Raw genomic sequence first — 244,445 nt, 5'->3', positions numbered from 1 at the left:
CCTCCCCGTCCTCCTCCTGCCACGTCTCTCCAATGCCCCATCCCCGACCCCCCTTACCAGCCCTCCCCATCCTCCTCCTGCCGCGTCCCTCCAACGCCTCCATCCCCGACCCCCCTCGCCAGCCCTCCCCGTCCTTCCCCTGCTGTGTCCCTCCAATGCCCCATCCCCGACCCCCCTCGCAGCCCTCCCCGTCCTCCCGCTGCCGCATCCCTCCAACACCCCCGTCCCCAACCCACCTCACCAGCCCTCCCCGTCCCCCCTGCCGTGTCCCTCCAACGCCCTCATTCCCAACCCCCCTCCCCAGCCCTCCTCCTCCTGAGAGCAGCCCAAGGGGTGCCCCTCTGGGGTGTAACTTCCCCCCTCGCCAGGCTCGCTGCCTTCCAGCTCCCTCTTCCCCCGCCCCAGCCTCCAACTGCCGCCTCCGATTCAAAAACCCCCTTTTACTCCTCCCTCCTCTTTGTTCAGGGCAGAGGTGTTACCTGCCAGCCTACGTTATAGCCCCAGCGTCATCCTTAGCTGCTGGAAGATGCTCTGCTTGTCTCACACACATCCAGCCTGACTCACCCATGCACTCCCCACCACTTCATCACATCTCTCCCCCCTGCCAGACTGAACTCAGCAGGGTCACTTAGCCAGTGACCTGGGGAAGTTCGGGGCCCTCCCTGCGTGACAGGGCATCGGCTATGGTGTTGTTGTTCCCCTTGACGTGGACCACCTCCATGTCGTAGTCCTGCAGGAGCAGACTCCACCGCAGGAGCTTGGCATTGGCCCCTTTCATGTGATGCAGCCAGGTCAGGGGTGAGTGATCGGTGCACACGGTGAGACGCCGTCCAAACAGGTACGGCTGCAGCTTCCCCAGCGCCCACACCATGGCCAGACATTCCTTCTCTATGGCTGCGTAGCTCTGCTCCCGGGGCAGCAGCTTTTTACTCAGGTACATGATGGGGTGTTTCTCCCCCTTGTCATTCACCTGCATTAGCACCGCCCCCAGCCCCACGTCTGAGGCATCGGTGAACACCAGGAAGGGCTTGTCGAAGTCTGGATTTGCCAGCACTGGGGCCCTGACCAGAGCCTCCTTCAGCACGCAGAGGGCCTCTTGGCACTGCTCGGTCCAGACCACCTTGTCAGGCTTTCCCTTTTTACACAGCTCCGTGAGGGGGGCTGCGATGGAGCTAAAGTGGGGCACAAACCTCCGGTAGTACCCCGCCATCCCAATGAAGGCCTGGACCTGTTTCTTAGTTTGGGGTGTTGGCCAATCTCTGACAGCCTCCACTTTAGCTGGCTCTGGCTTTAAGCGACTGCTACCCACCTTGTGGCCCAGGTAGGTCACCTCAGCCATCCCCACCTTGCACTTCCCTGCCTTGATAGTCAGACCAGCCTTCTGGAGTCGGTCCAGCACCCGCTTGACCTGGGACACATGGTCCTCCCATGTCTGGCTGAAGATGCAAATGTCGTCCATGTAAGCCAGGGCAAAGCTCTCCATCCCCTTCAGTAGCTGGTCCACCAGACGCTGGAAGGTAGCGGGTGCCCCCTTGAGGCCGAAGGGCAGGACCAGGAACTCGTAGAGCCCCACAGGGGTGATGAAAGCCGACTTGAGCCGGGCATCTTGGTCTAATGGCACTTGCCAGTACCCCTTGGTGAGGTCTATGGTGGTGAGGTAACGGGCTCCCCCCAGCTTGTCTAAAAGGTCATCAGGCCTGGGCATGGGGTAGGCGTCCGAGACAGTGATGGCATCAAGCCTGCAATAGTCCACACAAAACCGAACAGACCCATCTTTTTTAGGGACTAACACCACGGGAGAGGCCCAGGGGCTGGAGGAGGGTTGGATCACCCCCAGAGCCAGCATATCTTCAACCTCCCACTCTATGTCCTGAGCCGTCCGCCCTGTGGCTCTGAACGGCACACACTTGATAGGGGCGTGGGTGCCTGTCTCTATTCGGTGGACAGCCAGGTCAGTGCGTCCGGGTCTGTCAGAGAACAGCTGTTGGTGTGAATGCAGCACCTCCTTGATCTCTGCCTGCTGGGCAGGGGTCAGCTGGTCTGAGAGGGGAACAGACTCCAGCAAGGAGCCGACTCCAGTCCCTTTGAGCAAATCCACCAAGGGATCATCCCCCTGCCCCTCCCAGTGCCTGCACACGGCCAGCATCAAGTTCTCCCTGTCCCAGTATGGTTTCATCATGTTCACATGATAGACCCAATGGCTGTGGGCTCGGTTAGGCAGTTCCACCACATAGTTCACCTCATTTAGCTGTTTGACGACCTTAAAAGGGCCATCCCAGACAGCTTGCAGCTTGTTCCGCCGCATGGGTACAAGAACCATCACTTGGTCCCCGGTGGCATAGGCTCGGGCCCGGGTGTTACGGTCATACCAGACCTTTTGCTTCCTTTGGGCCATGGAGAGTGTGATGGGGTTCTGGGGTCCCCCAAGCTCTGCACCCTGTCCGCAGGCAGGAGAGTCTCTCACTCAGCAGGAAAACAGCAGGTTTATTAGCCGATAGGACACAGCATCATACAGAGGAGTCAGTACAGCAGGCAGAGATAGCCAGTCCAATCCATGTTGGGGAGAGGAGGCCCCGAGGGGCCCCCAGAGCTGGGGCCTTGCCCCCTCCTTTGTCTCTCTCTCTCTCCCAGCCCAGACTCACTGCTTCCAACTCCCAGTTCCAATTCAGACCCCTCAGGCTCCACCTCCTCCTTTGTCTGCAGTACAAAGGTGTTACCTGGTCGTCAGGGTTACCCTCAGCAGGAGCCCCACATCCTCTGTGAGCCCCTCACACACACACACAGGTATCCCCCACTCCATCACAGAGAGGTTCTCCCTGGCCAGGCCCATGAGCTCGGTGAGTTTTTCCTGGAAGGTCAGTACATACTGTACCACTGACTCCCCTTCAGGAGAGGCCGTCCCCTCCCACTCTTCTCTAAGCAAGTCCAGGGGTCCCCGTACCCTCCTTCCATACAGCAGCTCAAACGCGGAGAACCCCGTGGATTCCTGGGGCACCTCCCTGTATGCAAACAGCAGGTGGGGTAAGTACTTGTCCCAGTCATGGGGGTGCTGATTCATGAAGGTTCTCAGCATCTGCTTCAGAGTCCCATTGAACTTCTCCACCAACCCATGGGTCTGTGGGTGGTAGGCTGTGGCTCAGGTGTGCCGGACCCCACACTTGTCCCACAAGCTTTGCAGCAGGGCTGATATGAAGTTGGACCCCCTGATCCATGAGGACCTCCTTGGGGAACCCCACTCTGCTGAAAATGGACAGCAGTGCCTCCGCCACAGTGTCAGCTTCGATAGAGGTCAGGGCCGCTGCTTCAAACATAGCCCAGCTGTTCGTGAAGTCATCTGCCAGTTTCCTTGCATTGTGCGGATCCACAGGCATCTGGTCCACAAGCCACACCCTCAGGTCAGGTGAGCACATCTTGCAGAATCGCTCCAGGACTGTCAGCTCAACCAGGTCCTTTACGGACTGGGCTCCCATCCCGAACACCCACTTCTGGTAGTATTGGCTCAGGCGGGAGGCTGCATCTACACAGGTTTCCTCTGGCCTCTTCTGCGCCTCCTGGAACTTCTTCTTGTACATCTCTGGAGTGAGCCCGAACTTATGCAACAGGGCCTGTTTGACCCGTTCATAGTCCCCAGGCTGCAGCCCCTCCAGCTGGCTGAGCACCGCTGCGGCCTTCTGGCCCAGCAAGGGGGTGAGGTGTCGGAGCCATTCAGCTGGGGGAACCTCGTGCAACTCACAGGCTCGCTCAAAGGCGGTAAGGAACTCGTCCATGTCCCCTGGGTCCTGACACTGGGCCAGCACACGCGTCTCCAAGTGACTGGCCACCCCGAGCAGCCTGGCCCTCTCCCCGCTTACTGCAGCTGGGGCCTCTTGGTGTCTCGCCTCTGCCATGGCCCGGTCGTGCTCCCGCTCTCGCTCTCTCTCCTCCCGCTGTCTCTCTTGTAGCTGGCGCTCATGCTCACACTCTCTTTCCTGCTCCTGGTGCTCCAGTTCTTTTAATCGCACCATGAGCTCCAGCCGTCGCAGCTCTGCGGCGGGGGACTCCGCCCGCGATGGACCACCGCTAGCTGAGCGCGACCTGGTGGGCACCACGTCTACCTGATGCTGTCGAGCCCCTGCTCCTATCTGAGAATCTGAAACGCTTCCAGAGGGTGACTGGCCACTTCCTGCCAAGACAGGCTGTGGCCCCCTGGATCGGTCATTCTCTTCCAGCTGGGCAATTAGCTGGGCCTTGGTCGCCTTCCCCGAGGTCAGGCCCCTCTCTTTGCACAGCCCCGCTAGCTCTGCCTTCAGGAGTTGGGTATAATCCATCTCCCCACCATCTCCCGGGGTATCCACTCACCAGCAGCAGCTGCAGGAATCACTCTGTTCCACTTCCGGCCCCTCCAGCTCTTGTGAGGCTCCTTCCTTCTCCTGCGCTCAGTCAGCCACTGCTGGAGCTCATCCGTGGGTGCAGTGCATCCCACTGCTGACACCAGTGTGATGGGGTTCAGGGGTCCCCATGCACTGCACCCCGTCCGCAGGCAGGAGTGACTCTCACTCAGCAGGTAGAATAGGAAGTTTATTAGGCGACAGAGGCCCAGTTTCTCACAGAGGTGTCAGTACAGCAGTCAGAGGCAGTCATTCCAACCCGTCCTGGGGAGAGGAGCCCGAGGGGTGCCCCTCTGGGGTGTAGCTTCCCCCCTCGCCCGGCTGGCTGGCTTCCAGCTCCCTCTCCCCCCAGCCTCTAACTGCCACCCCCGATTCAAACCCAGCTCAGCTCCTCCCTCCTCTTTGTTCAGGGCTGAGGTGTTACCTGCCAGCCTAGGTTATAGCCCCAGGGTCATCCTTAGCCACTGGGAGCTGCTCTGATTGTCTCCCACATGCAGCCTGAGTCTCACACATGCACCCCCCACTCCATGGCAGGAGCATGGGGTGTTCTCTGGCTCCCCCTGTTGGTGATAGCGGAAAGCTGAGGCCTGGTGTGATTTGCATACCCAGCGGCACGGCACGGCACGGCACGGCACGGCACAGCACGGCACGGCCCTCCCTCACGCCTCCAGAGCCGGGCGCGATGTGGGTGGGGGTCCAGGGCGAGCAGGCCGGCGCTGAGGGGGTGGGGAGAGCAGCACCGTCAGCAGGAAGCCAGTGAGCCCAGCTTTGGCCTTGGAAATGGGCAGGGGGCTGCCAGGGGCTGGCATGGGTGAGCTGTGGCCCTGCTTACAGGCTGGAAGTGGGAGGGGATCCTGGGCTCTGTGCCAGAGGCAGCTCCTGGAGCGATGCAGGAACTGGGGGTCAGCGTGGCCCTGCCCTGTGCCAGTCTTGTGGAGTCACCCCACCTCACCCCACTGTGCCACGTGCCCAGCCCGTACGGACCTCGCCAGCCTGCCCACTTACGCCCCCACGGGCACTGCTGGGCCGGGCAGGCTTGTCGCGCCCCCGCTGCTGGGCTCAGGCTGCAGCTGCGCTGGGGGGTGGAATTGCCGACCCCTCTAGCTGTGGGCTCAGGCCTGGGGCCATCAGCCCAGCAAAGCCGCGAGCCAGGCCCCGTGCCCAGCCCCACTGACAGAGCGACCAGTGGCCCGGAGCCGGCTCGTTGGCTGCTCTGCACTGACTCACCCCCACCGGCCCCCTTGGCCGTTTCCCACCTCCCCTGCTCCAGCTGCTGAGCGCCTTGGCCGGAGGCGCCCGCCAGGCACCGGCCCCTCCCAGCTGGCTGGGGGGCGGCTCAAGCGGGGCGGCCCTGGGGGCTCGATGTCCGGGGTGCCGGGAGGCAGCTGCTGCAGCAGAGCCCGAGGGCCGCCGACGCCGGGCGGGCGCTAGGACCACGCTGGGCAGCTGCTGCGGGGAAGCCGCTGTGTCTGCTGCAGCCGGTGCCTCGGCAGCCACTTGTGGCGACGGGCGGCTGGAGCATGAGCCAGCGGTTCAGGGTCACTGCGCTGCCCCGGGAGGAGGGGGCCCCGCGCCAGGGAGCTGCTGCCCCTCCGCCAGGGGCCCCGCCCGGCAGCCAAGGTAGGGGAGGCTCTGCGGGTGCCCGCGGGCGCGGCTGCGCCGGGCTGCTGCCGGGGGCGCCTGCCCCGTCCCCTGCGCCGCCTGGGATGGGCCCGAGGCCGGCTCGGGGCACCGCGGCCAGGGGCGCCGGTGCTGCGGCGGGGCGGGGCGGCGCGGCGGGCTGCCGACGTTGCTGCTGCGGCGAAGAGGGCGAGCGCCTGTGGGTCCCGGGGGCTGGTTGCCCTGGGGAACCTCCGGCTTCCTGCAGCGGAGCAGGTGCGAGGTCCCCCCAGCCCCTCCTGCTGGTGCTGGGGACAAGGGCGCCCCCGGCGGGGCCTGGCTGATGGGGGGCGTCACTGCTGAGCCCCAGAAGTGGGGATTCACCTGGGCCAGGAGCTGGGATGGGCACAGGGCCAGAGCGGTGGGGGGGTGGCTCTGCGGCACCTGCCCTGGAGATCCCGGGCTCCCCAGCCCATCCTGACCCCGCGGGCGCTGAGGCTCGGGGCTCTGGGAAGCGAGGGCCTGAGGGCATCAGCTGTCCCCAGGAGGCAGCCAGTGAAGTCCTCCACACAGCCAAACTGGGACCCCCCCAGGCCCAACCCGCAGCCCCTGCTACCCAGCTGGGAGCGCCCCTCAAGCATGCCCCCCACACTGCCCTGCACACGTGGGGAGGCGCGGCTCAGCACCCAGCCCCCGCCCTGCCACCAGCTGTACTCTGCCCATCTGTGGGAGCAGACACCGGCCTGGGCCGGCAGCGTTTGGCTGCCCAGAACGTAGTGTTGAGAGCACCCAGTAGGGTCAGAACAGTGTGGGGATAGCCTGTCTGCATGTGCCCATGGTGAGTGAGGGCAGGGGGTGTGCCCGTGGGCGTGTGAGGACGTGGCCGTGTCTGGAACCCGTGCGTGAGGTTGGGCTGTGTGCCTGTGGGCGTGTGAGGACGTGGCCATGTCTGGAACCCGTGCGTGAGGTTGGGCCGTGTGCCCGTGGGCGTGTGAGGACATGGCCGTGTCTGGAACCCGTGCGTGAGGTTGCGCCGTGTGCCTGTGGGCGTGTGAGGACGTGGCTGTGTCTGGAACCCGTGCGTGAGGTTGGGCCGTGTGCCTGTGGGCGTGTGAGGACGTGGCCGTGTTTGGAACCCGTGCGTGAGGTTGGGCCGTGTGCCTGTGGGCATGTGAGCACATGGCCGTGTTTGGAACCCGTGCGTGAGGTTGGGCCGTGTGCCTGTGGGCGTGTGAGGACGTGGCCGTGTCTGGAACCCGTGCGTGAGGTTGGGCCGTGTGCCTGTGGGCATGTGAGCACATGGCCGTGTTTGGAACCCGTGCGTGAGGTTGGGCCGTGTGCCTGTGGGCGTGTGAGGACGTGGCCGTGTCTGGAACCCGTGCGTGAGGTTGGGCCGTGTGCCTGTGGGCGTGTGAGGACGTGGCCGTGTCTGGAACCCGTGCGTGAGGTTGGGCCGTGTGCCTGTGGGTGTGTGAGGACGTGGCCGTGTCTGGAACCCGTGCGTGAGGTTGGGCCGTGTGCCTGTGGGCGTGTGAGGACGTGGCCGTGTTTGGAACCCGTGCGTGAGGTTGGGCCGTGTGCCTGTGGGCATGTGAGCACATGGCCGTGTCTGGAACCTGTGTGTGAGGTTGCACTGTGTGCCCGTGGGCGTGTGAGGACATGGCCGTGTCTGGAACCCGTGCGTGAGGTTGGGCCGTGTGCCTGTGGGCGTGTGAGGACGTGGCCGTGTCTGGAACCTGTGCGTGAGGTTGGGCCATGTACCCATGGGCGTGTGCACTCAGAATCCTGGCGGTGTCCATGGTGCGCAGAGGCAGGGTGCTGGCTGGAGGCCAGCCGGGTGCTCTTGGAGGCCTGGCATGGCTGGTGCCTCTCCAGGGAGCTTTGCGTGGTACCCGCTGTCTGAGGCAGCCCTGACCAGGCCAGTTCCCTGGGGGCGTGGGCTCCCAGTGTGGCAGGGCAGAGCAAAAAGCTGGCGGTGCTGGGATCCCTGCAGGACCCTTCCCAGCCTGGCTGGGCGGGGGGTTCCCTGGGCCTGAGGGGCTGCCGCTCCAGCATGCAGCTCAGAGCGTGGGCACTGGGTGCAGGGGCTGCTCTGCTCTCTGTGGCCCAGGCACCAGGCTCTTGGCTGCACCTCTGGCCCTGTCACTGAAGCCATATTGATCAAGAAACCCAATCTGTGCCCTTTGCAAGGGCGCCTGGAGGGGCTGTGGCAGGGAGCCGGGTGTGATCTGGCCCCAGGGCCTGGTCCCTGCAACAGTGCTGCGGTCCAGGGGCAGACACATGGGGCTCAGGGGCTTGTCAAGTAGCTGGAGGGGGAGGGGGAGCGGCCCATGGCCCCTACCTGTGCTGTCAGCACCCCCACGTGCAGCAGGCACTGGCTTGCCACCCAGAGGCCTGAAGGTACCAGCTCTGCTGGGGGGTCTGCCCTCATGCCCACTCAGCATGTGCCACTCAGCACAGCACAGTGGGAGGAAACCACCCTGCCTGGCACCCCAAAGGAGCCCCAGGAGCTGGAGGCAGTGCTGGGCTGGGGGAGGCAGGAGGGAAGTCAGTGCTGAGCTTTGGGGTGGGGTCCCTCTAGCTCTTTCCATCCAGGGATGGAATAAATCTTGTTCTGTGCGGAGGTGCACTACCCCCAGGGACGTGCTGCTGGCTGGGGGGCTCAGCTTGCAGGGAACACGGGCTGGGGGTCACCAGGAGGCCAGTGTCAGGGTGGGAAGCTGTGGGGCTGGGAGCTCGGGGGGGTTGGGAGACCTCGATTGCTGGAGCTGGGTTGTTGGTTCCTTCTCGGCTGGGGTTGGGGGGCAACTCTTTCCCCAGGGCTGCTCTTGTTGGGTGCCTGGACCCTGGGCTAGACGCAGGGCAGGGGCCCCTCTGTGGGCTGTGCAGGGGTCCCCGGGGGGCTGTGCCCTACACCTATAGGCGGGGTGGGCAGGAGTTTTGCTGGGGGGGTCACTGCAGGCTTTGGTAAGGGGCCCGGGGCTGCACGTTTTTATGAATGTAGTTCCATCTCCATCTCATGCAAAGAGAGCCCGTTGTTCTGGGCATGGCAGCTCACGGCACCCACCCCTCTCCAGAGCTTATCCGAGGGCAGGTCTGCACTCCGACGCTCTTCCCGTGAGTGTGGATGTACCTCGGACAGCAACGCTGGCACGGCTGGCTGTGCGGTGCTGCAGCAACCCCAGGCTTTAGCTGGGCTACTCTGCCGGCCACGTGGCCCAGCTCCCAGCGAGCGCAGCCCTGTGCCCAAGGTCCCAGCCGACAGACAGCCCTGGGGCCCTGCTCGTAGCCCTGAGGCCGCTCCTGGGGGCTGGTGAGCAGACGGGAGCCTGGGGCTGGCTTTCTGCACCCCACTGCTGAACCTGCTCCTGTGCCCCTGGAAGGGAATGTATGTTACTATGTATGTTATCAGTTACAGGGCTCCCAGCTCCCGGCCCCTGCCGCTACCACACTGCCTGGTCGCTGCTGGGGTTCCTGCGGCTCTGGCTGCTGTGTGGGCCAGGGGATGTGGCGGGTGTATGGTGAGGGATGAGGCAAGGAGCTGAGCAGTCCCAGCCCAGCCCCTCCCTGCTGCCAATGCCTCTGTGCTTGGCACAGCCCTGGCCTGCAGGGACAGCACTGGTACCTGCCAGCCTGGCGAGCAGTAAGATGTGGCTTGTTGGTGCTACAGGGCCTTCCAAGACCGTAGCAACATTGGGCTCTGTCTGCTGCCTGCTAAGGCCATGTGGTCCCCACGCCAATGCCTGGCACCCTCTGGTACCCAGAGCAGGAGCCCCATGCCAAAGGCTTTGGCTTAGCAGCCCAGGGCCTGCCCCTCCCTGACCTATCTGGGGGTCAGTACCTGAAGCTGTTGTCTGTAACCCTGGGACAAACGCCGAAACTGCTGCCTCCTGCAGGGTGACCTGTGGGTGCCTCTGTGAGGGCTGCCCCACAGAGAGGCCAGCAGCTGCTCTATCCCCCAAGTCCCTGTTCCATGGGCTGCAGGGAAGAGGTGAGTGTTAGGGCTGGGAAGGTTGTAGGCCCAGCTCTGCTGATGAGCAGTAGGACCAGTCCTCCGAGGTCCTGAGATGGCAGCCCTGGTACTTCCCAAGTCTCTTCGCAGCTCATTCTCTGAGCTCCCGCCCCACCCGGTGCAGCAGGGGTTAACAGCGGTGTTCACCCCCCCCCACTGGCGCAGCAGGGGTTAACAGCAGTGTTCGCCTCGCCACTGGTGCAGCAGGGACGTGCAGCAGGGGTTAACAGCAGTGTTCGCCCCCCCCACTGGCGCAGCAGGGGTTAACAGCAGTGTTCGCCCCCCCCCCCACTGGCGCAGCAGGGGTTAACAGCAGTGTTTGCCCCTCCCCCACTGGCACAGCAGGGGTTAACAGCAGTGTTCACCTCGCCACTGGCGCAGCACCGATGTGCAGCAGGGGTTAACAGCAGTGTTCGGCCCCCCCCCACTGGCGCAGCAGGGGTTAACAGCAGTGTTCGCCCCTCCCCCACTGGCACGGCAGGGGTTAACAGCAGTGTTCGCCCCTCCACACCAGCGCAGCAGGGGTTAACAGCAGTGTTCGCCCCTCCCCACCGGCACAGCAGGGGTTAACAGCAGAGTGTCCTGTACACACACACACACACACACCCCCCCCCCCCCCCCCCCCCCCCCCCCCCCCCCCGCCACAGCAGGGATAGTCACTGATGGGATCGCTGTATGGGTTCTGGAGGCCATTTTGATGCCCACTGTGGCTGTTGGCCCCACATACTGTGCTGGGGGCCCTGTCAGGTGTCTAAGGAACGCTGATGATGCCGTGACTCTATGTACGCTGCTTGTGGGGCTGGAACACGCTCGTATGTAACGTTAGAGATTTTAGCTCTGCAGCTGTGTTCGCAATGTTTCGGTGCTGAGGTTCACAATGGGATGTAGGTCTCCACCCCAGCCAGGACAATGGACTGAGCAAAGGCCCAGACGCCCGTTTTGTGCTGGTGGGGTTTTCCTGCTGGGTCTGCAATGAATGGAAACTCAGCACAGTGACCCACTGGGTCAGGTGGTAAGCCAAGGCCTATGGCCGCAGAATGGGAATTTCCCTCTGCATGTGAAAAACTGTAAGATGGGCCCTGGCAGGTACTTTCTCTGTTCTTCAGTCCTCATGCGTTCAGCTTGTCTGGACTAGGGGCCCAGCCGCCAAAGGGGTGGTGGGGACTTAGCTGGGTCCGTCTCGTGGACCCCAGTGGGCCGGATCTCCAGTGCTCTGAGAACTGAATCTATGGGACCTGAAATGAACATTCAGAGACTTTCACGAACCAGCCAGTAGCATCGCTGGCTGCGTCGGTAGCTGTGACTGATGGCTGTGCAGTATTGCTTGAACAATTCTTCTCTCTAACCCTGCTCTTTCTTGTGTATTAATAAGTATTTAGATATTAGAGCTACAGAATTGGTAGGCGTGTTGTTTGGGTAAGATCCAAACATATATTGACTGGGGTCTGGAAGAATCTGTGTGGAGTTGGTGAAACAGGTTTAAGAGCCTCTCACCTTAAGTTGGGGGTTGTTGGTGTGGGCTGGTAGAACCGCTAAGTCTGTGGGTTTGGTTGTGTGGCTCTGGCTGGCCAGTGCGGCTGGTGGAGGTGCTGTTGTATGTGGTTGGATTTGCTGTAGTGAGAAAGAAATTCCAGCCTGGGGGTGTAAGTAGCCAGTATTTTTGGCAAAGGTGCCCTGGGTTGATTTCTCTAGCTGTGCCCAGAAACCCCCTCCTATCACAGTGGTTAACAGCAGTGTCCCCCTCCCCAGTGCAGCAGTGGTTAACAGCAGTGTCCCAGTGCCTCCCCCCCTGCGCCGGAGAGGGGAAGTGAACACTGCTGTTAACCCCTGCTGCGCCGGGGGTCAGGACCCTGCTGTTAACCACTGTGACAGGAGGGGGTTTCTGGGCACAGCTAGAGAAATCAACCCAGGGCACCTTTGCCAAATATTCTGGCTACTTACAGCCCCAAGCTGGAATTTTCTGCTGCGAGGGTTAACAGCAGCGTCCCAGCCCCCGCCCCCGTGCAGCGAGGGTTAACAGCAGCGTCTCAGCCCGCCCCCCCCGTGCAGCGAGGGTTAACAGCAGTGTCCCAGCCCCCCCACCCCCCGTGCAGCGAGGGCTAACAGCAGCGTCCCAGCCCCCCGCCCCCCCGTGCAGCGAGGGCTAACAGCAGCGTCCCAGCCCGCCCACCCCCCGTGCAGCGAGGGCTAACAGCAGCGTCCCAGCCCGCCCCCCCGTGCAGCGAGGGTTAACAGCAGTGTCCCAGCCCCCCCGCCCCCGTGCAGCGAGGGCTAACAGCAGCGTCCCAGCCCGCCCCCCCGTGCAGCGAGGGCTAACAGCAGTGTCCCAGCCCCCCCGCCCCCGTGCAGCGAGGGCTAACAGCAGCGTCCCAGCCCGCCCACCCCCCGTGCAGCGAGGGTTAACAGCAGTGTCCCAGCCCGTCCCCCCGTGCAGCGAGGGCTAACAGCAGCGTCCCAGCCCGCCCCCCCGTGCAGCGAGGGCTAACAGCAGTGTCCCAGCCCCCCCACCCCCCGTGCAGCGAGGGTTTACAGTGGTCCCCTGCTCTCCCCGCCGCAGGGGGAGGGTTGCCAACTTTCCAAGTGCACAGAACCTTGCAGCCCTGGCCCGCGTCCTGCTCGCCTCTCCGAGCCCCCCCCAGCTCCATGCCCCTCCCTGCATTGTTCCCGCTCCCCGCTCCTGCGCCAGGCTGGGGGCTGGGGCCAGGGATGAGGGCCTCGGGGTGTCGGAGAGGCTCCCGCTGGGACAGCTGCAGCTCCCTCCTCTGGCCACCAGGGGTCGCCATCGGCCACGCGCAGCCGGCCGCCCTGCGGGCCAGGTGCGGGGCGGGGGCGAGCCCGGTCCCAGCCGCCCTGCGGACCCACTGCCCCACCGCGGGGCCGGGTGCCGGCGGGCTGGGCTCAGCCGCCCCGGCAAAGGGCCAAGCAGGCATCCCGCCGGGCCCACGTCAGGCACAGGGCGAAGGGCCGCAAATGGAAAGCAATTCCCCAGCCCCCGCCTCGCCCCCTCCATGGGCCCCCCAGCCCCCGCCTGGCCATGGCCCTCTGTGCACTTCCCTCCCACTGCAGTGCCCCCTTTGTACCCTGCCCCCCGCCCCACTGTGCAGCCAGCAGCACCCACCCCCCCCGAACAGCTCCTGTCCGCGCTCCCTGAGCTGGGCGTTGCTGCCTGCAGCGGCTGTGGGTTTCCCCAGTGCGGATGTGCCCACAACCACCCCGGGCCAGGGGCTGCAGCTCTCCACGAGTGTGATGGGGGTGGTGCAGAAGGAAGCCTGCCAGGGCCTGGGGCTGAAGGAAGGCAATCCCTGGGCACCCAGCCCTGCCCTGCCAAGCAGTTACCTTGGGTACAAACACCCGGCTCAGTGTGTGCTCCCTCCTGGTGTGACTGCACTGGAGCGCTGAGGCAGGGCTCAGGGCACTGTGCCAGGGAATGGGGGGCCCGGGAGTGTGGGAGTGTCGACTTTGCACGGGTATTTCGACGTGCCCGTGGCTACACAGCTTGCCACCTTTGCGCAGCAGGAATTATGCTAATGAAGTGCTGCATATGCTGTCCTCCGATCGGGCTCGTTTACGTGCCCCTTCGAAGGAGGGGGCTAGTGTAGACAAGCCCCAGCTGTATCCGAAATGTTCAGAGCCAAGAGTGCACAGTGGGAGGTGTGATGGCCACCCCAGCCAGGAGGAACGATCGAATACACATCTCATCTCAGAACGTGGGACTGTCCCCTGGAATGCATCTAATGGCAGAATGCCACAGCAGCCCACCCGAGCCCAACTCGCCAGGGCCTGACAGCTGTAAGAGGGGCCCTGGAAAGGTCCATCTTGGTTCTTTTCATCCCTCATGCGTTAAGCCTGTCTGGACTGGGGGCCGGTCCCCCAAAGGGTCACTCGCCAGGACGCCCAAGAATCAGCATAGAACATCGCTGGTGGCATCCCTGGCTGTCACTGACGTGTTTAAAGTATCGCTTCACAGCTTCTCTTGCCCTGGGAAGTTGGGATCCGAAGGATAGGCAAGCAGTGTGGTGATTTGGGTAAGATCCAAGTATACATTGACCTGGGACTGGGGCTGGACCCTTTGGGGTCTGGAAGAATCTGTGTGGAGCTGGTGAAGTAGGTTTAATAACCTCTTAGCTGGGAAGTCTGGGGGTTTGCTTGTGTGGCTCTAGCTGGCCAGTGGGGCTGGCCGAGGTGCTGTTGTGGCTGACTAGGTTTGCCTTAGTGAGAAGGAAATCCCAGCCTAGGGCTGGAGGTGGCCTGATTTTTAAGCAAAGGTGCCCTGTATTGATTTCCTTAGCTGTGCCCAGAAACCCCTTCCTGTTACAACAGGGCTGTGATGGGCAAGGGGCGACTGTGAGGGGTCGAGGGGGTGTGGGCACAGGGCAGTGCTAGGGGGCTGGGCTGGGCCGGGCTGGGCTGGGCTGTGCCGGGCTGGGCTGAGCTGGGTCAGGGGAATGGCTGGGGCACCTTGCCGATCAGGCGGCAGGCAGTGGTCTGGCTTGGTGCAGTGTCAGCCTGTGCATGCAGAGGGGGGAAGCTGGCTGGTGAAGTGCTGCATGAGGCTGGAGGGGTCAGTCCAGCTCCCCAGAGCAGCGAGTGGCCGGGCTAGCTGCCCTCCTTGCCTGGCATGCGTGGGAGGGTTTACCAGGCCCAGGCGGGATTGCACCTGCCCTGTCCCTGGCACAGTGAGGGGCAGATCTGGGGCCCAGGAGGGTGGGGCAGGGTGAGCCCCTCTCCTGCCCCTCCCCTTGGTGGCTGGGGGCAATGCTCAGGTTCAGAGTGACCCTTAAGATAAAGGAGGAGGCCCCTAGAGGCTGCAGGCCCCAGCCAGGTCCTGGTTGCTGTGGCAACCCCCCACTCAGCTTGCTGGGGGGTGAGCGCTGCTGTGGGGCCTGGTGCTGTGGGGCTGCAGGTGGGGTGTGTGCATGGCCTGATGGTGCGTGTGGGATCCAGCATGTCATGCAGGGATGGAAGGTGGGAGCTGGACTCCACTGCCTGTCCCCTGCACTGTGAGCCCTGGGCGGAGGCGGGGGCTCCAGGCCTCTGGTTTGCCTCCAGCCCAGCTGCTTCCTAAGCCAGCCCCAGCCCCAGCCCCAGCATAGGCACCACCTGCCGCACTGCTATGGGGGCAGGCAGGGGTGGCATGGAGCAGGTGGGCAAAGGCATGTAGAGGGGTAGATGAGGGCACTAGCGGAGGCAAAGCCCTGGGTACAGGTGTTGGTGACCCACAAACACGGTACACAGACGGAAGTCCAGGTACAGTCGGTGCACCATGGAAATCTCCATGGTACCGAACGGGGAAGCCAGCTCTCTTGTTTCCATGGAAACCCGGCACAGTGTCATGTCTCTCAGGCTGCTGCTGATGTTTTGGGGATCATCTGAGCTGCTGGCCAGCCCTGTGGTAGGGGAGGGGGTCTGTGCTGCCCAGCCAGCGCCCAAGGCACTGGCTGCAGGGGGTGCTGTGTCCATGTCCCCCGGGGGAGTGGGTGGCACGGCTCCATTGCTTGGGGTTAGGGTTGCTGGTGGTTACCTGTGTGCCTGTCAGGCGAATCTGCAGGCCCATCTTGGTGGTGCTTAGGCGCAGGGGAGAGAGGCTGGGGCGGGGGGGCGCTGTGCTATAGGGGGTGGGGCAGGCTGGGGGGGTGCTCTGCTGTAGGGGGTGGGGCAGGCTGAGGGCAGGCGCTGTGCTGTAGGGGATGGGGCAGGCTGGGGGGGTGCTGTGCTGTAGGGGGTGGGGCAGGCTGAGGAGGGGCGCTGTGCTGCAGGGGGTGGGGCAGGCTGAGGAGGGGTGCTGTGCTGTAGGGGGTGGGGCAGGCTGAGGAGGGGCGCTGTGCTGCAGGGGGTGGGGCAGGCTGAGGAGGGGCGCTGTGCTGCAGGGGGTGGGGCAGGCTGGGGGGGCGGTGCTGCAGGGTGTGGGGCACGCTGAGGAGGGTGTGCTGTGCTGTACGTGGGGCAGGCTGCGGGGAGGTGCGGTGCTGCAGGGTGTAGGGCAGGCTGCAGGGGGCATGGTGCTGCAGGGTGTGGGGCAGGCTGCGGGGCAGCGTGGTGCTGCAGGGTGTGGGGCAGGCTGCGGGGAGGCACGGTGCTGCAGGGTGTGGGGCAGGCTGTGGGGGAGCATGGTGCTGCAGGGTGTGGGGCAGGCTGGGGGGGCAGTGCTGCAGGGTGTGGGGCAGGCTGAGGAGGGGGCGCTGTGCTGTACATGGGGCAGGCTGCGGGGGCGCGGTGCTGCAGGGTGTGGGGCAGGCTGCGGGGCAGCGTGGTGCTGCAGGGTGTGGGGCAGGCTGCGGGGAGGCACGGTGCTGCAGGGTGTGGGGCAGGCGGAGGGGGGCGCGGTGCTGCAGGGTGTGGGGCAGGCTGCGGGGGCACGGTGCTGCAGGGTGTGGGGCAGGCTGTGGGGGAGCATGGTGCTGCAGGGTGTGGGGCAGGCTGGGGGGGCAGTGCTGCAGGGTGTGGGGCAGGCTGAGGAGGGGGCGCTGTGCTGTACATGGGGCAGGCTGCGGGGGCGCGGTGCTGCAGGGTGTGGGGCAGGCTGCGGGGCAGCGTGGTGCTGCAGGGTGTGGGGCAGGCTGCGGGGAGGCACGGTGCTGCAGGGTGTGGGGCAGGCGGAGGGGGGCGCGGTGCTGCAGGGTGTGGGGCAGGCTGCGGGGGCACGGTGCTGCAGGGTGTGGGGCAGGCTGCGGGGAGGCACGGTGCTGCAGGGTGTGGGGCAGGCGGAGGGGGGCGCTGTGCTGCAGGGGGTGGGGCAGGCTGGGGGGGCGGTGCTGCAGGGTGTGGGGCAGGCTGAGGAGGGTGCGCTGTGCTGTACGTGGGGCAGGCTGCGGGGAGGCGCGGTGCTGCAGGGTGTAGGTCAGGCTGCAGGGGGCACGGTGCTGCAGGGTGTGGAGCAGGCTGCGGGGAGGCACAGTGCTGCAGGGTGTGGGGCAGGCTGTGGGGGGTGCGGTGCTGCAGGGTGTGGGGCAGGCTGCGGGGGGTGCGGTGCTGCAGGGGGTGGGGCAGGCTGTGAGGGGCGCGGTGCTGCAGGGTGTGGGGCAGGCTGCGGGGAGGCACGGTGCTGCAGGGTGTGGGGCAGGCTGCGGGGAGGCACGGTGCTGCAGGGGGTGGGGCAGGCTGTGAGGGGCGCGGTGCTGCAGGGTGTAGGGCAGGCTGCGGGGGGTGCGGTGCTGCAGGGTGTGGGTCAGGCTGCGGGGGGTGCGGTGCTGCAGGGTGTAGGGCAGGCTGCAGGGAGCACGGTGCTGCAGGGTGTGGGGCAGGCTGTGGGGGGCGCGGTGCTGCAGGGTGTAGGGCAGGCTGCAGGGGGCGCGGTGCTGCAGGGTGTGGGGCAGGCTGCGGGGCAGCGTGGTGCTGCAGGGTGTGGGGCAGGCTGCGGGGAGGCACGGTGCTGCAGGGTGTGGGGCAGGCGGAGGGGGGCGCGGTGCTGCAGGGTGTGGGGCAGGCTGCGGGGGCACGGTGCTGCAGGGTGTGGGGCAGGCTGCGGGGAGGCACGGTGCTGCAGGGTGTGGGGCAGGCGGAGGGGGGCGCTGTGCTGCAGGGGGTGGGGCAGGCTGGGGGGGCGGTGCTGCAGGGTGTGGGGCAGGCTGAGGAGGGTGCGCTGTGCTGTACGTGGGGCAGGCTGCGGGGAGGCGCGGTGCTGCAGGGTGTAGGTCAGGCTGCAGGGGGCACGGTGCTGCAGGGTGTGGAGCAGGCTGCGGGGAGGCACAGTGCTGCAGGGTGTGGGGCAGGCTGTGGGGGGTGCGGTGCTGCAGGGTGTGGGGCAGGCTGCGGGGGGTGCGGTGCTGCAGGGGGTGGGGCAGGCTGTGAGGGGCGCGGTGCTGCAGGGTGTGGGGCAGGCTGCGGGGAGGCACGGTGCTGCAGGGTGTGGGGCAGGCTGCGGGGAGGCACGGTGCTGCAGGGGGTGGGGCAGGCTGTGAGGGGCGCGGTGCTGCAGGGTGTAGGGCAGGCTGCGGGGGGTGCGGTGCTGCAGGGTGTGGGTCAGGCTGCGGGGGGTGCGGTGCTGCAGGGTGTAGGGCAGGCTGCAGGGAGCACGGTGCTGCAGGGTGTGGGGCAGGCTGTGGGGGGCGCGGTGCTGCAGGGTGTAGGGCAGGCTGCAGGGGGCGCGGTGCTGCAGGGTGTGGGGCAGGCTGCGGGGAGGCACGGTGCTGCAGGGTGTGGGGCAGGCTGTGGGGCAGCATGGTGCTGCAGGGTGTGGGGCAGGCTGCGGGGGGTGCGGTGCTGCAGGGTGTGGGGCAGGCTGCGGGGGGCGTGGTGCTGCAGGGGGTGGGGCAGGCTGCGAGGGGCGCGGTGCTGCAGGGTGTGGGGCAGGCTGCGGGGGGCGTGGTGCTGCAGGGTGTGGGGCAGGCTGCGGGGGGTGCGGTGCTGCAGGGGGTGGGGCAGGCTGCGGGGGGCATGGTGCTGCAGGGTGTGGGGCAGGCTGCGGGGGGTGCGGTGCTGCAGGGTGTGGGGCAGGCTGCGGGGGGTGCGGTGCTGCAGGGTGTGGGGCAGGCTGCGGGGGGCGTGGTGCTGCAGGGTGTGGGGCAGGCTGCGGGGGGTGCGGTGCTGCAGGGTGTGGGGCAGGCTGCGGGGGGTGCGGTGCTGCAGGGGGTGGGGCAGGCTGCGGGGGGCATGGTGCTGCAGGGTGTGGGGCAGGCTGCGGGGGGTGCGGTGCTGCAGGGGGTGGGGCAGGCTGTGAGGGGCGCGGTGCTGCAGGGTGTGGGGCAGGCTGCGGGGAGGCACGGTGCTGCAGGGTGTGGGACAGGCTGCGGGGAGGCACGGTGCTGCAGGGGGTGGGGCAGGCTGTGAGGGGCGCGGTGCTGCAGGGTGTGGGGCAGGCTGCGGGGAGGCACGGTGCTGCAGGGTGTGGGGCAGGCTGCGGGGGGTGCGGTGCTGCAGGGTGTGGGGCAGGCTGCAAGGGGTGCGGTGCTGCAGGGTGTAGGGCAGGCTGCAGGGAGCACGGTGCTGCAGGGTGTGGGGCAGGCTGTGGGGGGCGCGGTGCTGCAGGGTGTAGGGCAGGCTGCAGGGGGCGCGGTGCTGCAGGGTGTGGGGCAGGCTGCGGGGAGGCACGGTGCTGCAGGGTGTGGGGCAGGCTGCGGGGGGTGCGGTGCTGCAGGGTGTGGGTCAGGCTGCGGGGGGTGCGGTGCTGCAGGGTGTAGGGCAGGCTGCGGGGGGTGCGGTGCTGCAGGGTGTGGGTCAGGCTGCGGGGGGTGCGGTGCTGCAGGGTGTAGGGCAGGCTGCAGGGAGCACGGTGCTGCAGGGTGTGGGGCAGGCTGTGGGGGGCGCGGTGCTGCAGGGTGTAGGGCAGGCTGCGGGGGGTGCGGTGCTGCAGGGTGTGGGTCAGGCTGCGGGGGGCGTGGTGCTGCAGGGTGTGGGGCAGGCTGTGGGGGGCGTGGTGCTGCAGGGTGTGGGGCAGGCTGCGGGGGGTGCGGTGCTCCAGGGTGTGGGGCAGGCTGCGGGGGGTGCGGTGCTCCAGGGGGTGGGGCAGGCCTATGTCCCAGCCATGTCAGTGAGCAGCCTGAAGGGTTGTCCCAGTTGGAGTTTTCAAGCCCCAGTGCCCGGCCCTGCCCCGGGGCGCCCAGCCTGCCCCACTGCCCGAACACGCGGGTGCCATCCCGCCCTCCACAGGCCTGCGCCTGGCTCTTGGTTTGCTGAATGTGCCAATTCCTGGTTACTTTCCCCATGGCCAGCTCCCTGTGCCCCAGCTGTCTCAGACAACCACACGCACACATGTACACACCCACCTGCACACACATAGGCTACGTCTACACGTGCACACTACATCGAAATAGCTTATTTCGATGTAGCAATATCGAAATAGTCTATTTTGAAGAATAACGTCTACACGTCCTCCAGGGCTGGCAACGTCGACGTTCAACTTCGACGTTGGGCAGCACCACATCGAAATAGGCGCTGCGAGGGAACGTCTACACGCCAAAGTAGCACACATCGAAATAAGGGTGCCAGGCACAGCTGCAGACAGGGTCACAGGGCGGACTCAACAGCCAGCCGCTCCCTTAAAGGGCCCCTCCCAGACACACTTGCACTAAACAGCACAAGATCCACAGAGCCAACAACTGGTTGCAGACCCTGTGCATGCAGCATGGATCCCCAGCTGCAGCAGCAGCAGCAGCAGCCAGAAGCCCTGGGCTAAAGGCTGCTGCACATGGTGACCATAGAGCCCCACAGGGGCTGGAGTGAGAGCGTCTCTCAACCCCTCAGCTGATGGCCGCCATGGAGGACCCCGCTATTTCGATGTTGCGGGACGCGGATCGTCTACACGTGCCCTACTTCGACGTTCAACTTCGAAGTAGGGCGCTATTCCCATCCCCTCATGGGGTTAGTGACTTCGACGTCTCGCCGCCTAACGTCGATTTCAACTTCGAAATAGCGCCCAACACGTGTAGCCATGACGGGCGCTATTTCGAAGTTGGCGCCGCTACTTCGAAGTAGCGTGCACGTGTAGACGCGGCCATACACACCCACCACATGCACGTACACAGGTACATACACACCCTCACCCAACCAAACGCACCCACCCTCCGCTACCCATTGGCACTTCTCATTGGGCTTGGGCCTTTTCTGTACACACCCACACTCCCACACACATGCACACGCATTCGTACGTGCGCCCCCACATGGGGCTTGGGCCCTTTCTATACATGCCCACACATACAACACCAAGCCACCCACAGCAACCCTTTCAGCGTGACAGCCCTTCTTGAGCGCCCACCTTTGGGGTTTAGGGCCCAGGCTCCCTGCTTCCTGGAACTGCATCTCTGAGCTGTCAGCTCGCCTGTCTCTCTCCACGGGCCCCCAGGTCTCTGCTCCCCGAGAGAGCAGCGTGGCCCTGACCCCTAGGCCAGCGCCTAACACAGGCAGGTTTACTGAGCACAGGAATGAGCAGGGCCTCAGCGCAGGACATCTGTGTCCCTCGTATAGCTGTGGGGAGGCTCTGCTGCCCCTGACCCCGTCCAGCCCAGCCCCAGCCCCCCTCCCCCGTCCTTGGCTCCCGTCCGAGGCACACGGGCACACCCGGCTCGTGTCAAACGTGGCAAACCCCCACTCGGCACAGCGGTGGAGACAGCCCCAAGTCCTGGGACGGTCCCTAGGTAGCCTGGGGCTGTGGGGGCAGGGCTCAGGCTGGACTCTGGCTCTCACAGCCCACAGGCCAGGCTGCACCTCCAGCCCTGCTGGTCCTGCCAGGGGCTCCTCCACCTCTGCGGGGCCCCTCACTCCCAACCTGCAGCCACAACCTCCCTGGGACCCCTGCCTCCCTGTGAGCCCCCAGCTTTTCATGCTGCTGCCAGCTCTCTGGCCTCAGGAGCCCACCAGGCTGCCCCCTCGAGGTCCCTGTGATGCCCAGACCGCTCCATGCCGTCCTGTGCCAGCCAAGCACCTCTCCCAAAGGTGCTGGCCTGCGCTGATCCCAGCCTGTCCCACCTCTAGCCTCCAGCCTGGAACTGCCCCTGTTGTGCAGGGCAGGTGACGAGCTCTGCGGAGATGGGGCAGGGCCCCCCTGGAACAGGAAAGAGGAAATGGTTAATGGCTGCGTTACTGCCCCTCCCACGATATGGGCAGGCAGCGCTGTCCTGGGGGCACTGATGACGGTGGGGGGCAGGGCTGGCAGTGTCAGGGTTAATGCCAGCCTGCCAGAGCTGCACCCCCATGTGCTGAGAGGCGGGAGCCACGTGGCCCAGTCCCGCGGGGCTGGAGGGGTCAGAGCCACTGCGCCAGGGAGGCCGGGTTATTAAACTAGAGATTTATCGCCTGTCTCCCGAGCACACCTGGTGGCGCAGAGCAGGCGGCACAGTGTAAATCCACCCGCTGCCGGCCCTTGTCCTGTCTGCTGCAGCGCCAGTGCCAGGGCACTGTTGGTCCCACCCAGCATCTGCCCTGCCCTGGCCCGTGTGCCATCAGACAGGGCCTTGCCAGGCTCCCCACCTGGCCAACCGGGGCTCCCAGGCCTTGCCTGGCAGTGGGAGGGGCCTGGCCCAGGTCTGCTGGGCATCGTCCATGTGGCCTGCGCTGCATTCCAACCGGGAGAGCGGGGAGGGAGGGTGACGCATCAGGACATTCGGGGCAGGGCGGGGCCTTGCCTGCGTACATCGAAGCCCCTGCCATTGGGATGGGCTCAGCAGAGTGGGCCATCCGGTCCCTCGTTCTCACTGGGGCCGGCAGCTCTCAGCTCTGGCAGGGCTGGAGCGCCAGGAGGTTGCCAGGCCCAGGTGTGTGGCTCGTGGCAGATCCTGGTTCTGCTGCTGGCCCACTGGCCTCGTGCTGTGCTGTGCTGAGCAGTGGGCTGATGATTCAGGCTGGGGCAGCAGCAGCAGCTGCAGGGGCCAGTCAGGCTGTGGGAGTGCGTGTACAGCTGTCGCCCAGAGCAGGGCACCCCTCAGGCCTGCACGGTTCAGTTCTCCAGGCACACGCGCAGCCAAGGACCCGCCTGTAGCCGGGGCTGGGATATGTGTGCATAGCAAGTAACCCCGGGGAGCAGCACGGCTCCACAGTGACATGACTGGGACTTGCATTGTGAGAGATACACACAGGGTGACACAGGTGCAGTGACACACATACTGACACACACTGACACAGGGATATAGACACAGGTGCACTGACATATACACTGACACACAAGCACAGTGACACAGCATCACAGGCGTAAACACACAGTGTCACACGTGCAGTGACGCACTGTCACACGACACAGTCACAGGTGCAGTGACACGCACTGTCACACAAGGACACAGTCACAGGTACAGTGACACACTCACATGAGGACACAGTGACAGGTGCAGTGACACGCACTGTCACACAAGGACACACAGTGACAGGTGCAGTGACGCACTGTTACACGAGGACACACAGTGACAGGTGCAGTGACACGCACTGTCACACAAGGACACAGTGACAGGTGCAGTGACACGCACTGTCACACAAGGACACACAGTGACAGGTGCAGTGACATGCACCATCACACAAGGACACACAGTTCGCAGATGTAGTGGTACACACACTGACACACAGTGACAGGTGCAGTGACACACACTGACATGCACACAGTGACACATGCCTGTGATATACACATCGACACAGTGACATGCACGCAAACTGACACCTGCACAGTGACATGCACAGGCGGTCACTGCAGCTTAGGGGCAGACCCCTCCAGACAGGTCAGATGCTGTGGTGGGTACCACAGAGCGCAGTGTGACCCACACTCTGAGCCCTGTTCCCTTCCCCCATAGTTTGCTGCTCTTAATGGTGCATCTTGTGAAATGGGGCTGCATCCACAACCCACCTTGCTGGGGATGACAAACAGTGTTTGCACTCGCTGAGTGTCAGCTACAGGGCTGTGTTAGCGACAGGGCTGTGCCTATGAGGCTGTGTTAGCGACAGGGCTGTGCCCACAGGGCTGGGTTAGCGGCAGGGCTGTGTCCCACGAAAGCTCATCACAGAATAAATCATTTTGTTGGTCTTTAAAGTGCTACATTTCTGCTGCTTTGTTTTGTTGGAGTACAGACTAACATGGCCACCTCTCTGTTACTGTTCTACAAGGCTGTGTCAGCGACAGGGCTGTGTCAGTGACAGGGCTGTGCCTACAAGGCTGTGTCAGTGACCGGGCTGTGTTAGCGACAGGGCTGTGTCAGTGACAGGGCTGTGCCTACGAGGCTCTGTTAGAGGCAGGGCTGTGTTAGCAACAGGGCTGTGCCTACAAGGCTGTGTTAGAGGCAGGGCTGTGCCTACGAGGCTGTGTTAGATCAGGGCTGTGCCTATGAGGTTGTGTTAGCGACAGGGCTGTGTTAGATAGGGGCTGTGTCTATGAGGCTGTGTTAGCAACAGGGCTGTGTTAGATCGGGGCTGTGCCTATGAGGCTGTGTTAGATCAGGGCTGTGCCTACGAGGCTGTGTCAGCGACAGGGCTGTGTTAGAGGCAGGGCTGTGCCTACAAGGCTGTGTTAGCCAGGGCCGTGTCGCAGATGTAGCTTTGGACTGCGAACCAGCTCCTGGCTGTCTGGAGCGCCTGGTGCAGCCGTCCAGGCAGAGCACAGACGCTCGTCTGCCCACTGCAGAGCCTGGGAGGCAGCAGCATGACATGACCAGGCACTACTGACCCTCGCCCAGTGGCCCCATGCTGAGCAGGGCTTCGGGGGCTATCACAGCACAAAGCTCTCGTCTGCTGGTGGCTGAGCCCCTCACCCAGCTCCCAGACCCCGTAGGTGCAGAGCAAGTGGCTGCTGAGATGATTTATGGGCAGTTCATAGGAAAACCAATACACTTAGACGTACAGTGCAGCCGGCGTGGCTGCTGCCCTGTGGCACTCACTGCTACAAGATCACCCTGCGGCCAAGAGCTCAGGAAGGATTGTAAGAGATGGCACATTTGTGTAGACATTGTGGAGAGCCCTGACATGGGATCGGAGACACCTGGGCTCCTAGCCTTCTGGCTGCAGTGGCGCTGATCCCAGACAGTCCAAGGAGTGAGGCTGTTCTCTGCCTCATGACCCAGCAGCTGGGACGTAGAACCAGAAACTTGCAGCCACAAGTTGCAGCTGGCAAGAGTGGCTGGCGCCTGGGGGTTTCTGGCCAGGGAATCCCAGGGGACAGGTGCCTCCGGGCAGAGAACAGCAGCAGGAGATTGGACCTTGTGTTCAGATGGAGCTTGGGGGTGGGCAGAGCCCTGTGGCCTCTGGCCTGGCCATGGTGGACTGGGGGGATGGTGGAGAGATGTGCAAGAAGGGGTGACTGTTGATAGGCTGGGGTGTGAGCACTGGCGCTTCTGTGGCCTGACTCCAGCATCCTGCTAGTGTCCAGCCAATGAGCTTCCAGCCTTCCTGTCTGTCAGGGTGCGGCCCGGTCCCTCACTCCATACCACTGCCCTTGAGGCATGGCCCTTTTCTGCAGACCCCTCCCCCGGTGCATGGCCCCTCACTGCAGACCCCTCCCCCAGGGCATGGCCCCTCACTGCAGACCCATGGGCCTGGATTTAATGCACCCAAGGGTACTGAGGGAATTGGCAGACGTCATTGCTGAGCCTTTGGCCATTATCTGTGCAGACTCTTGGAGATCGGAGAGATCCCAGGTGATTGGAAAAAGGCAAATGTAGTGCCCATCTTTACAAAGGGAAAGAAGGACAATCCAGGGAACTATAGACCCGTCAGCCTTACCTCAATCCCTGGGAAAATAAGGAGGGAATCCTCAAGGAATCCATTTTGGAGCACTTGGAAGAGGGGAAAGTGATCAAAAGTAGCCAGCATGGATTCGCCAAGGGCAAGTCCTGCCTGATCAATCTGATTAGCTTCTCTGATGAAGCAAGAGGCTCTGTGGACATGGGGAAGTCAGTGGATGTGATATACCTTGATTTCAGTAAAGCTTTTGATACCGTCTCCCACAACATGCTCGCCCGTAAATTGAGGAGGTATGGATTGGATACTTGGACTATAAGTTGGATAGAAAGGTGGCTTGACGGTCGGGCCCAACAGGTGGTGGTCAAGGACTCAATATCTGGATGGCAGTCAGTTTCAAACAGAGTGCTGCAAGGCTCGGTTCTGAGGCTGGTGTTGTTCAACATCTTTATTAATGACCTGGGTGACTGGATTGAACCCTCTGCAAGTTTGTGGGTGACACAAAACTAGGGGGAGAGGTAGATTCCTTGGAGGGTAGAGAGAGAATCCAGAGTGACCTGGATAAATTGGAAGATTAGGCCAAAAGAAATCTGATGCGGTTCAATAAGGAGAGGTGTAGAGTCCTGCACTTGGAACAGAAGAATCCCAAACATTATTATAGGCTGGGGACCGACTGGCTCAGCAGCAGTACAGCGGAAAGGGACCTAGGGGTTATGGTGGATGAAAGGCTGGATATGAGTAAACAGTGCGCCCTTGTAGCCAGAAGGCTAACGGCATACTAGAGTGCATTAAGAGGAGCATCTTGAGCAGATCTAGAGAAGTGGTTGTTCCCCTCTATTCGGCACTGGTGAGGCCACATCTGGAATATTGTGTCCAGTTTTGGGCCCCCCCAGTATAAAAAGGATGTGGATTTGCTGGAGGAGGTTGAGCGGAGGGCAACAAAAATGATTAAGGGGCTGGAGCACAAGAACTATGAGGGGAGGCTGAGGGATTTGGGCTTGTTTAGTTTGCAGAAGAGAAGACAGAGGTGATTTAATAGCAGCCTTCAACTTCCTGAAGGGGAGCTCTAAAGAGGAGGGTGAGAAACTGTTCTCAGGGGCGTCAGATGGCAGAACAAGGAGCAATGGTCTGAAGTTGAAGAGGGAGAGATGTAGGTTAGATATTAGGAAAAAGTACTTCACCAGGTGGGTGGTGAAGCATTGGAATGCGTTGCCTAGAGAGGTGGTGGATTCTCCATCCCTTGAGGTTTTTAAGTCCCGGCTGGACAAGGTCCTGGCTGGGGTGACTTAGTGGGGGTTGATCCTGCTTGAAGCAGGGGGCTGGACTAGATGACCTCCTGGGGTCCCTTCCAGCCCTCTGATTCTATGATTCTGTGACCTCTCCCCCAAGGCAAGGCCCCTGACTGCAGAGCTCTCTCACGAGGCCCTCCCTGTCCCTGTGTCACAGACTTGCCCCTTCCTTCTGCCCTGGGGCCGCACACTGTGCTGTGCCCCACGGGCTCTCCCCATTGCGGGGCAGGCTGAGCACTGCAGCTGGTGAAGGCCAGTGAGCAGGTGGCGAATCCCAGCCGCTGACAGGGAGCCCTGCTCACGGGATTAGAGATTAGCAATCTGTCACGTGCTCCCCCACCACTGCCCAGCAGGAAAATCCCTTTCACTGCTGATTGCCCAACTGGGGCCCTCTCTGTCCCTGCAAGCCAAGCCGCTGGGGCTCCAGTTGGACAGACGCCTGGCAGGGCTTGCTGGGCTGCCAGCCCTGCTCCCGGTCCCAGCCTGATGGGGACAGTGGGAGGGGGCCTGAAACCACCCAGAGTGCTGGCTCTGGGGCAGATCACTGAGTCTGGGGTGCACTTTGCAGCCCTGTCCTCAGGCCTGGCCACCCCTGGCTGTGTTTGGTTCCCAATGAATCACCCCACGTGTGTGCATATTGCAGAATGTTGGGGGTAACTTCCTGGTACAAGCGCTGAAGGAACTGACCAGGGGCCATGCACAACTTGACTTGCTGCTCACAAACAGGGAGAACTAGTAGGAGAATGGAAGTGGGTGGAAACCTGGGCTGCGGCGACCATGAGATGGTGGATTTCAGGATCCTGACAAAAGGAAGAAAGGTGAGCAGTAAAATATAGACCACTGATTTCAGAAGAGCAGACGTCGACTGCCTGAGAGAACTGATGGGCAGGATCCCCTGGGAGGCTAATATAAAGGGGAAAGGAGAACTGGCAGTATTTTAAAGAGGTCTTACTGAGGGCACAGGAACAAACAAACCTGATGCGCAGTAAGAAAAGCAAATATGGTAGGCAACCAGCTTGACTTACAAGGGAAATGTGTGGTGAGCTTAAACTCAAAAGGGATGCATGCAAGAAGTGAAAACGTGGACAGTTGACTAAGGAGGAGTATAAACATACGGCTGGAGAATACTGGGGAGCAATCAGGAAAGCAAAAGCACAATTAGAACTACAGCTGGCAAGGGATGTGAAGGGTAACAAGGGTTTCTACAGCATGTTAACAACACGAGAGTGATCAGGGAGGGTGTGAGGCCGTTACTGGATGAGGGAGGTAACCTAGTGACAGATGATGTGGGCAATGCTAAAGTACCCAATGCCTTTTTTGCGTCAGTCTTCAGGGACAAGGTCACATCCTTGACTACAGCACTAGGCGATGCAGTACAGGAAGGAGGTGGGCAGCCCTCAGTGGGGAAAGAACAGGTTAAGAGCTATTTAGAAAAGCTCGATGCACACAAATCCATGGGTCTGGATTCAATGCATTCCAGAGCACTGAGGGAATTGGCAGAAGTCATTGCTGAGCCTTTGGCTATTATCTTTGAAAACTTATGGAGATCATGAGAGGTCCCAGATGATTGGAAAAAGGCAAACATAATGCCCATCTTTAAAAAATGGAAAGGACAATCCCCAGAAGTGTAGACCAATCAGCCTTACCTCAGTCCCTGGAAAAATCATGGAGGGGATCCTCAAGGAATCCATTTTGGAGCACTTGGAAGTGGAGAAAGTGATTAAAAGTAGCCAACATGGATTCACCAGGAGCAAGTTCTGCCTGACCAATCTGATTAGCTTCTATGACGAGGTAACAAGCTCTGTGGACATGGGGAAGTCAGTGGATGTGATATACCTTGACTTCAGCAAAGCTTTTGTTACAGTCTCCCACAACATCCTTGCCCATAAGTTAAGGGAATATTTATTAGATACATGGATTGTAAGAGGGAGAGAAAACCAGCTTGACAGACGGGCTGAACAGGTAGTGGTCAATGGCTCAGTGTCTGGTTGGCGGTAGGTTTCAAGCAGAGTGCCCCAAGGATCGGTTCTAGGGCTAGTGTTGTTCACCATCTTTATTAATGATCTGGATGAGGGTCTGGATCGAACCCTCAGCAAGTTTGCAGATGACACCAAGCTAAGGGGAGAGGCAGATACGTTGGAGGGTAGAGATAGGATCCAGAGAGACTTAGACAAACTGGAGGACTGGGCCAAAAGTAATCTGAAGAGGTTCAACAAGGACAAGTGCAGAGTCCTGCACTTGGGACGGAAGAATCTCAAGCATTGTTACAGGCTGGGGAACATCTGGCTAAGTAGCAGTGCAGCAGCAAAGGATCTGGGGATTACAGTTGAGGAGAGGGTGGATCCGAGTCAACAATGTGCCCTTGTAGCCAAGAAGGCTAATGGCATATTGGGATGCATTAGGAGAAACATTTCCAGCAGATTTAGAGAAGTTACTATTCCCCTCTACTTGGCACCGGTGAGGCCACATCTGGAGTATTGTGTCCCGTTCTGGGCCCGCCCCCCCCATATAGAAAGGATGTGGACGCATTGGAGTGCGTTCAGTGCAGGGCAACAAAAATGATTAAGGGGCTGGAGCACAAGACCTATGAGGAGAGGCTGAGGGATTCGGGCTTGTTTAGTTTGCAGAAGAGAAGACTGAGGGGTGATTTAATAGCAGCCTTCAACTTCCTGAAGGGGAGCTCTAAAGAGGATGGAGAGAGGCTGTTCTCAGTGGTGTCAGATGGCAGAACGAGGACCAATGGTCTGAAGTTACAGAGGCGGAGGGGGAGATTAGATATTAGGAAAAACTACTTCCCCAGGTGGGTGGTGAAGCACTGGAATGTGTTGCCTAGAGAGATGGGGGAATCTCCATCCCTGGAGGGCTTTAAGTCCCAGCTTGACAAGGTCCTGGCTGGGATGACTTAGTTGGGGTTGATCCTCCGTTGGGCAGGGGGCTGGACTAGACGACCTCCTGAGGTCCCTTCCCACCCTAGAACTCTACGATTCTATGAAAGGACGGAGCTTCTCCTGCTAGAGAGAGTGGCTGGGTGGGGCCGGGGCTGGAGGCTCCTCTCAGCTGTTGGCCAGAGGTGTGTGGGGCACAGAGGGGGCCAGGACACATTTGTCACACCCTGAGCCTCATTAGGGCCCTGCAGAGCAGCTCTTTCCCCCTCTGCCCTCCCTCCTGGCGACCCAGGGGACCCACGCTGGTCTGGGCCTCTGGAATCGGCTGCTGGGCTTGATATGGAGCACTGGGCCCTACCTGCTCAGCCAGGGTGCTCCCACTGTGGGGCTGGGGCTGCTCTCGGAGCTCCAGCCTCCCCTGGAGCCCAGGCCTGTCAGCCTACCCACTACTGTCTGCCCCTCCTGGGGGACCCCTTCCTCCAGAGCCAGCATGGGCCTAGGGAGGGCACTCTGCCGACGGGTCATTCAGTGCTGTGGCTCACGGCCCCAGTGCCATGGCTTCTCCTGCCTGGCCTGTGCTCTGCCCGTGGGGTGTTCCAGGGGTCTGGCTGGGGTGAATCAAGCTGTCCCCCAGCTTGGCACCTCCAGCTCCTCCTCCCTGCCTCCCTTGTGGGCACGGGGCCCAGGGTTTCCCTGACTGTTACCCTCCAGGCAGGAGCCCGCCCTGCCCCTGCTGGATCTAGTGGCAGTGAGGTGGCAGGTCCTGGGGCTCCCAATGGCCTCTAGTGAAATGGGACTTAGGAGCGCTGCTGGCAGATCCCCAGCTCTGGTGCTGCTCCGTCTCCGTGAGCCAGGGTGGGAAAGCACCAGGGATAACGCCAGCAATGGAGGTGGGGGACCCTGGGCAGCGAGGGGCTGAGCGCCTGAGAAGAGCAGATAGCAGCTGGCCACGCACCAGGAGAAAGTGAACAATTAATTACAGCCGCCAATGAGTAACTGCCGCCCAACCCCCACCCCCATGGCCTGGCCCGTCTCAGCCCATTCCAGAGACCTGCAGCTGCAGCCAGCTCCTGTCCCTGGGATCATCATCATCATCATCAACAACAACAACCCTGGGCTCAGCTTCTGTGGATGTCCGATGCCTCCCTCACTATTTCCTTCCCTCTCTCCCTGTGCCGTGCGGAGAGACGTAGTTTCTGTAGACGAGCTCCACACCACTCCACGACATCGTCTGCCCACTCTGTGGGGTCTGCCTCTGCTGTTTGAACCGTCCGTACGCCGGATACCAGGGTCTCGACCTTTCGTTCGTCGTTCATTCTGCAGAGATGCCCAAATAGCTGTAACTTCTGTTTTACAACCTTCCGCAGCAGGTTCTCTTTCGGCTGTGTCTTTCTATAGAATTCCTCCCTGGTGACCTTGTGTGTCCATCCTATTCTCAGGGTCTTTCTATAACAACTCCTCTGGAACGCCAACATCCTTCTCTTCAGATCTTTCATTATCACCCATGTCTCGCACCTGTACAACATGCTGCTGAATACACACGTTTTCAAGATGCCCAGCTTCATTCCTAAGCTAATCGCTTTGCTTTTCCAGAGGTTATCCATCGCCTTCAAACTCGCTCTCGCTCTCGCTATTCTGGTCGCCATTTCCTTCTTACCGTCTAGATGATTTGTCACATTGCTCCCCAGATATGTGAACTTCTCTACATTCTCTAGTTCAATCCCATCTACACTGATCTTCCTTCCTATTTCCTTATCTCCTAATACCATTGGTTTTGTTTTATTGATGTTCATAATCAGTCCGTACCGCTTCCCTTCCTCTGGCACCTGCTTCTCCTAATCTTCCTCAATGATAACGATGTCATCCATGAACCTCAAGTTCTTAATTCTTTACCCAAGAACTGATATCCCTTCTCCCTCTTCCTTGATCTTGTCCATCGCTCTCTCTAGGAGCATGATGAAGATACTCCGTGATATCGGATCTCCTTATCTCGTACCTCTACTCATCCTAAACCAACTTTTTCGCCGCTGCCTCTGCACCGTCATTGATATCCTTCAGCAACTGTATCAACCTGCTATCCACTCTGTGTGACTCCAACACCGCCCAGGTCACTTTCTCATCTATACTGTCAAATGCCTTCTGAAAATCTATGAAGCAACTGTAGATGTTCTTGTTCTTTTATTGAGCTTTCTCTGCTATCAGTCTTAGTGCCGATATCTGCAGTATGGTACTTCTATCTTTCCTGAGCCCCTTGGATCGGCCTGGATTGAATGGGCCTGAGCTTCCTTCTCCTGCCCAAGAGTCCCAGCAGATGAGGGAGGAGCAGTGAGGAGCTCTATGGAGCTGTGCAATGCACCTGGCTCTGCAGGGGATGGTGTAATAGGACGGGGCTTCTGGGCACATCTAGAGAAATCAATTCAGGGAATCCTTGGTTAAAACTGGGTCACTTACAGCCCCAGGCTGCGATTTCCTTCTCTCTAAGGCAAATCCAACCAGCCATCAAAGTACCTCTGCCAGCCCCAATGGCCAGCCAGAAGGCACACAAGCAAACCCACAGACTTTCCAGCAGCTGCACCAGCCCAGCCCAACAACCCCCAAATTCAGGTGAGAGGATCTTAAACCTATTTACCAACTCCACACACATTCTTCTGGGCCCCCAAAGGGTCCAGCCACAGGCCTCAGTCAATATATACTTGGATCTTACCCAAAACAACACACTGGCCCAAACTCTTTAGGTCCAAACATCTAAAGGTTTATCAACAAAGAATGAAAGAACAGGGTTGGAGAGAAAAATTGTAAAAGAGATACATTATATACATCAATTACAGCTAGTGATGCAGCCAGTGACATCATTTGCTGACTCCTGAAAGTCTCTGAAAGTCCATCCCATAAGGGATATAATTCTGGGTTACATAGATTTAGTTATGGGAGAATTGTAGATCCAGCTTGCTGGGGTCAACCTGCTGGAACATGGGCCCTTGGAAACAGGCACAGGTCCTAGAAGAAAAAAGTCCAAGATGGACACTGCTAGGTCCACCGCATGGTTATTCGCTTGTGTCCAGGGAGAGAGCCCATTCTTCTTCCCAGAGGCCCTTGAGGGTCAAAGTCACCTGACCCAGGTGAGCTGCTGTGGCAAAATGCCACTGGTCGCTGGTGTGGCTAGTATGTCCCAGTCATTTACATGGCAGGTGGGCTGGATGTCTGGGCATCCAAGCTCAGGTCCTTTGCTCAGCCCAGGTCACCTGACCAGCGAGCTGCATCCCGTTGACAATTCCCACATTTCAACTGTCTGAGCATATGGTTTCCATCCCATTGTTCAGCCCAATGTCCTGGCTGGGGCTGAGTTCACACCTCCTGTTGTGCAGCTTCGCACTGAAACATTTCCTAACACAGCTACAGAGCTAACATCTGTAACCTTCCCTACACACATGGCACAGACACACACAGACTCCGGGCATCGTCGCGTTTCATCAGACACCTCACACACTGCCCTGGCACACTCTTTGGGGCCAACAGACACATAAAATGGCTTCCATATCCAATATAAAAGTCCAGTAATGTGATGGGGGTGTTCCCTGTACCACCCTTTTCCCAGCGCCCAATGGGTCATGGAGCAAGGTCTGGCTGTGAGAGGCTCCCCACTGACCCAGGGTGAGATGGGGAGCATGGTGGGGTGGGGGGAGCAGGTTTTTGGGGTACTCTGGGTGTGGGCAGGGGCTCCCATTGGGCTCCTTGGGATGCAACTCACTGCCTTGCCTCCTGTGGAAGGCCTGGGCAACACTTTCGGGGCAGCCTGAAGCTGGGTGTTGGACCAACTGGTAAAGCAGCTGCTGAGCTGTTGTACCAAACTGGAGACTCTATAATGGGACCTATATCAATTCAGGGGAAACTGCAGCACCCATCATAACCCTACTGCCAACACCTACACACCCTCACTGCCAGCACTGCCACACCCCCACTGCCACACTCCCACTGCCAGTGCCAACACCGCCACACTCCCACTGCCAGCACTGCCACACTCTTACTGCCACCACCGCCATAACCCTACTGCCAGTGCCAACACTGCCACCCCCCACTTCCAGCACTGCCACACTCCTACTGCCAGCACTGCCACACTCCCACTGCCAGTGCCAACACCGCCACACTCCCACTGCCAGCACTGCCACACTCCTACTGCCACCACCGCCATAACCCTACTGCCAGTGCCAACACTGCCACCCCCCACTTCCAGCACTGCCACACTCCTACTGCCAGCACTGCCACACTCCCACTGCCAGTGCCAACACCGCCACACTCCCACTGCCAGCACTGCCACACTCCTACTGCCACCACCGCCATAAGCCTACTGCCAGTGCCAACACTGCCACCCCCCACTTCCAGCACTGCCACACTCCTACTGCCAGCACTGCCACACTCCCACTGCCAGTGCCAACACCGCCACACTCCCACTTCCAGCACTGCCACACTCCTACTGCCAGCACCACCATATCTCTACCGCCAGCACTTATGGCCTGAGCGAACCACTGCCCCTGCTCCCTGCCAGAGGGACTGGGGTCTGTGATGGCTGGCAAACATCCCCAACTCCTGGCAACACCAGCACTCTGCTCTGCTCTGCTCGCCATCCTGGCTCCCTCCCTCGGCAGTGCATTTACACCCCAGTACCTGGTTCCTGCTGCCCCCTGCAGTGCCCCTGCACCCTTCCAGGCACATTGTGATGTAGTGTGTGGGGGGGGTGTCAGACACACTGAGCAGCTTTCACAGGCTGGGGATGATCCCCGGCTGTCTGTCACCTAAGCTGGCAGGTAACATCTCTGTCCCCAGACAAAGAGCGGGGAGGAGCCCAGCTGGTTTGAATCAGAGGTGGGCAGTTAGTGTGGGGGAGGCTGGAGAGGACAAAGGAAGGCTGGGCAGAGCCAGGGGCTCCAGGCCTGGGGTTCCCCCTGGGAGATCTCCTCCCCCCAGCACGGATCAGACAGATACTTCTGGTTGCTGTGCTGATGAGTGTCACACGGCTTCTCTGTCACCTCATCAACCTTCCCTTCCACCTGCTGAGCGAGAGTCACTTCTGGCTGTGGATGGGTGCAGAGCTTGGGGCCCTGATCCCCATCACACACATGCACTGGGCGCAGCTTGGCTGGAGCTGCAGACTGAGCTAACAGCGCATGGGGGGCTTGCAAACTGGAGTGGAAGATCAAGGGAGCTGGTGATCTGCAGCCTCAGCCTGAGCTTGCTGACGGGGCCGTGTGCTGCTGCCCCAGGCCTGCTGGCAGCTCTTGTCCATGACAAGCCGCTGGAGGCCCTGCAGTGGCTGTCCCTTGGGCCTGCTCAGACAGCCCCAGACTGGTCTCACTCCCTGGCTTGGCCCCTGGCTCAGGTCAGCTCACCCCTGCAAGCAAGAACTGCAGTGTGCCCTGCACTGAGCAGCTGGACTGGCTGTGGCTCCCGGAGTCCACTCGAGCTCTGGGGACCTCTGGAGAAGAGGGCAGGACCCAGAGCACAGCCCTCTGGGCTGGGCAGGGTGGGTGAGGCTGACCTGGCATCCCTGTGCCTGTTCTCTAGGTACTCCTGCCTGGCCCCGACTACGCCCCAGCTGGCCCCGGCTGCCCCCTGCCTGGCCCCCGCTGGCCCCGGCTTCCCCCCTGCCTGCCCCCCAGCTGGCCCCAGCTGCCCCTGCCTGCCCCCCCGCCTGCCCCCGCTTGGCCCTGGCTGCCCCCTGCCTCGCCCCGGCTGCCCCCCGCCTCGCCCCAGCTGCCCCTGCCTGCCCCCCCGCCTGCCCCCGCTTGGCCCTGGCTGCCCCCCGCCTCGCCCCGGCTGCCCCCTGCCTGCCCCCCAGGAGGTCCCGGCTGCCCCCCGGCTTCCCTCCGCCCCCGAATCGCCTGTGCGGGGTCCCGGGCTCCACGGCAGGGGCAGCCCAGGGAGGCAGGTGGCTTCACCCGAGCTGCGCCCCCCGCCCCCGCCCCCGCCGGCCCGGGGCTCCGCTGCCGCATTCGGAGCGGGGCTGCGGTCCGGGAACGCCCGGCCCCCCCCGCCGGAGGCAGCGCGCCGCCCGCCCCCCAGCCCCGCCCGCCCGCCCGCCACGAGCCGCCGGGGCGCGCACGGAGCCGGCGAGCGGGAGTGTGCGCCGAGGCCCCGCACTGCAGCCCGCGGGAAGCGGCAGCCGGCGCCATGCTCAACAGCCTGGCGGAGGGCGAGGACGGCGACGGGGGGGCGGCCCAAGGTAGGGGGCTGCGGGCGTGGAGCGGCGGGGCGCTGCGGGGGGCTCCTGGCGCTGCGCCCCCGCCCGCCCTTCTCCAGGGTGCTGGGGGGTGTCCGGCCGTCGGGCGCTGCGGTGGGCGCGGGCGGGGGCCGTTCCGCTCCGCTCCGCCGGACCCGCGTGCCCGGCCCGGGGCTGGAGCGAGGACGCGCCGCAGTGGCCTGAGCGCTGCCGGGGCTCCCGGACGGCGCCGCGCCGAGCCGAGCCGAGCCCCCGGCGGCTGCGGATCTCCGGGCCGGGGCCGCGCTGGGCCCGACCACCCCCGGCCGCAGAGCTCGGGCACCCGCTGGCCCGGCCGAGGGGGCGGCGGCGGCGGCTCCCCTGCGCTGCGCTCCCCTTGGCACCGGAGCCGAGCCGGGCCGGGCGCGCTGGAGAGCCGCAGCCTGGGGCGGGGCGGGGCTGCGGGACGCCTGCGGGGCTCCGCTCCCTGAGGCCCCGGTGCTATCTGCGGCCGGGCCGGGCCACCCCTGCGCTGGCGGGCCCCACGGCCGAGCCTGGCTGCGCTCGCCCCGGGCCAGGTGCAGGGCGAAGTCCAGGCTCTGCGCGGCTGGGTGGCACAGCCCCGGCTCGGGCCCCTGCAGCCTGACGCCCCGCCGGCTGCACCGAGGACGCCCCCAGGCGCTGGAGGGGCTGCGGACCTGAGGGGAGCCCGGTTTCCCCTGGAGGTGCCCCTGCCCCAGCTGCTGTGCCTGGGCGGGTCCTGCCTGGGCACAGGGTGGGAAAGGTGCTGAGCTCCCTGGGGCAGCAAGGGCCCAGCGTGGGCAATGCCCGCCCTGAGCAGACACCCTCCCTGCTGGGCTGCGCCTGGGAGCCTGCAGAAGCCCGGCCAGGATGGGACCCCACTGGCGAGCCCTGGGGCTGGGGGCAGCCCCGGGCGTGTCGTGCCCCCACGCGTGGTGCCACCTGCCTGCGTGGCACAGACGGTGGGTGCCGAGGAGGAGCAGCGCAGGGCATGGGGCGGTGCCTCGTGCCAAGTACCCAGGGCTCTCGAGAGCCCCAGGAACCCAGGAGAGCCTGGGGAAGGTGCATCATGCTCCCCCGCCAAGGGCGGGTTGTCCCTCACGGCAGCGCGCCTGTCCCAGCCCATAACCCCAGCACAGGCCCTGCTCCCTGGCGGGCAAGTCCCCTCCCCCCGGCCCAGGCTGCAGGGCACCAGTGTCGACTGCAGCACACAGCCATGTGCAACTCCTGGGCACTTCTGCCCAGCTTGTCTGTGGGGAGGGGGCCTCTGGGTCAGCCAGCCCTGCTCCTCCGGCTCCTGAGCCTGCAGGGGTGGGGGGAGCCGAGCAGGAGGCAGGTAACTACTGGGCATGACGTGGAGCAGCCGCCAGCCCTTGGCATTGCCAGGTGCGGGCAGGGAGCCTGCTCGCGACCCAGGGGAAGATTGCTGTGGTTTGGGGTGGGTGGGGGAAGGGAACGGGGCTGTACATCCCCCTCTCAGAGCCCAGTCCTGTGCTCAGCTGCTTCCATGCTGGCAGCTCCAGGGAGGGGGAAGGCTAAGTGAGGGAGTTTGTGAGGAGCCCCCTCAGGTCTGGCTGGTGAGGATCAGACATTGTTGGGACGCTGCACATGTCAGCTGGGACCTGGCTTCCAGGTCACGTGGATGTAGCCTGGCCCAGCTCCCTGCCCAGAGCCAGGCGCATGGGCAGGAGAGGGCCGGGTGTCCCACAGGCTGGGGAGATGAGGGGTGTGCAGGGGGCAGGGCTGGGAGCCAGACGCGTGAGCAGGAGAGGGCCAGGTGCCCCACAGGCTGGGGAGATGAAGGGTGTGCAGGGGGCAGGGCTGGGAGCTGGGCGCGTGGGCAGGAGAGGGCCAGGTGCCCCACAGGCTGGGGAGATGAGGGGTGTGCAGGGGGCAGGGCTGGGAGCTGGGCGCGTGGGCAGGAGAGGGCCAGGTGCCCCACAGGCTGGGGAGATGTGAGGGGTGTAGTGGGCAGAGCTGGGAGCTGGGTGTGTGGGCAGGAGATGCAGGGTGTGTAACGGGCAGGGGTGGAGATTTCTCTTTCTGTAAATAAGTCCCTTCCAGCCCATCAGCCTGTCTGCCCAAGCTGGGCTTCCTGTGGGCTGGAGGTCCGTGCCACCCCCGTGGAATGCCCCCCTCCATTGCTGAGACCAGGTCTCAGCATCTCAGGGCAGCTGGTGGGTAGCTGGGGGCTCTGCTCCCGGCTGTGTGCGAGCGATGGGGAGTGTCAGGGAGGGACATGCTGACCCCCACCCCCCAGCCCTAGGTTCAGGGGCTTGTGCCAGTCAGTGCTTGGCCCTGGGCTCCCCGTTTTGTCACCTCTTTGGTGGGCAGGGACGTGTCCAGGCTAACTCAAGGCTGACGAAAAGCTGTTAGGAAGACAAATTCCCATCCAGCCCAGTCAAGGGAGCACCCACTGCTGGGGAGCAGTGGGGCCAGTCCCAGCATCCCAGCGCTGCCCTGCCCAGCTTAGGGGGCCTTGCAGAAGCCCTGCCAGGCGCAGCGAGGGAGGCGTGATGGGGCCCAGCAGGGAGCTTGGGGTGCATGTTGTGCTCTGCCCTGGCGGCCAGCAGCTCTGCCGGCACTGACAGGGATTAGCCGATACCCGCGCTGGGGCTGTTGTTTCTCTGCCAGTAATCCAGCCGCGAGCCCTGCCAAGCGCCGCAGCAAATTAAACGGCCGATTCATGTTGAGTGCTCCCAGGGGAGGGAGAGACGCTTAAGCAGGGAATCGAAGCCTGCACTTGCAGCTCTGGCTCCTGGTTCAAGGGCCACCACCCTTGCAGGGACAGCCCAGCCCAGCCCAGCAAACACCCCTCGGTGCTCCCTGCAGAAGTTGCCTCAGGGGTCCAGGCCCTGCGCTGCCCTGGGCAGCTCGCAGTATTGTAGAGCCTGGGGAGTGGGATGCCTGGAGCATCCCAAGTTGCTGCCCCCTTCTGCTGCTGCGTTTTGTGTCTGTGGCTTTGCCTGGGCCGAGCTTGGGGCTGGGAGCACCTGCAGGCAGGTGGTCTGGGCTGAGCCCAGCAGCCGCACACTGGGGCGGTCAGAGGGTCTGGGTCATGGCCTCCTTGTGCCCAGGGGAGATGCTGGGGGTGGGTGGTCGAGTGGGCAGAGGCCCCCTCTGAGGCCAGGTCACTCCAGTGTGAGCTGTGGCAGGAGCAGAGATGCCCAGCCAGGAGCTGAGGGCTCGGGCTGAGCTGGGCTGCAGTGCCTGACTTGCCTGCTGTGCCCACAAACGGAGTGATGAGCTGCCAGGAGGAGGCTGCACCAGCCCCTCTGTGGCAGAATAATTTCCAGCGGGAGCCAGGAACTCATCCATCATCTGGGACCCCCCAGCTCACTGCTTCGGGGCCGGAGGCAGCATAGTGCATCGCAGGGGGGTGGGGGGCTGAATGTGGCCTGTGTCCCCAGCCTGGCCCTCAGCCTGCAGCCCACACACAGGGAAGCGGCTTTCCTGTCTGCCTCCTTCGCTGCTGGCAGCATGATTGATGGGCACTTGTGTGAGGCCAGGGGCTCCTCCAGGCCATGGGCAAGGGCTTGTGCTAGGCCCCTGTGAGGGCGTCAGATGGGCTGCGTGTGCAAAGGGCATGTGTGTGCAGCTGGGGCAGCCCCATGCTCAGAGAACCCCCATCACAGCCCTTGGCAGGGCCTGGGCCATGGACTGGCTCAGAGCTGGTGAGAGCAGCCTGGAGCACCTGCGTCTCCAGCCCTGAGCAGCAAAGGGAGGTGGGCTGGGGGAGGCCCTGCCCCTCCCGTGGGGCTCCCCTGGGAGCACTGGGCTGGGCAGGGCCAGGGGAGAGGCTCAGACCCTCAGCAGCACACAGCCCTCTTCCCGGGTGGCAGCAAGCCCTGGCCTGGCCTACCTGGCGGGGGGACCATGGCTGTCAGGCAGGGCCCAGGTTGACCGGAGGGGGCTTGGCCCAGGCTGGCCCATGTGGCTGGAGGGGACTTGGCAGGGTGGGGACTGGCGGGCACAGCCCAGGCTTGCTCACGGCTCTGCATGCGCTGTGGCCGCACTCCCACGCCCGCCTGCGTGCTCCATGGGCGAAGGAGTCTCTGGGGTCGGGCGGGCTCAGGCTGGCTGGGCTGCCCCCATGCACTGGGAGCAGGAAGCTCTGCCTGGGTGGATGGGGGGCTGTGCAGTCTGTGGGGGTGGCGTGGTTGGAGCCGGGTGCTGTAGCCCGGACCTCCTGCTGCGGGGAGCTCAGTCCCTCGCCTAGACATCTGAGCTGGAAATGCCCCAGCGAGGCCCATGTTGGGCTGGCAGGATTGGGCCCTGAGGGGTACTTGTTGAGGCTTTGGGGGACCTGCCTCTGGAAGTGGGGCTGGAAGCCCGTGAGTGGCCGGGCTGCAGCTGCCTCGCTGGGCAGTGACCCACGTCTCAGATCCCTGGCTTCTGCCAGGAACAGGCTGATCGTGTGGCAGGGGGGCAGTGATGGGTGCTAAGGGACAGGGACGGTGCTGGCTCAGAGCAATGAGGAGAGCGAGCGCAGGGCAGGATCTGCCCCATGCTTAGCGCCTTGCGGGAGCTGCAGATGGGGGGTGCTGGAGCCGACGGGGGCGGGGAGGGCATGCAGCCTGTTGCAGTGGGGAGCAGGTCCATGGGGCTCCCTTGCCTCAGCCGTCCTGGAGCAGGGGAGGGGGAGGGTCCAGTGGAAAAGCCCCAGGGTTGCCTATGGGCCCCAGTTCTCTGCCCTGCCTGGACCCCCTGCTGCCAGCTGGGATGATCCCAAGCGCAGGTCGGCTGAGGTGCGGGAGCTAAACAGGCAATGCGGGGCTGGGCTGGGCTGGCCATGGAGGATGGGGCTGTAGTGGGTCTGTGGGCCCCACTGGGGACCTAAGCCCCTTTGCTCTTCATTGCCTGGGGGTGTCAAGCCCCTGGGGCTGATGGAATCCAGCTCTGCCCTGGTCTCGGGCTGTGGGGTGCGGGCAAGGGCAGCCCTTCGCTGGCCCCCTCCTTGTGTGAGAACCTGCCACCCGCCCCCACCAGGCCCAGCACTGACTGGACTCAGGCACGTCCTTCCCACAGCTGCACTGCAGGGCAGGTTGTGGGCGCCGTGCTCGAGGGGGCAGGACTTTGGGCAAGAATCCAGTGCAGGGGGCAGGAAGTGGGGCACAGGATGTGAAACGCAGTGCTCTCAGGGGGTAGGGTGTGGAGCACAGTGCACATGGGGTGCAGTGCTTGTGGGGGGTGCAGGATGTGGGGTGCAGTGCTTGCGGGTGCAGGATGTGGGGCGCAGGACGTGGGTCTCAGGATGTGGGGTGCAGTGCTCACGGGTGCAGGATGTGGGATGCAGTGCTTGTGGGGGCAGGATGATGGGCGCAGTGCTCGTGGGGGCAGGATGCGGGGTGCAGGATGTGGGGCACAGTGCTCATGGGGGCAGGATGTGGGGGGGGGCAGAATGTGGGACACAATGCCCTTGGGTGCAGGATGTGGGGCGCAGTGCCCACAGGGCAGGATGTGCGGTGCAGGATGTGGGGCACAGTGCTCATGGGGGCAGGATGTGGGGGAGCAGGATGTGGGGCACAGTGCCCATGGGTGCAGAATGTGGGGCGCTGTGCTCGTGGGTGCAGGATGTGGGGCGCAGGATGTGGGGTGCAGTGCCCGTGGGGGCAGGATGTGGGGGGCAGGATGTGGGGTGCAGTGCCTGCGGGGGCAGGAAGTGGGGGGCAGGATTTGGGGGGCAGTGCCCATGAGGGCAGGATGTGGGGCGCAGTGTCTGTGGGGGCAGGATGTGGGGGACAGGATGCGGGGTGCAGTGCCTGTGGGGACAGGATGTGGGGGGCAGGATGTGGGGTGCAGTGCCTGTGGGGGCAGGATGTGGGGGGCAGGATGTGGGGCGCAGTGCCCGCAGGGGCAGGAAGTGGGGGGCAGGATGTGGGGGGCAGTGCCTGTGGGGGGCAGGACGTGGGGTGCAGTGCCTGCGGGGGCAGGAAGTGGGGGGAAGGATGTGGGGGGCAGTGCCCGTGGGGGCAGGATGTGGGGGGCAGGATCTGGGGTGGAGTGCCCGTGGGGGCAGGATGTGAGGTGCAGTGCCCGCGGGGGCAGGATGTGGGGTGCAGGTCGAGGGGGGCAGGATGTGGGGTGCAGTGTCCGCAGGGGCAGGATGTGGGGCGCAGTGACCGTGGGGACAGGATGTGGTGTGCAGGTCGTGGGGGGCAGGACGTGGGGGGCAGGAAGGGGGCGCAGTGCCCACGGGGGCAGGTCGTGGGGTGCAGGTCGTGGGGTGCAGGTCATGGGGTGCAGGATGTGGGGGGCAGTGACCGTGGGGGCAGGTCGTGGGGTGCAGGTCGTGGGGGGCAGGACGTGGGGAGCAGGTCGTGGGGCGTAGGATGTGGGGCGCAGTGACCATGGGGGCAGGTCGTGGGGCGCAGGATGTGGGGCGCAGTGCCCGCGGGGGCAGGACGTGGGGGCAGGTTGTGGGGGGCAGGACGTGGGGAGCAGGTCGTGGGGCGCAGGACGTGGGGCGCAGTGCCCGTGGGGGCAGGTTGTGGGGGGCAGTGCCCACGGGGGCAGGACATGGGGGGCAGGACGTGGGGTGCAGTGCCCGTGGGGGCTAGGAGCAGCGGCTGGTGCCCTGAGGGGGGAGCAGGTGGGGTGCGCCGGGGGGCTGCGAGCGGCGTCCGGGCGCCCTACGGGCTGGGCCAGCGCCACCGTTACATAAGTGCCAGGGAGCTGCTGTGTCCACGCTCGCGCCTGCGCCCGTTGCCACGGAAACCAGCCGGCGATGGCTGCGGCCCATGTCTGCGCCGGGAGATGCTGGGCCAAGGGAGCTGCTCTGCCTCCCCCCTCCCCCTCTCCTCCCCCTCCCGGCCGTCCCCCCGCCGCCTCCTCCCGCCGCCTCCTCCCGGCCATCCCCCCACTGCCCCCTCCCGGCCGTACTCCCGCTGCCCCCAGCCCTCGCCCCCCCCGGCCATCCCCGCTGCCCCCCGCTGCCAGAGGCGGCGCTCGTGGGCTCCACTCCGGCCTGCGCACACACACGGGGCGGCGGGTGCTTCTGATGAGGGGCCGGTTCAGAACCTGCTGGCCCGGCGGGTCCCACTGGGGCTGGCTGCCCTTTGCCTGCTGGGACTGGTGGCATCGCAGGGACCACATTGCGGCTGCCCTCAGTGGGCTCTTTTGGGTGCGCCCCAGACGGGGCGAGCTGCTCCCCGGGCTCGTGGGCTTGGCTGGACGTTCTCCCCGGCCTCCCCGCTCGTGGTGTGGTGTCTGGCGTGGCCCTGTGACTCCAGCCCCTGCCCTGCTGAAGAGCAGAGGCTCACAGCCAGCCACAAGTGGCGGCGTGTGTGTCGCACGTCTGCACGTGCCTCGGTGCACAGCACAGACTTTACTCCACCCTGGGTGGAAAGTGTTCACGGGGCCCTGATGCGGGGGACCTGTGCAAGGCAGGTGCGGGGTGCAGCTGAGCAGGTGACCCTGGCGCTGACCCTGCACCTCTCCTTCCTTGGCAGGTTGGACCCTGACCTGCCTCTTTCCCCAGGGCTCCTGTGTGCATTTTCCTCTCGTTTCTCTCCCCTAGGCTCCCCTCTTGCTCTGCCAATGGTACCAGCCCCAGGCCCATTTATTTTCATGTACTCCTGCCCCTGGCTCCCTCCCACAGCACCTCTGGCTGGGATTGCCCTCCCCAAGGCTCCCGACACCTCTCCTGTAGCTGGGTTGCCGTGAAGAGGGAGTGTCTCCGACAGGGTAACAGCCCTTGTGCATGGGGCGGCGGGGGTGCGTGCGCGCAGCAGTAGCTGTGAGCTCTCTCCCCTTTAGAAAGGCTTTTGTTACTGTCTCACGACCCTCTCAGAAACAAATGAGGCAAACACAGCCTAGGTGGAGCTGCTGTAAGGTGGGTGGGTGCATGACGGGCTGGAAAAGCGTATTCAGAGGGGGTTGTCACTCTGCCCCAATCAGACTGGCAGGGCCAATGGAGTGTGTCCCACAGGGATCTGTCCTGGGTCCAGGTCCAATCTGTATCTTTTTGAACGACTCCACCTACAATGACTACACCTAAGCCGCGTCTACACGTGCCGGCTACTTCGAAGTAGCGGCGCCAACTTCGAAATAGCGCCTGCCATGTCTACACGTGACGAGCGCTATTTCGAAGTTGAAATCGACATAAGGCGGCGAGATGTTGAAGTCGCTATCCTCATGAGGGGATGGGAATAGCGCCCTACTTCGAAATTGAACGTCGAAGTAGGGCACGTGTAGCCGATCCGCGTCCCGCAACATCGAAATAGCAGGGTCTGCCGTGGCAGCCATCAGCTGAGGGGTTGAGAGACGCTCTCTCCAGCCCCTGCGGGGCTCTATGGTCACCGTGTGCAGCAGCCCTTAGCCCAGGGCTTCTGACTGCTGCTGCTGCAGCTGGGCGTCCATGCTGCATGCACAGGGTCTGCAACCAGTTGTCGGTTCTGTGGATCTTGTGCTGTTTAGTGCAAGTGTGTCTGGGAGGGGCCCTTTAAGGGAGCGGCTTGCTGTTGAGTCTGCCCTGTGACCCCGTCTGCAGCTGTTCCTGGCACCCTTATTTCGATGTGTGCTACTTTGGCGTGTAGACGTTCCCCTGCAGTGCCTACTTCGATGTAGTGCTGCCCAACGTCGACGTTGAACATCGACGGCACCAGCCCTGGAGGACGTGTAGACATTATTCATCGAAATAGCTTATTTCAATGTCGCTACATGGAAATAAGCTATTTCGACGTAGCATTCACGTGTAGATGTAGCTCTAGAGAGCCAATGGAAGACAGCAAGCTGGGAGGGGTTGTGAGCACCTTGGAGGACAGGTTTAGCATTCAAAATGATCTTGACAACCTGGAGAAAGGGTCTGAAATGAACAGGGTGAAGTTCAATGAAGACAAAAGCAAAGTCCTCCCCTGGGAAGGCGCAGTGAGTGTCACGCACACCCAGTGGGAAAGGACTGCCTGCAAAGGAGTGCTGGGGAAGGGGGCGTGTGGGTTACAGAGAATCACAAGCTAAATGTGAGTCCACAGTGTAACACTGGTGCGAAAAGCTCACAGGCATTTGGGGATGTATGAGCAGGAGTGTTGTGAGCAGGACACAAGCAGTCATTCTGCTCTGCTCCGTGCTGATTAGGCCTCAGCTGGAGTGTTGAGTCCAGTCTTGGGTGCCACATTTCAGGAGTGGTTTGGAGGAAGCCCAGAGGAGAGCACCAAAAATGGGTTGAGATCTAGGAAAGCTGACTGGTGAGGGGGATTGGACACACGGGTTGGTTTGGTCAGGAGAAGGCGGCGGAACATGATGAGCATTCCCTGTAAGCCGGGCGCTTGCGCAGCCCTCAGGAGAGCGTCAGAGCACCCACAGCCAGGTTTGTGTTTCTCTTGGTGGAGCACAGCCGCACATGCCACGGGGCACACAACAAGGTAAACGAGACGCGTGATTCCAGCCTGGCCTCTGGGGCAGTTTCTGAATGAAGACCTGGCTAAACACGGAGCCTCCCGAGCCTGCGTGCGTGCCGGGACTGTTGGCTTCAGTGGAAGGGCCCAGGGCCCTGACTGCTGCGTGTCTCATCTGCGGTTTGCGTTCTCCCCGGAGCCGGGGGCACTTGTCAGAGCTGAGGTGGGTGGGTGTGCGCGCGTGTGGCCATGGGCTCGCTGTTAGACAGTGGGCACCTACTCAGACGGGAAGTGAGCTGCAGCCAGGCCACTTAGTGAGCACAAATGGGTATCGCCTGAACAACCGGAGAGATCCCTGGTGTTCTCACTAGCACAGGGTGCGGTGCGGAACGGTCGCTAGGGCGGAGGGGTGTTGTGTGTGCCATCTCCCCGTGTGCTCCGCAGCAGTGAAAAGGGCTGGCTGCTCTCGTCGGGGCAGGAGTACGTGCTATTGCTGACGGTGTGGTTCAGCCGGATTGCGGAGACAGCACCTGACGCTCTGAGCGTTGGGTTCCTGGGCACTCAGGGAGAGGTGCCTGGCTCTCCAGGCCGGCGGGGAAGGGCAGCGGGTTGATGGGGAGGTCCATAATTCAGTCTGACAGGTGTGGAGGTGAGTAAGAGCAAACTGGCTCAGTGGACGGGCTCCTGGGCTGGGGCTCTGCAAACCTGGGGTCTGACCCTGGCTCTGCCACAGCTCCCCGCATGGCCCTGAGCATGTTACCTTGGCCCAGATTCTCAAGGAGATTTAAGTGGCTCGTGCCCGTTAGCTTTGTGCCCAGCTCCTCTGTAAAATGCTCCCCCGCAGGATCTGCCAATTGTGAGGGCTCAGCACTGCAGGCCTGGGCTGTGGGCTGGCAGTGCTCAGCCCTTCAGTCACCTCTTGAGGTGGGAGCTGAGGCTGGATCCTCAGCCACTGTCACTTTACACCTGGGGAAGATCTGTTCCGGGCTCTCGGTGCTGCAGAGTGTGAAGATGTAACTGCCCCACTGTAACTGGGCACGCAGCGCTCCAGCGCCAGAGCTGTGAGCAGTAGGTGCTTTGCCCGTCCCGTCCCGTCCCTTTGGCCTGGGGGCCGTGCCGGGGGGAGACAGGCTGCAGAGGACGAGCAGGCCCGGGGCTGCGCAGGGCCCAATGAGTGTCTGTGCATAGGCACGGCTCAGCCAGGGGCAAGAGGCTGGCTCTGAGTCTGCCAAGGCCTCGCCCAGCAGGCAGCAGTTTGGTGGCGTGTGCGGCTGATGCCCAGGGTGCGTGGCCTTTGCCAGCTGGCTTGGGCTGGCTCTGCCCATCTCCCTCTCACTGCCTGGGCCCCTTCGCTTTGGGGTGCGATGTGTGGTTTGGAATTGCTCGTTGGCACGACCAGCTCCAGATAGGGCCACTGGGGAGGGCCGAGGACAGGGTGTCATTGGCCACAGGGTCAGTGCACAGCCTGAGCTTCATATGGCCTCTAGCACAAACCCTTGTGATCTGCCAGGCACCCTGTGATTCCATTTGTCCTCCAGGTGGGTCCTGTGACACTTCTGTGTCCTTACGCCCGGCCTCCCCTCTCACCCCAGGAGCTCCGTCAGCGAGTCCCACTGAGACAGCCACTGGGGGAGACTCGCACAGCGTCCAGGGACCAATGCCCCTTGCCCAGCTTTAGCAGTGGCACTCAGTGCTGGCCAATGGGGGTTTGGCCGTTCGCGGGCACTGGGCGCAGGCAGCCTTAGGGCAGCCCAGCATCCTGTCTGACTAGCCCAGTGCCCAGCCCAGCACCAGGGACCACGTGGTTCTAGCCCAGTGTGTCTCTCCTTGGTCAGACAAGAGCCCCGGGAGCCAGTTCTCCTCCCCCTGCCACCGCTTCAGGGCCTTGCTCTGCTTCCCCAGGAGAGGCCCCATCCCTCTGGGGCTCAGTGGCTATTTGCCAGCGTCTCCTCAGCTGCTCCAAAGACAGGGAGACCCAGGTATCCCTGCTTGCCCTGAGAGCAAACAGCCCTTTGGCTACTGGGCGGCTGGGCAGCCCATGAGGAAATGGAGGCACACGGGCTTCATAACAACATACAAACTGCTCCTGCTTGGTCACCCCTCGCAGGCCACGGTGCTCTGCAGGCTCCGGGCACTGCCACTGTCGGGGAGACTGGCAGGGTGCCAGTAGGCAAGGCCGCCTGCTCTGCAGTGTCTTCTCCCTGCCTTGGCCCTGGCACAGCTCCACGTGGCTGCGACTCCGGCCTCGGCACAGAAGAGCCAAAAGACCTGGGCCCTTGGCTGCCCCCCGGGGTCTCTCTGGGCAGCCCCGAGGGGGCACTGTGGGCTCTGGCTGAGCACTGGGTCTGGCTTGTGGCAGCAGCATGTCCCTCTGTGAGGGCACTGGCTGTGTTTGGGCCAAAGCTGAACTTCAGTTGCTTTCTCTCCTCCCGTGCCTCTCTGGGCTGCCCCTGGCCATGCCCTGTGCTGGTGGGGATATGGAGCTGGTCCAGGCCTTGCTGGGGCACTTTGCTGTTAGGGCTGGTGGGTCTCCTGTAGCAGGAGCTGACAGAGGGATCCAGCCAGCACGCCGGTAATGGCTGAGCAGCATCCTTGGGTTCGTTAACTTGCAAACTGGGGTTCCACCGCCCAGGCGGAACCTTCCCTGGGCTGAGAGCATGAGGGCCCCCCTCGGCCCTGCCCCTCCCATCAGCTCTGCAGCTGCCAAGCGAGGGTCTCCTGGAACGCCAGGAACCCCAAGGGGGCAGGTGGCACTTGGCACGGTCCTTGCCAGGGCCCTGTGCCGAAGCTATCAGATGCATCCAAACCACTCGGGCTCCTCCTGGAGGAGCAGAGACCTGGGGAGTGGCACCCTGGAATTGGAAGCACAAATCAGTGTGAGAAAGCTGCCCCTTGCCCAGTGTCTTGGCTCTCAAGGCCCCTGACTTGGACTCAGCTGCAGAGCGGCACTGTGCTGGGCTGTCAGTGGGTCTCTGTGGCATGGGCAGAGCTTGCTCTTCGGCCGCTTTGCACAGAGCTGCTGCTGCTGGGTGCAATGGGGTTCAGGGCCCCCAAGTGCTGCACCCAGTCCACAGGCAGGAGTGACTCTCGCTCAGCAGGTAGAACGTCAGTGGACAGAGGCACAGCACAGTGCAGAGGTGTCAGTACAGCCTGCAGGGACAGTCATTCCAACCCGTCCTGGGGAGAGGAGCCCACGGGGAGCCCCATCTGGGGGTCTAGCCTCCCCTCAGCACAGGCTGGCTGCCTTCCCACTCTCCCGCCTCCCTCAGATTCAAACCAGCTGGGCTCCTCCCTGCTCTTTGTCTGAGGACGGAGGTGTTACCTGACAGCTTAGGTGACATACAGCCGGGGTCATCCCCAGCCGGGTGAGCTGCTCAGCCTGTCGCTCACACACGCACCGCCCCCACCACATCACATCTCTCCCCGCTTCCAGACCCAACTGAGCAGGGTCACTCAGCCAGTGACCTGGGGAAGTTCAGGGCCCCGCCAGTAATCGGCACCCCCCTTTGCTCGGGCCTGCCATGGCAATGTCCTGCTGCAGCCGGTTTCACCTTGTGCGGCTGCTGGACGACTTTGAGGGGCTGGTGCGGCCCCACCCTCTGCGGTCGTACCAGCCCCTCTTCTTCCCTTGGGCTCTGCCCAGGGTCTCCCCAGCCGGGCCCCTGAGCATCATGAGCCTTTCCGGGAACACCAGGACGTCATCCACCCCTGACTCTCCATCCGGGGAATCCTCCCGCTCCCACAACGCTCAGCACACGCAGGGGCCCTTCCCCCTTCTGCACCACGGCTCAGTCGGGGAGAACCTGGTGGGCCCTTGGGGATCCTCCCTGGGTACAAACAGCAGGTGGGGCAAGTGCCCCTCCCAGTCCTGTGGGGGCTGGTGCATAAGGCCTCCAGCATCTGCCTCAGCGTCCCATGGAACCTTCCCACCAGCCCGTTGGGCCGGGAGCGACGCCCCAAGGCCCAGGAGAGCCAGATCCCAGGCTTCTCCCGCAAGCTCCGGAGCAGGGCGGACATGAAGTCGGCCCCTGGGTCAGTGAGGACCTCCTTGGGGAACCCCACCCTGCTGAAAATGGCCAGCAGAGCCTCTGCCACCGTGTCTGCCTTGGCAGAGGGCAGAGCTACAGCCTTGGAGTAGCGACATCCAGCACCACCAGGGCGTATTTCTTCCCCAGCCAGGTCGCCTTGCTGGTGGGCCCCACTACATCTATTGCCACCTTCTGGGAAGGCTCCTCTACGATGGGCAGGCGCCTCACGGCAGCTTTCCCCCAGTCTTGGGATCTCCCCAGCCTCTGGCAGGAGCCGCAGGGCCGGCAGTACCGCTGCACGGCTGCAAATATCCCCAGCCAATAAAGGGCGGGAAGCAGCCTCAGCCGGGTGCCCCAAGTCCCCGGGTGCCCTGAGAATCGGACATCCTGGGCCAGGCGCAGCAGCCTGGGGCGATACCTTTGGGGCACCACCAGCTGCTGCTGGGCCCCCCGTGATCCTCCTTTCCCTGCAGGGAGCGACTCTGGGTGCAGGAATCCCCTCTTCAGCAGGAATCGCTCCTGACAGGCTCCCCCAGGGGCTGAGCCGCACCCTGGCCAGCCCGGCCCCTCAGCGTCCATAAGGAGGGGTCTGCCTGCACCTCGGCCTGGAAGCCGGCAGCTGGGACGGGACAGGGACCTGTTCCCCACCACTGCCTGGGTCCGGAGTCCCAGCCCTGCTGAGCCGTGTGCCTGTTGGGGTGGGACCCTGCCCCCCCCCGCAAGGTGCCCTCCCCGGGTCAGGGCCACAAACTCCTGGCTGGGTCTGGCTACAGGTAGTGACCAGAGCGCTGGGGGGTCCTTCTGGGCACAGCACTAGATCACCCCCATCAGCACCTCCATAGGCAAGTGCTGGAGCACCCCCACTTCCTGGGGGCCTCCTTAGCCCCCATTTCAGATGCACGTGGGCTGCGGGTACCTTGAACGGGTCCCGTCTGTGCCCCCCCGGGACAGCTGGGGGTTGGGCACCAGGCGGTCTGGGCCACCAGCTCGGGCCAGGCCAGCGTCACCTCCACCCCTGTGTCCCCGAAGCCCATCACCTTCCTGCCCTCCACCTCCAGGGCACGAGGCACTCGCTGCGCAGGGGCCACCCTGCCCCCACCCGCTACATGGAGATGCCCATCTCTGGGGGGCCAGGTCTCCCGGAGGCGCTGGCCTGTGGTTCTGCCTCCCCCACGGTGAGGACGCATTGCCAGCCACTCTCGCCTGGGCAGCCGGCTCCTCTGGCTGTGGGACTTCAGCCAGCTGACCCCACAGGGCCTCTGCCTGATGGGCCTGTCTGGGAGCTTGGGGCACTGAGCCTGCCCAGGTCTGGCTGTGTCCCTCGGGCCGGCTGCTCCGTCCAGGCCCGGGCTGGCCCTATGGGGGGCGGATGGCTGGCTTGTTTCCTAGGCTCGCCCCGGAGGGATTCCCTCTTGCACAGCCAGGACCCGGTCTGTCTGGGATTCCCTTTCGCTCCTGGCCCAGTTGTTCGTGAACTCATCAGCCAGGTTTCCTGTGCTGTGTGAGTGCTCTGGGTTCCTGTCCTTCAGCCACAACCTTGGGTCGGGCAGGCACGCTCCATGGAACCGTTCCAGGACATGAGCTTAACCAGGTCCTCTGCGGTCTGGGCTCCCGCCCTGAACAGCCACTTGCGGTAGTACTGCGTCAGGCGGGAGGCCAGGTGTATGTAGGACTCCTCCAGCCCCTTTCGTGCCTCCTGGAACTTCTTCCTGTACGTCTTGGGGTCAGCTTGAACTTATGCAGCAGGGCCTGTTTGACCCCTTCGTACTCCTGCGGCTACAGCCCCTCCAGCTGGTTGAGCACCTCTGTGATCTGATCCAGCCAGGGGGTGAGCTCCAGGAGCCAGTCGGCTGGGGGGACCTGATGCAACTCGCAGACTCACACGACGGAGGTGAGAAACCATCCAGGTCCCACACGTCCTTACCCTGGGCCAGCGTGTGTGTCTCAAAGTGACTGCCAGTCCCAGGCCTCCTGGCCCTCTCCCCACTCACCGCAGCCGGGGCCTCTCGTGTCATCTCTGCCATGGGCCGCTCATGGGGGACTCTGCCTAGGATGGACCACTGCTAGTGGAGTGTGACCTGGTGGGCACTGTGTCTCTCTGGTGGAGCCCAGCCCCGCTCCTGCCTGAGGGTCTGAAATGCTCCCAGGAGGTGACCAGCTGCTTCCTGCTGGGACGGGACCTGGCCCCCTGGACTGGTCATTCTCTTCCAGATGGACAATCAGCTGGGCCAGGGTCACTTTCCTCATAGTCAGGCTCTTCTCTCTGCACAGCCCCACAAGGTCTGCCCTCAGGAGTCCAGTGTAATCCATCCCCCGCCGTTCCCACAACTCCCAAAAATCGCTTTGCTCTGCTTCCAGCACCTCTGGCTTTTGTATGCCCCCTTCTTTCTACTGTGCCCAGCCAGTCGCTGCTGGAAGCCCACCTGCAGGTGCAGTGCATCCCACCACTGCCACCAGCTGTTATGGGGTTCAGGGGCCCCCAAGCTCTGCACCTCAGCTGCAGCCAGGAGTGACTCTCACTCAGAAGGTAGAATGGGAAGTTTATCAATTGACAGAGGCCCGGCTCAGCATGGAGGTGTCAGTGCAGCAGGCAGGGACTGCCATTCCAATCTATCTTGGGCAGAGGAGCTGAGGGGTGCCCCATCTGAGATCTAGCCCCCTCCTTTGTCCCTCTCCCCTCAGCATGGGCTAACTGCCCTCCAACTCTCTCCACACCTTGTAACTGCTACCTCTGATTCAAACCCAGCTGGGCTCCTCCCAGCTCTTTGTTCAGGGACAGAGGTGTTACCTGCCGGCTTAGGGTACAGACAGCTGGGGGTCAGTGGCAGCCAGTGTGAGCTGCTCAGCCTGTCGCTCACCCCCCATCACACTGGGTCCCCCCAGCCCCAGGGAGTCAGTGTCTCCCTGCCCTGAGACAGCCCCAGAAGCTCCAGCTGTGCCCTGAAGGGCGCTGAGAGCTCTGTCACAGGCGGGCCGTGTTCTTGTTGGATTCTGGTGCTGGCACCCCCAAGGTGTGCATAGATCTTGGCCAGCATCCAGGGCCTGCTGCTCTGCAGCCCTCAGGGTGGGGCTGGCACCAGGCGCTAGCTGCACTGGCTGCTCTGTGATTTGGCCTCCGGGCAGTTCGTGGGGCTGCTCCCTGGTTGTGCCATTGCTCTGGGAGACCCTCCTCCAGTAGCACCTGCGCCAGCTGCGGCATTGCCACCGGCAGCCACTGCTGCCGCTCCGTGTGTCTGGGTCGTGGCCCCTCAAAGTGGGGCTGTCAGTGCTGCAGACAGCCTGTCCCTTCCCCAGAGGACAGGTGAGCATCACCCTGCTCTAGCCAGGCCTGGTGCCCACAATGGTCCCCTCCCTGCACTGCTCAGCCCGGCCCATGCAACCTGCCCATGCAGCCCAGCCCACACAACCCGGCCCACGCAGCCGGGCCCACGCAACCTTCCCACGCAGCCCGGCCCACGCAACCTTCCCACGCAGCCCGGCCCACGCCACCTTCCCACGCAGCCCGGCCCACGCCACCTTCCCACGCAGCCCGGCCCACGCAACCTTTCCACGCAGCCCGGCCCACGCAACCTTCCCACGCAGCCCGGCCCACGCAACCTGCCCACGTAGCCCGGCCCACACAACCGGGCCCACTCAACCTTCCCATGCAGCTTGGCCCACGCAACCTTCCCACGCAGTCCGGCCCAAGCAGCCCAGCCAGGCCCTTCTCCCTGAGAGCTGTGTGAGGAGCTGCTGGAGCACACTGCCACAGTGGGTCTGTGTGGGCAGCAGCTGCCCTGCCCCATTGCTCGGCAGTGCTGCCCAGGGGCTGGCACATTTCAGCACTAGGTCCAGGCCTGTGGCCTGTGCTGTGTTTGGGCGCCCGCCTCGGGGAGCGCCGGGCTGGTGGGGTCACACAGCACTTGCCTGCACCCCAGGACTCTGCACTGAGGGGGTGTCTGGGTGGGAGGGAGCAGAATGCAGAGCAGCCATACCCCGTCCAGAGCTGGTGCCTGTGCTGTGACCCCGGGGACCTGGGGGGCAGTGGCCTGAGGGGCTGCTCTGCCCCCCCCTCAAGCTGTGGGGTTGCTGGTTCTCTGCTGCCCTTTAGTGGCCCTGGGCACATGGGGGATGTGCTGGGGACCGCCTGAGCCAGGCCTGTGCGGCCATCACGCTGCTGTGTCTGACTGCCCCGGTCCCGGGCTGGGCCCTGTGGCTGGACTTCACTCTTACTGCCCACTGCCCGCAGCCCCCGGGGTGGCAGATGCCTCGGGCCCGGCGATTCAGAAGGGCCCTGGGCTCCAGCTACCGCAGCGGGTGGCAGCCTGAGCCCCAGCCCCTTCCAATCGCAGCCGGAGTACCACGCGGCGAGGCTGGGCAGCACTGGGGGGTGCTGGGGGCGGTGCTGAGGGACACTGCCACACACCCCTTCTGCCCTGGGCTAGCCCAAGAGTGGGGCCCACCGCCTGTGGGCTGCCCCATGCCCTGATGTCTTTGTGCTGCAGGTGATGGCAACCCCAAGGAGAGCAGCCCCTTCATCAACAGCACCGACCTGGAAAAGGGCAAGGAGTATGATGGCAAGAACATGGCCCTCTTTGAGGTAGGGCAGGGCCGGGCGGCGGGGCTGGGCTGTGGGGTGGGGAAGGGGCCTTGGCCCTCACCTCGGCTGCTGCTCCCTGCAGGAAGAGATGGACACCAGCCCCATGGTCTCGTCCCTGCTCAGTGGCCTGGCCAACTACACCAACCTGCCGCAGGGCAGCAGAGAGCACGAGGAGGCAGAGAACAACGAGGGGGCCAAAAAGAAACCGGTGCAGGTGAGGAGCTCAGCCCCCGGCTCCGGCACGGCTGGCAGGGGAGAGGCTTTTTCCCTTGGGCGCCCGGCCCGGGGCAGTGCCAGGACAGTCGTTCACTCCTGCACATGGGTGCCAAGCTGGGGCCAGTCGCACAGACAAGGCCAAGGGCCCAGGCCAGCGACTGGGACTCGTCCTGTCCCAGCAGGGCCCAAGGGCTTTGCACTGGCTCCCTGGGTAGAGAGTGGCTGTGGCTTCCCAGTGAGGGGCCAGGCCTGAGTCAGGGTCTTCGCAGGCGGTGGGAGGTGGGGACTTGCCACGCTGTCCCGTGTGCAAGCCAGAGGCCTGTCCTGCACCGGAGCGAGCCGCCTCCATGGCATGGGCCTCAGCCTGTCTTCCAGCCCTGGCTGCAGGAGTAGGGGGGACGTGGCTCACACGCTGGCCCCAAACTCACCAGGGCTCTGCCCTGCGCCCCGGCGCACCCGACCTTCCACAGCGCCTGCTGTCTGCATCGCTGCCCCCACAGATGCCCAATGCCCATGGCCTGCCCTGGCACACACCGCCAGGGGCAGCTGCCATTGCCTGCAGCCTCCCCACCAGGGGCTTGCCGCACTGGTGGCTGTGGCCCTGGGTAGACTGTGACACAGGCAGGTACACTGTGATCTGTGGAGCTCTCCACCACGGCCGGGGCCTCGGCTGGGCAGCCCTGTATCCGGGGTTGCCAATGCCACAGCCAGGAGCAAGTTGTGCCAGTCTGTCCCTGAGCTGTCCTGCTGCCCAACGCGGCTGGCCTGTGCGCTACGGCCTCCATCCCGCCGGGAAGAGAGTGGCTCTGATCCCAAGACTGGAGGGCTGTGGGTGGGAGGGGGCGGGGAGCTCTGCAGCTGTCCCAGCAGGGAGGAGTCGGCGTTGGTGCTGCCAGAAGAGGGGCCCTGCAGTTCTGCACAGAGCGCACAGCAGCGGTTGGTGTGGCGGAGGCCTGTCTCCAGCAGGGCCGTCTTTCGCTGGCTCTCCCTGCCCCCCTCGGCCTCGGCCCATGCTGGGAGGCAGCCCTGCCCTGGCTGCTGCAGAATGCAGAAGAGGGAGCTGGCTGTCAGACCCGCCTGCTGCCCGGGAGCTGCCCTCGCCAGCTCTGCCTTCTGCTGCTTTGCTCTGCCAGGCCGTGGCTAGGCATGGAGCAAGGAGCCCTTCAACTTCTTTTGGCTTGTGACTCTCCCGCCCCCCATTTTCTCTGTGCCGTGGCTTCAGGACCTTGTCTGCCCCAGGGACGACGTCCTCAGGCCAGGCTGTCCGAGAGGCTGCCTCCCTTGTGTCTAATGGCTCTGTGCTTACCTCCCTAGGCACCACGGATGGGCACTTTCATGGGCGTGTACCTGCCCTGCCTGCAGAACATCTTTGGGGTGATCCTCTTCCTGCGCCTCACCTGGGTGGTAGGAATTGCCGGCATCATGGAGTCCTTCTGCATGGTCTTCCTTTGCTGCTCCTGCGTAAGTGCTCACGCTACCCCATTACCCTCTGTCTGTGGGTCCCATCCAGGTGGGGTTCCACAGGAGGGCAGGGCTGGGAACAGAATGGACTGGCCTGGCTCCTTTTGCTCTCCTGGCCTGCTCAGAGTTGGAGGCCCTTGGGGTGGCAGGGCTGGCTCAGAGCTGCGGGAGAACTCCAGCTCCTGTGGCTGGGTGAGGAGGCACAGGAAGAAGCTGTGCTGGCCAGAGGGAAGTAAAAAGGATGACACTGAAATATGGACGAGCAGGTGTGTGTAGCTCAGTGTGTTCTGCCCAGTGTCAGCCAGTCATAAGTGATGCCTCCAAAAAGGGAGACTTGCCCTGTATATTGGAGACAGAGAACTGTGCGAGAGCCATTACTGTGTGGGGGAAGTTCTTCCCCACCTCAGAGAACAATCAGTGCCTCTGCTGACTGTGGAAGGAACTCTCCAGCTGGACTGGTGTGCGCAGTGAGTGAATGCGGTGCGGTTGGACTGGTGTGTGCAGTGAGTGAACGCAGTGAGGTTGGACTGGTGTGCGCAGTGAGTGAATGCGGTGAGGTTGGACTGGTGTGCGCAGTGAGTGAACGCAGTGCGGTTGGACTGGTGTGCGCAGTGAGTGAACGCAGTGCGGTTGGACTGGTGTGCGCAGTGAGTGAACACAGTGAGGTTGGACTGGTGTGCGCAGTGAGTGAATGCGGTGAGGTTGGACTGGTGTGCGCAGTGAGTGAACGCAGTGATGTTGGACTGGTGTGCGCAGTGAGTGAACACAGTGAGGTTGGACTGGTGTGCGCAGTGAGTGAACGCAGTGAGGTTGGACTGGTGTGCGCAGTGAGTGAATGCGGTGCGGTTGGACTGGTGTGCGCAGTGAGTGAATGCGGTGAGGTTGGACTGGTGTGCGCAGTGAGTGAACGCAGTGAGGTTGGACTGGTGTGCGCAGTGAGTGAACGCAGTGAGGTTGGACTGGTGTGCGCAGTGAGTGAATGCGGTGCGGTTGGACTGGTGTGTGCAGTGAGTGAACTCAGTGAGGTTGGACTGGTGTGCGCAGTGAGTGAACGCAGTGAGGTTGGACTGGTGTGCGCACTGACTGAACGCAGTGAGGTTGGACTGGTGTGCGCAGTGAGTGAATGCGGTGAGGTTGGACTGGTGTGTGCAGTGAGTGAACACAGTGAGGTTGGACTGGTGTGTGCAGTGAGTGACTGCGGTGAGGTTGGACTGGTGTGTGCAGTGAGTGAACGCAGTGAGGTTGGACTGGTGTGTGCAGTGAGTGACTGCGGTGAGGTTGGACTGGTGTGTGCAGTGAGTGAACACAGTGAGGTTGGACTGGTGTGTGCAGTGAGTGAATGCGGTGAGGTTGGACTGGTGTGCACAGTGAGTGAATGCGGTGCGGTTGGACTGGTGTGTGCAGTGAGTGAACGCAGTGCGGTTGGACTGGTGTGCACAGTGAGTGAATGCGGTGAGGTTGGACTGGTGTGCGCAATGAGTGAACGCAGTGAGGTTGGACTGGTGTGTGCAGTGAGTGAACGCGGTGAGGTTGGACTGGTGTGCACAGTGAGTGAACGCGGTGAGGTTGGACTGGTGTGCGCAGTGAGTGAACGCGGTGCGGTTGGACTGGTGTGTGCAGTGAGTGAACGCAGTGAGGTTGGACTGGTGTGCGCACTGACTGAACGCGGTGCGGTTGGACTGGTGTGCGCAGTGAGTGAACGCAGTGAGGTTGGACTGGTGTGCGCAGTGAGTGAATGCGGTGCGGTTGGACTGGTGTGCGCAGTGAGTGAACGCAGTGAGGTTGGACTGGTGTGCGCAGTGAGTGAACGCAGTGAGGTTGGACTGGTGTGTGCAGTGAGTGAATGCGGTGAGGTTGGACTGGTGTGCGCACTGAGTGAACACAGTGAGGTTGGACTGGTGTGTGCAGTGAGTGAACGCAGTGAGGTTGGACTGGTGTGCACAGTGAGTGAATGCGGTGAGGTTGGACTGGTGTGCGCAGTGAGTGAATGCGGTGAGGTTGGACTGGTGTGCACAGTGAGTGAATGCGGTGAGGTTGGACTGGTGTGTGCAGTGAGTGAATGCAGTGAGGTTGGACTGGTGTGCGCAGTGAGTGAACGTGGTGAGGTTGGACTGGTGTGCTCAGTGAGTGAACGCAGTGAGGTTGGACTGGTGTGCGCAGTGAGTGAACGTGGTGAGGTTGGACTGGTGTGCGCAGTGAGTGAATGCGGTGAGGTTGGACTGGTGTGCTCAGTGAGTGAACGCAGTGAGGTTGGACTGGTGTGCACAGTGAGTGAATGCGGTGCGGTTGGACTGGTGTGTGCAGTGAGTGAACACAGTGAGGTTGGACTGGTGTGTGCAGTGAGTGAACACAGTGAGGTTGGACAGAGGTGCACAGTGAGCGAATGCGGTGCGGTTGGACTGGTGTGTGCAGTGAGTGAACACAGTGAGGTTGGACTGGTGTGCGCAGTGAGTGAATGCGGTGAGTTTGGACTGGTGTGTGTGCAGTGAGTGAACACAGTGAGGTTGGACTGGTGTGTGCAGTGAGTGAACACAGTGAGGTTGGACAGAGGTGCCTTGCTTAACAAACTAAAAAACTACTCCTCTGGGGCTAAGTCTACAGTGCCCCGTTACTGCACTGCCACTGCCTGGCTCTGGGGTGTGACCGCCCCCGCCCAGCACAGCATGTTACAGTGTTTAACTGGGCCCCCGCGCTGGGGGCACGCTCCTAGGGAACCCCAGAGCCCGTGGCTGTAGAGCCAGCCTTCCAAACGCTGCAGACAGACAGCTGCCTGGGGGCCAGATGAGAGCGGTGAACATGCCCCAGACAGACGGTGACCCATGGTCCTGCTGGGAACCCAGCCTTTGCAACCTGGAGACAGGCAGGAGTGTGCAGCCTAGGGCCCCACCGAGGGGGCAGCTATTTCCTGGGGACTTTATGTCCTGGGCTCAGAGCTGGCTATCCCAGCGCCCTGGCCTGTGGGTTCCCCGCTGCCCTAGGCAGTGCAGTTCAGGCAGTGTCTCAGCTGGGTGGCGATGGGGCCCCTGCCGCTCAGCTGGCGCCCCCCAGCCCCGCGTGCACCCCAGAGGCCAGAATAGCCGCCTGTTGAAACCCGCTGGCCTGGTGTGTGCCACCCAGCATGGCAGTTTGCCTTCACCCCGGCAAGGGGCAGCCGGCGCCAGGGAGGCCATGCAGGCGCAATGAGGGTCCAGCTGCACTTCAGATGCTGCGTTGGCGGCTGCACCGCGGTGGGATTTAATGAGGCTGCTCCGAGCCGCTGGGCGAGAGCTGCCCCCGGGGACTGCTAATTTGCCTCCCCGAGGCAGCAGCTGCCCACGTGGCAGGTTGGGACTGTACACCCCTACTCGGTGGGGTGAAGTGCTCACGTCTCGGGGCGACGGTTTTGTGGACAGAGCCATGTGGTGCCGGCCAGACCTCCGTGCGTGGCACCACTGGCAGTGCCGGAGTGACAAAGGGGGCATCGTGGGGTTTGAGTCCCCCGGTTAGGCTGATGCCCTGCAGTGACCCCACGTGTGTGCCTCAGTTTCCCTAGGCGCAGCATGAGTGCACAGTGGCGAGGGGAGTTTCAGTGTGATGACTCCTCACAGGTACTCAGTGGCTGTGCTCTTGTAACGCAGGCAACCAGGTGACAACATGCCTCATGCCCTGCTGGAAACAGGACAAAGGCGGGAGGGGCCTGGCTGGTTTGACTGGGAGCTGGGCAGCTGGGGAGTGGGGCAGTCTGGTCTGGCTGCAGAGGGAGGCAGGGGGCCAGGGCCTGGCTCTGTCCCCCTCTGGGCCCCTCTCCCCAGGAGGGACTGTACTGACAGCGTCTGGTTTCTCTTCTACGCTGTGTCCCTGTTGTCGATTAAACCTTCTGTTCTCCCTGCTGAATGAGAGTCACATCTGGCTGTGGGTGGGAGGCAGAGCCTGGGACACCCTCCCTCCCGCCCGGCAGCCGGGAGCAGCCCTGGGAAGACCCCGCAGGCAGCAGAGTCACTGCAGTCTGAGAGACCTTCAGAGGAGCCCATGTGCGAAGCTGTAGTGCCCCCAGGAGCTGCTTGCTGGGTGCGGCCCTGGGGAGTGCCTGGCAGCTGAACGCATCTCCCTGCTCGGACGCATGGCTGCCTGCCGGGTCCTCTCCCAACCCCTGCCTGCCACGCTGAGCCGCCCCCGCCCCCGAGAGTGACACTCTCTGCCCACAAGCCTCACTGCTGCCCCCCCCAGGGTCGCCCCATGGCTCTGGCACTAACCCTGCTCTTCCTCTCGCAGACAATGCTGACGGCCATTTCCATGAGCGCCATCGCGACCAACGGCGTCGTGCCAGGTAGGGCCGGGATGTGGTGGCTCCTCTCCCGGCTGCGCAGTGTTGGCTTACCTGGCCCAGCCTGCTCCCTGGCCTCTCCCTGGCTGGCCAGCCTGCAGGGCACTGCCAGCCCACACTGCCATCCCCTGAGTCTGGCGCGGAGACTAAAGCCTCGGCCTCGCCTGCTGTTCTGGGAGGAACCTGCTGAATTCTGGGCTTGTCTGAGTCCTGTGACACAGGCCCACCTATGGGGCAAGTCCCCCTGCCAGGCCCTAGCCCACCTATGGGGCAAGTCCCCCAGCCAGGCCCTGGCCCACTTATGGGGCTAGCCCTCCAGCCAGTCCCTAGCCCACCTATGGGGCCAGTCCCCCAGCTAGTCCCTAGCCCACCTGTGGGCAAGTCCCCCAGCCAGTCCCTAGCCCACCTACGGGCAAGTCCCCCAGCCAGTCCCTAGCCCATAGAGAGGGGTGGGGGTCAGGCCATGGGGCTGTAGGGGGAGCAATGGCCTAAGACCGGCATGTGGTCGCTGCTCTGTGGTTTGCTGTGCTGTGCAGGGCAGGGCTCCCAGCATCGTGGTTGGTTAGCTGTGGATGGTGCTGAGGGCCGTTGGTGTCCCCCTCCCACAGCGAGAGGCTCTGGGCTGAGGTCACCCCAGACTGCATTCAGCGCTTGGCAGGGCCACCCGCCAGCGGGTGGAGGGACCTGCTGGTGAGAAAGGAGGTGCCTGCCGGCTGCTGCCGTGGGACCCAGCTGCGGTTGCTCTTCTCTTTGACAGCGGGTGGCTCCTACTACATGATCTCGCGCTCTCTGGGGCCTGAGTTCGGAGGCGCCGTGGGGCTGTGCTTCTACCTGGGCACCACCTTCGCAGGAGCCATGTACATACTGGGCACCATCGAGATCCTCCTGGTGAGCGTGGCCGGGTCCCTTCTGGCGTGGGCACTGGGGGGCTGCTCCCTCCTGACCCTGTAACCACGCAGGCTTCTGGGCATGCCGGGGGCTGGATGGTGCTTCCATCCACATCTCCCACAGCCCCTGGCCTGGGCTGGGGCTGGGAAACCTTTGGGCAGTGCCTGGAGCAGCAGGGTAGAAAGGAGGAGCAGAGTCAGTGGCTGGGAGGGGGACGGGCAGATGGATGAGAGCTCTCCAGACCCTGGAGCAGCGCGGCATCTCACAGCCCCGCATGTGCTGAGGACAGGGCAGGCTCCGAGCCTGGCACAACGGGGCCCCGATCCAGGCCGGCCCTGGGGCTGGAGGTCCTAACTCGAACCGTGGAGCCAGGGCCGGGTGCTGACACTGGCTGTGACTCCCCAGGCCTACATCTTCCCCGGCATGGCCATCTTCAAGGCAGAGGAAGCCAGCGAGGAGGCTGCGGCCATGCTCAATAACATGCGTGTCTACGGCACCTGTGTTCTCACCTGCATGGCCACCGTGGTCTTTGTCGGTGTCAAGTACGTCAATAAGTTTGCCCTGGTGTTCCTGGGCTGCGTCATCCTCTCCATTCTGGCCATCTATGCTGGGGTCATCAAATCTGCCATCGACCCCCCCAGCTTCCCGTGAGTAGCAGCACAGCTGCCCCCGCACCTCCCCACGCCCTGCCTGGCCCTGGGCAGCATGGGCATGGAGCTGGCTGGGCAGGAGACTGCCCCAGTGCATTGCCCCCTTGTGTCCTGCTCCCCAGGATCTGTTTGCTGGGGAACAGGACGCTGTCGCGCCACGGCTTTGACATCTGTACCAAGCTGGTGCTGGATGGGAACGAGACGGTGGGCTCGAAGCTCTGGGAGCTCTTCTGCACCTCCCGATTCCTCAACGCCACCTGTGATGAGTACTTCTCGCGGAACAATGTGACGGAGATCCAGGGCATCCCCGGCGCTGCCAGCGGGCTCATCAGAGGTACAGGCAGTTACACGGGGAGGCCCCGGGGCAGACCAGGGCTCAACGCTAGTTCAGGGCTCCCTGGTTCCTGAGTGACCTGGTGCTGTAGGTCAGGCCCAGGGGCACGGGTGGAACTGTGCATGGGCTGGGGGAGGGTGGGGTGACCTCACCCCAAGCAAGTAAGCAGCCCGCCAGGAGGTGAAAGGAGGGAGCTCCCCCACCTTGGCCTGGCGGGCGGACGGGCGGCTGGGGGCAGCAGGACCTGCCTGTCACTAGGGTGGGCTGGCTTGCCAGGCTGCTCACCCCTGCATCTCTTTGTGCTCATTGGCCACAGGCTGTGGGGATTGTGCTTCCCACTGGCGAGGAAGAGCCTGGCGCAGGCTGCAGCTGCCCTGGGAAGGTGCATGTGTTGGAGCGCTGGGGTGAGCCCACCTCTGGCAGCCTCTGTAGGGCTGGAGCCGGTGAATGGACTCTTGTTTCTCTTGACTTGGGAAGGCCTGATGTTGATCTGAGGTTTAGAGCAAAGTAATCACCCCCCTGGTGTTACTTATCTGCTGCTTTAACAGGGCGATTAGCGTGGAGCTGCTCTGAACCCAGGGCTCAGACAGGGAATTCTGGCGAGCTTTGTGGCAGGGGCTGTTTGCTGCCTGCTTTTCCTGCTGGCTGTACGTTGCCTGCGGCTAGCACAGAGGGCTGTGGCATGGCCGCCTGGCTCCAGAGGCAGCTGCTTTCCCTTGCTCCTGGGGTGGGGGACACTTGCCACACTGGGGCTCTAGAGTCCCTGCTAGAAGTTGTAATAGGAGTGGGTATCTGGGCACAGCTAGAGAAGTCAACCCAGGGTATCTTTGCTTCAAAGCTGGCTACTTACAGCCCTAGGCTGGGATTTCCTTCTCACTAAGGCAAACCCAACCAGCCACCACAGCACCTCCGCCAGCCCCACTGGCCGGCCAGAGCCACACAAGCAAACCCGCAGACTTCCCAGCTGCTCTACCAGCCCAGGCCAACAACCCCCACACTCAGGTGTGAGGTTACTACCCTATTTCATCAACTCCATACAGAGTCTTCCAAGCCCCAAAGGGTTCAGTCACAGTCCCTGGTCAGTATATACTTGGCTCTTACCCAAATCACCACGCTCCCCAATTCTTCGGATCTAAATATCTAAAGGTTTCTTAATAAAAAAGTAGGAACAGGATTAGAGTGAAATTGTTAAAGCGATACTTCACGCACATCAATTACAGCTGTTGATGCAGCCAGTGATGTTGTTTGCTGATTCTTGAAAGTCTCTGAAAATCCGTTTCTGGTTCATAGTTTTAGTCACTGAAGCAATGTAGATCTGGCCAGCTGGGGCCCACGTGCTGGAACAGGGACCCTTGGAGACAGGCCCAGCTACCAAAAGACAAAAGATCCAAGATGGACACTGCTAGGTCCACATCATGGTTCTCCCTCGAGTCCAGGGACAAAGCCCTTGTTTGTTCCCATCAGGCCTTTGAGGGTCAAGGTCACCTGACCCAGGTGGGCTCTTGTGGCAAAATGCCATTGGTCACTGGTTTGGCTCACATGTCTCAGTCATTTACATGGCAGGTGGGAGGAGGCCTGGGCCTCCAGTTTCAATTCCTTTGCTCAGCCCAGGTCACCTGACCGGTGGGCTGCCAAGTCCTAAGCATCTGGGGGTTACAGTGGCTGAGAGGCTGGATGCAAGTCAGCAGTGCGCTTTCCCTTGTAGCCACAAAGGCGAATGGCATGTTGCGGTGCATTTGGAGGAGCATTGCCAGCAGAGTGAGAGGAGTTACTATTCGGCACTGGTGAGGCCACATCTGGAGTACTGCGTCCAGTTCTGGGCCCCCAGTATAGAAAGGGTGTGGACGCATTGGAGTGCGTTCAGTGGAGGACAACGAAAATGATTAAGGGGCTGGAGCACAAGACCTATGAGGAGAGGCTGAGGGATTCAGGCTTGTTTAGTTTGCAGAAGAGAAGACTGAGGGGTGATTTAATAGCAGCCTTCAACTTCCTGAAGGGGAGCTCTAAAGAGGAGGGTGAGAAACTGTTCTCAGTGGTGACAGTTGGCAGAACAAGGAGCAACGGTCTGAAGTTACAGAGGTGGGGTGTAGGTTGGATATTAGGAAAAACTACTTCCCCAGGAGGGTGGTGAAGCACTGGAATGTGTTGCCTAGAGAGGTGGGGGATTCTCCATCCCTTGAGGTTTTTAAGTCCCGGCTTGACAAGGTCCTGGCTGGGATGACTTAGTTTGGGTTGATCCTGCTTGAAGCAGGGGGCTGGACTAGACGACCTCCTGAGGTCCCTTCCAGCCCTGTGATTCTATGATTCTATGACATCTGAGCACCTGGTTTCCACCCCATTGTTTTACCCAATGTCCTGGCAGGGGCTGAATTCTAATACAGCTAGAAAGCTAACATCTGTAACTCTAGCTACAAATATGATACAGACATATATTGAAGCATATATAGGCTCAGGAAATCCTCATCTTTCATTAGACACTTCACATGCTGGAGCACATGACCTGTGAGGAGAGGCTGAGGGTTGGGCTTATTTACTTTACAGAAGAGGAGACGGAGGGGCGATTTGATAGCAGCCTTCAGCTTCCTGAAGGGGAGCTCTGAAAGGGGTGGAGAGAAACTGCTCTCAGTGGTGTCAGATGGCAGAACAAGGAGCAATGGGCTGACGTCACAGAGGGAGAGGTGTAGGTTGGATATTAGGAAGAACTCTTTCCCCAGCAGGGTGGTGACGCACTGGAAAGTGTTACCCGAGAGAGGAGGTGGGGTCTCCATCCCTAGAGGTTTTTAAGTCCCGGCTGGACAAAGTCCTGGCTGGGATGACTTAGTGGGGGTTGATCCTGCTGGAAGCAGGGGGCTGGACTAGATGACCTCCTGAGGTCCCTTCCAGCCCTAGGATTCTGTGATTCTATGGCCCCCGCAGCACAATACTGGGGCCAGTAGATACACTGGGTGCATAACATGGCTGCCCTATCCAATACAATAATCTAGTCACATGACAGAACCATAGAATCATAGAACAATAGGGCTGGAAGAGACCAAAAAAGCCAGTGAGTCCAGCCCCCTGCTCTAAGCAGGACCAAACCCATCAGATCAGCCCCGCCAGGGCTTTGTCGAGGCGAGACTTAAACACCTCCAGGGATGGAGACTCCACTACTCCCCTGGGTAGACCATTCCAGTGCTTCACCACCCTCCCAGTCAAAAAGTTTTTCCTAATCTTCAACCTGGACCTTCCCAACCGCAACTTGAGACCATTGTTCCATGTTCTGCCATCCGTGACCACTGTGAACAGCCTCTCTCCAGCCTCTTTGCAGCCTCCCTTCAGTAAGTTGAAGGCTGTTATCAAATCCCCCCTCAGTCTTCTCTTCTGCAGACTAAACACTCCCAATTCCCTCAACCTTTCTTCACAAGTCATGTGCTCCAGCCCCCTAATTATTTTGGTCTCCCTCCTCTGGACCCTCTCCAGTGTATCCACATCCTTCCTATAACTGGGGGCCCAGAACTGGACACAGTACTCCAGATGCGGCCTCACCAAAGCTGAATAAAGAGGAACAATCACTTCTCTGGATCTACTGGCAATGCTCCTCTTCATGCAACCTAATATGCCATTAGCCTTCTTGCTACAACGGCACACTGGTGACTCATGTCCAGCTTCTCGTCCACTACAACTCCCAGGTCCTTTTCTGCAGAACTACTACCGAGCCAGTCGGACCCCAGCCTGTAACAATGCTTGGGATTCTTCCGGCCCAAGTGCAGGACTCTGCACTTGTCCTTATTGAACCTCATCAGATTTCTTGCAGCCCAGTCTTCCAATTTGTCTAAGTCAGTCTGGACCCTATCCCTGCCCTTCAGCGCATCTACCTCTCCCACTAGCTTAGTGTCATCCGCAAACTTGCTGAGGGTGCAATCCAACCCCTCATCCAGGTCTTCTCGCCTTGCCCTGCTGGGTCCCTTGCCTGGTGTCACAAAGTTGAGGGGTTCCCAGGCCCTTCCCCCGCTGGCAGGCAGATGTGACTCTTATTGCACAGGGAGGACAGGGGGTTATCGAGCGACAGGGACACCGTGTAGAAAAGACTTGTCAGCACAGGAACCAGATGCCCTCAGTACAATCCCTCTGGGGGAGAGGGGCCCAGAGGGGGTCAGAGCCGGGCCCTGGCCCCCTGCCTCCCTTTGCAGCCAGACCAGACTGCCCCACGCCACTGCCCAGTTCCAGTTCAAACTGCCAGGCCCCTCCCCGTGCCCCCGCCCTGTAAAGAAAGGTGTCACCTGGTTGCCTGGGTTACAAATGGCCTGGAAGCCCATTGTGTAGGTGAGAGAAATCATAAGATCAACTCCCATCAGCACCTAAGCACAGATGCCGTGCGTAGGGAAACTGAGGCACCCACCTCGGGTTGCTGCAGGCCAGTAGGCAATCCATGCAGCCCAACCAGGAGAAGAAACCTCACCCACCCCAGTGCATCCCACTTGGTCCCTGGGGCTATGTCTGCACAGCAGCGCTATTTTGGCATCCCTGTCGTCCTCATCGTCGGAGGAACAAGGGATGTTTCGAAATAGCGCATGAGTTCGACGTTTGGCACAGTGCAAATGGTGAGGCTTATTTTGAGCTTAGGCCATCACGCAGACATAGCCTGGGAGACAGCCTGGCCTCCTGCCCAGCTGGGTGCTAGCCCAGAGCCAGCCCTACACCAAGCTGTGCGCCAGGCAGGGGAGCGGCACACAGCGCTGGTGCTGCCCCTGCGCCGTTGCTCTGCAGACGCACTGCCGCTGTGCGTCTGACCCAGATCCCAGGGTGCTCCGGCTCCCTGTCGCTGCGCAGTGCCCGTGAGCTTGCGGAGGCGCGACGCACACTCCTTGCAGTTCGGCGTCCTGCCCCAGGGCGCTGCGTCCAGGAAAGCGTGATGAGAAGTGACGGCGCGGGGCTGATCCTGGGGAGCCCTGGCACAGCTCTGCCAGTGCGCGTCTCGCCCCAGGCTCTCTGTGTGACTGAGGCAGGGGAGACCGGGCGTGACTAACCTGCTTGGCTCTCGCGGGCAACGGCTGCCATGGCAGATAAGGGGCACCCTGCAGCTGCCCTTTACTGGATGTTCAGGATGCGCTTGCAAAGTGTCTGCAGCTCAGCTGCGCAGGGCCAGGAGAGCCCCGGCTAGTGGGCAGGACAGAAGAGCCGTGCAGTGGGGTCTCAGCAGATGGCAAAGGCTGTCCAGTCCCAGGGAGTCCAGTCGCCTGGCTCTGTGACAGGCGGGAGATGGCGCGTCCGGGCAGGGCTCGCTGGAGGGAGGCGGTGTCATGCCCACAGCGGGACTGCGTGGCTGGAGCCTGCGTGGCAGGCAGCAGGTGGGCTGCGTCCTGGGGCGAAGTGCCTGGAGCTGGGAGGCGCTGAAGGTGGGTGCGGCTCAGTGGGGCGGCCGTGTCTTCCCAGCAAGGGGGCAGCGTGGCGACCTGGAACAAGCCACAGACACAGGGTGAGCGAGGAGGGGCTGAGACCCCCGGGGCCTGGACAGGATCAGCCTCTGCTGTTGCTCTGGATTTGGGACCCCTTCCTGGCCCTGCTGTAGGGAATCCAGCAGGAAGGTGCCCAGCCACCCCCGCAGCATCTTTGGGCAGGGCCAGCATGTGGGCTGTGCGGTGCCCCTGGGGCCCCGTGGTGCTGACCAACTCAATGTGCTCGGTCCTGCCGGAGTGACAGCACTTGGCCCTGGGCTGGCATCTCCACAGAGACACTCCCTCAGCATGAGCCTGGGGTTCTGGGCATGGACACTGCTCTTGGCTGTTCTCCATGAGGTGGATCCCCCATGCCCAGGTCTGGGTGCAGTCCCAGCCCCCACACCAGCTCTGGGAGCCTGTGCTGGTCCCCAGAGGCTGGCAGCTGCAGGGGGCAGTGTCGGGCTGCGGGCCCCCTGAGACCCTGAGAGGGTGCCACGGGGGGCGCTCCCTGAGGGCAGGGAGAACGGGTGAGTACCACATGCTGGAGGGAACTCGGCACACCTCCCTGGGCTCTCCCCTGCCTGACAGGGCTGGGAGCTGAGTGCCACTGTGAGCCGTGCAATGGAGACCTCTGCCCAAAGCCCAGCTGCAGGCAGAGACGCCGATCTGCGGGGCACGCCAGGGCCTAAGAGGACAGGAACAGGGGGAGGTTTCAGCACCTTTGCACCAGTGGACAGAGCCGGTCCTGGCGCACAGCAGGGCCGGAAAACAGCTGCGGGTGAGCTGGAGGAGATGGGGTTGGGCCCCTGGAGACGGGGCAGAGCAGAGGGGCAGGCTGCCAGTCCTTCCAGTCCTGGATGTGGCACAGCAGTGAGCCGGGGCCATCCCTGCTCCCTGCCCCAGAGCCAGTCCCCAGGCAATGGCCAATGCAGCGCCTGTGCTGTGGGTGCTCCAGGTGCTTGCAAGCCTTGCGGGGCCGCCACTGGAGCTGTGGGCATGGGGGAGCAGGGGCCCAGCCCCTCACTCAGCTGTCCTGCGCCTGCTCCATTGCAGAGAACCTCTGGAGCACGTACCTGGCCAAGGGCATGATTGTGGAGAAGCAGGGGATGCCCTCGGTGCCCCTGGCCGACCCCCTCATCGACATGGACCAGCCATACGTCTTCAGCGACATGACCTCCTACTTCACCCTGCTGGTGGGCATCTATTTCCCGTCTGTCACAGGTAGGTGCTGCAGCTGCTGGGTGCTGGGGCCCTGTGCTGAACGTAGCGCTGTGGGCGTGGCTCTGTCCTTGCCGGCGGGGGAGGGGCGCTGTGCACACCGCTGTGGGCGTGGCTCTGTCCTTGCTGGCGAGGGAGGGGCGCTGTGCACACCGCTGTGGGCGTGGCTCTGTCCTTGCCGGCGGGGGAGGGGCGCTGTGCACACCGCTGTGGGCGTGGCTCTGTCCGTGGCGGCGGGGGAGGGGCGCTGTGCACACCGCTGTGGGCGTGGCTCTGTCCTTGCCGGCGGGGGAGGGGCGCTGTGCACACCGCTGTGGGCGTGGCTCTGTCCGTGGCGGCGGGGGAGGCGCGCTGTGCACACCGCTGTGGGCGTGGCTCTGTCCTTGCCGGCGGGGGAGGGGCGCTGTGCACACCGCTGTGGGCGTGGCTCTGTCCTTGCTGGCGGGGGAGGGGCGCTGTGCACACCGCTGTGGGCGTGGCTCTGTCCGTGGCGGTGGGGGAGGGGCACTGTGCACACCGCTGTGGGCGTGGCTCTGTCCTTGCTGGTGGGGGAGGGGCGCTGTGCACACCGCTGTGGGTGTGGCTCTGTCCCTGACGGCGGGGGAGGGGCGCTGTGCACACTGCTGTGCGCGTGGCTCTGTCCTTGCTGGTGGGGGAGGGGCGCTGTGCACACCGCTGTGGGCGTGGCTCTGTCCGTGGCGGTGGGGGAGGGGCGCTGTGCACACCGCTGTGCGCGTGGCTCTGTCCGTGGCGGCGGGGGAGGCGTGCTGTGCACACCGCTGTGGGTGTGGCTCTGTCCGTGGTGGCGGGGGAGGGGCGCTGTGCACACCGCTGTGGGCGTGGCTCTGTCCGTGGCGGCGGGGGAGGGGCGCTGTGCACACCGCTGTGGGCGTGGCTCTGTCCTTGCTGGCGGGGGAGGGGCGCTGTGCACACCGCTGTGCGTGTGGCTCTGTCCGTGGCGGCGGGGGAGGGGCGCTGTGCACACCGCTGTGGGCGTGGCTCTGTCCGTGGCGGCGGGGGAGGGGCGCGGTGCACACCGCTGTGGGTGTGGCTCTGTCCATGGCGGCGGGGGAGGGGCGCTGTGCACACCGCTGTGCGCGTGGCTCTGTCCGTGGCAGCGGGGTTGGGGCGCTGTGCACACCGCTGTGGGCGTGGCTCTGTCCGTGGCAGCGGGGGAGGGGTGCGGTGCACACCGCTGTGGGCGTGGCTCTGTCCGTGGCGGCGTGGGAGGGGCGCTGTGCACACCGCTGGGATGTGTGTGTGTGGGCATGGGCACCTCTATACCTGTGCAGCTCTGAGTCCTCCTGGCTACAGCTGCCGCTGCTCCTGCTCCGGGCTTGGCTGGGACCATGCGGGGCGGTGGGGGATCAACGAGCTGCTCCTCCCTGGCCGCCCCAGCCCCAGAGCAGCTGGCAGAGCCGCTCTCCTGGGCACTGTGGGTGGAGGGAAGGGCGCAGAGCAGCCCAGCTGGGCGCGGTGCACGCACAGCCCCTGGCAGGACGCGGTGCCTGGCAGCGGCATGGCCCGCGCGTGCTGGACCCACGCCAGGCAAGCAATGGGGCAGGAAGGGGCTGATGAGTGCCCAGGGCACAGCCAGCGGTGCGCTGCGGCTGGTACTGAACCGCTGCCAGCAGGGGAGCCCCGGCTCGCTCCCTGCACACTGCGCTCCCCAGCCGCGCGCTCACCACTCCTGGCCGAGGAACAGCTCAAGCCACACAGCAAGCGGCAACTTGTCCGCAGGCATCTCTGCCACTGTGCTGCAGGCGCTAGGCGGCTGCCACAGCAGTGAGAATCCCGTCACACTGACAGCCCTGGGTGACTCCTTACTGCCCCACTCTCCTCTTCCGGACCCCCCAGCAGGGCCTGCTCCCCTCTGCTGGACCCCCCCCCCCGACAGGGCCTGCTCCCCTCTGCTGGACCCCCACCCCGGGCAGGACCTGCTCCCCTCTGTTGGACCTCAGTAATAGGACGAAGTTTCTGGGCACAGCTAGAGAAATCAATCCAGGGCACCTTTGCTTAAAATTCTGGCTACTTTCAGCCCCCGGCTGGGATTTCCTGCTCACTGAGGCAAATCCAACCAGCCACCACAGCACCTCTGCCAGCCCCACTGGCCAGCCAGACCCACACAAGCAAACCCCAGACTTCCCAGCTGCTCTACCAGCCCAGACCAACAACCCCCAACTTAAGGTGAGAGGTTCTTAAACCTGTTTCACCAACTCCACACAGATTCTTCCAGACCCCAAAGGGCCCAGCCCCAGACCCCGGTCAATATATGTTTGGATCTTACCCAAACAACACGCCTACCAATTCTGTAGCTCTAATATCTAAATACTTATTAATACACAAGAAAGAGCAGGGTTAGAGAGAAGAATTGTTCAAGCAATACTGCACAGCCATCAGTCACAGCTACCGACGCAGCCAGCGATGCTACTGGCTGGTTCGTGAAAGTCTCTGAATGTTCATTTCAGGTCCCATAGATTCAGTTCTCAGAGCACTGGAGATCCGGCCCACTGGGGCCCACATGCTGGACATGGACCCCTGGAGACCAAAAGACAAAGGATCCAAGTTGTTCTCCACAAGTACACAGCCTGGCTTTCTCTTCTTCTTCCCATAGTCCCTTGAGCGTCCGCCCCCACCTGACTCAGGTGGGCTGTTGTGGATGAATCCCAGGAGACAGTCTCAGAGTTCTGAGCAGGACCTGTTCCTTCGTCTCAGCCCCGGTCACTGGGCTGCATCCCACTGCCACGTCCCAAGCATCTGGAATGTGGATTTGGTGTCCGAGCACCTGGGTTCCACCCTATTGTTCAGCCCAATGTCCTGGCTGGGGCTGAGTTCGCACCTCCTGTTGTGAAGCTTCACACTGAAACATTTCCTAACACAGCTACAGAGCTAACATCTGTAACCTTCCCTACACACATGGCACAGACACACAAGTAGCACACACAGATTCCGGGCATCGTCGCGTTTCATTTGACACCTCACACGGCACCTCTAGCTCAGCATTTGGGGACAATAAACACACAGGGCACATAAAGTGGCTTCCAGACCCAATATAAAAATCTGGTCACATGACAAACCACCTGTGATGGGGTTCGGGGTCCCCCAAGCTCTGCGCCCCATCCGCAGGCAGGAGTGACTCTCACTCAGCAGGACAACAGCAGGTTTATTAGCCGATGGCACAGCATCGTACAGAGGAGTCAGTGCAGCCAGCAGAGACAGCCAGTGCCATCCATGCTGGGGAGAGGAGGCCCAGAGGGGCCCCTTGAGCCGGGGCCTTGCCCCCTCCTTGGTCTCGCGCTCTCTCAGCCCAGACTCACTGTTTCCAACTCCCAGTTCCAATTCAAACCCCTCAGGCTCCACCTCCTCCTTTGTTTGCAGTACAAAGGTGTTACCTGGTTGTCTCGGTTACCCTCAGCCAGGGGACTCACACCCTCTGTGAGAGACACAGGTATCCCCCACTCCATCACATCTCTCCCCCCTTCCAGACCGAACTGAGCGGGGTCACTCAGCTGGCGACCTGGGGAAGTTCGGGGCCCTCCCCTCGTGATAGGGCATTGGCTGTACCCTCGGTGCTCCCCTTGATGTGCACCACCTCCATGTCATAATCCTGCTGGGGGAGGCTCCAAGTCAGGAGCTTGGCATTGGCCCCTTTCATGTGATGCAGCCGGACAAGTCCCTTTAGTTCGCTCGGGTTGGTTGGTCTCCCTGCTTCGGTCTCCAGTCCATCAGCCACGTTCTCCAGTCGGGCAGGCAGAGCCCATACAGCTGCTGCAGCACCAGCCGATCAAACAGTTCTTCTCTGGTCTGGGCCTCTTGCCCCATCTGCCCACCAAGCCACACAGCTGCTCCGGCAAATGTTTGGGATTCAGTTACCGTCCAGTAAAGGAAGGTACAAACGCTTTCCACCCTTGGCATTTAGCCAGACCACCAAAATGGCTGTGTGCCTCAGTTTCCCCTTCCATGCCACACAACAGGTTGGGAATGTTCCTCCTCATGTGAGAGGTTGCAAGACTAGTTACAGAGAACAACGGTGACATTTCAGAATTACAAACTCCTCCCACATACACTTCATGCTTATACATCAATGTCATCATGTCACATGGCTCTTCCCAAACATTCAGTACATGGTACAATTCTACAGCTTCTGGCAGCAGCACCCCTTGGTTACAGCAGTCAGCGTAAGTAACAGAACAAACCCATTGCAACTGTACATTCACATTGCTCTTTGATAGACCACAACCTTTGTGTAACCTCCTTGGGAATCTGGTATTTTGGGGCTAAATGGCTGAGGCCTTTCTTTGCACCATCAAGTTCTAATCTTCTCTCTTGCCCCTGGGGTGGAAATCGTGATGGGAACTTTCTGAGTCACTATAGGGGCTCATCTGCATACTTGGCTCAATCTAATTCTTGACCTTCCCCGCCAACCCCTCCACTTTCTGATTTGCTCACCGTGATTATCTTTTTCTGATTTGTCCTCCTTGCTTACTGTTTTTGGTTCTCTGTGCCTTAAATATTGAGTCTGTTCGTGTCTGGCTGTGGTCTGAGGAAGTGGGTCTGTCCCGCGAAAGCTCACCTAATAAATCATTTTGCTAGTCTTTAAAGTGCTACTTGACTGCTTGTTGTTTTGATCTCTCTGGCTGTGCTCTCCCTTCTAACGAGAGCTGGGCCATTGATGATCTCAGGGAGACATCCCCCTCCCAGCTAGTCTGGAAATTTGCAAACCAAACTGGTTTCTAAAAGTTGCTTTGTGAGTCCCAGATGCAGAATCCACATGAAGGAATCCCTGGTTACCCCTTACTGGCCCACCAGGCCCAAAGCTCCTTTGTCCTTCCACCTCCAGCTTCTGCCTCCCCCTGGAATCAGAAGTGGAGTCCAGTACGAGAATATAAGTGTTTCCAGCATCGGGAGATGGGGGATTGCTGAACCTCTCCTGCATCCTACAGAGATTGGCTGTGCAGCTGTTTTACTTGGTTCTCACAGGGCTGCTCACACTCCCTGATAGTTTTCACTTCACTTGGACCAACTTCTGATTCCTGAGAAACTTTTACCCTGCCTGCTTTGGACCCTTGCAGAGCACAGCCAGTGGTTTCACACTCAGGCAGGTCCTGGCCATCAGGAGCTGAAACAAACTTCTCCCCAGGCAAAAGGCTGCTCTGGCTCTTACAGACAAGCACCTTTCCTGTTCACTCTCCTTCACCTCACTCCCATTTTCTGCAGTTCCCACAGACGGGTCAGGAAAAGTTTCAGGGAAATTCTCTTCCTCAAGAGCTCCCCCAAACAACAACTCACCCCTGTCTGCCTCCACGGGGGCACCGCTCCCTTGAGCAACAACCAGCTCCTGGGTTTCACTTATGCCCAGGATCACTTCTGGCCCATCAGGCAGATTCCCACATAATCCCCCTCCAGGCAGACGGCTAGTACCACTGGACAGAAGGTTAAGATCAATTTCTTCCCCTCTGCTACCAGCTACTTTATCTTCATCAGGCAGCATAACTCCATTGCCAGTCTGCTCTTCCTGTGTCCTGGCTGGAGGATGACTCTGGTCAGACAGAGACCTCTCACCCCTCCCAGTAACACCTCAGCATCAGGCAAAGAACAAGTACTAGAATCATCTGGTCTCTGGGATTCCCTGGTGATATTAACTGGATCAGACCGAGTTACAGCATCATCCTCCCTGAGAGACACAGAGGCAGGCCCACTTCCCGGCTGGGCTTCAGCTGCACTCAGATCCAGCTCTGGGATCTTGGCCCCATCTCGAGCCCCCACAGGCTCAGACAAAGGATTCACTTCCCTAGAAGCAGAAGCACCTTTCTTGCACCAAGGACCAGCATCCTTATCCGGGACACCACTGCCCATCCCAGAGCCATTCCCTCTGTTCCAGCCCCCATGGCTGGATTCAGGGTCACACCTGAAATGCTCTTTCCTGGTGGTTCCCTCTCCAGCCACCCCAGGCTGGGGGAGTCTTCCTCAGGCAATGGACTAGTTTCCTCCTTGGCACCTTTTTCAAATGCAGGCTCTGCTCTCTCCCCCGGCTGCTGCTGCTGTTCAGTTCTCTCCCAGGCAACTTGCCATTCCCAGTGGACACGCTGGTTTCCTGCACAGACACACAGGCACCTTCCTCAGCCCAGGCCTGGAAATCTCTTCACAGGCCTGTCCTGGCCACTAGTAGGCAATGGGTTGGAATCGCTCCTTCCCTCCTTGAGCTGTGGCAGGCCGCTCGGTTCAGAGCTCCATGCAGTCTAGGGTTCCCTGCCCCGATCTGGGCTCACCTCTGCAGGAGTTTCCTTAACCGTCAGCTCTGCCACTGCACATCCATGCTGCCTTGTCCAGCTCCTTTAATCTCGATTTGGTTTCCAGGTGCTGCCACTTCACAGTGGAGTTGCTCAGTGTGGTTGCAGGCTCTCAGGCTGATGCCCTCTGCACCCCACGATTCCTGGAAGAATCTCTTCAGTGTGCCAGGCTCCTTGCGGGTGACGAGTTCCCTGGGGTTAGGCCGTAGGCCCCTCCTCCTTCTGGGACTGACTCCAACAGACTCCCAGAGGAACCCCTTCTTCGATGTGACACCCGCTCTTCAGGACCATGACCACACTGTCTTGGGACAAACTCCTTCACCATGTCAGCCTCCTCGTGGGTCACTTGTTCCTGGGGGTTGGGCCCTCGGCCCCTCTACCTTCTGGGACCAACTCTAACTGACTACCAGGAGTAACCCCTCCTCGGGTGTGACACCCCCTCTCGAGGACCACGACCGCAGTTGCTCGGGTTCAGCCGCAAGTTTCTCTGCCTTGGGGAAGTGCATCTCACTGCCTGTCAGCACACCTGGGTCTTGCTGGCTCCCCTTCTTCCTCCTGGGCCCCCGTCACTTCCTGCTGGATGCTCCATCCTCGGGGTGCAGCACATACCACTTCTGACACCACTGTGATGGGGTTCAGGGTCCCCCAAGCTCTGCACCCCGTCTGCAGGCAGGCGCGACTGTCACTCAGCTGGAGAACAGCGGGTTTATTAGCCAGCAGGGCACAGCGTTGTACAGAGCAGTCAGTGCAGCCGGCAGAGACAGCCAGTCCCATCCATGTTGGGGAGAGGAGGCCCAGAGGGGCCCCCGGAGCCAGGGCCTGGCCCCCTCCTTGGTCTCTCTCTCTCCCAGCCCAGACTCACTGCTTCCAACTCCCAGTTCCAATTCAAACCCCTCAGGCTCCACCTCCCCCTTTGTCTCCAGTAAAAAGGTGTTACCTGGTTGTCAAGGTTACCCTCAGCAGGAGCCCCACACCCTCTGTGAGCCACACACACACACACACACACACACACACACAAATCCCCCCACTCCATCACACACACACACAGACAGCCCCCACCCTGGCAGGTTCAGCTCCCCTCTGCAGACTACGTCCGACTCCGGGCAGGGCCTGTTCGCCTCTGCCGGCCCCCCCGGGTAGCACTCGCTTGGCTGCCGGAGTTCTGCATGTGCGCTGCTGTCTGAGATGGGCTGGGCCCAGTGGCCTTTTTCCTGAGGGGCACCAACCCAGTGAGAGCTCTCACTGCAGGGCCTGGCCACGTCCCCCGTTCCTCCTGGCCACGGTGCCTTGTCTTCCCTAGGTATAATGGCTGGCTCCAACCGCTCCGGAGACCTGCGCGATGCTCAGAAGTCCATCCCCACAGGGACCATCCTGGCCATCGCCACAACATCTGCAGTCTGTATCCTTGGCCGAGGGTCTGGGGCAAGAGCGTGGGACCGGGGGCAGGGCTTTGTCTGCCCCTAAAGCAGCTCCGGGGTACAGTCAGAGCAAAGAGAGAGGGCGCTGGGCACCGGGCGCTCTCGTGGCCCCTGTGTGGGTCAGGGGGCAGGCGCTGGGCACCAGGCGCTCTCGTGGCCCCTGTGTGGGTCAGGGGGGTGGGGCAGGCGCTGGGCACCGGCTGCTCTCGTGGCCCGTGTGGGTTGGAGCTCTGATCCCCACAGGCCCTAGCTGGGGGTGGGGGTGCTCAATGGGGCCGTGTCCCCAGGGCTTTGCAGGACCTCCTGTCGTGTGCGCTGTGTCCCAGGAGGCCCCATTGGCCTTGACACAGCTCTGCCCCCTGGGAGGGTGGCTCCTGCCATTTGCTTCTCTTTCCTCAGCCCCATGGCTGGGGGCCCTCCTTGTGGAGGTGTGTGACAGACCCTGGGCACAGGGGTGCACAGGGACTCGGGGAGGTTCCTGCAGCTTGGACTGTCCTTCACGGCCTGCAGATATCAGCTCTGTGATTCTCTTTGGCGCCTGCATCGAGGGGGTCGTACTCCGGGACAAGTGAGTGGGGCGCGGGGGGCACGGTGCTCTGGAGTGAGAGGAGGGCAGAGCTGGCTTTGGATGGGGGGCAGTGGCTGTGGGGTCATTTCAGCCCCTAGGTGGTGGGCCCATGCCTTTAAGTGTCCCTTAGGGCTGCTGGACGTGAAAGTAGGTGCAGGCTGGGGGGGTCCCTTTATACTGGGGTTTGGGGTCACCAAGTTCTATGCCCCATCTGCAGGCAGGAGTGACTCTCACGCAACAGGTAGCACAGAAGGTTTATTAGTCAGCAGGGACACAGTGTCATACAGAGGTGTCAGTGAAGCAATCAGCCAGTCCAATCCATTCTGCGGAAGGGAGGCCCCAAGAGGGCCCCCGAGCCGTGGCCTTGTCCCCTCCTTTGTCTCTCTCCCATCCCAGACTCACTGCTTCCCAACTCCCAGTTCCCATTCAAACCCTCAGGCTCCACCTCCCACTTTGTCTGCAGTCCAGAGGTGTCACCTGGTCGCCAGGTCACCCTCAGCAGGAGCCCCACACCCCCTGTGAGCCCCCCCCACCCCCCACATCCCCGACTCCGTCACATCTCTCCCCACTTCCAGACCGAACTGAGCGGGGTCACTCAGCCAGCGACCTGGGGAAGTTCGGGGCCCTCCCCACATGATAGGGCATCGGCTGTACCCTCGGTGCTCCCCTCGATATGTACCACCTCCATGTCATAATCCTGCCGGGGGAGGCGCCACGTCAGGAGCTTGGGATTGGCCCCTTTCATGTGATGCAGCCATTCAAGTCCCGGTGGTTCCCTCGGGCTGGTTGGTCTCCTCTGGTACATCAGCCACGTTCTCCAGTCGGGCAGGCACAGCCCATACAGCTGCTGCAGCACTAGCAGATCAAACAGTTCCTCTCTGGTGTGGGCCCTGCCCCGTCTGCCCACCAGCCCACACAGCTGCTCCGGCAAATGTTTGGAATTCAGTCACTGACCCGTAAGGGAAGGTACAAACGCTTTCCACCCTTGGCATTTAGCCAGACCACCAAAAAATGGTTGTGTGCCTCAGTTTCCCCTTCCATACCACACAGTAGGTTTGGACTGTTCCTCCTTATGTGAGAGGTTGCAAGACTAGTTACAGGGAACAATGGTGACATGTCAGAATTACAAACTTCTTCAACACACAATTCATGCTTATACATCAATGTCAACGCATCACATGGCACTTTCCAAACTTTCAGTACACGGTACAATTCTACAGCTCCTGGCAGTAGCACCCCTTGGTTACAGCAGTCAGCGTGAGTAGCAAGAACAAACCCATTGCAACTGTACATTCACATTGCTCTTTGCCAGACCACAACCATGGGTGAACCTCCTTGAGATTCTGGCATTTTGGGGCTAAATGGCTGAGGCCTTTCTTTGCACAGCCAAGTTCTAATTTTCCCCTTTACCCTGTGGGGCAAAAATCTGGTCTCTCTGGGTGTGCCCACCCTTCTAACAAGAGCTGGGCCATTGCTGGTCCTCAGGAAGACCTCCTCCCCCTCCTGGTTTCTGAAAGTGGCTTTGTGAGTCCCAGACACAGAATCCACGTGAAGGAATCTCTGCTTGCCCCTTACTGGCCCACCAGGCCCACAGCTCCTTTGTCCTTCCACCTCCAACATCTGCCTCCCCATGGAACGAGGAGTGGAGTCCAGTACGAGAAGACAAGTGTTTCCAGCACCTGGAGATGGGGAATTGATGTCCCTCTCCTGCATCCTACAGAGATTGACTGTGCAGCTGCTCCGCTCCATGTACTTAGCCACACAGATTTTCCTCTGAACGTGAGACCCATTCTGTTCACATACCCCAGTGACCTGGAACAGGACCACACTCCCCGTACGCGGGTCACACCAGTCACTTGGTTATCACAGGGCTGCTCACACTCCCTTACAGCTTTCACTTTACTTGGACCAACTTCCAGTTCCTGAGACCCCTTCACACTGTCTGCTCCGGGCCCTTGCAGAGCACAGCCAGTGGTTTCACACTCAGGCAGGTCCTGGCCATCAGGAACGGAGACAGACTTCTCCCCAGACGGCTGCCTTCTACAGACAAGCAATTTTCCTGATACGTTCATTTACCTTGCTCCCATACCCTGCAGTTACCACAGGCTGCTCAGGGAAACTTCCAGGGGGACCCCCTTCCTCAGGAGTTCCCTCAAGCAACAATTATCCTCCATCCGGCTTTACAGGGGGCCGGCTCCCTGTAGCCACAACCAATTACTTCTGGTCTTCAGCTGCACTCAGCTCCAGCTCTGGGTTCTTAGCACCATTTTGAGCCACCACAGGCTCAGGCAAAGAACTAGCTTCCCCAGGACTAGAAGCACCTTCCTTGCTCCAAGGACCAGCCTCCTTGGCAGGGATGCCACTGCCCATCCCAGAGACATTCCCCCTGTTCCATGGCTGGATTCAGAGTCACTCCTGGAATGCTCTTTCGTGGTTCCCTCTTCAGCCACCCCAGGCTGGGGGAGTCTTCCTCAGACAATGGACTAGTTTCCTCGTTGGCACCTTTTTCAAACGCAGGCTCCGCTCTCTGCCCCGGCTGCTGCCACTGTTCAACACAGACAGACAATCGGAGACACTCTCTCCTCTGTGCCAGACCCCCAGCTGGTCTCAGACACACGCCCAGAAGGTGAGGCAGCTTCTCTCTCAGACAACTTGCCATTCCCAGGGGACAAGCTGCTTTCCTGCACAGACACACAGGCACCTTCCTCAGCCCAGAAAACTCTGCAGCCTTGTCCTGGCCACTAGTAGACAATGGGTTGGAATCGCTCCTTCACTCCTTGAGCTGTGGCAGGCCACTCGGTTCGGAGCTCCATGCAGTCCAGGGTTCCCTGCCCCGATCTGGGCTCACCCCTGCAGGAGTTTCCTTAACCCTCAGCTCTGCCACTGCCCATTCAGGCTGCCGCTCTCTTTCTCCCAGTTATTCTGATCCTTTAGTATCAGTTTAGTTTCCAGGCACTTCCACTTCACAGCGGAGTTGCTGAGTGGGGTTGCAGACTCACAGGCCAATGCCCGCTGCACCCTACAGCTCCTGGAAGAATCCCTTCAGTGTGTCAGACTCCTTGCGGGTCACTCGTTCCCGGGGGTTAGGCCGTAGGCCCCTCCGCCTTCTGGGACCGATTCCAACAGACTCCCAGGTGTAACCCCTCCTTGGCTGTGACACCCGCTCAAAGACCACGACCACGCTGTCCTGGGTTCAGCCATGGGCCCCTCTGCCTCTGGGAACCGCACCTCGCTGCCCTTCAGCACACCTGGGTCTCGCTGGCCCCCTTCTTCCTCCAGTGCTCCAGTCACTTACTGCCGGATGCTCCATCCTTGGGGTGTGCAACATCCCATCTCTGCCACCAGTGTAATGGGGTTCAGGGGTCCCCAAGCTCTGCACCCTGTCCGCAGGCGGGAGTGACTCTCACTCGGCAGGTAGAAGAGAAGGTGTAGCTGATGGGAGCATAGAGTCGTACAGAGGTGTAGGGGAGAGCAGCAGAGACAGTCCTTCCAATCCATGTTGGGGGGAGGAGGCTGGCCCCCCAAGCCAGGGCCTTGCCCCGGCTTTTGCTCTCTCCCTCTCCCAGACCAGCTGCTTCCCAACTCCAATTCAAACCCCTCAGGCTCCACCTCCCCCTTTGTCTGCAGCCCAGAGGTGTCACCTGGTCACCCTCAGCAGGAGCCCCACACCCCCTCTGTGAGCCCCCCACATACACACACGTATCCCCCACTATATCACACCCTTAGGGCGGCTGCACGTGGAAGCAGGCGCAGGCTGGGGGTCCCTTAGGGCGGCTGGATGTGGAAGCAGGCGCAGGCTGGGGGTCCCTTAGGGCGGCTGGACGTGGAAGCAGGCGCAGGCTGGGGGGTCCCTTAGGGCGGCTGGACGTGGAAGCAGGCGCAGGCTGGGGATCCCTTAGGGCGGCTGGACGTGGAAGCAGGCGCAGGCCGGGGGTCCCTTAGAGCGGCTGGACAAGGAACTAGGCGCAGGCTGGGGGGGTCTGAGCGGGTGCTGCCCCCCACTCTGGCTGATTGTCCCAAGGCTGCCTGCTCTGGTTTCTCTGCTGCTGGGGCTGCAGTGCAGCTGGCAGTATGTATCTAGGGCAGCATGCTGGGTGCGTGCGCTCTGCGCTGATGGTTCTGGGTCGCTGGCAGCCTCGCCTGCGCCTCCTCTGGCAGGGGTGGGCCCCTCCCTGTCCAGGCCAGGTTCCTGCAGCCACTTCTTCAGCCTCAGCTGGATGCTGAGCACTTTGTGATTCCTGAGCCCCACAGCCCTGCCAGGGAACTGCAGCCTCTGGGTCTGCCTGAGCCCCTCGGCTCCGGGCTGGGGGCCAAAGCTCAAGCCCCATGACCCTGAGTAGATCGGGGGGAGCCACAAGCCCTCGGGTTTTGGGCTGGTCCTGGGTCCCAGCAAGTCCAACATGTGCCCTGGTGACTCCCAGTTTGACCCCCACCCACGGGAATGCTCAGAGAGCGAAGGGCTGCCCTGGCTCAGCTGCAGGGCTTGGCTGCCCGAGACGTGCTCCAGCGCAGCTTTTCCTGACGTTGGGGGGTGTCCCATGGCACAGGCTGGCTGCACCCCCGTCCCCTGAGGGGTGCAGCGGGCTCCAGTGTCTGGGTGCTGTCTGGGCTGGGGTCGGATGCTGAGCTCTGCATGGGAAGGGGGTCTCAAGCTGAGCGGCAGAGCTGGGGCCGGGAGGTTTCCAATGCAGAGCCGCTCTGCACTGTTCTCGCCGTCGGCAAACCCAGGTGTCGCGGCTGACGTTCTGTAACCCAGAAGAACAGGAACGGCCACAGCCCGCAGAGCTCTGGGCCTACCCGCTCCCTGCAGCAGCGCCTGTGTCCCTTCCTAGCCCTGCGATGGGAGCGTAACTCCCCCACCACCGCTGTTCCCAGGCTGCAGGGAACAAGCAGGAGAAAAGCAGCGTAGGGTGGCGGTCACAGGCAAATGGCCCTTTGTAACTGCATGCACGCAGTGGGCGCTGCTCCTCCGCCTGGCCCGGGGAGCAGGGCTTGGGGCTGGGACCCCTCCAGCCCACCCCCTTCTAAGGCTGTGCCAGTCACTTGGCCTGTCAGCGGTGGGGGGCAGGCTGGGTTGAGTTGACTTCTGCATTGGGAGGGCAGCTTGAGTCAGGCCAGTGGGGCTGCATGGGTGGGGGGAACGTTCCACACCTGCCAGGGGTTTGTCGTTGGGGGGGTGGGACAGTGCACCCCAGCTACATCCCTGAGACCATATCGCTTCCCGTGCTAAGCCAGCCTCTCCTGGTTGAGGGCCCAGTGCACACAGACAGATGTTAACAGGGCGGGGGGGTTCGGGACAGCTCCTGCCATTCCAGCTGCCCAGCTCAGCTGCTCAGAGCTCTCCACCCGTACATGGCAACTGGCTGGGATGCTGGGGGGTGAGCTCACCAGGGTGCCGGACACAAGCCCTTTCTTCCAGGAGCGTCCCCGTGGCTGCTGTACTCTGGGTGTTGGTGTGTCCTCCTGCCGCACTTGAACCAGAGCCTGGTTTCCCATGCCACACGTGCACAGGAGTGCCCCCTTGTGCCTTCTGGTGTGCGCACAGCATGTACGCCTCAGTTCCTTCTCTACCATCCTCAGCTTCAGGGCCTCGCTAGTCTCTGCAAACGAGTTTGAAAAGTTGTTAGTGAGTTGGTTAGTCGTTAGCTGTTCCCTAGTCCAAGTTATCCACCCTTGTTCTGCCTGGTTGGAATCTTTAAAATTGTAGTTAGTTAGTCAAATTGATGTGCTGCGTCACTGGCATGCTGGGCTCCCTGGGACTCAAGTGGCACACCACCTAAACGATGCCATACCCACGTTGGATGGCTATGTGTCCTGCATAAAATGCCTTGGAGAAGGCCACCAGACGCAGTCGTGCATCCATTGTTCCAGCCTATAGCAAGAACCTGTAAAGATCGGACCAGCAGGCTGAAGACATTTCTGTATGAAAAGTCACAGAATCAGAGGGCTGGAAGGGACCTCAGGAGGTCATCTAGTCCAGCCCCCTGCTTCAAGCAGGATCAACCCCCACTAAGTCATCCCAGCCAGGACCTTGTCCAGCCGGGACTTAAAAACCTTGAGGGATGAAGCATCCACCACCTCTCTAGGCAACACATTCCAGTGCTTTACCACCTGCCTGGGGAAATAATTTTTCCTAACAGCCAACCTACACCTCCCCCTCTGTAACTTCAGACCGTCGTTCCTTGTTCTGCCATCTGACACCACTGAGAACAGTTTCTCACCCTCCTCTTTACAGATCCCCTTCAGGAAGCTGAAGGCTGCTATTAAATCACCCCTCAGTCTTCTCTTCTGCAAACTAAACAAGCCCAAATCCCTCAGCCTCTCCTCATAGGTCTTGTGCTCCAGCCCCTTAATCATTTTTGTTGCCCTCCACTGAACCTGCTCCAGCAAATCCACATCCTTTTTATACTGGGGGGGCCCAAAACTGGACACAATATTCCAGATGTGGCCTCACCAGTGCCAAACAGAGGGGAACAACCACTTCTCTAGATCTGCTCAAAATGCTCCTCCTAATGCACCCCAGTATACTGAATAGTAACAGAGGAAGCCGTGCTAGTCTATACACTATCAAAACAAAAAGCAGTCAAGTAGCACTTTAAAGACTAGCAAAATAGTTTATTAGCTTATTATTATAAGCTCACCTAATAAACTATTTTGCTAGTCTTTAAAGTGCTACTTGACTGCTTTTTCCCCAGTATGCCGTTAGACTTCTTGGCTACAAGGGCACACTGTTTACTCATATCCAGCCTTTCATCCACCATAACCCCTAGGTCCCTTTCCATCATACTGCTGCTGAGCCAGTCGGTCCCCAGCCTGTAACAATGCTTGGGATTCTTCCACCCCAGGAGCAGGATTCTACACTTCTCCTTATTGAACCACATCAGATTTCTTTTGGCCCAGTCCTACAATTTATCCAGGTCCCTCTGGATTCTCTCTCTGCCCTCCAACAAATCTACCTCTCCCCCTAGTTTTATGTCATCTGCAAACTTGCTGAGGGTGCAATCCAGTCCCTCATCCAGGTCATTAATAAAGATGTTGAATAACACCAGCCCCAGAACCAAGCCTTGCGGCACTCCGCTTGAAACAGACCGCCATCCAGATTTTGAGCCATTGACCACTACCCGTTGGGCCCGGCCATCAAGCCAGCTTTCTATCCATTTTATAGTCCAAGGATCCAATCCATACTTCCTTAACTTATGGACAAGAATGTTGTGGGAGACCGTATCAAAAGCCTTGCTAAAGTTAAGGTGTATCACATCCACTGACTTCCCCATGTCCACAGAGCTTGTTACCTCGTCATAGAAGCTAATCAGATTGGTGAGGCAGGACTTGCCCCTGGTGAATCCATGTTGGCTACTTTTGATCACTTTCCCCTCTTCCAAGTGCTTCAAAATGGATTCCTTGAGGATTCCCTCCATTATTTTCCTAGGGATTGAGGTAAGGCTGGCCAGTCTATAGTTCCCTGGATTGTTCTGCTTTCCTTTTTTAAAGATGGGCACGACGTTTGCCTTTTTCCAGTCATCTGGTATCTCCCCCAGTCTCCAAGAGTCTTCAAAGATAATGCCCAAAGGTTCAGCAATGACCTCTGCCAATTCCCTCAGTACCCTGGGGTGCATTAAATCCAGACCCATGGATTTGTGCACATCTAGTTTTCCTAGCTAGCTCAGAACTTGTTCCTTCTCCACAGATGGCTGCCCTCCACCTTCCCATACTGCATTGTCTAGGGCTGTTGTGTGGAAGTTGACTTTGTCCATGAAGACTGAGGCAAAAAAAGCATTGAGTACTTCAGCTTTTCTTACATCATCTGTCACTAGGTTACCTCTATCATCCAGTAACGGCCCCACACCTTCCCTGATAACCCTCTTATTGTTCACATGCCTGTAGAAACCTTTCTTGTTACTCTTCATATCTCTTGCCAGCTGCAGTTCCAATTGCGCTTTCGCTTTCCTGATTACTGCCCGGCGTTCTCCAGCCGTATGTTTATACTCCTCCTTAGTCAACTGTCCATGTTTCCATTTCTTGTATGAATCCTTTTTGAGTTTAAGCTGACTAAGGATTTCCCTGTTAAGCCAAGCTGGTTGCCTACCATGTTTGCATCTCTCACTCTGCAGCGGGATGGTTTGTTCGTGTGCCATCAGTAAGACTTCTTTAAAATACTGCCAGTTGTCTTCAACTCTTTTCCCCTTCATCTTCATTTCCCAAGCGATCCTGCTCATCAGTTCCCTTAGGGAGTCAAAGTCTGCTCTTCTGAAATCAAGGGTCTGTATGTTACTGCTCACCCTTCTTCCTTTTGTCTGGATCCTGAAATCTACGATCTCATGGTTGCTGCAGCCCAGGTTCCCTCCCACTTCTATTTCTCCTACTAGTTCTTCCCTGTTTATGAGCAGCAGGTCAAGTTGCGCATGTCCCCTGGTCAGTTACTTCAGCACTTGTACCAAGAAGTTATCCCCAACATTCTCCAAAAACTTCCTGGATTGTCTGTGTGCTGCTGTATTGGTCTCCCAACAAACGTCCGGATGATTAAAGTCTCCCATGAGAACCAGGGCCTGTGATTTGGAAGCTTCACTTATCTACCTGAAGAAAGCCTCATCTATCTCACTACCTGATCTGGCGGCCTATAACAGACACCAACTACAACATCACCTCTGTTACTTTCGCCTCTAAGCTTAACCCAAAGACACTCAACTGGATTTTCTCCCTCCTTAGACTGGAGCTCTGAGCAATCACACTGCTCCCTCACACACAGCGCAACTCCTCCTCCTTTTCTCCCGTCTGTCCTTCCTAAACAGTTTCTAACCTTCCATGACTGTGTCCAGTTATGTGAATTGTCCAGATAAGCCAGCAGCGAAGGCTGTGGCCAAGGACAGGGACTCTGAGCATTCCCTGGCTTCCAAAGGGTCTCCCGTTGTCATACCGTGTCCCTATCTTGCCCATTCCAGGCCTCCAACACCGTCTCTACAGGCCACCATCACGGCTCTCCGGCACCATCCCTGCTGGCACCAACTAAATGGGCACACAGTGTTGAAGCACAAAGAAGTCATCGGCACCAATGGCACCAGCAACGCCCATGGCACCGGCAAGCCTGCCGTCATCGAAAACGCGGCAGACCACTCCAGCATCTGCATCTCCTGCCACGCCTGCCAGGAAATGGCACTGCTCGCACTCACCGCAACAAGTTGCTTCACCTACGACCAGAGTGGATACCTCTTCCCACTCTCAGGCACCAGGGGACATGGCACAGCACTACCACAAGCGCGGCACATCATCCACACCCTCCATAGCACAGCAATGGGCACTGAGAGATCCGGTGCCAGCCCGGCACCAACTGGACAGTGGACTGGGCCCAGACTGTCCCATTGGCACCGATCATCGCACTGCCTACTGATGTCATCGCGACTGTTCCACCTTTTGGTGTTGTCATCCATCTCTGACGTCAGACCTCCAACACTGGATGCCAGACCCGACAGCACCAGCGTAGTGTCTCGTCAGCACTCCAGCCCGGTACATTCTTGGCAGGATGTGCCACTGGTACCGGTCACCACACAGTACGATCCACCTCCTCCAGCGTGGTTTGCCTACCACTACTCCCAACTGGAACAACAGTGGCCTCATGGCATGAGCTGCTGCAGCACTGGTGTACCCAGTTGGCACCGTCATCTGCTGGAACAGCGCCCACCTTCACCACAACTGTCCCTGGTGCAGTTTCCTCCATCGGGGCACCCCAGCACAAGGGGTCTTTCTCTGAGGGGAAAGAGCCTCTCCGTCTCCCCTATCACCAGATAACAGGTGCTCGCCTTGTTGTGTCCCTCAGCTGACAATGCCAGGTGATTCCAGGACCTTTTCTGCCGGATGGAACAAGCTTTCCATAAGGACGCTCAGGAAGTCCCAGTTAAGCAGTACTGGCTCCTCTGCACAGTTCAGCCTCCGTCTTCTTCCAGGATGGTGCTGCCCTTGGATGAGGCCATCATGGACCCGGCAACAGTACTGTGGCAAACCCCAGCTTCCGTCACCCCCACTAGCAAATGGGTCGATAAAAAATGCTTTGTGGTGTCCAAGGGAGCCGAGTTTTTGTGCACTTACCCACCTCCCAACTGGTTAGTAGTAGACGCAGTTTGTAATAAAACAAGATCTTTTGCTCCATGCCTCAGGACAAGAATAGCAAACAATGGGACGTTATGGGTCAGAAAGGGTGCCCTTCTGGAGCTTTTCCTTCTTGCCGCTAATTATGCTGCCATGCTGGCAGACTATGACTTACAAAATTACTGAGGAACTGATCCCAGCGCTACCCGAACATCAGTGCCAGACACTTTCTAATATCATTAAAGAGGGCCATACCATTGCCGGTCACCAGACTACTTTGGCAGTAGTCATGCGCCATACCTCATGGCTCTTACTGAAAGAGCTTCAGCACAAGGTTGAAGACCTCCCATTTGACCACCAGTGTCTCTTTGCAGAAAAGACCAATGACATCCTCCATTCAGTGAAAGACTCTGGGATGATGTTACACACTTTGGGGATGTGTACACCCCCAGCTAAATGGGCTTGATATTCCTCATGCCAATACTCATGGGACCAGTACCAACCCTCCCAGCACAACCTCAGTTCCAAGAATAACAGAGGCACTGTTATGGCTCCTTCCCCACTCTAGCAAGATAAATGCAGAAGTGGGGGCCAGCAAAAATACCTCCAAAACCTTATTTGCCAGGTTCTGGTATAAACTTCCCCCCCAAAATCCTAAAAACCTTAGATTTTGGGGATAAAATTCACTGCCACCACACAAGTAGGCATTCTTCAGTCTGCATAGACTATGGATCACGCCCTTTATAGTTTCAATTGAGGACTTCATTTACAGCATCTATTGTGACTATGAAGACTCACACAAGAGTGACAGTCCTTGTGTGCTTTCTGTGTGCTCGCTTCTCCTCTGCTAGCTGTCTGATCCTCATCTCGCCCTTCTGAGGGTCCTTGTGTAATCCCTGCCTCCATCTGGTGCGGTCGTCTGCTAGTTCTTCCCAGTTGTCCAGCTCGATGTCTACCTCTCTGAGGTCTCTCTTGCAGACATCTTTGTAGCGCAACTGGGGGCGTCCGGGAGGTCTTTTGCCAGAAGCTAGCTCACCATACAGGATGTCTTTTGGAATCCTTCCATCATTCATCCTGTGGACGTGGCCAAGCCAGCGGAGCCGACGCTGCCTGAGGAGGGTGTGCATGGTTGGGATTCCAGCTTGCTCGAGGACGGCGGTGTTGGTCACTCTGTCCTTCCATGATATTCCAAGGGTGCGCCTGAGGCAGCGCGAGTGGAAGACGTTCAGCCTCTTTTCCTGGTGGGCATACAGGGTCCAAGTCTCGCTGCCATAAAGGAGGGTGCTGAGGATGCAGGCTCTGTAGATTTGCATTTTGGTGTGAGTGTACAGCTTGTTGTTATTCCACACTCTCTTGCTGAGTCTGGACAGAGTTGTGGCCACTTTTCTGATCCTCCTATTTAGCTCAGTGTCCAACGACAGGGTGTCAGTGATGGTGGACCCGAGGTAAACGAACTTGTGGACGACCTGTAACATATAGTTGTCAATGATGATTGATGGGGATTCAGCAACATCCTGACCGAGTACTTTTGTCTTCTTTAGGCTGATGGAGAGCCCAAAGTCCTTGCACGCTTTGGAGAACTGATCCAGCAGTTTCTGAAGCTGGTCTTCTGTGTGTGACATGACAGCAGCATTGTCTGCGAACAGCATGTCTCTGATGAGGACTTCCCGCACCTTAGATTTAGCTTTCAGCCTTGCAAGATTAAACAGTTTCCCATCGGAGCTTGTGTGCAGCAAGATGCCCTCTGTTGAAGATCCAAAGGCATGCTTCAGGAGGAGTGCGAAGAAGATCCCGAACAACGTCGGAGCAAGCACGCATCCTTGTTTGACGCCGCTCCTGATTCTGAAAGCATCCGATAATGCGCTGTCATATTGGATGGTTCCTCTCATGTCTTCGTGGACCGACTGGATCATCGTGAGTAACTGTGGAGGACAGCCTATCTTGTGGAGCAGTTTGAACAGACCATCCCTGCTGACCAAGTCAAAGGCCTTGGTCAGGTCGACGAAGGCTGTGTAGAGTGGTTTCCTCTGCTCCCTGCACTTCTCCTGCAGCTGCCTTAGGGAGAAGACCATGTCAACGGTAGACCTCTCTGCGCGGAATCCGCACTGCGATTCGGGGTACACCCTCTCAGCAATCTTCTGGAGTCTGCCAAGGATGATGCGAGCGAACAGTTTACCAGTGACGCTTAGGAGGGAGATTCCACGGTAATTGTTGCAGTCGCTTCTGTCTCCTTTGTTCTTATACAACGTTACAATGTTAGGTCGTGCATATCCTGTGGAACCTCACCCTCTTTCCAGCACAGGCACAGTAATAATAAGGAAACCAGGGAGAGACTACTTGGGAAATCTCAGCCCCAAAAATAAAAACCAGGACACAAACATTAACCAATAGCAAGTTAATAAAAAGAAGAAGAAAGAACTTTTATTATTACAACAATATTCGTGTTGCAAGCCTCATGACTAGATGGAAGAGTCACAAAGTAAAACACATGGGGAATCTCCACCATGGGCCTAGAACTTAGTTACAAGGAGAGTAAAAGAACATTTCTAAAAAGTGCACAGACATCAAATCCCACTTCCCAAACCATAAAACAATAAAGCCTAATGGATTTATCTAAACTTTACCCTACTTACAGAAGACTGGGGGGCCTGTTTTTGGAGGGAGATATTTTGCATTTCTCTCCCTCATGGCTGGAAAGAAGAAGAAGAAGAAGAAGACAGAGAACAGAAGAGGGAGGAGCCAAAATTTAATTCTTACCTACATTCCTATAGGCCAACCCCACCTGGCTAAGGAAGTTAACCCTTTTACTCCCAGGCTGCTGGCTAATCCTCATGATCATGACAGGCACAGACCGTAGCTCTGAGGTTCTGGCAGACAGCATCAAAGCCAACAATCCTCGACGTCCCACTCTCAACCCTCCAAGCAACAGTTTTGAGCGTCTGGTCAAGAATCTAATCCAGTGTTCTCAACAGGGCACCATGCAACCGCTCTGCCACAGTCTCTGTGCTTTCTTGCATCACCGGGAAGCCATGACCACAGACAAATAGGTTCTGGAGCTGGTGGCACAAGGATACTCCCTCCACTTATCTCTATGCCCCCTACCCAGTCCACTATCCCATCCCTCTTCAGAGACCCTTCTCACGAGATTCTCCTTGAACAGGATGTCCAACGCCGCCTCCATTTGGGGGCAGTCAAGCCTGTTCCTGAGGAATTCCATGGCAGAGGGTTCTACACCACTTACTTCCTCACGCAGAAGAAGAGCAGGAGATGGAGACCTATTTTGGACCTCAGGAAACTCAACAAATATGTCCATTACAGACACTTCTGGATGGTGACCCTGGCAACCATTATTCCGGCCCTGGACAAGAACGACTGGCTCTCAGCTCTCAACCTACAGGATGCGTATGTCCATATCACCGTCCCTCAAACTCCCAGATGCTTCTTCCATTTCATGGTAGGGCGCTTCCACTACCGACACCAGGTCCTCTCATTCATCCTTTCCACAGCACCATGGGTGCTTTCTAAAACCTTGGTGGCTGTCACCACTCAGCTTCACCAGCAAGGAGTCATTGTCGTCCCTTATCTGGACGATTGCCTCTTAAAGGGACCATTGCTCCACCAAGCATGACGCACGGTGCACATCATCACGCCCCTCTTACTCAGCCTGGGCTTCCACATCAACTACCTGAAGTCCACAATCCACACTGCTCAGACTCTGGTGGTTATGGGACTGCAATTGACACCATCATGGCCACAGCTACCCTGCCCATTCAAAGATTTCACACTCTGTGCGACCTCATTCAGGCAGCATGTCTGTCCCCTACCACTCCGGTATGCACCTGCCTAGAACTACTGGGCCATATGGTGGTCAAGCTAGCCTGGCTTCACATGCACGGTCTTCAGTCATGGCTGGCCTCATGCTATGCCCTGGCCAGGGATCTGCTTTCCAAGTCGGTAGTTCTCCCTCCACAGATTCTCACTTCTCTTCAATGGTGGAAGAGTCCAGGCAACATTCTCACCAGCATGCCGTTTCACCAGCCGCCATCGTCGGTCACTCCTACCACAGGCACCTTTCTCCTCAGCTGGTGGGCTCACCTTGGTCATCACACAGTGCAGCACAGATGGTCATTCACTGAACAAACGTTCCACATGAAGATGTTGGAACTCCAAGCAGTCTACTATGCCTGCAAACACTTCCAACGGTTTCTGACAGGCAAGTCGGTCAATACCCATACCGACAACACCACTTGCATGTATTACATCAGCCGTCAAGGGGGCGTTCGCTCACCATCTCGCAACGTGGAAGCCATGTGACTGTGGCCATGGTTAATTCATCACCAGATCAATCCAGTGGCTACATATCTCCCCGGTGTTCTTAACGTGGCAGCTGATGCCCTCGGTCATACATTCACTGGCCATCATGAATGGGAAATCTACATGGCTGCCCTCAGCTGGGTGTTTCAGCTGTGGGACAACCCTCGCATAGACCTGTTCACCACCAGAACCAAGATAAAATACCACCAGTACTGTTCCAGAGTGGGACCTGGGAGACACTCCCTCGGGGCCACCTTTACCACTGTGTGGGATGCCCCTCTCTTGTACATGTTTCTCCCCATTCCGCTTATCCACAGGGTGCTACTCAAGGTCCAACAATACCATAACCTTATCATCCTAGTAGCCCTGGCCTGGCCCAGACACGCTTGGTACCCTGACCTCTTTCGGATGTCAGTAGCTGCTCCTTATTCGTTTTCTCCTCACTGCATCTTGGGACTTCAGTCACATTCTGCTTCCCGATCCCCTCGAGCTGCATCTCCACACGTGGCTCCTTCATGGCTCTGCAATGCTGAGACCACTTGATCTGAGGGAGTAAGGAGAATCCTTGTAAACAGTAGAGGGGAATCAACATGGAAATCTTACCTCTGTAAGTGCTGGGTTTTTCCCACTGGATGGACTCCCACCATCTGTGCTTCCTCATACCATGCCCTTGCCCGTTCTTCTGGACTATCTCCTGCACCTACATGAGTTAGGCCTTAGCCTCAGTACGGTTTGGGTGCATGCCACGGCCATAGCAGCTTTTCACCAGTCTGAAGAGGGGCCTTCGTTCCTGGCCCATCCTATCACCAAGTGCTTCCTACTGGGCCTTCAGAACACCTTCCCATCAGCCCATCCCCCCAGTCCCCATATGGGACCTTAACCATGTGCTTCACTGCCCTATGAAGCTGCCCTTTGAGCCCCTGGCGACGTGCTCTTGGCTTCACCTGTCTATGAAGGTCTCTTTTGTTGTGGCAATCGTGTCGGCCAAGTGGCTCAGGGAGCTGGCCACCCTAATGGCGTAGCGTCCCTGCACTGTCTTTACCAAAGAGAAAGTTACCTTGTGGCCTCACTCTAAGTTCTTACCCAAGGTTCCCTCGCCGTTTCACGTCAACAAACTGATCTATTTACCTGTGTTTTAACCTGAAGCCGCATTCTGAACCAGTACCTGTGGCATGGCATTCCCTGGATGTCCGTCAGGCATTAGCCTTCTACATGGACCGTACAAAGGGCGGTGCAGGTCTCCTCAGCTTTTCCTATCCTTCACAGACGTGTCCAAAGGCCAGCCCATCTCTTCCCAAAGATTTTCCAGGAGGGTTTCCTCCTGTATCCACAGCTGGTAGGAGAGAGTTGCCAGGTGCTGTCATGGACCACTCAGTCTGGGCCGTGTCTTCCTCCACCACTTTCCTCAAGAACGTCCTCCTCCCGGACATTTGTAAGGCGGCCATGTGGTCTTCCAGTAACACATTTGCCTGACATTACGCTGTCTATTAACAGCGCTTCTTCTATCCAAGTGGGCCAAGCTGTACTGTCTCCTGTGGTAGTGACTGAACCCACCTCCATTCTGTGACTATTACTGTACAGTCACCCAGCGTGGAGCACCCCTGGAACCCTACTCGAAGAAAAAGAGGTAGTTACTCCCCTTGTGCAGTAACAACGAGTCTTCAAGATGTGTCTCCGTGGGTGCACCACTTCCTCCCTCCTTCCCCAGCTTTGGAGCGTCCTGCTCTAATTGTCAGGTAGAGAAGGAAAGGAGGAGTCCAGGCCATGCCACGTGCGCGCCGGAGAACACAGGGAAGTGCTTCTGCGCATGCGCCGCGTTGGAAACCATGGCTATGGAAGACTCTCTGAGTCACCGACACCCAGAGTGGAGCACCAAGGGGGACACATCTCAAAGAACCCTTGTTACTGCACAAGGTGAGCAACTTCCGCTGCTAGCTGCAGGGTCTGGTGATATTCGACCTTGGTGATAACAGGGGTCAGCTGCGGCTACTTGACTGCTAAGGGGACTGGGAGTGCTGGGCCGTCTGTGGGGCAGCCCTCGGGGGTGCTGGGAGTGCTGGGCAGCCTGGGGGAGCCCTCGGGGGGGCTGGGAGTGCTGGGCAGCCTGGGGGAGCCCTCGGGGGGGCTGGGAGTGCTGGGTACCATGGGGGAGCCCTCGGGGGGGCTGGGAGTGCTGCGCAGCCTGGGGGGTGCCGGAGCGCTGCAGCAGGCCCAGCCCGGCCCGGCCCGGCTCAGTAACACTCAGTGCCTTACAGGTTTGGCGAGGCCGTCAATGGGAACCTGGTGGTCGGCACCCTGGCCTGGCCGTCTCCATGGGTGATCGTCATCGGCTCCTTCTTCTCCACCTGCGGGGCGGGTCTGCAGAGCCTCACGGGAGCCCCCCGCCTCCTCCAGGCCATCTCCCGGGACGGGATTGTTCCCTTCCTCAGGGTGAGCCACCTGCCACATGGCACCAACGCTGGCTCAGCTTCGTGGCTCATCCCCACGGAGCGCCGGGGCTGCAGAGTGCAGCAGTGACCACCTTCATGGCCAGGCCCACCAGCAGAACACTTCCTGCCCTGGCATCCAGTCCTTCCATGTCCCCTTGTCTCTGCTGGGATGGAAGTGGGGCATCCCAGCTGTGGCTCGGTCTCCAGGACAGACCCCTGCCAGGCCACCCCGGGGGTCTCTCTCTTCCTGCCTCAGGCAGCTCCCCACCTCCTCAGATTCCTCAGGCCGCCTGCTTCACTGTGAGCTCCACTCAGCCAGTTCCCGAGCCAGCCCCTGGCAGAGACTCCTGCACTCTGCCCAGGTGGCCGCACCTGGCCCAGCCGCTGAGTGACACTACCGGCACTGGCAGTGCAGGCGGGTTTCTTCGTCCCCTGGGTACAGCATGGAGTGGCCATCAGCCTGGGCAGCCTGAGCCCAGCCATGCTGCTGTGACCTCTGTGTCCAGCTCTGGGTCTCAGTCTGAGCTGCTGGGACACCTGCCCGGTGACAGAGAGTGGGGGGGGCCCCAGGCCCTTGCCCCCCACCCCCCGCAGGCAGAGGGTCTCTCACTGCACAGGGAGAACGGGGGTTATCGGGCGACAGGGACACAGCGTAGAACAGACTTGTCAGCACAGGAACCAGACGCCCTCAGCACAATCCCTCCTGGGGAGAGGAGCCCAGAGGGGGTCAGAGCCGGGCCCTGGCCCCCTGTCTCCCTCTCCAATGACACTGCCCAGTTCCAATTCAAACCTGCCAGGCCCCTCTCTCCTCCTTTGTCCAGTTTCCCCTGGAAGAAAGGTGTCACCTGGTTGCCTGGGTTACAAATGGCCTGGAAGCCCATTGTGTAGGTGGGAGAAACCATCACATCAACTCCCATCACCAACTAAGCACAGATGCCGTGCCTAGGGAAACTGAGGCACCCACCTTGGGTTGCTGCCCGACAGTAGGGAATCCATGCAGCCCAACCGCGGGAATAAACCTCACTGCATCTTTTACACACACACACACACACACAGCACCCTGTGCCATGGCTGGGACCAGCCTCTCTGCACAGAGGCAGGAGCCACCTTTCTCTGGCCCACAGGCGCTTGGTGGCCATGTCCCGGGAGTGGGCGTGCCATTGTGTTCAGCTGGTCCTTTCGAATGACTTGCTGGGCTCGGGCAGCTGGACGTCATTCACCCCTTTGTCATTTAGCCTTCTCTGAGACCACAGCCCTTCCCCGCCTCATGCCCCGCAGCACAGGGGAAACTGAGGCACACACTGAGTTCGTAATGGGGCGGGAGCTTGGGAGCGATGCCACGGAGGATGGACGATGGCGGCCAAGAAAACAGCTGCATGTGGCTGCTGGGGGCTGAGCTCAGACATGCCTGGGGTTCTGCAGGGAGGCCAGCGGTTCCCTGCAGGAAGCCCAGCCTGGCCCACTGGCACCTGTAGTACAAGGGAAGTGCTGTTCCCAGGCTGTGTCCGGAGCGAGCCTGCTGCCTGGAGCCCAGATGTTCTCTCCAGTGTGCACAGCCACGTGGCAGTGGCCATGGACTTGCTGGGTCTGTGCCACACATTTGTGTCCCAGCTTGCACCATGCCCATTCGCACGAGGCTGTGGCGCCGTGCCTGGCAGCTGGGTGTTGGGCTCACTCCGGAGGCAGCGCCTGCCTGCCAGCCGTGACCTTGGGGAGCTCTGGCAACCAGGTCCTGGGATTCAGCTCTGTGTCCAGTGGTGCTGGAGCCATGGGTGCTTGTGCCCTGGGCCGGGTGGAGAGCCCTGGCAGCAAACTGGCTGGGTCCTCAGGCGTTTGGGCAGGGGGCTAGTCTCCCTGGCCTGGAGCAGCCAGAAGGGAGGAGCAGGCTATTAGCTGCCTTCAGGGCAGGCCAGTTGTGCCAGGGGCATGATGGATTTGGGGAACAAGGGGGGATGTGCTGGGCAGGGGTGGAGGGAGACAGGGGCTGGAGAGGGGAGCAGGCTTGGTGATTGCTCTCTGTGTATGCACAGATGCCTCTTTGGGTCCCCGTCTCAGACACAGCCTCTGTCCCTGGGGCCAGGCACAACCAGACCTACCACTCTCTTCAGCCGGAGCCTGAGGCCCACTCCTGGCCGTGGCCCTGGCCACGGGGTGGGAGGCCCAGGTGGTGGGACTCGCAGAGCCAAAGTGGGTTTGGAGTGAGGTGCTGGAGAGGACGTGGGAAGGGTCAGCCTGTGCCCAGTGCTGTTGCTGTGCGGTTAATATTTCATCTGCTCACTGCAGATGCATTCCCTGAACCTCCTCTCTCCAAATCCAACCCGACAGCCCCCCCAGGGGAGAGCAGCTAATTTTAACCTCACTCCCTCCCCCTGCCAGCCGCAGTCGCAGCACTCGCCGGAGGAACCTGCCTCCTGCTAACGCAGGCAGACTGCGTCCTGCTCCCTGCACGCAGCGCCTGCCCCGCTGGGCCCCTCCTCTTGGCCTCCTGGGAGGCCTCCTTTCTGGGGCAGAAGGGAGCAGCCCCATGCCCTGGGGGGGCCTCAGCGCTCAGTGCCCTTCCAGCCTGGCAGCCCAGGCCCACTGGCTGTCCTGGGGAGAGGGGGGCAGCAGCACTGGGATGCCGGGTCTGTTCCCCCAGCTCCGCCTCAGCCCCTACCCCCCAAGCACTGCGACCCCCGGCTCCGCCTCAGCCCCCAACCCCCATGCACTGCGACCCCCGGCTCCGCCTCAGCCCCCAACCCCCATGCACTGCGACCCCCGGCTCCGCCTCAGCCCCCAACCCCCATGCACTGCGACCCCCGGCTCTGCCTCAGCCCCCACCCCCCACGCACTGCAACCCCCTGGCTCCGCCTCAGCCCCCATCCCCCACAGACTGCAACCTCCAGCTCCGCCTCAGCCCCCATCCCCCACGCACTGTGACCCTCAGCTCCGCCTCAGCCCCGCCTCAGCCCCTACCCCCCATGCACTGCGACCCCCGGCTCCGCCTCAGCCCCGATCCCCCACAGGCTGCAACCTCCAGCTCTGCCTCAGCCCCCACACCCGATGCACTGTGACCCTCAGCTCCGCCTCAGCCCCGCCTCAGCCCCTACCCCCCATGCACTGCGACCCCCGGCTCCGCCTCAGCCCCCATTCCCCATGCACAGTGACCCCTGGCTCTGCTTCAGCCCCTATCCCGCATCCCCCACGCACTGCGACACCCGGCTCTGCCTCAGCCCCCATCCCCCAAGGTAGAGTAATTAGAGTAAAGTCCCTGCAAGCTGCATGGAAACTTTTCAAAGACACCGTATTAGAGGCCCAACTTAAATGTATACCCCAAATTAAAAAACACAATAAGAGACCTAACAAAGAGCCACCGTGGCTTAACAACCATGTAAAAGAGGCAGTGAGAGATAAAAAGGCATCTTTTAAAAAGTGGAAGTCAAATCCTTGTGACGAAAATAGAAAGGAACATAAACACTCCCAAATTAAATGTAAAAATGTAATAAGAAAAGCCAGAAAAGATTTTGAGGAACAGTTAGCCATAAATTCAAAAAACAATAGTAAAATGTTTTTTAAGTACATTAGAAGCAGGAAGCCTGCTAAAAAAAGCAGTGGGGCCCCTGGACAATGGAGACATAAAAGGAGCAATCAAGGAAGATAATGCCATTGCGGAAAAACTAAATGATTTCTTTGCTTCAGCCTTCACGGCTGAGGAGGTTAGGGAAATTCCCAAATCTGAGCCGTCCTTTATAGGTGACAAATCTGAGGATCTGTCCCAGATTGAAATGTCATTAGAGGAGGTTTTGGAACTAATTAATAAGCTAAACAGTCACAAGTCTCCAGGACCAGACGGTATTCACCCAAGGGTTCTGAAAGAGCTCAAATGTGAAATTGCGGAACTATTAACGGTGGTTTGTAACCCATCCTTTAAATCAGCTTCAGTACCCAATGATTGGAAGACGGCCAATATAACGCCAATATTTAAAAAGGGCTCTAGAGGAGACCCTGGCAATTACAGACTGGTTACTCTAATGTCAGTACTGGGCAAATTAGTAGAAACAATAGTAAAAGAGTAAAATTGTCAGACACGTAGAGGAACATGATTTGTTGAGCAAAAGTCAACATGGTTTCTGTAAAGGGAAGTCGTGTCTTACTAATCTATTAGAGCTCTTTGAAGGGGTTAACAAGCATGCGGACGGGGGATCCAGTAGACATAATATACTTAGATTTCCAGAAAGCCTTTGACATGGTCCCTCACCAAAGGCTCTTATGTAAATTAGGTGGTCATGGGATAGGAGGAAAGATCCTTTCATAGATTGGGAACTGGTTAAAAGACGGAAACAAAGGGTAGGAATAAATGGTGAATTTTCACAATGGAAGGGGGTAACTAGTGACATTCCCCAAGGGTCAGTCCTGGGACCGATCTTGTTCAACTTATCCGTCAATGATCTAGAGAAAGGGGTAAGCAGTGAGGTGGCAAAGTTTGCAGATGACACCAAACTGTTCAGGATAGTCAAAACCAAAGCAGACTGTGAAGAACTTCAAAAAGATCTCAGCAAACTGAGTGATTGGGCAGCAAAATGGTAAATGAAATTTAATGTGGGTAAGCGTAAGGTGATGCACATTGGGAAAAATAACCCCAATTATACATACAATATGATGGGGTCAAATTTAGCCGCAACAGATCAGGAAAGGGATCTTGGAATTATAGTGGATAATTATCTGAAAACATCCACGCAGTGTGCAGCGGCAGTCAGTAAAGCAAATAGGATGTTAGGAATAATTAAAAAAGGGATAGAAAATAAGACGAAGAATATCTTACTTCCCCTGTATAAAACTATGGTACGCCCACATCTTGAGTACTGTGTGCAGATGTGGTCTCCTCACCTCAAAAAAGATATATTGACACTAGAAAAGGTTCAGAAAAGTGCAACTAAAATGATTAAGGGTTTGGAACGGGTCCCATATGAGGAGAGGCCAGAGAGACCGGGACTTTTCAGTCTAGAAAAGAGGAGAGTGAGGGGCGATATGATAGAGGTATATAAAATCATGAATGGTGTGGAGAAAGTGAACACAGAAAAGTTATTTACTTGTTCCCATAATACAAGAACTAGAGGACATCAAATGAAATTGATGGGTAGCAGGTTCAAAACTAATAAAAGAAAGTTTTTCTTCACACAGCGCACAGTCAACCTGTGGAACTCCTTGCCAGAGGAGGCTGTGAAGGCCAGGACTCTAACAGGGTTTAAAAAAGAGCTCGATAAATGTTTGGCGGTTAGGTCCATAGATGACTATTAGCAAGGGGTAAGGTACGGTGCCTTTTGTCGAAGGCGGGAGATGGATGGCAGGAGACAAATCGCTTGATCATTGTCTTTGGTTCACCTCCTCTGGGGCACCTGGCATTGGCTACTGTCAGCAGACAGGATACGGGGCTGGATGGACCTTTGGTCTGACCCAGTGTGGCCGTTCTTATGTTCTTATGCACTGTGACCCCCAGCTCCGCCTCAGTCCCCATCCCCTGCACAGAGTGACACCCCGGCTGCGCCTTGGTCCCCATCCCCCGCACACTGCAACCCCCCCAGCTCCACCTCAGCCACTATCCCCCATGCATTGAGACCCCCCCCCAGCTCTGCCTCAGCCCCCATCCCCCACGCACTGTGACCCCCGGCTTCGCCTTGGCCCCCATCCCTCTGCGTTTGTCGCCCTGTCCTCCCACACGCTGTTTCTTGTCTGTCCCTGAGCAGCGCAGGCAGCTCACACTATGGCAGAGCCTGCACGCTCCCAAGGCAGCAGTTCAGCCTCGTCAGGCCCAGTGCCCGGGGGGGTGTGCCAGCCCTGTCTCCTGCCTGTCCCTGGAGCTGAGCCTGGAGCCCTGTGGGGGCAGATGGGCAGCTCTGACTCCCTGGCTGTGGGGCTGATGCCACCATCACACCCCCCCGCGCCGGCTGCGAGGGTGCCCACCCCATGCCAGGGCCTGGGCATCCCAGCGGGCGTCGTCCCCTGGCACCCTGACACTTGTCTCTTCTGCTGTCTGCCCAGGTCTTCGGCCACGGCAAAGCCAACGGGGAGCCCACCTGGGCGCTGCTCCTCACCGCCTGCATCTGTGAGATTGGGATCCTCATCGCCTCCCTGGACGAGGTTGCCCCCATCCTCTCCATGTAGGCAGCACGCTCTGGCCGGGCCCCCACCCCCAGGCCAGGCTGGCCGTGCCCCGCTGGGCTGGGCTGGGCTGCACCTGGGGGCGTGGGGCTGGAGATGAGGTGCTTGCTCCATGGGCAGCCCAGGAGAGGCGGGGGACGTGGGCAGTGTGGAGGAGGCCACGGGGTGCCGTGAATTTCTGCTGTGGGTATTGCAGGGGGAAGGGGCCCTCGTGGATGCAGGCTCACCCACTGCTCAGGGCCCTCTGGCCTAGCGGGAGGGACCCAGGGACCGGCTGGTTATGGGGACAAGAGGTGAGAAGACTGGCTGGCCCAGCTGAAGGGAGGTTCCCTATGCAGGTGCCAGGGAGCTGTGCCCACTCCCTGCGTGGGCGGCACGGCCCCCATCCCTGCACTGTCCTGCCAGCTGCCCTGGCACCGGCTGGGCTCCCAAGGGTGCCTGGGAGAGGCAGAGTGAGGGCGAGCAGTACCTGCCTGCCCTGCCACTGGCCCAGGCCTGCACAGCTCAGGCGCGCTCGGGTTCTCTGCCGCAGGTTCTTCCTGATGTGCTACATGTTCGTCAACTTGGCGTGTGCGGTGCAGACGCTGCTGAGGACACCCAACTGGCGGCCCCGGTTCCGCTACTACCACTGGTGGGTATCAGCCTGGGAGGGCCCTGGGCTGGGGCGCTGGGCTTCCTGGCAGGCGCCAGCCTCGAGGTCAGGGCTGGGCAGTGGTGCCTGGGTCAGGGGAGTGGTACCCCGAGTGACGGGGTGGCATGGCAGCCTGTTTCCCATATGTGCAGGGGAGGCTGTGAGCTCTGGCTCCCTGGTGGCCGGCCAGAGGGAAGGGTAACCGGGTTCTGCACAGACAGAAGCGGAGGGGAGCAATGCTGGGGCTGGTCTCACTAGGCAGGGCACTGGCTGCCCTGTGCCCTGGCACTAAACTGCCAACCAGAGCAGTGTCCGTCCCCAAAGGCCCCGATGGGCCTGCTGGTGGGCTGTGGTGCAGGGGAGGCGGGTGCTGGGGCAGGGCTGAGAGCTCTGTGCCTCCCCCAGGACTCTGTCCTTCCTGGGCATGAGCCTCTGCCTGGCGCTGATGTTTATCTGCTCCTGGTACTACGCACTCGTGGCCATGCTGATCGCCGGCCTCATCTACAAGTACATCGAATACAGGGGGTGAGTTTGTGCGCACCAGGGACAGGGCGCTGCTCACAGGCTGAGGCAGGCGCTGTGACGGAGGCTGGGGGAGGCTTGGTAGGGCTTCCCTGGCACACCCCGTCCGACCGTGCAGCGGAGAGACAAACCCAGCACCCACCGAGCTCCTTCCTGCTGGGGAACAGTGGGCTCCAGGGCTGCAGCAGAGCTGTGCTGTTGGGCGCTGCCCTGGGCACCCTGAGCCCTGCGCTGCCTTCGCCTGCCCGGCCCTCTGCCAGTCCCCCCCACCCGTCGGCCTGCGACGGAGCTCCCCCTGTGCACTGGGGCACCACAGGCCAGGGCTTGGCCCAGCTCTTTCAGGCACTTGGATTGCCTGCACTTTGGCCAATCTGCAGCCACCAGCTCCATGCAGCCCCGTTCTTCCCCCTGCGCCCTGGGGGTGTCTCTCTCCAGACTCCCTACTCCCAGCAAGAGGGCGTCTGAGCCTCACTCTGCTCGGCCTTCCCTGGGGTCCCTCTGGCTCCCTGCTGTAAGGCCGGCACCCTGTCTGGGGCCCAGGGAAGTGCCCTGGCCCTGCTGCCTCAGAGCCTCCTGGGACAGGAAGGTAGCAACAGCCAGTGCTTGCCCTGCATGGCTTGCCTGGCCCAGGCTGAGCTCCTGTCCCCCCCGGCAGAGCGGAGAAGGAGTGGGGTGATGGGATCCGTGGACTGTCTCTCAGCGCTGCACGCTACGCTCTGCTGCGGCTGGAGGAGGGGCCCCCACACACCAAGAACTGGAGGTGAGCGCGGCCAGGGGGCTGCAATGGGCCAGGGCAGCACGGCGAGCAGGAGAGAGCCCTGGGGTAGTGGTGGGTCCATCTGCCCGGCCCTGGGGGCTGGGGGAAGGCTCGTGGAGCAGAGGTTGGAGCTCTGGGGAGCAGGGGGGGATTAGGTGTGGAGGGAGCCCTGCAGGGGTGCAGAGCTGGCAGGCGGGGCTGGGTGCAGCTGGAAGGGGCGCCCCCAGGTGCCATGGCATTCCAGCACTGATGAGGCACAGCCGGGCTGGCAGGCGCTGATCTCCTGGGCGAGGGGTGCTGGGGGGGAGGGGAGCGGCTGGGGTTTCACCCCTGGTGTCCCTTCCCCAGGCCTCAGCTGCTGGTCCTGGTGCGAGTGGATCAGGAGCAGAACGTGGTGCACCCGCAGCTCCTGTCGCTCACCTCGCAGCTGAAGGCCGGCAAGGGGCTGACGATCGTGGGCTCCGTGCTGGAAGGGACCTTCCTGGACAATCACCTGCAAGCCCAGCGAGCCGAGGAGGTGAGGGCAGCGCCAACAGCAACAGCCCTGCCCTGGGGCCGCTCTCGCCCAAGGGCCCACAGCCACACAGGAGCCCCAGGCCATGGCCAGAACATCTGCTGTGCTGGCAGACGCCTCCCTGGTCGGGGAGCACCGCTGACTCCCCCGGGGCTTGCAGGGCCCCTCCCTGCACCCGCGCCTGCCCCAGGCCAGCCTGCCCGTGCCCGTGCCCGTGCCCATGCCTGGCACTTCTCTGGGGCTTGCCGGCTGCCATGGGCTGCAGCTGTCTCATGGGGCGGCCCCACATGCCTGGCAGAGCACGACCCAGCACCCAGTCCACGGGAGGGACAGCTGAGACTGGAGACGAGGGCAGAGGGTGGGGCGCAGGCGAGAGCCCTGGCTTATCTCACAGGCTTGGAGACACACCGCCAATGGGGAGGTGGGTGAGCTGCAGAGTCGGGGGGGTGTGCATGGGCGGGGCAGGGAGCTAGGGAGTGAAGGGCGCACGCACACGGGGTCAGGGGGAGAGCGGCTGGGGGCTAAACACAGGGCAAGGGAAATGGGCCCGTGTCAATGGTGGGAAGAAGGGCTGCTCTGTGCCCCGCTCATTGCACTGCTAGGGGACTCTGCTCTCTCCAGGCACCTCCTGCCCTCGCAGCCCCTCACCAGCCACCTCCTGCCCTGACACCCCCTCACCGGGCACCTCCTGCCCTGACACCCCCTTGCCGGGAACCTCCTTGCCCTGACACCCCCTCACCGGGCACCTCCTGCTCTGGCAGCCCCTCGCCGGGCACCTCCTGTCCTGGCACCACCTCACCAGGCACCTCCTTCCCTGACACCCCCTCGCCGGGCACCTCCTGCCCTGGCACCACCTCACCGGGCACCTCCTTCCCTGACAGCCCCTCGCCAGGCACCTCCTGCCCTGGCACCCCCTTGCCGGGAACCTCCTGCCCTGGCACCATCTCGCTGGGCACCTCCTTCCCTGACAACCCCTCACCAGGCACCTCCTGCCCTGGCAGCCCCTCGCCGGGCACCTCCTGCCCTGGCCCCCCTCGCCGGGCACCTCCTGCCCTGGCACCCCCTCGCCGGGCACCTCCTGCCCTGGCACCATCTCGCTGGGCACCTCCTTCCCTGACAGCCCCTCACCAGGCACCTCCTGCCCTGGCAGCCCCTCGCCGGGCACCTCCTGCCCTGACAGCCCCTCACCGGGCACCTCCTGCCCTGGCACCCCCTCGCCAGCCACCACCTGCCCTGATATCCTTCCTGCTGGGCAGCCCCCTCACTGGCAGACCCATGCATGGCTGGGCTTCCCCCTAATAGGATTAGGAGCTTGTAACCAAACAATTTCTCCTCTTAGCGACATGTTGTAATTTTTGTGAGTAAATAATTCTACCTCCTGCCCTCCCTGCCCGTCAGGCCCTGGCACAGGGACGCCCCTCAGCACTGCACGCAGAGCAAGGGCAGCCCACGCTCGCTCAGCAGGCTGCCTGGCAGTGCCAAGGCAGCGCCCCAGGCTCCTGGCTGACAGGGGCTGCAGGCTTTTGGCACATGTCCCCTGCCCAGCACGCTGCCCTCCCCTTGTCTGCTGCGAGAGAGTCCTCACACAGCTCCATTGAGCACGGGCTGGTTGTGACTCAAGCTATCTCCCCGCTGGCTGCGCCTAGCGCAGGACATGGGCCCGGGACCCCGCGGGAGGTTGCGGGTGCAGCTGTTGGAGGCCTGGGGCTGTGCCAGGCGGGAGAGGCTCCAGGCTCCTCTCTGACAGCCTCCGTCTCTCCCGGGGCCAGTCTCTGCGTCGCCTGATGGAAGCCGAGAAGGTGAAAGGCTTCTGCCAAGTGGTGATCTCGTCCAACCTGCGGGACGGCATGTCCCACCTCATCCAGTCCAGCGGCCTCGGCGGGCTGCAGCACAACACCGTGCTGGTGGGCTGGCCACGCAACTGGCGGCAGAAGGAGGATCACCAGACTTGGAGGAACTTCATTGGTATGAGCCAGGCTGGCAGCGGCAGCAGCTGTGAGCGGGAGGCACAGCCACCGCCTGGCGGGCACAGGGCGGGTCCGGAGCTTGGGGAGCTGGGAGAGGGCGAGTCAGCAGCACCTAGCAGGGCTGAACCGCCCTTAGCTCCAGGGCTGCGGGTCGAGAGGGAGGCGGAGTGGGGTTAGGGCAGCACTGAGCAGCCCACTGTGGAGGTGCTCTGGTGGGGGAGGCCCTGCCTAGCCGCCCCCGGAGCTGGTCTGAGAGGGGGAGGCCCTGCCTAGCCGCCCCCGGAGCTGGTCTGAGTCGGGGAGGCCCTGCCTAGCCGCCCCCGGAGCTGGTCTGAGAGGGGGAGGCCCTGCCTAGCCGCCCCCGGAGCTGGTCTGAGCGGGGGAGGCCCTGCCTAGCCGCCCCCGGAGCTGGTCTGAGCGGGGGAGGCCCTGCCTAGCCGCCCCCGGAGCTGGTCTGAGCGGGGGGAGGCCCTGCCTAGCCGTCCCCGGAGCTGGTCTGAGCGGGGGAGGCCCTGCCTAGCCGCCCCCGGAGCTGGTCTGAGCGGGGGAGGCCCTGCCTAGCCGCCCCCGGAGCTGGTCTGAGCGGGGGAGGCCCTGCCTAGCCGCCCCCGGAGCTGGTCTGAGCGGGGGGAGGCCCTGCCTAGCCGCCCCCGGAGCTGGTCTGAGCGGGGGAGGCCCTGCCTAGCCGCCCCCGGAGCTGGTCTGAGCGGGGGGAGGCCCTGCCTAGCCGCCCCCGGAGCTGGTCTGAGCGGGGGAGGCCCTGCCTAGCCGTCCCCGGAGCTGGTCTGAGCGGGGGAGGCCCTGCCTAGCCGCCCCCGGAGCTGGTCTGAGCGGGGGAGGCCCTGCCTAGCCGCCCCCGGAGCTGGTCTGAGTGGGGGAGGCCCTGCCTAGCCGCCCCCGGAGCTGGTCTGAGCGGGGGAGGCCCTGCCATGCTCTCCGGCGTGTGCTGCGCGGGGCCCACGTGGGGGCCGCTTGCCGGGGGGGCAGCACCGGCGGGTGAGCAGCCCCTGGTCTCTGCACTGCCCCTGCCCTGAGCCGCAGCCCTTCCTCGCAGAGCTTGTGCGGGAGACCACAGCCGCCCACCTGGCCCTGCTGGTCACCAAGAACGTGGCCATGTTCCCGGGCAGCCAGGAGCGCTTCTCCGAGGGCCACATCGACGTCTGGTGGGTCGTGCATGACGGCGGGATGCTGATGCTGCTGCCCTTCCTGCTGCGGCACCACAAGGTACTAGAGGGTAGGTGGGGGAGGGGGCTGGGCTGGGATCAGAGGGCCAGTCCGGCGCTGGGGGGCCGGGCCCAGAGGGAGCGTTTTCCCCCTTTGACCTGCCAGCCAGGCTGGGATCGGGCAGAGGCTGCCCAGGGTGGTTCACAGGGGCTGTGCTGTGCCGTGGCCCATCTCCTGGCAGCACCCGGGGTCGTGCTGTTCCACATGGGCCAGCCGCTAGCCCCAGCCCTCCTGTCTGACACTGGGAGCTGGGCCGGGGGGCCCAGCAGAGACTTCCAGCCCCGTGAGGGTCCAGGCGTCCCAGCCCCTGCGCCCCAGGCCCAAGTGCCTCCTGCAGTGAGGAGTGCGTCCTGGCTCTGGGTGTCTGTGCGTGCCAGGCACAGGGACATGGGGGTCAAGGGCAGCAGAGTGTCTCTGGGTGGCCAGTGGGGGCCTGGCTGCGAGGGGTCACTGAGAGCCCAGCTCTAGCCCAGCTTCCTTCCCCTCTCAACTGCAGCCCATGCTGGGTGCTGCCCTGAGCTGGGGTGGGAAGAACCCCGACAGCACGGTGTGCCTGACCCATGGCAATGCACAGGGCGTGGCCTGGCACAGGTCAGGGTACAGGAGCACCCCACTGATGTGCTGTGCCAGGTGCCAGGGCAGAGCCTCCTGCGAAGCACCAGGAGCTCAAAGAGCCCCGGAGGTGATCAGGCAGATTGGGCCTGGCCCTGGACCCCAAGGCATGCCCTGAGCTGCTTGGTCAGGGTCCCATTACACCTCCCACTGGTGCTGGGAGAGAGGGGGACGTGCTGATTCCCAGCCAGGCTGGACTCCACGTTTCCCCATGTGCCCCAGAGCAGACCTGATGTGGAAGTCAGTCCTTGGTCTGTAAGGCCCTTGCTGGGAACCCCACTCTGCTGCCAATGGCCAGCGGCAGTGCAGCAGTCCCAGTTTCTACCTCAGTGGGCAGTAAGCACTGTGGGGTAGGGAACTCACCACCCCCACATGACACTACGTCCTGGGGTCACCTTGCTGTGGGGCCTCACAGTGTGGGCAGTCAACCTCTGAGGACCTTCCTCCAGGAGGGTCTCTCTCCAACCTGCCTTACGCTTTCCAGGACCTCTTCCCACCCACTGACAGGGATCCCAGGGCTGTAAAACTCCAGCCTGTCCATGGTTAGTGGCAGTCTTGGTGGGGTGCATGGGACCCCCTATGTCCTGAGCATCTGAACTAGGCACAACCACTTCCAACTGCATTTTGAGGAGCTGTTGGCGGCCTGCTCATCCACAGAGGTTGTATTCCTTTGTTACTCGCACAAAATCCTCTGCCATTCACACACGTAGGGGCACCTACACCACACCCTCTGCTAGGGGGCTCAGGCTCAGCTCTCTCACGAGAGGAACACTCCCCAACATCCCTGAGGCTCCGGCGTAACCATACGTGCTGCAGGTTTGTGGGGTCCTCTACCATTAGGGGACTTCACCTCTGTCTACAAAGGCTCACCAGCAGACAGGGCACCCATGCTACGCACACAACGCTCACCAGTCCCGAGAAGACTGATGGCTACAGGACTGTGGGATCAGGCCGAGGGGAAGGAGAGAATTTCCAGGCTCTCGGTAGGGTAATTGGGACAGAGATCATAGAATCATAGAACACTAGGGCTACGTCTACACGTGCACCCAACTTCGAAATAGCTTATTTCGATGTTGCGACATCGAAATAGTCTATTTCGATGAATAACGTCTACACGTCCTCCAGGGCTGGCAACGTCGATGTTCAACTTCGACGTTGCTCAGCCCAACATCGAAATAGGCACAGCGAGGGAACGTCTACACGGCAAAGTAGCACACATCGAAATAAGGGAGCCAGGCACAGCTGCAGACAGGGTCACGGGGCGGACTCAACAGCAAGCCGCTCCCTTAAAGGGCCCCTCCCAGACACACTTTCATTAAACAGTGCAAGATACACAGAGCCAACAACTAGTTGCAGACCCTGTATATGCAGCACGGACCCCCAGCTGCAGCAGCAGCAGCCAGAAGCCCTGGGCTAAGGGCTGCTGCCCACGGTGACCACAGAGCCCCGCAAGGGCTGGAGAGAGAGTATCTCTCAACCCCCCAGCTGATGGCCGCCATGGAGGACCCCGCTATTTCGATGTTGCGGGATGCGGATCGTCTACACGTCCCTACTTCGATGTTGAACGTCGAAGTAGGGCGCTATTCCCATCCGCTCATGGGGTTAGCGACTTCGACGTCTCGCCGCCTAACGTCGATTTCAACTTCGAAATAGCGCCCGACGCGTGTAGCCGCGACGGGCGCTATTTCGAAGTTAGAGCCGCTACTTCGAAGTAGCGTGCACGTGTAGACGCAGCCTAGGACCGGAAGGGGCCTCGAGAGGCCATCGAGTCCAGTCCCCTGCCCCAATGGCAGGACCAACCACTATCTACACCATCCCTGATAGACATCTATCTAATCTGTTCTTAAATGTCTCCAGCGAGGGAGATTCCACAACCTCCCTTGGCAACTTATTCCAGTACTTGACCACCCTGACAGTTAGGAACTTTTTCCTAATGTCCAACCTAAACTTCCCTTGCTGCAGTTTAAGTCCATTGCCTCTTGTTCTCTCCTCAGAGGCCAAGAAGAACAAGTTTTCTCCCTCCTCCTTATGACACCCTTTAAGATATCTGAAAACCGCTATCATGTCCCCCCTCAATCTTCTTTTTTCCAAGCTAAACAAGCCCAATTCTTTCAGCCTTTCTTCATAAGTCATGTTCTCCAGACCTTTTATCATTCTAGTTGCTCTTCTCTGGACCTTCTCTAATTTCTCCACATCTTTCTTGAATTGGGATGCCCAGAACTGGACACAATATTCTAGCTGAGGTCTAACCAGCGCAGAGTAGAGCGGTAGAATGATTTCTCGTGTCTTGTTCACAACACACCTGCTAATGCATCCCAGAATCATGTTTGCTTTTTTTGCAACAGCATCACACTGTTGACTCATATTTAACTTGTGATCTACTAGAACCCCTAGATCCCTTTCTGCTGTACTCCTTCCTAGACAGTCTTTTCCCATTCTGTATGTGTGAATGAGATGAGGTCAGGCAGCTCAAAGACTTTAACTTTGGGCTCCAGTTTCTAAAATGAAGCTTGAGTTGCACTTAGCTCTACCTCAGCCAGTTATTTTATTAACATTTTACTAATCAGCTCTAGGGCACAGTACCAGCGCTATGTAACCACCCAGACCCATCCACCGCACTGAATTACCACCCAGTCCCAACACGCGGTACCAGTGCTACATAACCACCCAGACCCACCCTCCGCACTGAATTACCAACCTGTCCTAACATGCGGTACCAGCTCTACATAACCACCCAGACTCACCCTCTGCACTGAATTACCAACCTGTCCTAACACACGGTACCAGCGCTACATAACCACCCAGACCCACCCTCCGCACTGAATTACCAACCTGTCCTAACACACGGTACCAGTGCTACATAACCACCCAGACCCACCCTCTGCACTGAATTACCAACGTCTCCTAACACACGGTACCAGTGCTACATAACCACCCAGACCCACCCTCCGCACTGAATTACCAACCTGTCCTAACACACGGTACCAGTGCTACATAACCACCCAGACCCACCCTCTGCACTGAATTACCAACGTCTCCTAACACACGGTACCAGTGCTACATAACCACCCAGACCCACCCTCTGCACTGAATTACCAACCTGTCCTAACACACGGTACCAGCGCTACATAACCACCCAGACCCACCCTCTGCACTGAATTACCAACCTCTCCTAACACACGGTACCAGCGCTACATAACCACCCAGACCCACCCTCTGCACTGAATTACCAACCTGTCCTAACACACGGTACCAGCGGTACATAACCACCCAGACCCACCCTCTGCACTGAATTACCAACCTGTCCTAACACACGGTACCAGCGCTACATAACCACCCAGACCCACCCTCTGCACTGAATTACCAACCTCTCCTAACACACGGTACCAGTGCTACATAACCACCCAGACCCACCCTCCGCACTGAATTACCAACCTGTCCTAACATATGGTACCAGTTACTACCCAGTCCTAACGTATGGTACCACTGCTGTATTACCTAACAGACCCACTCCCTGCACTGAGTTATGAACCAGTCAGAATTCATGGTATCAGCACTATATACCCCCCAGAGCCACCCCCTGCACTGACAGTGCTAACCAATCCTAACACACGGTACCAGCGTTGTTTAATCGCCCAGATTCTTCCCCTGCACTGAGTCACTAACCATGGAATCCTTGAATCATAGAATCACAGCGCTAGGAGGGGCCTCAGGAGGTCATCTAGTCCAGCCCCCTGCTTCAAGCGGGATCAACCCCATCTTAGTCCTCCAGCCAGGACCTTTGCAGACAGGACTTAAAAACCTTGAGGGATGGAGAATCCTCCACCTCCCTAGGCAACGCTTTCCAACGCTTCACCACCCTCCTGGTGAAGTATTTTTTTTCTAATATCCAACCTACAGCTCTCCCTCTGTTACTTCAGACCATTGCTCCTTGTTCTGCTATCGGTCACCACCGAGAACAGCATCTCTCCATCCTCTTTAGAGCCCCCCCTTCAGGAAGTTGAAGGCTGCCATTAAATCACCCCTTCGTCATCTCTTCTGTAAACTAAACAAGACCAAATCCCTCAGCCTCCCCTCATAGGTCTTGTGCTCCAGCCCCTGCATCATTTTTGTTGCCCTCCACTGAACCTGCTCCAGCAAATCCACATCCTTTTTATACTGGGGGGCCCAAAACTGGACACAATGTTCCAGATGTGGCCTCACCAGTGCCAAACAGAGGGGAACAACCACTTCTCTTGATCTGCTTGCAGTGCTGCTCCTAATGCTCCCTCGTATGCCGTTAGCCTTCTTGGCTATAAGGGCCCACTGCTCACTCATATCCAGCCTCTCATCCACCATAACCCCTAGGTCCCTTTCCACCAGTCAGTCCCCAGCCTATTACGATTTTTGGGATTCTTCCACCCCAAGTGCAGGAATCGACACTTTTTCTCGTTGAACCGCATCAGATTTCTTTTGGCCCAATCCTCTAATTTATCCAGGTCACTCTGGATCCTCTCTCTACCCTCCAACGTATCTGCCTCTCCCCCTTGCTTAGTGACATCTAAAAACTTGTTGAGGGTACAATCCAGCCCCTCATCCTGTTCATTAATAAAGATGTTGAACAACACTTGCCCCAGAACCGAGCCTTGCGGCACTCCGCTTGAAACTGAGCACCATCCAGATACTGAGCCATTGACCACTACCCGTTGGGCCCAACCGTCAAGCCAGCTTTCTATCCATCATATAGTCCATGGATCCAATCCATACCTCGTCAACTTAGGGGCAAAAAGGTTGTGGGAAACGTTATCAAAAACTTTGCTGAAGTCAAGGTATGTCACATTCAGTGACTTCCCCATGTTCACAGAGCTTGTTACCTCATCATTGAAGTTAGTCAGATTGGTCAGTCAGGACTTGCCCTTGGTGAATCCATGTTGACTACTCTTGATCACTTTCCCCTCTTTTAAGTGCTCCAAAATGGATTCCTTGAGGATCCGCTCCATGATTTTCCAAGCAGTTGTAGTAAGGCTGAGGGTTCTACAGTTCCCTGGATTGTCCTTCTTTCCTTTTGTAGAAATGGCACTACTTTTGCCTTTTTCCAGTCATCTGGGATCTCCCCTGATCTTCAGGAGTCTTCAGAGATAATGACCAAAGGCTCAGCAATGACATCTGCCAATTCCCTCAGTACCCTTGGGTGCATTAAATCCAGACCCATGGATTTGTGTACATCTAGTTTTTCATGGTAGCTCTTTACTCACTCCTTCCCCGCAGATGGCTGCCCTCCACCTGCCCATACTGCATTGTCTAGGACTGTTGTGTGGGAGCTGTCCTCATCCGTGAAGACTGAGGCAAAAAACGCAATGAGTACTTCAGGTTTTCTTACATCATCTGTCACTAGGTTACCTCTATCACCCAGTAACAGCCCCACACCTTCCCTGATAACCCTCTTCTTGTTAACATACCTGTAGAAACCTCTCTTGTTACTTTTCACATCCCTTGCCAGCTGCAGTTCCAATTGTGCTTTCACTTTCCTGATTACTGCCCGGCGTTCTCCAGCCGTATGTTTATACTCCTCCTTAGTCAACTGTCCATGTTTCCATTTCCTATACACATCCTTTTTGAATTTAAGCTGACTAAGGATTTCCCTGTTAAGCCAAGCTGGGTGCCTACCATGTTTGCATTTTTTACTGTGCAGCGGGATGGTTTGTTCCTGTGCCATCAGTAAGACTTCTTTAAAATACTGCCAGTTCTCTCGAACTCTCTTCCTCTTCATCTTTGTTTCCCAGGGGATTCTGCTCATCAGTTCTCTCGGGCAGTTGAAGTCTGCTCTTTTGAAATCAAGGGTCTGTAAATTACTGCTCACCCTTCTTCCTTTTGTCAGAATCCTGAAATCTACGATCTCACGGTCACTGCAGCCCAGGTTGCCACCCACTTCTATTTCTCCTGCAGGTCAAGTTGTGCACGGTTGCTGGTCAGTTCCTTCAGCACTTGTACCAAGAAGTTATCCCCAACATTTTCTAGAAATTTCCTGGATTGTCTGTGTGCTGCTGTATTGGTCTCCCAACAAATGCCCGGATGACTAACGTCTCCCATGAGAACCAGGGCCTGTGATTTGGAAGCTTCTCTTAGTTGTTTGAAGAAATCCTCATCTACCTCATCTCCCTGACCTGGCGGCCTATAACAGACACCATCTACAACATCACCTCTGTTACTTCCGCCTCTGAGCTTAACCCAAAGACACTCAACTGGCTTTTCTCCCTCCTTAGACTGGAGCTCTGAGCAATCACACTGCTCCCTCACACAGAGCGCAACTCCTCCTCCTTTTCTCCCGTCTGTCCTTCCTAAACGGTTTATAACCCTCCATGACCGTGCTCCAGTTATGTGACTCGTCCCACCAAGTCTCCATTATTCCAACCACCTCATACTTCTTTGACTGTGCCAGGGCCTTGAATTCTTCCTATTTGTTCCCCAGGCTTCTTGCATTTATGTACAGATGTGATACAGTGGGGGATACGTGTGTGTACAGGAGTGGCTCACAGAGGGTGTGGGGCTCCTGAGGAGGGTAACCCAGGCGACCAGGTGATACCTCTGGGCTGCAGACAAAGCGGGAGGTGGAGCCTGAGGGGTTTGAATTGTAACTGGGAGTTGGGAAGCAGTGAGTCTGGGCTGGGAGACAGAGAGACAATGGAGGGGGCAAGACCCCAGCTCCAGGGGCCTCTTGGGGTCTACTCTCCCCTGCATGGATTGGACTGGCTGTCTCTGATTGCTGCACTGGCTCCTCTGTAAGACGCTGTGCCCAGCCAGCTAATAAACCCGCTGTTCTCCTGCTGAGTGAGAGTTACTCCTGCCTGCAGATGGGATGCAGAGCTTGGGAACCTCTGAACCCCATCACACTGGTGTCAGAAGTGGGATGTGCTGCACCCTGAGGATGGAGCATCCAGCAGTAAGTGACGGGGGCCCAGGAGGAAGAAGGGGTCCAGTAAGACCCAGGTGTGCCGACGGGCAGTGAGATGCAGTTCCCCAAGGCAGAGGGGCCTGTGGCTGAACCCCAGCAACTGCAGTCGTGGTCCTCGAGAGGCGGGTGTCACACCCAAGGAGGGGTTACTCCTGGGAGTCCATTGGAATTGGTCCCAGAAGGCAGAGGGGCCAAGGGCCCAACCCCCCAGGAACAAGTGACCCGCGAGAGGCTGACACGCTGAAGGAGTTCTTCCCAAGAGTGTGTGCTCATGGTCCCTGAGAGTGGGTGTCACAGCAAAGAAGGGGCTCCTCTGGGAGTCTGTTGGAGTTGGTCCCAGAAGACGGAGGGGCCTACGGCCTAACCCCAGGGAACTTGTGACCAGCAAGGAGTCTGGCACACTGAAGGGATTCTTCCAGGAGTCGTGGGGTGAGCGGGCATCGGCCTGTGAGCCTGCAACCACACTCAGCAACTCCGCTGTGAAGTGACAGCACCTGGAAAATGAATCGAGATTAAAGGAGCTGGACAAGGCAGCGTGGATGCGCAGTGGCAGAGCTGAGGGTTAAGGAAACTCCTGCAGAGGTGAGCCCGGATCGGGGCAGGGAACCCTGGACTGCATGGAGCTCTGAACCGAGTGGCCTGCCACAGCTCAAGGAGGGAAGGAGCGATTCCAACCCATTGTCTACAAGTGGCCAGGACAGGGCTGTGAAGAGTTTTCCAGGCCTGGGCCGAGGAAGGTGCCTGTGTGTCTGGGTAGGAAAGCAGCTTGTCCACTGGGAATGGCAAGTTGTCTGTGACAGAAGCTGCCTCACCTTCTGGGCGTGTGTTGAGACCAGCCAGGGGAGCTGGGACAAAGGAGAGAGTGTCTCCAATTGTCTGTCTGTGTTGAACAGCAGCAGCAGCCTGGGGAGAGAGCAGAGCCTGCATTTGAAAAGGTTGCTAAGGAGGAAACTAGTCCATTGTCTGGGGAGTCGGGAACCATCAGGAAAGAGCCTTCCAGGTGTGACTCTGAATCCATCCATGGGGGCTGGAACAGAGGGAGTGGCTCTGGGATGGGCAGTGGTATCCCTGATAAGGACGCTGGTCCTTGGTGCAAGAAAGGTGCTTCTGCTTCTGGGGAAGTGAATCCTTTGTCTGAGCCTGTGGGGGCTCGAGATGGGGCCAAGATCCCAGAGCTGGATCTGAGTGCAGCTGAAGCCCAGCCGGGAAGTGGGCCGACCTCTGTGTCTCTCAGGGAGGATGATGCTTTAACTCGGTTTGATCCAGGTAATAGCATCAGGGAATCCCAGAGACCAGATGATTCTGGTGCTTGTTCTTTGCCTGGTGTTGAGGTGTTACTGGGAGGGGTGAGAGGACTCTGTCCGACCAGAGTCATCCTCCAGCCAGGACACAGGAAGAGCAGACTGGCAATGGAGTTATGCTGCCTGATGAAGATAAAGAAGCTGGTAGCAGAAGGGAGAGAAGTGATCCTTGATGTAGGTGAAACCCAGGAGTTGGTTGTGGCTCCAGGGAGCAGTGCTCCCGTGGAGCCAGACAAGGGTGAGTTGTTGTTTGGGGGAGCTCTTGAGGGAGAGAATTTCCCTGAAACTTTTCCTGAGCAATCTGTGGCGATGGCAGAAAATGGGAGGAGGGGAGGAGAGTGAACAGGAAAGGTGCTTGTCTGGAAGAGCCAGAGCAGCCCTTTGCCAGTGGAGAAAATTGTTTCAGTTCCTGATGGCCAGGACCTGCCTGAGTGTGAAATCACTGGCTGTGCTCTGCAAGGGTCCAAAGCAGGCAGGGTGAAGGTTTCTCAGGAACTGGAAGTTGGTCCAAGTAAAGTAAAAGCTGTAAGGGAATGTGAGCAGCCCTGTGATAACCAGGTGACTGGGTGTGACCAGCGTACTGGGAGTGTGGTCCTGAGCCTGGTCACTTGCATGAGAGTGCCAGCAATTCTCCATCTCCAGATGCTGGGAACGCTTGTATTCTTGTGATGGACTCCACTTCTGATTCCATGGGGAGGCGGAAGTTGGAGGTGGAAGGACAAAGGAGCTGTGGGCCTGGTGGGCCAGTAAGGGATAAACAGGGATTGCTTCAGTAGGGAGTCCTACTGGACTGCTTTTTTGGATTCCTTCATGTGGATTCTGAGTCTGGGCTGGGAGAGAGAGAGACAAAGGAGGGGGCAAGGCCCTGGCTCAGGGGGGACCCCTTGGGGGCCTCCTCTCCCCAGCATGGATGGGACTGGCTGTCTCTGCCGGCTGCATTGACTCCTCTGTATGATGCCGTGTCCTGTCAGCTAATAGACCTGCTGTTCTCCTGCTGTGTGAGAGTCACTCCTGCCTGCGGATGGTGGGGGGCAGAGCTTGGGGACCCCCGAGCCCCAGTACAACAAGCACCTTAGAGAAGTGGCCGATTGGCCCCCTTTCTCCTCTTAACCCAGGAAACCTGCTTGATTTTTCCCTCCTCCTTACCCGCTTACCTCAGGGCTTGTGTCACCATCCCCTGATGAACCTAGTTTAAAGCTCTGCTCACTAGGTTTGAAAGCCTGCCCACAAAGATGCTCTTTCCTCTGTTCCTTAGGTGGATTCCATCTCTTCCCAGCAATCCCTGTTCATGAAAGAGAATCCCATGGTCAAAGAAACCAAATTCCTCTCTGTGACACCACCTACGCAACCCGCATTTACCTCTGCTATTCGACGACCTCTACCCAGACCCCTTCCTTCCACAGGGAGGATGGACAGGACCACCACTTGTGCACCATATTTCTTGATCTTCCTTCCTAGGGTTACGCAGTCTGCCATGATCTCGTCAAGGTCACTCTGGGCCGTATCATTGGTTCCTGCATAGAGAAGTAGGAAGGGGTAATAGTCTACAGGTTTGACAATTTTTGGCAGAGACTCTGTAACAGCCTGGATTCTAGCTCCCGGCAAGCAGCAAACTTGCTGGGATTCTAGGTCCAGACAGCAGATGGATAACTCTGTCACTCTTAGGAGGGAGTCCCCGACCACCACCACCCGTCTTCTTCTCTTAGGGGTGGGGGTCATAGAAACTGTATCCCTAGGACTGCACATCCCAGGCCTTAGAAACCCTGGGGTCTCCTTCTGATCCATTCCCTGTGAGGCATCAGCCCCAGCTACTTCAACCGTATCACCTCTGCAGAGAGGCTGAACGCAGTTACCTAACTCCACTGGAATTGGAGAGACCTGAATTGGTTTTCTCCTCCTGGAGGTGACATGCTTCCAGCTCTACTCTTTGTCTTGAGCAGCCTGCTGTTCCTGCAGTGTCATCTGGTGCCTTCTATCCAGAAAGTCTTCGCCTTCTCTGATGGACCTGAGGGTTGATATTTGGGCCTCAGGTCCTCTAACCTTCTCTTCCAAAATGGCTACCAGCTTGCACATGGTACATACAAAATTCTTTCTATCGTCCGGGAGGAAAACAAACGTGGAACATTCCATGCAGGTCACAACATCAGACAACAACTCCCCAGACCATTTCTCTGCACTGAGATACTAACCAGTCCTAATGCACAGTACCAGTGCTATTACATAATTCCCCAGACCCACTCCCTGCACTGAGTTTCCAACCAGTCCTAGGGCATGGAACCAGCACTATATAACCGCCCAGACCAACCCGCTGCACTGAGTTACTGAGCAGTCCTAGGGCACCATACCAGCAGTATATCACTGCCTAAACACATCCCGTGCACTGAGTTACTAGTCAGTTGTAACACACAGTGTGAGCGCTGTATAACTACCCCAACCCTGCCCCTGCACTGAGTTACTAACCAATCCTAGCACATGATACCAGAGATATATAACCGCTGAGACCCATCCCCTGCACTGAGTTACTAACCAGTCATAAAGCCCGTACCATAGATAGATAGATAGATAGATAGTTAGATAGATAAAAGCATCCAGACTCACCCCCTGCAACTCCCACTGAGTTACTAACCAGTGCTAATGTGCCATACCCAAGATACCTAATAGCTCAGATCCGCCTCCTGCATTGAGTTATGAACACGTCCTAATGCACGTTACCAGAGTATAACTCCCCAGACACCCCCCTGCCCGGAGTTACTAACCAGTGCTAACGTACTGTACCACAGTTACCTAAATGCCCAGACCTATCCCGTGCACTGAGTTACTAACTAGTCATAAAGCACCATACCAGAGCTATCCAACTGACCAGACCCACCGTGATAGAACAGGGTTTCTGCGTACAGCTAGAGAACTCAATCCTGGGTACTTTTGCTTGAAATCCGGGCTACTCAGAGCGGCAGGCTGGGATTTCCTGCTTAGTGAGGCAAATCCCACCAGTCACAACAGCACCTCCACCAGCCCCACTGGGCAGCCAGAAGCCACACAAGCAAATCCACAGATTTCTCAGCTGCTGCACCAGCCCAGACAACAACCCCTGAATTCAGGTGAGCTGTTATTAAACCTGTTTCACTCAACACCACCCAGATTATTCTGGACCTCAAAGCGTCCAGCCCCAGACCTGAGTAAATATATTCTTGGATCTTACCCAAAACAACACGCTCACCATGTTAGATACTCATCGAAGTATCTGAAGATTTATTAATAAAACGAAAGACCAGGACTAGAGAGAAGAATTGTTAAAGCCATACTTCACATCCGTCAGTTGCAGATATTGATGCACCAGCGATGCGATTTGCTGACTCGTGAAAGTCTCTGAAAGTTCTTTTCAGGTTACACCGATTCAATTGTCAGAGCATTGTTGATTCAGCCCGCCAGCGTCCACATGCTGGCCCATGGAACCTTGGAGACCAAAAGACAAAGGATCCAAGATGGACACGGTTAAGTCCACAGCATTGTTCTCTCCTCTGTTCAGGGAACAAGCCCTTTCTTTTTCCCCTAGTCCACTGAGGGTTTGCCCTCACCAAACCCAAGTGAGCTGTTGTGGCAAACTGCCATTGGATGAATCCCAGGAGACAGCCTTAATTTCTGAGCTGGGCCTGTTCCTTTGATTCAGTCCAGCTCACCTGACCATTGGGCTGCATCTCGTTGAAAAGACCCAAGTGTCTGAAATGCAGATTCAACGTCTGAGCCTTTGTTCTTCGTCCATTCGTCCTGGCTGGCGCTGAGTTCACACTTTCTGCAGCGAAGCTTCGCACTCAAACATTTTCTAACACAGCTACAGAGCTAAAATCTGTAACGTTAACTACAGGCACACAAGTAGCACTCACAGACTAGGGCATCATCAGCTTTCCTTAGACACCTCACATGGCCCCCAGCACAACATTTGGGCCAATAGCCACAGTGGGCATCAAAATGGCTTCCAGAACCAATGTAAAAATCTGGTCAGATGACACCCACCGACTGTAGTGAGTTACTAGTCAGTTCTAATGAGCAGTACTAGAGTTATCTCAGCGCTGAGGCCCACCCCTTCCAGTGAGTTAGAACCAGCGCCAACGTACCGTAGCAGTTACCCAACTGCCCGGACCCAGCCTGTTCACTCTCCTCCACTCCACCTAGAAGAAGAGATGAGCCCCAGACAGAAACCACTGAGAGCCAGAGGGTGATCCTGGAGCCAGCCGGGGGCCAATGGGGACGGTAGCACTAGCTCAGCCCATTTCATAGAGCTAGCGACTGAGCCCCAGGGCCATGTCGGAGAAGAGGCTGTTCTACGTTGTTCCTTGCCTGGTGAGTGCAGCCATTGGCACAGGCTCTGCTTCTAACAGCCTGGAGTTTCACAATTGTAATCGGTCATGGCGTGGGAGCCATGTCAGTCTGTATCGGCACAAAACGAACAAGCAGTCATGGAGCACCTCAAAGACTACAAATGGTGTGTTAGGTGATGAGCTTTGTGGGCAGAGCAGCAGGGGGTGCTCAGAGTGAACCAACAGGACGAACGTGGAACAGAGAGAGAAAACAACAAACAAACGCTTTTCATTTGCTGCTGTGTCAGTTACGTGCTTGTTGTGCCAGTTCGTTCCCAGCACTGCTTCTGCTCTGAGGAAGCGGCTCTGCCCCACGAACGCTCATCACCTAATAAATCGGTTTGTTAGTCGTCACAGCGCTACAGGACTGCTGGCTTGGTTTATAATGGTGATCAGTTTAGGAGGAGTGTGGTGGTGACTCCTTGGGTTTCAGCTCTCAGCCACTGCTCTCAGTCTGGCTGCAGATGGAGGCCTTAGGCTTGGTGTCTTCCAACAGGGCTAGAGAGCAGGGCCCCTAGTACCAGCACAGGAATCCCTGCCATGCAGGAGTCTTTTCCTGCTGTCCGCGTCAGTGAGGTGATAGTGCTGTGGCCAGCCAGGGCCTCCCATTCTGGAACTCGGCAGCTGGGCGAGCAGTGTGCCCTGCCCATTTTTGCTGATTGGGAGCTGAGTGCCAGTGTTGCTTGGCCGTGCCTCAGTTTCCCCACCTTTGGACAGTATCTCAGCCCTGCTCCACCAACAGCAAGTTGCTGCCCCGCTGTGAGGGCAGGGTGCAGGGGAGCTCTCCGGCTCTGGGAAGAAGCTCAGACAGTGTCTGGCCAGCGGGGAAGATTTTCCCATCAGCTCCACTGCAGGGATTCTGCATCTCATCCTCTGTGCCCCTGCTTGGGCCCCACCTCAGGCTGCTCCATGCTACAGGCCCTGTGAATGGGCTACGCCCTTGCAAGAGGGTGGAGAACAGAGGCTGCCCATTGTACACACAGGGACACTGTCTCACACGGGCCGGGCAGCTAGCAGCCCCTGGGGCAGGGCCTTTACCTGTGTCAGTGGTCCTAGTTAAAGGACATGCTGTCCAGCTGTGGGCAGCGGGCCCCTTATGCAACCTGCCTGCAGGTCTCACACCTTGGCTCTTTGGGGCCCGTGGAGGTGGTCTGGCTGCATCGGCTGCCATTCCGGGTTTGTGTTTCCTCTAATTCCATTTCTGGGGTGCCCCACCTGTGACCCCCCCTTGTGCTGAACTCAGCCAGGCCTGCTGCCCCCTGGCTGGCACTGTGCAAAGCCCTAGGCATCCCCTGTTCAGCGGGGGAGCAGAGCTGCTGGAGTAGTTCCTGCAGTGACCCTGCACCGTTAGCGGTTCATGGGACGCCTCTCCCAGCACTGGGCTGATTCCCACATTCACCCCCGGGCATTGGGCACCCGTCACGCTTCCCGAGAGACGGCTGGCGTCAGGCTGCACTGCGCGGCACAGCTGCTTTGATCGGCCCCAGGCCCCGGTGTGCACTCGGGCAGCTCACTTGTGTGCGGAGGGGGCTGTGGAGCTGGTCGGCCCAGCGTGGAGGAAATGGCCACACTTGTGCAGGCTGGGCCCAGCGCCCCTGGGGCAGCAGCTCAGAGCTGGGCCCTCTGAAGAACTGGCCTCCCAGGGTCCCTCCCCACTAGCCTGGTGTAGGGCTCCTGCACTGCCTTGGTCCCAGGCCCACCTGCTGGGGCTGCTGGTGTCCCAGCTGTGCCGCGTATTCCTGCTGGCTCAGTCGGCCGGTTTGTTGCCTCCCCTCTTGGTGCCAGACCTGGGGACTGGGCTATGGGGACGCCCTGTGGGTGCTCCATTGTGACTGCTGCGGTGGCCTCTTGGCCAGCCCAGTTCCCGGCCTGATTGGCCTTCCACAGCCCAGCAGCAGCTGTGCCTCATTTAAGGCTCTCTGCTCAGCACCAGGGCAGGTGCAGCTATGTGATTGGCCGACTGCTCCCGTTGCCTAATCTTGTTCTTATGCCGCACATTCAGTACCCCATTGTCCTGCAGGGCTCCCATGGAGAGGGTGGGTCCCAGGCAGCACATGAGAAGCTGTGCAGAACGCCCGGTTACAGCCCACCTGGCCTCTGTTCTGCACTGGAGCCCAACTGGGTGGCAATGCCATATGGCTTGGGGCAGTGGCCCGCAGACAGCTCGAGTAAAAGTCCCAGACAATTCCCACATTTTACAAACCCCCCAACAAAAATTTGGTTGGATGATCAGGCTGGAATTGAGGGTTCCCCCACCCTGGTGCGATGGCCAGTCTGGGATTGGGGGCTCCCCCGGTGAGATGGCCAGGCTGGGATTGGGGGCTCCCCCCACTGCGATGGCCAGTCTGGGATTGGGGGCTCCCCCGGTGAGAGGGCCAGGCTGGGATTGGGGGCTCCCCCCGCTGCGATGGCCAGTCTGGGATTGGGGGCTCCCCCCGCTGCAATGGCCAGGCTGGGATTGGGGGTTCCTGCATGGTGGGTTTGAGACCCAACCTGGCTGGGAATGGAGCCAAGCTGAGATTCAAGGGCTGTTTCCCCCCATTTGTCAGACTCGCCGGCTGGGATTCGGGGGGCACGAGAGGGTGGGGTCCTTCCACCCCAGCGTGCAGGACAGGCTGCTATTGCTGCTTCCCCCTGCAGGTCTGGCGTAAGTGTAAGATGCGCATCTTCACGGTGGCGCAGATGGATGACAACAGCATCCAGATGAAAAAGGACCTGACAACATTCCTGTACCACCTGCGCATCACGGCCGAGGTGGAAGTGGTGGAGATGGTGAGAGCCCCTGCGTCGTCCAGCCCCTTTCTGGCCCCAGCTTCCTTGGCTGGTGCAGTTGCTTGCAGGAGGGTGGGGAGGGTGGAGCTGCTTCTGCCCAGCACTGGGGTCCCCCAGGATCTGCAGGGGAAGAGCCATCGAGACCCCTTGGCCCTTGTCCACTTCCCAGTGGCCCAGGGCCTGGCTGCTGGGCGCCTGAGCAGCAGGGGGGTGGCTGGGCTGTATGCGCTGAGCCCCTCCCTGGCTGACACTCTGCCCTGTCCCTGCAGCATGAGAGTGACATCTCGGCCTACACCTACGAGAAGACCCTGGTGATGGAGCAGCGCTCACAGATCCTCAAGCAAATGCACCTCACCAAGACCGAGCGGGAGCGAGAGGTACCAGGGCTCCCTGGGCAAGACCCCTCCTGCCCTGGCCCAGGCTGTCTCCCTGCTCCCCAACAGTGGGGCCTGGCAGCCACAGGGAGCTGCAGGTTATTGTGGTGCAGGCGCCGCAGTCAGTGCTGGGTCTGTGCCCCACAGCAGTAACCCCAGCCAGCCCTGAGCCCCTGTCTGCAGTGACCCTTCTGTCCCAGCTGGGCCTGAGCCGCCCCCCTGCAGTGCCCCCCGGCACCCTCTCACCAGGGGCTGGAGTTGCTCAAGCCCACTCCCACCGACACCCCAGCTGGTGCACTCTCCAGGGACCCTGGGCCTGCGGCGCGACCCCCATCTCCTCTCCTCCCCATGCAGATCCAGAGTATCACAGATGAGTCACGCGGCTCCATCCGGCGGAAGAACCCCGCCAACACCCGCTTGCGGCTGAGCGTCCCGGAGGAGCAGGTGGGCGACAGCGAGGAGAAGCCTGAGGAGGAGGTGAGGCTGGGGGCCAAGTGCCACCTGTAGGGAGCTGGAGGCTGACGCTGCACAATGGGGGAGAGGGAAGCGTGGGAGGTTTCTCTGGAGGTTTCTAAGTCCTGGCTTGGCAGGGTCCGGGCTGGGATGACCTAGTGGGGTTGATCCTGCTTGGGGTAGAGGGCTGGACTAGGTGACCTCCCGAGGTCCCTTCCAGCCCTGTGGTGCTGTGCGGTGGAGGGCCACGGAGCGCCCTGGCATCAGTGAGCAGCGGGGGGGCTGAGTGCTGCAGGGCGGGGGGTACCCACAGCATGCACAACAGGAGCGGCTGCTTTCCTGGCGGGGCACAACCACGCACTGCTTGGTGCATGCAACAGAATTGTGTCTGCCCACGGACAGAAGGAAATCACAGGGGCCCTCGCTGGGGAGAGGTGGTGGGACAGAGGAGCGCGTGCTGGGGGCTGAGGGACGACAGGACCCAGCCTGAGTGTGGCTTCCTGGGGTGCTCCACCCCCACCAAACTCTCTCAGCTCCCACTGGCTGGTGTCTGGCCGAAGAGAGCTGAGAGCACCTGATGTTCTCCCTCCCAGCCACAGGAGCTGGCTGGTCGGGCCGGACTGGCCCCCGGGCCGCAGTTTGCCCAGCCCTGTGCAAAGCCTGCTCTGGCCCCCCCCGCCCCCTGCCCTCCCACTGCGCAGGTGCAGCTCATCCACGACAAGAGCGTCACAGCCTTTGCGAGCAGCCCCCAGTCGCCCAGCGACGAGCCCGAGACAGCCCCCGAGAAGGTGCATCTCACCTGGACCAAGGAGAAGTCGGTTGCAGAGAAGAACAAGAGTAAGAGCCCTGTCAGCCCTGAAAGCATCAAGGATTTCTTCAGCATGAAGCCGTAAGTGGCCCTCACCCTCCTCCGCTGGCCCTGGTCAGCCACCAGCCCGTGGCGGGGCCAGCAGCTTGCACTGGGCTGGGGAGCTCCCAGCAGGGCTCGGCCATATGGCTCAGAGCAGCACTGGGGAGGGGGGAGAAGGGCAGGTACCCGCTGCGCCTGGGTGGGGCTGGGCGGGCGGGCGAACAGGGCGGTGCTGACGAGCTCTCTCTCTCTCTCTCTCTCTCTCTCTCGCTTTTCCCCGTGCTGCCGGCAGGGAGTGGGAGACCCTGTAAGTCTGTGTGGTGTGTGACCTATGTCCCTGTGTGGGGGAGGCTGCCAGACACTGAGCCCCCGCCCCCCCTCCCCTGGGGCGGAGGCTCTCTCGCTGTGCCAGGCGTCTGGGGAACAGCGGCTGGAGCCACGGATCTCAGCTCCGCAAGCTCTAGCCTCCCGACTCCGGCACAGGAAAAAGCCTGCACCTGCCTGGCTGGGCGTGCTCAGCGCCCCGGGGTGGGCTTGCGGTAGTGCCAGAGGCCCCGAGGCAAGTGCTGTCTTGGGCACCTCTGGGGAAAAGCAGGAGTGGCTTGTTCTTCACAGACTTCCTCCTTGGGCCTGACACAGCTGTGTGGGTGGGGCCTTCTGTGCCCCTCCCCCCCGACACAGCTGTGTGGGTGGGGCCTTCTGTGCCCCTCCCCCTCCGACACAGCTGTGTGGGTGGGGCCTTCTGTGCCCCTCCCCCCCGACACAGCTGTGTGGGTGGGGCCTTCTGTGCCCCTCCCCCCCGACACAGCTGTGTGGGTGGGGCCTTCTGTGCCCCTCCCCCCCGACACAGCTGTGTGGGTGGGGCCTTCTGTGCCCCTCCCCGTCCGACACAGCTGTGTGGGTGGGGCCTTCTGTGCCCCTCCCCGTCCGACACAGCTGTGTGGGTGGGGCCTTCTGTGCCCCTCCCCCTCCGACACAGCTGTGTGGGTGGGGCCTTCTGTGCCCCTCCCCCTCCGACACAGCTGTGTGGGTGGGGCCTTCTGTGCCCCTCCCCCCTCCGACACAGCTGTGTGGGTGGGGCCTTCTGTGCCTCTCTCCCCAGTTGTAAGGGTGTAGCCTCTGCCCCACCCCCTGAGCCTGCCAATCTCTCCTCCAGGAACCAGTCCAACGTGCGACGGATGCACACAGCTGTCAAGCTTAATGAGGTCATTGTGAAGAAGTCGCAGGATGCCAAGCTGGTCCTGCTGAATATGCCAGGCCCACCCCGCAACCGGAAGGGGGATGAGAACTGTATCCTTTGGCAGGTGGCTGGGCATTTCTCTGCAATGGCCTTCTCAGCCTCCAGTGCTCCTTTAGCCTCTCACTCATCCAGTGGCCCACTGCTTGTTTACCAGCTTTCTGCTTCTGATGTACAGTAAATCCTTGAGTTACGATCATAAAAACAGCTACACTGTGTCAGACCACAGGCCCGTCAAGTCCAGTGTCCTGTCTCCTGACAGTGGCCAGTTCCAGGTGCCCCAGAGGGAATGAACAGGCCAGGTAATCACCAAGTGATCAACTCCCTGCCGCCCATTTCCAGCCTCTTGCAAACAGGCGAGGGACACTGTCCATGCCCATCCTGGCTAACAGCCATTGATGGACCTGTCCCCCATGAAGATATCTAGTTCTTTTTTAAACTCTGCTATTGTCTTGGCCTTCACAACATCCTCTGACAAGGAGTTCCACAGGTTAACTGTGCGTTGTGTGAAAAAATATTTCCTATTGTTGGTTTTAAACCTGCTGCTGATTAATTTCATTTGGTGACCCCCTACTTCTTGTGTTGTGAGAAGGAGTAAATCCTTATCTATTTTCTCCACACCAGTCAGATTGGCATAGAAAGTACGCTTATTAAACTTGCAGATGATACCAAGCTGGGAGGGGTTGCGACTACTTTGGAGGACAGGGTCATAATTCAAAATGATCTGGAAGAATTGGAGAAATGGTCTGAGGTCAACAGGATGAAGTTTAATAAGGACAAATGTAAAGTGCTCCACTTAGGAAGGAACAATCAGTTTTACATATACAGAATGGGGAGAGACTGTCTAGGAATGAGTACAGCAGAAAGGGATCTAGGGATCATAGTGGACCACAAGCTAAATATGTGTCAGCAGTGTGATGCTGTTGCAAAAAAAGCAAACGTGATTCTGGGATGGGGCGTTAACAGGTGTGTTGTGAACAAGACACGAGAAGTCATTCTTCCGCTCTACTCTGCGCTGGTTAAGCCTCAGCTGGAGTATTGTGTCCAGTTCTGGGCACCGCACTTCAAAAAAGATGTGGAGAAACTAGAGAGGGTCCAGAAAAGAGCAACGAGAATGATTAAAGGTCTAGAGAACGTGACCTATGAAAAAAGGTTGAAAGAATTGGGCTTGTTTAGTTTGGAACAGAGAAGATTGAGGGGAGACATGATAGCGGTTTTCAGGTATCTAAAAGGGAGTGATAAGGAGGAAGGAGAAAACTTGTTCTTCTTGGCCTCTGAGGATAGAACAAGAGGCAATGGACTTAAGCTGCAGCAAGGGACGTTTAGGTTGGACATTAGGAAAAAGTTCCTAACTGTCAGGGTGGTCAAACAGTAGAATAAATTGCCAAGGGAGGTTGTGGAATCTCCATCGCTGGAGATATTTAAGAACAGGTTAGGTAGATGTCTATCAGGGATGGTTTAGACAGTACTTGGTCCTGCCATTGGGGCAGGGGGCTGGACTCGATGGCCTCTTGAGGTCCCTTCCAGTCCTAGTGTTCTATGATTCTATGATTTTATAGACCTCTGTCTTATCTCACCTTAATCGTCTTTTTTCCAAACTAAAAGTCCCAGTCTTATTAATCTCTCCTCATATGGCAGATGCTAGATAACCTTAGTCATTTTTGTTGCCCTTTTCTGAACCTTTTCCAATTCCCATATATCTTTCTTGAGATGGGGCGACCACATCTGTACACAATATTCTGGATGTGGGCATACCATGGATTTATATTGAGGTAATAGGACATATTCTATCTTATTGTCTATTCCTGTCTTAATGATTCCCAACATTTTGATAGCTTTTTTGAGTGCCGCTGCACATTGAGTGGATGTCTTCAGAGAACCATCCACAATGACTCCATGATCTCTTTCTTTAGTGGTAACAGCCAAGTCAGACCCCATCATTTTATATGTATAGTTGGGATTATATTTTTCAAAGCGCATTACTTTGCATTAATCAACAATGAATTTCATCTGCCATTTTGTTGCCCAATCACCCAGTTTATTAAGATCCTTTTGTAGCTCTTCATGGTCTGCTTGGGACTTAACTATTTGCAGTAGTTTTGTGTCATCTGCAAATTTTGCCACCTTACTGTTTATCCCTTGTTTCAGATCATTTATGTATGTGTTGAATAGGTCTGGTCCCAGCACAGACCACTGGGGGACACCACTATTTACCTCTCTCCATTCTGAAAACTGACCATTTATTCCTACCCTTTGTTTCCAGTCTTTTTGCCACTTACCAATCCAAGAGAGGACCTTCCCTCTTATCCCATGACAGTTAACTTTGCTTAAGAGCCTTCGGTGAGGGACCTTGTCAAGACTTTCTGAAATCTACGTACACTACATCCACAGAATCCCCCCTGTCCACAAGCTTGTTGACCCTTTCAAAAAAATTCTAATAGATTGGTGGGGCATGACTTCGGTTTGCAAAAGCTGTGTTGACTCTTCCCCAACAAATTATGTTCATTGATGTGTCTGACAGTTCTGTTCTTTACTAGAGTTTCAATCAGTCTGCCCACTACTGAAGTCAGACTGACTGGCCTGTAGTTGCCAGGATCACTTCTGGAGCCCTTTTTAAAGATTGGCATCACATTAGCTATCCTTCAGTCATCTGGAACAGATGCTGATTTAAATGACAGGTTACAAACCTATAGTTAGTAGTTCTGCAATTTCACTTTTGAGTTCCTGCAGAATTCTTGGGTGAATACCATCTCCCCGGTGACTTACTACTGTTTAGTTTTATCAATTTGTTCCAACACCTCTTCTAATGACACCTCAATTTGAGACAGTTCATCAGATTTGTTACCTGAAGAGAATTGCTCAGGTTTGGGAATCTCCCTCACATCCTCAGCCGTGAAGACGGATGCAAAGAAATCATTTAGTTTCTCTGAAATGGCCTTGTCAGCCTTGAGTGCTCCTTTAGCATCTCAATCATCCATTGGCCCTACTTGTTGGTTAGCAGCTTGCTGCTCTGATGTACTTAAACATTTTTTTGCTGTTACTTTTTGAGACTCTGGCTGGCTGCTCTGCAAAATCTCTTTTGGCCTTCCCAATTATATTTGTACACTTCACTTGGCAGAGTTTATGTTCCTTTCTATTTACCTCACTAGGATTTAACTTCCATTTTTTTAAAGCATTCCTTTTTGGCTCTCACTGCCTCTTTTACTTTATTGTTTAACCACGGTGGCACTTTTTGGTTCTCTTACAATGGTTCCTAAATTGGGGTATACATTTAAGTTGAGCCTCTATTTTGGTGTCTTTAAAAAGTTTCTATGCAGCTTGCAGGGATTTCACTTTAGGTGCTGTAGCTTTTAATTTCCTTTTAACTAACTCACTCATTTTTAAAACAAAAAGCAGTCAAGTAGCACTTTAAAGACTAGCAAAATGGTTTATTAGGTGAGCTTTCGTGGGACAGACCCACTTCTTCAGACCACAGCCAGACCAGAACAGACTCAATATTTAAGACACAGAGAACCAAAAACAGTAAGCAAGGAGGACAAATCAGAAAAAGATAATCAAGGTGAGCAAATCAGAGAGTGGAGGGGTGGGGGGGAAAGTCAAGAATTTGCTCACCTTGATTATCTTTTTCTGATTTGTCCTCCTTGCTTACTGTTTTTGGTTCTCTGTGTCTTAAATATTGAGTCTGTTCCGGTCTGGCTGTGGTCTGAAGAAGTGGGTCTGTCCCACGAAAGCTCACCTAATAAACCATTTTGCTAGTCTTTAAAGTGCTACTTGACTGCTTTTTGTTTTGATAGTGTGTAGACTAGCACGGCTTCCTCTCTGTTACTATTCATCACTCATTTTTGTGTAATCCTCCTTCTGAAATTAAATACTACAGTCTTGGGCCGCTGTATATTTTCCCAACCACAGGAATGTTAAATTTAATTATATTATGGTCACTATTACCAAGCGGTCCAGAAATATTCACCTCTTGGCCCAGATGCTGTGCTCCACTTAGGACTAAATCCAGAACTGCCTCTCTTGTGGGTTCCAGGACTAGCTGCTGCAAGAAGCAGTCATTTAAGGTGTCAAGAAACTTTACTTCAGCTTCCCGTCCTGAGGTGACATGTACCCAGTCTATGTGGGGGCAGTTGAAATCCCCCATTATTATTGGGTATTTTATTTTGATAGCCTCCCTAATCTCCCTGAGCATTTCACAGTCACTATGACAATCCTGGTCAGGTGGTCGCTAATATAACCCTACCATTATAGTTTTATTATTCAAGCCTGGGATTACTATCCAGACGGATTCTGTGGAACAGTTTGGTTCATTTAAGATTTTTACTTCATTTGATTTTACACCTTCTTTAACATATAGAGCCATCCCCCGGCCATCCCAGCACAGCCTGTTCTGTCCTTCCGATAAATTTTGTACCATGGTATTTCTGTGTCCCATTGATTCTCCTCATTCCACCAAGTTTCCGTGATACCTACTATATCAATAGCATCATTTAACATGAGGCACTCGAACTCACCCATCTTATTATTTAGACTTCTAGCATTTGTATATAAGCACTTTAGGAACTTGTCACTCTTAAGATGCCTGCCCTTACATGATGTAATTGAAAGGGATTCCGTTATACTTGACGGTTCCTCATCAGATACTACCTGTGTTTTAACATGTTTCATCCTCTCCTCCTTATTAAGCCATAGAGAATCACCAGTAGGAGATCCTGCCCTCAGGGATGCCCACGTCCAAACCATGCGCCTCCACACCTGTCGGCTGTCCCCCAGCCCTTAGTTTAAAAACTCCTCTACAACTTTTTTAAGTGCCGGCAATCTGGTTCCATTTTTGGTTTAGGTGGAGACCATCCTTTGTGTATAGGCTCCCCCTTTCCCAAAAGTTTCCCCAGTTCCTTATAAATCTAAACCCCTCCCTCCTACCCCGTCATCTCAGCCACGCACTGAGACCCTGCAGTTCTGCCTGTCTAACGGGCCCTGCGCGTAACTCGGATTTTTGTGCAAGTCGAGGGGAGATGGGAACCAGGCTGCAGCCTTGTTTCTGGTTCCTCTGCCTTTGCAGGAGCCAGGAGAGTGACCAGCCTAGCAGGACTGGTCAGTTCCCTGGCTCCCAGAGTGGCAGAGAGCTGGGAACCAGGGGGCAGCCTGGTTCCCTCTCTGCGCACCACTTGCCATTTGCGGGTCAGTTTCCCAGGTCCCTCAAGTGACAGGGAGCTGGGAACCAGGCAGCAGTCTGGCTCCTGGCTCCCCTCCACTTGCAGAGAGGGGACACTGAGCAGGGGAGCTGCCTTCTTCAGTTTCCTGGCTGGAGCCAGTGGAGGGGAGCTGGAAACTAGGGGGCAGCTTGACTCCCCACCATTCCTTGGAGCCAGGAAACTTACCAGGGCTGCTACCTGGCTCAGTTTCCCAGCTCAGCAAGTGGAGGGGAGCCAGGAGACAGGCTGCCATCTAGTTCCCAGCTCCCTGCCACTCTGGAGACTGGAAACCACTCCGGTCACGGAGGGCAGCCTGACTCGCGGCTGCCACCCTTGACAGCAGCAGCTGCTGTCCCTGAGAGGAACAGGTTCCTGGTCTCCGGTTTCCCGCTCCTGTCAGGGGCGGCAGCTGTGTTAACCCGAGGTGTGCAGCTGGCAATGTATCTCAAAGGGTTACTGTACTTACACATTGTTTTGCTATTACTTTTTCAGCGTTCAGCCAGCTGCGCTTCAAATTCTTTTCTGGCCCTCCTGGTTCTATTATTACGCTTCATTTGCCAGCATTCTTGTGCCTTTCTATCTTCCTCACTAGGATCTCATGTCCACTTTGTCACAGGTGCCTTTCTGCAGCGCTCTGCTTCTGTTCCTTTGTTGTTTAGCCACAGGGGCAGCTCTCTAGTTTTGCTGGTGTAGTCTCTGAGGTGAGGTTGTGCATTTAGGTGGCACCTCTGTTCAGGTGTCTGAAAAACTTCTAGGCATCTTGCAGGGATATGACTTTTGTTTTCCGTTTAACTCACCTCCTCAAGTCTGGGGCATTCCCCGGTCTGAAATGAAATGCCCCAGTGTTGGGCTGCTGAGGCATTTTCCTGCCCCAGGGTGGTTGATTTAGTTACATTATGGGCACCACTTCCAAGCGGTCCCCAATATTCATTCACCTCTTGGACCAAATCGTGGGCTCCCCCTGGACTAAATCAAGACTTGCTTCGCCCGGTGAGTTCTAGGACAAACTGCTCCACGAAGGGGTCATTTAAGGTGTCAAGAGCCTTTATTCCCACACTGATGGGGTGTGCGTCACTTCAGGCTGGGATGCAGAGCTGGTGGCAACCCCCCCATTATTACTCAGGTTTTATACAGGCCGACGCAGCCATGCAGCTGTTGTTTATGTATAAAGCTCCCTGGAACCTCCCTGTGCATTTCACAGACGCTGTCCCCGTCTGGGGCCGGCAGGCAGGCAGGCAGGCAGCGTTGCTAGATTCTTAGAACAGGGGAGTTGTGTGTGCACATAACAATACAAACGCACTCAGCAACGGCTGGCTGCACAGCCTCCTCCCCTCCCACCAGTTTTGAGCAGCACCAGCTCCAGTTCCTGGGGCCCTCCCATCCGCCCTGTGCTATAGGGGACACAGACTCACTTGGCTCTGTGCAGTCCCAGCAGCAGCCCTTCCTGGGGGTCCACGCTCGGGAGGCTGAGCCCCAGGACCCGCTGAGCCCTCAGCAGGCCTGTCGCTCCCCGTGGGTCTCCTCAGGCAGCCCCCACACTCTGGATCCCTAGGCCTCTGCTCCCAGAGCAGCCCTCTTCTCCAGCCGGGAGTGATTCGGACGGCACGTATTGCGCACGGGCATTCCCAGGCATGTCCTCCCGCCGCACAGTGCAGCTAAGTCGCTCCCGCTGCCAAGTCCAAGGGCCCTGTGCTTTCCAGCTGCGGCCACAACCCAGCTCTGTCCTTCATCTCGTGGCCAGGTAAACAAGGTGCCTGGGCCCCCTCTCTCCCCCATCCTTCATCCCTCATGGCTGGAACTAGCTGGTCAGCCCACAGGGTCCTCTCACTTCAGCCCATGGTCCTCCCACTGGCTGTGCCATCCCCAGTCTCCACGTCACCAGCCAGGGTCCCACATCCTTGCTGGTCCCTGTCATAACAAATGCCCTTGCCCCAAAGCCCCTCTGCATGCGTCCCACGGGAAACGCAAGCAGCTCCTGGCAGCTATGGCACAGTGCATGGGGGAGGCCTGTGAGTGCAGAACTACCACCGTTGCCAGCTAATTTGCATCCCAGCCCGGGCTAGGCTAGGCGCTCTGGGTAGGGGCAGTGCCTTGGGGGCCTGGTTGGGTGGAGCGGGCAGGCTGGGGGGCGGGGGGACTTGAAGATGAGCCTGAGGCACCCTCCTGCCACAGGGCCAGAGCATGGCCTGAGGGGCGAGACAGCCCAGAGAGTTGGCCCAGGGCTGCCGGGAGCCTGGCATCTCTGCCTCTTCAGCTGCCAGGCAGCTCGGCCCAGCCTCAGGCTCTCGCCTCACTGTTGCCCCTGCCCAGCCCGGTTTTCTCCTTGACAGCCACGTCCTGTAGACATGGAATTCCTCGAGGTGCTGACAGAGCACTTGGACCGGGTCATGCTGGTGCGTGGTGGGGGCCGGGAAGTCATCACCATCTACTCCTGAGACCCCTGCCGCCGAGCCCCTGAGCGACCCAGCTCCTGGGAGGTGCGGGGACAGTCCTGCTTGTGCTTGGTGCGCAGCCCCATTGCCGTGCCGCACTCGCTCCATTCAGACTCCTGCCCCCTGCCCAGGAGCCTCCGACACCAGCGCTGCTGTTCTGCACGGCGCCAGCCCAGCCCTGCGGGTGCTGGTTGTACATACATCGAACTAGCTCTGAGCCCAACCCCCCAGCCGAGCCTGGCCTGTTACCACCCCCAGTGCAGCAGGGTGGGGGCTGGCCACGCTCTTGGCCAGTGTCCTTGGAGCCCTGAGATGGCTGGAGCTGGGGTGCACTGGGACTGTGGGACTAGCTCCCCGCCCCTGCTCTGCTTGCTGTTGAACACGTTGAGGTTCATGGGACACGTGCTGCCCTGCCCCTGTCAATGCTGTGTCCTCCGGAACCTGTTTGCCAGGAAGCTCACCCCGCTGCTCACAGCTGCCCTGCAGCGCCAGCCCTGTGCCAAGCTCGCCTCGCCAGCCGCCCCGCTGCTCACAGCCGTCCTGCAGCGCCAGCCCTGTGCCAAGCTCGCCTCGCCAGCCGCCCCGCTGCTCACAGCCGTCCTGCAGCGCCAGCCCTGTGCCAAGCTCGCCTCGCCAGCCGCCCTGCTGCTCACAGCCGTCCTGCAGCACCAGCCAACGGCCCTGTGCCAAGCTCGCCTCGCCAGCCACCCCGCTGCTCACAGCCGTCCTGCAGCGCCAGCCAACGGCCCTGTGCCAAGCTCGCCTCGCCAGCCGCCCCGCTGCTCACAGCCGTCCTGCAGCGCCAGCCCTGTGCCAAGCTCGCCTCGCCAGCCGCCCCGCTGCTCTCAGCCGCCCTGCAGCGCCAGCCCTGTGCCAAGCTCGCCTCGCCAGCCGCCCCGCTGCTCACAGCCGTCCTGCAGCGCCAGCCCTGTGCCAAGCTCGCCTCGCCAGCCGCCCCGCTGCTCACAGCCGTCCTGCAGCGCCAGCCCTGTGCCAAGCTCGCCTCGCCAGCTGCCCCGCTGCTCTCAGCTGCCCTGCAGCGCCAGCCAATGGCCCTGTGCCAAGCTCGCCTCGCCAGCCGCCCCGCTGCTCTCAGCCGCCCTGCAGCGCCAGCCCTGTGCCAAGCTCGCCTCGCCAGCTGCCCCGCTGCTCTCAGCCGCCCTGCAGCGCCAGCCAACGGCCCTGTGCCAAGCTCGCCTCGCCAGCCGCCCCGCTGCTCTCAGCCGCCCTGCAGCGCCAGCCAACGGCCCTGTGCCAAGCTCGCCTCGCCAGCCGCCCCGCTGCTCTCAGCCGTCCTGCAGCGCCAGCCAACGGCCCCGTGCCAAGCTCGCCTCGCCAGCCGCCCCGCTGCTCACAGCCACCCTGCAGCGCCAGCCAACGGCCCCGTGCCAAGCTCGCCTCGCCAGCCGCCCCGCTGCTCACAGCCGTCCTGCAGCGCCAGCCAATGGCCCCGTGCCAAGCTCGCCTCGCCAGCCGCCCCGCTGCTCACAGCCGCCCTGCAGCGCCAGCCAACGGCACCGTGCCAAGCTCGCCTCACCAGCAGCCCTGCTGCTCACAGCCGCCCTGCAGCGCCAGCCAACGGCCCTGTGCCAAGCTCGCCTCACCAACCACCCCGCTGCTCACAACCGTCCTGCAGCACCAGCCCTGTGCCAAGCTTGCCTCGCCAGCCGCCCCGCTGCTCACAGCCGCCCTGCAGCACCAGCCCTGTGCCAAGCTCGCCTCGCCAGCCACCCAGCTGCTCACAGCCGCCCTGCAGCGCCAGCCCTGTGCCAAGCTCACCTCGCCAGCCGCCCCGCTGCTCTCAGCCGCCCTGCAGCGCCAGCAAACGGCCCTGTGCCAAGCTCACCTTGCCAGCCACCCCGCTGCTCACAGCCGCCCTGGAGTGCCAGCCAATGGCCCTGTGCCAAGCTCGCCTCGCCAGCTGCCGCGCTGCTCACAGCCGTCCTGCAGCGCCAGCCCTGTGCCAAGCTCGCCTCGCTAGCCGCCCCGCTGCTCGCAGCTGTCCTGCAGCGCCGGCCCTGTGCCAAGCTTGCCTCGCCAGCCGCCCCGCTGCTCACAGCCATCCTGCAGCACCAGCCAACGGCCCCATGCCAAGCTCGCCTCGCCAGCCGCCCCGTTGCTCACAGCCGTCCTGCAGTGCCAGCAAACAGCCCCGTGCCAAGCTCACCTCACCAGCTGCCCCGCTGCTCAGAGCCGCCTTGCAGTGCCAGCCAACGGCCCCGTGCCAAGCTCGCCTCGCCAGCTGCCCCGCTGCTCACAGCCGCCCTGCAGCACTAGCCAACGGCCCCGCACCAAGCTCGCCTCGCCAGCCGCCCCGCTGCTCACAACCGTCCTGCAGCGCCAGCAAACGGCCCTGTGCCAAGCTCACCTCGCCAGCCGCCCCGCTGCTCACAGCCGTCCTGCAGTGCCAGCAAACGGCCCCGCACCAAGCTCGCCTCGCCAGCCGCCCCGCTGCTCACAACCGTCCTGCAGCGCCAGCAAATGGCCCTGTGCCAAGCTCACCTCGCCAGCCGCCCCGCTGCTCACAGCCGTCCTGCAGTGCCAGCAAACGGCCCCGCACCAAGCTCGCCTCGCCAGCCGCCCCGCTGCTCACAGCCGTCCTGCAGCGCCAGCCCTGTGCCAAGCTCGCCTCGCCAGCCGCCCCGCTGCTCTCAGCCGCCCTGCAGCGCCAGCCAACGGCCCTGTGCCAAGCTCGCCTCGCCAGCCGCCCCGCTGCTCTCAGCCGTCCTGCAGCGCCAGCCAACGGCCCCGTGCCAAGCTCGCCTCGCCAGCCGCCCCGCTGCTCACAGCCACCCTGCAGCGCCAGCCAACGGCCCCGTGCCAAGCTCGCCTCGCCAGCCGCCCCGCTGCTCACAGCCGTCCTGCAGCGCCAGCCAATGGCCCCGTGCCAAGCTCGCCTCGCCAGCCGCCCCGCTGCTCACAGCCGCCCTGCAGCGCCAGCCAACGGCACCGTGCCAAGCTCGCCTCACCAGCAGCCCTGCTGCTCACAGCCGCCCTGCAGCGCCAGCCAACGGCCCTGTGCCAAGCTCGCCTCACCAACCACCCCACTGCTCACAACCGTCCTGCAGCACCAGCCCTGTGCCAAGCTTGCCTCGCCAGCCGCCCCGCTGCTCACAGCCGCCCTGCAGCACCAGCCCTGTGCCAAGCTCGCCTCGCCAGCCACCCAGCTGCTCACAGCCGCCCTGCAGCGCCAGCCCTGTGCCAAGCTCACCTCGCCAGCCGCCCCGCTGCTCTCAGCCGCCCTGCAGCGCCAGCAAACGGCCCTGTGCCAAGCTCACCTTGCCAGCCGCCCCGCTGCTCACAGCCGCCCTGGAGTGCCAGCCAATGGCCCTGTGCCAAGCTCGCCTCGCCAGCTGCCGCGCTGCTCACAGCCGTCCTGCAGCGCCAGCCCTGTGCCAAGCTCGCCTCGCTAGCCGCCCCGCTGCTCGCAGCTGTCCTGCAGCGCCGGCCCTGTGCCAAGCTTGCCTCGCCAGCCGCCCCGCTGCTCACAGCCATCCTGCAGCACCAGCCAACGGCCCCATGCCAAGCTCGCCTCGCCAGCCGCCCCGTTGCTCACAGCCGTCCTGCAGTGCCAGCAAACAGCCCCGTGCCAAGCTCACCTCACCAGCTGCCCCGCTGCTCAGAGCCGCCTTGCAGTGCCAGCCAACGGCCCCGTGCCAAGCTCGCCTCGCCAGCTGCCCCGCTGCTCACAGCCGCCCTGCAGCACTAGCCAACGGCCCCGCACCAAGCTCGCCTCGCCAGCCGCCCCGCTGCTCACAACCGTCCTGCAGCGCCAGCAAACGGCCCTGTGCCAAGCTCACCTCGCCAGCCGCCCCGCTGCTCACAGCCGTCCTGCAGTGCCAGCAAACGGCCCCGCACCAAGCTCGCCTCGCCAGCCGCCCCGCTGCTCACAACCGTCCTGCAGCGCCAGCAAATGGCCCTGTGCCAAGCTCACCTCGCCAGCCGCCCCGCTGCTCACAGCCGTCCTGCAGTGCCAGCAAACGGCCCCGCACCAAGCTCGCCTCGCCAGCCGCCCCGCTGCTCACAGCCGTCCTGCAGCGCCAGCCCTGTGCCAAGCTCGCCTCGCCAGCCCCCCGCTGCTCACAGCCGTCCTGCAGCGCCAGCCCTGTGCCAAGCTCGCCTCGCCAGCCACCCCACTGCTCACAGCCGTCCTGCAGCGCCAGCCAACAGCCCCGTGCCAAGCTCGCCTCGCCAGCCACCCCGCTGCTCACAGCCGCCCTGCAGTGCCAGCCAACGGCCCCATGCCAAGCTCGCCTCACCAGCCGCCCAGCTGCTCACAGCCGCCCTGCAGCGCCAGCCAATGGCCCTGTGCCAAGCTAGGCTCGGCATAGCACGGCCCCTCCTGCTGCCAGCGCCCAGCCTCCACCACTGCACTCAGCAGCCCCCTGCGTGGCTCTGGCCAGGCAAGCACTGTGGGTGGGGTGGAAGCCATCGGAGTGAAAGGCAGCCCCCTGAGGCAACTAACCTGCACCACTTGGTGAGAGGGGCCAGGGCTGAGTTCTGCTGGGCTGGGGCCAGAGCTGGGAGCTTTCCCGCCCCTGTTCGGCACAGCCCCAGGAGGCTGCCCCACTCTGACTCCCTGGCTCCGGGTGTGCTTCAGCCCCATTGTCGTGGGGCCTGTGCGCAGCTTGGCGGGGCTGTGTGCTCCCAGCATGCTGGCTCAGCCCGGAATGCAGGGGCACCCAGTGGCTAGTGCTGGGGGTGGGGCTGGGTCCCTCCCCACAATCCAAGTGTGCGACCAGGCCAGAGCCCAGTGCCCACTGCATGGCCCCAGCCACCCCCCCCTCGTGGCAGCCTCCTAGAGGCCATGCTGCTGCTTCCGGGGCTGCTGGGTAAAGGCCACATGTATTTACTGCTTATAAATATGCAGATCAGCTCAATTCCCCCCCCCACGCCCCACGCCAGCACCAGCAAGTCATTGACAGTGCACTGGCATGCTGGGGTGGCTGCCAGGCTGCAGCGCCTTTGCCCACATCAGCCCTTGCTCCCCGCACCTCCCCCCCTCAGCAGCTCTCACTTTACTGAGATCCTGAGGGGCTTTTAACCTGTGTGAGTAGCTCTGGGAACCCCAGCAGCCCCGGCAGCCGGGGCAGAGGCTCAGCCAGCCCCGGCCCTGCCCCGCTGTACATAGTGTACATAAGACAGGCCATGGATTTTTTAACGTGACCCTGCAGATGTGAAGAGGCGCAGCTGAACGCTCCAGAGCGCCTCTAGCCATGTGGCGCGCTGCCCGGCAGGGCTAGCGCCAGCAACAGGCGGCGCTGGTGCTGGCCCGGGCCCAGGCCTGTCCGCTCCCAGGGGTTTGGCTGAGGCTGCACCTCCAGGGTGAGCGCGGCTTTGCCTCCTGTGGTAGGTGGTGCAGGCTGCAGCCGCTCTGCCCCATGCGGCCGTGCAGGGGCCGGCTCCAGGGCTCGCTCGCCTCTGAGTTTGGCTTCTTAGGCTTTTCAGGGAAAGTTACAGAGATTTTGACCTTGTTTCACAGCAGATTTGAGCTTCCAAAGTGAGAGCAGCCTGCTGGGGTGGGCCTCTGCGTGCTGCGGTCGCCGCCCCCAGCCGCAAGGGCGCAGGTCACCACTCCCCACCCTGCACCCCGCAAAGGGGCTGAGCTTCCAGAGTCGCCACCCCCTGCAGCCTGTACAGCCTGCCCCAGGGCAGCCCTGAGCCTGCTGCAGGGTGCCGTGGTAGCTCTGAGCCCCAGGGCTTGATGCCTGTAAAGGGCTAACATTTCACAGAATGACCCCCCCAGCTTGGGGAAGGCAGGCGGGCCCAGTCCCAGACAGAGGGCTCCTCCCTGCTCCCCCTTTGCTGTCATGCTGCTCTTGCTTGGTAGATGCAAGTGACGGGCAGCCAGCAGTCCCTGGCATGGCTCCTCCCCACCCCCCGCTGCTCCCTGCTCAGAGGTGCCAACCCGCAACTTCCTGCCCACTGAAGCTCTGACAGAGGGGGCTGCCCACCCTGGCCCCTGCTCCAGTGAGTCATGGCATTACCCCCATCCAGCCCAGCACTGGTCCCATAGGCCAGGCTTTGGTAACGGCCTCAGCCCGGCATGTGCAGCTAAGCCCCTTGAGGTCTGGTTCCCCACAGGACACCCCACCCCCAGCTGCAGGCAAGGCAGAGCCCCAGCCCCAGCCCCAGCCCCAGCAGCCACTGTCCAGAAAACTGCAGCATTATGTGGTGCAGCAGCCCTAGCCCAGGATGGGAACCTGCGGCTGCAGCCACTTGCTGCTAAGGGGGCCAGTGGAGCTGAGCATTTAGGGAGCAGGTGAGTGGGCCAGCTGGGACGTCAGCAACACGGGGCCCAGCACTCCAGCTCTTCTGAATGCTCCAGCCATAGGGGAGCTTTTAAATGACCAGGCAGATACCTGCTTGGATGAAGGTTTCCTGCTGTTTGTGTCAGGGCTGCCCAGCTGGAGCAAGGGCTGGTTAGTTGCTGCCGCCAGAGGCCCCTGGCCAGCCAGGCCCATCCCCAGCCATGGGCCAACCAGGCAGCAGCAGCAAGGCTCCCGGGAGCACAGCCCCACGCCAGGGCTGGGCAGGGGAGATGTTACTGGCAACGCTCCCCAGCTTGTGCTGCTCCCTGTGGGTCTCCGACCTGCCTTTCCTCCCCCCCTCTGCTCTCCTGCCCACAGGGCTGCTTCTCTCCCTCAGCTGACCCCCTCCAAGCCTGGCTCCTGCCCTTTAAGCGGGATTTAATATTTCTTGTTGCCTCGCGATTCTTCTAGCTCTAATCACCAGCAGCACCAGCCAGCCTTGGGCGTGCATCACCCAGGCTGCCTGCTCTGCCCCTGCCCGGGACACCGGGAACCCTGGTGCAGATAGGCTGCCGACACCATTTTAAGCATAGCGTCCATCAGAGCAGGCCTACCCACGTGCTATGGCTGCCAGGGCCCTCTGGCTGGAAAGCTGTGACGCTGACAGTGCTGGGGGAGGGAGCAGCCTGTCCACTCTTAGCAAGTCAGGCCACAGACAGGGAAAGGTGAAGACACCCGCCCCCCCCCCCGCCTCTCCAAGCAAGACCAGCACTACAGCTCTGAACACACATGTGCATTGTTGCCTCAAAAGCACTGCCTGGCCCAACGCCTCAGGAGCACGCAGAAGGTGCTGGTTCGCACAGCAAGGCCCCATGCAGGGGCCGGGGAAGGCCAGTTTTAGCAGACAGCACTGCATGTTAGTTTACAATCCCAGCTCCGCCCCTGCACGTTTGGACTCTGAGTGTGCAGCCCCCCCCGGAGCCCCTTCTGCTGTTCCCTCTTGGTGAAGACCCGTTGTTCTGTGGTAGAAATGTGAGTCCCTTTCTGGCACACGTGGAGACAGTTCAGGGTTTTCGGAACAGGCTGGCAGGTCTTGAGCCGCGAGGCTTGTTTTACAGAGAGCCCTCGGATGCAGCTGCAAGCGTGAGCACAGCTCCTACGCCTCCAGGTGCAAGGCCTGGAAGGAGCTGGTGTCATGTTCAGGACTGCCCTGGTCAGGGAACCACTTCACATGTTGCTCTCGCCAGAACAGAGGAAAACTCTTCAGCTCCTCAGAAGTTAAAATGGGTGGTGCAATCGCCATGCCCCACTTCCCATCCAGCAGTTAGTGACCTGGCCTCGCAGGGCAAGCTGGTGAGTTACACCCAGTCCAGGCATCCCCACTCACAAACCATTTGAGAGCATGTTTACAGGAGATGGGGGAAGAGGCTCCACCCAGCAATGGTGTGCAGTCACCTGAACCAAAGGAAGGGTGGATACTGTTTAGGTAACAAGTTGCACTATAAGAGTCAAGACTCCTCTGCACAGCAGGGTTGACACACAGTGGAAGGATCTAGAGGTTCTGTTGGTTGCAAAACACTTTTCTGTGCTACACGTGCAATATATTTGTTATGAATGTTACCACAGTCAGTTCATTAAATGAACTTTATAATCCCTGTACCTAGATGTTTTACATCCATTCCAATGACTTTTATTCCAAGTGCAATATTTCGATAGACATGTGACCTAGTGTGCTTTGTGTTTTAAAGAAGCTGTGTGCAGAGCAATGCAAAGACGTTTAAATTGTGTAAATAAAACAGGTTGCAAACCAAAAGGAAGAGTAAATAGGCTTGCATTTAATTTTTGTGCAAGTGATTCAGTATTAGGCTGCCTCCGTATCAACCCTGTGTTCTCCGTGGATAGTGATGGAGGAGTGCCTCCTCAGTCGTTGAATGCTCCTGTTCATGCTTTACAGCTTTTCTTGTAGTCATTTTTTAGACTCCTGTCTGCACTAAATGCAATAAAATGATTTTATTACACCCTTCACCACTTGGAGTGGGGGAATTTTTACTTGGTTTTGAAAGCTACAGTACACGCCCAACACTCTGCTAGTTCTTCCTTTAGCTGCTGCATCTCTGGCAGCTGGAAGCAGGAAGGCTTGCAGGAATAGAATCATATAGTGCTAGGACTGGAAGGGACCTTGAGAGGCCATTGTGTCCAGCCCCCTGCCCTCATGGCAGGACCAAGTACTGGATAGACCATCCCTGACAGACACTTATCTCACCTGTTCTTAAATATCTCCAGCAATGGAGATTCCACAACCTCCCTAGGCAATTTATTCCACTGTTTGACCACCCAGACAGTTAGGAACTTTTTCCTAATGCCCAACCTAAACTTCCCTTGCTGCAGTTTAAGCCCATTGCTCCTTGTTCTATCCTCAGAGGCCAAGAACAAGTTTTCTCCCTCCTCCTCATGACACCCTTTTAGATACCTGAAAACTGCTCTCATGCCCCCCTCAATCGTGTCTTTGCCAAACTAAACCAGCCCAATTCTTTCAGCCTTTCTTCATAGGTCCTGTTCTCTAGACCTTTGATCATTCTTGTTGCTCTTTTCTGGACCCTTTCCAATTTCTCCACATAGTTCTCAAATGCAGTGCTCAGAACTGGACACAATACTCCAGCTGAGGCCTAACCAGCGCAGAGTAGAGCAGAAGAATGACTTCTCGTGTCTTGTTCACAACACACCTGTTAACGCCCCATCCCAGAATCATGTTTGCTTTTTTTTTTTTTTTTTTTTTTTTTGCAAAGAAAGCATCACACTGACGACTCATATTTAACTTGTGGTCCACTATAACCCTAGATCCCTTCCTGCCACACTCCCTCCTTGACAGTCTCTGCCCATTCTGTATGTGTGAAACTGGTTGTTCCTTCCTAAGTCGAGCACTTTGCATTTGTCTTTATTAAACTTCATCCTGTTTACCTGAGACCATTTCTCCAATTTGTCCAGCAGCCGAGAGAGAACTTTTGGACATCTAAAATGACCCTCAATGGTACCATAAGGCTCCCCTTTCTCTCTCTCATGCTACAAAGAATGCCACCTACCATGGGCAGTGGACCTTCTACATGGTCAAATCCAGACCAAGGCACCTAGTAGAAGAGACGAGACGAGACATGCTGTGTCCAGCCCAACGCTTTTAGAACACTAACCTTGTGTCCACTTGCCCTCCACAGAGGCAGCGGAAGCGCTAAGGTTTGTCCGTTTGAGGAGGAAACCGACGCGAGGGCTCACTCCTCTACTTCTGGTCAGCCCAAAACAGGTACAAGGTTGAACCTTTCTAAATCCAGCACCCTCAGGTTCTGACTGGTGCCAAATGAGAGAATTTGCTGGGTCACGGGAAGTCAATACTGTCAAACACATTGCCAACGCTTACTGGGCTCTTGGAAGACATTTGGAGTAAATTAGAGCTGAACAGCAGCACAGAACACAGAGCCAGGATGGCACCATGGCAAACCTGGCCACACTCCATGATAAGTGGTCGTCCAGCTCACTAAAATCATACCAGATTTTGGATGTTGCCAGCCAAGATAGTGATGGATTAGAGAGGTTCCATCTGTAGTAAATAAACCGAGAAAGGCCAGAGCTTTAATGGAACTGGGACTAACAGCTTCTGACTCAAGAAGGGCTTTAACATTTATACAATGAGCAGCCCCTGCAGTGACAGGAGTTCAGTTCAAGGGTAACTCAGTACAGCGTTTAGTGCTCCATGCTCAGCACTGAAAGTGAGAAAACCTTTGACTCTCTGGAGCCATAGACTAGCTGTCAGTATGCAGAGAACATCCCGTAACCTCCATTCAGTTCCCCAGCAGGGCTCTATGGGCCTCCACTGTCAGGACACCCAAAGTGAGCAGAGACCAGCATTTTCCACCAGATGACAACATGGATGTAGACATTCCCAGGGAGGGCATGAGGATAAATGCTTGAAAAGCACTTTGCAGTACTGAGCAGGAGTCTCTGCAGCAAGCTCAACCTCACCTGCCCCAGGCAACAGGATGAGAGGTTGCTGAAGAAAGTGTTTTCACTCTCCCTGTGGGCACCCCATACTTGCCAACGCCTGCAGGCTTGTGGGACGCAGGGCAAAAGCTCAGGACAGCTCCTGCTGAACAGCTCTCGGCACAGACAGATGTTCTCAGTCCATGCTAACCGTGAGCCACGCTACATCATGCAAAGGCACTCAGTGCTGCACAAGATCATCTACGTGAGAACAAGTGAGGAACAGCTTCTGGTTCTCAGTCCTATTTCTCACTAGTTTCCCTTTGAATTCCCATGTAAACAAGCCACAAGGCAGGTTACCTGCGGAGCAAGCGGATGACGGACAGCTCCTTGGGGAGCATGGGTTTCAGTTTAACATGCAACACCACATTTTTCCTGCCAATTTTATTAAAAAGTAATGTCCTCTTGTTAACAGCACAGAGAAAAACGCTCCACAACACAAACCATTCAGGACAGAATCACTGCCCCAGCAACTTTGTTTTCTAAACAGTTTCTTCCCAGCCTCCCCCAGAAAACCCCAGTGGCTTTATCGGTGATGCATTCCCATTCTTGCACTGGAGATATTCTAGTCAGAAAAGTCACATGCCCTAACAAAATGCGTCGCTGGCTAAAAACTTGCTCAGGAATCTCTGCCTGATTTTCCACTAAAGCAACCAGTGCAGCTACTAAAATGTTTGGAAACGTATAAAAACATTGGAGCCGCCCCAGCACTGCCTCCCTGACCAAAGACACAACCCAACCTACCCAGGAGTAAAATGGACCTTGTGCAGTTCCAGCAGAGTGCGGGCATTTCCCTGGGGGTCTGCCGTGCTCAGTTCCAGGAGGGGGGGCTGCATGCCTACTGGGTTTCTGGGGTTGGACTGTTGATATCAAGTTACAGTAGCCAACTGCCCCAAACCAAATGAAAACCAGCGTTACCTGCAATAAACTGCTTGTAAATTTGGCTGCTCAGCCCAGGAGAATTGACAGAGCCTTTTAGTTCCCTACCCTGACCTGAGTAGGAAGTTCTGGGGTTTGGTTTGCCATTGTAGCCAGAACAAAGACGGAAAACTCCTCAACCTGAGTAGGGCCAGCAGAAGTTTTAGCCCAGGCTGTGGAAGCTCCACACTTTCCCGCCCAGCCTTACCTGGGGGGGGGGGGGGGGGGTCACGTCATACAGAGGAACCATGAGCTTAGCTGCTGCCGCACCACCAGGGACCTCATCCCTCAGTTGGCTCGTGGAGCTTTTTTTGAAATAAAACCACACTCAACTACTGCCCACCCAAACTTCCCAGGAAGGTCTAGCCACCCAAACCAGAGCCATTCTAGAGGTCATATCCCTGCAAAGGGAGTGGAACCAGTCTCAGACAAACCCAGTTCAAGAAGCCACTTGGTTGTGATAAACTCCTTGGGAGAGTCCCTCCTATCAGACATGGCCCAACAGGATATGCAAATATTACTGCCATGGCAACCACCAAGAGTGGGAAATGCAGGTGGGCTGGAATGGCAGCAATTTCCACCAAGGACGAATTTCAACTAGGCCCAGAGGCTTCTGAACTCCTTTGTCACTGGCACAGCAGAGCCCCCATCTGTGCACACAGTTAGCCCACCCAATGGAAAACAGGGGCAGCGCCAGCGACGCACACAAGAGCAATCCTACTGGGCTGAGTGGCAGGAGCGGCACAGGGACAGCGAAGGGCCCCCGGAGGAAGAGGACATGCAGATTCAAGGGCTTCTGCCCTGCCCTGCGTCTAGGACGAGAGACAACCAGCTATAAGTGTGGTAATGGCAAAGGGAAGGGTAATGGGCTCTGCAGCTGGATGTTAATAGTGTCGCTGGTAGGAACCCATGGGTTGGGGGGCTGAGGGTCCTACTCGTCCCTGGGCCACTGTCTGGCTTACCAGGTGGGAGAGCGCAGGGCCACTCTGGATTAGGGTGTCCAAGGCTTTCTGTACACTGGGGTTGTCGAAGTTGATCCCTGCCGAGGACACAGGCCTTTGAACGCCTATGTTGCTAGGGGCAGGCAGACGATTTTGGTGCTGACCATAGTGTACCTGGGCTGGCTGGGGGGCTCCGGGTCTTGGGCCTGGGTTCCTTGAGGAGCCCGGGAGGGCAGGAAGCTGTGTACCAGGGGCCTGTGTTCGCTGCTGAGGCTGATTTAAGCTGGCAGCGCTGAGCTGCACTGCCCGGGCTTGATTGCTGGCTACATTTGCATAGTTTTGGTTCTGAGTGCCACCTGGAGCAGCCGTGGAAGCTGCAGAACTGCTGTTTGCGACAGCAGCTGCTGCCGCTGCAGCTGCAGCCCCACTGTTGAAGAGGCTGAGGATTTTTGCCTGAAGCTCCTGCTGGGGATTAGCTGAGGACACTGGAGCAGAAGTGCCAGAGGCCAGAGACTGAGTGTTCTGATGAGTCTGAGAGCTTGGAAGGCTGGCCTGGCTGGTCAGAGACGATCCAGAAGGCGCCCCAAGAGGTTGTCTTGCCAATGGAGCTGGAAAGAACAAAGAAGTTAAGTCTCTGAAAGCCTGTCTGAACAGGCACCTTACAGCAGCCCCAGTCGTACAAGTCAACTACTACCCTATGCCTCAATGGGTAGGACTGGGTGAGTGGGGAGCAAGGGGGAAAGCAAACGCAGGCCGTGGGCAAAAGCGTGTCTCTTCACGTGAGACGCCAATGCAATTATTCAGCTGATGCATGCCAGCAATCTCACAGAGAACGTAACAGCCCTGGTTAGACCCAAGCGATGAGATCCACCTCACTGCTCCACACAGCCGTGCCCATGGCGGGAGCATTCCGCTAGGAAGGGAGTGCTGGCATGGTAGACGAACACGACACTCCTCCTGTGAGCACCACCGCACTTTCTGCCTTCACCATCAAGCCGCCTCTCACAAGTGAAACAAGCTACAAGTAACAGTGCGGGCGTGGGGCCAGGGGCTCGTGGGTCTCAAGCTGTGTGTCGGGACCCCAAAGTGGGCCGAGACCAGTGCTCCCTGTAAGCCAAGAGCTTGGATGGCCGCCCAGGAGATTCAGTTGCTATCCAGCTAATTAGCAGAGCACCCAAAGCCAGGCACTGGGGACAGCATGTTTCTATTGGTGCTGTACATCCACACTTGCCTTGGCACACAACAAAATTTATTCTCCCCATGGAGGGAAAGCAATGAGGGACCCCTGGTTGAGACTCCATTTTAACTGGGTCACCAAAGTTGGCGTTAGGTATGCTGGGGCCTGAGACCAAAGCCCAAGGACTTCACATCTGGGTGGCAGGGTGCTGGTTCCAGGCCCAATGCCAGCGGCTTTGGCCCTTGGCCTCCAGCTCTGGCCCTCCCCACCAGTGCAGCAGGGCTCAGATTTTCATTCCCCTCACCTGAGGTGGTGGGGTTCAGGTGGGCTGAGGCATTGGTGTGCCCTTCTTGGGTCACGCAGTAATTTTTGCAGCCAAAAAGGATTGTGGTGCGATGACGCTGGGGAGCCTTTGCATTAGAGCTGGAATTGTCATTTTCTGAGAGCCGATGACCGGGCCGTTAAGGAATCATTTGCAACTCCTGAGCTGCCACCCGATTCCTCACTGGCTCCCAGTCCCTGCCCTGCACGCTCAACTGGAATTCAGTTTACTTGGTCTAACAGCCAGCCAGTCTGAAACCAACTGAGCTGATTACCATTTAAGCCAGCAGGGGAGGGAACTGCCTAGTTGCAGGTGGGGGAAGGGAGCGATGGGGCTGGGGGAGAGCCAGGCAGAGCCCAGGGAAGGAGCGGGGGGGTCAGCAGGGCAGTAGAACTCACCTGTAAGGTAAGTGGGAAGAGAGCAGGGTGACTTAAGTTTAAGCCTGCTGGGAAGCAGGCGGCGCTGAGAGCCAGTCAGGGCTCCCCAGCCTCAAGCCATGGGACAGCTAGGGATCTCCCTGCACCCAGCCAGGGTCCTGAGGTTGGCGCGCTGGCCAGGGCTCCCAGCCCCAGCCAGCATCCAAATACAGGGCTCCCCCCATGTGCCCTGGCCAGGGGTCCTGCAGCTGGTGTTGCTGGCCTGGACTCTGTACCCCAGCTGGCTTCCATCTGTGGGGCTGCAGGGTTCCTGCCTCTTCCTCCTCTCCCCTACCCCCCAGGTTTGGCAACCTTGTGTGGGACAGGCAGCCTTGGCTGGGGATCTCATGGGTGGTTCTGCCTGTCCCACGTAAGTTTTCAAAAAATCTGCCAACCTCAGGTGAGAGGGGATTAAGCCTGGGGTGGGGGGAGGGGGTGTTTTTCCCCAGGAGGGAACCCCCAGCCCTGATGGTTTTGAATTGCCTTGGGCCAGCAAGTCTTCCTGAATTTTCAAAATGGGTCCCCATCTCACAAAGTTTGGGAGCCACTGTGTTAGAGGCTTCTGTGAACACAGCTCAGTCCCTCAGATGCTTCCCTGAGCACCTGCCTGAGAAATGCTGAACCAGCTACGTCTGGCAATGAAGACATGGCATAACAGAGATTCCGCCCAGAGGCCTGCTAAGGCACGTTGCACTGGAGTGAAAGTGAAAGATAGCTCACCCTGCAAAGAGTCAGAACTTCCTCTCAGCAGTCGTTCCTTCCGGTCCCTCAGGTAATTGATGACTTTATCGGTCTCTTCTGCAGTGAGATAGCGGTTGTCTGCCAACAGGTTCAAGAGAGCCTGGATCCCAGGTGGATGGCCCCCTCTTACACCTTCCTCTATGGGTGGTGGACGTTCGCGTTCCTGTAGAATTGCTTCATCTGCCATCTTGGCAGCCTGCCTGGCTATTTCCTCACGCTCCTTCTCTCGGGTCTCTGTCTTGTACCGCTCATAATTCCTTGCCACCAGCACCATGGCATCAGCTTGGGGCATGTTGCGATGTTCTGCAAAGAGATTTGGATGCCACTGATTTTACGTGCAACTATTAGTGGTTACTTCCCCATACCTGGGTCAGCGGCACTTCAGAGCAATGCTCGAGTTTCCAAGCGTGGGCTTGGAACATTTTCCAGCACCGCTAGCTACAGCAGTGGGTCTCAACCGAGGGTATGCCTACTCTTGGGGGTACACAGAGAAGTTTCAGGGGGTACCTCATCTAGATATTTGCCTACATTTACAACAGGCTACATAAGGAGCCCTGGCAACCTCAATACAAATTACAATTTCATACAGTGACATGTTTATACTGCTTCATATACTAGATAGTGAAATTTAAGTACAACATTTCTATTCCAGTTATCAGGTGAAAATGAGAAGTCAGCTGTTTCAGTAACTGTCGTGACACCTTTGTATTTTTATGTTGGATTTTGTGAATAAGTAGTTTTTACATGAGGAGAAACTTGGGGGTGTTGAAGACAAATCTGCCTCAAGTGGGATACAGAACAGAGGCCAGCAAACTTTCCAAGGTGGAGGGCCGAAATCTGACCCTTTGACCTCTGTGGATGGTCGGAGGGCCAATGATACTTTAAAGTCACTAAAATAGTCCTACTTACAACAGTTTCATTAATAAAGCTGCAGAGCTTTACCATTTAGGTGGTGGTTGGCAGCATTAGCTGGTCTTTTGCAAATCCACAGGTGACACAGCTTTGAGCAAACTCCCAGTGGCATGGGGGAGGAGGGGCAGGGCTGAGCTCCCATCTCTCATGCTGTCAAAAATCAGCTCGCACGATCCTCTTGGCACCTGTGCCAGGGGTTGCTAACCCCTGCACTAGAAAGTATCACTGTGGTTGAGAAGCCCAACCCCTTCTCTGCAGCTGGTGGGCACTGAATAAACTCTCTTTCATATTAGCCTGGCAAGTGTCAAAACTCCTTTATTGACAGGGAGAAAGCAGCTCTCTTCCTTACACTGCATACAAATATGCTTAACCGCTGACACAGGAAGGTCCCTGCTACTACATTCCTAGCCCTCCTGAACAGCCCAAGTACCTGCCTCTCTGCTGCTGCTCAGAGCATTCCTTACTGCAGCAGAACATTATTGTCTGATTCTGCCCCACTTCCAGGCATGCCACAGGGGGCCAAGAGAACCAGTAGGAAAAGCCTCAGTTCTGAATTTCACATTGCTGATCCAGGCAAGACCAAGCAGCAGAACTAGTACAGCAAAAATCTTGTATAAACCTTGATATATAGGGAGCACCTATTGGAAAGTCGTGGCCATTCATTCTATCTCCCCAAAAGAAAGCTGAATGGTCCAGGGCAGAAATCTAAGAATTGGCAAACTGTGAATAATGCCTGCAAGGAGGACTCCAGTTTCTACAGAATCACTGGGATTTGCAGAGGACCAAGCCATACCACACTCTTCCCTCTGACAGCTGAAATTCTGGGTTCATTTAACATTCTGTTTCAGACTGGCACTGGGCCACTAATAGCTACTTATGTAACAGCAAAGAAATGTTTGGTCGTTCGTGGTTTTCTGCTGAGAGCAGACTCTTCTGAGGCAGCACTTCTAGCACTTCAGAGTGATATGAACCAGAAGACCATTGTGGACTCTGTACCTTGCGGTGTGCCAAACATGATGTTAACAGTGCAGGAGCGATGAACTTCATGCTGCTGGGTGATGACAATGGCAAAAGGAGATCCTCCTCTGCCCACATCTTCCAGGGCCTGAGTCAGTGACATTTCTGTGTTGAGGAAGATCAGATCCACCACCATCCCCAGGTCTCGCACCTTCCGTCCCACTGACTCGGCATACTCCCTAGACAAAGCAAACCCAGTGCAAGTTCTAGCATGGCAGCCATGTACAGAAACGCTCATGTGGACATGCTCACCGTATTCAGGCTCATTTTTTCCCCATCAGTTTAACTCCGTTCAAAACTAAACCTACATCAAACTGATGATGCAACTTCAGTATGTGCATAAGGCCTAAAAAGCAGAGGGCACAGCTACCTCCAGAAGAGCAGATATTTGGTCCAACTACATTCAGTGTGGTTGGATAACAGCCTTTCACTTCCTGTTGATGTCTGCATGCAGCAAAAACCATAATAACTGCAACCAAAATAGGGAGTGTAGGTGTAGCAAGAAATTGGAGCTGCCTGCCCAGAGAGATTACATGGGTCTTCCCTTAGGGTTTTGGGTGTTTTTTTTTTTTTTTTTGGGGGGGGGGGGGGGGGCGGGGCGGGGCGGGGGGGGGAATGAAAAATGACACACAGTCATTTCTGACTGGGACCATGCCAAGATTTTGGAAATGGTTAAAGGCCACACTTCTCTATTGAGATATGGGGTCTTGAATGGAGAATGGGTTCACAAGTGACCTCGGGGTAGGGTACTGGGATGCAGGATGGGTGAAGGAGGGGGTTGTGACCTGGGGCAGGGTATTGGGGTGCAGTAGAGGATTCTGGCCTAGGGGAGAGGTGTAGGAGGGCCTGGGAGGGAGTTGGGGAGCAGTGCCAGAAGCAGGCTGAGAGGCACTTACCTAAGTAGCTCCTAGCCAGCAGCACACTCAGGAAGGACTCCTTGCCTGCCAGCAGCCTCAGCCCACTAGCTGTTCCATGTGGCTCCCTGCCCTGGGAAAGGCTCCCCACACTGCGCCCCAGCAAAATCTCTCAGCTCCCACTGGCCAGTCTTCTCGTAACAGAAGCTGAGCGATTTTGCGGGGGTAGCACCCAAAGCACCCCCCTGCCCCGAAACACTCACATACACACATGCTCATGGGCCACGCTTGATTAAGAGGCTCAGCAGGCCAGAGGTGACCTGTGGGCTGTATCTTGCCCATCCCTGCCTCAGTCACTTCGTTTGAGCTACAAACATGGCTACATTAAGTTTTCATGACCCATCAATCATCAAGCTACAGAAAAGAACACAAATGCTTCAGAACCTGAATTTATCATCCTGTTTTAGCTTTCTAGATCCATAAATTTTGAGCCAAGAGGGACCGTCAGGCAAACTTAGCCTGACACCCTACATATAAGAAGCTAGAGAATTCCACTCAGTTCTCCCTGCTCTGAGTCCAGTCCTTTGTGAACAACTAAGACATCTTCCAGAAAGGCCTCCAGTCTTTACGCCTCAAGAGGTGGCGTATCCATCACTTCCCCCTTTCCAATTTTTTACTTCCTTCTGACGATGGGGACACTAGAGAGCTGGATGCAGTAGCATGCATTAATTCCCCTCCCTCCCAAGCCACACAGAGAGAGGTGCCATCTCCTGCCTGTTCACTATGCCCCTTCATAAAACCAAGGGTTGGCACTAGCCCTGCATTAGAACTCGAACTCAGATTGTTTGTCCATTAACACATCTACACTCTTGTCAAAGCCAGGACTCAGGCCAGTGTTTCCTATAAGATGAGTGGTGGGATGCCCACCCAGGAGAGACTCAGGCTGTGTCCACACTACCAGATAAATTCTGTCTTATAACATTGGATTCTATAAATCTGATTTTGAGTATCCTCACTTCCCACAAAGTCAAGTTAGTGCTGCCACACTACAGTGGCCTAACTTCAACTGCTGCAGCAGTGCATTGTGGGAACCTAACCCACAGTTCCCTCAGCCCAGCATTCTGCACCCTCCCCCGGGCCCTGCTGCATCCCCACTGCTGGCAGCACTCCCCCTGCTGCCTGGCTCCCAGGTCCCTGCAGCATCATGGAGCCAGGAAACTAACCAGTGCTGCTGCACCTGGCTCACAGGAGCTGGGAGCCAGGTGCTGCACTGGTCAGTTTCCCAGCTCCCATGAGTGGTGGGGAGCCAGGAGCAGCAGTGCCATCAGTTTCCCAGCTCCCTGTCATTCACTGGAGCCAGGAAATTGACCAGGACTGTTGTGCTGGTCAGTTTCCTGGATCCCATGAAGGGCAGGCAGCTGGGAGCCAGGTGTAACACTGCCCGTCAGCCTCTGGAGGCTAATGAATTCAAATAAAAAACACGGCGCTACCACACTAGCCTTCATTCCAACTGTTAAATTCGAGCTTGATGCGACACCCACCCAGTTCCGACGATATAATGGTATCAATATCAGTACTCCCTAAATTGAGCTAATGGTATTTACAGTGAAGACAGACACTTGGTACAAGCAAGCTAACTGTCTTAAATTCTAATTTATCTCATAGCATAGACAGACTCAGGTGCCAACTGGCTGATTAAAAGAGCACCTACAGCCATCCAAAGTGGGCATCATGGGTTTCTACTGGTGCTGCACATCAGCATAGGCATTGATGCACATAACAAAATTTATTCTGTCCATGGAAAGAAAATGTTAGAGGGAACAGACTCAAACACCCATTCTGTAGGTATGGTTTGTAGTCTTTGTTCCTGCGTGCGAGCCTTACATATGACTGTGTTAAAACACATTGCTTGAGTGACCCCATCTTACCAACAAGGGATGCAGATTGCTCTGCATGACAGCCCTGTCATTGTTATTTATCATCCTGCCAGTCTTTCCATAATCTGCAGAAATTTTTTATTTACTTCCAGATGATTAATAAAAATGTCGACTAGCAACAGCCTCTGTGGCTGCCTTCAGAACCCCATTAGAAACACATTTAATTAGAGCCAACTGACAAATCTTTTCTGAGATCTCAGTTAGCCAGTTCTAAACCCAGTTAACGTGTGTCTTTACTGCTACATTGTGGTGCTAATTTTTTGTCAGTAATTGTTAATTCAATTAATAATGAAGGGAACACAGGTCACTCCAAATAGCCCCATACCAGGCTGTTGCAGAAAGTGTGTGTGTGACTCCAGAATAATAGACTTGCAAGATGAAAATACTTAAGTTCTCCCCATCCTAACAAAAACAGAGCATCTGCTGTCAAGAGCAGTAAAGAAACTGACTGCAACACAATCTAAAAAGCTAGTCTCCTGAATAGAAGCTACAAGGTAAAGTGCCTTCAAAATCTGAAGTAATTTTTATTCTAGGCAAATAGGGTCCCTCCATTTGGAGAATCACAACTGGTCCTGGCAATTAAGCTTCTTACTTTGTCTGCTTATTGACCACTATCACAGAACAGTCAACGGGCCTCTCTGAATCAAAGCGCCTCTTGATTTCCTCAAAGTACTGACGGTAGAGCTCCTCCCTGCGGCGTTCCTCACGTTTCAGGCGCTCTGAATGAAAGCCAGACATGGAAATAAGAGTGGCATTATTCACCTCCTTTAGCTACAGACCACCAGACTGTCAACCCCCATAGCAATCCAGTTTCAGAGATGGATTTGCTGCACCATTCTGTTCAGATCTGGATGCAATCTCCCATCATCTTCAGATGGAAGAACACAACCCCCCAACCACAACAAAACTGGCATTGTATTTCTGGGGGGCGAGAGGGAGATGGGACAAGACTTACCTTCTGCACTCAAGGGAGCTCTGTCAAAGTGGTCTCTGTAACGGTCATAATAAGGATCATCCTTTCTCCGGTAATAGTCTTCCATGCGAAGGTAACGGTCATAAGCATCATCTCTTCTGCAAAGCAAACAATTCACAGGCTGCTGTATGTTCTGAAGTATCATGCTCTGGTGGAACCCCAATTTTCCCAGCACGATGCCTGCAAACGCTCCTTCACGTTAATCACTGAAACAGGTACCTGGCTATCCCCCCAGGCAACCACACTCCACAACCCTCCATTTAGTAGCATCACGAAAGGGAGGCAGCAAATAACTGGACCACCCATCCTGTGGATTAAGATACCTGTACATAGGGTCCCGTGACTCTCTCACATCCCGATATCGATCATACACAGGATCCCTCTGGTCACGCAGATCCCGCGTGTCCCGGGGCTCTCGCATGTCTCTGGGGTCCCGCATGTCCCGGGGCTCTCGCATGTCTCTGGGGTCCCGCATGTCTCTGGGGTCCCGCATGTCCCGGGGCTCTCGCATGTCTCTGGGGTCCCGCATGTCCCGGGGCTCTCGCATGTCTCTGGGGTCCCGCATGTCCCGGGGCTCTCGCATGTCTCTGGGGTCCCGCATGTCTCTGGGGTCCCTGTGATCTCTAGCATCTCTGGGATCACGTCCATCTCTGCCTCGCATATCTCGACCATCTCTGGAATCTCGGCCATTTCTACCATCCCTGGGCTCTCTTCGTGGGCTCCCCCGAATGGGAGAGCGATCGCGTCTTGCATCTCTGCCATCTCCATACGCATACGGCTCTCTGAGGAAAGTACCAGGGAAATGCCATTAGACAAAAACAATGAGCACAGTCAACCCCAGACCTCTTACCTGAGGTGGTCAGAGAAACCTTTTGCTCAGCAGCTGAATCCTCCCACCTATTCCCACCAGAACAAAAGCAGCAAGATGTCTCCGAAGGGCTGTGCCAAGGCAAGTTGAAAAGTTTTCTATTCAAATGCCTTGCATAGCCCAGAAAGCTCCAGAACCACCTCATCTGGACCACTGCTAGCAGTGCAGGGTGTCTGTGCAAGAAAAGGGCACGAAGCCAAGAAACGATCACTCCAGTCTCATTCCTCATGGCCAGTGAGGAATTTTCGAGCAACACATTTGTTTTTTCAGAGCACTGGAACACAGAACCCCAGGTGCCACGTCCTCCCAGCCACTAGGATACTGTAGTTAAATTTCAAATGGATCGTCTCAATTGAAAAAGGAGAGCAGAATCCCTGAAACAATTCCATCAGTACTGTAATGTTTGTGGAAAAAGTTATGTTGTGATCATGAAGACTACGTGGCTTGATTCTGTACAGTGGCCTGCAGTTTACTGACAGTGAAGAGATGCTCCCTGGAGGACATCAGTGTGATTGCACGATGCCCCATGTTAGGGCCATACTAATCAAGCCAGGTCTGTATCATCAGCAGGACCACGATTCCCAAGGGTACCTGAATGACTCCTCTCACTCCAGCTTTTTATGGTAGCCAAGCAGCATGCCATCTTCAGGCAGAAGTGCACAGAAATAGGCAAAAGAGTGCCTGCCTTCTTTTTTCCAAACGAGAATTCGATTGTCTAAATAATGCTCGGTTTTCCCGGTCTAGCATAGGCTTCAATCCACTCTAAGCCATAAACATTTAGCACATCTTAGGAATGGAAGTGCTGAGCTTCAAGCAGAGCAGTTTGTGCTCCTTCACATGACTAACATCTAACATTTCCCTTGGCTAACTAGTCTAGTTCCTGAAAGAGGCATGGAACACACTAGACATGATCATGCTTGCACAGCATGATGAAGACAAGTCCCTCCAGGAAGTTCTATGTTGCTGACAATTTTATTTTAAAATCAATTGGATAGTGAGTATCAAGAGCAGCCGGTTGGAGAGTCAGGCTTCAATACCAAGCTGTTTGATACCTACCAAACCCAGCTGATAACTTTTCTCACTGCTCAGAGAAGAGGGGCATAGGAAAGTAATGTGGATTCCATAGGATACCTTTGACAGCTGGACACCCACCATTTGCATACAAGGGATACACAGTATTCCCTGTGGTCTTTATTTATAAACCAGATACAGTGTGTATCCTGTAACATGAACTATTGTTTTATCCACAGGTAATATTTACAATGTTTTCCAGTGATCAGAATGTATCTGCACCAGGGACACAATCTCCCTGTGACACATGAGAAGATGCACCACATTTGAACATGATCTAAAGCGTAACCATCCTCAATATGAGAGAAACCATTTCCTCTCCTGCTTTATATAGACAGGATACAAAGCATATCCTCACCTGCAAATGCACCTTAGATCAGGGATACACATAGTATTCCCACTCATTCTGCAGAATAACAAGAGGAAAAACATTCTGTATCCTCACATGTAATCTGCAGTGAAACCAGAGCAGATATCACTGTATCCACCTGGCACTGACAATACAGTCAGATACAGGAACAGAGCATCCTATATCCTGCTGTAAACCACAGGGTAGAACACAAGCACCCAGGACTCCAATGTAATTGTACTGTATACGGTATTAATTTCCACTCCGTTTACCTAAACAGGTATACAGGTCACAATCCATCCATTACTTGGAGCGGGACGTCACGATCAGGGATGCACAACAACCACTTGCCCATAGTGATGCAAACGCTCACACATGGCATTAGCGGCCGCTTGCTCACACACTCCTGCCCATCTGATGCCCAAGGCATCGGCCTCTGCAAAGCTGTTTGTGCTCCTGTGGCATGGCCTGATGCCCATAGCATCAGTCCCTGCAAATCTGCTTGTGCTACTAAGCCGTCATCCAAAACCCAATGCCCTGCGGCACTGGCTTGTATTTGCACATGCTCCTGTGTCACAGCCCAAACCCCAATGCCCTGCGGCATCAGCCTGTATTCACGCATGTGCCCGCGCCACTACCCGAACCCCCATGCCCTGGGGCATCAGCCTGTGTTTATGTATGTGCCCACATCCAAAGCCCAATGCCAGCAGCACCAGCCTGTGCTTGCGCACATGGCAGTGGCATCACCCGTAGCCTGTTGCCTCTGCTCACATGCTCCTGTAGCATTGCTCAATGCCCAGAGGCACCAGCCTGTACTTGTCTGCTCCTCCAATTGCCACTTGGCAACGGGCACTACAGATGCACCGTGCTCTGTAGCATAAATGCAGCAAATGTATGGTATCTGCTTGCATTCTGCACCAGCAGATATTCAGGATTTACAGAGGAAGCCCCGTACATGTCTTACTCCTGCTGCGAGGTCCAGGAAGGAACATAGTTGCCCAAGACCTTTAGAGTAACTGAAGATAGTGCTGACCCACTCAGTCACAAACAGGGATACTTTCAGTGTCCGCTGTCTCGCCCCGTAACTGGACTCGTCCAAAAACAGCAGCCAGCTGTAGCCCACTGTACCTGTATGTACAGGGACACGAACAGCTGCTGACAAAGACATGATACACTTCACAGTGCAGCGTGAAACACAGATGCTTGAGACTGCGTCAGAATGTTAACGGCTGCGTTCACCACACTCCATAGTAAAACTTGGGCTTTACTCAGGAGTCTCCTCCTGCTTTGTAATTAATTCCTGGGTCTTCTCAATTTGCTGAGGGAGTGCACAAGAAGAGGACACAAAGGGACTGTATGCATTGGGCCTATTTATTGGGGGAGGAATATGTGGAAAAGTAGGCAGATGCTCAGTATCCCCAGTGTAACTGTACAGAGAGATGACAATATGACACAAGGACACATGCAGAAAGGGTAGCACATACAGGGAAGATTTCTCCCAGTAGCGTGCACTGCCTGCATAATCGTTTTTCAGGCTCATGTCAGCACCAGAAGCCTCCAACATCAGAAGATGCAAAGTGCTGGCATTCTCTGCAGCACAGCATGGCGAATGCTATAGACCCACGATATTGTTTATAGATGCCTTGTTTTCCTGACGCTTAAGAGTCAGGAACAACAGCAGTTATCCTTCCCCAACAAATTTCACACAACCGATGCTGCAACATGCAGCATCCAGTTGGAATCACAGCAGCAAACGCCAGGCCTCCCTTGTGACTCCTGAGCTGCTAGGCCCCTTCGCACTTGAAGGGATGGTCACATTCTTACTGTTCATTCGAGTGTCTCCATTCTGCTGGGGAGATGGTGGTGGTGGTGAGGGAAGAAAACCAGACATTTAGCAGAGGAAGGAGGGCTCACACCCTAAAGCCTGACCTTCCTAGTATAACTCATTGCTTCCAGGTACTTTACCTTCGTGGTGGGCTGGACCTTGATGAAGCCTTATTCATATTTCTTCTTTCCGCTGCTTTATTAATATCTGAAAAGAATAATCAACCCATCTGTTCAATGCTATGGAATAAAAAAAGAGATCGTCAGCACATTTTAAATTAAAATCAATAAAAGTTCAAAGACAACCATTTTGTGCAAGGAAATCCATTCAGCCAAGAAGCATTGTCACTGATCATTTTTATTAATTTAAGATAGTACAATGCAATGGGTTGGTCACAGGTTACTGTGATTTTTAGCTAAAAAGTGAACAGTTTGTAAGAAATTCTACCCCTTTATCATGTTTAGACCCATGTCCAGACTCCTTGTCCCATAAGACCACCACACCCCTTTCTCCTGTAGTCTGTGGACTAACAGCATGCAGCTCCATGGATTCCAGGAGAAAAAAAGTGAAGAGTCAGACAATCCTTCGTGAATAGAAAGCTGTTGACTAGTACACTTCATCTCAAAATGCAAAGCCAGTCCTGTTCAAAGGAGCAAGATGCTATCCTTCTGGAAAAGAACCCAAGGGTTCTAAGAAAAATACAATAAAAAAAACAAACAAGTTCAACTGACTTCCAGAAGATTGTTGTGACATCTTATTTCCACCACTCAGGTGCAAAAATCCAACGGACTTCAAGTAAAAACGACCCCATGAAGCGGATTTCATGCAGGCGTTACCACCACATCAATGTGATGCAAAATAAATGCAACAGAACAAAAATTTGAGCGTGTCTTAGTAACTGCACTGAGTGTGTTCCTTGAAGTGTTCAGAGTGGAACACACCAGCGAACCAGACAGCCACAAGGCTGTAAAACTAATTCAAGAATACAAGTTCAGCCAAAATGGCTGATAATATTCATTTGGAAAGAAATGATGAAAACATTGATTGTAGAAGAGAGATGAGGTTACTCTTAACCTGGGCAAGAACAAAACCACTCCAAAGCAATGTTTGGCTTAGGATGTTTTGTTCTCAGACAGGTGAACCTTTAAAAAGAGAAAAAATCACTTAAATGCTACATGTATGACTTGTTTGGTGATTTAACGGTGTAACAGTAATGATTAAGTATATAAACAATGCATAGCCTTCAATTTTCCTGCAACTGAAGAACAAACAAAACAAGGCATGTAGAATTCTGTAAGCAGAAAATTAATTTCCCAAGCTTTTCTTGCTGAATTTTACAGTCAAATCAAAGATGCAAGGTTCAAGTTTCATTCTTATTTTAAAACAAGGGATGTGTTCTCTCTTTTAACAATGAATGAAAAGGAAAATAGTATTTGTGCATTTAGTAGTAACCCAAGAAACAAGTGTGTGGCATAAAAATTCACAAGATATTATTGAAGACAGATTCCCTGGGTTAAGAAATGGATGGTTGTTGTCTGTGTAACAGGGCAGCCTTCTACTACGTTTATCTTTAGATATGTTCAACATTTCTGAACAGACCTATTTATCAGGGAGACAATTAAATTTCAGTGCATTTGTGAAAGTGCTTCAGTGCAATGCAAAAATAGGGTTAAACCGTTTGGTTTCTTCAGATTCCTACATGTTCCTGACATTCAGCTTGAACGCACAGAAAACACACATCTAACAAAGTCCTGTTTTCACCCGATGTAACCCTTTAAGTGTAAAGTTATCTGCTTCCTTGGTTTATTATTTTACAAGTCTTCAAAATGGACATACATTTTAGAAAAAGGATTTACTCAAAAGATTCTTCTCTTCTGAAAAATGGCCAGTTTTCAAAACCATTTTATTTAGTGTAATTAACATTTACAGATTAAATGTTTAACATTTACAAGACATCTTTGAAAAAGAAAATTAAAATATTTCAATCTGGAAGATTTTCATAGATTTGAAGGACAGAAGGAACCATGTGCTCATCTAGTCTGACCTTATACACAACACAGGCCATAGGATGTACATGACTTGAGTCCTGCTTTCAAATACAACAGCTGTGGTTGCATGATAGCATAGCATGTTTTTTCTAAAACATATCTGGGTTTAAAAATTTCCAGTGATGAAGAGTACACCACAATATTGGGACTGCCAGAACAGCTAATTGCTTTTACTGTTAAAAATCAGAACCTTATTTCTAATCTAAATGTGCCTCATTTTATCTTCCAACCCATGATCTTGTTATGTCTTTGCTAGACTGAAGAGCCCTCTATCAAATCTCTGTTCTCTGTGTAGGTGTATTTACAGGCTGTGGTCATCACCCCATGACTTTCTCTTTAAGCTAATTAGACTGAGCTCCTTGTTCCTTACCAAAAGGTATGATTTTTTCAAGCCCCTCACCATCCTTACAACTCTTGTCTAACCCCTCTCCAGTATCAGAATTGTGGACATTAGAACTGTACACAGTAACCATAAAGTGACCACCTGTGCTGAATCAAGAGATAATATTAACTTCCTAGCACCTACTTGAAATTTCCCTAAAGACTGCATTAGCCCATTTAGCCACACACTGAGGAACTCATTCATCTGATTATCCATGATCCCTCAGTCGTTTTCAAAGTAACTGCTTCCCATGATAGAGATCCTCACCCTGTAAATAAAGCCTTCACTCTTTGTTCCTAGATGACCTAACATTAAGCTATAATCAAACAAATTATCTGCTGGTGCCCACTTTACCAAGAAATCCAGATCACTCCATGAGTGACCTAGCTTCAATTATTCCACTCCCTAAATTTTGGAAGATGACACACTATTAATAATGATTTTATATTTCATTCCAGACCATTGATATAAACGTTAAATAGCATAGTGTCTAGAACTGATACCTATGGGACACCACTACAGGACATCCACTCAATGATCAAGTCCCATTTACAATTTTACATTCTGAGGCCTAGTTTCTTACGAAAATTGCTGTACAGAATCAGGTCAAACACCACTCAAACCTATTATGTAAACACTACTGCATTTATCAAACAAGCTTGTAATCTTGTTAAAAATATCAAGCTACTTTGACAAGATCTACCTTCCACAAACTCATGCTGACTGGCATTAACTGGATTGTCCTTTAATTTGGCATATCCAAATGTATCAACTGTTCCAATATTCTGCCTAGAGGTGTGTAAGATGAAATTTATAATTAGTCCGGTCATCCCATTTACCCCCCTTTAAATATTGGTGCAGTATTATCTTTCTTCCAGTTTTCCTGGAACCTCTCCAGTTCTCCAAGACATCAAAAAAACCCAACATTAATGGTTCAAAGAGCACATCAGTCATGTAAGTTATCTATACCCTCAATTCAAAAGAGCGGTGTTAAACAGCTAATACTAGCCACAGTGAAAAGTATTTATTTATCATATATGATTAGATTACATCTGGCTTTTTCCCTAAATACAGAACATCTGAACTGCCTTTTTTGATAATTGACAATTCCATCATTTCTATTTAGTAATGGGCCAATCTCATTTTTGGAGTTCCTGTCATTCTTAATATACTTCAGCTCCTCCTTACGGTCCTTATTTTGGCAGGCCACAGATTTCTTCTTGTATTCTCTCGCTTCCTTCATTAATTTTTCTATTTAAATTCTCTCTCCAAACTACTTGACTCAATTGTTCACTGCTTTGTGAAACTGCTCTTTTTAAAGCTCCAAAATACTGTATATTTATATTAGTTTGCTCTACTGGTACAAAACAAATATCGTCAAGTCACAATCACTTTCACCTAAGCAGCCAGACTAACTTTTAGTTATGTGATCAATTCCCTATATCTGTCAAGGCGGAGGTCTTGCACACAAACAAATATTTAGAAAGTAAAATTCAGTAAGAAACAGTGAACACTTTGGGGCTTTCTAGAAGTGGGGAGGCTACAAAGGGCTTTACATTTGCCTGTAGTGCTACTGAAATAAAATTTGAAAAGACCAAGATACCAAGATGGAGCACGGTAGTTACTGTACCACAAACAAGACTAGAGCAAAGAACTCAAAGAAAAATACAGAACCTAATACAAATTGAGACTAATATTCAAGACAGGTTTCACACAAAGGTCTTTCCATGGATCTTTAAGCATCCTCTTTCTACCCAAATGCATGCTGGCATCAGTATGAGTAGCATGGAGCAGTTTTCCTTACCTAATCTATACCCTTTATAAAGGCGACCCTTCTCACCGTCCAGAGCGGCCTGGACGTCTTCTAGACGGTCATACTGCACGAACCCATAGCCATGGAACATGCTGAGGGCTGGAAAAATTAATAGCAGGGCAAGACCAGTTACAACTAAGGGACTATACTACCACATGCAGGCCATTATATAAACCCATAGGGCTGAACAAGCAAAAGGACTTTACCCAAGAATCTCTCTCCAAGCAACAGGAACAATCAAATACGTTAACCAGGACCAAAACAAAGAAGAGTTTACAAAAATGGGGAACTAATGCTGCTAAGGCAATTATGAAAGACTATATAAACAGCCAACTTCTTCTGACAAGACAGTGACCAAAAGGCACTAAAGTGACCAACATCCAATTAAGAGACTACAAGAACCCTAAAACGGATAGACTTGTTCATGTAGTACCATACTGCAAACCCAAAAGAATAAAACAAACTGTCATAGCTCTAACATGCCTTAGGCTTCTGTTGTACTAAAGGAAGTAAGTTTTTAGGGAAAATGTAGATAAAGAACAATGTCACTAAAGGTCACTTTTTTCCACTGTCACCTTTATCAGGTGTAGCATGAGAATTACGTTTCTGACTACAATTTCCCAGCCATAACAAAATAAAATACTAACCCCTGATTTTGCCATATTTTGAAAATATCTCTTCCATTTCTTCACGGGTCATGCGGTCTGTGGGCAAATTGCCGACAAAAAGTCTTCTCTCTAAATCCTGTGGATTGTTGCTGTTAGTGAAGTCGCTCTGTTTGATGCTATTGCTCGTGCGTCCTCGAGCCATTTTGTTTTCGTTCCAAATGCAACTCTTCGCAAAAAAGAAAAACGGCCATGCATATCATTTCAGGTCCATGACAATTACAATTACATTGGAACAAGGTTCAAATTAACATGTTTGAAGACTAGAGGACAACAGGGTCTGCTTTAAGCCAGATGCATTCAAGAAAAATCCTTATACAGATGATTCAGAAGTTTAGCAGAAAACTGTATCTTACATTTTGTTGTAGAGTTTTGATCTTCCTGTCCTGCTAAAAAAGAAAATTCCAGACCAAACTCGTAATTTTAAATCCATGATCAGTCACTTTAAGAGTATGTTTCCATGGGTTTAATCCCAAACTAAGGCAAATTTAAAGAAAACAGTCATTGGACCATCTAGCCTAATCAGTACATCTAATTAGCAAGTGACTCACTTAGGCTTTTCTACAGAGCCCACCATCAGTGTTCACTCCAATTCTTTCCATCCATGGGCGGAATAAATTTTATTGTATACACCAAAGCATGTGTGGATATGCACTGACACTAGAAGCATGCTGCCAGTTGTGTGCAGCTGTAGATCTACTAATCAGCTGGAAAGCATCTAACTCGGGGGGGGGGGGAATGAGTGAGAGGGAAGGAAGAGACCAAGCACCCAACTTACAAAGAACACAGCTCACCACCGCAGCATTTACATATTCAGTACATTAGTAAGACTTCTAAAATACTAATTAGACATTAAACAGGAAACCAACATCTTGACAGCAGCATTGTAAAATTTTCGAAAATCTACAGTGACTTGATTAATAAATCTTTTGAACCAACAGTAACTGAATCACTTAGCCAAAACATGTAAGTACAGTCAAACCCCGAGATACGCACACTAAAGTTGCGCTTATCTCAGGTTAACACACCTCTGAGTGGTGGGGAGCTGGCACCTGGATCCTGGTTGCATCATTCAGGGGAGCCAGGAAATTGACCAATACAGCAGTGCTGGTCAGTTTCCCAACTCCTAAGAGTGGTGGGCAGCCAGGCGCCAGACACCAGCTCCCCATCACTCACAGCAGCACTGCTGAGCTGGTCACCCTCCCCGCGCCAGTCAGTAGCGGCAGCTGAGAGCCTGACTTTTGACTGCTGCCACTGACAGAAGCAGCTGTCAAAGACAGGAGCATCAGCCGCCCTACTCCTGTCAGGAGCAGGCTGCCACCCAACAGGAGCCCTTTCATTCTTGGATACCACCACTGACAGGAGCTGGGAAACTGACCAGTGCAGCAGTGCTGATCAGTTTCCTGTCTGCTGGGAGCCAGACTCCAGCTGCCCCCTGCCCACAGAGTGGGGAAACTGACCAGCACATCAGCACTGGTCAGTTTCCTTGGCGCCTGTGAGTGGCAGGGAACTGGAGCCTGGCTCCTAGCTCCAGGCAGCTCACAGGAGACAGGAAACTGATCAGCACTGCTCAGCTTCTCAGCTCCCACAAGAAATGTGAAATTTGACTTACGGGGGGGTTGTGCAGGAATGCAATCTCTGAGTAAGTCAGGGGTCCACTGTAGAATGATCTAACAAGTGAAAACCTCATCTCCCATTCATACCAACACTGAGGTGAAATTTGTGTCCCCATCTGCTTCCCCAGCAACAAGTCAGCTCCTACTGAAGCTGGGTTATACTAGAGAATTTTGGTAAAAACTCCACACATTCATCTTCAACAGTGATATGAACAGTACAATTTTATAAATGGTCTTTACTGTAGACAAATCTAGATATACTAGCAACATCTCCTGGGGGCTAAGCACTGACCTAATTTTGGTTGTTTGGTTTACTGTATAGGTCAGAGCAGGCTGATTTAAAAGGTAATTTAAATCACCAAGTGGATTAAATCACCAATTTTAATCAACTTTACCATCTATACTTATTTGCTAAAAACATGCACTTACAGTTTGATATAATCATCAAAACATGTGGACTTACAACTGAAAGCTCCTTTACATCAGATTTAAATACACAAAGCATTTATTTTTATTAAACAAGTCTTAATACCATATGACCTATTGTGTCATATTTATAGTTTGACCTAAAGTTAGAGGTTATCACCTGATTCTCTTATGTAAAAAAGCAGCTTTTAACACCAAGTTTCTGATAGCTGCTCATAGTCAATATATTTAAATGTTTCATGAGATTACAGTAGATACAGTATTAATTTTAGATTTCACTTATGTATAATTTTAAAGAAAAATTATAATTTACACAATCACAAATCCAATTTAAACATAAGAAAAATCAGATTTTTTAAATTTTTTCAAGTAAAATTGTCAAATTTTACACAGCCTGACGGGGTCCTGGATGGTGATGAAAGCCTGTGATATACAGAAGGTCAGACTACATGATCGGGTGGTCCTTTCTGGTATTAAACTCTGACTCTGAAATACTGAAACCATAACAGCTATACCATAGGCAAGGTTTAATGTTTAAAAAAAAAAAAATCAATAAACCCTAAGGCAAAAAATTGAGAATAGGCTTAAACATAACACATGTTAAGTCTCCACAAATGGAAAACTGTTTAATAAAGGGATCTTAGCCATTTCCCACAGGGAGAGCTCATTCTCAGGAATGAAGAATGGAGTTTTTGCTGAAGTAGAGTTTTATTGTGCGGGGGGAAGAATTATTTGGAACACACCAATAAAAATCCTTCTATACTTAATTATGAGTTATAGCTTGACTAATCCCGCAACCACAAACAATTATAATCGGTGTAGTTTTCTTTTAAGACTAGCCTGTGGGTTAGATTTCTTAAAAGCTAAAATAGACTTGCACTGGCTTTTCTAATGCTATGTTATTTTGCTAGGGAAAAAATGGCACTCACCCATTTGCAATATGGATTTTCAATATCAAGGGCCCTTTTCTGAAGATCATTCACGCCCATGCTCATAATAAGTTTGAAAGGATGGTAACAATTTTGCTTTCACTTACACATTTAAAAGTAAACTGTAAAGCGACAAATAAGGGCTTGTGTTAATTTTTACTTCTTTAGAATTCATATAAAGAATGCCTCAAAACACTGTTTACACTCAGCATCAAATACCACATATTAAGCTAAGTACCTAAAAGGGTTTTACAAGTAGAAGGGAGAAAAATTATACACCTTAGCTTCTGAAAATAGAACAAAAAGCAAAGGGCTTAAATTTCAGCAAGGAAGATTTAGATTGGACATTAGGAAAAAACTTACTATCAGGGTGGTTAATTACTACAAATAAACTGTATAAGGTGGTTGCAGAATTTCCACCACTGGAAATGTTGAAGAACAGATTAGACAGCTATCTATCAGGGGATGATATACGAGTCTGTTATTCATGCAGCTGAAAGTTGCATAACTTAGACTGATCTCCCCTGGCAGCATAGACCAGCACCCAGCAGGTAGCAGAATAAATTCCAGTGCTGATAAATATATATGGAGATATACCTATGTCATAGAACTGGAAGGGACCTTGAGGTCACAGAAAAGAGCGTAAAGGAAAAAAAAAAAAAACACCTCAGAATGGCAGTGCAGTCACTCCAACTCTCTGCTAGAGAGACTGGAACCTTGTCATGACATACTGGTAGACAACAAGAAGAATCTGCTTCTCTCCTAGATACAGCAGCTCTTCTCCCAGACAGGTGGCTTTAGATCAGACAGGCCAAAGGAGGAGGACACAAGAATACTGGCAAGCAGTGTTCCTTCTAATTTTTCATGCCCAGGTCTGGTTTGAATTTTGTTACGTGCACCAATATGTAGATGACGTGCAACATCAACTCCACAATGGCTCTCAAAACAAAATTCATTCTGCACATTGACAATCCACGGGGCTGAGGGGTTCAGGGTTGGGAGGGAGAACAAGGTCTCTGGCTAGGATTGCAGATTCTGGGGTAAAGCTGGGGAGGAGATGTTTGGAGTGCAGAATAGGTTCAGGGCAGGAGGCTGGAGTCGGAGCTAGACAGAAGTTAAGGTGCAGAAGGGGGTTCAGGGTTGAGGCACTGGGTCTAGGAGGGAGCTAGGTTGTTGGAGGGGGCTGGGGATTGGGGTGCGGGGCACTTAGCCAGGGCAGCTCTCACGTGGTGGTTTTGGTTGGGAGAGTGGGCCACATGCAGCCAGTGTTCACCAGCAGACACCACCCTCCATAGCTCCCACTGGCTTCAATTCCCAGCCAATGGGAGCTGGTAGGACAGAGCTTCCTGGCACTCAGCTCCAGGTGGAGAAAAGTAAAGGCAGCATGAGGAAGGAGCAAGTGCCTCCCTCTTATCTCCAGCTACAAGGACTGGCTCAGACCAAAGGGGCTTTAGAGGCTGCAACCAGGGACTCAGCCCAGGCTCTAAAGCACTTTCTTAGTTTAGTCCTGATGTTTGGACCAGAGGACCACACCTCTGTTCTGGCAACTCTCTTCTGGCACAGCCTGGCAAGAGCTGCTTCCTTCCCATCTGCAGCAGCTATGTATGCAGCAGCCTTGAGCTCCTGCGTGAGACTTATTAGGTTGCTGCACGGCTGCATATCTGAGAGGGAACCTTGGTGGAAAGAAGGCTGAACAGGAGTACAGAGCACTGTACTCAGTTTTTGCTTCTGTTCTACTACTGGAATGCCCTGGCCTTACCTTACTTCCTCCTCACCCCTATTTTCTTTTTTGCCTCTGCCTTCAGCAAATTTTAGACATACCAATTCTCTCTCTCGGTTTACAAAATTGAGGATTTAACATTTCACAAGCACCTGGAAAAGGCTGGAGGAAGATACAGGTTGAACCTCTCAGGTCTGTTAACTTCCATGATTCATTAGCACCAGGCGGGTGCCAGAACAGGGAGGTCCAATCTGTACCTTATCCTGTACCACTGAAGCAACATGTGCAAGTCTGTAAAACAAAGCTACAAAAAAATTACTAGACCCCAACAGGACCAAAACTTTCATGGCTACCTATAGCCAGTAATGATGATGGCCTCAGGACCAGGTAACGCCACGGCAAGAAGTCCAGCTCACCCTTAACCATCTTTTTAATGATCACAAATGTGTGCAATAGTAACAGAGAGAAAGCCGTGCTAGTCTATATACTATCAAAACAAAAAAAGGAGAAGTGGGTCTGTCCCACGAAAGCTCACCACCTAATACATTATTTTGTTAGCGTTTAAGTGTTACTTGGCTGCTTTTTTTGCTTTCACAAATGGGCGGAGGAAAGGTGCTACATTTGCTAATGAAGTGCCACCACCCAGACATTGCTAAAAGTTCCATATTTTGTATGAGTAGGTATCATAAATGTGAAACTCCATCCAAATAACTGGAAGCATCCAGACTATTGTAAGGATTGGGAGTAAGGACTCTTGTTATCTATTAATGTCAGCAAAACATGTCCCTCAGGTTGTGGAAACATGACAGCACTGTACTGGTGCTGCTCCCACTCATTGGAGGAGGGTGGGAGGCTGGACTCTAGCTATGCAGACAAGAGATCTCTAGCTAGTCACACAGCGAGAATACATGGCAGACTTTACATCAGCACAGCGGAATGCAGCTGTGCTACCGTCGATGTATCCCTCCTCACCTGCGAGTAACGCCAGCGTCTTTGGCTTTACAAGCAGTGCCACGTGTGATAAGTTTGGTGTTTTCAGGCTCTCCACAGCATTTGCAATATCAGTGACACGGACCAAAGCGTATTAATTTCATGCAGCTCTGCAAAGCTCTGAACAGCAGAACCAAAGGCGCTGCTGCCTCCGGCACACGAAGGCAACGTCTTGGCAGGGGAAAGGTGTTTGCCTAGTGGTTTTTAGCTATTTCGGGTGCACGGAAAGCGACGAGAGAGACACGTCCAGGAAGAATCCGCTGTACCGCTCACGTCCAGCCTGCGCGCGGCCTCTTCTCGCCCTCCCCAGCCAGCAGGCACTTGGTAAGCGCCAGGAAGCGCGCCCGGCCTGGCCCGGCCCGCCCCGCCCGGGGAGCCGGAGGGCGAGCGGCGGAGCGCGAGCGGCAGCGGAGCCCAAGCCGGGGCTCAGCCTGGGCCCGTGCGAGGCGCGCCAGCGGGAGCGAGCACCAGAGACGAGTCGGACACGGGCTCCAAACGCTTTATTGAGGTACAGTCCCGTACGGCGGCGGCCGCGGGCGCGCACAGGCGCGGGCGGGCCCAGCGGCGGGCCCGGATAAGGCGCGATGACCTTCGCTCCCTTCAGCGCCTCCTCACGGCCGCAGCCGGGGCGCCCGCCCGGGGAGGGCCCTTCCCGCCGCGCTCCGCCGGCCCCGCTCCCGCGGAGCCGCGCCCACGAGCCGCCGCTGGCCGCAGACCCGCGGGGGGAGCCCGGCGCGGCCCAGGCCGCAGGGAGCGCAGGCCCCGGGCGGCGCGGCGCGGCCCCTCCTCTCCCCGCTGCTCTCGTCTCCTTTCCTCTCCCCTCCCCGCCCGCTGCACTTACCGTCACTCCGCGGTCCGCTGTCCGCCTCCGGCCGCCGCCCAGCTCCGCCGCGAGGACAAAGGCGCCAACCGACCCGCCCAACCGCCGCTGTACCGCACGGCGAGGCGCTGCGCGTGGTGGGGGGAGGGGGTAGCGCGACAGCCCCGCGATTTACGGCGGGCCCCAGAGACGGTCACGTGCCACTGCCGCCATGACAGCAGAGGTAACGGCCGGGACGCAGCAACGAAATGGCAGCCCGCGCAGGGTCCCAGCGTGCACTGCGGCAGCCTCGAGCCCTTCGCTGAGCGCCGCGGCGCGCTGGGACTCGTAGGCGGTGGGGGGCGCTCGCGGCCGGCCTTGGCGCGGCTCCAGACCGCCCTTTGCCGCGCGAGCCCGCCCCTCCCCCCGCCCCTCCCCCCGCCAGCCGCCCCTTCCCCTGTCACCCCCACCGCCTCCCCCGGCCCAGCCCCCGTCCTCCCCTCCCCCCCCCCCGCCAGCCGCCCCTTCCCTGTCACCCCCACCGCCTCCCCCGGCCCAGCCCCCGTCCTCCCCTCCCCCCCCCGCCAGCCACCCCTTCCCTGTCACCCCCACCGCCTCCCCCGGCCCAGCCCCCGTCCTCCCCTCCCCCCGCCAGCCGCCCCTTCCCTGTCACCCCCACCGCCTCCCCCGGCCCAGCCCCCGTCCTCCCCTCCCCCCCCCGCCAGCCACCCCTTCCCTGTCACCCCCACCGCCTCCCCCGGCCCAGCCCCCGTCCTCCCCTCCCCCCGCCAGCCGCCCCTTCCCTGTCACCCTCACCGCCTCTCCCGGCCCAGCCCCCGTCCTCCCCTCCCCCCGCCAGCCACCCCTTTCCCTGTCACCCCCACCGCCTCCCCCACTGCCTCTCCCGGCCCAGCCCCCGTCCTCCCCTCCCCCCGCCAGCCGCCCCTTTCCCTGTCACCCCCACCGCCTCTCCCGGCCCAGCCCCCGTCCTCCCCTCCCCCCGCCAGCCGCCCCTTCCCCTGTCACCCCCACCGCCTCCCCCGGCCCAGCCCCCGTCCTCCCCTCCCCCCGCCAGCCGCCCCTTCCCTGTCACCCCCACCACCTCCCCCACTGCCTCTCCCGGCCCAGCCCCCGTCCTCCCCTCCCCCCGCCAACCGCCCCTTCCCTGTCACCCCCACCGCCTCCCCCACTGCCTCTCCCCGCCCAGCCCCCGTCCTCCCCTCCCCCCGCCAGCCGCCCCTTCCCCTGTCACCCCCACCGCCTCCCCCGGCCCAGCCCCCGTCCTCCCCTCCCCCCGCCAGCCGCCCCTTCCCTGTCACCCCCACCACCTCCCCCACTGCCTCTCCCGGCCCAGCCCCCGTCCTCCCCTCCCCCCGCCAGCCGCCCCTTCCCTGTCACCCCCACCGCCTCCCCCACCGCCTCTCCCGGCCCAGCCCCCATCCTCCCCTCCCCCCGCCAGCCACCCCTTTCCCTGTCACCCCCACCGCCTCCCCCACTGCCTCTCCCGGCCCAGCCCCCGTCCTCCCCTCCCCCCGCCAGCCGCCCCTTCCCTGTCATCCTCACCGCCTCTCCCGGCCCAGCCCCCGTCCTCCCCTCCCCCCGCCAGCCGCCCCTTTCCCTGTCACCCCCACCACCTCCCCCACTGCTTCTCCCGGCCCAGCCCCCATCCTCCCCTCCCCCCGCCAGCCGCCCCTTTCCCTGTCACCCCCACCACCTCCCCCACTGCCTCTCCCGGCCCAGCCCCCGTCCTCCCCTCCCCCCGCCAGCCGCCCCTTCCCTATCACCCCCACCGCCTCTCCCGGCCCAGCCCCCGTCCTCCCCTCCCCCCGCCAGCCGCCCCTTTCCCTGTCACCCCCACCGCCTCCCCCACTGCCTCTCCCGGCCCAGCCCCCGTCCTCCCCTCCCCCCGCCAGCCGCCCCTTCCCTGTCACCCCCACCGCCTCTCCCGGCCCAGCCCCCGTCCTCCCCTCCCCCCGCCAGCCGCCCCTTCCCTATCACCCCCACCGCCTCTCCCGGCCCAGCCCCCGTCCTCCCCTCCCCCCGCCAGCCGCCCCTTTCCCTGTCACCCCCACCGCCTCCCCCACCACCTCTCCCAGCCCAGCCCCCGTCCTCCCCTCCCCCCGCCAGCCGCCCCTTCCCCTGTCACCCCCACCGCCTCCCCCGGCCCAGCCCCCGTCCTCCCCTCCCCCCGCCAGCCGCCCCATCCCCTGTCACCCCCACCGCCTCTCCCGGCCCAGCCCCCGTCCTCCCCTCCCCCCGCCAGCCGCCCCATCCCCTGTCACCCCCACCGCCTCCCCCGGCCCAGCCCCCGTCCTCCCCTCCCCCCGCCAGCCGCCCCTTCCCCTGTCACCCCCACCGCCTCCCCCGGCCCAGCCCCCGTCCTCCCCTCCCCCCGCCAGCCGCCCCTTCCCCTGTCACCCCCACCGCCTCCCCCGGCCCAGCCCCCGTCCTCCCCTCCCCCCGCCAGCCGCCCCATCCCCTGTCACCCCCACCGCCTCCCCCGGCCCAGCCCCCGTCCTCCCCTCCCCCCGCCAGCCGCCCCTTCCCTGTCACCCTCACCGCCTCTCCCGGCCCAGCCCCCGTCCTCCCCTCCCCCCGCCAGCCGCCCCATCCCCTGTCACCCCCACCGCCTCCCCCGGCCCAGCCCCCGTCCTCCCCTCCCCCCGCCAGCCGCCCCTTCCCTGTCACCCTCACCGCCTCTCCCGGCCCAGCCCCCGTCCTCCCCTCCCCCCGCCAGCCGCCCCTTCCCTGTCACCCTCACCGCCTCTCCCGGCCCAGCCCCCATCCTCCCCTCCCCCCGCCAGCCGCCCCTTTCCCTGTCACCCCCACCGCCTCCCCCACTGCCTCTCCCGGCCCAGCCCCCGTCCTCCCCTCCCCCCGCCAGCCGCCCCTTCCCTGTCACCCCCACCGCCTCTCCCGGCCCAGCCCCCGTCCTCCCCTCCCCCCGCCAGCCGCCCCTTCCCTGTCACCCCCACCGCCTCTCCCGGCCCAGCCCCCATCCTCCCCTCCCCCCGCCAGCCACCCCTTTCCCTGTCACCCCCACCGCCTCCCCCACTGCCTCTCCCGGCCCAGCCCCCGTCCTCCCCTCCCCCCGCCAGCCGCCCCTTCCCTATCACCCCCACCGCCTCTCCCGGCCCAGCCCCCGATCTCCCCTCCCCCCGCCAGCCGCCCCTTCCCTGTCACCCCCACCGCCTCTCCCGGCCCAGCCCCCATCCTCCCCTCCCCCCGCTAGTTACTCCTTTCCCTGTCACCCCCACCGCCTCCCCCACTGCCTCTCCCAGCCCAGACCTCATCCTCCCCTCCCCCTACAGGGTCACCCCCCCTCTGCCTCCCCACCACCTCACCCAGCCCCCATCCTCCCCCCCCGCCAGCCACCCCTTTCCCTGTCACCCCGGCCCAGCCCCCATCCTCCCCTCCCCCCGCCAGTCACCCCTTTCCCTGTCACCCTGACCTCTTCCCACATCCCAGCCCCCATCCTTCCCTCTGCCCACTGGGTCACTGTCTTCCCTGCCCCTATCTTCCCCTCCTCTACTGGGTCACCCCTTTTCCTGTGACCCCACTACCTCCTCTCCCACACCAGATCACCTCCTTCCCTGCTCCCCCCACTTGCTTCCCTGGCCCAGCCCCGCAGTCCTCCCCTCTTCCACCAGGTCACCCTCTTCTCCCCCCACATAAAGACATAAGAACAGCCATACTCATTACGTATGAGGGAAGACTGAAAATATTGGGTTGTTTAGTCTGGGAAAGAGAAGACTGAGAGAGGGCAACAGTTTTCAAGAGCCTAAAATGTTGTTACAAGGGAGAGGGAGCAAATACATTCTTCTTAACCTTTGATGATAGGACAAGAAGCAATGAGTTTAAATTAAAGGAAGGAGTTAGGTTGGACATTAACAAAAGCTTCCTGTCCTAAGGAAATTGTGGACTCTCCATCTTTGGACATTTTAAAGAGCAGGTTAGACAGAACACCTGTTTGGGATGGTCTGACGGTGCTTGTTCTTTCTGTGAGGGCAGGGGACTGACCGTGATGAACTCTCTAGGTTGCTTCCAGTTCTATGACTCTAGTCTGCATGTTTACAGAAACAAAGACAAGGAACCCCAAATGTGTTAATAAATGAAGACAATGCTTTGATTTTGCAGGACTAGCAGTATTGGAGCTGGTCACCCAGTGTAGACTCTGGTTGTGCAAACACATCCCCATGTTCCCTGTCTTGAAAGGTAAATGTGTGAAAGCATTGTAGGATCTGGGCCTGGGGTTTCAGCCTTCCTGGCAAAGGTTTGCTGTGATCTGCATGGGTAGCCAGCCAACACCATTGCTGTCATGATAAATCTCCGGATTAGCTGACTTGTAAAAGGTGTGCAAAATGCCAATAGCCCCCTCATTGCATCAGTTTGAGCAGGGTTTCCCAGCCTATGGGTCGGGACCCAAACACCACTTGCAATTACATTTCAAAAGGGTCACTGGCTGGGCTGGGTGGCTCCACAGGTGGCTATTAAGAAGCTATTCACACTGAAGTGGTTCTCAACTTCTTAGTTGGATTAACAGCCGTCAGGCAGGTATCAGAGAGGTAGCTATGTTAGTCTGTAGCTTCAAGAACAGCAAAAAGTCTTGTGGCACGTTATACACTAACATATTTTAGAGCATAAGCTTTCGTGGGCAAGGACCTGCTTCATCAGATGCAACATCTGAAGATGCATCTGATGAAGTGGGTCTTTGCCCACGAAAGCTTATGCTCTAAAATATCTGAGTCTATAAGGTGCCACAAGACTTTTTGTTGTTCTCGAAGCCATCAGGCAGTTAAGCCAATCAATTACATTGAGAACCATGTCAGCTGCAGGATAGAGAACTGCATATCTGAGGAGCAGTGCCCGGCTTAGGTAAGGTGGGGGCCTGAGTCCAAGGTTGGGAAGGAGGGCAGAGCTGATCAGATCCCTGGCTTCCAGCCTCTGCAGGAGATAGGCTCCTCCCAGACCCCTGTAGGGTTTCTGCAGGCTGGCTGCCAGATTTGGGGGTTGGGGTCTCACACCTGGCTCTACTGCCCCTGGCTCTGCCACAGCTGACTTCTAGCTATGGGGGTCCTTGTGCCTCCCTTAACCTCCTCCAGCCTCTGAGTGACTCCTGGTGCCTGAGTGTGACTTGCCTAGCCCCCTGTGACGGGGTTCTGGGGTCCCCCAAGCTCTGCACCCTGTCCGCAGGCAGGAGAGTCTCTCACTCAGCAGGAAAACAGTGGGTTTATTAGCCGACAGGACACAGCATCGTACAGAGGAGTCAGTACAGCAGGCAGAGACAGCCAGTCCCATCCATGTTGGGAAGAGGAGGCCCCGAGGGGCCCCCAGAGCTGGGGCCTTGCCCCCTTCTTTGTCTCTCTCTCCCTCAGCCCAGACTAACTGCTTCCAACTCCCAGTTCCAATTCAAACCCCTCAGGCTCCACCTCCTCCTTTGTCTGCAGTACAAAGGTGTTACCTGGTTGTCAGGGTTACCCTCAGCAGGAGCCCCACACCCTCTGTGAGCCACACACACACACACACAGGTATCCCCCACTCCATCACACCCCCTGCAGCCCGAGTGACTCCTAGCACCTGAGTGTGATTTTCCCCTAGCCCCTTCAGCCCCTGAGTGTGGGGTTGAAGCTGGGGGAGCAGTTTGGGATGAGTGGCTTTCCACCACCACATCTCTGACTGACTACAGTAAATGTATCAAAACAAAAAGCAGTCAAGTAGCACTTTAAAGACTAGCAAAATAGTTTATTAGATGAGCTTTTGTGGGACAGACCCACTTCTTCAGACCAGAACAGACTCAATATTTAAGGCACAGAGAACCAAAAACAGTAAGCAAGGAGGACAAATCAGAAAAAGATAATCAAGGTGAGCAAATCAGAGAGTGGGGGGGTGGGGGGGAAGATCAAGAATTAGATTGAGCCAAGTATGCAGATGAGCCCCTATAGTGACTCAGAAAGTTCCCACCACGATTTAAACCATATGTTAATGTGCTGAATTTGAATATAAAAGTCAGCTCGTCCACTTCTCTCTCTCAAACGGTGCGATAATGTCTCTTCAGTAACACACATACCTTGAGGTCATTGACAGAATGCCCCATTGCATTAAAACGTTGACTAACTGGTTTGTGGATCTGGAGTGTTTTGATGTCTGTCTTGTGCCCGTTGACCCTTTGTCTAAGGGAGTTAGAAGTCTGTCCAATATATAAAGCATCTGGGCATTGTTGGCACATGATGGCATATATGATGTTAGTAAAGGAGCATGAGAAAGTGCCCGTGATTCTGTGAGTAACCTGGTTAGGTCCAGTGATGGTATTTCCAGAGAAGATATGTGGACAAAGCTGGCAGCGGGCTTTGTTGCAGGGAAAGGTTCCAGGACTAGTGTTCCTGGGGTATAGGCTGTGGCTGTTAGTAAGGATCCTCATGAGGTTGGGAGGTTGTCTGTAGGAGAGAACAGGCCTGTCACCCAGGACCTTTTGGAGTGTGGCATCCTGATTAAGAATAGGTTGTAGGTCTTTAATAATTAGTTGCAGTGGTCTGAGTTGGGGGCTGTAGGTGATGACCAGTGGTGTTCTGTTCTTGGCTTTTTTGGGCCGATCTTGGAGTAGCTGGTCTCTGGGTATGCGTCTGGCCCTGTCGATTTGTTTTTTTACTTCTCCTGGTGGGTAATTCAGGTTTATGAATATTTGGTAAAGTTCTTGTAGTTTTTGGTCTCTGTCAGTTGGATCAGAGCAAATGCGATTGTACTTAAGAGCTTGACTGTAAACAATGGATCTAGTCACGTGTGCAGGATGGAAACTAGAAGCGTGTAGATAAATATAGCGATCAGTAGGTTTTCGGTACAGTGTGGTACTGATCAGGCCATCCTTGATTGGTACTGTAGTGTCCAGGAAATGTATCTCTTGCATGTTGTAATCGAGGCATAAATTGATGGTGGGGTGTAGATTGTTAAAGTCTCTGTGGAATTCTTCTAGAGCCTCTGTACCATGGGTCCAAATCATAACGATGTCATCAATGTATCTTAAGTAGAGGAGGGGTAATAGGGGACGAGAGCTGAGGAATTGTTGTTCCAGGTCAGCCATAAAGATATTAGCATATTGTGGGGCCATGCGGGTGCCCACAGCAGTTCCACTAATCTGGAGGTATAAATTGTCCCCAAAACGGAAATGATTGTGTGTGAGAACAAAGTTACAGAGGTCAGACACCAGATTGGCTGTGGTGGCATCAGGGATGGCGTTCCTGATTGCTTGTAATCCGTCTTTATGTGGAATATGAGTGTACAGAGCCTCTACATCCATTGTGGCAAGGATGGTGTTATCAGGAACTTTTCTGATGTTTTGTAATTTCCTCAGGAAGTCGGTGGTATCTCGGATATAGCTGGGAGCGTTGGTGGCATAGGGTTTGAGGAGGGAGTCCACATAACTGGATAGTCTGGTGGTAAGGGTGCCAGTACCCAAAATGACAGGGCATCCAGGATTTCCCGGTTTGTGGATTTTGGGAAGTAAATAGAATAATCCAGGCTGGGGCTCAGATGGTGTGTCTGAGTGAATAAGGTCCCGAGTAGCAGCAGGGAGTTCCTTCAGTAGTTGTTGTAATTTCCTTTGGAATTCCAAAGTGGGATCAGCGGAGAGAGGTCTGTAAAATGTGGTGTTGGAGAGTTGTCTGGCTGCCTCCTATTCATAGTCTGACTTATAGTAAATGTAGTGTTATTTTATTAATATATTTCCCCTTTTCTATGAAATAATGACAATTAATATATAACTATGAGGGGGCACAATTTTATATTCTTGCTTCAGGAGCGATATTAGCTAGTTATGGCCCTGCTTCCCACCCGCCACCCCCGTTTTTTCAATTTCTGAGGGGTCACGAAGTCTTCCTGAATTGTCAAAATGGGTCCCTGTCTGGAAAAGGTTGGGAACCGCTGAGCCAGAGACTGCGTGGATGGGATTTCTGTTTGCAGGAAAGCAGGAACCCAATAGCCTAATCCCACTGGGATGGGGCAAGCGAGGTTTTGTCTTTGCTTGGCTGAGGGAGCCGTGCGGGAGTTTCCACAGCATCAATTTGTGAGACTGACACAAAGCAGCTGTAACTTCCAGTGGCCACTAGATGGTGTCAGAAGCCCCTAAATCTCCAGAGCTGGGCTCCAGAGGCTGCCAGGGACTTGCCCAGCCTCCTTACTGGGAATCTTGGGCCTGCAGTGAGTTTTTATGTTACTTTGGAGGGGAGGAGCAGCCTCATGCAAAAGCACACAGGGGCTTGTTGAGGGGGCGTGGGGGGTCTGTCAAAAGGGCTGCTCCAGAGGCTCTCTCCCTGTGGCTGGGGACCCTTTCTTACTGGGCTACCCATGGCTGGCGTTAGATGTGCTGGGGCTCAGGGCTGAATGAAGCTTGAGGGCAGAAGCCCTGGGTCAAAGGCTCCAGTTTACAGTCCCTGCCTGCCCTTGGCTTCACCCCAAGGGGGCAGGCTCAGGCTTCAGCCCTCCCTGCACTGAGGGGGAGGGAGAAAGGGAGGGCAGGCTCTGCCTATCCCCCTGCTTTTGTCGGTGAGGGCATGTGGGGGTGTGAAATTAAGCTTGAGAAACCCTGATCTACTCTGTCATCATCCTGCTCCTAGTGCTATGGCATCCCGACACCCGGCCAAATTTTGCAGCCACAGCTAAAAGCCGCCCTATCCTCCAAATCTGCACAGCTCAGGGCCTCCGCCTGTGTCTCCCAAAGGGTCAAGCTCACAGACCAGATTCCAAACAGCCCTGAGACTGTCTTGAAACTAGAACTTGCATGACTCTTTACTTCAGTGCCCGTCAGGACCCTACCCGCAGCTTTACTGAGCGAACAGGGTGACCAGGAACTTCCTCTGTGGTAAATGGAAACAGATTCTGCCACCATCTCCTGACTGCGGGAGCTGGGGCTTTTAGGAAAAAGACCAGCTCTCATGGAAGTCGTGATCATGTTGCGTGAGCCTCCTTTATGGAAGCTGCGTGGGATGGTCTGTAATCCTATGTAAGGGGGCTTTTGGCCTCTTTCTAAACCTGTGGTGGTGGTGGTGGTGGAGTTGGCTGGCTGGTTCTGGGTACCAAGCAGGGAAGGGTTGATGGGAAATCAGGACCCTGAAACTGACAGCCCCAGGAAGCAGTGGGGAGAGGCCAGTGTTCCACGTCAGGCTGTTCGACAGAGCAGGCAGCTACAGAGGGGGTCAGGAGGCCAGGGGTTCCGTCCTCTGTATGAGCTGGAATTGTCTTGAACAGAGTGGGCAGGACTAGGGAGAGACAGGGGCCCAAGCCGAGATGGGGAGTAGAGTCAGAGCATCCAGAGACCTGGCCCAGGGAGCAGATCCATGCTGGGAGGAGAGCTGCATAGCCAGGAGGCTGGAGGCAGAAGGCATCAGTGCTGAGGCAGAGTTGGGCTGGGGCTGGAGCCGGGTACCTTTAGCAGCCGGGGGAGTGAGTGGGAACCCAGTGAACAGGCCCATCACAAGGAGGTGGCTGGAGGGAGCTGAAGCTGGGAAGAAGGGTCCTGCCCCCCAGAGCCTGAACACATGTGGCCACTGCCAAAGGAAGTACTTGACCTGCCACACAGCTGAGGCCTGAGAAGGAGGCCTGGGTCCTATGACGACAGGATGTGACCTGTCCTGACATTCCAGCATCACTGCTTGCAATGTCCCCAGGCCACAGAGCGGGGTGGCAGGTCCCTTTAACCTCTCCTGGATTTTCCTTACTTTAAAATTGATTGCTGTTTCAAAAATTGTATTTGCTTGAATTGTCTGCCGTGATCAGTGGGCCAGGGAACCATCCAGTGTAGAGAGAGCACCTCAAAGGGGGGGACAACCACCCCCTGCACTACATCACCACAGCAAGTATGGGTGTTGAGTGCCCCAGGAACCCTAGGCCCAGCCATGTCGGAGTTACAGGGAGCGGGTGAGGGGAGCCCCCAAGGGCTGGTGGGTGAAGGGAATGGGAGTAAGGACTCAGGTCAGGGGACGGGCAGTAATTTCTTATGGGTGGCCACTCCGAGAATCTGATAAGCGCTCAAGGGCTGTGTGATGGAGTGGGGGGTGCATGTGTGAGACTCAGGTTGGATGTGTGTGACAGGCAGAGCAGCTCTCAGCGGCTAAGGATGACCCCTGAGGCTATAACCTAGGCTGGCAGGTAACACCTCTGCCCTGAACAAAGAGGAGGGAGGAGCTGAGCTGGGTTTGAATCGGAGGCAGCAGTTAGAAGCTGGGGGGAGAGGGAGCTGGAAGGCAGCCAGCTGGGCGTGGGGGGAAGCTGCACCCCAGAGGGGCACCCCTCGGGCTCCTCTCCCCAGGACGGGTTGGAATGACTGCCTCTGACTGCTGTACTGACTCTTCTGTGAGAAACTGGGCCTCTGTCGCCTAATAAACTTCCTATTCTACCTGCTGAGTGAGAGTCACTCCTGCCTGCGGACGGGGTGCAGTGCATGGGGACCCCTGAACCCCATCACACTGGTGTCAGCAGTGGGATGCACTGCACCCACGGATGAGCTCCAGCAGTGGCTGACTTCGCGTAGGAGAAGGAAGGAGCCTCACAAGAGCTGGAGGGGCCGGAAGTGGAACAGAGCGATTCCTGCAGCTGCTGCTGGTGAGTGGATACCCCGGGAAACAGTGGGGAGATGGATTATACCCAACTCCTGAAGGCAGAGCTAATGGGGCTGTGCAGAGAGAGGGGCCTGACCACGGGGAAGGCGACCAAGGCCCAGCTGATTGCCCATCTGGAAGAGAATGACCGATCCAGGGGGCCACAGCCTGTCCCAGCAGGAAGTGGCCAGTCACCCTCTGGAAGCGTTTCAGATTCTCAGACAGGAGCAGGGGCTCGACACTGTCAGGCAGACGCGGTGCCCACCAGGTTGCGCTCAGCTAGCGGTGGTCCATCGCAGGCGGAGTCCCCCACCACTGAGCTGCGACGACTGGAGCTCGAGGTGCGATTAAAGGAACTGGGAGCCCAGGAACGACAGAGGGAACATGAGCGCCAGCTACAAGAGAGACAGCGGGAGGAGAGAGAGTGAGAGCGGGAGCATGAACGGGCCATGGCAGAGGCGAGACGCCAAGAGGCCCCAGCTGCAGTAAGCGGGGAGAGGGCCAGGCTGCTCGGGGTGGCCAGTCACTTGGAGACGCACGTGCTGGCCCAGTGTCAGGACCCAGGGGACATGGACGAGTTCCTTACTGCCTTTGAGCGAGCCTGTGAGTTGCACAAGGTTCCCCCAGCCGAATGGCTCCGACACCTCACCCCCTTGCTGGGCCAGAAGGCCGCAGCGGTGCTCAGCCAGCTGGAGGGGCTGCAGCCTGGGGACTATGAACGGGCCAAACAGCCCTGTTGCATAAGTTTGGGCTGACTCCAGAGATGTACAAGAAGAAGTTCCAGGAGGCGCAGAAGCCAGAGGAAACCTATGTAGATGCGGCCTCCCGCCTGAGGCAATACTACCAGAAGTGGGTGTTCGGGATGGGAGCCCAGTCCGTAAAGGACCTGGTCGAGCTGGCAGTGCTGGAGCGATTCTACGAGATGTGCTCACCTGACCTGAGGGTGTGGCTTGTGGACCGGATGCCCGGGGATCCACACAGTGCAGGGAAGCTGGCAGACGACTTCACAAACAGCCGGGCTATGTTTGAAAGTGAGCCCCACAAAGAGAGGGAGTCCCGGAGACAGAGGGAGTCCCGGACTCCCGGAGAGACCAGGAATCTCAGAGCGACCGGTTCCTGGCTGTATGACAGAAGGGACCACCTCTTGGGCGAGCCCAGGAAAGAGGGGCCGGCCACCCACCCCCCCAGAGGGCCAGCCAGGGCCTGGACAGAGCAGCTGGCCCGAGGGACGCAGCAAGACCCGGGCTGTTATCACTGTGGGCGAAAGGGGCATAGATCAGCCCAGTGCCCCAAGTCCCCAGACAGGTTGAGCAGGCCGGGGGGTCATGGAGTCAACTGGGTGGAGTCCCAGGTGCCAGAGCGGGTGGTGCCGACAGTGGGTACTCGGCTTGGGCCGAGCCCACCCCACAGACCAGCTTCTCAGGGGGGCCAAATGCTCAGAGATCAGTTTACAGAGTGGGGGCGGCACCACCTCTGCAGAGCGAGTGTCTCGCACCCATCGAGGTGGATGGGAGAAAGGTCATGGGGTTCTGGGACACAGGCGCTGACGTGACGCCGGCCCGGCCCGGGGTGGTGGCACCGGGCCGGACGATGCCCAATTCCCACTTGACTGTAACGGGAATTGACGGGACCCCTTTCAAGGTGCCCGTGGTGAGGGTGCACCTGAAATGGGGCAATAAGGAAGGCCCCAGGGAGGTGGGGGTGCACAGCCATTTGCCTGCGGATGTACTAATGGGGGGTGATCTGGAGAACTGGCCAGGTGAGCGCCCTCATGCCCTGGTCTTGACCCGTAGCCAAAGAAAACGAGGGGGGCTCTCCCCAGGTTCGGGGGTAGATACCCAGCCAAAGCCACAGAAGCCACAGGGGCCAACCTTGGGAGAAAAGGGGCCCCCAAAAACAAGGTCTCACAGGCTAGTGGTGCTGGGGCCAGGCAGGGAAGGGGAAGTGGCTTCTGCCCCTGCCCCGGCCGAAGAATTCCAGGCAGAGCAGCAGAGAGACCCCTCCTTGCAGAAGCTGAGGGAACTGGCCAGTCTCAGCCCAGCTCCACAGCTGGGGGAGGGCTGCAGGGAGAGATTCCTGTGGGAAAAAGGATTCCTGTACAGGGAATGGGTTCCCAGACGCAAAGCGGAGCCATGGAAGGTCCAGAGGCAACTGGTGGTTCCCCAAAAGTACCGGTGCAGGCTGCTGTACCTAGCCCATGATGTCCCACTCGCAGGACACCAGGGGATCCACCGCACCAGGGGAAGGTTGTTACAGAACTTTTTCTGGCCAGGGATCTTTGTGGCTGTCCGTCAATATTGCCTGTCCTGCGATCCCTGCCAGAGGGTGGGGAAGACCTGGGACAAGGGGAAAGCCGCCCTGAGGCCACTGCCACCATAAAGGAGCCTTTCCAGAAAGTGGCTATAGACATAGTGGGACCCTTCAGCAACGCAACACGTTCTGGGAAGAAATATATTTTGGTGGTGGTAGATTTTGCCACACGATACCCAGAAGCAGTGGCCCTGACCTCTATCGAAGCTGACACTGTGGCGGATGCACTGCTGTCCATTTCCAGCAGAGTGGGGTTCCCCAAGGAGGTCCTCACGGATCAGGGGTCCAACTTCATGTCGGCCCTGCTGCAAAGCTTGTGGGACAAGTGTGGGGTCCGGCACACCTGGGCCACAGCCTACCACCCGCAGACCAATGGGCTGGTGGTGAGGTTCAATGGGACTCTAAAGCAGATGCTCAGAACCTTCATGAATCAATACCCCCATGACCGGGACAAGTACTTACCCCACCTGCTGTTTGCATACAGGGAGGTGCCCCAGGAATCCACGGGGTTCTCCCCGTTTGAGCTGCTGTATGGAAGGAGGGTACGGGGACCCTTGGACTTGCTTAAAGAAGAGTGGGAGGGGAGTCAGTGGTACAGTATGTACTGACCTTCCGGGAAAAACTCACCGAGCTCATGGGCCTGGCCAGGGAGAACCTCTCCATGGCCCAAAGGAAGCAAAAGGTCTGATATGACCGTAAGGCCCGGGCCTATGCCACTGGGGACCAAGTGATGGTTGTCGTACCCGTGTGGTGGAACAAGCTGCAAGCTGCCTGGGATGGCCCTTGGGTCGTCAAACAACTAAATGAGGTGAACTGTGTGGTGGACCTGCCGAACCGGGCCCACAGCCACCGGGTCTATCATGTGAACATGATGAAACCATACTGGGACAGGGAGAACTTGGTGCTGGCCGTGTGCAGGCACTGGGAGGCGCAGGGGGATGATCCCTTGGTGGATTTGCTCAAAGGGACTGGAGCCGGCTCCTTGCTGGAGTCTATTCCCCTCTCAGACCAGCTGACCCCTGCCCAGCAGGCAGAGATCAAGGAGGTGCTGCATTCACACCAACAGCTGTTTTCTGACAGACCCGGACGCACTGACCTGGCTGTCCACCGAATAGAGACCAGCACCCATGCCCCTATCAAGTGTGTGCTGTTCAGAGCCACAGGGAAGATGGCTCAGGACACAGAGCGGGAGGTTGAAGACATGCTGGCTCCGAGGGTGATCCAACCCTCCTCCAGCCCCTGGGCCTCTCCCATGGTGTTAGTCCCTAAAAAAGATGGGTCTGTCTGGTTTTGTGTGGACTATCACAAGCTTAACGCCATCACTGTATCGGACGCCTACCCCATGCCCAGGCCTGACGACCTCTTAGACAAGCTGGGGGAAGCCCGTTAACGTCACCACCACAGACCTCACCAAGGGGTACTGGCAAGTGCCATTGGACGAAGATGCCCAGCTCAAGTCGGCTTTCATCACTCCTGTGGGGCTCTACGAGTTCCTGGTCCTGCCCTTCGGCCTCAAGGGGGCACCCGCTACCTTCCAGCGTCTGGTGGACCAGCTACTGAAAGGGATGGAGAGCTTTGCCCTGGCTTACATGGACGACATTTGCATCTTCAGCCAGACGTGGGAGGACCATGTGTCCCAGGTCAAGCGGGTGCTGGACTGACTCCAGAAGGCCAGGCTGACTATCAAGGCAGGGAAGTGCAAGGTGGGGATGGCTGAGGTGACCTACCTGGGTCACAAGGTGGGTAGCAGCCGCTTAAAGCCAGAGCCAGCTAAAGTGGAGGCTGTCAGAGATTGGCCAACACCCCAGACTAAGAAGCAGGTCCAGGCCTTCATTGGGATGGCGGGGTACTACCGGAGGTTTGTGCCCCACTTTAGCTCCATCGCAGCCCCCCTCACAGAGCGGTGTAAAAAGGGAAAGCCTGACAAGGTGGTCTGGACCGAGCAGTGCCAAGAGGCCCTCTGCGCGCTGAAGGAGGCTCTGTCAGGGCCCCAGTGCTGGCAAATCCAGACTTCGACAAACCCTTCCTGGTGTTCACTGATGCCTCAGACGTGGGGCTGGGCACTGTGCTAATGCAGGTGAATGACAAGGGGGAGAAATATCCCGTCGTGTACCTGAGCAAGAAGCTGCTGCCCCGGGAGCAGAGCTACGCGGCCATAGAGTAGGAATGTCTGGCCATGGTGTGGGCGCTGGGGAAGCTGCAGCCGTACCTGTTTGGACGGCGTTTCACCATGTGCACCGATCACTCACCCCTGACCTGGCTGCATCACACAAAAGGGGCAAACGCCAAGCTCCTGCGGTGGAGTCTGCTCCTGCAGGACTACGACACGGAGGTGGTCCATGTCAAGGGGAACTGCAACACCATAGCCAATGCCCTGTCACGCAGGGAGGGCCCCGAACTTTCCCAGGTCACTGGCTAAGTGACCCCGCTCAGTTTGGTCTGGAAGGGGGGAGAGATGTGCTGGAGGGGGGGGAGTGCATGTGTGAGACTCAGGCTGGATGTGTGTGAGACAAACAGAGCAGCTCCCAGTGGTTAAGGATGACCCTGGGGCTATAACCTAGGCTGGCAGGTAACGCCTCAGCCCTGAACAAAGGAGGGTGGAGCCGAGCTGGTTTTGAATCGTGGGTGGCAGTTAGAGGCTAGGGGGAGAGGGAGCTGGAAGGCAGCCAGCCGAGCAAGGGGGAAAGCTACACCCCAGAGGGGCACCCCTCGGGCTCTTCTCCCCAGGACGGGTTGGAATGACTGTCTCTGACTGCTGCACTGACTCTTCTGTGAGAAACTGGGCATCTGTTGCCTAATACACTTCCTATTCTACCTGCTGAGTGAGAGTCACTCCTGCCTGCAGACGGGGTGCAGTGCATGGGGACCCCTGAACCCCATCACAGGCTGCACTCAGACACCTCTGCTGTGTGGGGTAGGGCTGGCTGGCTTTGCCTGGAGGTGGCCTGAGGGGAAGCTGTCTCCAGGCCTGCCCAGACACAGACCTATTCCGGTGGGGGCAGGGCACAGGTATGTAGAGGAGCCAAGGTTCTGTGTTTTGCTCCTTTCACCACTGCGGTTCCCAGGGGAGCCCTGCGGTTGTGGATACTGACTGATATCCACAGGTACAGGTTTGTATCTGGGCAGGGCTGTAGATATTCCCCTTGCCACCAGCAGGCAAAGCCAGCCAGCCCCAGTCAGCTCCCACCCCACCAGCAGAGGTGTCTGAGGAACAAGAGATGGAGACAGTGACTTCAGAGAGACAGACCTTGGCCCTCATGGGAGAACTCTTCAGGTCTTTGAGCTCAGAATGCCCTGGCCTAGATGTCCCAGCTCTCAGCTCCAGGAGGCCGGAAGTCACTGTATTGGCATGAAGCTCAGAAGATGCTTATGCCTCGATGATAGCTGGTGTCTGGGCTGCAGAGGCTGGAGAAGTGTGTACTGGAATGCCACAGGCACTGCAGGACAAGGACCCCTGGTATGAGGGGTCTCAGCTCTGCGGGCTGCACAGACAAATCACTTAACAAGAGGCCCAGCCCATTTCCTCCCCAAAAGTGAACGTGGGGCTGCCAGAGGGGATTTCCAAGGCCAGGAACCAGAAATCCCCTTCTTCCCACCAGCTGTTGGCACGCTGGCTCTCAAGAGAGCTCCCCTGGGGCAGTTTATATTTGGTGAGCAAGAGTCATTTGGGGAAATGACGTCAGGGGGAGGGGAAGGGGGTTCTCCAGTCTCCAGTCCCAGCTGCTGCCCACAAGAGCCTCAACGATTTGACTTCCTGTCCCTGGCCGGCCTTGCAGATGAGAGCACTGGAGAAGCAGCAGCTGGGCGGCACTGGCCTTGTGCCTCTGTGGAGCCCACTGAGCTCTGCGCTTCCTCTAATACATGAGGCCTAGGCACCTCTCGTGGCCCTTGGGAATCCTGGGACTGGTCCTCAGCACAGGGAATGCTGCAGCAGCTTAGCCATGGGGCGGGCAGGACGGGGGCCGGCTGGACTGGGGCGGCTGCAGGCCTTACAGCTCCATCAAGCCTACCTGGTCTGAGCATTCCTAGGTACGTCTGCACAGCACCCTAGACGTGAACTGGTGTGCATTGTGTATCTTATTTCAAAATAACTACGTCAGCATCTGGCACTGTCTAGAGAGCACTACGGGGATGCCGAAATAGCGTGCCCATCGCTTCAGGAAAGTATTTTGCAATAACAGGCACATTTCAAAGACACGGAGCAGCTATTTCGGGATACAGACGTATCCCAGAAGAGGTCTGCCGTGCAGATGTAGCTGAACATGGGCACTGAGGCAGAACCCTTTGTGTGAGCTTCCCCCGTCACCAGGGTTTTCACTCTACAACGTGTGTGTGATGGGAAATGAACAAAGCCCCAGGAACTCCCTGGGAAATTCTCTGCTGCAGAAAGAAGAGCCTGGAACCCCCAGGGCCCTCGCCACATCCCTGGAATTTCTCCCAGCAGGGAGGCAGTGCTTGAGCCTCTGGTGCCCCCAGGAGCTGCTGGTTCTCTGTCCTCCCCTTGAAAGCCAGCGCTGCCCTCTTCGGGGAGGGATGTTTCCAGGGAGACGCTGTCTCCTTGTTCGGGGGGCGGGGGCAGGGGAAACTTTGGGTGGACGTTGTGCCCTCTGGAGAGTCTCTGATTCACTTTCACAACTTAGTCCTGTGTGGGAGTTTCTTGCTGTGGGCTTCAGTAGCAGGAGTGAAACCTGGAGCTTCTGCTTCCAGGCTGAGTTAGCAAGAAAGGCACGAACAGCCCCTCCAGCATGGCTGGATTCCCCAGAATCGCTGAGGCCCTGGGCCAGACACTCAGCTGCACGCATGGAACAGGACTGAGGAGCCAGGGCACCGGGCCTGCCAGAGTCTACAGCCAGTCAGGAAGTGTAATGGGGTTCAGAGTCCCCAAGCTCTGCACCCCATCCGCAGCCAGGAGTGACTCTCACTCAGCAGGAGAACAGCGGGCTTATAAGCCAATGGGGACACAGCATCATACAGCGGTGTCAGGGCAGCAGGCAGAGACGGCCAGTCCAATCCATTTTGGGGAGAGGAGGCCCTGAGGGCCCCCCAGCCCCACTCCACCCCCAGCCAGGGCCTTGCCCCCTCCTTTGTTTCTCTCTCTCTCTCCCAGACCAACTGCTTTCCAACTCCCAGCTCCAATTCAAACCCCTCAGGCTCCACCTCCCTTTGCATCTGCAGTCCAGAGGTGTACCACATTGGGTACCAAAGCCCAGTCCACAGGAGCCCCCCACCCTCTGTGAGCCACACACACCTGTCCCCCACTACATCACAGGACGCCAAGTTCCAGGTTGGCTCATATGGAGGCAAGGAGGAGTGGGGGTTCAGCTATGGGTCCCTGACACTCTGCAGCGAGCCAGCGACATCTGTAGTGCTGACCGGTGGGGCCTCTGGGCCATCTCACAGCTGTACTTGCTGGAGTGCTGCAGGTCCCCAACATATCAGGAGCAGGGGGAGCTGCTGCAGAGCTGGGTGCCCCCAATTCAGGGAATTCCCCCAGTCACCTGTTTTCCTACCCTCCTTGTGCAGTTGGAGTGAGTACAGCAGCCAGGCAGAGCTGGGAGCCCCAGGAGTTTCTCCCTGAGAGCCAGCCCCCTGGTAGAACAGCCACAGAACCACTCAGGGAGGGAGCCTGACTTCCAAGTTGAGAGAGCAGCTGAAGCTGTGGGGCCGGGTGGTGTGAGTCTGGGGGCTGTGAGGGGCATTTCTGGGGACAGAGGACCAAGAGAAACTGGGCAGGCAGGCTTCCTGCACCAGGCAGTGAGGCCACTGTTTCATCCAATCTGCTCTCCTCTCCCAGGCACCCGCACACTACGCAGGCAGCCGCAGGTCTCAGCCTCGGCCTCTGTGTGCACAGGGGGAGAGCAGGAGAGTGCAAGCAACTGTTCAAACGCCAGGGGCTGGGCCACTCTGTGCACAGGCAGAGAGCAGGAGGGTGCGAGCGACTGTCTGAGCTCCAGGGACTTCGGGGGCTCTGTGCACAGGTGGAGAGCAGGAGGCAGAGAGGGACTATCCCAGCTCCAGGGGCCTGGACCGCTGTGTGCACAGGTGGGAAGCAGGAGGGTGCGAGCGACTGTCCGAGCTCCCAGGGCCTGGACCGCTGTGTGCACAGGTGGGAAGCAGGAGGGCGCGAGCGACTGACTGAGCTCCCAGGGCCTGGACCGCTGTGTGCACAGGCAGAGAGCAGGAGGGCGCGAGCGACTGACTGAGCTCCCAGGGCCTGGACCGTTGTGTGCACAGGTGGGAAGCAGGAGGGCGCGAGCGACTGTCTGAGCTCCCAGGGCCTGGACCGCTGTGTGCACAGGTGGGAAGCAGGAGGGCGCGAGCGACTGTCCGAGCTCCCAGGGCCTGGACCGTTGTGTGCACAGGCGGAGAGCAGGAGGGCGTGAGCGACTGTCTGAGCTCCCAGGGCCTGGACCGCTGTGTGCACAGGCCGAGAGCAGGAGGGCACAAGCGACTGTCTGAGCTCCCAGGGCCTGGACCATTGTGTGCACAGGCGGAGAGCAGGAGGGCGCGAGCGACTGTCTGAGCTCCCAGGGCCTGGACCATTGTGTGCACAGGCGGAGAGCAGGAGGGCGCGAGCGACTGTCTGAGCTCCCAGGGCCTGGACCGTTGTGTGCACAGGTGGGACGCAGGAGGGCGCGAGCGACTGTCTGAGCTCCCAGGGCCTGGACCGTTGTGTGCACAGGTGGGACGCAGGAGGGCGCGAGCGACTGTCTGAGCTCCCAGGGCCTGGACCGTTGTGTGCACAGGTGGGAAGCAGGAGGGCACGAGCGACTGTCTGAGCTCCCAGGGCCTGGACCATTGTGTGCACAGGCGGAGAGCAGGAGGGCGCGAGCGACTGTCTGAGCTCCCAGGGCCTGGACCGTTGTGTGCACAGGTGGGACGCAGGAGGGCGCGAGCGACTGTCTGAGCTCCCAGGGCCTGGACCATTGTGTGCACAGGCGGAGAGCAGGAGGGCGCGAGCGACTGTCTGAGCTCCCAGGGCCTGGACCATTGTGTGCACAGGCGGAGAGCAGGAGGGCGCGAGCGACTGTCTGAGCTCCCAGGGCCTGGACCGTTGTGTGCACAGGTGGGACGCAGGAGGGCGCGAGCGACTGTCTGAGCTCCCAGGGCCTGGACCGTTGTGTGCACAGGTGGGACGCAGGAGGGCGCGAGCGACTGTCTGAGCTCCCAGGGCCTGGACCGTTGTGTGCACAGGTGGGAAGCAGGAGGGCGCGAGCGACTGTCTGAGCTCCCAGGGCCTGGACCGTTGTGTGCACAGGTGGGACGCAGGAGGGCGCGAGCGACTGTCTGAGCTCCCAGGGCCTGGACCGTTGTGTGCACAGGCAGAGAGCAGGGGGGCGCGAGCAACTGTCTAAGCTCCCAGGGCCTGGACCGTTGTGTGCACAGGCGGAGAGCAGGAGGGCGCAAGCGACTGTCTGAGCTCCCAGGGCCTGGACCGTTGTGTGCACAGGCGGAGAGCAGGAGGGCGCAAGCGACTGTCTGAGCTCCCAGGGCCTGGACCGTTGTGTGCACAGGCGGAGAGCAGGAGGGCGCGAGCGACTGTCTGAGCTCCCAGGGCCTGGACCGTTGTGTGCACAGGTGGGAAGCAGGAGGGCGCGAGCGACTGTCTGAGCTCCCAGGGCCTGGACCGTTGTGTGCACAGGCCGAGAGCAGGAGGGCGCGAGCGACTGTCTGAGCTCCCAGGGCCTGGACCGTTGTGTGCACAGGTGGGACGCAGGAGGGCGCGAGCGACTGTCTGAGCTCCCAGGGCCTGGACCGTTGTGTGCACAGGCAGAGAGCAGGGGGGCGCGAGCAACTGTCTAAGCTCCCAGGGCCTGGACCGTTGTGTGCACAGGCGGAGAGCAGGAGGGCGCAAGCGACTGTCTGAGCTCCCAGGGCCTGGACCGTTGTGTGCACAGGCGGAGAGCAGGAGGGCGCAAGCAACTGTCTGAGCTCCCAGGGCCTGGACCGTTGTGTGCACAGGCGGAGAGCAGGAGGGCGCGAGCGACTGTCTGAGCTCCCAGGGCCTGGACCGTTGTGTGCACAGGCGGAGAGCAGGAGGGCGCGAGCGACTGTCTGAGCTCCCAGGGCCTGGACCGTTGTGTGCACAGGCGGAGAGCAGGAGGGCGCGAGGGTCTGTCCCCGCTCCCTGCTGTGGTGAGGCGCTGGCTGGTCCTGGCAGTGATCTGCCCCTACTCCCACAGAGAAAGGAGGCATCTGGGGCCTGGCCCTGAACCTCCCCTCCGACGGGCAGAAGCCGTCTGTGGTCCATGGGAATTTGCTCCTGGCTGGTTCCCAGCTGTTCACTTTTGTCTTGCAGCTTCAGGCCCTCTTCCCCCTTGCCGGCCCCAGCATGTTCACTGAGCGCCCCAGAGCCTCGCCTCTCCTCACCGGCTAGGCTTGTCCAGACTCCTCTGCCCTCGAGCCTCTTATGAGCCAGTCCCCTGGATGTCTGGTCGTGCTCCTCTGCCCCCTCCGGTGAATGCTCCTCTTCCTTGGCCAGGGGTGCCAGCTCAGAGAGGACTCCAGCCAGGGGCTCCCCGGGTCTCGTGCAGCAGCTCTAACACTCCCCTCTCACAGGAGCTGCTTCTCTGGGGGGGCCCTACCTCACAATGGCCGTTCGCAGGGCCACGTCACACTGGTGGCTCAGAGGCACCCTGGCAGCTGGGGCCACAATCCACCACTGGCAAGGGCAGCTCTGTACTCACCTTGCTCCCTGCACATGGCCTGGCTGGGCCACACAGCGGCTCTCTCCTCTCCTCCGGAGCAGGGTGCCGTGGGACCCAGAGCCCCTGTGTCTCAGTGCCATTGATCTCTGCTGCTCAGCGCATCGATCCCTCATGCCCCCGGCACTGAGTGTGCTTAGATGGACCCCACTGTCACACCGGGGGCCTCTCACATTGGCCTGTGTGCCCTAGAGCAGCGCCCCCCGGGGCCCAGCTGTCCTCAGAATGCCCAGTCCCACAAGCTAAGCCGCTGCCATGGGTCCTGGTATGCAGCACCAGTGGCGTGGGGCCACAGAGGGCTCGGGCGGCCACACCTCCGGCCTGACATGCTCCATCATGCTCAGGGTTTGCGGCTGGGTCAATGCTCCCAGCTCACCTCTGTCAGTGGCACTGGGACAGTTTTAAGGGTGGGCAGCTGCACCCCCTTAACCTGTCTGTGCCCCTCACTGCCCCTAGCTGGAGCCACAGCTGGGGGCAGCTGCAGAACCCCAGGTCAGGGCCAGGACCAGGACCCTGTGGCAGGCAGTGGAGACCTGGGGTTGTTCCCCTCCACCCCCATCCCTGCTGTGCACATGGCAATGTGCTGGTTCTAGCGAGGGGCTGCCTGCCAGGGCCCTCGCACAGAGTGGCTGGGAAAGTCCTGGCCCAGGCCAGCCCCGACCCCGGGGATGGAGGTGGGGATGTGAGGTGGAGTTTTGCTGCTTGGGGAGGAGCTGCCCAGCCCTTTTCCTGGGCCGTCCTAGGCAGAGCCTTTTATAGCAGCTGTATCCGGCCCTCCCCCCAGCTGCTTGTGGAGGGTCCGGCTGCACCATGCCCGGCTGCCTGCTCTGCCTGCTGGGCTGCCTGCTCTGCGTAAGTTTCACTTTCTGTTCTCAGGACATCAGTGACGGCTGCGCCAGTTGCACAGCCTGGCACTCAGTGCGGGGCTCCCTGGGGGCTGGGCAGGGCTCTGCCCTCAAGCTTCTTATGACCCAAGTCCCCTGCCCAGGCAGCGAGAGGGCTGGCACTGTGCCACCTCCCCGCCCATGGGCCCCTTGCTGGTGGTGGGTGTGATGCAGGCTACCTCTGCCTAGTCACAGCCTCTTTGAGGTCAGCGATGATGGCACCAGGAGCACACAGGGCAGATTCCCGGGATCCTGCCCTACAGTCCATGGCCCAGGGCTCTGCCCAGCCGTGTGTATTCCATCCCTGCCCTGCACCAGCGCTGCAGCTGCCTGCTCCTGACGAGCTGCCAGGGCTGGCCTGCAGGACAGGGTTGGCCAGCTGTGCCCAGCAGGGCAGGGAGCCCCTCCGGAGGTGTTCACAGGCTCTGCTCTTGGGGTGGGGAGGGCTGTGGGGAGAGGGAAGTGCACCCCCCCGGTCCTCTCCCTGTCCGGGGTTCGGCGTGGGCCTAGAAGGGACCCAGGCTCGCAGTTTCAGTGAGGACCAAGCTTCTGCTCTGCTTGAGCAGTTTGCTGGTTCCCCTTTTTTGTGACTGGGAATTTCCCTTCATTTGCTTTGATTTCCCAGCCCCCAGGCTGCCCCCTGCTGCTCTTTCCCCCGTCCCCGAACTCTGGATTTTGACAGGGAGGTAGTGGGGAAGGGAAGGCAGGGTCCTGGGCTCCTTCCCACTGCACGAAGGGCCCAGCCGGAGCTGGAGTCAGCCCAGCATCCCGTTCCCCTCAAGTGAGGCTGATGGCTTCGCTTTCACTTTCTTCCTGAACTAGGGGGTTGGAGCAAGCGCTGGAGACAGTGAGAACCAAGCTAAACTCAGGCCTGCTCCCTGCCCCCTCCATTCCGCTGCCCTCCTGTTACACCAGGAACCCCCACAAGCAGCTCAGGTCGGGGAGTGTATCAGTGGGGCAGGAGAGCTGGCCAGGAGAGAAGGTGTGTTTGGAGAACAAAGCAGGAGCTGGGAGAGGCCCCAAGCTGTGAGTGCCAGGGAACGCGACAGGCATCAGCCCCAGGCCAGCCAGGGAACAAAGGCAATGTGGCCTGAGGCCGGGGGTGCCCCCGGGGCTGCCAGGGTACTCCAGAATGAGCACTGAATGCAGCTGACAGGCCCCATGAGGCCCTGGGCTGCCAGGTTCTGAGCAGTGGCCCTGTGGTTCCACCCTGCGCGTTCGGAGGGCTAAGTGCACGCTGGAGACCCGCTGCCACCTGGGATGGGACCTGTTTCAGGAGGGTTCAGCGTAGGACAGAATCTTGAGTGGAAGATTCTTGTGTGATTCCTGGAGCCTCAGGGCAGGCCTGCTGGTTGGCAGGCACGAAGGGGCCAGCCCAGGCTAAGGGTTGAGGGCCTGGTCAGTTCACCTTCCCAGCAGGATGTGGGACATCAGAGTTTTTCTTCTCAGTTTCCCTTTAAGCCCCAACCCTGTTTCCCATGGGGCGCTCCGTGGGCCCCGGCCCTGCTGCCCCGAGGCAGGAATGGGACTCCTGTGTCGCTGTCACCGCTCGGTGGGAGAAGGGGCTCAGGTCCAAGCCCCAGTGTGTACAGACTCCTCTCAGACCCTGCCCCCCCGATGGAGAAGGGCCCCAGGGCTGGAGAGAAAGGGGTGGTTGGGTCTGTTCTGGGCCTTGCCCTGCCCCGCCATGGGGATTGGAGCTGGCAGCCCATGGGCAGAGGGCAGGACGGGCATTCATGTTGATTGTACTAGGTTCACCCTGTTGGAAGAGGCTGTGGCTGCCTGGCCAGGGCTCTGACTTGCAGAACTGGCAGCAGTGCTGTGGGGTGGAGCAGGAGAGAGCTGTGCCCTGATACTGCACCGGCACTGGTGGGATCCCACTTCAAGGGAGGCTCTGGCACTGTGGAAGCAGCTGAGCCCAGAAGTGCAAAGATCTGTGGTTAAAGCGGAAGCCGCATCTGCACAGTGCCTGGAGACGCAGAGGCCGAGCGAGCAGCCTGCAGCAGCGAAAGGGGCTGGGAAGAACAGGGGGCTGGAGGGGGTCATGGCCCATGGACCTCTCCCTGCCTGAGCTTGTTGCTCTCTTCTGTTCCAGCATGGGGTATCCAGCGGCACCTTGAACTGCAGTGCAAACCAGTATGAGCACAAGGGCATGTGCTGCAAGCTCTGTGAGCCAGGTATGAAGCAGTGTCCTGGCCTTGTCCTCTCGCATGCCCCCGAGCCTGGGCTCTGGCTGCCCGGCTCCCCTGGGGAGCCTGGTGTAACATCACCGCGGTGCCTCCTGCTGGGAGAGGCAGGGGCTGGCCAGGGCTGGTACCTCTTGCCTGTTCTTTGCTGACCTTTCTTGCTTGCTCCCCATTGCAGGACACAAGCTGAAGTCTGAGTGCACTGAGCAGAGTGAGAGTAGCTGCCAGGCGTGCGAGGCGGGGCACTTCCAGCACCTCTGGACCAAGGAGAGACATTGCATCCACCACACGTACTGCGATCCCAGTAGGTGCTTTCGGGGCTTTCGCTCCTGGGGCTCAAGCCAGGCCTTCTGGGCGCTCGCTGCCTCCCTCCTGCTCACCCTCCATCCCAGGCTCCTCAGCTGCTGGGCAGGGGCTGCTGCCAGCGCTGGCGCCCTGGAGCGCTGATCCCTGTTCTGCATTTGTCTCGCCCCTGTGCCCAGATGCTGGACTCGTTGTGAGAAGCCCCGGGAATGCTACGAGCAATGTTTTGTGTGAGTGCAAGGAGGGCATGTACTGCTCCGGCTCTGATTGCCAGACCTGCTTATCCATCTCCCCCTGCCGGCCAGGTGAAGGAGTCACTCAGAAAGGTGAGGTGATTGGCTGGGGAGGGACTTTGAGGCAGTTCAGGACTTTATAAAGCAGTGTCCACGCAGGTGAGCTTGCGAACAGGGAGTTGGAGAGGAAGTTCTCCAGGTAAAGGAGAAGCAAATACAGGACTCTTAAGTAAGAGGCTGTCTGGGTGTGTGTTGAGTTTGGGGCTTTCTGGCTGTGGCTGTGGTGTTTTTCTGCTCTGTGGTGTGTGTTTTGTTGTTTTTTTTTTCCTTCTGCACTCTTCCCCCTGGAGGGTGGACTGGGACCAGCAGCTGGAAACTGTTGGCCTCTAAATAAGCTTGATATCTAGAAGCCTCTGCTGATTGGCTGAGCCTCAATAAGGGGAGAGACTTTGTGGCAGTTCAGCGCTTTGTAAAGCCGTGTCCAAGTGAACAGGTGAGTTTGCGAACAGGGGACTGCAAACAGGGAGTTTAGAGAGGGAGTTTGGAAGGGGCCAGGGACCGGGGACCCTTGCCTTTCTTTTAAACCCCTGTTCTAGGATGGCAGGCATGGAGAGTGACAGGTCTGCTGTTGTTACCTGCTCGGGATGCGCCATGTTTGTCTTCTTCCCTGAGGAAAGAAGGGATTTCGTCTGCACTAAGTGCAAGCTGGTCTCCATTTTAGAAGAAAAAATTAGAGGACTGGAGGCTCAAGTGTCGATCTTACGCTCAATCAGGGAGGATGAAGATTTCCTTGACAGAAGGGAGCGTTTAATCTTGCAAGTACAGCAGGCGGAAGAACCGGGGAGGGCGGTAAGGGATGAAGCAGAGAACTGGCAGCATGTAACTTCTAGAATTAAAAGAAGGCCGATAGAGTCCCCCATCGATATAGAGATAAGTAATCGCTTTCAGGCTCTATCCACCGGTTCTGCGGTGGTAAATGCTTTGGAAGGAGCCTCACAGGGAAAAAATCAGAAGGGAACTGCTTCTACTACAGGACAGGGGATGTGTAGTCCTAGGGGTGGGGGTTCAATGACCACCACCCCCATAAGAAAAAGACAGGTGGTGGTGGTTGGGGACTCCCTCCTAAGAGGCACTGAACCATCCATCTGCTGACCGGACCTGAAATCTCGTGAGGTGTGCTGTTTACCGGGAGCTCGAATTCAGGATGACACTGAGAGCCTTACAAAACTGCTCAAGCCTTTGGAATACTACCCCTTCCTACTCCTGCATGTGGGAACTAACGATACGGCCAAGAGTGACCTTGAGCAGGTTACTGCGGATTATGTGGCGCTGGGAAGTAGGGTAAAAGAATTTGGAGCGTGAATGGTGTTCTCGTCCATCCTTCCTGTCGAAGGGAAAGGGCTAGGTAGGGACTGTTGAACTGAGGAAGTAAATGCATGGTTACGCAGGTGGTGTCGGAGAGAGGGCTTTGGATTCTTCGATCATGCGACGCTGTTCTGGGCACAAGGATTATTGGGAAGAGATGGGGTCCACCTAACCAAGGGAGGAAGGAGTATTTTTGCAAGTAGGCTTGCAAACTTAGTGAGGAGAGCTTTAAACTAGGTTTGCTGGGGGATGGGGACCAACACCCTGAGGGGAGAACGGAACTTGGAGGCTGGGAAGAAATACAAAGAGGAATGTACAACAAAAGTGGACCCCTGGTTCGAGTAGTGAGGGTGGGGAGATCGACTGGTTATCTAAGGTGTTTGTACACCAATGCCAGAAGCCTGGGAAACAAGCAGGAGGAATTAGAAGCTCTGGCCCAGTCTAAGAACTATGACTTGATTGGGATAACAGAGACTTGGTGGGATGACTCGCATGACTGGAGCGCTGCCATGAAAGGGTATAAACTGTTCAGGAAGAACAGACAAGGGAGAAAAGGAGGAGGGGTTGCACTGGATGTAAGAGAGCACTATGATTGCTTGGAACTCCAGTACATAGAGGGAGAAAAGCCTGTTGAGAATCTGTGGGTCGAGCTTAGTGGTGTAGGCAGCTCTGGAGATGTGGTGGTTGGTGTTTGCTACAGGCCGCCAAATCAGGACGATGAGGTAGATGAGGCGTTTTTTAGACAACTGAGAGAAGTTTCCGGATCGCGGACTCTAGTTATCGTGGGGGACTTCAATTACCCTGACATCTGTTGGGAGACCAATACGGAGGTACACAAGCAGTCCAGGAAACTTCTGGAGAATGTTGGGGATCACTTCTTGGTACAAGTGCTGAAGGACCAGACCAGAGGTTGTGTGCAGCTCGACCTGCTGCTTACAAACAGGAAGGAACTAATAGGGAAGGTAGAGGTGGGTGACAGCCTGGGAAGCAGTGATCATGCCATGGGAGACTTCAGGATCCTGACCAAAGGAAGGAAAGAGAGCAGCAAATTACACATTTTGGACTTCAGAAAAGCAGACTTTGACTTCTTCAGGAACCTGATGGGCAGAATCCCCTGGGATGCTACCATGAAGGGAAAAGGAGTCCAGAAAAACTGGCAGTATTTTAAGGAAGCCCCACTGAAAGCACAGAAAGAAACCATCCCGATGCACAATAAGAGAAGTAAATATGGTAGGAGACCAGACTGGCTTACTGGGGAAATCCTTGGAAAACTTAGGCACAAAAAGGGAGCTTACAAAAAGTGGAAACTTGGAGAGATGTCTCGGGAGGGGTATAAACATGTAGCTCGAGAATGTCAGGCAGTTATCAGGAAGGTGAAAGCACAACTGGAATTGTGACCTGCGAGGAATGTGAAGGATAACAAGAAAAGTTTCTACAGGCATGTTAGCAAGAAGAAGGTGATCAGAGAGGGCGTGGGGCCCCTCCTGATGAGGGAGGTAACCCAGTGACAGATGATGTAGGGAAAGCTGAAGTACTTAATGCTTTCTTTGCCTCTCTCTTCACGGACAAGGACAGCTCCCGGACTAATGTGATAAGTGATGCATTGTGGGATGAAGGTGGACAGCCTTTGGTGGGGAAAGAACAGGTTAGGAGCTGTCTAAAAAGGCTAAATGTACATAAATCCATGGGCCCGGATCTAATTCATCCGAGGGTTCTGAGGGAGTTGGCGTATGTCGGTGATGAACCCTTGGCCGTTATCTTTGAAAAGTCGTGGAGATCAGGAGAGATCCTGGATGATTGGAAAAAGGCAAATGTAGTGCCCATCTTTAAAAAAGGGAAGAAGGATGATCCAGGGAGCTATAGGTCAGTCAGTCTTACATCAGTCCCTGGAAAAATCATGGAGGGGCTCCTCAAGGAAGTCATTTTGAGGCCCTTGGAGAAGGGGAAAGGGATCAGGAATAGTCAGCATGGATTCATGAAGAGCAAGTCATGCCTGACCAATCTGATTAGTTTCTACAGTGAGATAACTGGCTCTGTGGATAGGGGAAAATCAATTAATGTGATTTATCTGGACTTAGCAAAGCTTTTGATTCGGTCTCCCACAATATTCTTGTCAGCATGTTAAAGGAATGTGGATTGGATAAATGGACGGTAAGATGGATAGAAACCTGGCTAGAAGGTTGGGCCCAGCGGGTAGTGGGCAATGGCTCAATGTCGGGATGGCCGTCGGTTTCTAGTGCAGAGCCCCAAGGTTCGGTTCTGGGTCCTGTTCTGTTCAATATATTTATCAATGACCTGGATGAGGGGTTGGATTGCACCCTCAGCAAGTTTGCGGATGACACTAAGCTAGGGGGAGAGGTAGATACGCTGGAGGGTAGGGACAGGGTCCAGAGTGATTTAGACAAATTGGAAGACTGGGCTGCAAGAAATCTGATGAGGTTCAGTAAGGACAAGTGCAGAGTCTATTGTTCTATGATTCTATGAGCCAGCCAGAGAGCTCCCCTGCAGGGCTGGACTGGAGCTGGCAGCCTGAGGTTCACCCCAGCACAGCCCAAGGATCCCCTGTCCTGATCAGAGTCCCACCATGTTTTCCCTCCAAGGTGCGCCAGGTCCTGGCCCTAGTGAGGGGCAACCAGTGCTTCCTGGGGAGACGGGGTCAGACTGAAGTCACTCAGCTGCCCCAGCCCTTCTGCAGTGGCCCAAAGGCTTTGGGAGCTGAGGTGCCTGCAAACTGCCCTGCCTTCCCCCAACCTGCCGTCTCCTACTTTGCTCCATTCCAGCCAGCAGCCGCTTGAACACAGTCTGCGCGGCGTGTAAGTGGGGCACCTTCTCCAACACCACCTCCTTCACCGAGCCCTGCCGCCCCTGGACCAGGTACAGAGCCCACACGCCCAGCTCCCAGGCAACCGAGGCTGTGCCTGCACCGGCCCTGTCTCCGTCACACAGCCCATGCTCACCCCTGCCTGGCGCCCCCAACCCCTGGGGGGCAGCGCTCACCCCTGCCTGGCGCCCCCAACCCCTGGGGGGCAGCGCTCACCCCTGCCTGGCTCCCCTAACCCCTGGGGGGCAGTGCTCACCCCTGCCTGGCACCCCCAACCCCTGGGGGGCAGCGCTCACCCCTGCCTGGCGCCCCCAACCCCTGGGGGGCAGCGCTCACCCCTGCCTGGCGCCCCCAACCCCTGGGGGGGCAGCGCTCACCCCTGCCTGGCGCCCCCAACCCCTGGGGGGGCAGTGCTCACCCCTGCCTGGCGCCCCCAACCCCTGGGGGGCAGCGCTCACCCCTGCCTGGCGCCCCCAACCCCTGGGGGGCAGTGCTCACCCCTGCCTGGCGCCCCCAACCCCTGGGGGGCAGTGCTCACCCCTGCCTGGCGCCCCCAACCCCTGGGGGGGCAGTGCTCACCCCTGCCTGGCGCCCCCAACCCCTGGGGGGCAGCGCTCACCCCTGCCTGGCGCCCCCAACCCCTGGGGGGCAGCGCTCACCCCTGCCTGGCGCCCCCAACCCCTGGGGGGGCAGCGCTCACCCCTGCCTGGCGCCCCCAACCCCTGGGGGGGGCAGCGCTCACCCCTGCCTGGTGCCCCCAACCCCTGGGGGGGGCAGCGCTCACCCCTGCCTGGTGCCCCCAACCCCTGGGGGGGCAGTGCTCACCCCTGCCTGGTGCCCCCAACCCCTGGGGGGGGCAGCGCTCACCCCTGCCTGGTGCCCCCAACCCCTGGGGGGGCAGTGCTCACCCCTGCCTGGCGCCCCCAACCCCTGGGGGGGCAGCGCTCACCCCTGCCTGGCGCCTCCAACCCCTGGGGGGCAGCGCTCACCCCTGCCTGGCGCCCCCAACCCCTGGGGGGGCAGCGCTCACCCCTGCCTGGCGCCCCCAACCCCTGGGGGGCAGCGCTCACCCCTGCCTGGCGCCCCTAACCCCTGGGGGGGGCAGCGCTCACCCCTGCCTGGCGCCCCCAACCCCTGGGGGGCAGTGCTCACCCCTGCCTGGCGCCCCCAACCCCTGGGGGGGCAGTGCTCACCCCTGCCTGGCGCCCCCAACCCCTGGGGGGCAGTGCTCATCCTTGCCTGGTGCCCCTAACCCCTGGGGGGGGCAGTGCTCACCCCTGCCTGGCTCCCCTAACCCCTGGGGGGGCAGTGCTCACCCCTGCCTGGCGCCCCCAACCCCTGGGGGGCAGCGCTCACCCCTGCCTGGCACCCCCAACCCCTGGGGGGGCAGCGCTCACCCCTGCCTGGCGCCCCTAACCCCTGGGGGGGCAGTGCTCACCCCTGCCTGGCGCCCCCAACCCCTGGGGGGCAGCGCTCACCCCTGCCTGGCGCCCCTAACCCCTGGGGGGGCAGTGCTCACCCCTGCCTGGCGCCCCCAACCCCTGGGGGGCAGCGCTCACCCCTGCCTGGCGCCCCCAACCCCTGGGGGGCAGTGCTCACCCCTGCCTGGCGCCCCCAACCCCTGGGGGGGCAGCGCTCACCCCTGCCTGGCGCCTCTAACCCCTGGGGGGCAGTGCTCACCCCTGCCTGGCACCCCCAACCCCTGGGGGGCAGCGCTCACCCCTGCCTGGCTCCCCTAACCCCTGGGGGGGCAGTGCTCACCCCTGCCTGGCGCCTCTAACCCCTGGGGGGCAGTGCTCACCCCTGCCTGGCACCCCCAACCCCTGGGGGGGCAGTGCTCACCCCTGCCTGGCGCCTCTAACCCCTGGGGGGCAGTGCTCACCCCTGCCTGGCTCCCCTAACCCCTGGGGGGGCAGTGCTCACCCCTGCCTGGCTCCCCTAACCCCTGGGGGGGGCAGCGCTCACCCCTGCCTGGCTCCCCTAACCCCTGGGGGGGCAGTGCTCACCCCTGCCTGGCGCCCCCAACCCCTGGGGGGGGCAGCGCTCACCCCTGCCTGGCTCCCCTAACCCCTGGGGGGGCAGTGCTCACCCCTGCCTGGCTCCCCTAACCCCTGGGGGGGGCAGCGCTCACCCCTGCCTGGCTCCCCTAACCCCTGGGGGGGCAGTGCTCACCCCTGCCTGGCGCCCCTAACCCCTGGGGGGGGCAGCGCTCACCCCTGCCTGGCGCCCCCACCCCTGGCATGACAGCTGGACTTGCTTTGACGAGCCCACAGCTCACCCCTGCCCCCAAGCCCCACCCCACGGCTGTGGGGGCCCATGGCTGGAGCCAGGTTCCCAGCCCCCGTCAGTCTGCCCCCGCCGGAGTGCACTGCTGGAGCCGCTTTGCCTGGCCAGGCCTGTTGGCACATCCCCAGGCTCCCGCCCAGCCCACAGTGCTCCGCGGGGCGTGCCTGGGACCAGAGAGTGCCTGGCCTTGGCAAAGGGCTGCAGCCACAGGTGTTTGCTGGACCTGCGCCGGTCAGTGGCAGACACCCAGGGCTGGCAGGGGGCTGCAGGGAGATGCCTGTGGGGGCATCACGTTGCCTTCCCTGCTCCCCAGGTGGGGACAGGGCCCAGTGGTGCCAGCCGGGCCCCTCCCTGCAGGCAGCTCCCCACTGCGCCGGCTCAGCTCTGGCCTGGCTACTGTGCGTGGGAGTGGTTGCAGCCGGGGGTCCCTCTGGCTTTGCACCCTGTGGAGGGGATTGGGGCCCAGTCCCTTGAGTTCCCCGTGACCTGCTCTGGCTCTGCCCCTGCAGTGCTGTGCACAGCCCCCCTCACAGCAGCTGCGCTTGCCCGCGTGCCAGGCTGCCCGATACTGTGGCGAGCACTTGCTGCCCGCTGGCTCCAGCACTGAGCTCACCTGTGCCCTCTCTGCAGCTGCGAGGCCCTGGGGCTGGTGCTGAAGGCGAATGGGACAAACGTCTCGGATGCCACTTGCGGTGAGTGCGGAGCAGCGTGCGGCTCTGCCCGCCGGCGGCACGAGCTGCTGGGTCCTAGGGGGATGGGCAGGCCCTGGGGGCCTGGGGCCTGCCTGCTCTCTGGCACAGGAACCCTCATGCCAGCCAGCTCCAATGCCCACCCAGGGCCAGGTGCGCTGCTGCTGCCTATGGCTGGTGCACAAACAAGGGCCTGTCTCTGCTGCGGCTCACGCGCCGCCGGGCGTGCTGCCAGAGGGAGGGTGTTCAGCCCATGCTGTGGGGGAGGGGAGGGCAGTTCTGCCTCCCTCCACCTGGCTGCTACAATCTCACTTCTTCCTGTCTCCCAGCCAGCTGCCAGGTCCCCCCTCCCAGCGCTGGCTGCATTTCGCTGCTGGTGCATTGATCCCTGCTGAGACCTCAGGCTCCTTTTGGATGGAGCGTGGCCCCTGGCCCTCCTTCCGGCATCGGGCACTCCAGGCTGGGTGTGGCTGGGGGCTTGGTGTGAGGGAGAGGGAGTCATGCTGGGAGCAGAGGGCTGAGCAGCTGTCTCCCTCTTCTCTCACCAGAGCCCAGGCGCAGCCGCCCGCTGGGGCTGGGGCTGGGGCTCATCCCCATTGCCATTACTGTTGCGTGTCTCGTGGGGCTCAGTCTCATCTGCTGTCGGAAAGGTGAGTGTGGGGGGTGCCAGCTGTGCCAGGGGCAGGAGTCACAGGGCCTGGGCACAGCAGCCTGCTGGTCCTCCAAGGCAGAGCCCATCATGCTGCCAGTTGGGGCCTGCAGCCACCCAGGCTTGGGCAGCACAGCTGAGGTCCTGCTTATGATAAACCTCACGGCCCCTTTAGCCAGATTGCCGTGGCAGAGCCTGCCTGACCCACTGCCCCCAGTCCAGGCTGGCAACTCTGCCCTGTAGAGCCCTGGGCACAATGGGTGTGCATGGAACTGCCATGCTGGGCCCAGTCAGGTCACTCCCCAGCCCAAGGTGTCTGTGCTGCGCTCACCGGGTCCGGGTGTCCGTGCTGGGCTGACCCAGGATGGGGTGTCCATGCTGGATTGCTCGGCTCACCCAGGGGCCGGGGGTCCGTGCTGGGCCGACGCAGGGGCCGGGCGTCCGTGCTGGGCCGACGCAGGGGCCGGGCGTCCGTGCTGGGCCGACCCAGGGGCCGGGCGTCCGTGCTGGACTGACTGGGGCTTTCATTCTCCTCCGGTGCAGGTTGCTGGATATCTACACAGAAGGTACGTCCCCCTGCACCGCCCACACTCCCTGGGGCAGGAAAGCAGCTGCCAAGGCCAAGGACAGCCAGGGGCTGGGCCTGAAGCAGGACTCCTGCTCCTGGGTGCTGGGACAGGCGAGGCGCCAGGCCCTGAGGTCTTGCTGCTGCGCGCTGACTCGGGCCAGGGCTGAGGAGGGCGGAGGGGGAGAGTGGGACGCCCTTGTCGCAGGGCGGCATTGTGCCCAGCCTTGCCCGGGGGGCACCACCCTGGGGGGCAGTGTCCAGGCATCTGCTTGGGGCGGGTGCCTGAGCCCGTGGAGGGGAGGCCCCTGTTATCCCACAGCAGCCCAGCAGGGGGCAGCAGCAGCCTGCGGAAAGGCTGCAGTGGTCCCCCACGTCCCGCTCAGCTCCCCGCTGCCTGGCAGGGCCTGCAGCCGCCGGAGCCCGTGGAGGTGGTCCTGGTCCCGCCGCCCAAGCAGGGGTGCGAGGAGCATGACGAGCGTCAGGACTTTCCCGTGCAGGAGACCCTGCTGGGCCGCCAGCCCGTGGCACAGGAGGACGGCAAGGAGAGCCGCATCTCGGAGCAGGAGCGCCTGTGAGGGGCCAGGAGGAGCAGCTGCCTACCTCCGCGCACACACGTGGCCAAGCCTGGCATCCGGCCGGCACACGGCAGTGCCAGCCCCTGGGCCACGCTCCTTTCCCCGGCTCCGGGCCCAGGGCAGTGCTGCTGCGGGCAGTGAGAGGGGGCCGAGCGCTCGTGGGCGTGTAAGGAGTGGGCTGGAGCAGTGCCCCTCCTGTGCCCGGTCGGGGGCGGGCTGGTTGGGCCTGCCCTAGTTCAGGGGTGGGCAGGAGTTTTGCTGGGGGGTCACTTCAGGACTTTTGGTAAGATGCCAGGGGCCACACGTTTCTTATTAATGCAATTGCGGCTCCATGCGCTGCAAAGAGAGGCCATTGTTCTCTGCACAGCAAATTACATTTAATAACATTTAACTGAACACGCCCTTATCCAAAGCTTATCTTGGAAGGTGACGTAGGCACGTCCGGGTGTGGGGTGCTGCTGTGTCCCCAGGTTTGGTCAGACAGACAGCCCCGGGGCCCTGCTCGTAGCCCTGAGGCCGCTCCTGGGGGCTGGTGAGCAGCCGGGAGCCTGGGGCTGGCTTTCCGCACCCCACCGCTGAACCTGCTCCTGTGCCCCTGCCACTGCTGCACGGCCTGGCTTCCCTCCGCTTTTTAAAGCACCCGTGGCTCCTAGCTCGTGCTGCTACCCCAGTGGCAGGGCATAACTCAAACACAGGTCAGCTGCAGTCCATGGGCCAGAGCCAATTGTTAGGCAGGCCCAATCCAGCTCGTGGGCTCGATCTTGCCCACCCCTGCCCTCGTTCCTCTCACACAAAACCCACTTGCTTCCACACTCAGGCACCCAAGCCGGGTGCATCGCAGCACGCTCCTGCTGAGCTGGGCTGACTCGCTCAGTGCTACCCAGTCATCACGCAACCCACGCTTGGAACGCAACCGCTGTACGTCCATTTCAGTGGGTGGGACGTAGGGCCCTATCGCTGTAGGGCCGTCTGCCCACGGGCGTATCGGTACAGACTGCCGGGCTTTTCCTGTAGCCTGTGGTACCTTGGGGAGCTGCTGTATCCCTGGGAGAGCTTTGTGGACCCCTGGGTCCTCACCCCCTTGGGGAGAAGCTCTGGTGTCGAGGCTGCCATGGGGGGCAGTGGTGGGACAGAGCTGGCCCCAGTACGGTGCACTGCCCCATCCCCTAGATCAGCCTTTGTGCACCCAGCCTGGGCTCCCAGACTCCCCTGCCTCACTGCAGCTGAGGGGTTTTAACAGGCTGAGCACATGGCAGAGACAGGGATGCACCAAGTGGGGAGAGTCAGGAAGTTGTCAGGGATGTGGGGGTGGGGCTCAGCATGCAAGAAGAGGATGAGTGGGTGGCTCAGCCCCCCTTCCAGCAGCCCCCATGCCTGACTCCTGCCTCAGAGGCCCACGCATGCATCCCACTCTCCTCCCATGCACAGACACCTGTTGGTGTGCACGTGCTCCCTCCCCTGCATTCACAGGCACGGGGTAGTGCCACGCACGGACGCACGTGCAGATGGGGGCTCAGACTGCCACACTGGCCCACCAGGTGCTTGGCGCTGCCCCCCGTGGAGCCAGAGAGCCAGTGTGCTTCCTGCTGAGAGGTTGACATTTCTGCGGTTATTGCTCCTCCTTCCCTGCCTGCTGCCAGTGCCATTACAATGGGAATAATTACACTCAATTATTCTCCAACACGGTTGACAAAAAGCTATTATTTAAACAACAATGCCCCTCGCAGAGCAAGTGCGGCAGCAGTGGCCCAGGGCTGGTGCCAGGCTCGCCTTCAGGCTGTCCTTGGGAGCTTCTCAGCCCATGAGCAGACCTGCTGCCCAGCTGGCAGGGCTCTGGCCAGCACTGAGAGCCGCATTCCCGTGCCAGGACAGGGCTCTCCGCAGGGCAGCAGCATGCCCAGCTGGTCTCAGGCTCCCGGCTGCAGAGCTTGTGGGGTCTATGGCCCCTCCTGGCTCATCCCTCCTGTGTCCAGCCCGGCTCTGGGGTGTAGACCCCAACTCCCACGCCACACTGTCCTGGCGCTCCCCTTACCCCTCCATTCCCCAGAGCCTGCAGGGCGTTAGTGGCTGCCTTCCTGGCTTCAGGAGGTGTGTGTGGAGAGGTGTGCATGCACGCACGTGTGTGCGGAGGGTGTGTGTGTGCTTGCCCATGTGTGTGTGTGTGTGTGGAGGTGCATGCACACACAGACACTTGGTTCTCCCCTTTCTCACCAGCTCCCCTTGGCCGCGCACTCAGAGGAGCGCCCTTTGCAGGTGGTGGTCGGGAAAGGCAAGCGGAAGCAGTGCAAGCTGCCCTGCTGGCAGCTGTGCCTGGGGGATGGAATCACACCAGTTGGCCCTCACCAGACAAGCCCTGTGGCCCCTGCCAAGTGCCACCTGTGCCACTAGCCAGCGCCCTGTGTCCTGCTGGGGCTCCGTCTGCAGCTGGCTGCCTGCAGGGAGAATCGGGTTGCCAGACATCCCACAGTCTGTGGAACAGTCGTGAATTTCTGTGACAAGTCCTGCAGGGACATTTTTATGTAAATGGAGGGCTTGGCACTTGTCACGGAAATCCCAGGCCCCAGCTGGGATTCCCACGGCCCCAGCTGCTGCAGCTTCCCAACTGTGTGGCTGCCGGGGTCCCCCATCCCCTTGGCTGGGGATCCTGTGGCTGGGGCTGCCTGTTCCGCAAACCCTCACCAAAAATCTGGCACCCCCCAATGAGAGTGGGGTGCTGAGCTGCAGGGGCCCGCGCCAGGTGACGTGGGCTGGATCAAGGCTCCTGGGCTCGCTGGCAAGAGGCCCAAGGGAGCAGGGCCGTGGCCAGAGCACACACCTGTCACAGTACCGCCGAGGCTGTAAATCAGAAGTAACTGCACCATGGTGTGACTTGGCTGGAGTCGCAGAAGCCTGTGATTTAAAAGCCCTCTTAAAACCCTCTCACTGAGAAGTGTAACACAGGGCTCTCTGGGCCAGTTGCTTGGCACAAGTGGGGTCACCACTGCCTGGGGGATGTGCCTGGCCAGGGTCTCACCTGGGGCCAGGTGCAGCTGCTGGGCCAGCAGTCAGGGGCTGTGGCCTATGCCAAGGGAGGAGAGTGACAGATTCCAGCCTGCTCCCCAGGACAGGCCTTTGCCCCTCTGTCTTTACCCCTTGCCCACAGGGAGCTTCCACTGGACAGCCAACTGCACCCTTGCCTGGGTGCTCATGCTGCCAGCCAGCCAGGCTCAGAGCCCAGCAGTCAGGGAGCTGGTCCTGTCCTGCTGCCAGCTCCCCGACTCCCATGTCTTTGCCCCTGGCTGTTGTGTGAGAAAGATGTTCCCCAGCTGTGAGCCAACCCTGAACGGCACCTTCTCCAGGAGCCACAGCCAAACTCCCTGCCTGGCACGGCCGGGCCGCCTGGCCCGCTGCAGCCAGCTGGGTGTCTGTGCCCTCTTCACCCCAGCTCCTCAGCGAGTGTTAGGGGAGTCACCTAGACCCTGCCAGGCCAGCTGAGCCAGGGGTGTGAAGGCTACATGGCTAGCAGCGGGCAGGCAGCAGGCGTTCTGCCACTGGGGGTGCTGCAGCTGGGGGTGGCACACTGGAGGCACTACCGCTGGCATGACAGGCACTGCTTTCCACCTGTGGGTCGTTTCCCTCTCTCTTTCTCCAGCCAGCAGGGCCAGGCTGACTTGCAGCAGGTCAGTAGCCGTGCACAGCTGTGGGGCAGGGCTGGGCACAGCCTGGTGACGTGAGTATCCCCCATTCTCACGCCCTAGGGGGGAATCTGGGGTTACCTGCAGCCCCAGGCAGCACCTGGCATGCCCCAAGAAGTGTGCTGGCTGGACTGCCGCGGCCCGCAGGGCTTGCAAGGGTTGGGGTTTTTCCTCCTGCAGTCACGGCATCCTGGAGCGCCTGAGCATCTGTGCCAGAGCCAGAGCAACCCCCTGCACCCTCGCTCACAGAGAAGCCAGAGGCCAGGCCCCCAGCAGCCCTGCAGGCTCTGCCACCTCTCAGCCAGGGGAGTGCTTGACCCCTCGTGCCCTGGACCAGGGCTTCTGCCTGAGCCAGCCAGTCAGATCTCCCGCAGCGGGAGGAGCTGTGTGGGTGCCAAGCCCCGCTCCAGGGAGGCAGCTGTGGGGTGGATGGGGCGGGGGGCAGCCTCCCAGCATAGCAAAGGAACCAGACACTGAGCCACGGGCCAAGACAGGGAGACATGGTGGAGTCCCCCCTCCTGAACTGAGCTGGACAGCAGGACCCGTCCATCCCACTGCTGCCAGAGCCCTTGTGCCCGCCTGGCCCTTCTCAGCACACTGTGCTCAGTACCCCGGCCACGGGGCCCGTCCATCCCACTGCTGCCAGAGCCCTTGTGCCCGCCTGAGCCCAGCTATTCACAGCGCCGGGGTGTGCTCAGTCCCCGCTCTCGCGTGCCAGACATGTGCCAGCTCGTTAGCACATCTGTCCCCTGAAGTGAGACGGGAGACCTAATTGAATGTAACTAATTATTCACTCTGCAGCGGCTGGGCTGAACTGGGATTGTGTGGGACACAATTACTCGTTCTGAGCAGGGGAAAGGCAGAGCGCAAACAAGCAGAGGGCTGTGGAGCTGCAGCGCCCGGCTCTCCTCAGAATGCCAATTACCGGATAAAGTGATTGTATAAATCTTTACCGAGCGAACGAGCTGCACTAGTCACTTCCTCCTGTCCCAGTGTCATTAGGAGGCGACGAAAAATGATTCCGCATCCCCTGTAGCTGTAGGCTCCCGGGGGAGGGTGGCAGAGCCCTGACTAGTCAGTGAGAAGCAATGAGCCAAAGAGGGGCGAGAATGCTAATGGCCCTCGGGCAGCAGCCCCAGGAAGGGTGAGTGGGAGCATCTTGCCCCCGGGCCGGCAGCGTGGGTGCTACCTCACACCCAACACACAACCGAATCCCCTGGGGCTTCGCCCTGCACTGGGAATGACAGGATGGCGGCGCCCTGCCTGGCCCCAGCTCACAGCGGCGCAATGCAGCCTGCAGGATAAAGCTTGACGAGCCATCCTCCGGGGGCCGGGGGGACACACAGCCACACAGCTCCCTGCCGTCTCCAGGACAAAGCTGAGGTTTTGCCCCCCGGGCCCTGGCAGCCGTGATCTATGCCAATTCCAGACACACTGGCCCATGCGTGTGGGGTAGAGCACTTAGCAGCCGGCCCACGTGAGAGCCTGCGCACACCCACAGGCCAGGGGCCAGTGCCCCATGCTGGCTGCCTGTATCATCCCCTGCTCCGCCGGCCAGGCTGGCAGACCACCCCTCCAAGTCCTGTTTGGACAATCTGCCATTGGCTGTCTGCGGGGTTACACCTTCACAGACGAGTGCCTCGCAGGTGCATTGGAACCTGAGCCGGCCAAGTGTGGCTTCACCTGAGCAGGGGCCCTTTCCCGCCTGCTGCTGTGGTCTCCCAGAAGCTAAACTTTCAAATACCAGCCCAGAGCCAATACTTCTAACTTGAAATACAAAATTGATACAAACCTGTGAACAGTATAAACACATTCAGTGACTCACCAGCTTTCAACAGACACCTCACTTGGCACGCGATTTGTTGCAATCCCAGCACAGTGCCTGTAGCAATGCGTTGCATATTCATTTTAAAATCCAATAGGCTCACTCCTGCCTATCCTCCAGCCTCTGGCCTGCCTGAGGTCACTGGCACCAGCCGGGCCAGGCCAGCTCCCGGCAGAGCTTGCTGATACCAGAACTTCTGCAGCCAGGCCCTTCATTTCCCTGGGCTCCCAGAGCCAGTCAGGGCTCTGCTGGTGCGAGTTGGGTTTGCTGCAGATTTAGCGGTTGGAGCTGTGAGTGCCCAGCAGGAGGCGGTGCTGGAGGAACACCCCCCCGCCCCATTGGTGGGGTTGGTACCACCTGTGGGAGTGAATGCAGAAGGTGCAGAGGCACCCAAGGGTTCACTCAGCAGGGCTTTGGCAGGCCCTGGCCCCCTGCCCCTGTAAGTGACAGCTGCAGGCCGTGGGCTCAGAGCAGACACCTGGGGCTGGTGACTGGGGGCACTCATGCTCTGGGGCAAGGGCTGAACCCTCTGAGATTTGCCAGGAGTCTTCTGCAGCAAGTCTGGGAGACTTTGAGCCAGTAAAAGTCCAGCCGTGCAGCAGGGCTAAGACAGGCCCTGCCTCCATGCTGATCCTGGAAGCAGCGGGCATGCCCTGAAGCACCTAGGCCAGGAAGCCAGGGGGCTCCATGTGCTGCCCCTGCCCCACACACTGACTCCACAGTTCCCATTGGCCAGGAAAAGGGAACTACAGCCAATGGGAGCTGTGTGGGTGGTGTCTGTAGGGAGGGGCAGTGCATGGAACCACATGCACCCCTGTGGCCACAGTGTTGTAGGATCATAGCATAACACCAACTGACCCAGGTTGTCAGCACAAGTGCTTGAAGCTGCAACTCTAGGGGCTAAAGCCGTGTGCTCTATTACATGAGCTAAAGGCCAGCTGGCGCTCAGCCACGGCTGCAGAGCAGAGACTTCGCTCTCCCTTGTAGGTGGTCTCAGAGCCTCTGGAGATTACAAGAGAATCACAGAATCCTGGGGCTGGAAGGGACCTCAGGAGGTCATCTAGTCCAGCCCCCTGCTTCAAGCAGGATCAACCCCCACTAACTCATCCCAGCCAGGACCTTGTCAAGGCGGGACTTAAAAACCTCTAGGGATGGAGATTCCACCTCCTCTCTAGGTAACACATTCCAGTGCTTCACCACCCGCCTGGGGAAGTAGTTTTTCCTAATATCCAACTTACACCTCCCCCTCTGTAACGTCAGACCGTTGCTCCTTGTTCTGCCATCTGACACCACTGAGAACAGCCTCTCGCCATCCTCTTTAGAGCCCCCTTCAGGAAGTTGAAGGCTGCTATTAAATCGTCCCTCACTCTTCTCTTCTGCAAACTAAATAAACCCAAACCCCTCAGCCTCTCCTCATAGGTCATGTGCTCCAAAACACTCATCATTTTCATTGCCCTCTGCCGGACCTGCTCCAATGCATCCACATCCTTTCTGTGCTGGGGGGCCCAAAACTGGACACAATACTCCAGATGAGGCCTCATCAGTGCAGAATAGAGGGGAATAATAACTCCTCTAGATCTGCTGGAAATGGTTCTTCTAAGGCACCCCGATATGCCGTTAGCCTTCTTGGCTACAAGCGCACACTGTTGACTCATATCCAGCTTCTCATCCACTGTAATCCCCAGGTCTTTTTCTGCTGCACTCCTACTTAGCCAGTCGGTCCCCAGCCTCTAACAATAGTTGGGATTCTTCTGTCCCAAGTGCAGGACTCTACACTTTTCCTGGTTGAACTTCATCAGATTACTTTTGTCCCAATTCTCCAATTTGTCTATGTTACTCTGGACCCCATCCCTATCCTCCAATGTATCGACATCTCCCCCTAGCTTAGTGTCACCTGCGAATTTGCTGAGGGTGCAATCCAACCCCTCATCCAGATCATTGATAAAGGTGTTGAACAGTACCGGCCCCAGAACTGATCCCTGGGGCACTCCACTTGAAACCGACTGCCGACCAGCCATTGAGCCATTGATGGCTACCCATTGGGCCCATCCATCTAGCCAGTTTTCTATCCTTCTTACAGTCCTTGTATCCAATCCATACTTCCTTAACTTATGATATTGTGATGTGGCACTTTAAAGACTATCAAAATGATTTATTATGTGAAGAGCTTTCATGGGACAGACCCACTTCTTCAGAACCCACAAAAGCTCATCACCTAATAAATCATTTTGTTAGTCTTTAAAGTGCCACACGACTGTTGTTTTGTTTTGTTAGAATGCAGACAAACATGGCCACCTCTCTGTCATTGTGATATTGTGGGAAACTGTATCAAAAGCTTTGTTAAAGTCAAGGTAGATCACATCCATTGAATTCCCTGTGTCCACAGAGCCTCATCACAGAAGTTAATCAGACTGGTCAGGCACAGCTCACCCTTGGTGAATCCATCTTGACTACTCTTGAGCACTGTCCCCTCTTCCAAGTGCCCCACACTGGAATGTCTGTGTGGCCCAGACTGACATACGTGGCCCTCTCTTGGGGAACAGAGGGGGAACTGATGCCCCCAGTTCCCCACGGGAGTTACATTAGAGGATGCGTGGGTGTGTGCGTAGTGAGGGTGGCTCGTGGCCTGGCTGTAGGTGGAAGGCACAGCAGGGTGGGTGGGGAGCATATGGCCATGTGGGGTTACACTGGGGCTGGAGATGTCATTTCTTTGATAGGGAGGGGGAGTGCCCAAGGTCTCACTCAGAGGGGACTTTGTGCCCTTTTCCCAGGGCCTGGGCCGGGTTCGAGTGCTGGCTGGCATCCAGGGACTCTCTGCCCTTCTCCCAGGGCCTGGGCCAGGTCCGAGTGCCGGCTGGCGTCCAGGGACTCTCTGCCCTTCTCCCAGGGCCTGGGCCGGGTTTGAGTGCCGGCTGGCGTCCAGGGACTCTCTGCCCTTCTCCCAGGGCCTGGGCCGGGTTCGAGTGCCGGCTGGTGTCCAGGGACTCTCTGCCCTTCTCCCAGGGCCTGGGCCGGGTTTGAGTGCCGGCTGGTGTCCAGGGACTCTCTGCCCTTCTCCCAGGGCCTGGGCTGGGTTTGAGTGCCGGCTGGCGTCCAGGGACTCTCTGCCCTTCTCCCAGGGCCTGGGCCGGGTTTGGTGATGGGCCTTCCTGGCTTTGTCTCTGGCTAATGAGTTCCTTGTGGGGGTGGTGAGAGCCCCTCTACTCTGCCCCTGAGATGTGGGAGCCAGAGCTAACATCACCACCAGGCACCTGCAGCACTGGCCTCCATGCTCCGCATCTTGGCTTTTTTCTGCTTACCTAGAAATAATTGCAGAGACACAATAGTCTTCTGCGGCTGCTGAGGAGCTGCCTCCCTCCAGTCACTGCATTGGCTCTGCGGTGCCACCCCTTACGTGCCTGTAGACAGAGGAGGGTGGGAACATATTTACTGCTGGGGATATTTGTCATCTGCAGATTCCCTCTGCCTCTGATCCCCAGCAGATCAGTGCAAACCTGAGCGAGCAGGGATCCGGCCCGGCCCCCAGTGGGCCAAGCCTGGCCAGAGCTGTGGGGTGGACTGATGGGAGGGGGCTCGCCGCGGCTCCCAGCCCAGAGTGGGAAGCTCTCCTGCGGACGCACGGAGTGGGGCCGAGGGGCAGACATGGCCACATGCCGGGGAGCAGAGGATTTAAACCTGCGAGGAAAAGTCTCAAGTAGCAGAGCCACAGTCTCTGCCTGAGGGTTCTTCCACTCTAAACCGCAGGGCCTGTGGGTCTGTCTGGGAGCAGCCACAGGACGTGCCCCAGGGAGCACAGCAGCGTGGCAGGGCCAAAGCAGAGAAGCCTGGGACCGCCGCCCTGGAGGCCCTGAGCTCAGCAAGGCACCTGCGCATTGCAGATAGGACCCTGCCTGCCCCACCCGTCTCTCTGAAGGGTTATGCTCTCTGCCGAGGGCTGTGCTGAGCCCCAGCCAATGGACTCCCCTGCTTCCGTCGGGGCTGTGCAGGGCGCTGCCCTCTGCCCTGCCCCGCGTGAGCTCCTGCCCACTGGGCATTTGCTGCCAACACGCTGGGCTCTCATCAGGCTGGAGCACCTCTTGCTTGGCACAGCACAGGGGCGCAGGCTCTGCCTGTCACTCCTTCACCAGGCACCAGGCCCCCAGCTGACCGCCATGGGTCCCCTTTGCCAGTGCTCCTGTGGGCAGCTCTGGTCTGTGAGTCACCAGGGCGTGGGAGTGAGAGGCAGACGCCCACCGGGCGTGGCACAGGTTATCCTGGGACAGCACAGATGGACCCATAAACCCTGTCTTAGGCGCCTTGCTCTGGGTGCAGGGCCTTCTCCTGCAGCTCCCCCCAAGCCAGGCCCCTTGCTTGCCTGCTCTCCTGCAGCGAGGATGCTCTGCTTCTCCCTTACTGCGGGAGCTGTGCCCTGTGCTCTAGCAGCTCGCGGCCAATCCAGCGCTGCTGCCCGCCGACAGCCAGGCGGGGTTCCCAGCTCAGGCACCTCCACGAGATCGCCATGCTCAGCGCCCAGGCGCAGTCGTTGAGGCCAGGGACTCGCCCGAGGGACACGTGGCATCACTCTGATCTCCTGCCACCAGACAGCATTAGTGGGTTGTACACAGGCTCCCTGAGCCATCCCGTCAGAGCCATGGCCAGCGCGACACAAAGTCCCATGCCTCCCACTCTGCTCCCCTGCCCCAGCTAGACTGCCAGGCTGCCCCCGCAGCTAGCCCAGCAACCAGGCAGGCGTGCACACAACACCCACCAGGCAGCGGCCAGCCTCACTCTGCCCCTGCTCACCCCCACTCAGATGCGATGATTTTCTTATCCAACCCAAAATACCCTTTTCCCTGCCACCGTCAGACATCTCCTATGCCCCGGCGGCCAGGAAGCCCCTCGCCTGGCTCAGCAACGCGGCCCCCAGAATGGCTGCGGTGCCATCTTGCAACGTTTGGGAGAGCGCAGTGGGTGCAGCCCCTGTAGACGGGCAGCAAGCTGACGGCCCTCAGACTCCATCCTTCATTGAGATTCCTTGCATACCTCAGCAGAGCTCTTTGTCAAGCACTTATCCCGGCAGTGTCTGAGTGCTGCTTTAATTGATGTGACGCCAATTATTCAAGTAGCACTAAATGCAAAGCTAATGGCTCCATGTATCCAAACCTCTGAGGCCCGACACCTGAGACCAGAACTCTGCTGTGAACAGCGCGAGTTAGTGCACTGGCCGATCAGCCGAATTCAGCCAGAGCCATGGGGATCCCATGCCTCCCTCAAGCACTGCACAGCCCAGACTCAGCTGCCTTCCACCTGCTACGCAGTGACAAGGCCAGCTAGGGGCAGGCCACGGGCACTGATGCCACCAAGGGTAGGGAGTTTGCAGCCATGGTCTGGAAGCTCCTGACAGCTGCTAGGAGATGGGCCAGTCCTGCCACCCTCCACCACCTGCATGAGAGCTGGGGGGGGTTCTGCCATGGGGCACAACCAGGGCAGGGGAGAGTGCCTGGTATTGCTTCAGGGGGAGAGTTAAGGTTACACAGCAAGCCAAGCTGTTGGTCTGTCTGGGGATTGCCCAACTCTGGGAAAAGCAGTTCTGTGTATCTGAGGTTTGGGTTGGGGTGAAGGGGAGGGTTAGCAAACACAGGGGTCTGGCTTAGCTGTGTGAGTTATGGTGAGGGTTGGGGTGTGTCATGGAGATGCGGGGGGGGGGCAGGCCCTGCCCCCACCTGCAGGCAGAGGGTCTCTCACTGCGCAGGGAGAACAGGAGGTTATTGGGCGACAGGGACACAGCGTAGAACAGACTTGGCAGCAGGAACCAGCAGGCGTCAGTACAATCCTTCCTGGGGTGAGGGGCCCAGAGGGGGTCAGAGCCAGGCCCTGGCCCCTCTTCCTCCCTCTCCAGCCACACAAGATCTTCCACTCAACAGCACAGGTCCCAGCCAAGCCTCAGCCGGGGAAGGGGTAGCTTGGTGGTTTGAGCATTAGCCTGTTAAACCCAACCCAGGGTCAGGAACTCCATCCTTGAGGGGTCTAGTTAGGGATTTGGGGCAAACCATTTTTTTAAAAAAAAAAAAAAAAAAAGAAGGCCTGGTGCTTGTCTCTGCCAAGAGGGCAGGGGACTGGGCTTGATGATGTCCCAGCTTTATGAGCTGTGTGTGCATCTGCTCCTGCTCTTTGTCCTGCTTCAGCTGGAGGAAAGATGTCACCTGGTTGTCTGGGTTACAAATGGCCATGGAGGCCCATTGTGTAGGTGGGAGAAGTCATCACCCTGAACTACCATCATCAACTCTGCACAGATGCCGAGGGAAACTGAGGCACACATCTGCTGTGCCCGCAGGATAGTAGGAAACGTGCAACCTAACTAGGGAAACAAAATCCTCACACAACCTAAATGCAGAGGGGAGCTGTGATGCTCAGCACCCTCAGAGAGAGCATCCTGAGGAGCTGCCCTGAGCCCTACAACACTTCCTGCTGGCCAGGCACTGGAGAATATGGGTTGTAAGCTATGGGCCGTGGGACCAGCCTGCTGGTGCTGGCTGCTGCTCAGGGGTGGGCAGGGAAGAAAGGGCAAGACTGTGCTGAAGGCAGGGAGTGGCACACAGCCCAGCACCCCTCCACCTCCAGTTCAGCAGGATTTACCCACCGCTGTCGCTGTTTAAAGGCTCTTGCCTGCAGCTGTGCTGAAACTTCCGAAAGAGCTTCCCGGAGCCGAAAGGAATTTATGACCTGGCTCTGCAGCCGCAGGCACAGCAGGGGCCGATCCGTCTTCCTGAAGCTGAGGGTGAAATTAAATTATCGTAAAATAAATCTGTAGAAAATGACGGAAAGGCCATCAGCCGAGGGCGGGGGGAGGGGTGCGGGAACACCAGCTGATAGAGCGCCGGGGCTGGGTGGCGCAGGCCGTTCTCGCTCTAATCTCACTAGAGAGAGGCTGTTCCCAGGGAAAGAGCATCAGGGAGGAAATTGCTTTTCAAGGTTAAAAGAAAAAATGCTCCGAGTCTCCCAGGGACCGTGTTTCTGAGCCAGCCGAGGGGGACCCAGGAGGATGAGGGGGACGTACCACTGTGCCACGTGTCGCATGCTGCTGAGCAAGGCTTGTGCCCACTCAGGAGGCTCTGTGCTTAGCGCTGAGAGTGACTGTCCCACCACAGACTGGTAGGGAGCAGAGCCTCCGTCTGCAGACCCTGAGGAAGGCCCTGCTCTGTGAGGAGGGGGCCTGCTGGGGACAAGCCCCAGACCCAACGCAGCTGCGTTGTACTGTGCCCGCACTGCAGCTGGCGTCTCACCTGCACTGCCACTGCCGGCTGGTCACTGCACCGTCCAGCAGCACTTTGGCCGTGTTCTGCAGTGCGGTGTCCAGGGGTGCCAGGCTGGGACACTAGTGCCCAGGGCCAGCCACAGGGAGAAGCTGTAGGTTGCTTTGACTCCATAGCACATCTACACCGCCTGTAGACACCCGCAGGGCACCAGTGCCAGCTCTCACAGGGCTCCGGCCACAGGGCTGCGTAGGCATCAGGGCTTGGGCTGGGGCCTGGGCTCCGGGACCTGGTGAGCTTGGTGCAGTGCCAGCGGGAACACCTGCCCCACAAGGAACCGGCCCCCGAACCTGCGTCCCCGGGGCAGCCGCAGCGTCTGCCTGCGGCGTCTGCACACACGCTGTGCTCACGCACAGCTCACAAGAAGCATGGCTGCTGCCCAGCCTCCTGGCAGGAGCCCGGTGAGCCTGGTTGGTGCCCAGGAGAAGGGTGTGGGGTGAGTGTGCAGTCCCAAGTGGGTGCCAAGTACCACGCAGCCTGGGGGCAGACGCCCCATGGAGCTGGCTGAGCTCCAGCAGCAAGCAGTGGGTGGGGTGGGGCAGTGGCTTTACTGCACAGCCTGGGAATGGAAGGGACTGGGCTGGGCCAGACTCGAGGGGGACACCACACAGTACTGCTGCGTGGAGGCCCTTTTCGCGAGCCACCTCCCAGTGCTGATTGCAGCAGTGGTGGCGGGCGCCCCCGGCGTGCGAGGGCTGCCAGCCTGTCCGGAGCCCTTTGAGGTCACGCAGGGGGAAGTGGGGTATAAATTAGTCTCATAAGAGCCCCCTCACCTATGGGGTCACACTGGCAAATGGCCGATTCAGTGGCTAGATCACTGGACCTCACCACAGCTCCAGGAAGGACTCATACATGGAGCCAGGTGCCAAGACCCTGCCCTGCTCCCTGGCAGGGCCCTAGCCATGTGTGTGACGCCTTCTCACACATGCTCAGGGCCCCCCATGGACTTCGTAACTTCAGCAACCAGGTGTCCCCTCCTGCCCCCTCCTCCCATTGTGGGAAAGAGGCCAAAGGCAGGAGAAGGGGCTGGGCTGGTTTGAATTGGACCTGGGCTGTTGCATGAGGCAGTCTGGTCTGTCTGGAGATGGGGAAGGGGCCTTACCAGGTGCCAAGCCACATCTGAGGCACTTGCCTGTGAAGAAGCCACCCAGCTGAGAGGCAATGGCTGAGGCCTAATGAGGACTTGAACATGTGGCCTGCCCATGGGACAGGCCCCACCTCAGACAGCGGGAACGATGGGATTCCCTCACGTGGGACGGGATAAAAGGGGGCCCTGAGGTTCCTCCAACTTCATCTTCACTTCAGCTCATCACTTCTGAGGCATCTTTGCTATGGGCCTGGGCCTGGAGGGACGTCTGAGCCATCCCAACAGCGAATGGACTCCAGAGACTTCCGCTTCCGGTCCCAGCCTTCCGCAGGAGCCGGGTGCTGGCCCTACTCGGCGCGGCTCAGCAACGCGCTGAGCTGGAAGTAAAGCACCAGCTGCGGCGCAGACATTGGCTCGAGCGCGGTCACTGAACCGCAGCTGGAACAACGGGAAAGATTCAGCCCAGCAATCAGGTGATGCCGGCTGTCGTTCGGCCAGCGGGGCAGGCGTGGTGTGCGCGTCAGGGAGCGGGTCAGCCAGCATTGCACAGCTCGATGGACGGCTCAATACCAGCCTTGACCAAGCCCCCCTTCCCCCCTGCCCCAGTGCTTGTGCACCCTCAGACACCAGCCCCCACTGCTGGGGCAAGGTGCCAGTTCTGGGGCAGCTCACCTCAGCCCTTCGCCCGCACCGGGCCAGGCCTGCACCCGGGCACCATTTCCTCCTGGGCCCCGTGAGGGGCTGAGTCCGGCAGCCCCTGGCCTGGGGAGAGCAGGCGCTGTAAGACTAGCCTGGCTGCCCCAAGATGCGTCTCTCTGGTCATTCCTGGCAGAGTGGGGGAAGGGGTTAAAACCTCTCATTATTGCTTCCCCACGGCCCTCCACTCCCAGCCCAGCACAAGAGCCCTGCAGGGCCCTGGGCACTCAGGACAGAGCAGTGGCTCCCAGTCCAGCAGTCTCTGGCACCCTGTGCGACTGCCCTAGGCTGCGAGGCGCAGCAGCGCTCCCTGCACTGTGCCGGGCAGGGCTCCCAGCTGCACCTTGCTGCCGGTGTGGTGTCTCAGGCTGATGCAGAGGCACATTCACCAGCATGGCCCTTGCAGCTGAGCGCTGCGGCTCCCTGCTGCTGGGAACCCTGCAGCAGCTGGGTGAGAACAGCAGCACACTTGCCATGAGTTGCGACTGCAGCACGGCCCCAAGGCAGGCTCTGTACGCAGGCCGCAGGACATGGGAGCCCAGCCCAGCACTGTGCAGGCCCCACTCCCAAGGCAAAGTGGAGTGCTACCTTCTCCCTTGCTGTGGGGTCCCCCACCCTGCAGAAGGCAGGTTCCTCACTACCCTGCCAGGACAATGCAAGGGCTCCCCTCCCCCCCACTGCCTGCTCCCCAGAGTGCAGACAGACTGGCTGCCAGCAGGCATGCAAGAAGCATGGCTCTCAACACCGCTGGGGGGCATCAGACCTCCAGCCAGCCCCAGCCCAGCTCTGGGTACGTGTGGCTCACACTCACTCACCCCTCACCTGCCTCGGAGCAGCCACGGCACCGGGCTGGGCACTGGGCTCTCCCATGCGTCCATCGCAGCCCTGAGTCCAGCTGCACCCACAATGCAGGGCCACCAGCCCAGTGGAGCCTGGCTCTGGAGCTCTGGCAACACGCCACGGAGCAATGGAGTTGCTGTGTGGGTGGGAGGGACCCCAGACCAGCCCCGGGCACAATGGCCCATCCCCAAGTGCCCAGTCCCCCATTCTCTGCCCAGCACTGCACTAGGGAGAAGCAAGCAGGGGGCCCAGCTCTGGCACCTGTCTGGGCACACATGGCCTGCCTCTTGCCCAGGCCACCACTCCAGCCTCAGAGGGCACAGCGGGTATGGGCTGGATCTCAGGATGCCACTTCAGCCCCCCTGCCCCCTCCCCGGCTCAGTGCCTTTGAGTGTCAGTGGCTTGCAGGGCCCTGGGCCCTGCTATACCCTTCCCTGGGATGCGCATTCCAGGCCCAGGAAATGAGCACAGAGAACTGGGGGTGAGTGCAAGGGAGCCCAGGCGTAGGCAGAGCACCAGACAAGGCTGTGACAGGAGGGGGTTTCTGGGCACAGCTAGAGAAATCAACCCAGGGCACCTTTGCTTAAAATCCAGGCCACTTACAGCCCCAGGCTGTGATTTCCTTCTCACTAGGGCAAATCCAACCAGCCCCCACAGCACCTCCACCAGCCCAAGCCACTCAAGCCTACCCACAGATGTCCCAGCTGCTCTGCCAGCCCAGACCAACAGCCCCCAACTTAGGGTGACAAGCTCTTAAGCCAGTTTCACCAACTCCACACAGCTTCTTAAGAAGAGACTACGTGCACGCACCTCCTAGAGCTGGAAGGGGACCTCTGGAAGTCATCTAGTCTAGTCCCCTGCCCTCTTAGCAGGCCCAAGCACCATCCCTGGTATCTATTCACCCCAGTCCCAAAGTGGCCTCCTCAAGAATTGAGCTCACAACCCTGGGTTTAGCAAACCAATGCTCAAACCACTGAGCTATCCAGACCCCAAAGGGCCTCACCCCTTGTCAATATATGCTTCGATCTTACCCAAACAACACGCCTACCAATTCTGTAGCTCTAATATCTAAATGCTTATTAATACACAAGAAAGAGCAGGGTTAGAGAGAAGAATTGTTCAAGCAATACTGCACAGCCATCAGTCACAGCTACCGACGCAGCCAGCGATGCTACTGGCTGGTTCGTGAAAGTCTCTGAAAGTTCATTTCAGGTTATATAGATTCAGTTCTCAGAGCACTGGAGATCCGGCCCACCAGAGGCCCGTTGCTGCACATGGACTCTTGGAGACCAAAGGATCCAAGATGGACACTGCTAAGTCCACACCATTCTTCACTCTTGTGTTATCTCGTTTCCTCCTCTGTTCAGGGACAAAAGCCCCTTTCTTCTTCCCAGAGTCCCTTGAGGGCTGCCCCCACCTGACTCAGGTGGGCTGTTGTGGCAAACTGCCGTTGGATGAATCCCAGGAGACAGCCTCCAATTTCTGAACTGGGCCTGTTCCTTGGTTTAGCTCCACCCCAGTGACACATTCCTAGAATGTGGATTCTCTGTCTGAGCACCTGGTTTCCATCCCATTGTTCAGCCCAATGTCTGGCTGGGGTCAGTGTCGCACCTCCTGTTGTGCAGCTTCCGCACTGAAACATTTCCTAACACAGCTACAGAGCTAACATCTGTAACCTTCCCTACACACATGGCACAGACACACAAGTAGCACACACAGACTCCGGGCATCGTCGCGTTTCATTTGACACCTCACACGGCACCTCTAGCTCAGCATTTGGGGACAATAAACACAGTGGCCATTAAAATGGTTTCTAGACCCAATATAAAAGTCCAGCCATGTTACAAAGGGTTAAACACGCGGTGCTGGGAGTGACCCCTGAGGAACCCCACCTGACTCCCTGGCAAGCACGGCAGGGGGCAAGGGCCAATTGGGTGGAGCAGAGCTGGGCCTCAAGAGCCACTGCTTGAGGAAGAGGAACCAGGCAGTTCTCATGTGGCACATGCCCAGCCCCAGGGCTGTGCGTTCTGACCCTGTGCGGGGAGCAGCCAGGCTGCTCACCTGCCATGGAGAATTCACACCCCAGCTCCCCTGGGTGAATATGGGCCAGAAGGGCAGAGACAAGGCAGGAGAGGTGGGAGCAGGGGCAGCAGCAGGGGCACAGCCTGGGAGCAGGAAGCATGTAGAGTGCCCCCCCCACTGCCAGTGGGGTGCACGAGCTCTCATTCACGTCTGGGGAGCCACTGGCCCCCCTGTGCAACCCCTTCGGGTTCAGTCTGCCACGGGTGGCCTGGAGGAGGGCAGGGCTGGGGGCCACTCAGCCTGGCATCAGTGCTCTCCCCTGCGGGAGGGAGGATGGCACCCACTGAGCTCCCCAGGGCCAAAGCAGAGGCAGCTGTGAGGCTAGCAAAGGGGGGTCATCGGGGTGCTGTGCTTGCCCTGGGGCGGCTGTGGGCAGCAGGGCTGCCCAGCCTGTCTCTGAGCACAGTGGGGAGAGCAGAGCAGGAGCACCAGCCGCACACACCAAGGCAGTGCTGACGTGGCCCCTAAGCGCCCACTAGAGCTGCCCCAGTCCAGGTGCCGTAATCATAGGATCATCACAGAACACTAGGACTGGAAGGCACCTCAAGAGGTCATCAAGTCCACTCCCCTGCCCTCTTGGCAGGGCCGAGCACTGTCACAGCCATCCCTGATAGGTGTCTGTCTATCCTGCTCTTAAATCTCTCCAGTGATGGAGATTCTACAACCAACCTCCCCGGGGAATTTATTCCACTGTTTAACCACCCTGACACTTGGGAAGTTTTTCCTAATGCCCAACCTCAACCTCCCTTGCTGCAGTTTAAGCCCATTGTTCCTTGTCCTATCCTCAGAGGGCCAAGAGAACAATTTTTCTCCTTGTAACGCTCTTTAAGGTTCTTGAAAACCACTATCATGTCCCCTCTAAGTCTTCTCTTTCCTAAACTAAACAAGCCCCGTTCTTTCAGTCTTCCCTCATAGCTCATGTTCTCTAGACCTTTCATCATTCTTGTTGCTCTTCTCTGGACCTTCTCCAGTTTCTCCACATCTTCCTTGGAATGTGGTGCCCAGAACTGGACACAACACTCCAGTTGAGGCCTAATGAGCATTGACTAGAGTGGACGAATGACTCCTCATGTCTTGCTCACTACACTCCCAGAATCATGTTTGCTTTTTTTGCATCACACTGTTGACTCATCTGTAGCTTGCAGAAGCCAGTGACCAGCGACAGTAGGTCCATAGTTCTGTATTGCTCACAAGTCCCTGCCCCGGTGCATGGTGAGCTGGGGAGGCCCATAGCTCCAGGGGCGCTCACAAGTCCCTGCCCCGGTGCATGGCAGGCTGGAGAGGCCCATAGCTCCAGGGGCGCTCACAAGTCCCTGCCCCAGTGCATGGCGAGCTGGGGAGGCCCATAGCTCCAGGGCGCTCACCAGTCCCTGCCCCAGTGCATGGCGAGCTGGGGAGGCCCATAGCTCCAGGGCGCTCACCAGTCCCTGCCCAGTGCGCACTGACCCTGCTTGCAAGGCTGTGGCTTCTCTGGGAAGAGAGCACAGGTATCAGCACATCACCTCCATTTGCTGCCCCAGCTCCACAGCCTCTGTTCTCACTGAGTGACACTCGGTCCCTCCAATCCAGCCGCCCCGTCCCACTCTGCAGTGGCAGATGGCGAGAGCTGCTGATGCCGAGATTCCGCGCCATCTGTTCCATTTAATTGACTTCCTGCAGAAGTTTGGTTTTTTAAATTAACCCAGTTGTGAGGATAATGTTGTTAATTAAAAGGCCTTTTGATTAGCTAGACAAATATTTACCAATTACGACTGACCCCAGCCATACTTTTTTGTCAGCAAATTCAACAATCAGCACTTATCCCGGAACTACATTTGCACTGATGATTTCCCCCTCTGTAATCTCTCCCCAGTGAGCAGCTCAGGGCAAGGCAAGTGTGGGTGGGAGGGGGGCAAGGAGCTGCTAAGCAGATGGGCAGTCAGGCAGAGAGGGGCACACAGCCTGCACGCACAGCTGGCCTGCACACTGGCCCTGCACTCCTGCCCCAAGTAACGCACTACAGGCACTGAAACCACATTTCACCCATTCAGCATCTCTGTGTGGTCACTCTAGTGCACCTGTGTCTGCACTCGCCCACCCAGCCGTGCTCAGGAACTGCATCACTGCCTCTCTTGCCAGGGGGATTCCAGGTGACTCCATCAATTTCAGCTGAAGCCTTTCCCATGGCGTGTCTGGGCTCAGGTCCCAGGGTGAGCAAGTCTGACTCAGGCTCTAGCTCATGCCATGGAGCCAGGGCACACGAGCAAAAGGAGGGTGCCACTAACCCATTGGCGGCGGCACCCAAAGAGGAGCTGTTCAGAGAGGGGGCTGGCTGTTCTGGGGGCAGGTCCTCAGCATGCCCTGGCAGCCAGCCCCCTGGGGATTCCCACACTGGGCAACCAGGCACTAGCCACTGCCCAGCATTTTCCCCAACCCCCGATGTGGCCAGCTGACTGGATTGCCTCCCAGGTCAGTTTTCAGGGTGCAAATTGGCCAGTGTAGAAGTCAGGAAGGAACAAATTCCCCTCCCTGTGAGCATTGCTTAGGTGGCTGCATGCAGATAAAGGCCCTTTGTTCAGCTCTGCAGGGGGCATCTATCCTGGGCAGGGATGCTGCTTTGGAGCTGTCCATTTACACTGGATTTAAAGTCAGTCTGGCTCAGCTGGTCATCAGGGCCCTTGGAGCAGTACAACAGGAGGAGGAGTCTTCTGGCACGGAGAGGGTCCCATCATTTTTGGGTAGCCAGGTACCAACATGGCCCCCCTAACAACAGATGCCTGCAGCTCCTGCCTCCAGCCCCAGCGGCCCCTGCTGCTCCCTCTGCGCTGCTCCCTCTGCACTGCAGTGTGGTTTGCATTTGAGATTCTTTATTTATTTTTGTTGACAATTCTATCCTGCTCTGTCATGTCACATCTGCAGATGGCTGCCAGGCCTGGAGATGCTGGCTCTATGGCAGCAGGTGGGGCGGCTGCAGAACCACGCTCTCAGGAGCAGCCTGTCGATTTTAATGTGGTAAGAAATTGATGGATGATTCAGAGTGAATGTTGACTTTAAATTACCCATGTTCAGCTCCAGCCCGTGGCTGATTCATTAGACACACACGTGTACACAAAAATAAAAGCTGCCGGCAGCCATTGTGCACTGAACGGCTGAGAGCAAAGGGCTGGAAATGCCAGGCTCTGAACGGTGCTGATTCCAGCCAGGCAGTGCACGGCGATGAAGGCTGGCGACCCTTACCAAATCTAATCACAACCCATATTTGGGTCGCAACCCATAGGCTGGGAATCCCTGCTTTAAGTGCTTCGCAAAGGCAAGCTCCTCTGGCAGCTTGGGGAATTATTCATTCCCATTGCCTTGGGGGCTTTCTGCCACTCCTCCCCACTCCCATGTCACCCACCTGGCCACGGAATTTTGTTCATCTCTAGATGTTTTAATACTCACAGAGATGTCTCCGAAGCCTGCCACTCCAGCAGGGTGTATATTATCTGCATTTGATAAGACAACTTAATTTCTCTCCGTGTCTGTTCCTGGTGATAAAACCAGGAGACTTTTATGACCCGGCGTCCTCTGCAAGATTGTCAGGAACTTATTACACAAGGTATAACTGGATTTCTCACCGCACATGGCTCCGAGCCATGAGCTATAACACAATTTTGCAGCACATTTGGTGGAAGAAATGCAAAGAGCTTGTTACAGGGAGTCAGATAAGGGAGAAAGAACATGGCTCATGCAGAATGATTCGGAATTGGATCGGTCTTTCCGGCCATGAAGGGTGACTGGGAAGGTGCATTTCAGATGTAGAAGGGCAGACATGACCAAGGCCAGTCAGTAGCCTGAGGGAAAAGATGGCTGGAGCCCCAGGAGGGACCGTGTGTGAGGGGCAGCTGAGATGTGCACTGCCACAACTGGCGCCAGCATCTGAGGTTTTGCCCAGCACCCCACTGCCCATTGCACCTGGCTCCAGGCCCTCGGAGGGCAGGGCAGATCTGGAGAGCAGAGCACCCAGAGGGGAAGGGAAGTGCTCTTGGCCATGACCCTTAAGTTGTGGGGCAAACAGGGCATGCAAACAACCAACCCAGCATGCTGCACCCGAGGACTGGGCATGCTGCACAAACCATGTCCACAGGTCCTCCCTCATGCTCCGTATCCAGGGGCCTCCCTCACGCTCCGTATCCAGGGGCCTCCCTCACGCTCCACGTCCAGGCACCTCCCTCACGCTCCATGTCCAGGGGCCTCCCTCACGCTCCACGTCCAGGCACCTCCCTCACGCTCCACGTCCAGGCACCTCCCTCACGCTCCGTATCCAGGGGCCTCCCTCACGCTCCGTATCCAGGGGCCTCCCTCACGCTCCATGTCCAGGGGCCTCCCTCACGCTCCGTATCCAGGGGCCTCCCTCACGCTCCATATCCAGGGGCCTCCCTCACGCTCCGTATCCAGGGGCCTCCCTCACGCTCCACGTCCAGGGGCCTCCCTCACGTTCTGTATCCAGGGGCCTCCCTCATGCTCCACGTCCAGGGGCCTCCTTCATGCTCTGTATCCAGGGTGTGGAAGTGAGCGTAGCGGTGAGTGGGGTAAATGTGTGCTCCCAGAATGAAACCTTGGTGCCCTTCCCTCTGCCTATGAATGGTGTGGAGAAAATGAATACAGAAAAGTATTTACTTGTTCCCATAATATACGAACTAGAAGACACCAAATGAAATTAATGGGTAGCAGGTTCAAAACTAATAAAAGAAAGTTTTTCTTCACACAGCGCACAGTCAACCTGTGGAACTCCTTGCCGGAGGAGGCTGTGAAGGCCAGGACTCTAACAGAGTTTAAAAAAGAGCTTGATAAATGTTTGGAGGTTAGGGCCATAGATGGCTATTAGCAAGGGGTAAGGTATGGTGCCTTTTGTCAAACGTGGGAGATGGATGGCAGGAGACAAATCACTTGATCATTGTCTTTGGTTCACCTCCTCTGGGGCACCAGGCACTGGCTACTGTCGGCAGACAGGATACTGGGCTAGATGGACCTTTGGTCTGACCCAGTGTGGCCGTTCTTATGTTCTGATGATATGTTCAGAGAGCACCAGGCTGGGCCATGGACTGCACTGCTCCGTGGTGTGGCCAGGCCTGGCTGTCCCAGTGTTTTATTGGCACCAGCTCAGGGTTGCCGCTCCCTGGTGTGTAACTGCATCACGGCCCCCTGCTGAGGGCAGCTCTAGGGGACATGGGGCTTTGAATACCAGCAGCCACCTGTGCCTGAAGCCCAGGGCAGGTGGGAGCGCCCAGGTGCTGAGTGGGGAGCCCTTTTTGTCCCTCACACAGCCTGGCAGGTCACGGGCTGCCCCGTGCTGGCTGCCTGAGCGTCACTGGAGGGCTCTGCACTGATCCCAGGCATTCCCTGGGCCCAGATACAGGGACAGGGAGCTTTTAGTTCTGCTGTTTGATATCAGTGCCCTGGGGTGCCACCACACGACATGCTCATTTATCTTCATTTGCTCCCACCGCCACCAGGGCCACCATCTCCAGCCAGTGCTGCAGCGGTGAAAGCATTGCCTGGCGGCCCGCCGGCGCTTGCAGAACAGTTGGGACCTGGCTGTGGAGGAGTCTTGGCAGGGCTATTGAGTGTCAGGGCAGCCGGCCATGCAGCCTGGGAATGCAGTCAGACACCCTCCCTTTCCCCCCTCGGCCTGGCAGGTGGAGGGAACCGCCCTTCATGCCCTTGGCCTTCACTTCAAATGCTGCCCAGTGTGATGCCCAAGCGCAGATGCTGGCTGTGCAGGGCGAGCGCCGCTGGGCACATCACACGCTCTTTGCAAAGGGAACATTAAACCATCTTCAGCCTTTTCTGAAGCTTCTCTCTCACTCTGCCCTGGACCCTCTAAATACTGAGCTCAGCACTTGACTGGCACGTGACCCACCTTGGTGCCCTCCCCAGAGCCACTCGTACCGCCATGGCCCCCACCAGAGCTGCACATGCCCTCCGAAGCCACTCACCACCCTCGACCCACTTGCCTTTCACATCCCCTCAGGGGCCACACACCTCTTCTGAGCCATTCATCCCCCCAAACTGATTCATTCCTCCATGTCCCCGTCATGTGACTGGGTTTTTATAGCAGAGCTGGAAGTCAGCTGGCCTTTAGCGCACACGGTAGAGTACAGGGCTTTAGCCCCTCTGGTTGCAGGTTCAGTCCCTCCTGAGAGAGGACCCAGATCTGTTGGTGTGACGTGTACAGAGGGTTTTTGGTCTTCAGGGCTTTCACGTTAAGGATTTTCAGAAGCATTACTTTCATGCACAGAGCTGAAACAGAAACAGGCATCAATCTGATATTCCTGCTTCGGGCCAGGGGCTGGACTAGGTGACTTCCTGAGGTCCCTTCCAACCCTAGGAGTCTATGATTCTAAGCCATTTTGATGGCCAGTGTGGCTGTTGGCCCCAAATATGGTGCAGGTGGATGCCATGTGAGGTGTCTAAGGAAAGCTGATGATGCCTTGACTCTATGTACGCTGCTTGTGGGTCTGTAACGTGCTTGTATGTAACGTTAGAGATTTTAGCTGTGCAGCTGTATTCAAAATGTTTCAGTGCTGAGGTTCACAATGGGACGTAGGTCTTCACCCCAGCCAGGACAATGGACTGAGCAAAGGCCCAGACACCCAACACCTATTTTGTGCTGGTGGGGTTTTCCGTCTGGGACTGCAACAAATGGAAACTCAGCACAGTGACCCACTGGGTCAGGTGGTAAGCCAAGGCCTATGGCAGCAGAATGGGAATTTCCCTCTGCATGTGAAAAACTATAAGATGGGCCCTGGCAGGTACTTTCTCTGTTCTTCAGTCCTCATGCGTTCAGCTTGTCTGGACTAGGGGCCCATCCACCAAAGGGGTGACGTGGACTTACAAGTGTCTGTCTTGGATCCTTTGTCTTGTGGTCTCCAAGGGTCCATGTCCCAACATGTGGACCCCAGTGGGCCAGATCTGCAATGCTCCAATGAGTGAATCTGTGTGACCAGAAATGAACTTTCAGACACTTTTAAGAATCAGCAAATATCACTGTCTGCGTCGGTAGCTGTGACTGATGCGTGTGCAGTATTGCTTTAATAATTCTTCTCTCTAACCCTGTTCTTTCATTTTTGTTAATAAATCTTTAGCTATTTAGATCTAAGGGATCAGAGAGTGTGGTGATTTGGGTAAGATCCAGGTATCTATTGACCACGGACTGGGGCTGAACCCTTTGGGGCCCAGAAGAATCTGTGTGGAGTTGGTGAAACAGGCTTAAGAGCCTCTCACTCTCAGTTGGGGCTTGTTGGGCTGGGCTGGTAGAGCAGCTAAGTCTGTGGGTTTACTTGGTTGGCTTCTGGGTGGCCAGTGGGGCTGGCAGAGGTGCTGTGGTGGATGGTCGGGTTTGCCTTAGTGAGCAGGAAATCCCAGCTGGGGGCTGGGAATAGCTCAGATTTTAAGCAAAGTTTTCCTGGATTGATTTCTCCAGCTGTGCCCAGAAACCCCGTCCTACCATACCACCCCTCGACCCCCAGAACCAGTCACCCTCCACTAACCCCCCAGATACACTCACCCCCGGTACCCCCCCCCACATTCACTCGCTGCCCCCAGCACGCACACACATTGCAGCATGGGACCAAAGACAGAGCTGTTTCCCTCAGCCGGCCTGGCCAAGCCATGGGCTCTGGTTAGATCAGCCAGCTGCTTCCAGGCTTCACAATTGCCCCTGCTCCTGCCCACCAGCCCTGCCCACCAGCTACCCTCCCCAGCACACACCGCGGTGTGGGCTTGGAGCCATAGCATTAGTCCACGAGCTCCAGGCACCGAGCTGTGGCGAGCTGCTGTCTCTCCCAGTGCTGGGGCATTGCACAGCGGAACCCTCTGCTGCTGTGGGACACGAGGGCTGGGGGGGAATTCAGCAGGCCAGGCCTGGGGGAGGCAGACACAGAGCCTAGAGCTTTGTACTGAAGCTTCCCCAGCTAGTGCAGGGTATGCTGCGGCCACAAGGCAGCCGGTGCTCAGTGTCCCTGTGGCACCCACATATCCCTGGGGCCCACGTTCTGGCACGGCCTTATTGCACACAGCTCATGGGCCTGGTCCAGCCAGGGGTCCGCCCCGGCCTTCCTGAGCCTGACATGGGCCACGGCCTCTGAGGAGAGCTGGGTGTGCCTCAGGCCCAGGAGGGCAGGCAGGCGGCAGGAGGGCAGGCAGGCGGCAGGAGGGCAGGCAGGCGGCAGGCAGGCGGCAGGAGGGCAGGCAGGCGGCAGGAGGGCAGGCAGACGGCAGGAGGGCAGGCAGGCGGCAGGCAGGCGGCAGGGCAGGCAGGCGGCAGGAGGGCAGGCAGGCGGCAGGAGGGCAGGCAGGCGGCAGGAGGGCAGATGGCAGGAGGGCAGGCAGATGGCAGGAGGGCAGGCGGCAGGAGGGCAGGCAGATGGCAGGAGGGCAGGCGGCAGGAGGGCAGGCAGGCGGCAGGAGGGCAGGCAGACGGCAGGAGGGCAGGCAGGCGGCAGGAGGGCAGGCAGACGGCAGGAGGGCAGGCAGACGGCAGGAGGGCAGGCAGGCGGCAGGAGGGCAGGCAGGCGGCAGGCAGGCGGCAGGAGGGCAGATGGCAGGAGGGCAGGCAGGCGGCAGGCAGGCGGCAGGAGGGCAGGCAGGCGGCAGGAGGGCAGGCAGGCGGCAGGAGGGCAGGCAGGCGGCAGGCAGGCGGCAGGAGGGCAGGCAGGCGGCAGGAGGGCAGGCAGACGGCAGGAGGGCAGGCAGACGGCAGGAGGGCAGGCAGGCGGCAGGAGGGCAGGCAGACGGCAGGAGGGCAGGCAGACGGCAGGGCAGGCAGGCGGCAGGAGGGCAGGCAGGCGGCAGGAGGGCAGGCAGGCGGCAGGAGGGCAGGCAGGCGGCAGGCAGGCGGCAGGAGGGCAGGCAGGCGGCAGGAGGGCAGGCAGACGGCAGGAGGGCAGGCAGGCGGCAGGAGGGCAGGCAGACGGCAGGAGGGCAGGCAGACGGCAGGGCAGGCAGGCAGGCTCACGGGGCTGTACGGGCCAGCAGCAGTGTCCTCAGGGAACCAGCTTAACAGTCTATGGAGACAAAGATTAAAGCCAAGTGTCTTGTCGAGAGCAGCCCACAGTGTCAGCAGGGGATGATGAATGTCTCTTTGTCCAAGGTTACCAGTGAGCGCGGCAGCGTGAAAGGGCAGGAGATAAGATGGAACAGTCTGAGTCAGACGAAGGGGCCGCCACTCTCCTGGGTAACAAACGGTCAGTGTCACTGAGACAAATTAATTCCACACTGAGGCATGGAGAGCGGGGGCTGGGCAGGGTGGGGCAGGTGCAGAGGCAGCAGTTCAGCCTGAATCCAATGAGAGCAGAGGCCTCAGACACCCCCTCTCCCCCCTGCTCGGCCGCACTCGCATGACAGTGGTGCTTGGGGAGGACCCCGCTGGGCTGGGGAGGGTTTGTGCAGCCTTGTGAGAAGTGGCCATTTGTTCCCTGTGCAGCTAAATGCAACTGCCTGGCACCCACAGAGCAGGGCTGGCAGCCCCACCACGACTCACTCACAGCCCCAGGAAAGCGACCTTTCCACTGAAGCTCATCTCGGGGACCTGCAGCCCTGCAAAGGTAACAGCCCCCTGGCTCCAGATTCCGGGCTCTGGCTGCAGGGGCTGGCCTGCGCCAGCGGGGACTAGGCTCTGGCTCCAGAGCGACAATGCCAAGCGGTTAGCAAACAGCCCCAGCTGGGCCTGTGGCATTAAACCTGAATGCGTCACTTGTGTCAGCCCCAAGGGGCACGGGCACAGTGCATGCTGGCCCAGAGCGGGGGATGCTGCAGAGCCCTGCCAGCCCAGGCAGAGCAGACACGTCCACTCAGGGCACTGGGCCATGCCCTGCGGGAACAGCCTTGACTACCTAATCAGCAGCGGCCTCCCACCTCAGAACCCAGTCCTGGCCCTGCTGGAGTCAGTGACAATGAACCCAGACAGCCAAATGGGGTCAGGATCAGGCCCTCAGTTACAGCCCAGGTGAATAGCCTGGTACGGCCCAAGGGGACAAAGTGCTGCTGGTGCATTCACCCATGGCAATGGGAACCCTTGGGCCCGGCCACACGATAGGGGCATCTGGCCTAAGAGCTCTGCCAGGTGCCCTAGGGGGACAGTGCCATCTTCCACCCTCCCTGAGCCTCACTCTTGCCCGGGGAGGAGGAGAAGTGAGGAGCTGAAATGGGGGCAAAGGGAGGAAGACGGAGGGTCCATAGGTCCTGGCACAACAGCGGCAGCTCAGATCCTGAGGCAGAGGGGAAGCGGAACTGAAGACGCTGGACAGTGATAAACAAGGTTCCACCGACAATCAGCATGAGCGAGAGGCGGCAGAAAGGGCAGCGGAGGCCACGCCCGGGGGGAGCCTGCAAAGGTCAAATGGGAGCCAGCTCACGTGGCAGTGAGGGAGCGCAGCAAGGCCCAGCTGCAAGGGAAGAACCAGCAATGAGGGAAGAACCGGGAGCGCGGGGAGAACTGGGAGCGCGGGAAGAACCGGGAGTGTGGGAAGAACAGGGAGCGCGGGGAGAACTGGGAGTGCGGGGAGAACTGGGAGTGCGGGCCGAACCGGGAGCGTGGGAAGAACCAGCAATGATGGAAGAACCGGGAGCGCGGGAAGAACCGGGAGCGCGGGAAGAACCGGGAGCGCGGGAAGGCCCGGCAACGAGAGGCCCTCAGGCTGCTGCCTGCACCAGGGCGTGTGGGCCGTGGTTGGGGCAGCAGGCCGGGTCAGAGAGGCAATCGGAGAAGAGGGAAGGGCAGAGAAGTGGAGACCAGGGCAGGGGTGAGGGAGATGGGCACTGGACGCTGCTCCAGCCCAACAGAGGCCACACAGTGCAGCAAAGGGTCCTGGGAAGCGTGTCAGCAGGAAGGGCTGAGCCCCACCCTGGGACCAGCCTTTGGCCCAATCAGAATGTGCCCCTGCCCTGGGGACCCCGAGCTCGGAGCAGGCTGCTGCCTGCCCAGCTGTGGGCAATTCAGCATGCCGGGCCCTGGCGGTTCCCACCATTTGCCAGAGGGCAAGTGCAGTCTCAGGAGTGGGTCCCTAGCCATGTGCGGGGGCCAAGTGGCATGTGGCCACCTGCTTTGCATCCAGGCCCACCTCTGCAGAGCTGCTCCTGCCCAACGTTCTCTGGGAAGGAAGCAGGGTCAGGGCACAGCCCTGCCCTGCACCGGGGAGGCCAGGGGGTGGGGCGCAGGGGCTTGCCCCACTCTGCCCAACGAGTGCTCCAGCCATTGAGCCCACTGGGGGCTTGTCCTGCTCCCCCCGCCCAGTGATCTTGCTGGGGGGTGGGATTAGGGCACAAGGGACTTGTAAGCCTCTAACTCTGCTCCCCAGAGGGAGTTCTGGGCAAGCTCCCATTCCCAGCCAGGCGGGGTGCATGCCCCGCAGGGTGATGGAGGAGGGCAGCAGTGGCCCTGAGCGCTCCTGCCCCACCCCACTCTTGCTGCCCTCCCACCGTAAACCAGAGACAACCAGGCTGCCTCTGCCACACCTCAGGAGGCCCCATAACCACCTCCCTGTGCCAGGAGACACTGCAACCACAGCTCCCCTTATCTGCCATCTCCTCCTGCCCCCCACTGGCTCTCATGCAGCCTGGCTCCCTTCCCCACACAGTGAGGAGCCGGTCTGAGGCCATGTGGCCCTGGTGTCTGTGCAGAATCCAGTGCAATGGGCCCAGTCCTGAGACAGCATTAACAGGCTCTGCCAGCGGCCAGCCCAGGACTGCAGATGGGGCCAGGACCTGCTGTCGGCTGAGGCCAGGCCTAGCTGCTGGGCAGGTCTGGGCTGTGCCTGTGCCTCCGTGGCAGTAGCTGTTGAGGGACAGAGCAGGAGGCAGCGAGATAGAACTGTCCACATACGGGGAGTTGAGCCCTGGCCCTCGGAGCTGACAGAAGGAAGCTAGTTCCCAGGGTGCAGAGCAGAGGTCTGGTGGGGGCTGGGTGCAGATTCTCCCCCTCCCACCACAGCAGTTGCAGGGCGCATCGGCCCTGGGAGGGGAGCGCACACGCAGCTCGCACTGTCTGCTCTGCCCTGGGAGCGCACACGCAGCTCGCACTGTCTGCTCTGCCCTCTGCCGAAGTGAGCAGCTGCAGCACCCCGGCCTGGGTGCTCCACGCCGTTATTTCCTGCAGGCTGCTCACCCCTGAGGCCACGGTGTAGCAGTCTAACCACTACGGCTTCTCCAGCCATTTGGAGAGGCCCATAGCTTGCCTGCAGCCAGACTAAAGAGCAGCAGCCAGGAACCGTGAGGCTACAAGTCACACACTCACATTCCATCTACATCTCAGCACAACAGTAGCTTATCAGGCTGGTAAGAAGAAGACCCCATCCCAGTGCCGCCCACTGTTACACAGATCACACGATGGGCAAAGAAAACTTAATTAACAGCATGTTGTCTGGCAGGCAGCGACTTATCAATGGCTGAGGTGGAACCACCATTCTCTGATGACTGTCTTCACTTCTCTACTGTTTTCTGTATGTTCTCTGTCCGGTGTGTAATTGCTCCTGTCTGCTGTGTAATTAATTCTGTTAGGTGTAAATCAGGTAAAGTGGTGGGTTATGATTGGTTAGGTAATTCTGTTTCCGTGAGCTATTATTGGTTAGTAAAATGGTACTAAAATAACTGGTCAAGGTATAGCTAAGCAGGACTCAAGTTTCACTACTTAAAAACTGGGGTCCCAGAAGGAAAAGGGGAGGAACTGAACATCAAGAGGGGGAGAAAGAAGAACAGAACATCCAAGAGGAGGGAAGAAGGAACACCTAAAGGACTCACCCCCAAGACCCTGAGGTGCAGCAACCAGCATCCAGAGAGTGCCTTTGTCTGTCCCAGCAGTGGAAGCCTGCCTGCCTTATCAGGCCTGGTGAGCATGACACTGCGTGCTTAGCACGTGTTCTGCTTTCTGGGAATTACAAATAAATAGAGAATAAGAATATTACTGTGTAAGGCTTTTCCAGTGGCACAGATCCTGCACACCCGCAGGGACTTACGCCCTGAGCCCTTGGAATTGGGTAAGGGTGGGAGTTTAAATTTACAAGTTTAAATTTACACCTTGAGCCCTGCGGATTGGGTAAAGGTGTGTACGTCCCTGGGTGTGGAAGGGATGAGAAATTTGTGCAGGTAACGACTGCTAGCTGGGAGCCCCAAGGACCTTGCAACACCAGCAAGGGTTAACAGCTATCCCCAGCTACTCTCAGAGCCCCCAGCTGGCCTCTGCCTTGGAAATGCAAACAACATCTCAACTGCTGAGATAAAACAGGAAAATGAGCCTCAAATGCTTTTTAAAGGGAAGTCGCAAATATCATCCTCTGAGGGATTTTCCTTTGGACTTTAAAAAAATCTAATATCTTCATTTCCCATCCCTTGCAAAGCTAATTTGTGGAAAATGAAAGTGGCAAGCCCACAAAGGCTGCACTTAATTGACTAACGAATCAGCCCTCTCCCGTGAATGGCCTCTCCTGAATTCCTCGATCAGCAACCTCCACTCAATCGTTTCGCATCTTCTAGCCAAGATGCCATCTCCTGTTGGGCATGGGGCTTGGGGACCTGGGGGCCTGGCTGTCTGCCGGAGCAGGCATCCAAATAGCACCTGGGACTCCTGGATGCAGGTTCCTGGACATCCAGAATTACTGCTCCTTCCAAACCAGACTCCTGCTCCTGTGGCTGAGACCTCAGTCCCTGAGGCCTGCCCCGTGTCCCCACCAGCACATGCTTGTCTCAGACACGCACAGACACAACTCTCCATGCACTGCTACATGGCCTCAGCGCTTCTTCCAATATTCCCTGCTCCCCGCTGCTATCCCGGCAGCAGCAGCACTCCGCCGGCAGTGAGGGCTCCAGGCGGGAGCAGCAGGGAGGAGGGTGGGCGCAGCTCCCAGGAGTGTCTGGTCCCTAGTGTTCACACCAGGGGCTGGCAAGTCACACACGCATTTTATGCTCATTTTGTTTAGAAATAAAAAAAAATCTTCCGCTGGGAACTTGGCTGTTTCCCGAGTCACCGCCGGCCTTTGGTGTCCTGCAGTTCCGGATCCTTGTTCCGACACAATAGCTGGAGCACCTGTGCACAGCAAGGGGCCTGCTGACCTGACCGCTCCCCATGGTAGGCAACACCAGTCAGAGCCACCAGCTGACCCCCTCGGCACTGCCAAGGCCCTGGCCAGGCTGGTGCTGGAGGCCAAGGACGGGAACGGTTACAACTATAAATCTCACGAGCGAAGCCACTGATCTGGCCAGCGCTGCTGAGGCCTGTCCTTGGGGGAGGAGGCTCCCAGCCCCTCACCTGGGATTTGGCTGGCTCCATCATGGCTGAGCCCTCAGCAAAAGCCTCCAGACCTTCTCCTGAACAGCCTCTGTTGGGGCTTGCTGGGGGCCCAGCAAGGTCAGCAGGGCATGTGCAGTCCCAGCCTCACAGGAGACTGCAGCACACCCTCGTCCCCAGAGCATCCGGACCATGGCCTCTCTACAGAGCCGGCTTGCACCATGCCTCCGTGGCATGAGGCCCCTGTGTGGGCCTGGCCAACCGGCTGCAGATTAAGACAGGTTTATTTAAAGTCCTTTTCACCCATTCAATTGCTCTGGATTAACCTTGATCTTAGTAATAGATGCTATAAATGTTAAGTCCCGCTCCGGGGGATTTGGCCATATGTTCTTGGAAGGCAGCGAGTGGATAAATTCTTAGAGAAGCTCCCATGGAGTGATTACAAAGATTTAACCTCTTCAGTGCTGAGCAGCAAGGCTATTGTGTCTCAGGCACCTGCCTGCCTGCCTGGGACACTCAGCACTGGGCTTTGTCAGAGACATGTGCCCAGCTCAGCAGCTGGGGAGGGTGGGGTGGCATGCCTGGAACCCCCTTTGGCCCCCTGCATGGGGGTCAGGTTAGCACAGCCCTGGCCTGCCTTTGTGCTGGGCATGCGGCAGTCAAGCCAGGAGCCTGCCTCTGGCTGGTGGTCAGGATGGACCAGCTGGCCACTGGAAGAGCCTCATGTGGCAGGGCTCCGGACACCATCCTCCATTAAATACTGGCACGTTTGGTGGCACGAGGAGCCCGCCGGGGCACATGGGCAGGCGCCTTGATCAGAGCAATCCAGCAGCCCCGGTGCTGGCCAGGGCCCTGCCTGCCCGGGGCTCTGACACCCTGATGCACCTGAGCAGCCCCTGAGTGTCCTACAGCACTTTGTGCTCCCCATGACACTGGAGGGTGCAGCTCTGGTCCCAGGCCAGGGCACTGGGCTGCTGTGGGTGCCGCTCCCCGAGAAGCGTTGCCCCATGCTGGGACCAAGGTGCCAGCGCCCCTCCCCATGGTGTGGGGTGCGGGTGAGATGGGCTGGCAAGGTCCCCTCCACGCCCCTCATCTGGCAGCTCAGCTCTAGGCCCACAGGCAGTGTGGGCTGGGCCCTGGCAGGCGCCTCTGGCCCTCCCGAGAGGAGGCAGCAAAGACAGCCGAGTTCTGCTGCTCTGCCACATCCAGCACCTCTCTGGCCAGAATGCCTGATTCCTGCAGTGGATGCGACCCAGTCGTTCCCATGCACTGGCTGCAGCTCCACAGCCTCCTTCAGCCAGCTGCTGGGCCTGGCCTCTCAGCAGCTCAGCTTTCCTGAGGGAGGCTGAGCCAGCATCCTCTGAAGGGCAGAGAGCCCACAAACACCAGGGCCTGTGCCCAGGCCCTCCCTGCCCAGTGACCATGGAGGGGGAACCAGGGAGACACCCAGGCCCAGGCCTGGCCCACACTGGTGACTGTTGGGTTATTTGTTGGGTGCTGCAGGCACCCCCTGCCCAACCATTGCATGTCACTTTTGGGAGCCCTGCTCACAGGATGGCTTGTATGTGTCTGTCACGGGGCTGCCGCTGCTGGCTCCCCTGAGCTCCCCAGTGTGAGCAGAGCCCGGCTCTGCCCCAGGACACTGTGGAGTGGCTCAGCCCCCCTCAGGTACCCTGAGCTCCTGCTGCTGCCAGGGCTGACCCAAGCACCCCAGAGCCTGTAACTCTGCAGGCCTGCGTCTTCTCAGAGCCACGAGGTCAGACAGTGCCACCCCCACAGCTCAAATGCGTTGGCACATGTCTCTGTCAGCTCCTTGACTCTCTCCAGCTGTGCCCCAGTGCCCTCTTACCCCTCTCTGGTTCCCCGTGCCCCGAGACACAGCCCTGCTCCTGGGCCCAGCTCCAGGAAGCAGGAGTCAGGGGGTGCTGAATACCACCCCCCGGACCCTGCTAAAAATGAGCCAGCACCACTGGGGAGGCAGTCGAGGGAGCACACGGCTGGTACCTGGTGTGAATACGACATCCCTGGCCCCAGAGGGCCCAGGGGCAGTGAGCAGATTCACCGCCTTGTGTCTCTGCCATGCAGCCCTCACTGTGTGGTCCGAACAGTAACAGGGAGGTAGCTGTGTTAGTCTGTATTCTAGCAAAACAGTCCGGCACTCATGTTGCAGTTTAAAGACTAACAAAAGAATTTATGAGGTAATGAGCTTTCATGGGACAGACCCACTTCAGATCAATGGCTTTTCCAGTACAGCTACTATACTATGGCCCCTTTTCGTCTTGAGAGATGGTTAGCAGCGGTGGTGAGGATCTATGGGCAGTGTTTGAGTCTGCAGCTTCTCTCGTGGCCTATTCATCCAATATTGGAGTTGCACAGTCGATTGCAGTAATCACAAGTCAGTCTATTACTGAGTTCTTGAGTCTGGGAGTTTTTCCTTCTAAGATGAAGTTCTTTTGCATGGCTTGTACATATACTATCGAAGGGTGATATAGCAATCGTCACCAGGTATTTTGATCTTATTATGTAGATTCCTAGGATTTTGGATCGATGTTGAATTTTTTCATGGCATTTTTGCATGTATCCTTGAATCTTAGCTTTGGTCTTCCTCTTGTTCTCAACCCACATGACAATTCACAGAAGAGGATTTCTTTGGGAAGACATTCGTCACCCATTCTTCTCAGATGACCAAGCCATCGTAATCTTCTGCTTTTGAGGATCGCTATGAGGCTGGTATGCCGGATCTTGACAGTACATCTGCATTTGAAACTTTGTCTTGCCAGTTGATATTCATAATTCTGCAGAGGCAGTGGAGATGGAAGTTGTTCAATTTTTTTCTCCTGGTTCAAGTAGGTGGTTCATGCCTCAGAACCATATAGCAAGGGACTCAATACACATGCCTGGTAGATTAGCATCTTTGTTTTCACTGTCAGGTAGATTGTTCTATGCTTGTTTTGTAGGCCTGCTAAAAATAGTAGTTGCCTTCCCAATTCTGATGTTCAGTTCTTCATCCATGTTTGTGGTGACAGTAGATCCAAGGTAACAGAATTGTTGAACCACATCTAATGGGCTGTTATCCAGAATGACATTGGGTTGCTGAGGTACACCTTGAGTGAATACAACAGTTTTGTTCATGCTTATGTCAAGGGAGAACAACTTGCAGGTGCTGGATAGAGAATCCGTCAGCGACTGTAGATTGTCTTCATTATGAGTGACAAGAGCTGCATCATCTATGAAGAGGAGTTCCCTGATAAGGACTTTCTTGACCTTAGTTTTGGTCTTGAGTCTTGCCAGGTTGTAGATAGAGCCATCTACTCTTCCGTGAGACAAGATCAATCGCATTTCCAGTACAGACTGAAATAAAAACTGACAAATTAGATACTTGGAACTGAAGTGGGGGTGAGAGGGAGAGATACTAATTGTCTTGCTCGAGATCATTACTAATATCAAAGGAAGGGAAACAGTCTTTGTAATGCATAAGATAATTGTTATCTCTATTGAGACCAAGTGTTAATGTATCGAATTTGGGCATGAACTCCAGTTCACACGTCTTCTTTGCAATCTGCTGTTAAAGTCTCTGTTGTAGGTTGCATATTCTCAGGTCTTTAACAGAATGGCCCACGCCACTGAAATGCTCACTGACAGGCTTATGTACATTGAATTTCCTAATGTCTGCTCTGTGCCCAGTCATTCTTCGGCAAAGTGTTTGCCCAGTTTGTCCAATATACATAGTGGGTGGGCATTACTGGCACATGATGGCATGTATAGCATTGGTTGAGGAAAGGGAGAATGAGCCCCTGATCTTGTAATTATCAAGGTTAGGTCCAGTGATGGTATCTCCACAGGACAAAATTGGTAACAGGGTTTGTTGCAAGGAAAGTTCCAGGTTCGTACTACTGTGGTATGGCCTGTGGCTGCTACTGAGAATTTTCATTACGTTAGGAGGTTGCCTGTAGGAGAAAATGGGCCTCTCTACTGGTGCCTTCTGGAGTGTAGCATCATGTGCTAGTATAGGCTGTAGGTTGTTGATGATGCGCTACAGGGGTTTGAACTGGGGGGCTAGAGGTGTTGTTCTGTTATTGACCTTCTTGAACTTATCTTGAAGTAGCTGGTTTCTGGGTATTTGTTTGGCCCTATCAATCTGTTTTTTTTTACTTCTCCCAGTGGGTAATTAAGTTTTATGAATGCTTGGTAGAGCGGCTGAAGTTTTCAGTCTCTTATCAGTAGGATCGGAGCACATACGAATATATCTAAAGGTTTGACTATAAATGATGAATCTTGTGGCGTGCGTGCTGGATGGAAGCTGGAGGCATGTAGGCATGTGTAGTAGTCAGTTGGTTTCCAGTAGAGTGTGGTATTGATCTGTACATCAGAAGCAAGGAGCAATGGTCTGAAGTAACAGAGGGAGAGGTGTAGGTTAGATATTAGGAAAAATTACTTTGCCAGGCGGGTGGTGAAGCACTGGAATGTGTTGCCTAGAGAGGTGGTGGAATCTCCATCCCCAGAGGTTCTTAAGTCCTGGCTTGACATAGTCATGGTTGGGATGACTTAGTTGGGGTTGGTCCTGCTTTAGGCCTCTTGAGGTCCCTTCCAGCCCTAGGATTCTATGATTCTATGATTTGTACTGTGGTGTCCAGGAAATGTTGAATGGTCTCATGTGGAATAGTCAAGGCTGAGATTGATGGTGGGGTCCAGCTTGTTAAAATCTCTGTGGAATTCTTCCAGAGTCTCTTTATTGTGGGTGCAAATGCTAAAGATGTCATCAATGCAGCATAAGTAAAGGAGGGGTGATAGGAGATGGGATCTGAGGAAGCGTTGTTCTAAGTTAGCCATAAAAACGTTAGCATACTATGGGACCAAGTGGGTGCCCATAGCTGTGCTGCTGATCTGGAGATATAGGTTGTCCCCAGACTGGAAATAATTGTGGGTGAGAACAAAGTTACATAGGTCAGACACCAGATTTGCCTTGGTAACATCAGGGATAGTGTTCCTGATTACTTATATATCACTCATCTGCACATGGCGCATTGGTGTAGAGAGCCTCTGCAGCCATGGTGCCAAAGATGGTGTTGCCAGGAAAGTTTCCCACATTTCGTAATTTCCTCAGGAAGCCAGTGAGATCTCAATGAGAGCACGGACTGCTGGTGGTGTAGAGTTGGAGCAGGATTTCAGTTCCATGCATCTGATTTGTCAGTTTGTATTTCAGGTTTTGTACCTCTGTGCTATGTAGCTGTCAGTCTGTACTGGAAATGCTGTTGATCTTGAAGAAGTGGGCCTGTCCTATGAAAGCTCATTACCTAATAAATTCTTTTGTTAGTCTTTAAACTGGTACATGACTGCTGGTAGAGTGGAGGGGCTCTGATGGCACTGGATACAGGAGAAAAGCGGATCCCAGGAGAAGGCCTGAGACTGCAGGCTCAGCTCACTAGCAGCACAATTTTCTGGGGTGAAGCAGCTGGTGACCACTGCCCCTCTGCAGACAGCAGGATGCCAGCAGAGCCTCCATCTGACCCCCCCTATCATCCGCCCTCCTGAGCAGCCTGGCTGGCTGCCACATGCTCTGAGGTCAAGGGCCAGCCAGGGCATTCATGCAGACAGCCGCCCTAGTGAGGCTGCAGCCTGTCTCTGCAGTCCTCCCCAGTGGTGTCTCTGGTCCCCAGCTGCAGCAGGTCTGGCTACAGATGCTTTTCAGAGAAGGGTCCCAGTGCTCCTACAGTGCAGACTAACTGCCTCTGCCCCACTGCCAGCCCATAGGCACTCTTGCCCCACTGCACCACACTTTGTGTCTGCACCGGCTGTGGTCCCCGCCCACACCTCTGAGTGCTCCAGGAACTCGGCTGCTCCTGCCACCAGCCCACTGGTCTCCTGTGGGACAGTGACACTGGCGCAGCCTGGCACTGGCCTGAGAACTTTGGCAAACATCCATTCAGGAGGCAGTGACTTCAGCAGGGCCTTCACTTGCGCGGCTGGTTGGGGCCCGTGTCCTGGCAGAGAGCCATGGGAGCCATGCTCTCTGAGGCACCCCACAGGCTCCAGCGACTCAGGGCAGGTGCGGGGAGCGAGGGCAGAGCCATGGCAGGGAGAGAATATTTCCGCAGGTTCATCAATGAGCCTCATTCTGGTGTGGATTACCAAAGCTGCCCCGTGTGGGAGTGTGCAGGGCCAGAGGCCTCCCTGCGCCTGCCCACGCACGAGAGAGCAGTGCCAGCCACGGAGACAGGTGTGCAAGTCAGTGTGTCCAGCTGTGCTGGCAGACAGCCCCCGCCTCTCTCCTGTGAGTGTGTGTGATGGAGTGGGGGGGGTGCATGTGTGAGTCAGGCTGCATGTCTGAGGCAAGCAGCAGCTCCCAGTGGCTAAGGATGACCCTGGGGCTACAACTGGCAGATAACACCTCTGCCTGAACAAAGAGCAGGGAGGAGCTGAGCTGGGTTTTTTGAATCGGGGGGCCGCAGTGAGAGGCTAGGAAAAGGGAGAGCTGGAAGGCAGCCAGCCTGAGGAGGGGGAAGCTACACCCCAGAGGGGCACCCCTCGGGGGTGTTCTCCCCAGGACAGGTTGGAAGGGCTGTCTCTGGCTGCTATGCTGTCGCTTCTGTGAGAAACTGGGCATCTGTTGCCTAATAAACCTGCTGTTGTACCTGCTGAGTGAGAGTCTCTCCTGCCAGCGGACGGGGTGCAGTGCAGGGGGACCCCTGAACCCCATCACACTGGTGTCAGAAGTGGGATGCACTGCACTCACGGATGAGCTCCCAGCAGTGGCTGACTGAGCACCAGAGAAGGAAGGAGTCTCACAAGAGCCAGAGGGGGAACAGAGCCATTCCTGCAGCTGCTGCTGGTGAGTGGATACCCCGGGAGATAGCGGGGAGATGGATTATACCCGACTCCTGAAGGCAGAGCTAGCGGGGCTGTGCAGAGAGAGGGGCCTGACCGTGGGGAAGGCGACCAAGGCCCAGCTGATGGCACAGCTGGAAGAGAATGACCGATCCAGGGGGGCAGAGCCTGTCCCTACAGAAAGTGGCCGGTCCGCCTCGGGAAGCGTTTCGGATTCTCCGACAGGAGCAGGGGCTCGACGCCGTCAGACAGACGCGGTGCCCACCAAGTCGCGCTCAGCTAGCGGTGGTCCATCGCGGACAGAGTCACCCGCCACAGAGCTGCGACGGCTGGAGCTCGAGGTGAAATTAAAGGAACTGGAGCACCAGGAACGGGAAAGAGAGCGTGAGCGCCAGGAACGGGAAAAAGAGCGTGAGCGTGAGCGCCAGGAACGGGACAGAGAGCATGAGCGTGAGCTCCAGGAACGGGAAAGAGAGCGTGAGCACGAGCGCCAGGAACGAGAAAGAGAGCGTGAGCATGAGCGCCAGGAACGAGAAAGAGAGCGTGAGGAGAGAGAGCGAGAGCGGGAGCATGAGCGAACCATGGCAGAGGCGAGATGCCAAGAGACCCCAGCTGCGGTAAGCGGGGAGAGGGCCAGACGGATCGGGGTGGCCAGTCACTTGGAGACGCAGGTGCTGGCCCAGTGTCAGGACACAGGGGACATGGACGAGTTCCTTACCGCCTTTGAGCGAGCCTGTGAGTTGCACGAGGTTCCCCCAGATGAGTGGCTCCGGCACCTCACCCCCTTGCTGGGCCAGAAGGGCGCAGCGGTGCTCAGCCAGCTGGTGGGGCTGCAGCCTGGGGACTATGAACGGTTCAAACAGGCCCTGCTGCATAAGTTCGGGCTGACTCCGGAGATGTACAAAAAGAAGTTCCAGGAGGCGCAGAAGAGGCCAGAGGAAAACCATGTAGATACAACCGCCCGCCTAAAGCAATACTACCAGAAGTGGGCGTTCGGAATGGAAGTCCAGTCCGTAGACGACCTGATCGAGCTGGCGGTCGTGGAGCGATTCTATGAGATGTGCGCACCTGACCTGAGGGTGTGGCTCGTGGACCGGAAGCCAGGGGACTCACATGATGCAGGGAAACTGGCAGATGACTTCACAAACAGCCGGGCCAGGTTTGAAAGTGAGCCCCACAAAGAGAGGGAGTCTCGGAGAGAGAGGGAGTCCCGGAGGGAGAGGGAGTCCTGGAGAAACCGAGAATCTCAGAGAGACCGGTCCCTAACTGTACGACAGAGGGGACCACCTCTTGGGCAAGCCCAGGAAAGAGGGGCCAGCCACCCACCCCCCAGAGAGCCAAACAGAGCCCGGACAGAGCAGCCGGCCCGAGGGACACAACAAGACCCAGGCTGTTACCGCTGTGGGCGAAAGGGGCATAGAGCAGCCCAGTGCCCCAGGCTCCCAGACAGGTTGAGCAGGCCGGGGGGTCATGGAGTCAACTGGGTGGGGTCCCAGAAGCCAGAGGGGCTGGCGGCCAAGGCGGGTGGTGCTGACAATGGGCACTCGGATTGGGCCGAGTCCGCCCCACAGACCAGCTCCTCAGGGGGACCAAATGCTCAGAGGCCAGTTTACAGAGTGGGGGCGGCAATGCCTCTGTGGAGCAAGTGTCTCAAACACCTTGAGGTAGACGGGAAAAAGGTCACGGGGTTCTGGGACACAGGCGCTGACGTGACGCTGGCCCGACCCGGGGTGGTGGCACCGGGCCGCATGATACCCGATTCCCACCTGACGATAACAGGAATTGATGGGACCCCTTTCAAGGTGCCCATGGCGAGGGTGCACCTGAAATGGGGGAAGAAGGAAGGCCCCAAGGAAGTGGGCGTGCACAGCCATTTGCCGGCGGATGTACTGATGGGGGCTGACCTGGAGAACTGGCAAGGTGAACGCCCCCGTGCCCTGGTCCTGACCCGTAGCCAAAGAAAACGAGGGGTGCGCTCCCCAGATTCAGGGGTACAGGCCCAGCCAAAGTCACAGGAGCCACAGGGGCCAACCCTGAGAGAAAGGGGGCCCCCAAAAACCAGATCTCACAGGCCAGGGGTGCTGGAGCCAGGCAGGGATGGGAAAGTAGCTTCCGCCCCTGCCCCAGCGGAAGAATTCCAGGCAGAGCAGCAGAGAGACCCCTCCTTGCAGAAGCTGAGGGAACTGGCCAGTCTCAGCCCAGCTCCACAGCTGGGGGAGGGCTGCAGGGAGAGATTCCTGTGGGAAAAGGGATTCCTGTACCGGGAATGGGCTCCCAGACGCAAAGCGGAGCCATGGAAGGTCCAGAGGCAACTGGTGGTTCCCCAAAAGTACCGGCACAGGCTGCTGTACCTAGCCCATGATGTCCCGCTCGCAGGACACCAGGGGATCCACCGCACCAGGAGAAGGTTGTTACAGAACTTTTTCTGGCCAGGGATCTTTGCAGCTGTCCGTCTGTATTGCCTGTCCTGCGATCCCTGCCAGAGGGTGGGGAAGAGCCGGGACAAGGGGAAAGCTGCCTTGAGGCCACTGCCCATCATAGAGGAGCCTTTCCAGAAAGTGGCTATAGACATAGTGGGCCCCTTCAGCAAGGCAACGCGTTCGGGGAAGAAATATATTTTGGTGGTGGTAGATTTTGCCACGCGATACCCAGAAGCAGTGGCCTTGACCTCTATCGACGCTGACACCGTGGCGGATGCACTGCTGTCCATTTTCAGCAGAGTGGGGTTCCCCAAGGAAGTCCTCACAGATCAGGGGTCCAACTTCATGTCGGCCCTACTGCAAAGCTTGTGGGACAAGTGTGGGGTCCGGCACACCTGGGCCACAGCCTACCACCCGCAGACCAATGGGCTGGTGGAGAGGTTCAGTGGGACTCTGAAGCAGATGCTGAGAACCTTCATGAATCAATACCCCCATGACTGGGACAAGTACTTACCCCACCTGCTGTTTGCATACAGGGAGGTGCCCCAGGAATCCACGGGGTTCTCCCCGTTTGAGCTGCTGTACGGAAGGAGGGTACGGGGACCCTTGGACTTGCTCAGAGAAGAATGGGAGGCGACGGCCTCTCCTGAAGGGGAGTCAGTGGTACAGTATGTACTGACCTTCCGGGAAAAACTCACCGAGCTCATGGGCCTGGCCAGGGAGAGCCTCTCCATGGCCCAAAGGAAGCAAAAGGTCTGATATGACCGTAACACCAGGGCCCGAGCCTATGCCACTGGGGATCAAGTGATGGTCCTTATACCTGTGCGGCGGAACAAGCTGCAAGCGGCCTGGGATGGGCCCTTCAAGGTTGTCAAACAGCTAAATGACGTGAATTATGTGGTGGAACTGTCGAACCAGGCCCACAGCCACCGGGTCTATCATGTGAACATGATGAAACCTTACTGGGACAGACAGAACTTGGTGCTGGCCGTGTGCAGACACTGGGAGGGGCAGGGGGATGATCCCTTGGTGGATTTACTCACAAGGACTGGAGCCGGCTCCTTGCTGGAGTCTATTCCCCTCTCAGACCAGCTGACCCCTGCCCAGCAGACGGAGATCAAGGAGGTGCTGCATTCGCATCAACAGCTGTTCTCGGACAGACCCGGACGCACTGGCCTGGCTGTCCACCGGATAGAGACAGGCACCCACGCCCCTATCAAGTGTGTGCCATTCAGAGCCACAGGGAGGACGGCTCAGGACATAGAGCGGGAGGTTGAAGACATGCTGGCTCTGGGGGTGATCCAACCCTCGTCCAGCCCTTGGGCCTCTCTCGTGGTGTTAGTCCCTAAAAAAGATGGGTCTGTTCGGTTTTGTGTGGACTATCGCAAGCTGAACGCCATCACTGTATCGAACGCCTACCCCATGCCCAGGCCTGATGACCTTTTAGACAAGCTGGGGGGAGCCCGTTACCTCACCACCATAGACCTCACCAAGGGGTACTGGCAAGTGCCATTAGACCAAGATGCCCGGCTGAAGTCAGCTTTCATCACTCCTGTGGGGCTCTACGAGTTCCTGGTCCTGCCCTTTGGCCTCAAGGGGGCACCCGCTACCTTCCAGCGTCTGGTGGACCAGCTACTGAAAGGGATGGAGAGCTTTGCCCTGGCTTACATGGACGACATTTGCATCTTCAGCCAGACGTGGGAGGACCATGTGTCCCAGGTCAAGCAGGTGCTGGACCGACTCCAGAAGGCTGGGCTGACTATCAAGGCAGGGAAGTGCAAGGTGGGAATGGCTGAGGTGACCTACCTGGGCCATAAGGTGGGCAGCGGCTGCTTAAAGCCAGAGCCAGCGAAATTGGAGGCTGTCAGAGATTGGCCAACACTCCAAACTAAGAAACAGGTCCAGGCCTTCATTGGGATGGCGGGGTACTACCGGAGGTTTATGCCCCACTTTAGCTCCATCGCAGCCCCCCTCACGGAGCTGTGTAAAAAGGGAAAGCCTGACAAGGTGGTCTGGACCGAGCAGTGCCAAGAGGCCCTCTGCGCGCTGAAGGAGGCTCTGGTCAGGGCCCCAGTG

The 244,445-nt window shown here is 58.3% G+C and overlaps 3 protein-coding genes across 11 annotated transcripts; 2 read left to right on the top strand and 1 right to left on the bottom strand.

The window, feature by feature from the left end:
* Nucleotides 1-53,359: 53,359 nt before the first annotated feature.
* SLC12A5 (solute carrier family 12 member 5) lies at nt 53,360-131,243 on the top strand. Of its 2 annotated transcripts, XM_075011342.1 has the most exons (25): nt 53,360-53,389; nt 53,472-53,603; nt 54,920-55,066; nt 59,318-59,372; nt 60,127-60,257; nt 60,663-60,904; nt 61,030-61,241; nt 67,712-67,879; nt 75,467-75,565; nt 76,095-76,152; nt 92,802-92,976; nt 98,994-99,112; nt 99,646-99,744; nt 100,150-100,269; nt 100,922-101,026; nt 101,372-101,540; nt 103,307-103,502; nt 104,559-104,728; nt 120,568-120,699; nt 120,969-121,076; nt 121,428-121,550; nt 122,228-122,415; nt 122,669-122,683; nt 123,533-123,666; nt 131,152-131,243. In XM_075011342.1, exons 1-25 carry the CDS (start codon nt 53,375-53,377, stop codon nt 131,241-131,243), a joined length of 3,204 nt encoding a protein of 1,067 aa, XP_074867443.1. In that variant the 5' UTR covers nt 53,360-53,374. The 2 variants fall into 2 exon arrangements, with proteins under 2 accessions (XP_074867443.1, XP_074867444.1); XM_075011343.1 differs by lacking the exons at nt 121,428-121,550; nt 122,669-122,683.
* Nucleotides 131,244-142,005: 10,762 nt separating this feature from the next.
* NCOA5 (nuclear receptor coactivator 5) lies at nt 142,006-167,383 on the bottom strand. Of its 3 annotated transcripts, none has more exons than XM_075012056.1 (8): nt 167,272-167,383; nt 155,982-156,080; nt 152,052-152,510; nt 151,711-151,826; nt 151,348-151,474; nt 147,944-148,143; nt 146,015-146,338; nt 142,006-143,987 (listed from the first exon to the last, which is right to left on the bottom strand). In XM_075012056.1, the coding sequence occupies exons 2-8, from the start codon at nt 156,017-156,019 to the stop codon at nt 143,323-143,325; spliced, it is 1,929 nt and encodes a 642-aa protein (XP_074868157.1). In that variant the 5' UTR covers nt 156,020-156,080; nt 167,272-167,383; the 3' UTR covers nt 142,006-143,322. The 3 variants fall into 3 exon arrangements, with proteins under 3 accessions (XP_074868157.1, XP_074868156.1, XP_074868158.1); XM_075012055.1 differs by having other exon boundaries at nt 155,982-156,048; nt 167,272-167,376; XM_075012057.1 differs by lacking the exon at nt 155,982-156,080 and having other exon boundaries at nt 167,272-167,378.
* Nucleotides 164,503-206,529, top strand: CD40 (CD40 molecule). 6 transcript variants are annotated; one of them, XM_075012062.1, is made up of 10 exons: nt 167,346-167,473; nt 171,367-171,444; nt 191,810-191,891; nt 192,079-192,204; nt 192,383-192,529; nt 196,582-196,675; nt 199,539-199,600; nt 200,146-200,247; nt 200,790-200,812; nt 201,216-206,526. In XM_075012062.1, the coding sequence occupies exons 3-10, from the start codon at nt 191,867-191,869 to the stop codon at nt 201,387-201,389; spliced, it is 753 nt and encodes a 250-aa protein (XP_074868163.1). In that variant the 5' UTR covers nt 167,346-167,473; nt 171,367-171,444; nt 191,810-191,866; the 3' UTR covers nt 201,390-206,526. The 6 variants fall into 6 exon arrangements, with proteins under 6 accessions (XP_074868162.1, XP_074868163.1, XP_074868161.1 ...); XM_075012061.1 differs by lacking the exons at nt 167,346-167,473; nt 171,367-171,444 and adding an exon at nt 164,503-166,938; XM_075012060.1 differs by lacking the exons at nt 167,346-167,473; nt 171,367-171,444 and adding an exon at nt 189,627-189,682 and having other exon boundaries at nt 201,312-206,528.
* Nucleotides 206,530-244,445: the final 37,916 nt, after the last annotated feature.

The sequence above is a fragment of the Carettochelys insculpta genome, chromosome 17 (assembly GCF_033958435.1).
Source record: "Carettochelys insculpta isolate YL-2023 chromosome 17, ASM3395843v1, whole genome shotgun sequence".
Taxonomy (NCBI): domain Eukaryota; kingdom Metazoa; phylum Chordata; order Testudines; family Carettochelyidae; genus Carettochelys; species Carettochelys insculpta.
The sequence above is the reverse complement of the archived record's forward strand: the minus strand, read 5'-3'. Positions and strand labels throughout refer to the sequence as shown.

Excerpts from the sequence above, each read along its gene's own strand:
- CD40 (XM_075012058.1), top strand. The coding sequence starts at position 189,641 with ATGCCCGGCTGCCTGCTCTGCCTGCTGGGCTGCCTGCTCTGC. Across the intron at positions 189,683-191,809 it reads TGCTGGGCTGCCTGCTCTGC|CATGGGGTATCCAGCGGCAC; the intron begins GTAAGTTTCACT and ends CTTCTGTTCCAG. Across the intron at positions 192,205-192,382 it reads CCACACGTACTGCGATCCCA|ATGCTGGACTCGTTGTGAGA; the intron begins GTAGGTGCTTTC and ends CCCTGTGCCCAG.
- NCOA5 (XM_075012056.1), bottom strand. The coding sequence starts at position 156,019 with ATGAATAAGGCTTCATCAAGGTCCAGCCCACCACGAAG. Across the intron at positions 152,511-155,981 it reads AGGTCCAGCCCACCACGAAG|AGAGCCGTATGCGTATGGAG; the intron begins GTAAAGTACCTG and ends TACTTTCCTCAG. Across the intron at positions 143,988-146,014 it reads AAGTTCTGACTCTTTGCAGG|CTCCATTGGCAAGACAACCT; the intron begins GTGAGCTATCTT and ends TGTTCTTTCCAG.
- SLC12A5 (XM_075011342.1), top strand. Across the intron at positions 53,604-54,919 it reads CCAAAAAGAAACCGGTGCAG|GCACCACGGATGGGCACTTT; the intron begins GTGAGGAGCTCA and ends TTACCTCCCTAG. Across the intron at positions 55,067-59,317 it reads TCTTCCTTTGCTGCTCCTGC|ACAATGCTGACGGCCATTTC; the intron begins GTAAGTGCTCAC and ends TTCCTCTCGCAG.